The following is a 288,358-nucleotide window of genomic DNA, read 5'->3' as shown; positions in this document are numbered from 1 at the left end:
AGCCCTTAGACGCTCGTGATCACCTGTCTGCTGCTGCTATGCATAATGAAAACTTACCTAAGATACAATCCAAGGTTCGATTTCTTGTCTCTCGTGTGGGGACACCATTTCCTGGTTGGATGCACCGCCTTCTGGTAGAAGAGGCTCTTCTTTCTGCGCAGATGCCATTTATTAGTGACATTAAAGCCTCAAGACAATGTCTAATATTTATTTTTCCCTATCAGTTTTTCCTGGTAAATAGCGTGCTTTATAAGTCTGCAGATTCCAGGCCCTTTCTTCCAAAACTCTCTCCTCTTATATATTTGAATAGATTTTGTATTTGATGCATTCTTTTCTCTTGGAAACCACTAGTCATGTGTGGCCCAGATGTCCTCTGTTACCATACTCTTAATTTTTTTTAGCATCTTTTATAATTAGTTGCCATTTTCCTTTTGTTATGAGTTTTGCCTCAAATCTTCGCACATATTTCTGACATTCTTCTCAGTCATTTTTATTCCATCTTTTTTCTTTCTGCATTACCTTTAGTATTTTTTGATTCACTCCCACTTCTTTCCCATGCTTTTTGTCCTCAGGCTATTCATTTGCACTGATCTATGTTCTTCCGATGTCTTAAAACTTCTCTCATTCCTTTACTTCTTTAAAAAAAAAGATAATGTTACCTCTCATTATTTTGATATTTTAGAAGGAATTTCTAACATCTCCCTATATTTTGGTGGAGTCATTTTTCTTTTAGTCCGTGATATTTACCTTTTTGTTATGTACCTATTCCTTTACGATGGCAGTTTTTATGTATAGGAACTTTATTGGCTCCTTCCTAATTAAAACTCAGCTTCGAATGGGCACCTATTATGCGCTTCCAGCATAATACAGCCGAGGAGATGCAGTTGGAAGTAGGAACGGAGGGCATGTCTTTTCCAGAACACACACCCTTCTACTTTCTTTGTCTCTGACCACATTCTTTATTCTAGGGACACGACTCCCCTCAAGTTTTGTCCAACAGACTCATGGGCCTCACAGCAATTGCTATTCAGGCTCAGGTCCTGGGTCTTGTGGTCTGGCTCTTCTTCTTTTACTCTACTTCGCTCTCTACAGTTTCCTGGAGCTAGGAAACCAAATCCTAAATAAAATAAATTACTTATCAGCTTGATTTTTCGTAACCTCCCTACCCCGTCATTTGAACTGGGCTTCTTTCTGGACGTTCCACATAAAACCTGTGACCCACACTGAGCTGGATCTCATCCCTCTAATCAAACTCTAGTTGTTTCTGCCTCTCCTGAAGGTGATACTTTTGGGGAGAATGCACTTCGATGAAGTTCAAAGGCAACGGATGTCAAGTCTCAGCACGTTCGCCTTCTCAGTCCAGGCTGTATGGCTCTGGCAAGTGTGCTCCATGGTTTGTGGTTTGAGGTTCTGGCTGTCTTTTTATATCACTGCTGAGGAATTCCCCCACTCTTCTTTTTATTATTATTATGGCTTTTCGTTGTTTTCAATAAGCTTGAAAGGAGGAGAGGCAAGTGAGGTTTTCTTTTTCCTCTCAGTTTTAGCAGGCTTTGTTCTATGTGATCTACAAATAAGCAATCATTTTTTCGTCATGAATAGACCTTTCATCAGTGTTCTGTTAGTGGTGCCCTATTGAATAGGGCTTGCTTGGGTTTCTCTACTGACGTCTTTTTTATTTCAAGTTTTTATCTAAATTCTAGTCAACAAATAGGGCAACATTGGTTTCAGGGGTAGAAGTTACTGATTCGTCACTAACATGAAACACTCAGGGCTCAAGGCAAGTGCCCTCCTTGAGCCCCATCCCCCACCTGCCTCACACCCTGCCCAACTGCCTCCCGCAACCCTGTTTGCTCTCCAGTTAGGAGTCTTTTATGGTTTGCCTCCCTTTCTTTTATTTCCCCTCCCCTAGGGTCATTTGTTTTGTTTCTTAAATTCCACATATGAATGTGATCATATGGTATTTGTCTTTCTCTGATTGACTTACCTACTTACATTTTAATATTGAATCTCCTGTTTTTACAAGTCACTCATCTTTTTCTTAATGCTTTTCTGTTCTTTGTTCTGATTTTATCAATTTCAGATTTTCAACAGTTTGGATGCCTCCTCTTTAATATGGAGAGTGGAGCCAATGTTGACTTTCTCTCCTTTTCCCCTCCCAATTCTCATTGTAAATACTTGTTTAGTTAATTTAATTAAGTCAGTTTAGTTTAGTTAATTTAATCTGGCATTTTAGATCTAGACTATCATGTATTTTCAAAAATAATATGGAAGTATTAAAGTTTTTTTGACATGTTCATGTTTAAAATACCTGCAATTACTATTATATTATAAATATGAAATAAATATAAATTATTATAAGTGGTTATAAATAATTATTTTTCTTGTTTGATTAGATTTAGTATTATCCTTCTTTTTAAAAGAATTTTACTATTTTTCCTTTGTTGTACTATTTATTAATTTTATCATGATCCTTATTTTTTGAATTATACATTCAAATGATTTTTTTTTGTCTGTCACTTTTACTTATGAAAGAAAATCTGTCAAGATATTCACATCCTCAGTGACTTCACCTACTCGCTGTTAAATGGTAGTCCATTCTTTTTCCTGACTTGTGTGACACAGTCCAAGTCTAGTCTTTTTGCAAGTAGTCAGAGAAGTGTGTGTGTGTGTGTGTGTGTGTGGGTGTTGCTTTGTTTTGTTCTGATACTGAAAGAACATTCTCTTTGCCCTTGCATTTAAAAAATATTTGTGTGTTGTTCCTAGACCAGTTGCCTTTCCCATCGTATTTTTGCTGAGGTGACTTTTTTAATATCATAGTGGTATTTTCCCACTAGTCTCTATTGCTCAGTTTTCTGATACTTGAGGTTAAGAAAGTATAAAATATATCATTTACAAGCACACTTTGCCATCAGATTTTGCCTTGATTCCATCTTGTCCACAGTGCTTTCCTCATGCAAACTATGCCTTCCAAAAAGCATCATACTGTTGCCAGGTCAATCTTACTTCTTTTCAGATCATTTCGAGGTTTGGATTCTATTTCAGAAAGAATTCTTAAGGCCTATGATTTGTAAGCAAATTAACTACATTTTTATTTTCACTAGTCTCCAACTAAAACACAGCACTTGCTTCAATTATAAACATAGCTTTAGACACGGAACAGTAATAGAATAACTGTGACCTTACCACCAATAGAAATTAGAGATATATTCCTAATATTACAGATATTGTAATAAATAAGATAAAATTTATTTTAAACACTATTTAAAAATTATAGTAGGCAATAAATTTTTGGCTAATAATTTTATTTATAGCATTAATAAGAAGCACATTTTTGTTGTATCACCAAATTTTTAAAATATCTTAATAAATACTTTTTAATGTAATTGGTTTCCCTTGAAATCCTAGGTATTATATTTTATCCTATAAATTTAAAATCTATTATTCTGAGACATAGTTTATAGTTATCTTTAGGTTGCCAAAGACATCAAATGGTGCCTTTGGCAACCTAAGGTAAGTCAGGTAAAGATCTCCTACTATAGTGAAAGCAAACAAAATAGCAGTAGCTACTCTCTAAGTAGCAGAGAGTGATCTTTGTGAAAAGCTGGGTCTCCAGGGAGGCTGAGAATCATCTCAGCTTTATATTTTTTTATAACTTGATATCTTTGCAAAATATAAAATTGGGTAGACTATGAATGGTTTTTCTTAATTCCTATAGATTCAGTCGTTCATTTTTCTGTAAGACTCCTTTGTTCTTGTGGGTTTCAGTCTTTCCCATGTCTCCAATGCAATTGGGAAGAAAATTGCATGGTTCTGTATCTAAAGATGTTAACATGATACTCAGCATTTGAGTTGGAAATCATGGCCATATTTCCTAGTAAATTTTTTATAACTTAATAATGGTATATTTGTGTGATGAATTCAATTATTTTGCTGTTTGGAAAAAGACCTTTCCCACATAGAGAACAGATTCATATATGCAACTATTTTTTTATAGGCTTTTATATTTTCAGTTGTCTTTGGGGGGGGCATTTTTATTCTTATTTTACACTTATTGTTAAGAAATTTAGTGTTTATTTTGGATAAAAAGATGTGGTATACACACATACAGTATATGCATACATACATATATGTAATATTACTCAGCCATCCAAAAGAGTGAAATCTTGCTATTTGCAATAACATGAATATATAGAGCTGGAGTATATTATGCTAAGTGAAACAAGTCAGGCAGAGAAAGACAAATACCATATGATTTCACTCATATGTGGAATTTAAGAAATGAAACAGATGATCATAGGAGAAGGAGGGAAAAAAAGACAGGGAAGCAAACCACAAGAAACTCTTAACTATAGAGAACAAACTGAGGGCTGATGGAGGGGAGGGGAGTAGGCAATGGCCTAAATGGGTAATGGGGATTAAGGAGGGCACTTGTGATGAGCACTGGGTGGTATATGTAGGTGATGAATCACTAAATTCTACTCCTGAAACCAATATAACACTATATGTTAACTAACTAATTTTTAAATTAAAATTTGAAAAAAATATTTAGTACTCATTTTGGAATATAGTGTGAACTGATAATCTAAAAGTACTTTTTTTGTTAAATAACCCATATTTTGACACCTTACCTGAATATACCTTTTCTCTGTTAACTTGTGATTTAATTAGATCACTTGTGTTCCTTGTTACATTCCAAGTGCATAGAACAGTGTGGAGCATAGTAAGCTCCCAGATATATTTGAATTCATTAATAGTATCTTATCTCAAAAAATAATTTTGTTTTGGTGCTAAAGCTAGTCACTGGCAAGACTTTTTGTGAGAATATCTGCACAAAGAGGACAGAAAGCAAGATAAGAATCTCACATTTGCCATGAGTCAGTTGGATTCTTCAGGAAGCAGATGCCAAGGCACGTTTAAAAGTACAAGAGCTTTATTGGGAGACTTGCTTGTGAAAGGATCAGGAGTAGACAGGAAGACTTTCAGGCCATGACACGGGCTTGACACCTGTAAAAGGAGAGGAGTAAGAAGGGAGATTGGGTAGGAAGAGGCTCAGACTTCAATGCAGCTCCAAGAAAATGCTGGCCCTTCACATGGAGAACTCTAGGGCAAAGACTGTGCAGAGATGGCCAGACCCTGGTCCTCTCATCAGACTCTGTCATTGTCTACCTTGCATCATCTGTGTGCTTTCTGGGAAAAGGGTGACTTCAGCTTGAAATGTTAAGACCATGAAAATATTTGCTTTGCAGCTAGAGACCCTCAACTAACTTTACTCCTCATGACAGCTCCCACCTTGAAGGGAGATCTGAGCGGTGCCTCGTTCTGAATGCCTGCCATAGCTACCGTTGACAAGCCAAGAGACAGTGAAAGGGGAGGAGACTCTGCAAGGAATCCTCCTTTCTCAGGCTGTAGATGGAACAATTATGAAACAAAGGGGCTCAATAATCTCTAATGCTGGATACCATTTTGAAATATATGAAATCCTACTATTACATTAAAAAATCAACTAGTATTATTTACTTAAGTTTATATCCAGTTTACGTAGCTTCAGCTTCCATATGTAAAACCAACCAATAGCCCTAGAACTAAGTTGCAATTTTACATTTGGAGTACACCAACATGTCAGCCAATATTTTATTTAAAGTAATGATGGTTTAAAATAAAAACATGAGAAATGCATAAAAAAAATTATATTTAGGGCTCAATTTAGTATTATTAAAAGGGAAACCCCTTTTCCTAGTTAATAATAGAGACATATCCACACATGCAGACACACACAGCGTGTATAGGAAGGAGAGCACAGCTTCAACAGTGTATTCAGGATGTGTTTAGTTGTTTGGAGAAGGCGAGGTTTCACACAAATTTTGATATGTGGCTGGATTGCATATTTAGTAGTCATAGAAGTAATTTTATCTTTCAGTATTCAATTTTCTTCTAAAAATACCTATTTTACCTGTTTTAGTCATTAAATAATAACGAAATGAGTTGTTCAAACAAAAGCTTTCTCATAGATGTTTTGTCAATATCACTACATGGTTATTCCATACTTTTATATACTGTGAATATCTCTGATATTTATTTCATATTTATATTAAAAAAACCATCCTCTTAATACTTCATAAAAATGGGAGCAAATTTCTCAAAATGAAGACATTTCCATCAAAGAGTAGCTCCAGAGTATTCTCTGTAGTGAGTAGTTTCCCCCACAGGCAATAACCAAGTCCTGACAGCTCTGTCCTCCAAATAGCGCATGTATCCCCTTCTTCCCATGAATTCTCCAGTTGTACTTGTACTGTGCTAGCATTTCAAGCAAGTTGATTTACAATAATTGATAAGGTCCAAGAATTAGCTCCGATTCATTATGTTCTGCATCTTACCTTCTTTCTATTTGGGTGAGTAACAGAAACAAAACTTGGTAATTAAAATCATGGTCTTTGAAGTTGGATAGGAATACGGCTACGTGTCATGACACTTGCGAACTGTGTGGCCTGGTCAAATTATTTGATGCTTCTTTGTCTTGTTTTTCTCTTCTATAAAATGGAGACATAACAACGTCTAAATTATAGGTTTTCTATGAGGAATAAATTACATCATAGATGTAAAATCCTTACAATACTGTCTGAAAATGCTATATACCCAATAAATATTAGTATTATTAACTTTTAAGTTGAAGGTAGTTAAGAAAATCCTGTGACTTTTTTGGTATTTGCCTTGAGGCTTTACTTAGGTTTATAGTCTAAGCCAATCATGGCTAACCCACTCTCCTTGTCAAAAACTGGTTAAAGCTTAAGTAAATTACCATCTTCTAGGAGGTGAAACTATGATCCCATTCAGACTAATAAAACATAAATGGAAATTCAATGGGTGCCACTAAGTAGAAAACGTTTTCCTTCATTTGAAAGAAAGGCCTTATTCCTACCCTGGATAGCACAGTACATGAGTGTAAGGTGTAGAGCTCTGCCAGCTGTATTACCACCAGCCCGAAGATAAGACCAACACACACACAAAAACAGACCCCAGAGAATCAGAGAGAAATTGGATTCTCTGAATTAAGCCAGCCCCATAGCACACCCTACCTCTAACTTCCAAGTATATGATCTGATCGATGTTTTTGTGTCCTAATAGACCTCTTTTAGCTTCAACTCTCTGTTAGTTGCCATCATATGAAAGGTACCACAAATTTTCTTCTGAAACGTAAATGTACAAAATGTGCGAATGTGCATGTACATTTGTCATGATACTTTCAGTTGCAGCCAATAGAAAATAAAAAACAAGTTTGAATTTTTTAAAAAAATGTTATCTTACATCATATAACCAAACAAGCCTTCGGATAAGTCAGTAATCTGTTGTCACCCTCTTCTCTCTTGGCTCTTTCCTCCTCCATGTGTCACCATCTTCTTCACTGTAGCCGCTGGAAGGTTGTGGCAATTTCAGGCTTCTAATTCACACACAAAAATGTATGGAAGAACATGAATAATCTTTCATTGACTCTGTGTTCATATCAAGCAAATATTCTATTTTTGCCCACAAAGCCCATTTTAACCTCCCTGGGCGTTTAAATTAGGTCCAAATAGAAAATCAATGGAAGTACTTTATGGTGATTGACTTAAACCTCAGTGGCCAAATGCTTGCACATAGAACAGAGGATGGAATCATCTTTTGTCCAAATGCAACCAACCACTTAAGAAGATGGGGTCACATTCCTTCCAAGCATAATGGATGCCCACTTAGTTGAGGGTTGGATACCGGAAAGAAAATGATGTTTCAATTGGAAAGGGGCAAATAAATTGATTGTCAACAGTTTTGACTAGGGTGTTTGTTTATAGTATTCTTTGATCTATGCTTTTCTCTAAACGTTCAAGAATTTATGAATGCATATTTAGCAGAGTCCAGTCCCCCAGGAGAGTCCTCTTGCCCAGTGAAAGAGTAGATAATTCCTACTGTTCAACATCTGAGACATTAAACATAACCCTGCCTATCACTATATCTTTATAAATATCAAAATGCCTTCCTTTGGATGGTAGTAATGAAAGTAATTTCTAAAGCTGCTTCCTATGTGCTAATCATTCTTCTGAGCAACACATATTAACTTATTTAATCTTCACAGTCACCTATTACTTGAGTGTTATTATTATTTCTATTAACACAGATGAGTTAACTAGGACAAAGAGAAGTTACGTGAGTTCCCCAGTCTCACACTTAGGAGTAATTGAGCCAGGATTTAAACCCAGGTGGTCTGGTTTCGGGAGCAACAATCTTGGCCATCACGTATTACGTATCTTTGTATCCCTAGGCCACAAAATTCAATCTGATCATCTTTTTGCCTTCTTTCCCTGGGCTCTGCCCATCAAAGTTTTTGACTATGATCCAATACAGTCCTGAATACATGTACTACACCTACTGAGCATTTGAACGGATTAAAGAGGTAAATAAAGGAAAGATTTAATTATATATTAAGCTATGATTTTAATAAAGTCTTGAGTTTGAATTGCAATAGATTATGATTCAGGCAAAAAACGTGCTTAGAGATTTCTATTGGGAAATCCTGGCATATCATTTGCTACAGCAATACACACCTGTGTCTAACAACTCGTCACATATTTTTCTCTACTGCTTGGCTAATAAAACAAATAACCAGGAGAGTTTTGGATTTTTATTTTTTTCATAACCAAGAAAGTCATGAGTCATTTAAATAGAAATTGAAAAAGCAAATGAAAATTAGATTATGCCTTTGTCTTAGCTGCTCTAACTTTATTATTAATTTAGTAAATGATATCCTCCCGTTAGGTAGATATTAAGGGCTTAAGATTAATTTCAACTATCAAATGCCCTATACATTTGCACATAAAAAATGTTAACATAATGAACATTCAAGGCACTAACCACCTTAAAATCACAATGCTAATTAAGATTTGGTTACTTGATAATTACAAACAACAGGAGCAAACATCTCAAATATAAAATATGACAAAATATAACAAATTCAATATTAAAAAAAAATTAAGCCCAGGAAGGTGAAATCTGATACCCAAGTTGTCAGCAAGACATGAACCTATCAAAATCTGGGCATCAGATTTCTAGGGCAGTTTGACCAGGATAATTATGATTAAGAGCATGATAGAATGGTTTCATCATCAAAGCTTTTGACCACTGATCTTGAGGCACTTTTCATTATGACCTGACTCTCCTGAACAATGCATATTTAGGGCGATACCTACCAGCAGATGTACAACTAGATGCCTGGTTTATGCATTTTTTTATTCATTCAGTGAAAGGCATTAAATACCCACTGTGCTTCAGGCACATGAGTAGGCAGTGGGGAAACCAGAGCCCTGTCTCCACACCATGGAAGAGGGGAATGTTTTGAGGAAACATTGAAACATAAGCCGGCAGTGGGATGGAGCCAATGACTGCTGAAACACATCATTGGTCGAGAAAGTCATCTGGCACGTAATGATAAAAACTGGGATAATTTCCTTTGAAAGAGGGATTTTGAGAAGCACATGAGTCTGAGTCAGAGCTACAGAAATAATCCAGCTAAGGCAAAACCATAGCCACGCAGCAAAGATGTTTTTACATGTCTGAACATTAGTTTTTCACTATCCCAGTTGCTGTAAGAAGCTGCATTCTTAGTTCCCCCCTCTCCCGTTTCAAACAACCCCTCGCTGATAACTGTTTACTCACAAGGCCATTGTTGTAAGTACAGGAATGTGGTACTTAAACACCAAACAAAAAGAGAGAGAGATAAATACATAAATGATTCTTGGTCAACGAGAGTTAAGAAGCCATCATTTATTTACCACCATAATCTAAATTATGGGGCACAGGCCCTGGTCAAAGGATCTATCCCAACAATGACAGAGTGACTCAAAATTTTCATCTAGCCCCATAAATTAGCATGTTTTTTTTTTTCTGGGAGAATGACTAACAGTCTTTGTTTAGCCATTTAATTATATAGTATAAGTGAAGGAGCCAAGGAGTTTTAATATTATCATCCAAATATTGGAGGGTTGACTTTGCAAGCTAAAACACAGAGATCTTCATTCATATCTCAGACTTATTTCTTCCTTAAAAAGGCTTGATTTTTCTCTTCCTTTGTTAATTAGAGATTGGGGGAATCCACAAAATTTTGGAAAATGTCTTATCTGAAGATGCCAGGAATTAAAAAAAAATAAATGAGCATGTTCTCTCCCCTGAGTAAATTTCCCCTTATTGTAACAATGGAGAAAGAGTACCCTGTATGCTTCTTTTTTGTCCTTAAAGCGAATCTTGCCCCAAACATTTGCATGGATTTCTCGAATTCGGGTTAGAGAACTTATCCAGAGACAGCCTATAGAGAAAGCCCACATCCTTTACATATATGGACAACATCATCTTCATTAATACATATAAGTGAATAATCAAATATCACCAGATATTTAAGACAAAGGCAAGCAAGAAAAAGAAACTGATCAGAAAATAATTTAAGACATTTTTAAAAATGTTAATATGTCTATATCCATAATAGAGGCAAGGGACTAAAACATCCATAAAATAAGACTGGACAGCTATAGACTGGAGCAAAACAGAAAACAAAGTGAGGGAGCCTGAGTGGCTCAGTCAGTTAGGCATCTTCCTTTTGCTCAGGTCATGACCCTGGGGTCCCTGGATCCAGTCCCCATTGGGCTCCTCGCTCAGCAGGGAGTGTGCCTCTCCCTCTGACCCTCCCTGCTCTCTTGTGCTCTCTCTCTCAAATAAATAAGTAAAGTCTTTAAAAAAAGGAAACAAAATCGAGTACTCTGAAATTAATTACAATGCTTAAAAGTAGATAGAAAAATAAAATAATAGAATAAACACTGTTGCAGGCTAAATTAGCCATATGAAAGATATATTCAAAGAAATAATCCAAGGACGTATAGCAAAACAACTTAAGACCAACAAAGAATTCCAAAGAGAAAATAGAGAGAATGGTGAAGAGTGAATTTTAAGGAAATTATAGAGGATTGCTTTAAAAAATTTTTTTTAAAAGATTTCCACTTACTTATTCATGAGTGACACAGAGAGAGAGGCAGAGACACAGGCAGAGGGAGAAGCGGGCTCCCTGTGGGGAGCCCCATGTGGGACTCGATTCCAGGACCCTGGGATCACGACCTGAGCCAAAGGCAGATGCTCGACTACTGAGCCACCCGGGCGTCCCTGCATGGGTTCTTTTTCAGAACATTATTTGATTTTGTTATGGTTCCTACCATATAAAGAAACTCTTATTATCATAATTTCAAAGTATTTTGGGGTGATGTTCTGCATCTAGGTATTGCCTCACCAAATCTGAATAAATTATATCATGCATAGGATGGCATAGCATTTTCCTCAGAGCCTCTATTCCCTACAACATCAGTATGGTCAGTTGTAAGGTTTTATCTTCAGAGTCAAAAAATTATAAGACACTACTGAAATTTTTCAAATTTATCTGGATACCTTCTTCCTTAGAGGTAGCACTCTGGTTCAAAGCAGAACCTAACCAACCATATACCATGGCCTACTCTATATGTCTCAATATGGGGAGATTTCAAGGACATATAAGCGATAATTAAGGTTTTAAAATTTCAGGGATCCCTGGGTGGCACAGCGGTTTGGCGCCTGCCTGGGGCCCAGGGCGCGATCTTGGAGACCGGAGATCGAATCCCACGTCGGGCTCCCGGTGTATGGAGCCTGCTTCTCCCTCTGCCTCTCTCTCTCTCTCTCTCTCTCTCTGTGACTATCATAAATAAATAAAAATTTAAAAAAATGTTTAAAATTTCATGTTTCAGGGCGCCTGGGTGGCTGGGTCAGTTAAGCACCTGCCTTCGGCTCAGATCATGATCCTGGGGTCCTGGGGCCCAGCCCTCCCTCCTCAATGGGGACCCTGCTTCCCTCTCTCCTGCTGCTCCCCCTGCTTTTGCTCTCTCTTTCTCTCTCTCTTGAATACATAATACAATATTTTTAAATAAATAAGTAAGATAAAATTTTATATCTCATTTCAACTATTTTCAAACCAAATAAGTGAATAGTCTGGAAGGATATAAAGAGAGTATTAATTGTCAGAAGATGATAAGAACCTTGTTCTTGGCTATTTACCATAAAGGCCTGTATGAGAAAAGTATATATTTTTTTGATCCTATCATATCTACTTCTAAATAAAACACAGTGCTATTTCCCAACAACTTAAAAACGGGTTCATCCGTGTGTCTAGCTACAGGTAAAGCAGCATACACGTGTAAGGAAACTTCTCATTCTGAGGAGTTCACTGCACAGAAACCTGACTGATATAAAAAGGTCAACCAGGTAAAATTTGAGAGAAGCCACAATTACATGTTTGTCTGAGCTGCTAAATGAATTCCTTAAAACGGTGTCCCCTTCCTCTTTCCTTCTACAGTACCCAGCACATATAGAATCGTTGGAGACGTTCAACTAATGTTCAGTAAAACCCTGGGTGGATTCTTTGGACTAGTGCAGAAAAGCATATCTGTCAGAAACTCACTTACTAGAAACTTCAAAATAACAAAGTTTCAGGGACATTTTCATCATTTTGCTTAAAAATGTCCTGGAGTCCACAATTAAACTATTAGATTAAAAAGCAATTTTTTTAGCCTTATAATTAATTTTCTATTTATTAAATAATTGTGAACTAGCTATAAACATCATTGTTTTAGTTGCTAGTTTATAATTATAACTGTGTCCAATTTTCAATTTTATTTTTATTTTTCCTTAAACCTTAAAATCTTACTAGTCATTATTATGTCAGCAACTTGCTTGTGCATTCAACAAACACATACTGAACCCTTTTGTAAGTGTAATTTATTGTTGCACCAGTTGTATTCACTAAGCTTCATATAGAAACCCCGACTTACCAGATATTTACATTCTTCACAGCTAACAAAGCCTTGATGTAGACATTCTTTCTGTCTCTCTTGAAACCAAAATGGGATTTTTTTTTTTTTAACCAGAGACTAAGTTAAAGAGTGATTTTGGATGCATTCATAGCAACTCGGATGGAAACTTTAAACTTCGCCATCTCCTTTTAATCATTTATTTATCTTTCAAATCCTGAGATCATCCTCATCATACAGGTCATGTCTGATGGTCAGTAGCAAATGCAATCAGTCATCTAGATGTTACTATCTACACAATTTATTTTATTTTTTAAAATTCTTTTTCTTTTTCTGTCTATATAATTTAATGGTCAACTATTTGGAAATCATATGATGCTGATTATTAATTTCTTTCTTTAAGATATGCAGTAAGTGTCCTGAAACATTGGAGCCCTTCCCACTAGGAAGAAAATGTAGTGTTGAAGATCCAGCTGTGCTTTCCAAAATTTCTTTTGTATATTGCAGACAGAGCATAGCCGAAAACAGGACAGATCCTGTGAGGGTCCCTGATGTCAGATGTGTGCCTAGGGATCCTCACATATTTTTTATACTAAAACATTTGCATCTATTTTACATGTATTGTGATTGTGATTTTATCTCAGAAAGTTTCACCTTTACAATGAGGTTATAATTCATACCGTTCAAGAATTAACCATAAATGTACAGGCCTAAAAATAGTCACGAGTGATCGAGTTAATCCCTTGGATTTTTGACATGAAAAGAATGTGAACAAATGATGTGGTATCCATTGAAACTTCTCCAAGATTTTCGCCCACTTATTCCAAAAAGGGCATTGCTAGCACTGAGACACTAAACAAATCAAATACTTGAAATACTCTGCAGCCTTTTTTTCCTCTAGAAATATGTCTACCCACATTTTCAATTTATTTCTAAACTGACCTTAGAAGTTAAAACACATAGAGCCAATTTAAGACTATCTGTCAAATCTGTTCTAAAATAAGATGTGTAATGCATGTATAAAAAAGGTCATTGCTTTGCTATATTAAGGAAAATGTACCTGTTCCTACTTAATTATACATCCACATGACTTCTCAACATAGTTTGACAGCAAATGATGTTAATTAAAAAATAATTCTCTTTAGGACACGTATGGGTAGAACTGTCTCCAATGGACACTTGTGACAAGATATGTTAATTTCATTAATATTAATAATAAAAGTATATTAACTTAGTGGTGGGAATAATGCCGAGAAGTTTTATGACTATAATGTAGTGAAAAACAAGATGGTGTCCGATGGAACCTGAAGTTAGGTTCAACTAAAATGACATACTTGAGATTTTGGACTTGATTTTAAATGCAGAGAAGACTTTAAAATATTCTAGCTCTTAAAATTATGAGAGATTTGGGAAATTTTCCTGTAATGGTTAGATTTCAAGTTGGAAAATAGTTGGCTTGGCAATTACAATAGTGAAAGGACTAATAGATGAGTCTGGATGGATGTGGATGGATGGATGGATGTTGAGAGAGGTCATTTCATGCTCAGAGGGAGGAGTATTTAAGGAGCAGTGAAATACGATTTACATAATGCGTTTTACATACATCCCATGTATTGTATGTAATGCATACGCACACTTGCGCAAAGGTAGCTCTGGGTGAATGTGAGGTGTCTAAACAGTAGAAAAATCTTATAATTTTATTGATATGTAAACAATCATTTTTGAGATCCCATCCTGCAATTTATTTCTTCATTATTCAGTGAACATTAATTGAACACCTACTATGTGCCAGGCACTTTGTTAGAATTGGTGAAGAGAGTCGACATGCTTTTGCCTCTGTGGAGTCGTTCCGAGAAAGACAGAAAACGAACAGAGGTAAACACGAATAAATGTAATACTGCAAGTTTTGGTAAGTGTCATGATGAAAAATAATATGTTTATGGAGTGAATAAAATAGGTGAAAATCTTTTGCTCAGCTGAATTGTTAGGGAAGACGACTTTAGGAAACTGCCATTCGAACTGTGATATAAATAATGACAAGCCAGATATAACCGTGTGAATGTATTTGAAATAGAGCACATTCCATATACCAAGATCATTAAGAAGTCACGCATGCAGCATATTTTACGAATTCAAAGAAAGTTAGTTTAGCTAAAACTGTTGAGTAGGCACAATAATATGGAAGACACATTATGCTCTCTAGGCCATGGAGCCTAGATGTAACTACATTCTAAGTTCGGTGAGTGAATATAACCTTCCTGCACTTCACTTTATTCATTTGTAAAGTGGTGATAATAGCTGCACATCACAAGGCTTTCATGAAGTTTAAATTAGTTGGAATAAGTAAATTTAAAATAGTTCCCTGCACAAAGGAAGTGCTCTAAAATTATTAGGAGTTATCTTGATTATTGCTATTATTATTTACAGTAATAAAATATTGAAAGCCCTAAAAGTATGTGCCGGTATTCGTCATTATTCAGGAGAGAAATCAGATGAGAACAGGAGCCGGATAGTAAATGTTTAGGTTTTGTAAAACATATGTTTTATATCACAATTGGCCAACTCTAACATAGTAGCATGAAAGAAATGGGAGGCAATATACAAAAAATGAGCGTGATTATGCTTCAATAAGACTTTATTTATAAAAGCAGATTGGCCTTCGCTCCCTGAAGTAGGGGATTACCCGAGTTGAACATCTGTAGGCATCACAAGTCTTCAAAAAGGCTAGAGATCCAAAAGTCAATCAATCTGATATTAGAAGGTAGGGGTGGCGAAAAAAAAATTGGAAACCGTTGGTTAAATTTATGATTTTCAAAAATGCATTTTGATTGGTAGCAAGGAGAAACCATAAATTATTGTTCCCCAAGGCATCCTTCGTAGTATATAACCAGTTTGGACCAGCCAAGCACGAGTTAACCCAGCAACTCCCTAGAGACGGGAGGAATCTCAGCCACGGGCTGACCCAGGTCAACACAACCGGTCAGCAAACACTAAAATTGGTGACCTACCGAATCTGGGCTAAATAAATGTTCTAAATCACTGTGTTTTCTACAGAGCACAAATCAGTTGACGCAGCAGCCTGTGGACTAATTATCACCGCATTAAAAGATGAGTTGCCGTTCTTCTACGACGGCAAAACTTCTATAAAACGGAGTGAATCCCAATATTCACGGAGTCCCCACTGCACAGGAGACCACGGCCGAGCTCTGAGATGCACCAGTAACCGAGACAACTAGGCGCCCGCCCTCGAAGCTTTATGTTCGTCACGTTCAGATAACAGGTTGCTGGGATCGTCCAATCTATGGTCAAAGATGAACCTTCACCGGTGACAAAAATCAACAATCATATATGCAAAGTTGAAAATATTTACTCACGGTGGCTCTAACCCACACAAACACGTAAGTGTTCACGACACTTTAGATTTTTTTAGGAAATAGGAATCACCGGGTTCCCCATTCCCCAGCTTGCTTCTGAAATGAAGGTGGAGGCTGGGACTCGCTCTTTTCTTCAGCTTTGCTTTCTGTGAGGCACTCATTGGGCCTGTGGTGTTCACTCACTGAATTTCTCTTTTCCTGTGAGTCTGTTGCAAAGGAGCTGTAGGTCCTGGGGCTTGAGCACTTCCAAGAGGGCCTTGGCAGGCCTCCAGTCCTTTGAAATTTAGTTCTTCTCACTATGCTGTAATAGTTTCCATTGTGAGTCTTTGCTTCAACATTTTGCATCTTACAACTGTTCCCTGTTGTGTTACTTAAACCCACTTAAAATTTCATTAACTTACAAATAATAGCAGAGGTTTATGACCACAGATGTGTCCATAATACACTTTACCAACGCATTTTACCTGTATACTCTTTTAGGTTGAAAATGGAGAGAACCAAATGCTGTCAACTACTTAACAATTAGGAACTATTTTGTTAAAATGTATGGGATAAAATACGCTGAAAATACTGTTTCTCATTCCCCAATTACACAGATTCTCCACCACAGTTTTAACCAGAACTAAAATTTGCTGCACGCTTCCTAAACTCTAAAACCCCTGCTGTTTCTGAGATGAAGAAAGGAAGAAAGAGAAAAACAAAGCACCTTGTCCGTGATCATGAGTGCGCTCAAGGGACTAAAATCATTTCCATGGAAATTGTTAACTTTAATATTAAACATAAAGAAACAAATATCCCGAAGTCCTTTTAATGCTTATTACCTCATGGCATCTATCTGTAGCAAAATAAAAGCTTACGAGGTTTTTTTTAATTTGAGAGTAAAAATCAACATATCAACTTATGCTTCAAATGATATTAAAGTGTTAAGAGCAGAATTTATCTCTCTTATATAAATTACATAAATAGCAGAAAATAAGTTGTAAAGCACCAATTAGCACTTTTACTTGTGTTCATTGAGAATCCTATCCCCAGCAGCCACCGACGTATGAGGTGGACATTATCTCCCAGGTTATTCCCCGTGCAGAATAGTGCATGAATATAACATCTGTGCAATTCTAATATTTTCTCAAATCCTCCAAACACTTTACATGTTGGGCAACCAAGACTAGTGCTCGGACCATTCATCAGAGGCGCATGCTAGGAAGAAAACAGATGGACTCAAGTCACTTTACCTGCCCGTCTACACGCCACTCATCTTGAAAACATAGTCAAGAAAATAATCTCAGCTAAGAACTGATGAAGTATCCATGATGAGGTCAAGCATTTCCATTTTCTATCTTTTCCCACTTTTTTGGTACCTTAAAAATGTTTAATATCTGCATGTTTTACTTCGGTTTATCCCAGACAAAATGGTCTAGGCTCAGAAGAATTCAGTCTGCTAAATTTTCTGCAATAAAACAGCCAAAATTATGAAATCTCATGCCTAAAAGCTGAATGTTTATGTCATGAATACTGTGTCATATTCTCAACCTTTTAATTTAAAGTGTTTTGGTTTAGAGGGGCCTGGGGGCTCAGTGGGGTGAGCCTCCGACTCGTGGTTTTGGTTCAAGTCATGACCTTAGGGTGGTGAGATCGAGCCCCAAGTTCAGCTCCATGCTCGGCGGGGAGTCTGCTTGAGGTTCTCTCTCTCCTCTCTCTCCCCCTTTCCCTTGGGCTCCTCCCCCGTACATGTTCTCTCTCTCTGTCTCTCTCAAATAAATAAATCTTTTTTAAGAAACAAAATGCTTTATTACATTTACATCTTCTTTTTAAAATAGAAATTCTAAGCCAGAGGTCCATGACTCCTGACACTAACCAATATCCCAATATCCTTCAGGTAGTTTCCCAAACCATAGGCCAGAGAAACCGAGTCTAAGTGAAGGGGAATGCCTTTCTAGGAAGAATAAACTGAAAAAAATACTAGGATTTGGGGGCAGTAGTAGAGAGAAAGGGTACACAGAGAAGGAACCATAGACTCTGTGTAAAAATTCCCTTCTGGGTTTTGGCTAACTCCTGAGCTGCAAATTCATAGGGTGTGATTCCAAAGACCATGCTGGAGCAGCTCCTGGGAAGCTGAGAGCTGAAGGGAGATTTCAGAGGCTCCATGATGCAGGGAAGGCCTCAGAAATCGGGTGTGACCAGAATGAAGGGACTCAGCTGAACATGCTGGGCATTCAAGTGAGGCAAAAAGAAGGCACGACCTTTCTCTAGCAGTAAGGGCCGCGCCAACGGGTGAGGGCGAACCTGGAATAGACCAGCTCAACAAAGTCTAACACTGAGCTTGCACAGAATCAAGGTCATTTTCCAGAAGGTCAGCTAACTACTTGCTAGAAAGGAGCTCAACACCTTTGCAATGTATAATTTACTAAAAATGCATGTTTTACCAATTGTGATTGGAATTTTCTTTTTTTAAAAAAATATTTTATTTATTTATTCATGAGAGACACAGAGAGAGAAGGAGACACAGGCAGAGGGAGAAGCAGGCTCCCTACGGGGAGCCCGATGTGGGACTTGATCCCGGGACCCCGGGATCACGCCCTGAACTGAAGGCAGATGCTCAACCACGGAGCCACCCAGGCGCCCTTATTTTCTGTTTTAAACAAGTTTGGGTTAAAAGCTTTTTCCTTTTTACCCTAATTTTGAAAATACCTCTTCAGTGGTTCCAGCTAAACCTGCCTTCAGCCCTGTGTACCCTGTTGGTTGTCCTCCTTGTTTCTATGTATTCATTTAATTTTCATGGCTTCCAAGATGCCTTTATTCACAAATTCACAGTTATATAATTGGTATGTGTCTTAAAATCAATGGTGGGTCATTATTTCCTTAGTAGCTCTCTTTCCTTCTGACTGGTACCTAAAAGGCCATCAAGATAGTGTTAGAGTCAATGAGCTGCAGTAACTATGTAGACATGCAATTAGTAATTATCTGATATTAAATCTGTAACACAAAGACGAAGATAAAGAAATCATTTTAAGGACCATAAGGGCTACCAACCAAAGAAACCAAAGAAAGTCCACCTGCAGGGCAACACATGGGCATCTCCCGGATCTCGTCTACCGGCTGGTGCACCTTGAATGGCCTGCAACGTGTCTCGGTGGTGGTCTCCTCAGCAGTAACACTGTCCCAGTGATGGTGCAGGACACCCCGTAGAGCCGAGGGAACTAAATAAGAAAGGATTTGGAAGGTGCTGGCAGCAGTGCCGGGAGCAACCCGAGTGCCTAGGAGCCGCTGACCGCTCCTACCCTGTAGTGATGACGAGGCCGTCACCTGTTTCTGCAGCATATCGTCAAAAATGTACATTTTAATCTTTCATTCCTGTAAAAGCAAAATGTGAAGGAAGAAAGGAGGGCGGAAGAGTCAGCCAGGAAGGAAGGCAAGAAAGAAGGGAAAGCAAGTAGCAGCAGGACTGCAGGAAACTACTGGAAAGGCGGCTAGTGGCAGAGAGAGGTGCGGCCACCGCTCACTTGTGACTCTAAGTGCTGACATGGTGCAGCTTCTGGTCTGTAAGCAAGTGCAAACCCATGATTGACCTTCTCCCCACTCAACAGTAAGCTCCGTGAGGGCAGAGGTCTGTCTGTCTATCTGTCTGTCCGTCCCTTTTTTTTTTTTCTCAATGACAAGCTCATATAGAAAAAGGAAATATAGGGATCCCTGGGTGGCGCAGCGGTTTGGCGCCTGCCTTTGGCCCAGGGCGCGATCCTGGAGACCCAGGATCGAATCCCACGTCGGGCTCCCGGTGCATGGAGCCTGCTTCTCCCTCTGCCTGTGTCTCTGCATCTCTCTCTCTCTCTGTGTGACTATCATAAATAAAAAAAAAAAAAAATTAAAAAAAAAAAAGAAAAAGGAAATATATGATGAGTGAATTCCAATTTCATGAAAGAAGGAAAAAAGAAACTTCCTCATAAAATCACGGTGTTACTTAGAGATGAAGACCTATCTCCAATATGGTAATATTCAGCTTATTCAGTTCTCGACTTCTGCACAGTTTTCTGAAACAGGATTGGGAAAAACTCATATAATATCTAACGACAGGGAAAGTTATCAGCAGGACTGGCAACTGGAAGATCGCTGAGTAGTTTCAGACTCCAGCTGATACCCGTAGTAACTCTTCAGGGAGATGGTTTGTCTTCTCCGCAGATTAGAAATATTAAAACTGTAGGAAGAAGGAGGGGACGACGGAGCTGCAGACGTGGTCACCGAGAGAGAGACTATGAATAACTGTCAGGGGAAAAGAGAAAGGAAAACTATACCAGAAGAGAAAAAATGATGACAACCAAAAAACCCATCAATCTTCAGTGGTCAGCAAGCCAGGCCCGGGGCAGGCACACCCAGCCTGTCCTGGGTTCACCTCTGGGTCCTCCTCTAATAATATAACCTGAGGCAGGATCTCCTTGCCCTTTAGCCATATTCTAAGATTTGAGCGATGTGCTCCATGCACAGGGCTTAGCAGAACTCCTGGCACGGAGAAGGCTTCATTCAGTGATAGCTTTAATTATTATCACTGCCTTGCTAAATATGATTTAAAAAGCAATTTAGAAAACCATACTTGATTATTTTCTGTGTTTGCTGTTTTGTGAAACAAGGAACAGTGATTTTAGAAAGATCCCTAGGATCCAAGATATTTAAAAGTGATGAAAACCTTGGGTGCTTGAAAGAGTACCCTTTTTGGTTACTTGGAAAAATCCCTTCATGTAGAATAACACTTCTCCAAAGACACTAGAAAAGCAAGGATGGACTCAATTCTAATAATGATAAGTTGCAGTGAAAGACTATCTTGATTCTCTGCAGCTCTAATTGTCCTTGAAAGTGTTTCAATTTTACTGATTTGTATAAACAATATGGAAAAATGTGGGGAGTTGTCCCACTTCTTAAGAGACTCAGTTTCTTTTATCATCATTTTTCATCCTGTGAAGTGGGGACCTGTGATGTGGCAAGTTGGCTCACAGAAGAGTGAAACCTGACCAAGAATTTGGACATTTCTTTCTTCAGTCTTCAGAAGAAAGGCTTCGTCTTTTACGTTCTTTCTCCCCCAAGCCACCCAGTTCTTTTGCAGCCACTCCCCTTGGCTACTAACAACAAGAATATGTCATAATTCCCAAAGAAGCAGCTGCATTCAGTTACTGTGCTCTAGACATGCACACATCTCAAGTCAACACCTAATTAAATACTAAAATCATAAAAAGAAATGTTCAAGCTTTGTGAGTTTTGGGGAAAAAAAAAAAAAACAAAAGTACAATGACCACCGTACATTCTATAGGCATGAAACGAAGAATTCCAGGGGAGGGTCGACTGAGAGTGAACCTGTGTGAACATATGGGTGAGGAGTTTCTCAGGCTCCTCCATCCAGTAAGCCGGGAAGGACCATAGCTAAACAACAGTGCGACTTGTTAAATATTTTTCCTAATATGTTGTGAAATCTTCAGTGTGTCTTGTTTAAGATCCCTGTGGCCCAAAAAGTTTAGTTGTTTTTATTATCCTTTATTTCCAAAGTGACTTAAGGTAAGTCCTCATATGTCCTCTGGGAAAAAGAAACCAAGAAAGGTACCTGACTTCTTTGCCTCACGCTAGGTCATTGATAAGTTGCTCAATGACAAAGGGGCGTAATCTTTTCTCAGCTATGGTTTTCCATAAAGCGAAACTCGATAAACACCAAAATATATAAATAAATATATTACATATTCAAAATATATTTTAATCTCTGTGATACAACCAACGACCTAGATTTGTGTCTGTTATCGTTTCTGTGCACTCCTGTTTTCCTTTTTTTTCCCATTTCAGTAAAGCCTCATTTGTTATTTGCTATTTAGTCTGAATTGCTTATCTCTTGTGTAATCTATTACTAATCCCTTTGTCCATTTTCATGTTCTCTTTTGAAGTATTTATTTATAAAATCGAGGGCAAGTCAAAACTTGTTTCTATTAGGTTTCCTATAATTCCACATGTGGTAATAAGGCAAACAAACAAAAAAGTTCAGAAAGGAGTGTGATTACAACTATCTCATGTGGAATAACTAGGTTTTAATGGTATCTTTTTCCCAGGGTATAAATGCAAAACTATCTTTATGGGCTCCAGATGTGTTGTCAAAGAACATCTCTGAAGGCTGTTGGACGCTCGCTCCCTCATTTATCAGGCACAGCAAACTTGACCTCACGTTATAGAAGATCTCTTCTTTCTGAAGCTGCTAAACCCATCAGTGCAGCTGCCCGTCCTACGGACTTCGTTTACTAAAAAGATTCCAGGAACAGGAACGACACCGACAGTAAAGACCAGAAGACTCCCGGTGGGCGTCCACACAGACCTTGCGAGATAAGTTCTTTAGGACCCACTAGGGTCATGGTGTGAAGTTTAAGCTCTGTAGCTAGATGGAGAGAGGTGAACTCCCTCTTTAATTGCTCTTTTTCAATGTAGACAGAACCTGAATTTGCAGCATCAATCTGTTTAACACTTTGTAATCCAATTGTGTGGACCAGGGAATCTGTGTCGGTCCCTCACTCAGACGGTACACGAGTCTGTGCACATCCACTGGAGTAGAATCGATTTTACATCTCCTAAGAACGTAAGCCATTTGCTAAGTTTTCCAAAGAGCTCTTTGCCACAACACAAAAGATAAGAACGAGAATGTGCTTTTAAAAAATTATATCTGACCAGTTCATTATCAGGCTGGAAAGGAGAAAAAGCACTTAATATCAAAGCTCAGAAATGCAGATGCATCTCACATATTTTGTGGGTCTTTTGTCATGTTGAGATCATTGCGGTTTTATTTATTTTTGTCCAGTTGTATTGAGATACGACTACACCGACATCTGCCGTACTTGGCTTGCATGGACTGTGAAATGCTTCTTATCCCTAGGACTTATGTACCTTACAACTTGAAGTTTGTACCTTTTGACCACCTTCCTTCCAATTCCCCCTTTTTCCTCCACCCCACACCCTGGCCCCACCTCCGGTAACCACAAATCTTATCTCCTTTTCTTTGACTTTGGTTGTCCTCATCTGCCTTTTTGACTTGTTTGTTTAAGACTCTATAGGGAAGGGAGAAGAAATGGGTAGGAAATATCAGAAAGGGAGACAGAACATGGAAGACTCCTAACTCTGGGACACGAACTAGGGGTGGTGGAAGGGGAGGAGGGCGGGGGGTGGGGGTGACTGGGTGACGGGCACTGAGGGGGGCACTTGATGGGGTGAGCACTGGGTGTTATTCTGTATGTTGGCAAATTGAACAGCAATAAAAAAATAAATTTATTATTTAAAAAAAAAAACAAGACTCTCTATATAAGTGAGACCACACTGTATTTGTCTTTCTCCGTCTGACTTATTTTACTTAGCATAATACCCCCGAGGTCCATTCATGCCGTCGGAAACGGCAGGGATTTCTCATCTTGTACGGTTGAACAATACTCCACTGTGTAGATATAACATCCCTGCCTTATCCATTCACCATCAACAGGCATCAGCTCGTTTCCACCTCTTGGCTGGTGCAAATAATGCCGCTGTGGACATGGGGTATGGATATACCCTTCTGAGTTTGTGTTTTCCTTTCCTTTGGGTATACTCTAAGGACTGCTTCTGAACACTGTACAGCAAATTTTATTTAGACATCGAAGTCAAATGGACATTAGTAAAATGTTACACCGTCTCCATAACAGTACAGGCGTGAAACGAAGAATTCCAGGGGAGGGTTGGCTGAAACCCTCTAAGTCATGGCGGCACACCCAGAATCTGATTTGGAAACTACAGTGAAGAAAGGATGTTAACTTTAAGTGAAGGCTGCTTTCCCTGGGAACATTAAAACACTTCAGACACCAAGCGAGGGACTTTAGGAAAAGAAGCAGAGAGATTCTGGAATGTAAACCACTTTGGTATTTCAAACATGCATATGTTTTGAACTCTTCGAAGAGCAGACCTTGTACTGTCTTCGACTTGCATATACCTAGTAAATTGTAGTCACATTTATAGCTCTGGGTTTTTAAGCTTATACATGGGATACAATCAGCTTGCACACTTTGCAGGATGTGAAGTTCCAGTTTTCCACGGTGGACTGGTATTTGGGTGCAAGGAGTGTGGTGGGAAGGGGGACACAGGATGGGAAATACCATCTTAACAAACTTGACAGATTCAAGAAGAGTCTCCTGAAGATACAGCCCCACGGTGCGGTGATCTCCATGTAAGGAAACTGGGGCCCAGACAGGGTTCGACTTTCACACAGATTTTTGTTTCAAATTTTTATTTTAATCCTAGTTAGTTAACATACGTGGTGAGTTAGTGAAGCGCCTCCAAACCCAATCGTCTGCTTCAGAATCACTGGCTGAATCTTATGGCCGATCTGGCCAGTGGCTACCAGCATTTCCTGTTCTCTGCTATCCTCACAGCACCTCCACAGTCCTCGAGCTAGGAACTAATCTCAGCCTCTTAATATTATCCTTATACTTTGCACTCCATTCAGGGATTAAAACTTGTTAAGGATTCAGAACACAGGAGTTAATATTTTGGGTCACAATGTCAAAACTAATCTCTTAAAATAATGTCTTCAATTTCAACTAGTTAGTCTTCTGGTTCTTCTAAAGCTCTAGCGTCATGTGAAAAAATAAGCAAAGTGAAAAAGCAACTCCTCAAAGTTCTTTATGCTTTTGTGTTTCAGGTTATTAGCTCTCTCTTTTGTTTAAACAAAATGCCTATAAAGATATTTAAACTTAGAAGAAATATAAACATTTGGATTATAGTATTTTGGCCTTACATGTTTTTGTTTTGTTTTGTTTTAATTTTATTCTCATTTTGAAAAAAAAACAAAAAACAAAAACAAAACAAGAACCAAAACAAAAGAAAACCCCAAAAAAACAGACAAAATCATCTTAAGAAGCATTTGTCTACCATTTTCTCTTCTGGTGATATCTTTGATTTTGAATTCAGGGTTTTGCAACTTCCCTAAAATATTTTGGGAAGTAGTCCATCCTCCACCATTTTCTGGGAGATATTGTGTAGAATTGTGACTATTTCTCCTTAAGCCTTTGTTAGAATTAGCCCATGAAACCATCTGGGACTAAAGTTTTCTTTCTTTTGGAAGATTTTCTTAGTAGAAATTCAATTTATTAAACATATGATTGTTCAGATCGTCTCTTTGTTAGTTTGTGTCTTCAAAGAATTGATCTATTTCCTTTAAGTTATCAAATATATACAGAGTTGTCTGTAGTATAATTTCAATGTCTGTGGGATCAATAATGATATTCTCTCTTTCATATCTTATTAGATAATTTGTGGTTTCTCTTTTATTCTTGGTCAAAAATCGATCTATGTCAGTGATTAAGCAAATGCTTCCTGCTCTCCTTGGCTCCTCCTTATATTCTTAGCATAAACTCACCTTTAGCCGACTAAACATTCTATGTGCCCTGATTTTAAGCAATCTGTAAAATGATAAAAATCTATAAACAACTTTGGAAGAAGACTGCTGAATGAATGAAGCACAACAAAACTAAACAACTTGCATAAAGAAAAATACTTTGGATTAAATGATTCTATCTCTCCTTATCCCCTACGCACAAAGAAAAATTGAATTTTAATGGAATTATTTTCTTTAATGGAACAAAGTCGGCAGTTGCTTTCTCACAGACTCCTGTGACCTTTGGGTCCGTACACATAAACCTTATGAAGTGGTACTTATGAAACATAATTATGTTTTCCCAGGTATTGAAAAAAATCTGTAATATTCAAAAGTATATATTTGCCTACTCTATTATTTTCATCAGTATCATCTGCACTTACCTATTGAACTTCTTAAAAAATATATGGATTCTGAAGTCTCTTCAACTTTGATTCCTTAATGATTCAAGTTTTAGGCCCTTGCCTGTATTTTTAGGAGATAATCTCTAGAATCAAGTCAGCCTGGTTAAAACATACCATATTTATTAAAACAAATTAAATTAACCTCGTTTGGGGAATGGTACATTTCCCTTGAAATATTTGGAAAAGCTTAGCAAGTCACAAGAACAGAAGACAGAAGTGCCTCCACTGATAAAGAAACTGTGTCTGTAGTTCAATAGAGATAACGGTCCAAGTGTGAAAAACAAACATTTATCCACTTCGTTTGATAAACAGTTAAATTTCACATTGATAATTCATTCCCCATTCACATCAAATAATAAATGCCTATTTTTAAAAAGCCTATTCCATATAATCTTTATGTGCTTATGATGTCCAGAAGCATTTTAATCAGGGATATACTTCTGTTCCTATGGTACTGTTCCTCTCACGTGAAAATATAACTTGGCATCCACGGTGTCTGCTTTTAAAATGCCCAAATCATCATGATTTCCATAAACCAGATTAGAAAATAACCGATTCCCAAATACCTTTAGTTACACACATATCTATATATAACTTTTTGATCTTTGCACATCAGCATGTGAATTTTAAGAACAGCTTTAGAATTGTTTCATAATCTTTTTTTTTTTTAATTCTTCTTTATTTATGATAGGCCACAGTGAGAGAGAGAGAGGCAGAGACATAGGCAGAGGGAGAAGCAGGCTCCATGCACCGGGAGCCCGATGTGGGATTCCCGGGTCCCCAGGATCCCGGGTCCCCAGGATCGCGCCCTGGGCCAAAGGCAGGCACCAAACTGCTGTGCCACCCAGGGATCCCAATTGTTTCATAATCTTAAACAGAGAAAATATGAAATCAGTTTTTTTATTTAGCCCAAGCAAATGCAAAGCTAGGCTACTTGTTTAGCTGTCTCTGAAATGCAATGCAGATTGTCCTCCTTCACCATTTCAAAAAGCCAAATGGAATTATTTTCTAAAAGCAGTATGTATTTAAGTCTGACATGAAACTATTCAGCTGGTATTTGCTCCTGCCAATAAAACAAATGAGTCTTATCAAAACCACAAAATGAGTCAGTTGTTTTTGTTTTTGTTTTTTTTTTTCTTAAAGAGCATACTTCTCTTCTATATATGAGAAAACGGATTCCTTAGCGGAGGACACTGTAGCACAGTGGGAGAGTAAGCACCCAGACTGCGATCGCTGGGACCCACGTTCACCTCCCAGCTTGTCACAAAGGAGCTTTGTCATTCGAACATATTCATGACCCTGTTTTCCTTTTCTTCAAAATGGCAACAGCAAAAAATAAAATAAAATAAAATAAAATAAAATAAAATAAAATAAAATAAAATAAAATAAAATAATAAAAACAAAACAAAACAAAATGGCAACCGCATATGTAAAAAAATTTAAAAATGAATGAATTAATGATAGCCAGACTTAAAGCAGCCTTGAAAAACTCCTCTAACATTTGCTTTTTCCATCGGATTTATTTACGATTTCCCACCTTTTCGAGATACAATTGACATGACATTGTGTACAATTAATAAGCCTACCTGCTGTGCAACAATCACCGCAGAAGCAATAGTGAACACTTGTATCATTTCACTTAATTACCATTTCTTATTTGTGGTTTAAAAAAAAAAACGAAGATCTGCTCTCTTAGCAACTTTCAAGTAGTGCTGATATGACCACGCACACATGAGACCCGCAGAACTTACTTATCTCATACCTGGAAGTCACGCACCTGACCCTCACCTGACCCCCCACCCCGGGTCCCAGGAAAAGGCCCCTTGTCACCTGCTGGCAGGAGCTCAGCTGTTGCAGCCCACGAAGGTGTGCGCCTTGCTCCTTCCTTGCCTGACCCCTGCTCACACAGCGCCCGGGCTCCAGCCCCGTGGTAGGAAATGAGAGCCCCCCACCCCCTGGTCAATGACACCCCCCGTGGGTGCAAACCCGTCTTTGTCCACGCGTCCACGGATGCACATCTCCCTTGCCCATAGCCTGGTCATTCTGAACAGTGCTGCAGTCGACACGGGCCGCACACAGCTCCTTAAGATTCTGGTTTCATTCTTTCTTAAGATTGGATTTACTTGCGTGTGTGTGTGTGTGTGTGTGTGTGTGTGTGTGTGTGAAAGGGGGGGTGCATGGGAAGGAGGAGGGTGGGGGGAGCAGAGGGGAGAGCAGGCTCCCCATGGAGCAGGACGCCTGAGTCAGGGCTGACCCCTGGGTCCTGGGGTCACACCTGGGCTGAAGGCAGAGGCCTAAGGACTGAGCCGTCCGGCTCCTCATTTCCTTGGGAGATGCCTCCAGAAGTCACATGGCTGTGCCACATGGTGGTTCTATTGTTAAGTTTTTGAGGAAACCCCATACCGTTTTCCTAATTTACACGCTCACCCCTCAGTATACACATCCTCACATCCTCACAGGCACTTGTTATCTCAGGGTTTTTAGGGTTTTGTTTCGTTTTGTTTGTTGTTCTGGTGAAAACCATTCTGGATGATGGGTCGTGACATCTCACTGTAGTTTTGATCTGCATCTCCCGGGTGGTTTGTGATTTTGAGCACATTTTCATGCATCCATTGGCCATTCGCATGTCTTTGGGAAATGTCTCTTCAGTTCATCCGCCATGTTTTATTAGGATTGTTTTGTTTTGTTTTTTCTATTGAAGTGTATGAGTTCTTTATATATTTTGGATACAACCTTTCATCAGGAATATGATCTGCAAATATTCTCTCCCATCCCATAGATTGCCCTTTGATTTTGTTGATGGTTTCCTTTACCGTTCAGAAGCTTTAAGTTTGATGTAATCCCATTTGTTTATTTCTGCTTCTGTCAGCTTTGCTTTTGGTGTCAAATCCAAAAAATCATCACCAAGACTTATGTCGGGGAGCTTGCTGCCTATGTTTTCTTTCAGGTCCTACGTTCAAGTCTTCGATGCATTTTTGAGGGATGTTTGTGTATAGGATACGACGGAGATCCAGTTTCATTCTTTGACACGTGGCTCTCCAGCTTCCTCAGCACCATTTGTTGAAGAGATTGCCCCTTCTCCTTTGTGTATTCTTGGCCCCTTCATCATAAACTAACTGACCATCCATTCATGGGCTTACCTAGGGGCTCCCAATGTTGTTTTATTGATTTATGTATTTGTTTTTGTGCCGACACCACACTGTTACATGTAGTTACTATTGCTCTGTAATATAGTTTGAAATCAGGGAGCTCGATGCCTCTAGCTTTGTTCTTTCTCTAGACTGTTTTGACTTTCAGTGTCTCTCGTGGTTCCATACGAATTTCGGGTTTGTTGTTTCTATTTGTGTGAACAATCTCGTTGCAATTTTGATAGAGATCCCATTGAATCTATTGACGGCATTGGGTCGTATGGACATTTTAACTATACGAATTCCTCCAATCCATTACCTCAGGATATTTTTCCATTAATTTGCGTCATCTTTAATTTCTTTCATCAAAGTCTTACTTGCAGCTTTCTATGGACAGAAATGTCACCTCCCTATTTAAATTTATTCCTAAATATTTTATTATTCTTTATGCCATTGTGAATGGGATTATTTTCTTTATTTCTTTTTCAGCTGTTCTGTTGTTAGTGTGTAGAAACACAACTGATTTGTGAATGTTGATTTTATGTCCTGCAGCTTTACTGAATTTGTTGCTGGGTTCTAACAGTTTTTTGTTTTTTTGTATGCAAACAAAGGCAATTTTACTTCTTCTATTCCCATTTGGATGTCTTTTATTTATTTATTTATTTATTTTTTTCTTGAGGGTTCTGGCAAGGACTTCCAGTACTATGTTGAATAAGAGTGGTGAGAATGGGCCCCCTTGTCTTGTACCTAATCTTAGAGGGAAAACTTTTAAACTTTCACCATTGATGTTAATGTTGGCTGTGGGCTTGTCATATATAGCCTTTATTACGTTGAGGTGCATTCCTTCTATGCCCAACTTGTTGAAATTTTTTATCATGAAAGGATGTTGTGCTTCATCAGATGTTTTTTCTGCATTTATTAAGATGACCATATGGTTTTTATTTTTTATTCTACTAATGTGGTGTGTCACATTTGTTGATCTGCATGTGTTGAACCATATTTGTATCCCTGGAATAAATCTGCCTTGATCACAGTGTATGATCCTTTTATGTGCTTTTGGATTCAGTTGCTAATATTTTATTGAGAAATTTGCATCTATATTCGTTAAGAATATTGGCCTATAGCTGTTATTTTTCTTAAAGTCCTCTTCTTCAAAGTCCTTATCTGGCTTTGGTATCAGAATAATACTGGCCTCATAAAAAGAGTTTGGGAGTGTTCTCTTCTCTTCAAAATTTTTGAAGAGTTTGAGAAGGATTGGCCTTAATTCTTAAATATTTAATAGAATTCACCAGGGAAACCATCTGGTCCTGGGTTTTTCTTTGTTAGGAAATTTTGATGACTGATTTAAATGCCTTATTTATTATTGGTCTGTACAGATTTTCTGTGTCTATGTGAGCCGGTCTCAGTAGGTTCTATGTTTCTAGGAATTTATCCATTTCTTCTTGATTATCCAATTGATTGGCATATTGTTCACAGCAGTCACTTACAATCCTTTGTACTTCTGTGTTAACAGTTACACTATCCCTTCTTCCATTTCTGTTCTATTTATTTGAGTTTCCTCTTTTTTTTCTTAGTCTAACTAAAGATTTGTCAGTTTAGTTGATCTTTTCTAAAATAAAATTTTAAAAAAAGATTTGACCTATTGATCCTTCGAGAGTTGATTAATTTCCACTTATTTGTGAATTTTCCAGCTGCCTTTCTATGATTAATTTCTAGTTTCATATCACAATGGTCACAAAAGATAGCTGGTATGGTTTTAACCTTCTTAAATCTGCTAAGACTTGTTTTGTGACCTGTCATATGCTCTTTCCTGGAGAATGATCCGTGTGTACTTGAGAAGAATGTGTACTCTGTGGCTGCTGAATAGAATATCCTATATCTACGTGTCTGTTAGGTGCATTTGGTGTAAAGTATGGTTCTGGTTCAATATTCCCCTATTGATTTTTCATGTCTTATCAAGCTCTTGTTCACCATCTGCCCCTTGGACTTAATGCTTTGGACTTGCTTCCAGGCTTTGCACAGACTGAGCCTTATGTGGCTCCACATTGAAACCAGCTTTCCTCCTAGCAACTTCAGGCCCAGTTAGAACATCAAGACCTCCACTTATTTTGGAGAGAGAGAAGTTTAAACAATATCCATTTCCAAATATTACTAATCCAGGAGGGGAAGAAGAAAGAGAGGGTCCCAGTGGATTCAAAGAATACTCAACTATATGGTGAAATCTATAATTATGTTTGCATGTTTTTGCTGAATTGCATTATCCCTGAAATATCTTCACTTATTCCATCACTCTCCTCACCGTTCAGACTAGACTTTAGTCTCTTTTGCACCAGAAAAAAAGATGCAAAGAAAATATAATTTAATTGAATTAGCGATACTGATAGCTAAGTGAAATTTTATTTGTCCTCATTCTTCACTTCCTTGTAGTAGTTTTATAGATCTATCTCCTTGCAATGGTCTCATGGTGGATGGCACATACTTCCCAGTCTCTGGAATTTGGGCTTGACCTGTGACTTATGTCACCCAATGACATGTTATTGACATGATGTGAGCAGAGACTTAGGATGTGTTTTCTGTCTTCATTTCTGCTTTTTCATTATGAGAACATGCCACTGGTCCAAAGTGGAGGAGATCTAGACCCATCTGCAACTTGGAGTCAAGCCCAACTGAACCCATCATTGATAAGCTAAGCCTCCACCAATCCAGAATCATTTAAACATATTGTTGAGGGGAGGAGGTGGGGGTGCTTGGCTGGCTCAGCCGGTAAAGCATGTGACTCTTGATCTCAGAGTTGTAAGTTCAAGCCCCTCGTTTGAGTGTAGGGATAACTTAAAAAAAGAAAATCTTTAAAAATAAATAAATAAACATATTGTATGCTGCTGAGTTACAGTTGGTTTGTTACACGCATGGTTTTGGCAGGAGCCAAATGAAGGATAAGAATGTCTAAACCGGACAAGGGGATAGGAAATGCTGGAGAAAACACGTTGGAAAAAAAAAAAAAGAGTTGGATATAAATGGAAGTCTCCTACCCTTTTATTGCTCTGCCTTAGCCCAGTTCCATGAAAAAGGGCTGGTAAATGACAGAAGCCTCTTTAACGGGTGGGTCGAAGGTGAAGGACGACCGTGTCGGTCATTTTCAGACAGGGTCTAGGAAGAGGTCAAGTCTCATTCAATAATCTCCTACCAGACTGTGATTGCTGTAGGGAGAGAGGGCAGCATTCTATCTCCAGGCACTAAAAGGACCAAACCAACACCCTCCCCTCATAGCAGCAGGACAGAAAAACATTGAAGAGTCTCCTGCTCTCCCTTTTCCCTGCAGAGGGGAATGGATGTCTCTGGAAAGGTGAGGTCTTAGAGTCTGGGTGAGGACATACGGACTAGATAGATTGATCAGTAGGCCTGTGAATGCCAATTAGGAATAAAGATATGCCAGAGGAGATGCCCTACGTATCAGAGGATGCCGACACGGAACTCAAATCACCACCGCGCTTGCCTGTCCTGCTATAGCTTAGTATTATCCTCAGCAAGGGGATCTGAACTGCAAACCTCTTTGGATCACAGCACATTAAACTGATTATGGGATAGATGTTATCAGGCCTTTTAAGGAACCTTAGCAGATACTCCTCATGCTATAATTCCTGTCTATTAACCTGTTCCCAGGTCTGTAGTGATCAGAGGAGGCTTCTTCAGTCATTTCAGGGGGGAAACAAAGAGTGTTTTTTTCCCATTTTCTTTAGGCTGTGTAAGAAAATGCGAGCACAGCATAATATGTTTGGGAAAGAGCCAAAAATGTAATATTAACATCATGAGGAAGCCAGAAACTAAAGACCGTGTTGTACTAAATATGATAGCTTCCCCTCCTGAAGAGGTCTTAAGAGATTCAGAAACTATATTACACTTAAAAATGCCTAGGCCCGGGATCACCCACGTAGCAAAGCTGGGAAAGATTAAACTATTTGAAACACACACACAGAATTCATTTTAAAACTATTTTTAAATAATATACTGTGGGTAGACAGAGAAAATTTCAGATTGAGAGCTATATCCAGGCTACTGATATATAATCTTCTTTACACAATGAGGAAACCAAGATACTAAGAGATCAGGAAACTTGTCAAAATGATCCAGCTAACCGGGAAAAGGGGAGAGATTCCAACTCGGGCAGTTTGCCTTCCGAGTGTCTCCTCCGATTGACCCTCTACTGTCTATTCCTGCTGCAGTTTTCGTTATTTGTTTCACAGTTTAGAAAAATTGTATTTTTCTATTTAAGTCACTTACAACTACATCATGTGAGTGAGAAGACATGGCACCATTACGCAGCAATGTGAGCCACATTTTAAACTACACGAGCTGTCATTCTTGTAGTAGATACGTTCACATACACGGTTTTTTTGTTAACTAATTTTTCTTTCCCGTCATCCCAGAGGTATTTCAGATCACGGTCTTTCTTCATGTAGCTTAATCCTCACACTAGTCAGCACTCCTCCTGTATCATTCCTGCTGAATATTCTATCCTGCCCTCTTTCACTCATTTTAAAACATTTTTTTGAATTCCTATAACTAGCAAGGCTTAATGCTTCAGATCATCTTTCTTCTGAAGTAGATGAAGTCACTGAGCTGACTAAATTCATGACCATCTAATGGAATTCTTTTGAGAACTGAAGCAATCTTGTTAATAATCACCATGTGGCAACAGATATAAAATACACTCTTTGGTGAAGAACTGAATTTATGTCCGCTCAAGAGATCACTGACACGTGAAATGGGCCTTGAAATGAAGACATTTGTCAGACAAAAATGGTGGAGCAGCGTCTCAAACACAGGCAATGGGTCGTTAAAAGCAGAAAAGCCTACTGCATGTTTAGGAAAAGTACAAGAAGCTTAGGGTGATCAGGAGAGAGGCTCTGTGCTCCACTGCAACAGCAGATAAGCTGCAGAGCAGTTATTTGTCATCAGATAGAGAGGACTGTGAACGTCAGACTGAGGAATTTGGCCTTAATTTGGTAGAGAGTGAGAGTCATGGAGTGTTCCAGGGAAAGGAAAGGCAAAACAAAATACGGTGAACCAAAGTTTAAATACAATTAGTCTGGTCATGACCATCACTGAGGGCTCATGGAATGCAGCTCATGGAGGAGGTGACTCAGGTGTGAGGTGACATGCGTGACCTAAAGGTCTAAGACTTGACTATTATAGGCTAGAATAATTTAACTTAATTTTGTAGTTCAGAGAAATATAAGAAATGTCTTCAATTAGCTTTCAGATTTTCACAATTTCTCTTACTCACTAATCCTTCATCATCAAATATGTCTGCTATTACCACTTCTACCAAGTAAGTTTACTCAATGCTCTTTTATGACATCCTCATATTATCAAATATTCTCTTTGCATAATCTTCAAAATGTCACCGTTTTCCTACATCAATTGTTCATTCATAAAATTTCAGAAGGCCCCCTTGCTCTGGTTCAAACACACGACCCCTATAATGAAGCTCGTGTTTATTATTGAGCAATATCCTTTGCTTATGTGAGTTTTCACGATGCTAACAGAGTAATTTTATTCATTTATTCACCACTTCAGTGCGCAAACTGTCAGTTTTACAAACTGCTTAAGAAAGCACTACATCCGCTGGAGCACCTGACAAGAGTATTGCTTAAGGAGATTTATATTTTAACTAACAAATGGGAAAATAATACCCTGGGATTTATTCAATTCATTACTCAAAACTTTTGTGTTTCACTGATCACGTACTTGTTTTTAGTTTCTGCATTAACACCAAATTGTTTGGGTTATATAATTATCTTCTATAGGGTCAACTCTATGCCTGTTTTACAATAACTAGTTACTATAGTTGATCAGGACATCTTCATAAATATGGTGGCAATGATAATTGCGATTTTCCACTGACTTGAACCTATATTAGCCTAACAAATTTATTTAAAATTTTTATTTTTTAATTAATTTTGCTGAATTTTGTGTAATGATTTCCCCTTAAAATTGTCAGTTGTCTCTGTTTTTTTTTTCCCTATAAACCCAGATTTATTGATGTATTGACCACTCCTTTTATGTGTCTTCAGAAGCCCGCCTGATAATTTTCTTGTTTTATTTTTTTGCACACTAAAAGTTTTCTCTTGCAAATGGATTCCTAATGTAACATAGATCATTTCTCTACCCTACTATTTCTCCAGAATATGAGATCTTTCAAACAAATGTATTTTTCAAATTTTTGTTTGTTAAGCTTACTTACCACATGAGTTTGCTGGCAACAAATTCCTCCCATTGCTTTTCTCAAACAAGTCACATACTGATAGCATTTTTATAAATCTTAGTTTTAAAAAAAATCTCATAGAATTATAAACTCTTCAAATTTCCTATCAGTCACTCTTTCCAAAAACTCAATTACAGTTAGTAAGTGCACACTTATTTGCTTCTTTGTATGCTTTCCAAACTAATTTTCATGTGTCTCGATTTGTAATAGATTCTACAAATAATTTTAATAGAACTTTACTCATATGAATAGGGCAGAGAACAGCTATTAATGTAAAATTGGATTTTTCTTGATGGGATGAATAATTAATCCCTCTACTACAAATTTATTATTTTCATATTGAATTATTTTAGATATGTAACATAATTTTTCATAATATATAGTATCAAAATCTAGTGTATTTGCCTCCTGCCATAGAATATGAATTTATCTTTGACCACATTAAATCTTGGTTTACTCCTCCACTCCCCATGAGGTGGCGAGATCCTGCATCAGTCTATTATTTGAGAAGGATGGAGCCTACTCTGGGAACAAGACCCCAGCATACAGAAAACTGGGTAGAAGATATCCTGCTCCTCTGATCATATAGATCATCACTGAGATGCTGATAGTCTGAACCCAGAGGTCCTCCTCAAGAACCCACAGCTTCTCACTCTCAATGCCATATGGATCTTTAGGATCTTTTGCAGAAGATTCAATCAAAGATGCGGAGTATTGATGTTTCTATAGCAACAAACTACGTAGTTACCTTTCCATGAAGATATGAAGATTGTGATAGCCCTAAAAACTACAAATTCTCATCCCTTCTCAGTAACTGGCGGCTCCTTCTCTATTACCAACATGGTACCATGCTATCCCTTTGATGCCAAACTCTTGTCTCCATCCTCAAAGTCCTTGGTCAGCACCTATACCAGCTATGTTGTCTCAGAAAGCGGGGCAGGTAGGGCATAGCTGAGTAACGAGCAAAGAGGAAATGCATGTTGGTATCAGTTCCAGGGTGTCCCGTCCGCAAGATCATGCTAGCAATCGGCTCTGCTTCAGCTCGCTTGGCGACGTTCTCCAACCTGCTCTCCAAAACGCTCTTCAGCCTCTCCTGAAACTGCCCTCTTGAGCCATTTGAACCAAAAGACATCCTGATGTTGAAACACTAGAACTGAACTGTTTTCACCGTAACATTTATCAAGGTTTGTCAGTTATTTTTTTAGTTTTATAAAATGTGATGTAATGAAAAATTTCTCATTATTACTTTAATCAGCCTATTTGAGAAATCCAGTGCTAGGAGCTTTATTGAAGCTTAAAATCTTCAGTGATGGACTTCCTGGAAGCAGCATTTTCTTGCCAAGAAAGTACAAAACTATCTCAATGAACACAGCTGCAGAACTGCAGACTTACAGTTTGTGCTACAATTCTCTAAGACCGAGCATCAGGATTATATATATATATATTAAATATATGTATTGTGTATATTAAATATATATTTAAATATATATATATATATAGTTTTAATACATGGCTTTCAAATGAAGTAGTCAATTTTTATAATCATGAATCCTTTCCACTTAACATATCCCACAAAAGCAAAGTATACCATAAAAATCTTGGCTTTCGAGCAGCCTGGGTGGTTCAGCGGTTTAGTGCTGCCTTCAGCCCAGGGCGTGATCCTGGAGACCTGGGATCGAGTCCCACGTCGGGCTCCCTGCATGGAGCCTGCTTCTCCCTCTGCCTGTGTCTCTGCCTCTCTCTCTCTGGGTCTCTCATGAATAAATAAAATCTTTAAAAAAAAATCTTGGCTTTCCAATCAAATGAAGGCAATGCTAATTTGTACACGGTATATCATAATATTTATGGTTTCCATAAAACTAACTCATTAATTTTACTCTTCATAATTATCTCATTATTCAAATGAGGAAATAAAGGGTCAGAATCAAGGTTAAGTACCTTCGGAGACTACTCAGCAAATAATTGTGAATAAAAGTAGCGCCTAGTCGCCCTGAGTCCAGCCCTCTGTCTCCTCTTTGCACCAAGGATCACAAGAAAGACTGGAGAAGAGATGCCGGGGCCTAAGGTCTCACAGCGCTGGATAATGAGGTTTATAAATCCTCCCTTCTAGCTTCGCTGAAAGTGTCGCTCTTATATACTGTTCTATACCCTAAAGTGATGATTAGGCTGAGAAGCTAAATCTGCCCTCTGATGGGCCCAAGAAGGGCAAACTGCAAAGGATTTCCGCCGAGTGAAAGCTGAAGGAGTGAGTCACCCAGGAAAGACCTCCCAGCACACGTCAGGGATAAAGGTTGTCCCAACGTGAGTGATAAACACTCCCTCGCCTAGAGTACAGCTCTACCAGAAACTCGTTTTACAGAGTAGGATGTGGCCTTTTCAGGGGATATAATATCCTGGGGCTGTGATTTCATTCTAAATGCAGAAAGCTGGCAGGTAGAGTTGTCTAACCAACGGGGACAGCAGATCCGATTTCACATCGTCTGTCGCCTCCGACGGTGACTCCTAACTCACCTATGACTGAGTCGTCTATGACGTCTGTGCTCACAGTTCTCCTTGCTCTCAGATACTCGTAGACAAAACGGTGCTTGGTTCTGTCCTAACAGCAGTCCAGGAAGTGGGAACCGCCTGAAGCAGCCTGGGGGCAAGTGAGCTTGCACCTGGCTGTGATGCCTCCCACCTGGGCTCAAAGCCCCAGTGCGCGGGGGGATCCCTGGGGCTCCTGCTAGCAGGTGGGTTGCGAGGGCCACTGTCACCTGGGGCCCGAGCCTGCACTTTTACCAGGTTTGCGTGATGCTTGCTGCTGGTTCTCAGACCACCCTTGGAGTGGCAAGATGATAGCCGGATCCTAAAAGTAAAGAATTTGGAAGATCATTTTCAATAAGCTTCTCATGCACCAGGAACAGAAAATACTTGGAAAGTTCATCGATACTGGGAATTGCAGTGTTTGCCAAGCCAGCTGCAGTCAACCTGAGTGTGTCCTCAGTACAGTGCATTCCACACGGTTGAGGCCAAAGAAGCGAATAGCCTGGGGATGATCCTGAAATATGTCAGTGATAAATGTTAGAATTAATGCCAGTGATAAAGCACATCTTTGCCTAGAGGATAGCTCCATCCAAAATTTCTAAAAAAAAAAAAAAGCAGGCTCTATCTCATCGTATGTTTGTCAAACCCAAACCACTGCAAAAAATATTCTGCTAAGTTTAGTTTCTGGGGGAAAAAAATCTTTGCACATAGTAAGCTATGTTTTAACTTTTTTAAGTAATAAAAGGTATATATTATAAATAAATTAAAAATATATTAAATATATAAATAAAATATATTATAAATTAAAGGTAATAAAAGGTTATGTATTATAAATAAATTAAAAATATATTAAATATAGAAATTAAAATATATATTATTAATAAAAGGTATATATAACCTAGCTTTTCTTCTTACAGTTATTCAGAAACTTGAGACCTTTTTTTTTAAAGGCCATCATAGGTATCAATTCTGAAAGAAATAACAAATATAATTGAATCTTATTGCTTCCTTTCATTTCTATGGTTTTATATTCCTAAGACTCTTATTTTGCTTTACACTTAACCACGTAAGTGTCTCCAAATAGCTCAGGAGGTAATTGGGAAAATAAGAAACGAGAAAATAATAAAACAAAGAGGGAGAGGGGATTTGGAGGAAGGGAAGAGAAAAGAGAGAAGAAAGGAGGGGAGAGAGGAAGGAAGCAGTTAGTTTTTGACTTTAGAGAATGAGGGACCAGTTTTGTTCCCTTTTCTCTTCCCTTCCTTCCCTCCCTCCCTTCCTTCCTTCCTTCCTTCCTTCCTTCCTTCCTTCCTTCCTTCCTCCCTCCCTCCCTCCCTCCCTCCCTCCCTCCCTTCCTTCCTTCCTCCCTCCCTTCCTTCCTTCCTTCCTTCCTTCCTTCCTTCCTTCCTTCCTTCCTTCCTTCCTTCCGTCTTCTCTTCCTATGCACGTCTTATTGCTCCGGTGCCGTTGCGTGAAAAGGCTCTTATCTCCACTGGACGCTCTTGCATGTGTGCCCAGAACAGTTGTGCGTGTGAGTGTGGGTCTCCTGCTCGGCTCTCTCTGCTACTGCACGGTCTCTCCCTCTGCCGATACCGATGGTTTATTGATTTTATTTTTTTTAAATTATTTATTTATTTATTCATGATAGACGTGGGGGGGCAGAGACACAGGCAGAGGGAGAAGCAGGTTCCCTGGGGGGACCCCCATGCGGGACTTGATCCTGGGACCCTGGGGTCACACCCTGAGCCCAAGGCAGACGCTCAACCGCTGAGGCCCCGGGCGTCCCTCTGTATTTTCAAACACATTTTAGAATAATCTTGTCTATACCTCTAGAAAAGAAGTTTTCCTGGAATTTCCCCCCATATTGAGTGAACACCGTATATATCTTTTTGGGAGAATTGGTGTCTTTACTATGTCGAGTCTTCCAATCAATAAACAGAGTGTGTCTCTCCATTCATCTACATTTTCTTTGTTTGCCTTCTAGGTTTCAGTCCATATGACACGTAAGTTTTGTTAGGTCTACACCTCAGCATTTCATTTTGGGGGCAATTGCAAATGGTATTGGGATATTAATTTAGATGCCCACTTGTTCGTTGAAAGCACATCGAAATACCATTGATTTTTGCATGTTCACCTTGTATCTTGTGAATACGCTACACTCACACGTTGTAGGTATATTTTTCTGCCTTCCTTCATGTTCTCTGCGGAGACAATCATGTCAGAGGCAAATACGGCCGGCTGTATTCTTTTCCGATATGTATATTTTTAAAATTTTATTTCTCTTATATTTATCATTTTCTTCTTTCTAGCTACATTGGGTTCATTTTGCTGTTTTTTGGGTTCTTGAGGCGGGGGCTGAGACTACTGATTTGAGACCTTTTCTTCCTTTCTAACATATGTAGTTAGTGTTTTGCTGTGTCCCACGAGTTTTGATGTACGGTGTTTTCATTTCCATTCAACGTATTTTGTTATTTCTTGATGTTATTAGGTTGTGTCTGTAGCGAAAGGATTATCTAGAAGTGTGTTACTCAGTTTCCGAGTGTTTAGAGTTTTTCCTCTTATCCATGTATTACTGTTTTCTGGTTTTAGCCCATTGTAGTTGTTGACAAATTTGTGCAGTATTAATTCTTTTGAATTTTTCAAGGATTATTTTATGGTCATGGATGCGGTCTACCTCGGAATATCTTTGTAGCACTAGAACATATTTCCTGCTGTGGCTGGGGAGGGTGTTCTGTAAAAGTTCTATTTGTGTGCTGTAACTTTCTAAATTTTGTGTCTTTCAAGTGTGTTTGTTGTAGGCCACGGAAGCATCCTTGTGATGGCTTTTTAAGAATGTCAGATAATCGTACTATCTCTGTCGTCCCAGTAGTCTTTTTCTTTAGGTTAGGATCTTCCTGGTTCTTAGTATGACAAGTGATTTTTGGTTGAGAGCTGGGAAGCTTGGGTATTATGTCCTGAGACTCTAGACCTTCTGCTCTAGCTGCTTCTGACGTTGGTCCACAGGAGAAAGGATGGTGCTGTCTTGTTGCCGCGTGTGGAAGTCCGGCTTCTCCACTCCAGCTCTGTTGACACATTTTGAAGATGTTCCTCACTATTGCTGACCAAGGGTGGGAGCTCTGGGTCCCAAGGAGGCCTCGACTGATTCCTCCTAGGCTTAAGAGAAAGGGGTCCCTCATTATTGCTCTTCGCGGGGCCTCCACTGACACCAGAGAGGAGTGTGGCCTCATTACCAGTGGGCAGTGGTGAAAGTCCTGCCTCTCCCTGTGGCCTCCTCTGACATCATCTTAGTGGGGAGAGCCAGGGCCCTCATCACGGCTAGTGGAGGTTAAATCCAGGTTCCCACGGTGGTTGGCCTCCACCGACACCGTGGTGACATCAGGGACTCTACATCCTGTGTCCCTCCTAGGCCTCTGATACCAACAGGGGGGTTGGGATGCTTCCGTGCAGCAGGGGGCAGGTGGAAGGTTCAGGCTCACCTGGCGACGGCGAAGCTGAGGTGCCCCTTCCAACATTTGTTGTTTTGAGAAAGGCCAGACCACAGGTTCTTCTGTGATGTTCGCTTGGGGCAGAGCGGCTATTTGGCCGGGCTGCACCTTCCCTGGCACGTTGGCCCGAGACAGCAGGCTTTCGCTGGAGCTTTTTGGGCCCGTGTGCATTTGGTTTCTGGGTTGCCAGCCTCTTCAGCTCGGAGTCTGGGAAGCGTTCGTCAAAAGGAAAACCAGAGAATTCACCACCGTGTCCTTCCCTGGGTGGGGACCACCTTCTCCTTTCAACTTTTCTATCATATGTTGGTTTTATATATAATACCCAGTGTTTGGTTGTATTTAGTGAGACAGATTTGGTAAAATATGTCTATCCTAACTTCCCGGAAGCAGAAACTCTTCCCTCAATGTAGTTTTAATTTGCCTTCCTCTTATGATGTTTAAGAGCCCTTATTTAATCTTTTTTGTGCATTTTTTTTTTTTAAGATCTTTTTTTTTTTTAATCATTTTTTTTTAATTTTTATTTATTTATTTATGATAGTCATACAGAGAGAGAGAGAGAGAGAGGCAGAGACACAGGCAGAGGGAGAAGCAGGCTCCATGCACTGGGAGCCTGATGTGGGATTTGATCCCGGGCCTCCAGGATCGCGCCCTGGGCCAAAGGCGGGCGCCAAACCGCTGCGCCACCCAGGGATCCCTTTTTTGTGCATTTTTTGCCCATTTTTGTTAATTATGTCTTATTGTCTTCTTGGCTCCTATCTCCTGCCCACTTTTATAACGGGCCGTTTGTATTGTCCGCAGCTTGCAAGAGTTCATTATGTATAAAGGATCTTGACCCCTTATGTCTGATGCGTATTAAAATATTTTCTTCTAGTTCTTTATGTGTTTATTGAATTTGGTGGTCACGTGAGGCAAACTTATTCTTTAAAATTCTTATGCGGTCCAATGTGTCAATCTTTCATTTCATCAGGATTGTGAGCTGTATAGGTTTGTGTTGCTGCCGTAACAGATTTGCCGTAACACAAATTTACTACTTACAGTTCTGCAAGTCCGGAGTCAAACGTGGATACTCCTGTCGCAGGAGTGAAACCAAGGCGTCAGCGGACAGCCTCACTCTCCCGAGGCTCCTGGAGGTTGCTCATATTCCGTGGCAATCGCCCCTTTCTCCATGTGCAGAGTGAGTGTCGGGTGGAAGCCCTGTCACACCTTCTTCCATTGTCGTATCTCCTTCTGATCTAACTGGGAAGGGTTCTCTGCTTTGAAGACTCCTAACTCTGGGAAACGAACTAAGGGTGGTGGAAGGGGAGGTGGATGGGGGGTGGGGGTACTGGGTGACGGGCACTGAGGGGGGCACTGACGGGATGAGCAGGGGTGTTATTCTGTATGTTGGCAAATTGAACACCAATAAAAAAGAAATTTATTTAAAAAAAAAGTGGAAAATCTCTCCACTTCAAAGTCCTTACCCTAGTGACATCTGCAAATGCCCCTTTGCCATGTGAGGTAGCATATTCAAAAATTTCAGGAATTAAAAGCAGACGTTCTCCGAAGCCATTCTTTGCCTCGCATGTGGTTCACAGGTAAAAAGCCCTTCTCTATAGTCTGGTTATAGAGCAATTCACCCTTTTTCTCTAATTCTTTTGTTAATTTCCTATTGCGACTATAACAAATTTAGTGACATTTTTCTCCTGCAGTTTTTGAGGGTCAGTATTCAGAATGAGTGTTAGTGGGCTAACCAAGGTAATCACTAAGTTTACTCCTGAGGATTTTACATTTTTGCATTTTCATTTACCGCTTGCACGGTTATCTCCTAGAATGAAAAACGCTTACATTACAGGGAATAAGTTCCAGTGACATGGATGTCTCAGGGAAGACAGTAATAAATCAAAATGCTTGATTTAAAACTGAACCTTTGTTTTTTAAAAATATTGGAAAGAATTTTTGTATCAATTTGCAAATTATTCCAAGCATGTTTTAGGCAAAATTAAGAAATAAATTAGCCAATGTAAACATTGTATAGTAAACATCAGAATGTTTTAAGTGTCCAGAAATTTCAATTTCCTGTAAAATAACCTTTTTTGCTATGTAGATATAAGATACAAATGTACAGTGCTTACAGTAAAAATTCATTTCTACTTACTAGTTACACCTGCCTATGCAGTCTCTAAAGAAGTCATCTAAATGTGTGTAATTTCATTAAAAATAATCCTCCAAAATAATAGGCATTACGTCATCCCATTTTCTAAAGCACGTTATACTTGGTTACTGAAAACCTTCTGTGAGAGACGCTGGCTGGGACTACAGCATTCACGCAAGCTCTCGGAGGGGGAAGTGAAGGCAGGTAGGCCGAGAAGCACCGCCTGAGCCACAGCCCCCTGGCAGCCCCGCGCCCACACGGTAGCTGGTAGGATGGACCCTGAGCTCGGGTCTGGAAAATGCAACTACCGACGCTGGGGACCCATCAGCTGGAGGTGACCTGTGACATTCCCACCACGGGTGCACTTGGAGATGCAGCTCAGGCTCTGCGAACCTCACCCCCTCGTCCCGCAGTGAAACCACAACATCTCTGGCCTGATCCCAGAAATCCCAAAGGATGCTCACTATTTTTTTTTTTAAACCAAATCCTTAATAGGTCTTAAGAGCTGTGTTCCCGAGGAGCTTCGGGAAGGTTGTGCACTCAGAGTCCCTCGAGGGTGAACCGCGACAAAGAACTCCAGCCCCTGTGCTGAAGGCCCAGGCGGCTGGTGCACAGGGATGCGGGAGAACACGGTGGAGACGCTGGCTTGGCTCTGCGCTCCCAGGGCGCTCAGACCGCAGGGAGGCTTCGAACGGGGGGTACATTCTGCGAAAGACAGAAGAGCAAACTTTCGGATTCAGAGACAAATTCAAAGGCAGCCTCAAAGTAAAATTTAGAATATAGAGGGGTGAAGCGTCAAAATGATTTGTTTTATTGAGCGAAAAGAGAAGGAACAGAACCCGAGAGACGTTGTATTTTATTTCAAAATAACACAGCCCACAGGGACAGTTTTGGAACAAAGAATGTAAAGATCAAAAAAAGAAATCGGGGTGCATGGCCTCTAGGTGTTTTTAAAATTGGGCCTAACCTGGAAAATTACTGTATGGCTATAGACAAAGTATTTCTAATTTTTCTGAAGAAAATAAACACCTGGGGATAAATACATTCATGACATTATGAATCCATTGTAATCCAAAATCCATTATAATTTTACCTAGGAGACCATAAGCCCTTGTTAATAAGAAGAAATATAATTTATAGGGACGCCTGGGTAGCTCAGCGGTTGAGCAACTGCCTTCAGCTCCGGGCTTGAACCCAGGTCTGGGGATCAATTCCCACATCAGGCTCCCAATGGGGAACCTGCTTCTCCCTCTCTCTATGTCTCTCCTGAATAAGTAAATAAAATCTTAAAAAAAAAAAAAAGAAATATAACTTATAAAATTGCAAAAGTTGTGCAGAGTAGCTAACTTTTTTCCTATAAATTCATGTACCATTTTACAGTTCTTAACTGTTGTGCAATTATAGGATTTTTTTTTTTTAAGTAGGCTCCCGACCCGGTGTCCTGAGCTCATATCAACAGTCTGACACTCAGCTGACCGAGCCACCCCAGTACCCACAGGAATTTTTTTTTTAATCAAAGAGAAAAATATTTACATTTCAAATACAAAGGAAAATTTTACGTGATTTTTGGTCAGTCTCTAAGTCTCAACCACTCAGCACTGGTTTTCCAAAACACACGAGACTTTTCAGTGGACAATTCAGTTAGCTTTGTTAAGAGGATCCCCATCAAAGTAAACCCGCCACAGGAAAGGCAAGCGGAACAGATGCTTAGCAAGCAGCTAACCTCTTTACATGGAACGTTCGATTATTCTCTACACTTGCTTTATAAAAAGAAAGAAAATTTATCATTTGTGTTCTTAAACTTGCCTACTGAGAAAAATATATATATATTTTATTATTTTCCTTCCAGGGAGGAAGATTCAAATAATGATCTATGAAGAGACAGAAATTCAAGTTACGGGGCTGTCACTTGAAGACCCTACTGCTTGGCTTCTTAGCCCGCGTATCGGGTTATTTAGCCGAACGTTTGGTTCTGAGCATCAGAAACTTGAATCTGCTGCTTGGTTTTTGCTTCTCTAACGGGAGATTCGGAGGTAGGTAGCCCGGGGCTGGCAGAGGGGAGCACCAGGTCACGCAGGAGGGTCTGAGCGGTGCTCCCTCTTCCCCTTACCTCTTCTTTACTTTGTGAAGCGGCTCCTGCGTGTCTGGATCCCCCGTGCTCCCAGGCGGGGATGGGGAAGGCAGGGAGGCTGCCCAGCCGCCTCCTCTTCACCTCAGGGTGTAGGGTCGAGCCGAGATGCCCTCTCAAGTCGCAGGGAGCGTGAGTTGGGCGAGTTCCCCCAGCAAAGCTCAGAGCTTCTCAGTGAGGGAGAGTCGGGGAAGCAAGTAGGTCGCAAGACATGTTTTCCACAGCACTTCTTCATGTCTTCCGCCTTAATCCTCTAACTGCTTAGGGCTTCTGTGGAGCTTTAGCTTTTGCTGAAAGCTGAAGGGGCTGTTACAGGCGCTAACAAGGACCCTGCATGTCCGTGTTCATCCGTCGCCGAGCTGCAAGGACACAGGTGGGCCTGGCCCAGCACCTGGCCCTGGACGCGCCGTGTGCACTAGTCTGGCGCCAGACAGGACGGACAAAGGGCAAACGTGTCATAGAAGTGATCCATGAGAACCAGTTTCCAGGTATCGCTAACCAGTCACGGGGTATCGCTAACCAGTCACGGGGACGGGGTGTCGTTAACCAGTTACGAGCTATTGCTAAGCAGATAGTAGGTATTACTAACCAGCTACTGGATATTGTTTACCAGTTACTGGGTATTGCTAACTAGTTACTAGGTGTTGCTAACCAGCTACTGGGTATTGTTTACCAGTTACTGGGTATCGCTAACCAGTTACTAGGTATTACTAACCAGTTATTGGGTATTACTCACCAGTTACTAGGTGGAGCTAACCAGCTACTGGGTATTGCTAACCAGTTACTAGATGTTGCTAAGCACCTACTGGGTATTGCTAACCAGTTACTAGGTGTTGCTAAGCAGCTACTGGGTGTTGCTAACCAGTTACTAGATGTTGCTAAGCACCTACTGGGTATTGCTAACCAGTTACTAGATGTTGCTAAGCACCTACTGGGTATTGCTAACCAGTTACTGGGTATCGCTAACTAGTTAGTAGGTGTTGCTAACCAGCTACTGGGTACTGTTTACCAGTTACTGGGTATCACTAACCAGCTACTAGGTATTACTAACCAGTTATTGGGTATTACTCACCAGTTACTAGTTGTAGCTAACCAGCTACTGGGTATTGCTAACCAGTTACTAGGTGTAGCTAACCAGCTACTGCGTATTGCTAACCAGTTACTAGATGTTGCTAAGCAGCTACTGGGTATTGCTAACCAGTTACTAGATGTTGCTAAGCACCTACTGGGTATTGCTAACCAGTTACTGGGTGTTGCTAAGCAGCTACTGGGTGTTGCTAACTGCTCCCGAGAATTCAGTGAAAGGACGTTTTGACTTAGCAAGTCTTGACAGGTTGAAGCATTTCTTTGGTTTTACAATTTTTTTTTAAGATTTTATTTATTCATGAGACACACGCAGAGAGAGAGAAGCAGAGGCACAGGCGGAGGGAGAAGCAGGCTCCCTGCGGGGACTCGATCCCAGGACCCCGAGGTCACGCCCCGGGCCGAGGGCAGTGGCTCAACCGCTGGGTCCCCCAGGGATCCCCTATGGAGACATTTCTGCAAGGCTAGTCCAGCTGCGGAGCTCCCCGTGCGATCATCCAGGGTCTTGGCTGCAACTACACCCCCCCGGCCTACCCCACCTGCTCCTTCCTTCGCCATCACGGGGGTTGCCAGTCTCTCCCACGCAGTCTGCTTCCTCAGAGCAGCCCATGGCGGTTCCTCCGCGGCCTGGGCCAAGGGGCACACTCTCACACCATAGTCTGAGCAAGGCCGCCTCTGGCAAGGTGGCAGCCCCGACGGCTGCCTGGAGAAGCTGAGGTGGCCTTGAGCGCTGCGGCCGGGCCCAGGGGGACGTGATGCAGTGTGGGGGGGTGCGCACCCTTGGTGGGGAGGGCCCAGGGAGGGCGATGCTGTGAGGGCTACGGAGGAGGAGGAAAGGAGGAATGGTCTGGTCGGCTGGCGGTGACTGGCGGGCCTTAGGGACGAAGTCTGAAGGCCACGACGTGTCTGTCGGCACCGGGTGGAGAGACTCGCCGCCCTCTGGAGGGAAGAAGAACACTGAGGATGAGATTCCCGATGGAGAGGAAAGGCCGCCTCCAGAAGAGGCTGGATGCGGGGAGCCCAGTACCCCAAGGCAGGGTTCCGACCGGGAACAAATGGGAATCTGAACATGGAGCGGGGCACGTGGACAAATGCATTCCCAAACCTGAGTGACTGGATCCCCCCGGCCCTCTGAGCCTCCAGGAAGGTCCCTGCCTTCCCTACGGAAGGTCTGTCCTCTCCACTCGCTTCTAGAGGCCGGAGGAGTCCTGAACCGGCAAGACAGGACACAGCCCTCCTCGGGATCGACACCGGGTGACCCCTGGGCCACCAGACCCAAGACTAGAGTAAAATCACAACATAATTTGATTATGTCGCCGCACCTCACCGCACGGCCCGCGCGATGCATCGTCACTAACCCCCACCTGGAGCCTGGGTGTGGTCTTGGCTTCCCGCCCGCGAAGGTCAGACCTTGGGGGGGTTGCGCTGTCGACAAGGACATCAGGTCGCACCAAGGTCACACCTATTTCACGGTGCAGGAGCCAGAGCGGTGCGTGCGGCCCCTCGGAGCCCCGGTGCCACCTCGGGGCATCAGGGCAAAGCTTGGGTCCCAGACAGCACGACGTCTTCTTGGAAAGGCACCTCGGCATCGCCTTGGAGGCGACTCCCTGGGAGCACGGAGAGTCACCCAGGGGATGCTCTCAGCTACCCCCCCGAGACCCACAGAGGAATTCGTGCAATGGTTGGCTCCATGGCTTCGCACATCTGGGCTCCCGAAGCAGAAATGCTTCTATGGGAACGTAGCAGGAGTCACACTAAACTTTGCTGGGCCTGCGCCACGGGCCTCGCTCTTCCCCCCACAGGTGTCCACCTGGGAAGAGTCGCCAGACATGGCAGGAATCTGGAGGCGCTGCTAGCCCAGGACACTGCGGAGCATCCTCTGACTCCTCTGCAGCAGCTGGGACGAGGCCCGGCGTCTGCTTCCCTAATCTTCCTAGTGTCCGTTTCTTCACAAGCGAAGACCCGTCAAGATGAGGGAGGACTATTCCACACCGAGGAGCTTCGCTGCCCGTCGTCGGGTAGGACGTCCCGGGCCCTGCTGTTCCGGCCGCCAGAACACTGCTTTCCAGGGGCCCATGTGTCCCCCCCGGCACTGGCTCAGGCCGAAGGGGTGCCTCACCCAAAGGGGCCGCCGCTCCTCGCAGGACGGTGCGTGTGGCCCCAGATCCGCGAGGGGTGCGGTGCCCTCTTCTCCATCCCGAGCTTCTCTGGAGGGTCCTGCAGCCCCAGGGCTCCCGCCGGCTGGGTGCGCCCGGCCGCCTCCCAGTTGGGCTCCGTCAGGCCTCCAGGGACAAGGCCCGGGGACTGCAGACTCCCGTCCCCCGTGAGCCTCCAGGGAGCTGAGGGCACTGTCGCCTCTCAGCCACTTTGGTGCAAGTGCAGGACGCGCGGCAGCCCCGTGGGGCCTCCTCACCAGGGCAGGCCCGGCCGCCTCCTCCGGGCCCAGGCCTCTGCGAGGTGACGGCTCCCCGCGGCCCAGTCCGGCGGGCTCCCCTCTATCCCGCCTCTCAGTTCTCCGACCTGCAGCCCAGCTTAGGACTTTTTACCCCACATGTTTCATTCTGCTCATCCCCTCCAGTTTCCCCTTTTATCCAAGTTTCACATTTTTGCTAAGACTTTCTGAGCGCTCTTCGACCTCGTGCAAGGACAGCAGCTGAGAATATCTCAGCCGTGCGTCTTTAGGGGATCACGGAGGACAGATACGAACTTCAATCATGCAATGTGTTAGCAACACATCGACCGACCTTAAAATGTTTTGCAGTGTGGCTTTACTTCCTCAATCATGATTGATCAACTGTTTCTGAGTCAGCTCTCAGGCCATGATGTCCTTCGAGAACAGGTATGATTCTGGAGATATGAGCAGTACAAGCAAGGAGGATGACAAGCAGGCGGGTGAGAGTTGGTAAGCGAGACGCCTACTCAGGATACGGTGTATTCGCCGTGGTCGGTCATCAAGCAGCACAGACGGGGAGGCCGACGGGACCCCATAAGCTGATACTAAACGCACGGACTCAGCAATGTCCGAGTGGAGGTGGAACTGTAAAAATGTGAGATTTAGTAGTGAAGGAGCCAGACTGATGGGAGGGTCCCCGGGGAGGCACGGAGGGACGGAGCAGTTGGGCAGGAGACGGTGGCTCTCAGCCCCCGCGCACCTGCTGCAGGTGCGCCCGCAGCCCCCACAGTGGGTCGTGTTTCCCGAGCGTTTCATCCAGTTTGGGTTTGGGTTTGAGCCCCTCCTTGGGATACATTTCAAGCCATAGAAAAAGCACGGAGGGACGCAAGCTGGTGGTACCTCGTGGGCCTCCCGGTCCTGCGGCCGCGCTGGCACCAGAGCTCCTGGCAGGGGCCCCACCGAGGGCCGCGGGCGCCAGGTGAGGCCTCTGCAGCCCCAGCCCCTGCCCCCCATTGCCTCGGCCCAGCTGCATGGGGTGCAGCTCTGCACAGCCAGTCCCGGGAGGCCGCGCCTCACTTTCACTAAAGGTGTCGCGTGGAGCACAGGGCAGCCCAGGCGTGCGCCCCTTCGGGAGGCAGACCCAGGGAGACTGTTCTGGAGCCACAGACCAAGCTTTGTTGTTGAGTCCCTTGGTGATGTACAGGAGAGCGGCCGCAGTCTCCCCGCCTCACAGAGCCGGTTATTGACCCCAGGACTAAACCACCGCACCTTAGGCAGGAAGGCTGAGGCTCGAGGACCTTAATCCTTGTTTTCCGAGCTCACAGCATCACGAGGCGCTGCAGGTGCTGGCCATGCCACCCCCCCCCCCAGCAGGTGCACCTGGTTCTGGCTGCCCCTGGGGCCGAGCGCTGTGTGCAGGCCCCGGACCCCTGCCCCAGCGGGCGACGACCTGGGCACCCGAACCCGGGGTCACCACTGACCCAGCAGGCCTCGGCCGGGGGTGGCCTGGCTCAGGACACCTGCACTCGGTCACCATGACCCGACTTGACACCTAACATGTCCAGCTCGACTGGAAAGGCTGGTAGGATGTGCTCCATTTACCCGTTCATATCCGTCTTCACCATTAGCATCGCTCCACTCAACGTATTGACATGCTATGTGCTGTGAATGAGATTACGCCCATTTATGTTCATGGTTTTGTGGGGCTTCTATTTTTTCAATCATTTCAATCTATGACCGTACAACCCTGTACAGGGCTTTCCTTCTGCATGAACTTAAGCACGTTAAATCCTTTACTATGCGTTCGGGCCCCCGAGGCTCTTTATCTACCTTTGGCAGGTAAATGCTAACCCTTAAAATGAAGTAAACAGGGTCTCTGAAGTGCATTGGAAGATATCATTTGTGACATTTCTACAATTTAAAAAAAAGTCTACAGGGTGCCTGGAGGCTCAGGGGTTGAGCGTCTGCCTTTAGCTTAGGGTGTGACCCTGGGGTCCTGGGATCGAGTCCCGCATCGGGCTCCTGCAGGGAGCATGCTTCTCCCTCTGCCCGTGTCTCTCACGAGTAAATAAAATCTTTTTAAAAAAAATCTACTGTTTTTATTGAGTTCCTATAAAATTAATGCCCTCTTAGTGCTGGTTTGATTGTCACCACTTCTATATTTCTGATGCATTCTGGTCTTTTTTTTCTTATTTTTTTTATTTAACAGGCCTTTCTTCTAGGGCCTAAGTCTAGAGAAAACTGGCACTTCTGCAGTTCACTTCTTTTTATATCTATATTTTGCTTTTTTGACATTTTGAGTGTTATGTTGATAAAAATTTAGCCAGCAAACATGTAGGTTAGTTACCACATATCTCAAGGAGCTGTATTTTTTTTAAAAAATAAACTTTTGTATACATAAACCACATCTTCTTTATGTATACGATGGAATATTCCTCAGCCATTAGAAACGACAAATACCCACCATTTGCTTCGACGTGGATGGACCTGGAGGGTGTGATGCTGAGTGAAGTAAGTCAATCCAAGAAGGACAGTTTATGTCCTCATTCATTTGGGGAATATAAATAATAGTGAAAGGGAATATAAGGGAAGGGAGAAGAAATGTGTGGGAAATATCAGAGAGGGAGACAGAACATGAAGACTCCTAACTCTGGGAAATGAACTAGGGGTGGTGGAAGGGGAGGAGGGCGGGGGGTGGGGTGAATGGGTGACGGGCACTGAGGGGGGCACTTGATGGGATGAGCACTGGGTGTTATTCTGTATGTTGGTAAATTGAACACCAATAAAAAATAAATTTATTAAAAAAACAAATTTTTGAAAAAAAAATAAACTTTTGAATTCAGAACACTTTTAGAATTACAGAAAAATCACAAAGATAGAACAGGGGATTCCTATGTATTGCACACCGACATCCCCATAATTGACACGTTTTGGATTTGTTACAATTAAGGTATAAAACTGATGTGTTATTATTAACTAAAGTCCACAAATTATTCATATTTTCCTAAGTTTTAGCCAGTGTCCTTTTTTCTGTTTCAGGATCCCATTAAAGGATATTTTGGTCCCTCCAGTTCTCAGCAATACTGAATAAAGTCGCAGTGAACGTAAACATACAGGATTTTGTGTAGACGTGAGTTTTCAAATCAGTTGGGTAGAGACCTACGGGAGTAGTTGCTGACTTCAATGGTAAGACTAGATTTAGTTTTGCAAACTACTGCCAGACTCTCTTCCAAAGTCGCTGCCCCGTTTTATGTTCTCACTGGCAGTGGGTGAGCGTTCCTGCCGTGCGTGCTACATCCTTGCCTGCAATTGGTAGTTTCAGTATTTTGGATTTTAGCTAACTATTATTATTTAATATGGAAATTCTAGATAGGAAGAGGCAGCTATTATCAAGAATAGCCAAATCTCTAGCTTTTTTACACTGATTTTTTTCCCCCTGAGAATCATTAGCCCAAGTAAGATGTTTCAAAGTCCGTTTCACAATACGTCAACATCAATTACTTCACGAAACTCAACACACCATTAAGTCAGCTTTGTGCCTAAATGTAGCTTTTCCTATAAAAAGAAGCTAGAACCAAAATCGCAACTAGCAACTAGAGGAACATTCTTTAAGACGTGGTACCAACAAGTAAAAAAAAAAAAAAATTAAAAATCTAACACTACACAATCCAAAGTGTATCATGTGCTTTGATGTTTGAACTGTTTATTTCAATAGAGTATCTAGAACTTGTGGATTTTACAGGATTCATTACGGAAACCCACTTTCACAAGTTTCTGTCACATTGTCCGACTGTCTCATGTGCACTGTGAAAACCCAAAGCTAGAACAGTCGATGGTGAATGATCCTTTTATTACAGAACCGATAGGTGATCTCTGCTCTGCAGAATTAACTCAGCGGAAGGCTGGATAAAGTTTTCCCTCAATAGTACCATACGTAGAGCAAAACCATAGAGGTCAAAAGAGCAGTGTTGACATGAGTAAGCAAGTTAAAAAAAAAATACTATGTAGAACAAATTGGCATTACGTAGCATTAAGAGAACTAGATAAAGAATTAGGAAATAGAAACTCATTTTGTGAATTTGTTTTACAAAATCTTGATATAAAAACAAACATGTTTTACGAATGCATACATCATCACTGTCTTATTTTGTCGTTTTTTTCTTTTTTTTTCTTAATTGGAAATTTTTACAAAAGCTTAACCAGAGTGAGCCTGTCTACTTCTCATCCTGAGTCTGTCTGGAATATTGGAATATTAATGGAAATCACATTGCTTTGTAATTGCCTTGGCTCTAATTCATATTGATTTGCAACTATTATGAGGTGTCAGGTAATAAAGTCAAGAAAAACATGAAAAAACATCTGAGTAGTTGGTTATGCACTCTAAAAGAGAAGAAATGTTTACATGGTGCCCAATATTCAGCAGGAAAAAGACATATCTTGTGAATGAAACTCACTCGTGCAGAATAGAGCTACGGAGAGGCAAGCGCCTGCTCGGCGGAAGGCACCACTGACCGTGGTTGCAGATGCTCCTTGTTTAAGACCCTTTGTCTAAGGAAAATAAAAGTCCGTATGAAATTGCTATTCCACAGTACTTTAGGGCCACATTTCTGTAGTTTGCTAATAGCAGCTCCATATTATGCTGGTCTACAATTTTTGAAACCGTATTTTTAACTCCAGTAGTTGGCACAAGGCCTAAAGCATCTGCCTTATTCTGGGAAATCTGGCTGCCACGATTCGTGGTCTGACTGCAGTATTTCCATACGAGTAAGTTCCCACTGATACACTTGTGGTTTCGCATATACCAAAAAATATCCTATGATGAGTGTTGGATGGAAAAGATCGTGCATCTCGCAACGATCTTTCTGGCCACATGGACATACCACAGTTTGTATCAGTGATCTTGAAATGCCGGCAGTCCGAGGCATACGTTACTCCTGCCAATATATATTCATTACTTATAATACCATTTTCTTTTGATGTGTCTGCCTTAAGGAAATGAAAGGAAATGTCTGTAAAACATCTCCGAAATTTTCATCGAGTATCCCAAACTGCCTTAATAACTGCCTTAAGCCAAATTCAGGATTACATTTCTAGAAACTTCAGTCCTGTATGTCTGCGTGGATGTCTCTCTCTCGCGCTGGAAAGGAAGCAGAGACTGAAGAAAAAAACCTGGGTGCAGAAAGTTCAATTGTCCCTTCAGAATATGTGCAGTTACGGCCATAAAAGGATCAGTGAAGGACAAGAACTTGTTGTTTTTTTCCTTCCAATCCGTATCCACTCAGGAGAATAGACTCTAGTCAGCACAACAGGACCTCATCAGAGAGGCCTTTTAACATAAGGCATCTGTCTTAAGTATTAAAAATGTGACTTCAGTTTTCCTCTTAAATACCATCACAGCTGACCTTTTGAAACAGAACTGAAGTTTCTCTCTGCTTGAAATTCCTCATTCTCCAGAAGAACAATAATCAATTAATGCATTTATTTTAATCTTGCTTGGCCTTTCTCGAGAGCAAGCACATTCCAAAACAGTTCTCTGTGTCCTTTAAGCCCTAGTTACGTTGTCACATTTTACATCCTAAAGATGCACTAACCATAGCCGATCTCCTCATAGTCGTTAAAGAGAAAGATAAGTCGTATCACATGCAAGTTAATATTAAATATTACGTGAGATGAAAACACTTGAACATGTAAAATTCAAAATGATGAAACATGGTCTTCCTTTTATTTTTCCCTTATATTTTGCTTTGTTAGTTGTTAGGCAATTTTCAGGCGTCACTTTTGGGGACATTTTTGGTCTAATTTTGCTCTGACCTTCTAATTTTTAGTTGGGGAACAGTGCGGGAAACAATCTGGTTTTGATGGAATCCCAAAGTTGTGTAAGTGTGTGTGTGTTCTAAATAAGCTCAACTAGGTCATATGACTCATGTGCTTTCCATGGTCTCATTGACTTTATGTCTACAAGCTTTCTAATTAATTTTATTTGATCAGATAGACATTCTTGATTGCCTCTTTTTTGAAAAAGAAAAATCGACTGTTTGCTAAGAAGGAGGTACTGCTGTAGAGTTTTCAGTAAAATATCTTCCAAAGGTTTGTACAGATTTGATCAATTTGCATAGCAGAAATAAATGCTCGAGCCCCTTGTGGTTTTCAAGGACAGCTGTTTTCTCCGGTTTCAGCTCTATGATTAAGGCTTAAGGAAGGATACAGAGTGATGAGAAATACAATTGCTACCTTTGGAAGATTTAACAGGCATGCCGGGGATTTTTGCATTTTCTGCATTTTCTTTTCTTTATAGGTACAGAAAAAACAACAACAAAAAACCCACCAGACAACCTCCACGTAAAAGAGTATAGCTCATATGTCAGTGGCAAGGGTACTTCACTATAAAACCTAAGCACATACAAGCAGGTTCCTATACAATCCAGAAATATGGGGACACGGGGTGGCTCAGCGGTTGAGTGCTCAGCCCAGGGTGTGACCCCTGGGTCCGGGGATTGAGTCCCACTCGGGCTCCCTGCATGGAGCCTGCTTCTCCCTCTGCCTGTGTCTCTGCCTCTCTCTCTCCCTTCTCTCTTTCTCATGAATAAACAAAATATTTAAAAAAAAAAAAAACAGAAATCTGAAAAATTCTCTGTGAATTTAAGTGTTTCTCTCCATGTCGACATCTTTAAGAATATGTGTGCTTCGATATTTCAACATAGTAGTATCTTATACATTTCAGCATTTCTTTGGTGGCATTTTCAAAGTTTAATGTTTATTTGGAAAGAGGAGAGTCCCTGAATTCCTTTGAGTCATGCATCATTGATCTTGAGGTTATCCTGAGAATTTGGCAAGACACTACTACTTTGAAGAGAACCATAGGCCCCACTTCTCCAGTGTAACTGAGCTCTGAGATCCTTCCTTCAGTGTGTCCCTAGGAGTAGGAAAGGTTGAGAAAGGAGAGAATCTTAGAATCATGCTTTTGCCCTGCATCCAACTTTATTAAAAGGACAGAATTCTGAGATTATACAAATTTTGAGATCATAAACAGATACAAAGGCCGGGACAGTTCTGTGGCTCTGCTGTCCCCTTTTATGAGACTGTTGACAGCCAGATGCACAATTTACCTAGGAGACATTGATTCAATATTTATTTAAAGTCGTATATAAATAAAAGATGAAATATGGAGTTTCTGTGACAGTTTTTGGTTAGTTTGGAGAACTTTGTTCCTTTTTTAATGCCAAGAATAGCTAATGTTCATGAACTTCATGAACCCCATTACATGACTTTCCCAGAGTCAAAGCTCCGATCAGAGCTATAGCTGTAAGATCCAAGTATGAAGTTTAAAATCCTAGTTCAGTGGTTCTCTATAGATCAGACTGAGATGTTCTAGAGCAGAGAGTTTAAGTAATCTTATTTAAATTACTCAAAATTCAAATAAGCTATGGCTTAGAAATTTTCTAACTGAAGTGATTCTAGGTTTTTCTGATCACCATAGATGGCAGGAGGTGGTGGAACACGTGGCCGGCTTATTGTCAGGTATTTTCCTGTTTAATTCCTTTTATGTTGAAAAGATGAAAACTGCAGGCATTACCAGAGAACTAAGGGAAATGAAAGAGGAATCACTATAGAAACAGCTTGTTGCATAACTGCAGCATACTTACTGCTCTCTAGTCTACGAATGGTCCAAATTGCCTAAAAAATGAACAGGTCAAGTATCTGTGCACATTCACTCGGCCAAGTGGGGGTTAGTTGATATCTCTGAATATTTATGACTGTCCCTTCATTACCTGTCTCCCCCGTTCCCTGTACTGTCTAGCACAACCTAACTTTTTTTTTTCAATTAAAGCAGATGCCAAGAATAAAATAAATGAAGAACTGAATTGAAAAATGACGCATGAGTGTCATGAGTGGGCTTGTCTGTGAGAGAAATCAGTATATGCTGAATCCTTGCCAAACTTTCTCTGCACACACTTCTTACATATACTTAGCTACCTAATACCGATCATTTAATGATTTTGATACTAAACAACAGATTTTTAAAATTATGTAAAAAAGCAAAATGACACAAAGCATGGAAAAAATAATTTTAAATTTGTCCCAGAGTTATATTAATTTTTTTCAGCCATTAGTAGACTTAGTCATAAAATTCTTTTATTTTTTCCTTTCAAAATGTAGCCAAGAAACAAACATCTTTCTTTGCTTTCTTTGCAGGAAAGAACCAGTCTCTGGATTATTTCCAGGCCATCCAGACAGCTATTTCAACTGGAACAAGTGACCTTTGGAACAGACTAGAACTTAGCAGCCTGGCCAGACAGAGAGGAGGGAGTAGTCAACTGGGAAGGGCCCCAACATGTTCTTGTGAAATGCCATTTGAAGTAAGAGGACAATAAAAATTAAGGACAAGTAAATGATCTTAAAAATATCTAAAACCAATGAAAACTCTGTGACCACAATATGGGATTCAAGGAAAGATACAGTAGGAGTCTTTAGCTATCATTCTTTAATACACATGCTCAACCAATATGGTTCTCCATTCCCTTCAGTACAAGGAATGTCTCTTAACTATATAATATTCACCTTTGAATCTTCAGTCTTGGAAAACTCAGTAATCATCTGTTTTCCCTCCCTCATTGGCACCAAATTTCCTCAGTCTATGATTCTACAGTGGTCGTTAGACGCTCTTAGAGAATGGTCAAGACCTTTATTTAGCAAGTTACTGCTGCAGGGAGATAAAAGTTAAAATAATAGTAAAGAGTTCATGTGAGAGAACAAAGTGATTATCTTCTAACATTGAGTTGGAAGGCCTGCTCTTCTTTTCTTTCATGGAGAGCACAGGAAGTTTTAGCTCAGGTCATTAGCAAGAAGTATGCTAAAGAAGCACGCAGCCTTTACTGAATGCTCATGGACGGAATGTTGCGCTTGGCACCCCAGGATATAAAAATGTCAAAGTAATCCTTTCTTCAAAGTTTTTGGAGAATAAATAGAAAAGTCAAAAAAAGAACTTTATTAAAAAAATTTTTTTTTTTTTTTTTTTTTTTTTTTCACTTTTCCGCATACTTTATTTGTTACAAACATACAATTTTAAATATAGACTGTAAAACTCCATTTGCAAAATCTATTGTAGGGAGTGCACACCAGCAGTAAGGATTCTTCAACTTTTTTCTCTGTTTCTGTCAGTTTTGCTAGTTAGTGGTCAACACGGGACCTGCCTGTTGCAGGCCTGTCGGAAGCTTCTGGCCGAGCTCACGTTGCGCTTTTGCAGCGGCCCTACTCGTCTCCATGTCTCTACACTGACTGGCACCCGAGCTTCCGCCTCCAGGCAGTGAGCGCAACAGCCCGTCTACACTCGCTTCTGAACGGTTTCCAGGAAGTGTGATTTCTGAACGGCACTGCACTTCACGGGCTTGTTTGAATGGCCCATGCAGCTGTTAAAGTGCATTCTTCTTTTAAAAAATAAGAGAAATAATCTTTACTCTTTAACCAAGGTACTTAGAAAATGAGCTTTTTTGGTCTCTCAGCAGATATTCCCAAGAAAAAAGAACTTTATTAAAAAAATTAAATTTTTTTCCAAGACAGCATTTTATTTATTTTTGCAAAATATATCAATGATAATACAGTACAAATTACCAAGAAAATACTATGGGATATCAGAATGTCCTCTCCATTGTGTACTGGAGAATCTTTTTAAGAAGGTAATTCCTACAGCTTCTAGCCAGGTTTTCTTTAAAAGCCTTAATGCATATTACAAACTGCCCATAGATAGACTCGCATGCAAACCAGAAAAGTTTGACTTGATGAATTTTGAGTATGCATCTGAATGAATGCCAAAAACGTGGCTAAGGGAAATAAATTTTTTCCAAATTTTTAGTTCTATAGTTATGGTAGTACTATGAAGTGGCACAAAACCCAATGTTAGTGATAGAGAAGTTCCATTATTTCAATTTACTATGTAATATAACAGAAAAATTTGAGACTTTAAACTCAACTCCCTAAGCATTCCATATTTTGCATAGTACTTACGATTTAGGAAATGCTGTATCTTAGAATTCATGAACCTAAGTGGAAGGAAATGAACCCAGAGAAAATAAGTTTTATAGGAGGTGTTTCTAGAAGTGGGTTGTGTTTGGTTCTTCACAACAGAAGATCAAGACGTGGAACAAGTATATAAGAATTAAGGTTTTGTCCCATTTATAAGATGGACGTTGAAAGAGGACATTCTTGAGAAATGTGCCTGAGCTTATCTAGGAAGGAGAGGACACAAGTTAGGCCCTTCCTGCAGGAGACATGGGGATCCGAGGGCAACACCAGCCACACCCATCTCTGCAGTGGGCCAGCCACCTATAACGGGTGTAGTTTAGGTGGAGTCTGAGATTTAGCTGTCAAAATTGAGTCCAAGAGTCTCCAGCTAATTTAACAGAGGTTGAAATCCAAAATCATGAGTAAATATTGAATTTGGAACTACATATGGAAACACTGGAACTGAAAAATATTAGCAGCTAGTTTTTTTCATAGTTATGTTAACTAACATCAAAAAAAAAGTAAAAAAGAAAAATAATCAGAAAGGCAACAATGCAACATCTATCAGAAATTTTATCTGAAAATAAGTCTTCATAATGTGACCAAACTTTTTTTGAAAAAGTTCAAATCCAAAAAAAGAGAAATAAGAAGAGAAAACTATTGCTATTGGACTCTCTTGATAGTCTCACAGTGGATATCTAACACTAGACACTAGCCAGTGCTAGAGACGCACATTTAAACAGAATTAAATAGAAATGTCTTCTGGGAGGTTTTTGGTTCACCCGGTACTTTCGCACATATTGGTTTTTACTTAGTAATTCATATATCACCTTACCTCTCCTTTATGTCAATAAACTAACTGAGGGCAGGAATCCGGTCATCTTCAATTTAACAACGTTAAGCGAGCAAACTTAAATCCAGTAAGCAAACTTACTAGATGTTTTCTTACCCACATAACATAGGTTATCACACAAAGTGAGTAATAAGTGAGTTTTACTGAATGGGTTGATGGATTGTTCACTGGTGTGCAAACACTGGGCATGGAGTCCTGTGAATCTTTAAAACACTTAATACTTTGTTTTCAGAAGGTTCAAAACTTCATGATATTCCAATAAGCCACAGCTCAAATCTTATTATCAAGTCTACCTTTTAAAGACTCTCCACCAAGAAACCCTTTATACTATTGCTAGGCTAAAAAGGCTCTCAATTTTTAAAGGAGATATTTACACAATACAGTTATTGCACCAGATGCTTCTAGTGAAAGGGACCCAGTTACGACCTCTCTCACCACCAGGATCGAGGCCACTGTTTTCACAACTGAATGATATTTGCTTACAAAGCTAAAATGTGTGTGGGCTGTAAGAAATGAAGTTAAAGTTCATTAATTCTTTTCCTTTCTCTTCCTCTCTTCCTTCTACTCTTAGGCCTCATTTTATGACCTGGAAACACTGTCATATAATCACCTTCAGAATATTTCTAACTTAACCAGGGATTATTTAATGAGTAAATATACAATTATTTATTTAAAATCATTTATTCTCAGCAAAATCAAACATATTGAGTTTACATAGAAATACAATTTTCAACTGGGATCTTCATAAAAATGCACTGGTGAAATAAATGTTCATAATTAATGACCAATTATGTACTATTTAGTCATGCCAGTAGCAGAATTGATTACCATTAAAAATTGGTAAAGTAACATATCTTAAGTGTGCAAATACCATCTTAGTACTCTATTGTGTTACCATTGATAATAAATGGCCACTAAATATATACCTATTACATAAAGCTTTTAAAGTACAATAAAAATACAAATTCTATCTGTTAAAAAAAGCCATTCATATGGCCCCTAAACATCCTCATTATACAAATTCCAAAATACTATATGACAAACAAAATTATAAAGGTTCTTCTTTATGAAACATATACTAACTTCTAATTAAGGTACAACTTAGCGGGTAACAGAAAACAAGAAGGCTTATATATACCAGAGAACATTACGAAGATACATACAAATATAAGATTGCATAAGCGTATTTGATTTCTTTTCCTAGTGAATATATGTACCTTTAGCACTTGACAGAAATTTCCATGAATAAAAGATAAATCTATTTTTGAGATCTACCTCTAATCTAAGCTCACATTTTCATTAATTTAATCTATTTTTCTTATGATGCAATGTACCAAATTATAAATTTTAACCATAAATTCTTGCACTAGTACAAATTAAAGTCTTTTACATAATGGGCAAAGGTGTAGGAAATAAACACTTAAAGGTCGGAGTTCATCAGCACATTATCAATTAAGCAAAAGAAAATTCTATCGTTCATGTTAGCTTAAACTGAGAAGTCGTTTGATTTTTGTAAAAAAAAATGAGATTCTGACTTCAACAAAAACAAATACAAATTAAAATTGCTAAATGATACTGATGATTCATAAGGAATAATTGTTATAGATTTTAAAGTATCAAAACTAATGGGGCATCACAAAATAAATTGGGTGAGAAAATATCATTATCAAAGGAGAAAATATGAGAATATTATTATTCAGTTAGAAAAGATATATTTGGTAAAGTAAATGTGGATAATAGATAGACATTGCAACCATAGACAGCATATATTCCAAATGTTTTTTTAGAAAATATCAGATCAGATTATGTTTAGATGTTTAGCATAAGTTATCTCATTAGAAATTAAATTTTAAGTGTTTTGTAATGAGCAAATTTTAATTTTTTCCATTATCTTCACTTATGAAATAAATAAAAGATTTAGAGTATAAGTGATAATAATAGCTAACATTAATACTTTGCTTTTACTAATAAACTCTAATTATTTGGTTTAATTATTATTGGAAATTATATTTTTGCTACTTTACTTGCTAAAAATGACCTGGTGGGATTATATTCAAGGTTTACATTTTGCCAATGATATGAACAACATTTAATACATAAAATAACATCCGTCTAATGGATGGTAACATGCTTATTGGTTTGAATATGGAATATATTTAGTTTGGCATTGGCATATCTCCTCAAGACTTTGAAAGGTGTCATCAAGGTATGGCTTTTGGGAATCAAAAATAAACTAGCAGCCTAGAAAATGAACACATGTGTCAAGATACTAATTATTCAGAACTCTGACACAAGACAGATATTTGGATAATTTGTTTTTTGATTGTAAATTTATCTACAGGAGAAACAGAAAAGAACATAAAAGTATGATTTACTTTACAGTCAGTTGTTTTTAAAATAAACATTATAGATCAATAGCGAAGGACGTTTTACTAAAATAACTTGCAAAAAGTGAAGGTCTTCAAAAACATATTGGCACACGTATACCACCTGTCAGAAAGTAATAAGGGACGACGTATACGCATATCAAACAAACTGAACACAAATCTGGATCTCTTGTTCTTGACATCAGCACCTGCTGTCTAATGGGTCGAGACAAAATACTGTGCCTTCAAGAGTTAGTCCCATTTTGAACCCCTCCTGCAAAACAGAGCAAAATCATTAAGATAAGAAATGCTCATGGCAATACTAATACCGGTGATCATGATGACAGCCACAAAACAGAGAGACTGAACAAAAGTTGAAATCCTCATGCTTTGATCGGCTAAGGAGTAATGGCCCATGCTGGCTTGTCAAGGGTTCCTATCGGTGTGTGTCACCCATCAGCGTTTTAAAGGTTTAAGTACGTGTGACGTTGGCATGCGTGAAAGACCAAGGGGAACAGAAGCAAATGGCATCCCGCAGGGGTTTCAAGACTTGAATGGTCACGGGGGGCCTCGTGTGCCAGTCTACTGGGGCTTAGATCTCCTCTGTTGGCTTTGGGGGCCAACACGATTTAAACAGAAGTAAGAGAGCTGGAGCCGCTCCACGACCAGAGACAGCTGGAGAGTCTTTGCGCCCTCCTCCCGGTTACCACTGTCCAGGCTCAGGCTGGCAAACGCAACGCCAGGGCCTGCGTGGGACACGAGCTGCAGGCCGCTTGGCCGCGGAGAAAGCCTCCCCTGCCCGGCCCGCCGTGGCTCACAGTTGTAAGTCTTGCTTTGGGTCCCACTCTCCCTAGCATGTTTGGGATGTTTCTGGAAATGAAGGTGCCCTCCATCTGCTGGGAGCAAGTACACATTTTTGTTTCCTCTGAAGATTTGTTTTTCCCCCCAACTTCTTTACTCAAAGTCCAGTTCGTTCACAGAGTGGACTCTAGTCTCACACGCAGGATTCCGTGACTCGTCACTTGCATACAACCCCGGGGCTCATCACAACACGGGCCCTGGACTTGGAGTTAAAAGTCGGTGGCCGAGGAGTGTGTCCTCTGCCCCCAGCTCTCTCCAGTTCGCCACCTCGCCCTCCCCACCCTGCCTGTGATCCCCGCGCTCGGGCCTGCAGGGAAGAGAGAGAAGCACAGGCCCCGTTCATGGGTTCATGGGCCGGGCCGTGTCTCAGGTTCCTGTGGGAGCACTGGGGCAGCTTCTGCGCACATTCCCCACGTCTCTGTCCTCCTGACAGCTGAGATCTTGTTCAGGGAGGCAGTTCGCAGTAGGGGCTGGCGGCGACACGGGCCGCCGAGCGGGGACAGGCCCCTAGGGCAGCTCTGTGCTCCGTCCTCCTTGCGCTTATTTCGTGAGACTGAGACTGAGCCTACCGGCGGGTGAGCCACTATGACCCCGGTCACCTGCAGCCACAGCAGGGGTCTAATGTCCTCCTCACAGATGCGGCGTGACCGTGACCCCGGGGAGGGAGAAAGCCAGCTCGAAACCAACCGCGAGCCTCACCCCACCTGCTCTGAACGTCAAGGCTCCTCAGGGTCTACAGCGGCCGGGCCGGGCCAGCGCCCCCGCCCCCAGGCGCCCGGCTCCTTCCCGGCCCGGCCAGGCGAGCCCCGGCACTCACCGTCCTGGTCTTAAAGCCTGTTCCTACCACGACAAGAGCTACTTCGCTGCACCGGGGCGCGGTATCCTAAACAGCTGCCAGACCCTTGGAGAGGCAAGACTTTAAGCTAAGAATAGTGCAAGTTAACTGCTCTGTACAAATGTTGTATTTGGATATGGGAGGCCGTGTACTCCGTGCTCTTCTGGCACGACAGACAGACGGACAGACAGGCAGGCAGACTGGATATATCAGACCTTGAGAAGGTTTGATGCCAGACACTGTTTTAATCTTTGTCTCAGTTTATTCGGAAATGAAACCACTATCACTTCAACTACCCTGAAAATACTATTTATCAATGCGTTTGTTTGAACGGCAGGACAGCAATCGGGAAAATACGGATCGGTCACTATTTCAATAACAAAAAAAGTAGATCATCTATAAGAATATCTCCACAGTGATTTTATAAGGATCCCTTTGGAGTCACCTAAATTAATTAGGGATTAATTTAATCATCCTGATTAACAGACGCATTATTGACTCTCTCCTTCATTTTCTTTACTTCTAAGATAAAATTTCTCATACAGCTTCTGACTTTTCCTCCTAGGTCTCATTTAGTAAGTCACGATTTAACGATTACTGAATCTTTCTCAGGTTTCCATATCCTCTTGAATTTGAAAACTCTGGATGAAAATGAGGATTTAATTTATGTTGTGAGGGAGATTACTGTAAACAAGTATCATGCAAAAGATAACTTTATTATTAACATATTATTAATAATATGCCTTTTGTATGAAATATTTTGCTCAGTTCTACTTTATTTTGAAATAGGGAGAAAAGCATGTTAAGGAAGGAAAAACCACTCATATGAAAGAATTGTTAACACGTTGAGGTATGTCCTTTGAGGGTCTTTCTTTATCAATCTCTAGATTTTCTAAATTAAAAATAATTTTAATAATAATATAAAAACTATAATATATAAAAATATATAACTTTCTTATTTATTTTAATGTAGCACACATATATAATTTTCTATATTCTTTTTAAAATTCAGTGGAACAAATTTTCCCTATTGGGTCCCCATAAAACTAATTTAATGATTATATACTATTCTATTCATTCTTTTAAAAATCTGAGTGTAGTTGATATACAATATTATATTAATTTCAAGTGTGTAACATAGTGACTGAAAATTTATATACATTAGGAAATGTCACCATGATAAGTATAGTTTCCGTCTGTCGCCATAAAAAGTTATTATAATATTATTGACTATTCCCTACACTTTTCATCTCTGTGACTTATTTACTTTATAACTGGAAGTTTGTACTTTTTAATCCCCTCATTCCACCTGTCTCTTCACTCTTCTTCCCGCAGGCGACTACCAATCTATTATTTTTAATGTGATTTAATTATTTCCAGCATTTTATAATTATGAATAAAGTTAACTAGAAGCATTTGCTCATACAAATTTTCCACATTTATAGTCATTTTCTTCTCAGAATACATTGCATTACAGTTTTTGATATCGAATAGAAATATAAGTATTACCAACAAATTACTCTCCAAATGGATGCTTTGAACTGACCCTGTCCCAGCAATGAGTTTGTCTCACCACACTCTCACTTGCATGGATTATAAGTAAGGAAATAAAATGTTTAATTTGCTTGATTAAAATAGCACTTTTAGTTCTTTATTTAATTTGTATGTTTTCTTTGGTTAGATTGAACATGTCTACATGCATGTTAGCCACTTGTGGTCTTTTGTGAACTGCTGGTTTTTTTTTTTATTTATTTATCTGATTTGGTTTTCTAAGTATTTGTCTGCTTACCTTAATTATGTATATGTGATATATTTATATATTTTTAAAGAGAAAAGAAAAAATTACAAAAAACTATAGAAACTGTAGAACTACATATTTTTCTTCTCCTTATAAAAATTTCTTTCCAATTCAAAAGTCTGATAAATATTCAATTGTATACCAAACATTTTAAGCTGACTAATCTTTCTGAAATTTACTTGGATATCTATTGTATGTTACAGCTGTTTATTGGTCTTCCACTAAATTATTGACCAGCTGACTTAACACCCTTTAACGCAAAGTTCACATTTCACTGACTTGCCATGATCTTTTTTCATGTATTAAATTATTATAGATTAGAATATACACTTCTGAGCTATCAATACTATTTTACTAATTTGTCTGTCAGTGACACGTACTACGAAGCTTAAGTTATGTCAAATTAAATAACTACATTACTGGTTTCAAATAAATATTCTATTTTCTAACTATTTATAATAAAATATGACCACACATTTCTGCTTAAATTTGAAACACACAAGATATTTTTGTGATTTCCTCTGTAAATGAAAGAGAAAACCTAAGTATCTCACTAGTTTTATTAACTCAATATTATTTATACAACCCACTGTACTATACTGTTTTTACATTATATGCAAATATAAAAATAATAGCCAAATGTGTACATTAGCTTAATTAGGCTAACAAGATTAATAGCAAAAGTTGTCATAGACTTTAGATGAAGAAAATATTATTTTACTTTAGTTGAAGTGACCTTGCAAGTAAATCTTGAACCAAAGCAAAACAAAACAAAACAAAACAAAAACAGACAAGCAATGAGGTGGACAATGCAATAGTGACAACATCATTGAAAAAATAACTTTAAAATATGGGTTATAAAACCTCTTTAAACACAACTAACAATCAGAGACATCCATGTGAAACTGCTGTTTGAAGATTTATTAAGTAAAGCATGCAAATATTAAGGTTTTAGCTTTAAGAAGTTGTAAGTTGTTTAAAATTATTATGAAAATAATATACCAACCATCTCTGGCGCTACCCACCATGAAAGCAGAAAAGAATAAAAAAAGACATTAAGAAAATATTAGAAATGGCAAAAACAGAAACAGAAGCAAAAATACCATAACTTAACATTATTTAACTAACACATCACTAAATCATTTCAATACAGTGTCTTTTGGGGTTAGTTCCTACAAAAATCTGGGGCTATAGGTTTGTTTTTAAAAAGCTATAGAAATTTTTTCAGTCTTGTGAAAATTTAAAAACATTAACAGAAAAGTACTCTTTGTGATTTGCATAATGTTTAACAACAAACACCACCGCACCGTCGTGCCCATGTTTGTGTTTGCTCTTACAAAAGCATTAGTCCCAAGTAGCACAAACCTAGGTGGTAAAACTAATGAAAAAGGGAAAAGATTGATTACATATAAAATAAATGAAGTATTCCTGCTAAATAATCATGTACTATTTGAGTGAAAGTGTCATATTTGAACTCTGGAAAAGAGGGAGAGAAATTGCACCACCGAACAGGATACATCCTGAAATCAACGGAAGTTTGACATCGGTGGTTTTAGTTTCAGCCACATAATATCACCATCCTGTTGAAGTTCTTAATTTGAATTTTATTAGGTGTTGCAATTGTGCTTTTATTTAACTTGTAATTTTTAAATTAATAGTTGTATAGGAGCTGTATAATTGTATAATTGTACAGTTGTATAATAATACAACTGTATAGTTGTATAATCTTGAATTAATAGTTGTATAGGAGCAAATAATTGTAAATATTTGAGAAATGTTACAATTTAAGTCAATAGAAAGGATTTAAAATAATTTTTCATGTAAAATAAGATTATGAATCACCCAACTTGAGAAATGCTGTTTTAACATATTCTTTGAAAATCTCAAGGCATATGTTACTATATCTAGAGCAATAAGCAAATTCACATAATGCCTAGAAAAGAAGATGACTGCTTCATAGCTGTAGTCCAAAATGAGTGGAAGGATATTTATATTATCTTTCTAGGAAGGAGTGTTTCATCAGTGTTAGAAGATCAGAACCCACCGTTAATAGTTTTGTCCAGGAAATGAAACATAGGGAATGAATCACCTAATAAGTGGGAGTGACTCCTTCACTACATCTTCTCAATCAGCTTCATATAATTGGTCTTTGCCTACGTTTTACCATATAAATAATCTTTTCGATAAAATATAGGCTATAATAACTTCACCAAAATGTAAAGGGCAAATATAAAGAGAAGATTTTTTTTTTCCCGGTGCTTTCAAGACTATTTATTAATCATGGTCCACTGTAAAAAGCTTTTAAAACCAGCATCTTCAAATTTCCAGTACAACTGAGAATTGAAAAATAAAAGAGGGAGAGAAAAATTAAAAACCCAACTGGACTATATTACTAAAGAAGTTGTCACTGGGTGCCTGCTTTCCCCAAAAGAGTCCAGAAGTTATGAACCATAGCGACAATGCTTCTTGTAAAAGAGATTGATTTTACTCTCACAAAGATTTTCCTTCATCTACCCATTTACAATTTGAACTGCATAATTGGTAAAACTGAGATGAAATCTTATAAACCTAGTACAATTACCTTGTAATTTTTGGATTTGAAAGTAATGAACCATTAGAATCCATGTAATTTCATATAAAAAAAGAACCGTCTTATTGCCATTGTAAATTGCACTCTTAAAAAGAAAACAGAACAAAATAAAACTTAGCATGTGTAGGAATATTTTTAGGACTAAATGCATATGAATATTTCCAAGTAATTGTTTCAAATAAGTTTCCATAGTAATACTAATTTAAGGAAAGGGTAGTTTTGGTATATAACATTCTCTGTGTCCCATAAACAAAAAGAAATAAACCATGTGTAGGTCAATCTGTTAAAATAGTCACCTGCATCTCATCTAATTTTGATTGAATATCTGGAGGAAAATCCCCTGCTCCACAGTTAAATGGGTCAAAAGGTTCTGCTCCAAACAGGTCTCGTTCTAAAAGGAGGAAAATAATTTAGTAAATTAAATGACAATAAATAAATAAATAAAATAAATAAATAAATAAATAAATAAATAAATAAATAAATAAATAATATTCACTCTTCTCAGTTTATAGTTTGACTTGGATTAAAATCCTCCTTTGCAGATACCACACTGATTTATATTTCAGATTTTAGCTTGTAATGCAAGTCTAGCATATATGCTAAACGAATGCCTACTGGGCTAAATAAGAGAATGAGTAAACCAGTAGTTAAGTTCAAGGAATTAAAAAACAGTAAAGGAAGAGATGTGAGACCCTCAGAAGGACAAAAAAATACCCCATTATGACATGAGGATACTGGCAACATTTGCTAAAAACACACTATGACATATATATTATGGATTATTTCCTGAAAAAATATTTTGCAAGGCACAAAATATATTCAGAGGAATTAAAAAATATATATTTCAATTTATGTAAAAGTATTTTTGTACACTGATGTTCAAAGTTTCTGATGTTATTACTTTGCATTTACAATTAATTCTCTAAAATTTACTGAATATCTAACATGTGTAATATATTTTGGTAAGTTCCACAAGGGGAAAAAATAAATTAAAGGCCCTGACACAGTTTAAGCCCAAGCTAAAACTTCGGAGTTATATGGAAAAACCTCTTAATGTGAACCAGAAAGGATGCAGTAAAGCATAACATGTAAAAGTGTCTTTTCTTGAGTTTCCCTTTGGACATGATGACTGATCATGGCCATTGAGAACTAACTATTCTTTACGTTCCTGTGATAGGGCACAGATCAAAATATAATCAAGACATTGAAAGTGAGCATCTGTTGGATGGTTCCTAATTCATCGGTAAGAGACTCTTACATTCCTTCCAAATGTATAGAAGATAAATCAGAAAAGTGATACATGTATAGTATTTTAGATATCAAGAAAAAACACTTATGTAGGGTTAATAAACAAATCATGGAATTCAATATTTACATGTTTCTTTAAGAATATTCATATACTCTTTGATAAGAAATTTACACTGAGTTCTACTAAATGTGTCAAAATATTAAAATAGTTACCACCAAGTTGTTTTTAATCATTAAAACATTAAAAGTATAACCCCAAACACAATAAAATATAAATAAATGCTTTGTATGATGATATAAATAACCCTATACCCTATATCACTTTTCATAAAATAGTTTCAAATGCAACAGTGACTCTGTTTACTCTGAATTATAAAGTATTATAAAGTAAAATCTGATTAGCTGATTTGGCACATATAAACATAGTTCTTTGGTAATTAACGCTTTTAGTGAGCTCAAGATATATAATTTTCCCTAAAGTATTAATTAATTCCATAAAATATTAAATATTTAAGATGTATACAAATATAGCAAAGAATATTGATTTGTTTAGAAAGCTTACTAATCTCAGTCGATCTACTAGGTATTGGAGGTGGCTGTGTGCCATTGCGAGTAGGTGTTGAAGATGGGTGTGACACTGGAGAAAATGGTATCATATCAAAGATGTCCGTGGAGGGTGACTTTGGTGTCACACTGCCCCCCTGCAATGAAAATAATCTGAATTAAGCAGTATTTCAGGTGACACATTTTAATGCTAAATATTTCATATGCATATAAAACACATATAAACAACAAATAATTCATTTGAATTATATGTACTTGCCATTTTGTAGATCAAATGTTGGCAGTTCTATATGAGTTATCTAGTCATGCCAAATGCTCATTGGTAAGAATGCAACAGAAAATTTCTGCAACAGTGGCCTTAAAGATGATGACAAAAATGCTGACAATACTACTCTAGATATATTTTATACCTTTTTTTTTTTGTATACCTAGAAATAACTGCCATGTGTATCAGAGAATTGAAAATAGTAGAAACTATACAGGGAGCCTGGGTGGCTCAGTCTGTTAAGCCTCTGCTTTAGGCTCAGGTCATGATCCCAGGGTCCTGGGGTGGAGCCCCAGGTAGGGCTCCCTGCTTCTCCCTCTCCCTTTACCTCTCTTCCCCCTGCTCGTGCTCTCCCTCCAAAATAAATAAGTCTTTTTTAAAAAAATCTTTTTATTTTTATTTTTATTTTTTATTTTTATTTTTTATTGGAGTTCAGTTTGCCAACAAGGTCTTTTTTTTTTTTAAAGAAACTATATAAAAACATGATTTCAGTAATATATTTTGCTTAAGTTATAAATAGAACTAATTAAACATAAGTAACGCACCTTCTTAAATATGACCATTCATTCAAACACAATTAATAGCAACTTTAAAAAGTTATGAAGATTATATATTAATTTGTATTTATTACTACAATGACAGCCAACTATTATATTCACTGCAGTGCCTTTTATTCCCAGGTAAGAGTTCTTAGGTTTTCTTTTTTTGTTGTTTTTTAAGAAATACATGTTTTATTTATTTTAAGATTTTATTTATTTATTCATGACATACAGAGAGAGAGAAAGAGAAAGAGGCAGAGACACAGGCAGAGAGAGAAGCAGGCCCCGTGCAGGGAGCCTGATGTGGGACTCGATCCCGGGTCTCCAGGATCTGAAGGGCTGAAGGCAGCACTAAACCGCTGAGCCACCCGGGCCCAGGTTTTCTACGGTAAATAGCTACCTTGCAAAATAAATTATCACTAAATGTACCACCAAAAGTGTTATCTGGGTCAGTCTGGGTCAGGAATGACCCAGGAATGAAGCAACCAGCACTTTGATTGCCATTCTGGGGGGCAAAATACACTCACACGTACATACACACAATCTAGAGAAGAAAGAGAACTCTTATTTTGGAGAAGAATAGAAGGAAAAACTTGCTTTTCCTCAAATAACATGAACAGAGATTACTTGGCATGTTTCACAGTAAAATTAGACTTTTTGGAATATATTTATTTTTCTCATTCATAGATAATGAAGGTAATGGAAGAAAAATAAGGCTGATTGTGTGTAAAGAGTCACACATTTGCTATAATGATATTCAAATCTTGACTGTTCTTGAAAACAAAATAAACCAACCAAAACATCTTTAGCCTGTCCATCTTTACTCTTCTAGCCTCATATTTTTTGCTCTTCCCTTAAGACTAACTTCCTTGGGAGAGGTACTAACTCCTATCAATCTAGACTTTGCTCTTTTTGTACCAAACACCACTGAAACTGCTTTTACCAATATCAGCAATGACCTACTTTCCCAGTCGCCATATCTGAGGGTTCTTTGAAGTTACTTGTCCTAACTCGCCTTTCTGTGGACATACCTGAAATTTTTTCACTTTGATATAAATAGCATATTTTCGCAGAGTTTAAAAAAATATGTGGGATAATAAGAAAGAATTTTCTGCTTAGCAAATTACATGAGGTCTTGGGATGCTGCTCTCACTGATTGGCTTGGGAAGGCCACATTTAGAAGGTGGTGGTATTAACAGTCCCAGTGACAGTCTGGAATCAGGCGAGTTGACAGGAGTGACAGTAACGGAAGAAATATTTAGACAGGAAGATGAATCATCACTACTACGCCAGAAAGAGGATGAGCATCTCTGAAACCCATGTTGCTCATGATCAGACATTTTGTGCAGCAGCTGTAAAGGAATGACAGAAAAATACACTAAGGACAAGAAAGAAGACATGGAGGAAAAAGGAAAAAGTATATGAAAATCTATTTGTAAAATGATATATTGTGAAAAGAATAGTTTCAGCATAACTACTGTTCAAAAAATTATTTGAATATATTTTCCTTTGCTACGTTCCTTAGATTCCAGAATGTTTAATTTGACCATTTTTCACTGAATCTTACATTTTTAGATAAATAAAATGTTGCATCAGTAGGACTCGAGAGGACAACAATTAAGAGTAAAGCTTACTGATTCATTTCAATAAGAGCTTCTGTGTAATGACACAGGAAAATGAATCAAAATAATAAAAAAACCTCACTCATTGATGTAAGAGTAAAGTCTAGTAAAAAGTAATGACTTTGTAGAATTTTCAAAAAGGTTTACAACAATCATTTTAAATCTAATCCTCAAAACGTTCTTTTGAGATATTTGTATGAGTAATGTTATGTCCTTATTATAATAAAGATATGGGAAGTAAGGCCCATAGATTCTTTGTGATTTATTCCTTTATGAGGTAAGAAGCAGAGCCTAAATCTAAAACAATCTAACTCCAATCATCACGACCTTTCTGTAAGCTGTGAGCTCCAAATGGTCTAAGACTTTCCAGGGACGGGCAAAGGGGGCTGTCCAGCATTTCGAATAAGTGAGATAATAAATAATCAGATGGTCAGTAAGTGGTACACTGCGCTGGGTCTGCGCAGCAGTTTTCGAATGACTTTTATAAGGTATTTGCATTACAGCTGGAAAGCTACTGTCAAAAGCTGAGCTGGTAAGAACTGAGCTGTCAGAGTGGTCAACGAAAACAACAAGCCAAAATGAAAGTAATAATCCAGTCTTTATTCACGTCCTGCTCTAGTGTAAGCAAGAGGCCAGGGAGAAGGTGCTGGCTTCATCAGTGTCCCCGTTTCCCCCAGAAAATGGCACTGGGCTAGGATCAGAAGTATCCGCGCAGAAGCATGGCTTCGTCTCTCTGCTGAGGGAGCCCTGAACCAAGGTCCTGCTGGGTTGTGTGGTGTCTGGAGGGAGGGAGCAAGCCATGGGGAGAGAAAGGAGAAAGAGCGAGGAGCAGAAATGTCCTGAATACTGACTCACAGTGGAGAAAGGAGTCTTCGAGGCCCTCAGAAGATGGTCTTGACAGAAGCATTTTAAAAAGGCCATGGCCAAGGGGCTCCATAAAGGAGGCCTCTGAACATGGGCACCAGGCTGGGAACGTAGATGTGCCACGTGGAAGAGCGCAGTGGGCCTAGGGGTCCTAGGGGTGGAGGAGCTGAGTCCTGGACTGCCTCGCCTGCACGGGGCCCTCTACCTGGGGAGGGGACCGCAGCCTACCCCAAGGCCAGCCAGCGGAAGCTTTGGTAATGGTCTAGGACAGAGCCCGATGGGCTTGGCCCCGAGGTGGGACTTCCCAACTACAGGGCATACCTCAGAGGTTTCTTAACACTAATAGGAACACGAATACGGCTTTTGATAACTTCACAGTGAAAAGTTATAACAAAAAGGATGGTTTGGAGAACCCACAAATCTGAAGGAAGTGTTTAGGCTAAGAGTCACCTCTCCACACATTTCTCAAAGCTGAGGGGGAAAATAAGGCAGTGGAACCTGAGAGGTTTAAGTTGAGGGAAGGGTTTAGTGTGGAAGCACAATTTCTGATGGTCTGGGTTATATATCTTATCACTCTATCAATATGGATATAGTTATATGATTACCATTTTCCCTGTTGCTTTCCATAATGAGCTCTCTGTAGAGATGTATGCCCGCATATACACAATTTTAAAGTCTATTTTACAGTCTATGCAGCTTACTGTATAATTTTGTGATTGGTGGTCATTTTTTACTTAATTTTAAGTGACAACTGTAAACTCCCTGTGGACAAAATTTTTCTAAATTTCATCTAAAAGAAATACTTTCTAAAAGCTATATAACGCATCAAAGTAAAAGACATATTATAAACTGTTTATGTATATTTACTGTCTAATTTATACTAGAGCAACTTTTATTTTTTTTATTTTTTTTTTATTTTTTTTTTAATTTTTTATTTATTTATGATAGTCACAGAGAGAGAGAGAGAGAGGCAGAGACACAGGTGGAGGGAGAAGCAGGCTCCATGCACCGGGAGCCTGATGTGGGATTCGATCCCGGGTCTCCAGGATCGCGCCCTGGGCCAAAGGCAGGCGCCAAACCGCTGCGCCACCCAGGGATCCCTAGAGCAACTTTTAAACTCAAACTATGAATTGATGAGAATGTTTATATGGAGTGAAACATATTATGATATTAAGTGGAAGTTGTCCTTCGTATCATCTGGTTTATAACATAAATGATAGTACGCAAGCTATTATATGACTTGTATTAGTCAAAATATCTTACCAGATGCCTCAAAACAAACCGAAGGCCAAAATAACCTAACTTATAAATGCTCTAGTATTTTATGATAGTGTTAATATTATGCCTTCTACTTGCTTACGCAGGTGAAGAAGGTTTGTAACATGAAAATGATCAAGGTTTTAAATAACCCACTTAGGTATTTTCATTTCCAAATTGGTAAAACTTGGATATCTATAAATAGTTGTGCTATCCAAAGTTTAAGATTCCATCACAGGTTTCCTTTTGGGTCATCAGTAAAGTAGACTTGGTCAACTGGCATTTGTTGCTCTGGTCACACAGATCTCTCAATATGTTGAATCGGTTCCTTGCAGGTAATGTTAAGAGACCACACATTAATAGCTGGAGCTTTTCCTGAGAAGTTACAAAATGTAGAAAGTGGGCCCACAGACTCGCATGAAAACAACTGATTGGTTATTAAAAGGCTGTGCCTTTTCAGTTGGGTATAAGCTCTCCACTTCACCACAACCACCACACGCTCATTATTAATGTCACAGCCCGGGCTCTGTGGACGTCGAGTTTGTGATTCCTTAGAAATAATTCAAGTCAAGGAATTAAATATTATATCTATTAAGTATTTTGAGTGGTGTTTCTAAATTTAGGGGGTCAGGAGCTAGTCATTTTTTTTAACTGGTTGAGGATATTTTTTAAAGAAATAAATGCAGGGGGATCCCCGGGTGGCTCAGCGGTTTGGTGCCTGCCTTCAACCCGGGGTGTGATTCTGGAGACCCGGGATTGAGTCCCACGTCGGGCTCCCTGCGTGGAGCCTGCTTCTCCCTCTGCCTGGGTCTCTGCCTCTCTCTCTCTGTGTGTCTCTCATGAATAAAGAAATAAAAGCTTTTAAAAAAAGAAATTAAATGCATAGTTTAGATGGATACAGCTTGATATTTTTATTTCATGTCTCATCGGTATTTTGACAGATGGCTAGAAACCAAGATTTTTGGACTCTCCTACAGAAATTCATGGTACCACTGTTTAGTATTTATGTTCATAATTCCAGCTGCTTTGGTCTTTGAAGGTGCACAGGATCTGCTCCCATTCTAAGAGAAGGGGGAGCTCTATGCTCAACCATTCCATGTTAATTATGCAGACATTGTTAGGTTCTTAAGGCCTATTAGTAATGAGTGCCCAGGGGCACCTGGGTTGCTGAGACATTAAGCATCCAACTCTTAATTTCAACTCAGGTCATGACCAAAGGGATGTGAGATTGAGCCCCACATCGGGCTCCACGCTGGACATGGAGCCTTCTTGGAATTTTCTCTCTTTCTCTGCCCCTTCTCTCTCTTTCAAAAAAAAAAAAAAAAAAAAAAAGGGAGTGCCCAGAGTTGAGATTCGTTGTAGTTTTTTAGTTTGTTCTTTCAAGAAGCAGTGGCTTCGTATATTTAGGCCCAGGTGAATATTTCAACCCTCTTAGCCTCGTCTAAATATGACAGCAATGATGAAGAATCATAAAAGGGTTTGAACTCTCAGTAAATGTTGAATACATTTAAACAACAAAGAAATTGCATCAAATAGTTCTTTGGTAACATCCACAGAAATATTAGAATGATATCAAAATTTTATTTTATGGTGTTAATTGTTTTGGTGATATAAATATTCAAACGCCTTTTTGAAAGGTAAAACACAACTCAGATTAAAATATGATTTATCATAATGATTAAAATAATTCTATTTAGAATTAGATTTAAGCAAATTACTTGAATTTTTTAAATTAATTTAATATTTATAAATATTTATTTATTTTTATTTTTTTTAAATTTATTTTTGATAGAGAGAGAGAGAGAGAGGCAGAGACACAGGCAGAGGGAGAAGCAGGCTCCATGCACCGGGAGCCCGACGTGGGATTCGATCCCAGGTCTCCAGGATCGCGCCCTGGGCCAAAGGCAGGCGCCAAACCGCTGCGCCACCCAGGGATCCCTATAAGTATTTATTAACTTAATGTTTAATTATTTGTGTTTGAAATACGATGTCTAAATTTTTCTAGTTGAAAAACTGGCAGGTCATAAATAAAACTAAAGACAAGGAAATACAATGGTGATGCAAAATGTTCTAGCCAACCCATGGATGCTCCCATGCTGATTCACACTCTCAAAGTTCACTATCATGTCACATTTGCAACATCCCTTTTTAAGTAGTTTTTAAAAGGAATAACTTCTAGAGTTTAGAATTTATAGCATCATGAATGCATTTGTTTTTTCTTCCAGATTTCTAGATTCACAGTTTGGTTATTCCGGTCTCTTACTTGGAAGACCTGTTATCTTTCTTTTTTTCTTATTTATTTTTTTTGGAAGACCTGTTATTTGTTCTTACAAGAGTGTCACGGGTCAAGTGGATAGGATTGTCTGCAATTCCCAAAGAGAAAAACTGCAGCAAGAAACTAAATTCATTGATCAGATAGATATTCATGGTCGGAACTGGAACGGAATATATTTTTCTCCCCGTTAGCTAGAGCTTACTTCTTTAGAAGTGTCTTTTTTGCAAGTAACAATTGGGGAAGTGAAGCCGTGAACGAGTGATCATTTTTTTGTGGGCAGCAAATGTTCTTGAATCAATGTCATGTTTAGAATTTATGCCTTTGTTTAAAGATTCACATTTGGCTTGTTGTGCAACGGAGTTTTCACAATCTGCTCTTGCCCATCTTGACTTCAGTAACAGTCGAGAGAACACTAGAGGAAGATAAATAGGCACTTTTGTTTACCCACAATGAAATACACATTTTAGGTTATAATTGTCCTATCAAGTCTAATCAGTGGCCACACGGTTGATTATGTAAAGGTAGAACTTTATCCAGTAACAAACACTTGGTTTAATTGAAAGGGAGACATTTATTTTACTCAGCAACAGAAAGTCCAGTACTTGTAAGGACTACAATTTTATTCATTTAACTTCTTGGCAACAGTCTGATTTGGTTAAAAGCATCTACAGCCAGAAAAGTTAAATGTAAGCATCCAGACACAAGAATCAAGAGGAACGGTCTGATTTAACTTGCTGTGCCCACATCTTATAACGGAACAATCTTCTGGGGGCATTCATGGGGCCAGGAGGGCAGAATGAACCCTTTTTTCTGATATAAATACAGGCAGCGCTGCCATGTGAATGTAATAAATGGAAATCAGATTGTTCCTAGATAATTAGTACCAAATGGTGGAAACCCAACCTCTAATCTATTGCCAAACCACCAGAACACAGCAAAAAAGCAAACAGCCTTGTCAAGTAACGGAAATTTCTCAGTGTATCTAAATGTATAAAACAAGGACCCAATTTCTGAAACCAATGAGATTTGCACAATGTCAGTGCGACACAGCGACACGCAGTACGGGCGCTATCGGAGGCTATTTCATCTGCCTTAGAAAAGGACCCTAGGACTGAAGAGCAGGGTGATCAGGGGACGTGTCGCGTTCTGTTTCTTACGAGCAAGTGAAAAAATGGTCCGTCGATGTCCGCGAGAAAATTGAAACGAGGTGTGGTCCTTCGTTCGTTGTGCATATGAGGAACTTGCTTCAGTGAAAACAAGTCTGGATTCATGGAACACACACACTGGCTTGCAGTTAGAAATGTCTTTTAATTTGGATAATGAGCAAAAATAAAAAAATAAAACTAAGGCCCTCGTTCTGTTCTCCTTAGCTAGTACTAAACGACTCTGGAACCTCACACTGGGCGCACCCATGCGGGGGGCATTGGCGGAAACAACGAACTGTAGCCCAAACGGTGACAGAAAAAGCAAACTTCTCTCATTCGACTACTATAATCATGAGCCCGACCTCCTCCTTCCATTCCAGATTTCCGGATCCGACCCCCGAGTGGGCACCCGGCGTCCAGTCGGCAGAGCTCACGTGGGCAAAAGTGAAATCGTGACCCTCCGGCGTGCCCCTTCCCCAGGCCACGGCTGCCCTGCAAAACGGCACCACCACCCAGGGCTAAAGACAAAACCCTAAGGGCAATCCCGACGCCTCTCTTATCCTCCAGCCCCCAACCATCAGCAAATCGTGCAAGCTCGAGTTAGGGGCGCCTGGGTGGCCCCATCGGTTAAGCATCTGACTTCGGTTCGGCCGTGAGCTTAGGGTCCTGGGTGGGGGCCCGGTGTGTGGCTCTGCGCTCACCCGGGGGCTCTCTCCTCCCACTCACGCTCGCATGTGTGCTCTCTCTTGAAGATACATAAATAAAATCTTTAAAAAAAAAATCTATCGGGTTATATGCACCATCTGAAATGATAGAATTCTAGGCCAATTTACTCTTCTCCTTCTCCTACACAGTTTTTGGGATCTCATTTGGGCCTCTTGACAGACCAGGTGCATGTGTCGGCCAGATGATCCCCGAGTCCCCTACTGAATGCTGCGAGCAACTTCTCAGTGCAATTAAAAAAGAAAAAAGTAACAAAAAAACCTCTACAGGGCCCTATAATATGTAGCCTCTGACCATCTCTCCAATGTCATCTCCAACTTTTTTGGGTCTTGGCCACTATGCTCTGGGCACAAAGATCTCGTCACTGTTCCCAGCCCTTTGCACAGACCGACTCCAGGTCTCAATGCAAATGCTACCTCCGCAGAAAGGGCTTCCCTGATCACTGCTTCTAAGAGTCCCCACCCGGGCTCTCCTCTTCTGCTATATTTTGTTTTACTCATAGCATATATCAGATCTGCATGTTTACATTTATTTATTCATTTATCTATGGGTTGATTACCCATCCCCCTCCGTGTCCCATGACCGCGGAAATCCACAGACGGCTAAAACCCAACAGCCTAGGATACCCTACGACTGCATCAGACAGTCGACAGGGACCTCACAGGCCGCCGCAGCAGACCACAGCTGTATCTAACGTGTGCCGTTGACAAATGTGACAAAATAAAGGTCCAAAAGTGATGTGCATTGTACTACAGCCTAAGACACGTCCCTAAGATGCTACTTCAGCAAAGGAGCGATGACCTAGTACCACTAGGAAAAATGCAAACAAAACGACAGTTTACACTGTGAAACCTTGAAAGGACTTTTTAGAATTGCCGAAGAATTTCGTTAGAAGTTTGAACCAAAATCACTAAGTTTGTATCCGCAAGACAAATCAGAATGACCAATTCTGTGGATGGCAGCCCCCATCCAAGAACTAGCAGCCTGTCCTCAGGTGCCTTGGGAAGTGCGGAGACGCGAACCTATCAGCTCACCCGCATGGGACTCCTTGAAGGACAAAGGTTCTCAGTCTGAAACATCCCACTCAACACGGCCTTTTTTTTTTTTTTTTCATTTATGACTTAATATAGAATAAAATCAAATTTTCTAAAATCGAAATTTCTTATGAGAAGATCTGACTCCTCTGAACCATTGTTCTGTGTTACAGAAACTCAGCGATCACTTTGGACCTCTTGCTAGGAAAAACAGCTTGCAATCTTTTAGTTATCTAACCAAAAAATGTTTCTTATTTTTCCGATGCTTCCCATAACTGCCCTTATCTGCTATGTCATCACACACTGATAAGAACAGCATCCAAACCAGTGATTTGGATTATTTTCATTTGCTACATTACTTTTAATTTCACAATCCCTCCGTAATTCCATTCCTACTTTTGTTCTCCTCTCTCTCTCTCTCTTCCCAAAGAGACTATCTTAAAACTAAGATGAGAGGTAAATCTTTTATTTTACTTTAACTAATACTCACGTGATATGGACTTTATTGTTTGGGCAGCAAACCCGGATTCAGGAAATTATTGTTTTATATGCTTATATTTTGGAACCGAATTACAGTGTTAAATCATTTGCAGAGAACCATTCCTGAATTAGAACCATTTCTTACATGGCAGAAAAGTCACTTCAGCGTGACTTCAGAAAATCTGGCTCCCAATAGGATCAAGAGCCATGTTGGGCTGGTCATTTGAGGAGAGTCTTTTGTCATTTGGGGCTTCTTCTCACCATATTGTACTGAAAGCTGAGAACCTGATGCCAAATTAATTTTTTATACCAAACCCACCTATATTGTAATTTTGATGTGTGTAATGGGATTCATAATCCACTCCAGAGCTTCTTCAATTCATGCATCAATTGCTGCCTCTAATCTTTTAAACAAACCGCTGAGAACTTCAGCAATTTTGAACCATTCTATCCTTTAGTCCTCCGAGAGCAAAGGAAACAAGGAAGGAAAAGCTACAGAGTCTCATTTCCAGAGTTACAAGCCCAACAGGCATGAACTGTGCATTAACTTTGCTACACGCAGTGGCCCGCTATGAGGTGCTGGTGTCCTGGTGGTTTCCTATAAAACCGATGGTCAAATTTCATAAGAAAGTTCTAACTTAACAGAAATTTGCTTTACTATAGGCCCACTGCAAGCTATTAAACAAGTTTATATATACTTACTTATTTATATATACTTACTATACTTTAAAATTATTTTGATTTTTTATAATTTTCATTGTTTTCCAAGTTCAATTTTAATAGTTTGAATCATTAACAAACCTTCAACAGAGTGGATATTTGTAAGCACGACAATATTTCATCCTAAATAATGTAGATAGTTTAATTTAGTTCATTTTTAATATCAGAAAATCGGGACATAATTTTTGGAAATGTGAAATATAGTACTTAATGCTGTATTAATTAATTCCACATTACATAACTAAACTTCAAAATGAAAGGCAAAAGCATTTGTTCATAATCTCTTCAAAAACTTTTAAAACATCAGATATCTTTAGCAACATAAAAACGTTGAGTCTCCTTCCTTTAAAAATCAAATAATTTCTATTTTGTACTTTAAAGATGTACATCCCCCAGTATGTCAGCAATTTAAAAAATCACATAAGCCTTTAGAAACTGAAAAATTGTGACAAGTGATTTTTGAAGTTAAAATAAAGAAAAATACAAAGATCTTACTATGACAAAAGAATATAATTGCAAAGTTATAAGCTGAGTTCTTATAATAAATAATATAACACTTATTTACTTATAATACTTACTATTACTTATAATAATAAAGCAATACATTTTCTACACATATAGATTAGGTGCAAAAAAGTGATTTAGAGAAAATGGTTTCTCTTTTTTTTTTTTTTTTTAAATTTTTTTTATTATTATTTATTTATGATAGTCACAGAGAGAGAGAGGCAGAGACACAGGCGGAGGAAGAAGCAGGCTCCATGTACCGGGAGCCCGATGTGGGATTCGATCCCGGGTCTCCAGGATCGCGCCCTGGGCCAAAGGCAGGCGCCAAACCGCTGCGCCACCCAGGGATCCCTGGTTTCTCTTTTTTAAATTCAGCCTTTTAGTTAAAGTCTCTGAAGCATTCTATTGAGACACATTCAATACTGAGCTGAACGCAATGCTCATAATCATTAAATGACAACTTCCAGAGAGCTTATCATTTCTAAAAACTGGCTATTTGAATAATTTTGTTGTTTTTCACATAACTGGCTCTACCAATGAGAACTGCTGAGTAAACTGACACACAGACAGACTGTTTTGTTTCCATGCCGACGGTCAGGCGCATTGCTGGGGGGTGGGGGACCCTCAGCCAGAGGCCCACGGGACTCAGGGAAGCGTCATCCCTACACTCCTCCCGACCTCCTGGCCCTCAACACTTCTAACCCCCTCAACACTGGGGACCAGGTCCCCAATGCACATGCTCACCCCCAGCCTGGCCCACCTCTTCTTGGTGACCCCAGTGCTACTCCAGGGCAGCACCTGCTTTCAGAAGAGAAAGAGGGGAGGGCTGCTTCATCATTCATCAACATGCCCCCGACCCGTCGGCGCCTCCCCAATCTGCCTTGTCCCCCAACATGATACTTAGTTCTCCATCCAGGGACAGAGTGTGCTCAGTGAACGAGCTTTGGGTTTGCATCCAAACCAAATGGATGGATCTTACTTTGTTCCCCTGCAAATACGGAAGACTAGAGTAAAGCTACTATTCATATGCAATGAGTGTCAGGAAGGGCATCTTACTAAGGCTGCCTGACAAAGTTACTTCCCTTCGTCATGTTCATACTTCTAGTTTGTTTCCAGGACGGCTTATAGGAAGGCTTTCAACAAGACCCAGAAGGACGTTACTCCTTTTTGGGACCACAGTTTAAAGGAATTTGAGCTGATGCTCTCTGCTCCCTGGGATGAAGGAGGAAAGAAAAAAATATCACAATCTTGATGAGAAGCCAACAGTGATGGTAGAGAAGAGGGAAAACAGGAAGGCTATAATAATAAAGCGAGGCTCACTGTCCATGACAAAGGTACGTGGGAACATATGAACCTACTCCCCACTTCTCTTATCTCGGCCACGGCAGCCCCACTGTCATACGCTATATGCCAAGCAATGGAAATGCCAACAGCATCCGTGAGAAAGATGGAAAAGTGTTGAGTTTAAAAGAAAGTTTTTTGACCCATTTCCAGGGAGGGCAGACCAAATTTGAAACCCTAAATGCAATTTTCTATAGGAGCATTCTTTCTAGTGATGAACTGGTGAAATATTCTAGAACTAGATAGTCACACACACACACACACACATATTTATGTATTCTATAGAGTTTTCATTGAGTCAGCCTAGAGGTTGAACCAAGATGGACTTACAAATAAATATCAGTATATGGTTGAGCACACGGACTCCCATGTCATCGGCTGCCTTCTTGCCCTGCTAATATTTGCTCTACAAGCTTTGATGTAGCCCCACTCATCTGCTTTTTTTTTTTTGCCTCTGATATTCCTTTTATATCAAATAAATCACAGCCAAGCAAATGTCATAATGTTTTCCCCTAAGTTTTCATCTACGAGATCTAGGGTTGAGACTTCTGTTTGTTTCTTTTATCCATTTTGGGATTTTATGTGTCCACGTATCTGCATGATGTAAGATAAGGACCAAGTGTCATTATTTTGCATGTGGCTATCCAACACCATTTTTTATAGACACTGTCCTTTCCCCATTGTGTATAAAACAAAATCTTAGAAACAAAAATTCTTTTTATAAGTCTGCAAATGCCATAATTGTGTTCCAGTTTACAGCATCGTGCTATAAGTTATACAGTAAACATTTTTAATGCAAAATAAAATATATACTTTATTGGAGAATATCAGTAGCACAGATGATTCAAGAAGAAAAAAAAAGTCTTCTAAATATATTTTGCCAGAAAAAATATTGTCTTAAATTCCATCTTCCTCTTCCAAAAGATTCCCTTAGCCAAAATCATGAAAGAATGGCATCATACATGGTATTGGGGGAAAGATTTCAAATCTATGATAAACCAAAAGTAAATAATTTAAATATCTGAGAGTTGTCTGCAGAGAGAGCCATTCATTTTAGCGTCTGAAATTCAGCTGTGCCCCTCCCAGTGGAAACCCTTGCGATGCAACGTAAAAAACCAAAGCCAGTCTCGTTAACAGTCCAGGATCTATAATGAAGGTCAGTACTCCAAGGGTGGATTGGCTTCGGTCATGAAATCTAACCTCAGTAAATAGTGATCAATAAGGATGAAAGAAATACGATGTCACAACGAGAAAAAGAACAAACGGAGGGATGGCTCATTCTACAAAATACCAGGGAAAAGAGCAACATGGCAAAACAGCTCTTGTCTGAGCCACCTACGTGATTTTGATTTTTTTTTTTAATTAGCATCTTTCATCTGTATCATGTTTTATTTTTTTTTTTGTATCATGTTTTAGAATATTGATCGAGGATATTACAAACATCCCAGAGCTGGTGACCCAGAGATGCTTTATTACCATGAAGTCTCGTTTCTAAGGAAAATATGCACATAATCTATATACTTACTGGAGACGTTGATACTTGGGTTACTCTTAGCTGGCTTTCCAAATCTTGTACTTTGTTTTTAAGTTCCATATTTTCGGCTTCTAAGTCTTGAATCTAAAAAGCAATGATTATTGAATAATCTTCAGGAATTTATTCTTGGGAAATATTGGCTATTATATCGGCTACATTAATGAATAGGATTTTATATTATTTGAAATTTTAATGTACTCTTATGCACAAGGGAGAACATTATTTGATAATGACCGGGACATATCAGGAGATTCTAGATCACGGGAATTTTTATTAAGTTTAAAATGTTCTTACATGTGTGTAAATCCCATGTTTCTAATACCTCATCTGTGTGTTTTCTCGTTGCACTGTGCAGTCTGTTACCCATAATCCTGGAGTATAACCGCAAGACAGTGAAACTTGCTTATGATGATTTTGAAGACAGTGGAGAAAGGGTGTAATTTAATTACAAAGGAATCTGATCTGCATGGGAAACCACTTACCCAGCATCTGCTGCTTCTGCTGCTCTGATCCCCATGAGAAGCATCAGGAAGTGAAGCAAAGTCACATGAGAACACTAAGTTCTTGTGGGAATTCAATATAAAATGGTTAAAAACTGTGCAGGGGATCAGGAATGAAAAATTATAGGAACACAGTAAAGCAGTTCCAATCGGTGTGGGGGGAATTTAATGGCAGGCCTTCTAAATTTGTTTGATGATATGCAAGTTTCCCTGTACTTACATGACATAAACGTTAGACTTAGAGTTTAGTTTACTCACTCTTTTCTGTAATCCCGCAATCTGTTTTCTTGTTTCAACATCTTTTCCTCCAGATTCTAGAAATTTCCTGTATGCCAGGTCAAATGCTTGGCCAATTGTTAAAGTTATTTCTTCAGCCTTTGTAAAAATCAAAGATTTCATATGTCAGACTGTTCTTTGAATCAAGGAAAACATTCACATGAGGTACTTCAAAGGGGCAAGGGCTGTAGGTAGAAATGTGGTAAATGAATCAGGTCGTCTGTGTTAACGTAATTCAATGTCTATTCATGCACAAAACTAAAAAAAAAAATTCTAATTAAATGAGTAGCTGTTGAAGTTGGAAGGGAGAGTTCTATCCACCTTCTCATCTTTTGTCTTAGTATTTTTTTCCTAGTTTGTTTTCCTTCTTTCCTGAATATTTTTTTGGTGCCTATTAAATGAAAGCACAGTGCCAACTGCAGTTTCTCTTGTTGCTTTGCTACTTATTTCCTCTTCCTAACGAGGAGGGTTGGCTAACCCTGGCAGGTAACTCGAATGAGGCTGACGGGGTGGTGTTGTGGAAAACCTGAGGTGTGCCCTCTCGAAGTGGAATACTCAGTTCCAGTTAGTTGTTGGCTTGTGGAAATGAACAATTCCAACCCACAGTTGTCAGATTGTAAATATGTGAGATGAGGTCAGAAACCTGAATTTTTATATGAAAGTTCCCCATTGTAAATGATAGTAAACCCTATAATGTAAAACACAGCGCCTGCTGAACGAAATACAACTGTCCTCTGAATTTGGCCTCATAGACAACTGACGGTTTGGTCGGTTAATCAGAAACCGTCCTCAATGCCCCAAGTCCACCAGCTCATTCCTTCCTCATTCATATCTTGACTGGAATCTGTCTTGCACGATGTAAACACTAAATAAAAACCTATTTACCTTATTGACATTTAAAAAGATTAGTAAAGGCATCAATTGACTTCATGCATCATGAATATATATTTAATTATAAGATTTCCAGACGACATAAAAACTGGTGGTAATAATCAATCTTGAATAGACCATGCTTTAATTTACTGTGAATCCTAAAACTTTGTGATATGCTATGAATAATCTAAATTGAAAATAGACTTCATTCATTTGGGGAATATAAATAATAGTAAAAGGGAATGGAAGGGAAGGGAGAAGAAATGGGTAGGAAATATCAGAAAGGGAGACAGAACATAAAGACTCCTAACTCTGGGAAATGAACTAGGGGTGGTGGAAGGGGAGGTGGGAGGGGGGTGGGGGTGACTGGGTGACGGGCACTGAGGGGGGCACTTGACGGGATGAGCACTGGGTGTTATTCTGTATGTTGGCAAATTGAACACCAATAAAAAATAAATTTATTATTAAAAACAAACAAACAAATAAATAAGAAAAATAAAAATAAAAATAAAAAAATGAAAATAGACTTTATTAATAACACGGATTTTTTTTCTTAATGTTTCAAATTTTTATTTAAATTCTACTTAGTTCACATATAGTGAAATATTGGTTTTGGGAGTGGAACCTAGTGATTCACCACTATAACAGCCACTGCTCATCCCAACAAGTGTCCTTAATGCCCGTCACTCATTTAGCGCACTCCCCCACCCACCTCCCCGCCAGTGACCGTCCATTTGTTTTCTATAGTTAAGAGTCTCTTTTATGAATAACATTGATTTAATTAAGACATTGTCATTTATGTAGTACACTACTTGTTGAAGAAAGGCTTTTAGTCATAAAAAAATTATAGTCTAACCCAGTTAACTGAACGATACAAAATATATGCCTAAGATTATACATAAGAACTATCTGTCTTACAAACAAGTAGAAGGGGGGAAAAAAGCTACATTAAGGAATATTAAAGAGATGAAAATGCCAGATACCAAACTATGTGTGCTCAGTGGTTCAAACTAACGAAAAAGTGTACACATAAAAAAATTAGTTGCATTGAATGTTGGGATCACATATAATATCAGAACATGGTAAATGTGATTATAATAGGTTATGGGACTATCAGTTTTTTTTTTTTTTAGTATCTCTAATTTCAAAACTTTAGGTAATGCATTGGTATTTGTCTTATGATAATAAGACATATGTGTAAACTATGTTTGTTTGCTACCTTCTTAATTATGGGTTCAGTGTCTTCTTACTAAGATAGTAATGTTACCCTCAACTACTCCAGGTGTACATCACAGAGAATCATTTCAGTGGTAGTAACGCTGATTTATCATTAACAGATTTGACTTCATTATTTGTTCACAATAACTTTTAAAAATCACATTCTCTTTTTATAACAAGCCATATCTTTTGTAATAAGATATCTTTTTTATTAAACTGGCATTTAGCGGGCAGCCGGGTGGCCCAGCGGTTTAGCACCACCTTCGGCCCAGGGCGTGATCCTGGAGACCTGGGATCGAGTCCCGTGACAGGCTCCCTCTGCCTGTGTCTCTGCCTCCTTCTCTCTCTCTATCATGAAAAAATGAATAAGATCTTTTAGAAAAATGGCATTTAGCTCCCTAGAAAATATTTTGCATATATCACCCCACTTGATTCTCATAATGAATCTAAGAAGTGGGGATTATTATTATCCCCACGATATATACGCAACCTCAGTTCTGTGAGGTCTCAGTTTGCGAGTGGAGAAACTGGATTCAAATCTAAAATATTTCACTCTACAAGCCCTGATTTTTTAATAAATAATAAAACATCAGAGATCATATCTGCACAATCAGTTGTGTTTTTGATAAACGTACGTACCTATGTAACCAGTGTGTCGTTACAGGTATGGAGTATTTCTATCTACCACCCCCTGAAAGCTCTCTCCTACCTACTTCTAGTCAATCACGGTTCTTATGCGTAACCATTGCTAGACTTCCCTCGCCATAAATCAGTTTTCTCTGTCCTTGTATCCATAAAAATGAGCCATATAATACACATTCTTTTCTGTCTGGCTTCTTGCGGAGTTTCTCAGACGTTGTGTGTATCGTTTGCTTTATTGATGACTCGTGCTCCATCCAGTGAATAGACCACATTGATTTATCTACTTGGCCTGTAAGGAACACCTGCATTGTTTTCGACTCTTAGTTATAAATAAAACTGCTACAAACACTCTTCTAAAATCTTTTCATGGACATCTGTTTTCAAAAATCTAGATAAATATCTAAAATGGAAATGCTAAATCATGGAACGGCTCTGTTTTAACATTACAGGAAATTGCCAAACTGTTTTTGCAAAGTAACTGCACCATTTACGTTCCCACCAGCAGAAGAAGAGCTCTAGTTGCTCCTCGTTCTGACCAGTATCATATGTCGACAGTCTTCCTAGTTGCCACCTTACTGGATGAAGTGGTGCTACCTCAATGTGCTTTTAACTTGAATTTCCCTGTTGAATAATTACATTAGCCCAGGTCCATGAATCACTAAGCTAAGAATATTAATTTTCCCTCCTTGATCATTTAATGAAATATAAAGAGCAAGAACATTTTTTAAAAAATTCTAAAACATTTAATTCAAAAAATTATTACAAGGCAAAACATGAAATATAGCAAGACTATATAATAAATACCTTACAAAAAAATAAAGCTTGTGAAAAGACTGGATGCAAAAATTCCTTCTAGGGATAAATGTATGATTGTTATGACACGTGAACCTTTTTTTTTTTTTTTTTTTTTTACAATTTGTTAACAAGTAAGAGAGGTTTTAAGTTTTGTCTTATGTACATCTCACATAATTAAAAATATGCAGGTGGGGTGGAGGCTCATTGGGGCTACTAGTTAAAGTTTATCAAGTGTACGCGCACCTGAGGGTGCAGTCAGGTGAGCAGCTGACTCTTGACTCTTGGTTTTGGCTCAGATCATGATCTCAGGGTCGTGACCTCAACCCCTGCATCAGGCTCCATGCTCAGCACAGAGTCGGTTTCGGAATCTCTCTCCCCCTCCCTCTGCCCCTCTCTACTTGTGCTCACTCTCTCTTTTTCTCAAAAATCAATCAATCAATCAATCACTCTTTTTTTCTTTTTTTTTCTTAATTTTTTAATTTATTTATGATAGTCACAGAGAGAGAGAGAGAGGCAGAGACCTAGGCGGAGGGAGAAGCAGGCTCCATGCACCGGGAGCCTGATGTGGGTTTCGATCCCGGGTCTCCAGGATCGTGCCCTGGGCCAAAGGCAGGCGCCAAACCGCTGTGCCACCCAGGGATCCCCAATCAATCAATCTTTTAAAAAAATTATCAAGTGTGATATCCAGTGAATAAAGTATAATATATTAATATCTGGAAACAAAACTGTGAAAAAAGTGATGGCTAAGCAGTTGGTATTCGCCATACACGGAATCAATGAGGGCAATCACATCGTAATGATTATCTACATTCTAATTTTAACTTTTAAATTTCACGGATGAGTACGGCAGTTGTAGAGATGTTCAGTCTTAATGACACGACGTGACCCTAGTAAGGTGAGCTGCGGTTTTGTCGCATTCGAGGATAGGCCTTCACCTCAACGTCAAACAAGCTCTGAGAGCCTCACAGAAGTACTGAGGGCACAAGACGCCAGGAGTAGAGAGGGCGAAGGCCCCGCTGGGCGCAGGGGATCGGGGGGTCATGGTCGCCACAGCAAGAGGCCCTGCTGGCAGGACGGGGAGTGGGAATCCTGGGCCTCGGCCTGCAGCCCGATTCCCTCACCGCCCAGCTTTCCTGACGCCGACGGAGCCACTGACTCTCTGCCCAGATTTCCTTGAAGGGAGACGACAGGCTTGGATCAAAGAGGCCACAGCTTATGGCCCGGGGTTTCCCTCCAGACTGATAATGTGGTTGTAGGACAGGACGCCGAGGGGCGGTGAGCCCGTCACCCGCTCTCCCCGGGGCAAACGCACCATCTGCCTCTGGTACACATCTCGCGGACCAACCCTGGTGTGGACGCCGTCCAGGCACAGGGTAGGCCCGGGCCACAGGCCTGCGGCGCCCTGCTGCTCCACGGCCTCCCCCGAGGAACCCCGGTCTGCCCTCATGGCTTTCCCACTGTCACCTCAAGGCCACGGAGGGGAGTCACGCCGCACGTGGGCCTCTGACACGGACTGTCTTCGCTCCGCGGTCAGCAGGCCGGCCACCGGGTCGTTGCAGGCACCACTGCCTCCTCCTGCCGCCCGCTGCCCCACGGTCGGGCCAGGGCCCGCAGCCGACGGGTGTGTAGGTGGGGCTGCCACGAACACCCCCGTGTGGGGTTCTGCGTGGACACGAGCTTCCATCGCCCCTGGAGAGACGCCCCAACGGGTCACACCACAGCTGCCTGTTGGTGTTTCACGCGATGGCCCAGTGCTGGGCCCGGCCTCCGGGCCCCTCGATAGCCTGGCTACCCACACGGACCCCTGCCCCCAGACCCCCCAGCATCTGGCAGGGCCCCCTTTTAAATTTTGTTTTTTATTTATTTTTAAAGAGGCTATTTATTTGAGAGAGAGCATGCACAAGTGCAGGGAGGTCAGAGGGAGACACAGGACAGGTGCGAGCAAGGTGCCCCACGGGCCGCAGCCCAGGACCCCGGGGCCACGACCCGAGCCCACGGCAGGAGCTTCCCTGACTGGGCCCCCTTGCACTGATGTCCTCCTGGGCAGACGGGCTGTGCCTCATCTGATCTCACCTGCGTCCCCGAGTGGGCACCGCCACCCTGCGTTTCACCCTCGCCATCTGACCACCATCCTCAGGAAGGCGAGCCTTCCTATCTTTTGCCCAACTTTCCAATTTGATGAATGATTTCTAGGCTATTGAGTCTTTTTTTTTTTATTTTGTCTTTCTCCTTTTTTTTTTTATAAATTTATATTTTATTGGTGTTCAATTTGCCAACATATAGAATAACACCCAGTGCTCATCCCATCAAGTAGGCTATTGAGTCTTGAAGGGATTTTTTTTGCCTGAAATAAGTTCGCAAAGACCTTCTCTCCATTCTGGATAGTCTTCTCGTCTCCTCCATAAGGGCCTTTCACAGAAAAAAAGTTCATTTTTGATGAAGAGTTTGCCCCTCTTCCTAGGTGCGGGTCCTACCTTGGGGTCGAGCGCAGAAGGCCGCCCATCCCTCCGCCCTGGATGTTCGTCCTCTTTCTCTAAACGTTTCATACTCGTGCATTTCCCATTTAAGTCCACGATGCATTTTCACATGATTTTTTGTATAAGGTGTGAGACGTAAGGCGACGCGCATTTTTTTTTTTTTTTTTTGGCGACGCGCATTTTATTCGTGCTGAAGGCCCAATTTTACAAGCACCGTCTATTGGAAAGGGCTGCTTCTGTGCAGTGGGCTAGATTTAGGATTGACTTCTCTGTCCTCCGCTCTGTTACAGTAATCTGTTTATCCATCCCGGCACCAAAAGGACAGTCTCAACTTGAAATAGGATAAACCAGTCTCTTTTACTTTATTGGTCTTTTTCAAAACTGTTGTAACGATTCCAGTTCCTGCATCTTTTCGTATGAACTTTAGAATCTTCTTGTCTGTTATCTGCGAAAACAAGACCTCTTGCTATGGTTTTGACAGGAATTGTGCTAAACCAGCACATTAATGTGGGAATTAATTAATTAATTAATTAATGTGGGAGGGAATCGACATCTATACTAGACTGAATCTTCCGATCCATGAACACGGCATCTCCCTCCCTTTATCTACATCTGTTTTTCTCCCTTCCTTCATCAGCAATTTGTAATTCTCAGCTTACAAGTCCTGTACACGTTTTACATCTTAGGTTACACTTACACCTATGTATTTTGGTTTTTTAAGTAATTGTGGATTTTTGTGCCCGTGTGTTCATTGCTAGTATGTAGCAATACAACTGATATTTGCATGTTTATCGTGTCTTGCCAGCTTGCTGGGCTCTTTTATTAGATTTTTTTGCAGAATCCTTTGAGTTTTCTGCATAGACAATCATGATATCTGCAAATAATATTTCTTCTTTTACAATCTGCAGGCTTTTCACTCTCTTATTTTGCCTCATTGCAACGTCTAGAACTTCCAGGACTGTGTTTAATAAGAGCGATTAGAACAGAAACCCTTGGTACAAGTCATGGTCTGACCCGAAGGCAGATGCTGAACCGAATGAGTCATCCAGGTGCTCCGTATCTGTGGTTTTATTTATTTTTATTTTTAATTTTTTTCTATTTGTGGTTTTAAATGTTCTTTATCTAATTGAACAAGTTTCTTTATATTCCTATTTTTCTGGGATTTTCTAGCCGTGAGTGGGTGTTGATTTTTTTCAAATAATTTTTAAGCATTGACTGATACCGTCATATGTCTTTTTTTCTTCTATAGCCTGTTAATAGGGCTGGATTTTTGAATGTTGAACAAGATTCATATCCTTGGAGCAAATTCTGCTTGGTCTTGGTGTATGATTCCTCTGCAGATATTACAGAATTATATTTGCTAATAATTTGTTAGAAATGTTTGCATCTATATTCCTGGGGGATGTAATTTGGTCTGTACTTAGTTTTTCACTGGCTTTGTCTGGTTTGGAATTAAGGAAACTCCGGTTTCATAAAATGAATTGAGGGGTGCTCTCCCTTCTGTCTTTTGGAATAGTCTGTGCAGGATAATGTTAATTCTTCTTAAGCATTTTATAGATGAAACCATCTATGCATTAAGAGTTCTCTTTTAGTAAGTTTTAAATTATAAATTCAATTTCCTTTATACTTAACAGTGCTATTTACATTACATATTTAATATTGGGTTATTTATGTTTTCTAGGTACTTGACGTAGGAGCTTAGATCATGGATCGGGGACTTCCCGTTGCTCTAATGTGTGAATTTGGTGGTCATAAATTTCTCTCTCTGCACTGTTTTAGTTCTATCAGTTTGTTCTCTATTGTTAAGAGTCTGGTTTTTGGTTTGCTATTCTCTCTCTCTCTCTCTTTTTTTTCCCTTTGCTCATTTAGTTTCTTAAATTCCACATATGAGTGAAATCATATGGTATTTTTCTTTCTTTCTCTGACTTATTTCACTTGGCATAATACTCTGTAGCTCCATCCATGTCATTGCAAATGGCAAGATTTCACTCTTTTTGAGGCTAAGTAATATTCATATATATTCATATAACATACAGCACTTCCTCCTTATCATCAGTCAGTGGGCACTTGGGCTGTTCCCATAATTTGGCTACTGTAGGTAATGCTGCTATAAACATTAGGGCACGTGCACCCCTTTGAATTAGCAGTTTTGTATTCTTTGGGTAAATACCTGGTAGTGCAATTGCTGGATCATAGGGTAGCTCTATTTTCAAGTTTTTGAGGAAACTCCACATTGTTTTCCACAGTGTCTGCACCAGTTTGCATTCCCACCGACAGTGCAAGAGGGTTCCCCTTGCTTTACAATCTCACCAGCACCTATTGTTTCCTGTTTTGTTGATTTTAACCATTCTGACAGGTGTGATGTGATATCTCATTACGGTTTTGATCTGTATTTCCTTCATTCATCCCAGATGAAAAGATGTTGAGCATCTCTTCATGTGTCTATTGGCTGTCTCGATGTTTTCTTTGGAAAAAATGTCTATTCGTGTTTTCTGCCCATGTTTTAATTGGATTATTCATTTTTGGGGTGTTTAGTTTCATAAATTCTTTACATATTTTGGATCCTAACCCTTTATTAGATACATCATTTGCACATGTCTTCTCCCATTCTGTAGGTTGCCTTTTAGTTTTGTTGACTGTTTCCTTTGCTATGCAGATCTTTTTTGTTTTAATGTAGTCCCAATAGTTTATTTTTGCTCATTTCCCTTGCTTTTGGAGACATAGCTAGTAAGAAGTTGCTATGGCCAAGGTCAAAGAGGTTATGTCTGTGTTCCCCTCTAGGATTTTGATGGTCTTTTTTTTTGACCCACATTTAGGTCTTTAATCTATTTTGAATTGATTTTTGTGTATGGTGTGAGAAAGTGGTCCAGTTTCATTCTTCTATATTTTGCCATCCAGTTTTCCCAACACCATTTGTTGAAGAGTCTCTTTCCCATTGGATATCTTTCCTGCTTTGTCAAAGATGAACTGACCATATAATTGTCAGCTCGTTTCTAGGTTTTCTCTTCTGTTCCATTGATCTATGGTCTATTGTTGTGTCAGCTGCATACTGTTATGATCACTACAGCTCTGTAATATAACTTGAAAAGTCCAGAATTGTGATGCCTTCAGCTTTGCTTTTCTTTTTCAAGATTGCTTTGGCTATTCGGGGACTTTTGTGGTTCCATATAAATTTTAGGACTGTTGGAAAATTCTAGCTCTGTGAAAAATATGTTGGTATTTTCTACTTTCAATGATAATTTAGAAAAGCAAAGATTTACCCATGTTTGCTCATCCTGCTCTTTTTTCCTTCCTCATGGTTCCAAGGTTCCTTCTTTTATAGTCTCCTTTCTGTTCAGAGAACTTCCTTTAGCCATTCATTTAGGGTAGGTCTGATAGAATCAAATTATCTTAGTCTTCCCTCATCTGATAATTTTTCAATTTCTCCTTAAATACTGAAGTATATATTTTTTCTGGATATAGAATTCTGGACAGTTTTTTTTTTTTTTACCCCCAACACTCAAAACACATTGTGCTATCTCCTTCTTGCCTTCATGGTTTCTAATGAGACACTGTCTTTCAAATTGATTTTCTGCTACAGCACTTGTTCATGTCTTACTATCTTCAAGATTTGTCTTTGTATTTAGTTTTCAGAAGTTTAACTATATGATGTATCTTGGCGTGGAACTATTTGGGTTTATCCTATTTGGAGTTTACTCAATTTCTTGACTCTATAGGTTTGTCAAAATCGGGGAGTTTGCAACTATTATTTCTTCAAGTGTTTCTTCAAGGCTGTCTTCTTTTTCTTCTTTTTCTTTTCTATCTTTCCAGGGCTCTGATGACACATGAATGTTAAATATTTTGTTCTAGACTCAGGGATCCCTGAAGTCCTGTTTTGTGTTTATATTATTTTGTGTGTGTGTGTGTGTGTGTCTGTGGTCTGTATTGTGCATGTGTTTACATGTACGTGCATGCATATGCCTATTATGTTTGTGTTGTTTAAAGTGGCATTTTGTAGTCTCTCCTTTTTACAGGTCACTGATTCTTTCCTCAGTCTTCTCCATTCTGCCACTGAGCCCAGTTACTGAGTTTTTCAGTTGGATATTGAAGTTTTTCAGTTCTAATATTCCCAGTGGGGTCTTCCTATATCTTCTATTTCTTTGTTTAGATTTTCTAGTTCTTTGATAAAATTTCATACTTTTTGTCTCAAGAGTGCTAGTAATTGTTTACCATTTTTATGATGGTTGTTTAAAAATCTTTGGTAATTCTAGTATCTCTCTCATCTCAGTGTCGGAATCTACTTTTTTCTTTTTTCATTGAGTTTAACATCTTCCTGTTTCTTGATATGAGTGATTTTCAACTGAATCTTGGATATCTTAGATATTATAAGACTCTAGAAAGTATTTAAACTCTGTATTTGAGTGGCTTACTCAGACACCATTCCAGTAGGGAAATGGGAATGGAGAGCACTACCTCATTACTAGCTGGTGGGGCAGAGGTTCAACTTCCTCATTTGGCCGCTCTTCATTACTGCTCAGCAGGGCTGGGTACTCTAGCTCCCCAGGTGATCTTCACTGTCACCATGGAGGGAGGGAGACTCATTAATACAACAGGAAACTGCTTATAAAGTAGTGAATTCCAATTCTATGTGTCAGCAATTTCACAGAAGTACTAAAAAAGATACAATGAATAGAGGAGACAAAGACCCCAGTAAAAGTGGACCTCTGAAACAGATCACAGGTATGGAAGTAATACAGCAGGATGGAACAAATGCTACAATGGTAATCTAAGGTCTTAATTTTAATCCCAATTCTATTACTACCTAGCTTTGTAAATTGGTAAAAGCCACTCAACTTTGTAAAGTAAGAAGAAAGAGTTTGCCAATTGGACCATAATTTATTTTCCTGTTTTAATCCTCCATGATTAGCTATTTAAAATGAGAATTAAATAGGATAGCATGTCAAAAGTTCTACATACATATCCAATCAATTTTATTAATATAGTCCTTATTATAATTAGAGCAAATAAAGCCTTGAGGTGAAAATGATATAATGAAATTTTAAGGAAACATAGCTTCTTTGAGCTCATGAGAGTCATGCACACTTACAGCTGAAGAAGTAACTTGGACCTCTTTTCAAAGTCCAGACTTCCCTCTACCTGCAGCAGAATCACTTGGTGAGTTTGTTAGAAATAGACTTCCTGAGCTCAAGCCCCAACCATTATGAATTTATTTTTTGAAGTGAAAAACCAAAGAACCTAGGGTATTTTACACCCTAATAGTTGTGAACCACTGCTTTAGGCTTCAAAAAATTATTTTCAACACTCAAGAAAAAAAGCTAATATGCTATATCCAAAGAGAATAATGGGTCAAGGAATTTAAACTCTTGAAATCAATTACAAATAATTATGTTAGGGTGAATTAGAGTTTATACTTTTGAAATAATATTAACTATGCAGGGACTCTGGCAAGCTTATGTTTTAAGTAATCCAATAAATTTGGATGGGGATCAAATAAAAACACGTGACACAAAACTATAAGAAGGCTAATATTTATAATGAATTCTAATTATGAGTATTTCAAAGGACCCCAAGGCCATCTATGTCTATGTGTAAGCCAAGAAAGGACAACTGAGCTTACTGCCTGGCGCAAGTGGCAAAAGGTTATTATATCTTACAGATAGAATATATTCAACAAATATCAGCTTTCATCTTCTCAATCACAGAGAAAAACATCTGCAAATGATTATGGTCAAGACACACTTGGAATATTAAATATAATGCATTCACTCAAGAGAATAAGTTTCAAGAAATTTATACAAAGTGCCTTATGGGGCACCTGGGTGACTCAGTCAGTTAAGCATCTGCCTTTGGCTCAGGTCATAATTCCAGAGTCCTTGGATTGAGCCCCACATCCAAGCTTTCTGCTCTGTGTGGAGTCAGCTTCTCCATCTCCTTTTGCCTTACCCCAACTCCTGCTCTCTCTCTCTTGCTCGCGCACTCATTCTTTCTCTCTCAAATAAATCAATAAAATCTTCTAAAAATAAATAAATAGAATGCCTAATTGTACATATAATATTGTCATCTGGGTGAGCATATTTTCCTGATGAGATGTTCCATAACATTCATCAAATCCTCGAAAAAGTACTATGATGCCAAGAAGCTTAGCATGTTAGTTTGCATTTTTAGAGCATTATAGTTCAAAAGATACATATAATAAGTTACTCTCCTTTTTGTAAATTTTTCTGTATGATTATTTTTTCTATAAGAAAAAAATTCATTGAGCATCTATTGTCTACCTAATTACAGGAGTTACATGGACAAATAAAAAAGGTATTTTCTTTCAAGAAGCTCACATACTGGGGTGCTGCCTTGGTGCCTCCGTCAGCTAACTGTCCAACTGTTGGTTTTGGCTCAGGTCATGAGCTCGGGGTCGTGAGATCAAGCTCTGCATCATACGGCATGCTTGGTGTGGAGTCTGCTTCTCTCCCTCTCTCTCTGACCCTCCCCCTGCTCCTACACACATACTCTCTCTCTATATATATATAATAAATAAATAAATCTTTATTTTAAAAAAGAAAAGCAGCTCACATACTGGAACCAGAGAAATAAATTACATAAGAGTGATAATAATATTAATCCTTTGCTATTTTTAACACAGAAAAACAAGCAAATAAATGAATTAAGTTCTTTTTCTTGTCTAAGGCAATAATTTTGTTGAGGTTAGATGTTCTCCCTTCATTAAAGCCATTAATGGCTGCAATGTGTGCTTGGAATTCATATCTCATGTTTTATAAGAGGACGTCAGACTAGATTATGATTAGCATTAGCTTATGTTTATAATCAAGATGTAGGTTTTTCTGAATATTCCAGTTGGTTAGAAGAGCTATCACGGGTCTTAACTTTAGAATTCCCAGATTGATCTTACTTGCTGAGAACTTTAGATTGCCTCTGCGAGCTAACACACATGCATGCAGGTACATGCTCCTGCCTGTAGGATTCTATTACCTTTCATTATATTAAGTTTTCTGAATAATGAGAATCAAGAATGAGCTTTTCAAAATATTGGAGATTTTTTAAAGGAGCCATACAGATTTTATTTCCTGGAGTTTAAAATATGTCTTTTTATCACATCCATTGCATTCTAGAAAAAAAGAAATACTCTGCTCACCATTACTCTTTGCATTATGTGCCAATGGCTAAGTCATATTTGAGATTAAAATTGCAAATAGATGATTATAAAATAAATAAATGCATAACATAAGCAGGCATGACGTTCTAAGGAAAGAAATTTGCATGCAAGGATGTGCCCTTGAACATAAGAATTCAGTTAGGGATGAAGTCCTGAAGCACATCTCATGACAGGATGAATCTATTAGTGTACTTAAGTATTTGCAGACCTTATTCGTTTCCAAATACTTTGCTAATGCCGGAAACAAGACAACCCCTGGCTTGTAAAACAGAACAAACCACCCTAAAACATCTGGCATACTTACACACTTCTCGCTGTCAAATACATAGCACAAATGTTTATTTGACTCAGAATCTTTGCATATGAAAGTGAATATCCTCTTGTCAGTTTTATCATCTGCACAAAATGATATTCTATGAAGCTGGCAATTGTGTTGGACTTCCTGCGAACACAAATGGAAATAAATAGTTGAGGTGATTTTTGTCCGTTTTCTGACATACCAGCCTGTGTCAGTAACATGCAACTTATGACTTTAAAGGTGACACGATCATCTGTCAAACTTGGGTTTATAATTACATGCACCCAAACTTAAACAAGTACGTAATGGAGATGGACCTCCTGACTCAGATTAAAACTAAGGTAGTCATCTCAACAGGGCTTAGGAAAACACAAACAAAGCACAAGAGGATCAGAGGTGCCTGGACCTTCTGAGTTACAAGGGGTTTTAAGAGACAATAACTTTAAACCCGGAAATTTTACTGAGAAGAACAACGAGGCCACAAGAATGAAGATACTTCCAGAAGGTTATAGAACTAGCAGAACCGTTTTTAACCAGAACGTTTTCATTTTCTCTTACTGCTACTCACTAGCATCACAGTTTTAGAGAATAACTTCATCTGCACAAGATTTCCTATGAAACACGCTTCCATTTCAGCCTGAGGTTTCATATTCAATTGTATTTTATGAGTCTTCATGAGGAAGGTGTGCATTTCAAGCATCTAAATGACTGAATCAACCTAACTCATCAGAAAGATAACTACTGAACTATATATATATATGTACGTATATATGTATTTACACTGTTACAGTTCTATATTTTTCATATATGGACATATACATGTATGTGTACATATCGCATGTCGATATGCAGATCACAGCATATATACTCTGTAGCTATACCAACTCTCACTACATCTTTCCAGGTTCAGGGTTTTGAGGCGTCAGCTTGATGAGATGTGATCTATCGCTCTGATGTGCATTATTGCTCATCAGACTGAAAACACGTAAGTTACACTGATACACGTTAAGAGAATCTGTTTATAGCCCGGTCTCCTTTCCCTGCACACATACCAAATGGTACATTGTCAACAGCAAGCACAGACGTTAGAACAAGGACGTATACTCCATGACTGCAGCGTCCGTGCCGTTGCCAGATACCTGGATGCGTCCGTTTCAGCAGGAAGGAATGATGCCATAGAGCGGCTCCACCTGCTGAGGCATCCGAGGGGGGTATCTCCCCTCCTTGCTTAGTGCTAAGATGCACCATCTCCGCCTCCTATACTTCGTCCCACTGACCAGTCTCTTTCTTGCTGACATATTTTTGGTTTTAATGTCCATACAGTCAAACAATATCCTTCAGCCACACGGTAGCTCCTAAACTCTAGTGGCAGGTTCATTAATGGCATAATTGTGCTCATGATACAGGGAGAAAATATCATTACTCTATAACATAGAAAAATGTTTTTTTTTTTGTTTTTTTTTTTTTTTTTACCCATTTGTAGGAAAGACTACAGGGAACATGAAAACACATCATTTCCACAGTCCAGTGGAGAAGGAACACACCAACCACCCGGGTCACAGCCTCTGGAAATGGCAGTGGGGAAGCTTCTTTATTTTTGTCTACATTAGCAGAGGTATCTCCCTACAAAACAAGACTAGGATGCTAAAACCTACAGAACTTATAATCTTATTATTTTCATGAAATTTCTATTGTTGTGATAGATCTTTATGAATTTTAAATATAGCACTGATTTTTGGCGAGACAGGACAGACGTGGAAACACAATTAAGCACAGTGAGAGCATAATTCTGCCTCAACTGACAATATTTTATTGGAGTTGGGACAAAAAATTAGTAAGTCCCTAAATCATCTATACCACCTCTCTCCAGCACTGCATAGTCTTCATTTGAAGGACAAGTGAGAAAAACAGAAAGGGGAAAAGGCACAGAAAGAAAGACATTGGAGCTGAGATTGCTTCTCTCTTCTGTTTTTATCCCTCTAAATGGCATAGAAAATAGTCCATCTTCTATGAAGTCCATGTTGGATTCATAATGAATATTTAAATCCTGCCTCATACACGTACATTTTAGTACAAGTGAATTTATTTTAGGAGTATAAATTTTTTAAAATTACGACTAAATAAAAGAAATAAACCAAAATAAAATGAGTGACAGATTTTGTCCGGCCTCACTTAGGTCTCCTCAAGTAGCGGTTCCTACACGTGTATCTGCCAACAGGCTGCATCGGAGTCGCGTGCGGAGGTGCTTTGGGGTGTATCTTTTATAATATAAATTCTTAGTCTTGTGCTGAAGATTCTGAATCTGAAAGTCCTGAAGGGACTCCAGCAACCAGCACTCCCAGGACTCTCTTAGGGGCACTGGTGCTACGCAGAGCTCGTGAAACGTTTATTAGGTTATTTCATTTTTTTTAGTGGATTCAAAAAATGGTACATTCTATATATGGGTAAAGAGTTCAGACTCTCTGTGTTCATACTCAATATGTGGGTCAAGAGTCAGTCGCTCTCTATTTAAATGTGATATAATTGAATTTATAAGACATTTCAAAGATTTTAAAGCTCCAAGATTGCTCGTTGACTTGGTAGGGATGAAAAAAGAGATTTTTTTTTTTCCTATTAAAAGTTGGGAAAACTTTTTTTTTTTTTAAAGATTTTATTTATTTATTCATGAGAGACACACACAGAGAGAGAGAGAGGCAGAGACACAGGCAGAGGGAGAAGCAGGCTCCATGCAGGGAGCCCGATGCGGGACTCGATCCCGGGTCTCCAGGATCAGGCCCTGGGCTGAAGGCAGCACCAAACTGCTGAGCCACCCGGGCTGCCCAAAACTTATGGTTTTAAGGGAAAAATTCAATTGGGCTTCTTGAAAATCTGCTATTAAGTATAGGAAATTGAGACCGTGGGACAGAGAAGAAAAGCTCCCGTGCTACTGATTTGCGTAAAAGGCGAACTATAATGCCCAAAGTCAACCGGCTGATCAGACTGAGGTGGGTCTCACTTGACCCCTCACTAAGGTCTTGTAAATGGGATTTAGGTCGGGAAGGAAGGTTCCTCTGACAGGCAGGGTTTAGAGAAAAGAGTAACACGACTGGCAGCTGCCAACGGGCAACTCCCCATCGTAGAGGGCTGGTCAAGGGCCTTCAGAGTCACGTACTGGTGACCCTGGGCTGCGTGTTAGCATTCCCACGGTCCGTTTCCGTCTCTCCTGCACACGCACGCGCACGCACGCACACACACACGTGGGCCATCCTGCAGAATTTCTGTCTATTTTGTGCTCTTCCAAGGCTCCGGCACTGTTAAACCATCAACTGCAAACACCAAAGACGTCCTCTCCAGGGGCCTTCGCCCCGTCTCCGCGTGGGCTGCAGGTGGCTGCCTCTACCCGCGGCCTCACGGGGCCCCCCTCTGTGCCTGCACCTCCATGACGCCTCTCGTTTTACCGGGACACCAGTTCTGGTAGATGAAGGCCTCGTCAAGGCCTCGTGCAACCGGTTACCTTGAAAGCTCTATCTCCGAGTTCAGTCTCTCTGGGGCTTAGGGTTCCGACACAGGAATTCTGGGTAAAAACAGGTCCCTAAGAAGCCATCGTAATGAATGTGAAACCCCAATGAGTTGTATTTAAGTTGTTTTCTTTGGATTTGCAGGGGAAAGGGCTCTCCAGTACAAGGACTTGAGGTGCTCATGGTTTTACGCGGCCCCGGCACGCAGATGGGGAAGCCCTGCCTCCGGGCGTGCAGCACATCGCCCACATGGACCCAGAGCGAGCCCGCTGGGATGGCCCCTCACGGGAAGGAACCCGGGCACACGCAGAGCTCCGGGGTGTCCGTGTGCGCAGAGGTGGCAAGAGGGCGGCCGTCCGCAGGCCGAGGAGAGGGGCTCAGAGGGGACCAACCCCACGGTCAGCACGGTCTGCCATTTCCAGCCTCCAGGACCCTGAGGACAGACCTCCTGTGCCTTGAGCCACCACGTCGGGGGCGTTGTGCCAGGGCAGCCCTGGGGAAGGAGCGCACGCTGATCACGACTGCGGGCAGCAGGGGCAGTCGGGCACCTTCATAACAGGGCTTTGGCCTCCCCCATCACGCTCGGGCATCGCACTTCACGCATCTCTCGCATTGCACACACAGAAAAGGTCCTCCACGCAAGGCCAAAGCCCCAGGACTTCCATCCCGAGCACACACTGGGGAACAGGCCACGTTGGAAGCTCTCCCAAAAGTCAGTTTTCCTCCTAAAGATCCTACAGAATTTTAAATTAATTGCCATTAGCCGAGAACTAGCCAGTTCCAGTAGTTACCCCATCTCAGACACCACTGAAATAGGAACACGCCCTCAGTTAACAAAAGGTCACAGTGCCCCTGACGTTCCAAAAGAAGCCTTACCTTTGTCTTCGGTTCTAGAATTTTTACTCCATATATTGATATTTGCAGCTCAACCTTAGGGATTTTCTGGCCTTCAGATTTCTTGATATGTCTCGCGAACTACAAGTGAAGAATTATTCAGAAAACTGTCATTCCGCTTCTACGGAAAATGAACACAAACGTACATGTAATATATGTGCTGGGCTTTCATTAAGTCGATTATTACCCATTTTAAAGTGTTTTATAAGCCTCACATAGCTTCAACATATGCAGTGATCACACTCACGCTAAATTGAGACGGACGTTCAGTAACAGTTAAAAAGGTATTTAATACTCCTTTCAATAAGTTTAAGGGATTCATACCAATTAGTTAAAGAAGACAAGTAAAGATCGATGTGGATCTTTTGCTTTGAATCCCTTCCGAGAGCCGGAGTTCGCGGTCGTTGCCGCTCCTGGATCTTCCCTCCCTGGCGCGGGGCCCTGTCCCATCAAGTCCACGAAGGGCAGGACCCACCCGCCGCACGTAAGCTGAAGCTAAGACTGAGCTAAGAGGCTGGGCACCAGGCCCACGACTACGGGGACCTCAAGAACCGAAGTTCCCCCCCACACTTCCCGAGCAGCCTTTGTCGCACCTTCTTACTGAACTGGAAAGTGCACGCAAATGCACGTTAGGTTTTGTCATAAAGTCAAAAAGAAAATCCCGACACGCACGCACTTTGTAAACGGAGTTTCCCTCCCTCTCCCATCGCTGCCGGACCCCGCGTGGAAGACCTCGCAGGAGCCCAGTTAAACTTCAAGACGCCTCTCCCGTGCAGGTACACACCTACCCCCACGTGTACACACGCACGTGCGCGATGCAGGGAGCTGCTTGGGGTGTGCGTGCCCCACGTGACATCCAGGACACACTCACACTACACATCACTCCCGTCTGGTGAGCATCCTGATTTGGGCAACGCTAGCGGCGATGCTGCTCTGAACCCCCCTCACTTCCTTCTTCCCGCCCCTGCCACCTTTCTTTCTATAAAAATGGAAGGAAGGAGAGAAAAACTATGGAAAAAAATAGACTTTTTTACTCCGAGAGCCTCAAAATGTTATTCTCTACTATTATAACATGTTTTCTGCACATGGATCATCCCAACTTGACTCGAAATGGATCGTATGCAAGGCAGGGTGGGTTCCAGGCGTCTTCTGTGTGTCCTATTTCTTTGCATTGTTCACCTCCTTGTGCTCGCGGGCAGACGTGAGCACACAGGGTGCAGCCCGGGGCTGACACGCCGCGAGGTCCCGGCCTCTTCCCTCCCCGCGGCTTTGCAGCCATCGGGCGTACGGGGTACGCGCGCGGATGCCTCCAAGTGTCGCCTTGACGCCACAGGAAGGGGAGCACCTGTCTTGGGTCGCTGGGGAGGGATGATTCTGAGCCGCGACCTGTCCTGTTCTGACGGCAGGTGGCTCTTGTTCCGTATCTGCGCTCGAATCCGACACCTCTGTGCCGGAGAATTCTCGTGTGTCTTTAAGAAACACAGTTTGTTTCAGATCTTCAAAAATTACTCCAGCTCTCTCCCAAAGAAAAGATTCACTTTGTTTATTTTCCCTTCATAATCTCCTTCCTGTATTGGCATAATGAAAACCATTTGGGGTTTTCACGTACGAAGGCTTGCAAAATAAATCAGCTGCTTCTATCTAAGGGAGCGCCCCTGGACGAAGCCACTCCCATCCTGGGCTGCAGCGCGGGCCGGCCCGGGGAACACTCTTTTCCAGAAGCGGGGGCTCTGGTGGCCTTTTCCACATCTGGGCACGACCATTCCTGGGATCTCTGTTAGCTCCCCCAAAGTCAATCACAGAACAACCACTTTGTTAAATCTTATCGAGTGACTCCTTTTCTGCCAGGAAAAGGAAAAGAAAAAATAATGGAAGAAATGAAGACAGGAAAAAAAAGAGGGGACTCCGGGTGGAGAAAAAAAAAATAGAAGAGTTAGGAAGGAAAAGAAAACAATAGAATGAGATAAAGGATAAAGAAAAAGGAATAAAAGGAATAAAGTATCCAGTCTAAGCCTTCCGAGACCTTTTTTTTTCTTGCTTCCAATCAAGATGAAAAAAATTGTGCTCAAAAAAGGATTTATAGATCATCCACTGCAATACGTCGGTCATAAAATGGGGCTTGTCGCAGTCAGGCCGAGAATCTAGTTTTGCAGCAACCCACTAAATGACTTCTTTTGCACAACATATTTTCTACATTAAAAAAAAACAAAAACAAAAAAACAAAAAAAACTTCCCAGTTCTACTTTCATGTGTGTCAAGGCTAATAAGGGGTATTGGCTTTGACTGTTGCACAGATGTTTCAAACAATCATGCTTGAGGTTGTATTTGCTCAATCTGTATTTTAAACAGAATATAATATCCTCATTCCTGTCCATTCCCCCGCTCCCTCCCGAAATCTAAGATTACTGCATCATAGTTTGGAGGCCCCTCTAACTCAAAGCCTGATAGGCCTCTTAACCAAGTTCCAAAATCCTTCTAATTTGGTGAAGACTGCTCCTCGTTCTTACTTCCATCGTGATCTCTCGTCTCCCTATTTACTCCTTGAGTTGTTAAGGCTTGAAGGGCCTTTTTTTTTTTACGAACTGCTTTCCATTTTTGCTTCAGTGGATTCATTTCTTGGTCGTCTAGATAGCTAGCGATCGACCATCAACATCTATATATAATAATCCAATAAAAAATACTCAAAGGGGAGTGGGGGTAAAGCCTCAGCATCCTGAAAGATATCTGGATGCAACAAACAAATAGACAGAAACAAGCCTTGAGCACCATAAAAAGGTGTGTGCAGGGGGGGGGGGGCGGGTAATGAAGTTATTACTTGAAATTCATAGTTAAGTATGTCACCAGTGAGTAAAAGAGCGAATTTCAGCAAATTTCTTACAGGGAGCACTCCTGGGTTTCAATGGCATAATCATGCAATTTCTATTTCTTCCTCGGAGGACTTTAAAAAAAAAAAAATGAAATCTAACTATACTGCCGGGGGAATATACGTGACTAGGAAAGAGAACCAACGGATTTATCACCGTGAGCCAAGCACTCAGGCCACTCTTCTTCTCCGTGGCTCTTATTAATCGTTAATTTACTTAAGCATGTCCCTAGTGGCCCTATAGGGAATCAGCTGCGTAGGTACATAATTAAAGCAAGCGCTAAACACTTGATTGATTAAATAACTGGTTACCAAGACCAAAGCAGTGAGGTTGAGGGAAACGACCAAGAGGCACAAGGGCAGCAACAAGTCCCAGGGCCTCCTTGGCTGCGGGGCCTTCTCGCAACTGCGGTTTAGCTGGACGGGGCTGAGGGGTGTCCTCTCTGACAACGGGGTCCCGGAGGGCTGCCCTCTGCTCATCTCCCAAAACTAAGAGGACTGGGGTCCCTGTATCGACATTCATCCACGTGTAAACCCCACGAGCAGATCATTTATAAAATATATCGAATCCTCTGACATCCGTACTAGTTGTATTAATAAAAATAAGTAAAACACTATTAAAAATGAGATTCATTACTATAGCAATACTGTTAAACATATAGACGTTTGAAAGGGCTTATAAATTATTACATTTTTGGAAAATTTGGTATTTTCTTAGGCCTTAGGCTAAGACACATTAAGAAATAGAAATGTCTGGATATGACTGAGAAAATGTTGTTATGGCGAATACGAAATCTGAAAATAAAACTTTTAACACCTATAAAAACTACTTTATTTAAGAAAAATTTATAAAGTATAAATTTTCTACAAAGTGACAGGAAAATTGTACGTTATAAAATCAAGATTCTAAGTTTTTTCTTGAAAAATTAATCTGACATCATTAATTAGATATCATTAATTAAGTAGTGATAATTAATTAATCAGATGTCATTAATTAGACACGGGAGCATGAAAAAAATACATCATTGAAAACATTCTAAGTATTCCATTATCTTATATTAATCCCGAATTTTAAATTCTTGTCAGAAAAACCAGTATATAAAATACTGAAAAGTTTTCAAAAATGAGGAAGTATAAGTAAAATAGTAACTCATGTGGCAATAAAATCCAACATTGAACTAGAATAGATAGAAAGGCAGTCGGAATCCATATGTTTAAGAAAAATAAGCAGGAAATTGAAATGGGGGAGGTGCACACAAAATAGAGTGAAGGAGGAAAAAAAGTGGTTTTTTTTTTGGTGGAACCATGGCACCACCTTCTGGCCATTTCTACACCAGAATTAAAAAGGAAACCGGGTCTACTTTTCTAACATAAATGCAGATACTCTTGAAGGCTCTGAAGTGTAGCCTCTGACCTCTGACACCAAGAAATGTGTATATATAAAATAAAATCAGGTTAAAGAAAAAACCATTGCTTTATTTATTTCAATTTGTTTATAGATCATTACCCTGAAATACACTTTCCTGATGTACAAAAATTTTGCAATCAGCAGCCTAAGGATTACTCATTAGAGAAACATTTATTCTGGAAGACACTCGGAAAGCAAAAATTATCAAGTGAACATGCACTTTTAGACTATGCTGCATTCTTACTGCGAATCACATTCCTTTATTAACGGAGTGTGTTTCCAAGTGGGAACGACAGGAACGGCAAAGACAGACTCACAAAAATGCCTGAAAACTAGCCACTGTTTAAAAGCATTTCATCTCGAATATTCTACGTGATATGTGGTCGCAACGTGACCTAATCCTTTTGGTTCAGGCTCTGAGGCAACTGAATGAAGAACCTCCTGGATACAAAGACGTATTTTAAGTATAAATACCATTATTCTTCTCTAAAAATTCTGATTGCAGTTAAGGGGGACTCAGGCGGAGTCTGCAGGATCTTAAACATCTAAAGGGGAACCTCAAGTGTCGTTCATAAGCTTCGAGGCCTTTCCAACCCTCCTCAGCACGTTCAAGTCCTGACCCAACAAGGGCAGGTCGGGGCCACCACCTGATGTGCGCTGCAGAGAAAAGGTGGCCTCGCCCTTTTTTTCCCAAGTGGGAAAGGTAGCATCTTGGAGACTTTTGGCGTATTTACTTGAAAGCATTTGTAAATCATGTAAATCGTGTAAAACGGGCAGGTACACGTATTATCCACTTCACTCTGTTCCCCTAGAGTACAGGCCACCCCACTTCTACTTTTACTCAATTTACACACTCCGTGGACTCCGTCTGATGCGACATTCTCAAAGCAAGAGGGTATTTTTTCACGTCTACAGTTTTGCCAGACACAAGCAACGGCCTGACCCTCTCGTAAAATAACTGGATGGTCTTTAAACCCAATACAGTTAGAGGAGGGGTGTTTCTGGAAAGAAAAAAAAAAACAGTGGGAATAACTACAGAGAGTAACAATGAGCTGTGTAAAAAGAAAAACAAGTAGTGGCGTGTTGGGTTTTCTTAATGGGATAGAGGAGACGTCGGCTGCAGGAATGTTTCGCATCCGAGTGCCTCGGGGAGAACAGCGTCTCCGGGACGGGCGCACCTGACACACCCGCGGAGACGGGCCGCGGCTTCCTGTGAGCACGCGGTCGCATCTCTTGTGCTGTCTGGGTGTCCCGGTCCCCCCATCCACGCGGGACAAAGCCACGGCTCCTGGGCGCCCTAACCTAGGGTGCAGACCCCCGCCGGGCCCCACGGCCAACGGCACACCTGCACAGGTGTGCTGCCCGGGAGCTGGCCGGATGCCACCGCCAGCCGGACGCCGGGGCCCAGCCGTCGGGTGCGGGCCAGCTCCTCAGTGCTCGCAGGCCCCCGCGGTCGCGGCCCGTGGGTGTGGGGTCACGGGCAGGCATGAACGCCGCCCCCTGGAGCCATCCCTGTGGGTGCACACTCATCGCTGACTGTGGCCCCCTGGTCTGTGACAGTCCCGCACTTTTACGGGGACAAAGCCACTCCTGGCTGACGGGACGGCCCAGGGGCTGCGTGGGCCGGGAGTGTCCTACCTTGAGCTTCCTCACGGCGTCCCGCACGACTTCTGTTCCTTTGGGCTGCTCCACCTCGGTGCTGCCGAGAAACTGAAAATGGCCAGACGTCAGATAAGGCGTCCCCGGGTCAGCGGGGACCGCGAGACAGCCTAGCGGGGCCCACCAGACCCGAAGCCCAGCCCGCGGGGGGCATGCAGCTGACATCACTTCATGTTGCCTGAAAACGCAAGGACGCTACCCGACGACTCCTATCATTCAAAGATTCTGTTAAGACACACTTCTCCTAAATATACGATTGACTGCTTTTGTCTGAGATTTCATTTACTCGTGAGAGAGAGAGACAGTGCTGAGCAGGCGGGAGGAGCAGAGGGAGCGGGAGAAGCAGACTCTGAGCACAGAACCCGGTGCGGGACTCGATCCCAGGACCCCAGGGTCATGACCTGAGCTGAAGGCAGACGCTCAACCGCCAGCTCACCCAGGGGCCCCCTAAATAGTTTACTTGAAGATTTTTATGGGAAAGAGAACTAAAGCTACTTTCATTACCTTAGGAAGAAAGGAATAAAGTTGACCTCAAAATCTAAAATTTAAAACACGTTTACTAATTTGTAAATTATTCATTTATCTGCAAATTCAAAGCATATAAATGCTTTTTTTCGGTTACTTGGTTTAAATGTCATGGTATATTTTAAAATATCAATATTTTAAGATAATCTATGATTCAATACAGTTCATAATTTCAAATAAGCATTTTCCTTGTTTTTCCAACTATGACACTAACACAGTGTGAAAGCTTTTAAAACACAAATTTCTTTTAGACAAATTATTCCATCCATCAGGGCTATACGCTAAACTGCATTAAAAAAGCAAACTTGATGATCTATGATTTCACTAAATCTTAGAATATCCCTGAAGGCTGTTGGCTCATATTTGTCGGCTCATACCTGATCCATACCCCCGACCCCCACCCCGACCGGTCAAAGAGAGGAAGGTTCCTAATAGTGACCACACGGTAACAGGATCTCTATCACGGGGAGATAAAAGACCTCCTAGACGCAAGTCCAATCTCATGAAATATGTAAGAATCATCAGAAGTGAAATTTGGTATTTTATCCTATAAAATATTTCTACATAAACAGCAAACACTTAAATGCAGTAAGCGCCACACAGTACCAGTTGCAACACCCGAGTGCGTTCTGGATTCACTTCTGGTACGAGTACGCGTGTGTGCGAGCGAGCACTTTACATCAGGTAAAGCTGTAGGATTTTTTTTCTAAAGATATTACTAATCTATTCATTTATTCATGAGAGACACAGAGAGAGGCAGAGGCCCAGGCAGAGGGAGCAGCAGGCTCCACCCAGGGAGCCCGATGTGGGACTCGATCCCAGGACCCCGGGGTCACGGCCTGGGCTGATGGCAGGTGCTCAAGCGCTGGGCCCCCCGAGCTGCCCGCTGTAGGATCTTGTAATGTCCACCCCCAGCGTGAAAAGGAGCAAAATAGTAAAGTCGGGGTGTCCTCTTACATCACGCGGGGCGCCTTCCCTCGTTCTTGGAAAAGTGGCAGTAGCGAGCACAGAAATCCGCGTCTGTTTTCCAGGAGGGGCCTGTCGTGGTCACAGGAGCACGTTCACACTGCACAGCGGACCCCACATCCTTGGAGCAGGTTAGGGGACCCACCTGGAAGAGCCGCGGATGACGCCTCGGCGGGGCCTTGGGAACCGGGACAGCAGCGACAGCCCAGGCCTGCGGGAGGCAGACACATTCGGGCCGCAAAATACGGCGGCAGGTGCTCCGTGCGGCAGGCCCACCACCCGGGCAGGTGCAGGTCCCCACCCTCGGGGGGGAGGCAGGTGCTCGGGTCCTTCCTCCCCTACAGCCCGGCCCCATGGCCCACTTGTGGCGCCACAGGCCCTGGGGACCCAGGCCGTGCCCCCGGGGGCCCCGGGTCCCTGTGCCCGGCGGGGCTCACCGGGAAGGAGGGCCTGTGTCCTGATGTGGGCGGGCACCTGCCCCCGGGCCTCATCGGGGTCCCCGGGCCACCGGCCGGGCTGCCCTGGGGCGAGGGGGGGGTGACCTCCCTGGACCCCGGGATGGGAACGGCTGCCCTGGACCCCGCTCGGCGGGAGGTGGCATCGCGGGCCCAGGACGGTCCTTGCAGGAGGAGCCTACGGCGCCCAGGGGACCCGGGCAGGTGCGGTCCCCTAGCTCCACTCATCCCGGCCCTGGCCCGGACCGCTGAGCGCGGCGGTACTCCCAGAAACAGGGAAGGAGCACCTGTGGGCGGCTCCTGCACGGGAGGAGGCCCTGGGTTGGGGAGGGTGGCAGGAGCACTGCAAGTACTCGGAGGAGGAGCACCCATCCCGGGAGGATGCCCCCGGGTCGGCGAGGGGCGGCAGGAGCACTGTGAGTACTTGGAGGAGGAGCACCCATCCCGGGAGGATGTCCCCGGGTTGGCGAGGGGCGGCAGGAGCACTGTCAGTACTCGGAGGACACCCACCCTGGGAGGACGCCCCCAGGGTCGGCGAGGGCAGCAGGAGCACTGTGAGTACTCAGGGAGGAGCACCCAGCCCGCAGAGGAGCACCCAGCCCGCGGAGGAGCATCATCCTGGGAGGAGCACCCATCTCGCGGAGGAGCACCATCTCGCGGAGGAGCACCATCCCACGGAGGAGCACCCATCCCGGGAGGAGCACCCAGCCCGCAGAGGAGCACCCATCCCGGGAGGAGCGTCCACGGCGCCCCGCGCGGCCAATCAGGGTACCTGGAGCCACGCAGCCCCAGGGCCCTTCATGCCCCCAAGGACCAGCCTGGCCGGGCTCCCCCGCAGGACCGTGTCCACATCACGGGGCTGGTTTGCTGGAAGCGCAGGGACGAGGCCGGGCTGGGCGCGAGGCTCGTGAGGGTCGGGGCGGCTCACGGGACACGCGGGCGGGTGCAGGCTGGAGCCCCCGGGTGTCCCGGTGCACAGAGGTCGGGGGTGCGGGGCGGCCCCTGCACGGGGCTCAGATGCCTGGAGGCTCAGCAGCACCCGGGCACCTCCACCTGTGCATCGGCACCGACCCTGAGGTCACCATGGGGGCACCCAGCACACCCACCTTCCCGGCGGCCGGACCCAGACGCGGGCTCGTGCACCGGGCGGGGGGGGGTGCTCACCCCAGAGGCCTCCTACCCGCACCCCTGACCCGGGCACCTGCACCACGCTGGGAGGGGTCCTCACTCCGGAGGCCCTTCACCCCCCTGGAGCGCACTCAGTGGCCCGCGGAGCATCACTGAGGCAGGTGCACCTTGAGGACCTGGGCTCCTTAGGTCACCCCACGAGGAAATCCATCCCAGCCCCCTCTGCTAGGCATGGACCTTGGTGAAAAACAAGAGTTTCCTTTTTCCTTTTTCCTTTTTCCTTTTTTTTAGCATTCTCTTAAAAGAAATGGGACATCGGCATGTTTAACATTTTAAACAGAGTAAAAAAGTCATGGCTTTTATGATTTAGCAACTTTATGTCTTAGCTCCTCCGTGTGGCAGAAAGACAACGGGGAGGATGAGGAGAGAGAGCAGGATGCCGGGGGTCCTGCTCTGGGGCAGGGAGCACAGGCCTCAGGCTCGGGGCCCAGGCAGGCCTCGCGGCCCCTGGCACTTCCTCCCACTGTAAAAGTCTCAAATTTTATCAATTATTTTACTTCAAAGTCACAAATAGGCAACACTCATTTTGGGACTTTTTTTTTTTTTAAGATCAGGAATTAGGGACGCCTGGGGGGCCCAGTGGTTGAGCTCCTGCCTGCAGCCCAGGTCGTAACCCCGGGGTCCCAGGATCAAGTCCCACGTCGGGCTCCCTGCGAGGAGCCTGCTTCTCCCTCTGCCTGGGTCTCTCATGAATAAATAAATAAAATCTTAAAAAAATAAGATGAGGAATTAGATCTTACAAAAGTACAAGTACCCGTGTTTCACAATCGGGCGCCCGTGTTTTGAGACGCTACAACAGAATGTTTCCACTTTATGACGAAAAAACCCTGATTATCTTCATAGCGAAGCACAGTCACTGCAAGGAATTTAGAACTAGAGAAAAACGTATCCGTGAAAATGAGCGTCAGCATTGACCTCTGAGCCAAGAGGGAACCATCGTGATCTTTTAAATTCATGTTACGATAAAAGTAATCAGCCAGTGACGATATTGGATAAACTTATGAAAACAAACAAGAACAACTTAAATTACCGCGTATAACGGGTTTATCTATTTATTGAGCGTTATCGTGTGTGCGCATGTATTTAGACTTTCTCTACCAGCTAAACCATCAAGAGTCGAGATTGAAGCATCAACTATGACTCCGAAGCAGAACGGACGGAGAAGGGACATGGAAGGAACAAAAGGGGCTTTTAGAACATACTAGACCGCAGACCGTCAGATGATCTAAAACGCGGCGCGGCGCTCGTGTGCACGCTGGGGTGCCCGCACGGTGTGTATTTCCCACCCTGGATCTTTACAGAATCTTCTACAAATACTTTGGCAAATACCGAGAGCCGTTCTGAGAGGATACGGCTCGCTGCTGTGCCCCTCGCAACCACGCGTCCCGCTGCTCAGGCCCGAGGACCCGGCAGACGCGCCCTCGACAGGTGTCTCGGAGGCTTCGGTCTGTTGAAACGAGAAACGGAGGTCATCAGGCTACGCAGACCTCCTCAGCTAAAATGCTCTTGATATTTCTCACATTTGGCTTCATATTTTCCAGAACTTCCACAATTACGTTTTTATTTAATTAAGATGATACCAACTTCTCTTTTAAGCTCATGTCATGGGGCGGCCTGGGTGGCTCCGTGGTTTAGCGCCTGCCTTCAGCCCAGGGTGGGATCCTGGGGTCCCGGGATCAAGTCCCGCGTGGGCTCCCTGCATGGAGCCTGCTTCACCCTCTGCCTGCGTGTCTGCCTCTCTCTCTCTCTGTATCTATGAATAAATAAACAAAATCTTTAAAAAAAAAAAGCTCATCTCATGTAATGTCCATATTCGTTTCTTCCAGGTCAATCACTGTCTTCCATCCTACCACAACGAGCATTTTGCAAGGACGTGTTTTTGAGTTTGAGGATTCCATCTTCCTTTTCAAATATCACTTGAGATTGACTTTTTTCACATGAAAAGCCGCATAGTTTAGGACTTGCTGCTTTGCCAGTAGAGAGCAGCATTGCACACCACATGGACTCACGTATGCTCTGCTTTACTTGCTTCCTCAAATGTTCTTAAGATCACTCTATGAAGAATGTGGGGTTTTTTTTAAAAAAAATGTCAGATAAATAACAATTAGAATAATTAACTAAAGAGTTATTAAGTCTAATTGCTATGAAATTTGACACTATTTAACATATGAAAGGCTAGCTGGTAACAAATATACGGAACACATGCTTGTATCAAATTCAAAATATGCCAATTTTATGTAGATATGTTCTTCTTATAATTATTTAAAAATATTAAAGGAAAGTAATTTCCACTTTTTACAAGATAAAAGATTCATCTAAAATTAAAGTTAATAAATAATTGGTAGATAATGACCGATAGATATTCTAAATATAGAATAAAATAAGTGAGCATGTCTCTATCCTTATAACCAAGGTTGCAGGGCCTCAAATAGGATTGGGCTACTTTTCTTGGCATTAACTTGACTGCGTATGTGTTTAAAAAAAAAAAGAAAAGGTTTTAAACCTTCTAGCTACTCAACTGCACCCAGGAGATAAGCCATACGGGAGTAAGCCAATTTAATTTTATAGTCTTTATTTGGCTGACTTACCATGCCACTACGCCAAGCAATGCAGGAAAAAAATAGTTTTAAAAGGCACATCATAACATTCGATTGCTAACAAAGGGTCAGAATTCATCAGATTCCAACCCATTACTTAATCACCAAAACCATAAACTTGAAAAAAAATAAATTAAAATAGATCCACCAAAAAGAAAGGTCATACTTTAAATACTCTGAAGGTTATTCTTTAAAGGAGGGCCAGGAAATTTTGATGGAGAATTAAAAAAGAGATTGGGCTCAGCATTAAAAAAAAAAAATCTACATTTCACATTTGATTTGATATGAGGTTCCTTATTCTATTACAGCCACTTTCCACTAAGCTATTTCTGTTCTTTCACACGGATGTTGAATCTGTGGTTTTCATAGGCTCCTGCTTTTAAAATAAGAGTCGTGAGTTGAAGGCCAAGCAAACGCCCTGGCTACAACGGGGGAGCCCAGTGTTCAGGGGTCTCCCGGGAGCTGGACCTCCCACGGGCGGACTCGCAGCCTCGGGTGTCGTCTGGTCCCAGACACAACTCTGAGGCCGACCCACCTGAGAAGGGACCCGGGGAAGAGGAGGGCGGGCCTTCAGTGGCTTGTTGCTCCTCAGGAATAACCCAGTCTACACCGCGAACCAACAGCGGGGCACTGGAGCCAGACAGGTGGCCCCCTGCGTGTTGTTGGGAGAGGACCAGTCCTGACCAGGGCTGTGCACCTGCACAGCTGTATCTGGGGCGGGGCGGGGGTGCTGCACCTGCACAGCTGTGCCCAGGGGGTGGGGGGCCTGCAACTGCATGGCTGTGCCTTGGGGGGGGGCCTGCACCTGCACAGCTGTATCTGGGGCGGGGCGGGGGTGCTGCACCTGCACAGCTGTGCCCAGGGGGTGGGGGGCCTGCAACTGCATGGCTGTGCCTTGGGGGGGGCCTGCACCTGAACAGCTGTATCTGGGGTGGGGCGGGGGTGCTGCACCTGCACGGCTGTGCCCATGGGGGGGCTGCACCTGCACAGCTGTGCCTGGGTGGGGGCTTGCACCTGCACGGCTGTGCCTGGGGCGGGAGGGGGGCATCCAACTCCCATTAGTGAGAGGCCTGAAGCCCAGGCCGGGACGCTCAGGTCAGGCCGCGTTCCCAGCCCTCCAGGTGTCACACCGCGGTCTTCCCTCGGCCCAGACAGAACAGGGACGGGACGGAGGGGAACAGAACACCTGCGTGTGTCACTCAACCACATCCTGCGGCTAATTAGCATCATGTCGCCCGTTCTTTCTACTGTGAACTACGCTTACACCCCGCTTACACCCCGAAGGGACCAAGAGGCTCCTTGGCTGGCTTCCCAGGGGTAACCTGAATGTCCAAATACTGTTTACAGAGACTCTCAGACACTCCACTCCATCCCTCACGAGACGGGGATAAATTCCTAGCGCTTGTGTGAGAATTAAATGAGAAAATGCAACCAGTCCCGGGCGCGGAGTGAACGTTCACCGGATTTAGGCTCAGAGAGTAAAATAAAATAACAAAACGGCCACAGCAAGCAAATAAAAGGAGTCAACTCAACCAGGGCAGCTGTGAAGCAAGCAGGAAAAAACCCTATTTTTAAGCCGCTCGTGTCTGGAGTTGGGCTCTGGAGGCTGCTGCGATTCTCACCAGCACATACACGGGTGTAGTTTTGTTTTCTCAAAATTTCATTGGTTATTTTCAGACATTTATTCTTCTTAATTCTCGATGTAATTGTAATTTCACAGCAATTCCACTATATAAGACTTGAGACAAGTGAGGCTTCCAGGATACAAGATAGGCCTGTTGGTGGGCGCTTTGTCTGTTTTCAGGAAGGCCGAGTATTTTTCTTCCTAAATATATGCCCCGTTGCTTTATAGTTTGGGGTTTAATTACGGCTTTTAAAATTCTATTTAGGGCAGCTGGGTGGCTCACTGGTTTGGCGCCGCCTTCAGCCCAGGGCGTGACCCCAGGGTCCCGGGATCGAGTCCTGCGTCTCCCGGGCTCCCTGCATGGAGCCTGCTTCTCCCTCTGCCTGTGCCTCTGCCTCTCTCTCTGTGTCTCTCATGAATAAATAAATAAAATCTAAAATAAAATAAATAAATAAATAAATAATAAATAAAATAACATAAAATAAAATAAAAAATAAATAAATAAATAAAAAATAAATAAAATAAAATAAAATTCTATTTATAGCAAGTTATTGCAACTATAGGAAATGCCCTAGATCCAGGCAGCTTATCAAGGTATCTTCTCAAGCACAGCAGTTTTATTTATTGTCTAAAATTGGAGTCTCCCGGAATATAACTATCAATAAAGCGAAACACATTTCCTTTTCCTTCTCAATATTGTTACCGATGACATCGTTTTTCTTTGCTTATAAAACCCTAGGGAATAACCGAAGGTGGTTAAGTACACATTTCGTGTTCTTCATCTTCAGAACTTCCTGGAGCTTCGGGCAGTGACTGTCATTCCGCCCGCTGTTCGGGGGTCCACGCCGACGAAGCCAGGGTCCCACCTCTGCACACGGTGTCCCTGGACTCTTTCCGAAAAGAATATATTTGCGGGGAGACGCGCCTGCCATTCCACGAATCCTCACATCTTTCCTGAGCTAAATGTCTCTCTCTCTCTCCCTTTTGGGAAAATCATTCTTTAAATGTTCTAGTCACCAGCGCCGCGGGGCCGGGTGGCTCCAAGTGGCCGGTCCTGGGCGACCCCATGCCCACCGCGGCGGCCTGGACGGTCACGGCGACGGCTGCCCGCACCAGGCCCACGGCCCACTGCTGTCCTCCCTGCTCCAAAACGGGACGGGAGCCCAGGCAGCCCCCGGTGGGCTCGGCCCCCTGGCACCCCGAGTCCCCCTGGCTCCCTGCCCGGCGTCGCCACACCTGCTGGGTGTCGGGCCGGAGCCCAGGCCGCAGGCCCACGCCGGGCCCTGGACACCCCCGGAGGGCTCGGGCCACGACCCGCCTGGCCTCGTGCTGAGCCTGTGGAGCTCGACAGCTGAGCCGCCTGGACCTGACGACGGGCCTGAGCGAGGGGCCACGGTGCCACACGGGTGCCAGGGATCGTGCCTCGCGCAGCAGGGCCCAGGGGGACCCGCGTCCTTGCAACAAGGTCAGGAGGGGGTTCCTCCTGGTCTTACGGACCCGACGTGATTCCACCAATAGGGCCTGGCCAGGGCGGCCGGGAGCGGGGTGCAGCTGAGGAGGGAGGCCAGAAAGTGCGGAGGCGCAAGCAGGTGCCACGGTGGGCGCCCCGGCGGGTCCACGGCCACGGTGGGCAGCCCCGGCGGGTCCCGTGCTGCACGCCCGCCCCCGTCGGCTGCTGATGGGCACAGGTGCCCGGTCAGGTCGCGTGCTGAGGCCCAACTCCGTCCCGAGGATCCTAAGTGCAACAGCCACCTGCCTCCCCACCGCTGGGACAAGCAGCCACCTCCCTGTACTTCTAACTTCAATTGGATAATTTCTTTTATTTTTTTAAGTCCATGTTTTTTTTTTTCCATTCTAAAAACAACTCTATTTATTTATTTTCTTGACACTTGAAATCAGTGATCACTAATTAGCACCACTTAGTCTTCACCATAACGCTTAGTTGGCTTTGTCTGAACTCTGCCCTACGTTGATTTTATTTGATTTTCTTGGCCTTTTAAAAAAAAATCAATCGTTGCATGTTCCTGGGCAGCCTTTGAGAGCATTTTTCGGCTGCCCTTTGATCGTTCTAATCCTGGTATTAACACAGACTTTATGTCTTTATTGGACCACTTCTAAGGTTTAATAACCTGTTTAGTGTCTCTAATTTCAAATTATATATAAAAAAAAACTTCCCTTCACATAGACAGAATTATACTGCAGTGCATCACCTTTATCAAGAAGAATTATACATTCCTATTCCCATGATATACTTGATTAATCCATCAAATACTTAAATTCGCTATTTTTAGATGACAGAACTGGCATTTCAGATGAACCTCTGCCCCATATGCATTTCACTATTAATATGACTAAAGTTCAAAGTAACCTACTTATTTTTAACAGATTTTTAAGCATTCTGATTCACTTCCTTGATTCACTTCCTTGCCCATCAGGCTCAATATAAAATACATATACGGACCCGGGCCTCTGCCTGTTTTCCTTTTAAAAGTGACACATGCTATTAAAATGCACAAATAGGGATCCCTGGGTGGCACAGCAGTTTAGCGCCTGCCTTTGGCCCAGGGCACGATCCTGGAGGCCTGGGATCGAGTCCCGCATTAGGCTCCTGGAGCATGGAGCCTGCTTCTCCCTCTGCCTATGTCTCTGCCTCTCTCTCTCTCTCTGTGACTATCATACATAAATAAATAAAAATTAAAAAAATAATAATAAAAAAATAAATAAAATAAAATGCACAAATAAGTGAAGCATGAGCAAGGACACGATATCATTAGAGTCATGGCACTTACTCGCCTCTCCTTTCAGGGCCAATCAAGTATAAATTTCAATATTACACACGTCCACAGAAATGGTGGATGCTGCTACGAGCAAGAATCAGCACACACGCCTTTCTCCCTTTGCTCCAAAAATTTACATCCTGTTGCCGAATGTTCAAGTTGAAACAGCTTACGAACCCAGGGGCCTCAGTCTATTAAGCCCCAGCAAAGTCCATAATGGGATTTTACTAAAGATTCTGAGAATTACTGCCATTTTAACATGGCTATTTCTTCTTTTTAAGATTTCATTTACTTATTCATGAGAGACACAGAGAGAGACAGAGACACAGGCAGAGGGAGAAGCAGGCTCCATGCAGGGAGCCCGACGCGGGACTCGATCCTGGGACCCCGGGGTCACACCCTGAGCCGAAGGCAGATGCTCAACCCCTGAGCCACCCAGGCGTCCCCCTAATGGAGTGTTAATGCAATTGTTTCCTACAAATTTTAATCTTAACATTTGATAAATAGTACCCTGTGTATCCACGCCTTTCCTTTTGTCTTTTTTTAAAACTATAGTGTTATGGGTATAATTGCTAATATGTGTATACATTTCATAATCCATTTTTTATTTCAGATTTCCACTTGTCAAATTCCCGGAATGGTAATGGAACCTCAAAATCATCAGAGGGACTGACATGATAAATACCATTTCCTTTTCACTTGTATTTACATAATTCCAAGTAGGAGGAAAAGCCAAAAACTAATTAATTACTATTATTTTCTGTGATTTTATTGGATCATCTGGAACAATGTGATTTCAAGGAGACTCTTCGGCTTTTCTTATAAAACAGTTTTAGCTCTCCTACTTGGTAAATGAGACAAACCTACTGGATTCTAACCTATCAAGTAACAGGCACCAGGCCAGCCAGGACTGTCTCAGTGTCTTGAGCATCCTCAGCATGACTCTATATAAAGAGGGACAGACCCCCGGACGGAGAGCTCGTGGGCCACAAGCACTCAGTAATACACTCATCATGTCCCCGAGTGCATGGACCCCTGTTGGGTGCGTCCCCCTATGCAGGCCGCGGCGGCCTCGTCTCCTGAGCGAGCAGCGGGTCTCGAGGACAGTGTGACAGCGGAGGCAGGGCCTCAGGTCTGCGCAGGGACTTCCCGGGCGTGTCTGCTCAGCCGCCAAGGTTGCTCACCTCATAACCAACTGGACGTCCCCTCCAAGGGGGGAACCATCTGGAGCCTGAACCTCTTGCTCCTTCCAGGAAGCGCTTTTATGGCAGCAAAGCCACAGGGGCTCCAGCAGAGGAGCGGACAGGCTGCTGCCCCTGCCCTGATGCTCCTCCTCCCATCCGCCGGCTGTGGCTGAGCAGTTCTCGCAGGCTGCGGGCAGAGTCCCCAGGGCACAGCTGACAGGTGTGGGGTCCTCCCAGGCTGCGGGCAGGGTCCCCGGGGCACAGCTGACAGGTGGGGCTCCGGTGACTGAATCCCCCAGCTCCAGGACATGCCACCAAGGGCTTCAAAAAGGCCCTTCCCCAAGCTGTCTGTTGCATCAAACGCCACCTGCCTTCAAAGAAAGATTTAACCATGTCGGGACGCCTGGAGGCACCTGGGTTGACCATCTGCCTTCAGCCCAGGGCATGACCCCAGGGTCCCAGGATCGAGTCCCGCATTGGGCTCCCTGCATGAAGCCTGCTTCTCCCTCTGCCTGGTCTCTGCCTCTCTCTGTCTCTCTGTCTCTCTCTCACTCTCTGTGTCTCATGAGTGAATGAATAAAATCTTTAAAAACAAGACAAAAAAAACTAAAAAAAACAAACCCACCTCATTAGGAGCTAAGTATATTGCATACGACCTTTTCCCAGAAACTTCTTTTCTAAATTTAATAAAGTAAAAAAAAAAAATCTTACAGGTTACTCTAATTGTATTTGCTGTTAAATTAAGAGCTCTGTGTGTACTACGTAGGTGTGTGCCGATCTCATTAACGAGGTCATGCAGCAGGTCAACCATATGGTACAAAAAAAAGTTAGTCCGAGGTCACCACAGAAGCATTCTGGTTAGTGACTACAAATTGGTTAAAGTCTGAATCCTAGGGATCCCTGGGTAGCTCAGTGGTTTGGCGCCTGCCTTTGGCCCAGGGCACGATCCTGAAGTCCCGGGATCGAGTCCCGCATCAGGCTCCGGGCATGGAGCCTGCTTCTCCCTCTGCCTCTCTCTCTCTCTCTCTCTCCCCGTCTATCATAAATAAATCTTTAAAAAATTAAAATAAAAAAAAATGTCTAAATCCTACCCGGTTAAATGACCCAGTTTGTGAAGGTCAAGATCCAGCATTCAGGACATGCATCATAGAAATGATTCCAATGTCTATAACTTATCAGTTCTAAGTCAATATATAAATAGATGTATTGATTTGGGGCCGAATACTGAGCCTACTGGTTACGATTTTCTGTATGAAGAGAATTACCTGCCGCTAATTCCACTGCCAGTCTAGACTAGCACACCTGCACGCACTGGGTGAGTCAGGGACGGGCCCGACCCAGTGCTCGGCACGCTGTGTCCCTCTGAGGGTACTGACAAGGACGCCACCACCTCACCAGAGCATCTGCTCCTACAGTGACCACCCTCTAAATTATAACATGCTTCCTCTTAGGGAGTTATTTTGGGGACAATGACCAGGAAGCAGGAGCTAGAATCCTGAAGGAGTGGAGGAGCACCCCCGGGACTGTAGGTGACTTTGATCAGGAGAAGATAAGTGGCACAGTTTGATAATGGGACTCAAAGCTGGGAGATTATAGGGACGAAGAGAAGAGAAGGCCGATCAATTCATCTGCCAGGCCAGGGGTCCTGGGGAGAGTCGTGTGGAGAAAACATCCACCATCTGCAGAAAGTGTTCAAGGATGGGAAGGGCAACTGGAGTCAGAACGGGTTTTCCTCGGAGAAAGAAACAGCAAGGTTGAGAAGAAAGGTGGAAGACCAAGAGGGTTATGGGAGATGATTGATCTTGGGTTCCTGGGGACCCAGGCGTAGTTCCTTCTTCTAAAACAACAACAACAAAAACCACCATTTTTTTTTTCATCTCACCAATTTAAAAAATCATTCTATGTCCCCAGGTGTATTTAAAGCAGCTTGTGAAGAGTCATAAAATAGAGGAAGACAAAATAAAATAGAAAAATGAAGCAGGAAAAAAAAAAAAAGAAAGAAAAATGAAGCAGGGACGCCTGGGTGGCTCAGCGGTTGAGCGTCTGCCTTCAGCTCAGAGCATGACCCCGGGGTCCTGGGATCGAGTCCCACATCGGGCTCCCTGTGTGGAGCCTGTTTCTCCCCCTGCCTGGGTCTCTGCCTCTCTCTGTGTCTCATGAATAAATAAATAAAATCTTAAAAAAAAAGGAAAAAGAAAAATGAAGCAAACAGAAAACAAAGCAGGAATATGGAGTAGAAGTAGGTTGGAAGTCAAAGCCATACAACCCTGTGAGCTTGCCAGGGGTGGATCATAAAGGAGGCTACGAGCTCTTCAGCAGCAGCACAGAGCAACACAACCCGTCAGCCGTGTGACTCGGGGTTGACGAGATAAGATGAACGTGCTTCGTGCGTATGACGGGACTTTGACGTGCAACTGGATTAACGTGGATTTCACTGGCTGAAGCGCTGGATGGCTCATTCAGTTTGAATCAGCCCACTGGACATTTGCTTTATTTTTACAGAAACCATAAATATGAAAAGCTTCACACTTATTCTGGACCTTATTCCAACCCATCGTATACTTACTCTTGTCAAGTACTTGGGGAAACGCCCATCGCCCTCCATCAACATGGGATAAAACATGAACTGGGTTTGCCTCTACGTTCTGTCCCACAGAGCCGCCCGTCCCAGCGACTTTCTAACTGTTGCGCCGACACTTAACTTACTGAACCGTGAACCACCTGCTGGATGTGAAACGGGCGTCGAGGCGCCGAGGGGCGACTAGGACACGCAGGCACCCCCAACCGTGCTCTGAAAAGGATTCTCCTTCGTACAGCTCCCACCTCCAGGAGGTCCAACAACGCTTTTAGACGTCCCGATGAGTTTCTAGAGTCTAGTTTTCAAATTGAGAACGTACGAATCGAGACATCTTATCCGTTTTCCTTTCCCGCGCATTCTTTTGAGCGCGTCCCTTATCGCCACGTTGTGAACATTGGAAGTTAAACGTCGTGACACTCCCTTCTACGGTCACCGCGGGGGAGGGACGGCCGAATCACGTCTGCTGCGTGGCTCCGGACACAGGTGAATGTGGGTTTCTGAGAACCGATGTACGTGCATATACGTATCACTCAGACTTTACACAATATCGTCAAAATAGACATGCTGGGGACATTACTTGTTCGGGGATACTCAGGCACTAGCCGCGGAACCGTGTTCCCAGTCGCACGTCGAGAGGATTCCGTGAGCGGTGTTATATGCGACCCCCTGGCAGCGGTGTCCATGTCTAGTCGTAGCGATGTGAAAAGGAGACTTTCTAGGAAAACTCCATTAGACAATGCTTTAGAAGCTTCCTCAAGCCACGCTCGACTGGCATATTCTGAAACACTCGGAGATTAAGTGATGGCTCGAAGTCACGGAGGAAGGGACCGTTTCTATCACGTATCATCAGCCTCCTACCACGTGGCATGCGCTGTGGAAATTATTGTGAATAAATCTCACTTAAGAGCCGCAGAAATGAGATGTTTGATGAATTTGTAGATTAAGGGCAATTTTTAGCTTTAGTGACATAATTAATATCCATTCCCATATAAATTAAAATCACAGACACTACCTTACAGACGTCATAATTTACCCTAGCATCTTCACACGCTCCGATAACAAATATGCAATAGTATCTTCATTAAAACTGAGCCCACGGGGGTCCCCGGGTGGCGCAGCGGTTTAGCACCTGCCTTTAAAGGCCCAGGGCGTGATCCTGGAGACCCGGGATCAAATCCCACGTTGGGCTCCCGGTGCATGGAGCCTGCTTCTCCCTCTGCCTGTGTCTCTGCCTCTCTCTCTCTCTCTCTGTCTCTCATGAATAAATAAATAAAAATTTTTTTTATTTTTTTTTTATTATTATTATTTATTTATGATAGTTACAGAGAGAGAGAGAGAGAGGCAGAGACACAGGCAGAGGGAGAAGCAGGCTCCATGCACCGGGAGCCCGATGTGGGATTCAATCCCGGGTCTCCAGGATCGCGCCCTGGGCCAAAGGCAGGCGCCGAACCGCTGCACCACCCAGGGATCCCTAAATAAAATATTTTTAAAAAAGAAAGAAAATAGAAACTGTGGCTCTGGGAAACCTGGCATACCAGGGGTGGAGACACACAGCGAGTTCTAGATGGGAAATGGCAGCCTGGGCGAGGAGTAGAAGCAGCCTACTGCCACATACGTTCTGGAAGAAGGCAGTGACCATGGGACGCTCGTCCTTATCTGTTCTGGGAGTTTCCCAGAAAGAAATTGCTAGAAGCTACTTAGCCGAAGAGCGGGAGACTATTAAGCGAAAAGACACAGGGCCATCCTTTTCCCTAACAACAAAACAAGACACATAAAGGCCTTTAACATCCATTTTGAGTTTATCTTTGTGTCTGGTGCAAGAGAGTGGTCCAGTTTCATTCTTCTGCACGTGGATGTCCAGTTTTCCCAGCACCACTTATTGAAGAGACTGTCTTTCTTCCAGTGGATGGTCTTTCCTGCTTTGTCGAATATTAGTTGACCATAAAGTTCAGGGTCCACCTCTGGGTTCTCTGTTCTGTTCCACTGATCTATGTGTCTATTTTTGTGCCAGGACCGCACTGTCTTGATGACCACAGCTTTGTAGGACAACCTGAAATCTGGCATTGTGAGGCCCCCAGATATGGTTTCCTTTTTTAAAATTCTCCTGGTTTTCAGGGTCTTTTCTGATTCCACACAAATCTTAAGATGATTTGTTCCAACTCTCTGAAGAAAGAAGCTGTGGTCTGTGTGTACAGTGGAATATTCCTCAGCCATTAGAAACAACAAATACCCACCATGTGCTTTGACGTGGATGGACCTGGAGGGTATGATGCTGAGTGAAGTAAGTCAATCGGAGAAGGACAAACATTATATGGTCCCATTCATTTGGGGAATATAAAAAATAGTGAAAGGGAATAAAGGGGAAAGGAGAAAAAGTGAGCGGGAAATATCAGAAAGGGAGACAGAACATGAGAGACTCCTAACTCTGGGAAACGAACTAGGGGTGGTGGAAGGGGAGGTGGGCGGGGGGTGGGGGGACTTGGTGACGGGCACTGAGGGGGGCACTTGATGGGATGAGCACTGGGTGTTATGATTTATGTTAGCAACTTGAACACCAATAAAAAATAAATTTTTATATATATATAAAAGAAAGGTCTTTGACAGGACATGTTCCCTACTTAGAAAGACAATGAGCTTACAGTCCTAATACCTGGGGTGTGCTAGGGTGAGCAGAAGCTCGGGCTCTAATCATGCTGTCTGAACTCAAGAGCTCCACTGATGATTAACTGCGTAACACGGGCAAGGCATTAAATTGCTCTAAACCTTAATCTTCTTACGTGTAAAATAAGGGCCATAGGGGACGCCTTGGTGGCTCAGCGGTTTGGCGCCTGCCTTTGGCCCAGGGCATGATCTTGGAGTCCCGGGATCAAGACCCATGTCGGGCTCCCTGCATGGAGCCTGCTTCTCCCTCTGCCTGTGTCTCTCATGAATAAATAAATAAAATATTAAAAAAAAAATAAGGGCCATGATAATAACCAAAGTAGGGAGGTATACGAAAGGTCGCTCAGCCACACTGCCTACCTCAGAGGAATGCTACGGGGTCAAGGACAGAGCACGTGCCCAACGAGCAGTGAGCAGCGCTAGTAGGGTTACTCTGATGCTGGGTGTGATGACCTGAGGGTCAGCGTACAGCAATGACCAGTCACCAACACATACCCAATCTGATGGAAAATAGCGGGTAAAGGATGTGAATTTAAGAAAAGGGAAGTTGGGAAACACAGATGACCCCCCCCCCCCTTGAGGGAGTATGGAAAAAAGGGAAGAAAACAAGCAATCACTAAGGCAAACTACTTATAATTTTGACTCCATCAAATCCTGCTAATCATAGATGGACGTTCGGAAAATCTTGCCGCTACTATGTCCACACTATGCAAACACCCAAGGGCAGCTCAAGGGAACTATTTCCGTTGCACTGGAAAGTTACCCCTTACGGTAGCACAGTCCATTTTATTTCAAGATCTTTCTCCCCCAAAGATTTATTTATTCAGGCATCCCCACTATAAGAGATTACTCAGATGCCGCAGTTTTCTTTTTTCGTCTCCTAAATCATCACCTTTGGATGATTTTGATGCTTATTAACACTGTCACAGCTGGCGTCCAAGAGCAGAGACCTGAAGCTAAACCCACTTGATTCTGCTCCTTATTATTAGCTTCCTATAAAGACCGGTAGGGAGCATGGTGGACATTATTGATTAAAATAGACTTTCTCTGTGTATTTTGCTTGTTTTGCTACTTATCCCCTCCAAGACAAAGAAGATACCCCTATCTTTCCCACGCTTCTCAAGTGCAAATGCAGGTTTCTGGGCTCATTCTGGATTAGCTAAATCAGAATAAGTGGACAGGGAATCTGCATTTTTAACAAACACACCAGTTTTAAGAAAAGCTGACCCATTCCTTTTTTTTTTTTTTTTAAGATTTTATTTATTTATTATAGACATAGAGAGAGAGGCAGAGACACAGGCAGAGGGAGAAGCAGGCTCCATGCCAGGAGCCTAACGTGGGACTCAATCCTGGGACCCCAGGATCACGCCCTGGGCCAAAGGCAGGCACTAAACCACTGAGACACCCAGGGATCCCCAAGGTGACCCATTGTAATTAAGCCCAAATAAGATTAATTCTGCATATTCAGTGAGGATGTTTCTTTGTGCCACAAATCATTGTGGTGGCTCTTAATCTGACCAAGGACCTGCAGGTGCCCAATTTACTAAAATGTCTGTTTGCATTAGGATCATGCAGAAAGGAAGTGTACAGGTTTAAGGGGGGGGGGGGGGAAAGAATGGAGCAATGCGGTCCCGAGGAGCAGCACTTGCGTGGATCAGCCCATCACCCTCGGAAGCAGCTTGATCTATTTTATTTACTTCTACGCAGAAGGCCGCTTTGATGGAAGATTCAAAATAAAAGTTATATATGTAATAAAATATCTTTATCAGTGTAGACATACATGAGTAACTGGAAAATATATTCCCCTACTCTTACTTTTCTGAAAATAGAGAAAGCAGCTCAGAGAAGAAAAGAAATACAACTCAAATAGGTTGGAGCCCAACTGGACACTGCACGGAAGACCGGGTTGCGCCTTTTACACAGTGGGACCTCAGGCGAGTCAGTGAAGCAAGCACTCTGAGGCTGGGCTTATTCCTATTTCTAAAACACGGCATGAAAAAATAAAATAATAAAATAATAAAATAAATAAAATAAAAAATAAAATAAATAAAATAAATAAAAATAAAATAAATAAAATAAAATAAAATATAAATAAAAATATAAAATAAAATAAAAAAAAAAAATAAAAATAAAAATAAAATAAAATAAAACACGGCATGAAAAAATAAAATAATAAAATAATAAAATAAATAAAATAAAATAATAAAATAAATAAAATAAATAAAATAATAAAATAAAATAAATAAAATAAAAAATAAAATAAATAAAATAAAATAAAATATAAAATAAAATATAAAATAAAATAATAAAATAAAATATTAAATTAATAAAATAAAATAAATAAAATAAAATAAATAAAATAAAATAAATAAAATAAATTAAATTAAAATAAAATAACGGCATGAGCTCTGGCTACAGCCCCGGAATGTTAAGGCAGAGCCACGGTGTCTGCGAAGGCCCAGGAGCCCCTACTCCAAGGGACGCGTGGACCCGGCTCTGTCCGTGAGTCCTCGCGGCGTCCGGGCTGCTTAGTGCTCCGAGGACTGACTCATTACTCAAACGCCAAGAAAACCGCAGCGCGGTGCTTTCTCAGTCTCCAGAAATCGTTTGTTCTCAGGCCGCGATGCCGACCCGGGACAGCGACTGCTGAGCCCGAGCCACGTGCCGTCCGGCGCGGGGGACGAGACAAACCCGTCCTCTCTGTGTCTGCATTTCCGTGTGCCTCGCGGGCGCCTGTAAGCCATGCACCGTGCACGCACACACGCACACACACACGCACACACACACACACACACACACGCACACGCCGACTTAAGCCCAGCTCGCGGTTATTTCCGAGTCAGTTAATCCCTGGGCAAGAGAGAAAACGGAACAGAAAGAGACGAATGTGTCGTTTCAGGCCGTGTGGCGGGAAGAAGCGCGATGACCGCCGCGAGGCCGCCTCCTCGGGCGCTGGCCTTCACCTGCCTCCTCCCAGCGCCCTGGGTGACTGAGAGGCGCTTCCTCTGAGGTGTCGCCACCTGAAGACAGCAGTTTGCCCTGACCTAAGTTCGATTATTTTTGTTTGTTGGCCCATTTATAAGAGGTTTCTGAAAGGAACTACCAGGTCTCTTAAAATGCAAGACCAAGCATTAGTCTTCTCCTTGTTCAGTGCTTACCGGGTGGTCGCAAAACACTGTGCTCCGTATTCTGGGCTTTTTTTTTTTTTTTTAAGATTTTATTTATCTATTCATGAGAGACACAGAGAGAGAGGCAGAGACACAGGCAGAGGGACAAGCAGGCTCCACGCAGGGAGCCCAACGTGGGACTCGATCCTGGGACTCCAGGGTCATACCCTGGGCTGAAGGCAGATGCTGGGCCACCCAGGGATCCTCACGTATTCTGGGCTTTTAACGATTTCTTGGCTATCTCCAGACTTCGTGTCCCCAACTTGGCACCTCATTATCCCCTACCTCAAATTCAGGCCCATCGCTACTCACCTGCCACCCAGGAATGCCAATGAGGAACCGTCCTCATGACTCTATGTCTACTTTATTACATACACCTACACTCCAGCCATATTGAACCCTTAGATTTTGTCAAACGTGCCATTTTCCGGGATGTCTCTGGTAGGTCGTGCATGCACGACTGCCACGGCCACTTCATCGTCATCACAAAATCATTTCCCCCGGTCCTTGATCTCCACCAGGAGATCTTTCTTCCCCGTCCCCATGGATGACCCCTGGGGAGTGTCAGCTTGAGCCAGCTCTATGCGTATCTCCGGAAGTGAGGACATCTGGTATTTATTCCTGGCCAAGATAAGAACGAGGTCTTTGGAAGTCCAAATTCCTTCCACGTATGTTGGTGATTCATAGTCTGGAGATGAGTTCTGGGTGGTTAACCAAGGGCCCCATAGGGCTGTGCTGGAAGCTTCTTGGGCTCCTGATGCTTTTGTGTGTATTCTTTCTCGTGCTCTGGCATTTTCACTCCCTTTATTAAAGCCTTTTAGAGACGGGCATGAGATCACGGGGTCTCGCGTGTCTTTCCAATCACCCAGTGTTGTGTCATCCTTGGAGACTCTTCCATACGACTGTGGGGGAGGCATTTTAAGCACCTGGAGTCTGGCACCTCATACATGCAGAAAAGAAGGAGGCTGAACCAGTCCATGAACAACTGTAAAGCAAACATTCATGTCTTTGGGTTGATCAGTTTTCTGAAATTACAGACTTGCTTCTTGGAACTAGATTAAAAGATGGCTATTGTATGCCCTCAAAGCAAAGTCACTATGTATACAGTTCACTCCGTCACCTCATCATCGGGTGATTCATGGTCAACTGATGACGAAATCGTTTAAATTGGTAACAGCTCATTATTATTTTTTAAACTATGATGATTTCCATTTTAGGTTGGTGGCCATCGGAGGAGCTAGCGTACTCATTTGGTTAATTAATGCCCTGCTGTTTGGATCATTTACTATTACGTCATGTGTTTCCATTTTTTTTCCATTTTTTCCAAGTTTTACTGCTCTGGAAGACATATAGAAAGATATTACTGGGCAGCCCAGGTGGCTCAGTGGCTTAGCACCACCTTCGGCTCAGGTCATGATCCTGGAGACCCAGGATCGAGTCCCACGTTGGGCTCCCTGCATGGAGCCTGCTTCTTTTTATTTATTTTCATTTATTTTTATTTTTTATTTTTATTTATTTTGGAGCCTGCTTCTCCCTCTCCCTGTGTCTCTGCCTCTCTCTCTCTCTCTGTGTCTCTCATGAATAAATAAATATTAAAAAAAGACATTGCTAAATAAATGTGAAAAGTAACATTCATTCATTCGTTATAAAAGTCTGAGCTACAGTTATGCAAGTATCACTCACACAGTGTTCGTAGATCTGTGCTCTGTACATCTCTATTGTAAAATTTTTCTTATTTTTCCAAAAAGAACAAGTGCTTCATTGATTAGAATACCTGACTTCTACGTCAACCTGCTGTTGCCATGCTCACAGGCAAGCATACAAAGCCATCTGTAGAATTCTAGTTTCTTAAGTTGCTTGGCTGCTGTTTACTCCCTCTTTCTAAATACGTCTCAAAAATTAAATTGACTGACATGTTTCTCCTGACGATGCCTGAGCACATTCCGTCTGGCTCACTGTCCCCCAGCAGTCCCTGCAGCACGCTAGGGAGTCTGAATATTTGCAAATGGAAGCAGCCCTCTGTCGGCAAGACTTGCTTCGTGCTCATCCTGTCAGCTCGTCGCCCGGCAAATGCCTGCGCGAGCAAGTCTGCAGCAACACGTTCCAATGAGCAATAAGACCAGCCGCGTGGCCAGGTACGCGGTGCGGTGTGGCTGGCAAGCCTCGGGAAGAAATGCAAAACCTGATGGAGCTGGAGACCCACCTGTGATGGTCCAGGATTACGCCTGGGGATCAGGTGAAGGCAGATCAAGGCCCCTCAGTGCTTGCTCGCTGCCCGGTACCCCAGAGCCTGCTGGAGTGGTTCGTGCTCCCGCCCCCAGGCCTCCCGGGACGCGATGAGCCAGGGCTGCCCTGTCTGGCCCCGTCCCTGAGTTATTCGATCACAGATAACATCCGCCTGAGAGACAAGGCACCGGTCGAGGGGAAGGTCGTGCAACGCGGCGTCTCGGAGCGGCGTGTGACCCAGACGTGCAAGGGATCCGCGACAACCTGCTAATGCCCGGCCGCGTTCTACAGACCCCAGTCTGTCAGCTGGTTGTGGGACTCTGCGGCCGCCGTTGTCCGTAATGACGGTGGTACAGCGAACCTTCCTTCATCTGCGTGTGATGGAAAGGGAGACGCAGGAGCGGGGCCACTGCGCGAGCACCGGCCGTGTCCCGGCACCGGACACGTGTTCCCCTTGTTCAACGGGCGTGAGAGCGGTGCAAGCAGCGTATCGTTGACATCTCACAGATGGGAAAGCCGGTAGGCACCGGGCTTGCCACGTAGCTGTGGGGTCTGCTCTGCACCCAGTTCTGAGACTCCAGTCCGCGCGCTTCTGCGACAGCGCAGCCCCGGCCCCGGACTGCTGGCCCAGCTGCGCGGGTGACAGCCCCAGGCCCGCGGCGTCTGTTTCTTCGGGGCAGCGAGTGTGCTGCACTGGGAGGAACAGAGGCCTCTCTCTCTGTTCTCTTCTCCTCCTGCGCGGCCTTTGCCAAGGCCGGGGACGTCACCCTCCGGTCGCGAGGCGTTAGAGACGTTCGCCGAGACCTCAGCCCGGCCCACCTGCTGGTCATTCCACTGCACTGATAAAGAACGAAGTCTCGGGCATCTACGCACAAGGAAAAGAAAAAAGAGGAAGACAACTTCAAGGGGGTAAGGGAGGTGGATGCGGATATTTACCCAACAGGAGGGTAAGTGGAGACGGTGCGCCAGGGACCAGTGTTCAGGGAAGGGGGGACCCAAGGTGACAGGCGGGCGTCCTCGAGCAGGACACCTCCCACGGGACCCGACTGAGGCTTTTCTGAAAAGCTTTTAGAAGAGGAAACCGCAAATCCATTCCACACCAAGAGCTCAGGAAGAGGAAAGAAATGGTAAAGGAGTGCTGGTGCCCTGAGCCCACTTCAGGGCAGAAGTAGGACTAACCGAATAGGGCGGTTATAGGTTCAGAACAAGGCGTAGACGCTGCAAGTCCTGGCAGAAGGGCGGGGCGGCGGGCGGGCCCGAGGGGCAGTGCCGGGCCCGGGCCACCGCCGCAGGCCAACCGCCCGGCGCCTCGCCTGAACGCCTTCCCCTACAGGAATTAATATCCCTTGCGGCGAAGGTGTCCTCTGGGAGATGCCCCAGCTCCTTTAATTCACTGCAATTTCGTCTTTTGTTGAATCCAAGGAAAGTTCAAGCCTTTTTATTGTAGAACAGCTCGCAGATTATCACCTCCTCCTCACAAGATTGACTCCTCCCAACGGTCGATTTGTTCCCAGCCTTGTTCTCCCCAACTATTCCACTATTTGGAGTTTAATGTCACAATTTCGCTGTGTAATGGGGGATGTTAGCAGACCTAATCTCATCGGGCGTTTGTGAAGATTAAATGAGACGACAGACGGGAAACGCACAGAACGTTACTGGCACAGGGCGGTTACCTCCCCTGGCAGACGTTTTTCGAAATCTGTGTGTCCATTCTTGTGTTTATTCAGAGAGAATCCGGCGTCCCTGGGCTTCTGGTAACCACAAGTGACCCCCCGATTATTTCTGCCTGACGTGATGGGAGCGTTGTGTTGATTTCTACACTTTAGTGGTTTTCTATACTGCCTGACTTTTAATGATTAGCACGTATCGTGTTTACAAAGTAATAAAGTTATTTCTTAGCAAATAATAGAGTAATAGCTAATATAGTAGCTTAGCTAATAATATATATTACATACTATAGCTATTATATTATAATAATTATATTAATATGATATGTAATATATATATTAATTATATATGTAATATATTATGTAATACACATATTTATTATTGTGTAGTATATTACATTAATATGAACATTAATATATATCAATATATGTAACATGTTATTACATTAATATAAATTAATATAAACATTAATATATTAATAATGGCTATTATTAATATATTATGTATTAGCTATTATTATGTATTATCTATTATTAATATATTATGTATTATAATTATATATTACATGTTAATTATATTTAATTATATATTATATATTATAATTATGTATTATATATTAATATTATATATATATTATATTAATTATATATGTAATATTACATTAATATAAACATTAATATATAATAATAGCTATTAGCTAATAATAGCTATAATATATATAATATATATTATTAGCTAAGCTATTATATATTATATATAGTAATCATATATAATTATATATACTACATCATTATAATATATATAATATATGTTAGATATAATAGCTTAGCTAATAATAGAGCACAGGCCTAAAATGTGCAGAAGCGCTTCTTCCATATTTTATCCGTGTTCCCTGTACTTTGAGATACACCTTCTCTCGGGCCATGGTCCCATAAACTGGGTCATGGGTCAGATCGTTGGCTCCCCGTGGCCCTTCTCTTTACCGCTTTGCCATCACACCCCGGCAGGTTACAGAGAAGGAGCGCTCCGATCCCGGCTGCGACTGAGACTGAGACCAGACTCGTACTTTTTTTGAACACGATCTTTAAAGAAAAAGGAACTGCTCATTCCAGCAGGAAGGAAAAAGAGAAGATAATAAACACGTTCTTGGAAACTGGAGAAACAGGCACACAACAGGAGACCATTCTTAAGTGTAAAAATATGCATAATTGCTATGGAGATGAAGCTTCCCATAGTCCGTAAGATCAGAAAAAAGACAAAAATGACTTGTTGATTTAAATATATGTATGTACATATTTCTTAAGAGATGAAAGATTCCTTCTTCCAAACCTCTCCTAAAATGTAAGCACGCAGTGGGCTGCAACCCTGGTTTTGTTAGCAGAGGCTCCTCTCTGGAGCGAACCGCCTGCTTCTCCATCTCGCAGGCCCCGGATCAAAGGACAAAGAATTCTGGAGGCAACTTCCTTCTACCTAACATCTTTCCAGTCAATATTTGAAATGTAACCATATACCCACTAATAGGGCTGACTCGGTGTTTAAATCTGAATAATCTGAAAACCCTGGTATTTCCTGCTGTATTTCATCTCCCATAACAATCCCCCCTTCGTTCCCATTTCGCATTTCTCATAGGTCCTTTGTCCAAAAATGTTCACCTCTTTCCTAATTTACTTATATTTAGCTTATGTTTAGTTTAGTTACCAAAACTGCTGTTGAAATCAACTTAATAAAAACACTAATTTCCTTTTTTTTTTTTTTTTTTACGTTTTCAGACATTTTCTTTTCCCCCAAAACTACAATACTCCCTAGCTGCGCTGTTGGCCCACATCCCTAATTTTCATATTCCAGGCTTCGGAATGCTACTACTTGACCCCTCTGAGACCAGATCAGACTTTTCCTTTTTTACAAACATTCTTCAGACATGAACAAACTCTCTTGTTATTGGACATCGGGCCGAACATCTCCATGTAGGAATGTGAAATGACAAATGTATCTAACTTGCAGAGAATTCCCCGTTTCCAGCTCGGTGCTCTCCCGTTGAAGAAGCCTATGAGGATAAGCAACACCATAGGCATTTTTCATCCTGGGATTATATTAATACTAATATTATTAAGCAAAGCAGAATAAGAAAAGATTTTTTTTTTTTTTGGCCCCTCTGTTGGGGAGGTAAATACACAGTCTCCTTTACCTCCCGTCTCTGCCAAGCTCCTGGCCGGTTGTCAATGAGGACATCCAAGAGATCAACTAACAGACAGGGCTATGGGGACAAACCGGTTTCACAATTAACATATATAAAGGGAGGAGGATGTGCATACATATTCTATTTTGTCTCTGGATTCATTCATCTGCTTGCTAAGTAGGTTTTCTCTTTACACTTTCTCTAAAAAAAAAAAAATTTTAAAAAATTTCTCTAAAAAATCGAAAGAGAATTGGCCATAGAATGAAAAAAATTTCTCTAAAAAATGGAAAGAAAATTGGCCATAGAATAAAAGACTTGATTTCTAGACTGAATTTTGCTACTGTCTTGCGTAAGTGTGATCCTCAATTTATTTTATCAAGAAAATGATGGAATTGGAAGATTCTCAAGGCCCTTTTTAACACTAAAAGTCTATGAATCCATAACAGATAGAATGTCTTTTTTTTTTTTAAGAAAAAAAACACTGTAGTCCATACTGAAATGTTGTAAGGAATAATTAATATGGAGTTTTTAGTTTCTATTCAGTAGTTTCTAACAGCTACATGTCACTTTTTAAAAGAATTCTCATATGTAAAGTAAGTTTACAATGATGATCGCTTTCAAAATTATGTTAACTAGACTTATTGTGGTGACCATGTTACAATAAACACAAATGTCTAATCATTTTGTTGTGTACCTGAAACTAATATAATGTTGTATGTGTCTTCATACCTCAATAAAAAAGTAGTAACGAATAAATAAAAATATTAAAAAATTACTATTTCAGTTACCCGGGAAAACCTAGGAGAAAAAAAAACACAGCTAAGCATCTTTTCCAACAACCATACACTTTCCAGAAATTAGTTTTATAAGTTCATCTCCAGAACTGAGAAATGAGGTGATGGTAGGTGCGTACTGTCCTTTCTGGTTTTCCATTTATTCTTGTATTTCATAAGCACATACCCAACTATAAAATCATAATTCAACAAATTTCCCAGTTACTATCTTCTTTGTTTTCACATTGTTTAGCATGAAAAATCTGTAGCTTCCCAATCCTAAAGAAAACAGTGGAAAAATAACATACTACAGCGTCCTAATTTCCTTTCTCAACCACGTGCCAGTGTTGCTGTGATACACAAAGGGCCATTTCCGGACAGTGCAGATGCAGAGTTATTACCCACATATCTGATGTAGCATATACCACTTTTTTAATTGGAAAGACGTCTCGAAACTACTTACAGGGGTGGATCTTTTTGCCCAAGTTTCGACGATTCCCACCGGGTTCGAGGCCAAGGCCTTCTTGGCTAATTTCCTTTTGTTTGGGCCCCGTGGCAGGTGCTTGTGCTTCTGTTGAGTCCTAAGCCGACAGGGACGGTCCACTGAGGGGCCGCAGCATCCCGCAGGCACCAGAACCATTTGAGAAGTCATTAGCAAAATGGTTTAGTCGCATTAAACCCTTCCCTCACCACGACTCATTAGGCCTCATAATGTCGCAGTTTTCTCTCTTCATTAACGTTTTGCTTGGAAGACACCATCGCAGTTTTATAGGGTTGGGACAGGCTTCCTTATCGGCTCTATTCAACTTTAAGGCCAAGGTGATCTTTGGGTTAACATCCGGCTCCAGGACGCAGCCGCTGAAAACTCGAGGTAAAAGGAAAGTAGGGCAACGAGGGCACCTTCCTCTGACGACGGATCCGCCTCCTGTGTGCACACCTGGCGGCTGGTCTGACGGCGTGTGTCACCGGCCGCGGGGACACCGGCTCGCGTCTGGGGGCTGCTTGTGTGGCGACGGGACAAGACGTGGGCCGGACCCGGGGCGAAGGCCGGTGCTCTCCAGGTCGCGGGGGGCCAGCCCAGGGTCACCGGGGGAGCCCGAGGTGCGGCCTGCGAGGCCAGGACAGTGGCTCTCTGGGCCCCGGGTACCGAGTGGGTGGCTCCGACCACTGGCCCTGCTGCCTGAATGCCAAGCCCGGGGTGGAAGCCTCCCGGTGTGGAGGGGGGGGGGTCAGAGCCTGGCCCCGAGGGCGGCCCCGGTGACCACGGGTGGCGCTGGGGCCGGGCACGCAGGGGCCTTGTCGTGGCTCTCAGCTGCTTTCTGTGGTTCCAAGAAGCCAAGTCCGAGCCTCCGGGCTATGGGCATGGAGGCGGGGAGCGCGGGAGGTTGGGGAGGCCTGGCACCTGCCGGCCACCAGCTCAGTCACCTGCGAGACTGGGCACCTTGAGACGTCACCGCAATGGGACAGCATCAGTCTCGACCTCTCCTCGACACACTTTATCTCGTTGCTCATGACCTGCTTCCCGTCCTTCCAGAACCCTTTGCTCCTGGTTCTCCATCCCCAAGGGGAGTGCAGAGGCCTCAGGCCAAGCGGGGCTCGCGGTCCCACCTGCTCTTGACCCACTCGCCCCCAGGCGCGGCCCACGGGTCCCTCACTGCACAGGCGGCCTGAGCGTGTGGTGCCTCCTCAGGACCATGTCCCCGAGGCTGCGGCAAGCCGCGCAGTTCAGACGGGAAGTACCTGGGATGATGGAGCGCTTGACGGCCGGACATTTACAGGTAAGTGGCTTTTTTTTTTTTTCCATGGAACATCATGATTCTTCATTGTGAAAATGACCACTCCACACCGACGGAATGGTGAGTTTGCTAGAGGTTTTCCAACGTCTCACGTTTACAGAAGAGATGGCTCAGCAGGCTCTTCAACAGTTGGAACGAACAGAAAATTCGATGTCCTTCCTTGAGGGTGATCCATTTTTGTTTTCGTTTCTGCTTAATGTCCTAGATACAGCAGAGACAGGAAGCTGCCTACCGCCCGGCCCCCGTCCAGGCTGTCCACAGGCCTGTCCACACCAGCTCCCTTCGGGCCCTAGGCCCACCCTGCCCCAGGCCCACCCTTGCCCCAAGCCCACCTTTGCAGATTCAGGCCACCCCCCTGGCCTGGTGGGGTTTCCGCATCATAGAGCTGGAGCCTGTAAGGACCGCAAGCCCCCCCCCACCCAGCGGTCCTGCTTGTTCTGCTCTGAGCTCAGGACCCTCCCTGCATTGGGGTACTTTCCGTGGCACCCCAGCCATGGTCTCCCCCAGGCACCTGAAGCCCTCCGTGCTCGTGCAGCTGGACCCTCCTCCTGTTGTGCAGCCACAGGTGTCCCCTCCCCTCCTGCAGCGTGGGCCTCCTGGGGATCGTAGCCCAGGCCCGCTCCTCCCAGCCCTGCACCCGCCTCCGTGCGGGCAGCTCCTCTGGGCTCACACTTGCTCCTGGCTTGAGACCCACGTAGCCACACGACACAAGGGCTGGATGGACGCTGCACCTCGGCCACATACAAATAAAAACCAGACTGTCATGCATGTGTTAACAGATCAAAATGCAATGTTCTTCTCAGGTATTTCTCAGAAAGCGTGATGCTACCTTGCTTCTCACAGGTCAAGGCCAGGAGGGCAGGGTTTGACCTGTGGGGTTCACTAACCGTGTCCTATTCTCCTGGGTCGGGGTCCTCCACGGACACATGAATGAGAGCACGGGTGAACCTGCGTCCACACTCCGCCCCAGCCTTCTCTCGTGCGCCCATCATGCTTACGTGCAAACGCAGAAAGGATTTTAGGATGCCGTATTCAGTGACGACGCGTGGCTACACTTACACGCGTATCACCTCTTCTATTAAAGGTTTGATGCCTCTTTTAAGCAGCCCCCCCCCCATTATGATTTTATGATTTAAACTGGTTAAATCGGGCGAAGTCTTTGGTCCTGTTTCAAGGCAGGTTGCCATTTAAAGGCAGCGGCTCTCATACTCATGACCAGGAACCACAATTTTATGGAACAAACGGGTGTTTACCATATGCCTTCTAGAAACATCTTTCCTTTTTTCTCTTCTGTTCTATTTCATTTTCAAACGCTCGCCTCCCGTGACCGGCTGCATTAATTTCATGACCTAGTTTTTCTCATGGAGCATAACCTGCGGTTTGGAAACCTCAGTACCGGCCACACAGGATAACATGCAGAATGCCTGGTGAAGCAGTACTAAAGTGGTCGCTGTTCATCTAGAAAAACCCAAAACTTAATGAACCCTACCCAGAATAATACTCTTGAAAACAACTTATTTTACATTCCCATAAGACGCTCTGAAATAAGCATACTGTACTAAATGTGAATTTTTTTAAATGGAATTTCATATAAAATGAAAGAATGTGGAACTAACATATGTTCTTTAAAAATTAAAGAAATCTTAACATGAAAGCAGATAACTATTACTCTAAAACTAAGAACACCTAAGTGTAAATGTTATTACATATTTCCCTAGTGAGAATTATGATTCTTGAACTGATCTGGTAAATTTATCAGATGAATCTGTTACCAGTGGTCCCAAAAATGAACAAAGTGATGGAAGTCTTAATGGGATGCTCAGTCCTCCTTTTAGCCAGGATGGACATAGATACTTTCTTTTTCCCCCACATATAAAATATTCCTCTGTTGCATCAGTTCCTTCCCTGCAAGAGTTAGCACATCTTTATTTCCTACGATGATAGGTTTATCTCTTATCCTATAAAAACTTAGGACCACAGTCTTGGCCCATTAAAGTAACTTCCTAAGAAGCTGGATATCATCTCCTCTCTCTCTCGATCCAGATAAACTCTTAGACATTTTGGATTTATCTTCATCATCCCACTTAATTGGGATCACTAACTGTCCCCTCAAACTGCTTCTCCCACCAGGCAACGCCTTCCCAATTTGTCCTGTTAGCCTCGCATCACTAGCACCGCAACGGCCCGCACTTCGTGTCAGCGTGGCAGCTTACGCCACCCGGTAACTCAACCAGATACTAAGCCAGGCGCTGCCATAAAGCCGATTTATGGATACGACTGACGTCTATCACCAGCTGAGTATGTGGGTAAGAGGATACCCGGGATGGTATGAGTGGGCCTGATGCCATCGGGGTAAGGGCCTTGGGAAGAGGACTGTGGCAGCACTGAGGAAGAAGTGCCACGTGTGGCCGGTCCCTGCCCGGCCCCCGCCCACCCTCCCTGATGGCCCGTGCTATGCTCCCTGGTCTGGCCACGTCAGCCACAGCTGCAACCTGCCTCAAAAGATGGGGGATCCGTGTGTGTGGACGCCTCACACCCCTGGCAGCTCTGCTATCACGCGGCCCCTTTGCTCATTAAATACTGTAGCATTACGAGTGCTTTATGCCCCAGTCTGCCTCTTGTTATACCCAGTCCACACCTCGACCTTAGGGATCCTACTCACAGTCACTCACCCCTTGTTTGACCCTAGGAAATTCGACCTCGGTCCCATTTTCCATAAATCAGGAGTCACTCCATTCTCTGAATCTCCATAACTTTCATTTGAATGACACAGAACATGACCTGACTTTTATGTTGGTTATTTTTCCTAAATATTTCATTTATTTATTTGAGAGAGACAGAGAGAGAGGGGGAGAATGAGCAGGGGGAGTGGCAGGGGAAGAGGGAGAAGCAGACTCCATGCTGGGCAGGGGGCCTGACATGGGGCTCCTTCCCAGCCCCCCAGGGTCATGACCTGAGCTGAGCCCCCAGGTGCCCCTACATTGGTTATTTTTGTGTATTTCCTTAAGACAATAAGGCCTGTGAGAATATAAGACGTGTCATAGGGTGCTGAGGCTTCCCCAATATTCTGACATTTCCGTAATGGCGCCTTCTACGTCTCAGAAATGCAATAGATGAAGGAATAACTGAGTGTTACTATGTACATAAAAAACAGATCTTTGAAATCATGTAGACTTCAGTTTATTACTCTGGCTCCGTCTCGCAAATTCTGTGACAATAGACGGACTACTTAACTTTTCAGCCTTAGTTTTCTCTCACTTAAAGTATAATGTTTTCTCTCACGTAAAGATTAATAATCACCATACTGGATCAAGGCAAATAATAAATGAGACCATGTACCCAGCACATATGAGGGCCCACTGAAATGTAAGTACTTTGTAATTACTTTGGAAATGTTATTATGCATTAATTCGTCAAATATATAGAGTCTGTATTTTCTTAAGCACTTATGTGATCATAAGTGGAGGATCTTTTCTGTATATTTATTAACCTTCCGTGTTTGTTTATTTTTTATTTTTTTTTACCCTTTTGTTCTGTTAATATTTTTATTGTGTTTTTTAAAGTAAATGTTACACCTAACATGGGGCTTGAACTCATGACCCTGAGATCAATCACATGCTGTATGGGGAGCCAGCCAGGCGCCCCAAGACTCAATATCTTTGGTGGTTGTACTAAGGCACATCCTGTGGACATGGATTTGGTCTTCAAGTGTCATGTACTCTAAAGAGACAAACAAAATTTTCAAAAAAACTACGAAATTTTCAAAAATAACTACTAATGATGAGTTTATAACGTCCCACACAAAAAGAAGGAATTCAGAAAAAAAATAATGTTCCTCAGATAGTTTCAATACCACTTAGCATACACGACATGTGTTACCCCTCGGGAGGCCATATCAGAACAGACAAAACCAACCTGCTCTTCCATAATTTACTGACCCCCGTCTGGGAAGAGGTTTTGTGCACTCTACTTCACGTGGGATGTCTTATAGTTGTCTGCACTGTGGACTAGCCCAGGCAACTTTTCTTTTTCTTTTTTTTCTTCCAGGCAACTTTTCTATGTAGACAAGCAGATCCCCATTGTTCACATTAACCCACAGAGTTAAGGACAGTTCTACTCAGAATCTCCCAATCCTTTATAAACGAGTTTTTCAAAATGAGACACTTCAATCATATGTAAAAATAAATAATATGTGGTGGTTTCCCTTAAAAGATATGATTCTAGTACGACCAATAATATTATCAAAAACTGAACATGCCCTTTAAAATAACAGTCATCTTCAAGATGAATTTTTTTTCTAAATAGTTTTCATATAGTTTCTCAATAGCTAATAGGAAGGATATCTGTGGAAGATATTGATAATATTAACTCAATTTTTCTCATTCAGCTAACCAAATTTTTCATGCTAAATCATGGCAATCAAACCTTATGTTAACATTATGGGGGAGTTCTAAGCATTGCCGTGATTTCGAGTATATGAGCTTTATACTGGAAATATTTTAGAGTATTTCTTTGCTAACGGAGCCAGGAAGAAAAATGGGACTTGCGATACTCTACAAAGTTCACGGCTGAGCCACAGCGCTGGATGAACCACTAGGTGGTCTTTTAAATGCTTCTTTCTACTGATTCAGACTCAGACCAGCCCTCAAGAGGTTCTTTATTAAACAGCACTTTCTGTTCCGAGTATGTTTTTTTTTTTTTTCCCTTTTTCTGAGCATCATTCCTCGCACCTCATCTCATTATATCCCAGTATAGAGTTTGCTAATTAAGTTCTCTCATAAAAATAATTTTATCGTTTTGTTTTCCCCACGCTTTGTCCAAAGCTCAGTTAAACCGAAGGCCAGTTAAATCTGACCCACTCGCTTGTTCCCCAACACAACTTTCTTTTCTGTGTCTTCCAAGTTTAGACTCAAAATCTATTTCAGGTTTTGCGCTCCCTCATTATACAACATTTTTCTTTAAATACTTGTTTGTGAAGTGCATTCATTCATTCATCCACTTTTCCAATGTCAACAATGAATCAAATCTTTAAGGATATGGAGCACAGATTGTTTCTATTTCTTTATGAAAATGAATAAAACTGAACCGAAGAGTCAAAAACTGTGTTTTTTGTTTTCTTAATAGTTTAAGTTTTGTCTCTCTTTTTGAATGAAAATTGCATTAATTACAATTGCAGCTCATTTCTCTCATGATCAGGTTAGTTTTAACAGTTGTCTATGTAATGCAACATTAAAATGCTTTTAAAGGAAGTTAATTTGTTGATTGTTTTCTTTCCTACAGGCCATGATACTGCAAATAATTTCAAAGATAGCCAAAATCATTTGAAGAAAATACATGCACGACAGACAGAAATTATAAAGAATACTCTTTATAACTAAATAAAATAATTGCTTATTTGAAGTGATGGAGGAAGAAAAGACTTATTTGGAGAGGAAAATCACTTCCCACACTATAGATTACAAAATTACTTATGCAAACGTTTTTATAGGGATCATCTATGAGGAAATGCCATCAATAGGACTGCATAAGGAATCTCTTAGATCAACCACGAATTTAATAATAATACTATAACAAAATAAATTAAATATCATATAAACCATTTTACCTTTGCATTATAGGGAATGTAATGTTTTGATAAAGCTTCAGGCGTATGCATCCATGTTTTGTCTGCAATGAAGAATACACAAGGTTAAATTAAATTATACGTTCTCGGGGCGTCATACTCATTCATTAACATAAGGAGTCTGATATGGGTGGGAGCATTTCTAAATCACTATTCTTTTGCTAAATGGAGAAAGAGTAACTATTCAGATAGGAGAACAGCATAGCTGGAAAGTGCTTCTAAGAGTCTTTCTTGGCATAAAAGTCTCTAGCTTTTCCTTTAAAAAGTATTCACATAATAAAATGATACTAAGGTTTTAAATAATATAAAAAAAACTCAGTGGACTACAATTATATCAATTATGTAATTATGTAACACATTTCTTCTTTCCTTTTATACTCTCATGATTTACAATTGTTTTTAATTCCCTGATCAATATATAAATCCTAAATCTTTAAAATATTCCTTAGATAGCATAAGAGAATATTAAAAATAAAAGTAACTAAAATAATAGAAGATACTGAAAGTAATTTATATTGCATATCATTAGAAAAAATATTTTTCATTCATATTTGAATTTTATTTATACATTCTACACATCTTCCAAAATATTTTGTGGAATGTATAAGTGGAGAAAAAGCAAAAAACATTAAACTAATCAAACTTGACCATTTTTTGGAAATTCCATTTGTTTGTAGTAAAATTTCACAGTCTTCAGAAACTGTTGTCTCCTTCAGCAGAGTTTTGTGAATATTTTATTCCTCATGCAATTTAAAAGTTTAGAATCAATAAAACCAACAGAATAGAATCAAAGACACATTTTACCATGAAAAGTAGTAAATAAATAGGTACTGAAAGGAAACAGATTACTAACAAAGTATTTTCAACATTCAATTCAGAACATTTGAAAATGATATTAACAGGAACTGGTTTGATATCATTAACATGTTCCCAAACTGGAAGAATGTAAGACAGAGAAAAAGGCCTCTATTTCTGGAATGTCAGTTATTTTACACCATTTGGAAAATAATGCACTATTTTTATATTAAATATCTTTATGGGGTACAATGTAATATTCATAAGAATTTCCAAGACAAAAATGAGGGATCAATAAACATCCCAAGCATTTGGTGCATTTCAGGGCTATTTCTGGCTGCTCGAGTGGATAAGTGCTAGTTGTACTTGGGGCCAGTGTTCTGAGAAGCAATACATTCTAAGCTGCAAAAAGCAATACTGACATATTGCCATTGACGTTGATGTGCGAAATTTTTATTTCCTGTAAGGATTTTTATTTTAATTACAGTTTTCTTCTTATGACTGCCACTGACGAGTGATATGATTAATTCAAGAATAATTTGTACTTAGATTTAGGGTATAGTCTTGCCCTTCCATACTGAAAGAAACAAATTGCAATGCTATACACCAGAACAATAAAAACATCAAAACAATAAAGACAAAGATCTGCCTCTAAGAAACCTAAAAAGAAAAAAAAATCCAATTTCTTTTTTTTAACCCCTGTAACTCATTTCATCTCATGTCTCCTCTTCCAAGATACACAACCCTTCTTGGAAGGATCTAACTGTGGGACCCAGGAAATTTAACAAAAATCCCCTACCCCTGGCCAAGCAGAGCAGGACTGACTCCATTTTGTGCTGCCCCCGCCTGGTGCCGACCTGCTTAGGGCACTGCCCCACCCTAGTCGCCAGGGCACACCCTAATCCCTAATCGGAAATCGGCTCAGTGACAGGCCAGTTCAAATGGATACTTTAGGGTAAAATGTAACTCAATCTGCCACCTGCGAGTGTCCGGACCAGCATGACTGTGCAACTTTCTGCGTATCCCATTGGCCACTGGCCCCTATAAAGCTGCTCCGCCTCTTAGTCTCGGGGTCCAAGTCCCTGCTCCGCTGTGTCGGGTGCACTTGGACCCAAGCTCGAGCTTGTAAATAAACCCTCGTGCGCTTGCATCGGTGTCGGCTCCTCGGTGGTTTCTTGGATTCGCAATCTTGGGCATAATGTCTACCTCTGAATATGACGGTCCATCCCAACCCTGGGGCAGAGGGACAATTGCTTTCTCCTGTAAGATACTCTGAGTTGAAAGCTGATGATACTTCGTCTGTTAGAGTCTCGTACCGCGGTGACCCAGAAAGATGGCAGGTGTATCCAGGGGGCACCGATGACAGATTAAGGTAATCACAGCCCTAAGCGAGCAGTGGATAAGCCACAGTTGCTACAATGACAAAATACCTACATCCACATCATGGAGCCAGGACGGCTTCACACCCACCTCGAGGACGGCAGTTCACTTACGAGCCCCGAGGGATTTCCACAACGCCTCCCTGCTGGCATCCTAATGTATACTTCGGCAGAAGAAAAAAACTGACAGAATTAAACTATCTTGGTCCTATAGCTGTGCCCGACCTTGAGGACTGAGTATGGACGACGGTCCCTGGTCGCTACCTGTGCCCACAAACGCAATCAGATAATGGAACATGGATACTCTGGAATACGCCCTTTTCCTTGAAATTAAACTGCCATCACTAACTCAAGAGCAAACAGTCATGTGAAGGGGAATGCCAACATTTCAAAATATTGGGCAAGCGTTAAGCCATTCTGACGGCTGGGTCAACACATCCAAGTGTTCAAAATGCACTTAGATGAAGAGCTCATCAAGAACGACGCAGTCACATCACCATTACTGTATCGCCAGAGCTTAAAGCATCTACTTTGAGTACATCAAGTTCAAAACGAGATACTGTTGGGTGAACAGATGCATATGAATGGGTTATAAAACAGGGAAATAATATTGAAATACTGAATTGCACGTGCTATTCACTCTGGTTATGTCTACTCATCAGCGTGTCAACTGATAGGTCAAAAAAAAGGAAGTGTAATAAGTTGAATTATTTAATCACATTTACTCACATTCAGTATTTTCTGCTTTTCTACTAAACTATTCAGTTTTATCCTCCAGTTCCATCCACGTCGAAGCAAATGGTGGGTATTTGTCGTTTCTAACTGGAGGGTATGATGCTGAGTGAAATAAGTCAATTGGAGAAGGACAAACATTATATGGTCTCATTCATTTGGGGAATATAAAAAATAGTGAAAGGGAATAAAGGGGAAAGGAGAAAAAATAAGTGGGAAATATCAGAAAGGGAGACAGACCATGAGAGACTCCTAACTCTGGGAAACGAGCTAGGGGTGGTGGAAGGGGAGGAGGGAGGGGGTGACGGGGTGACAGGCACTGAGGTGGGCACTTGACGGGATGAGCACTGGGTGTTATTCTATATGTTGACAAATTGAACACCAATAAAAAATAAATTTATAAAAGAAATTCCACATATAAATGAAATCAAAAAATAAAAATTAAAAATAAAAAAAATAAACTATTCAGTTTTGACATAATGAATAGAAGATAGGATTTTCGAAATTCAGAGACAAAGCTAACATAAGAAAAGGAGCTACAGAACAAATACGTTCATTAAAATGTAACTGTGGTTATGAGGTCAGGCTAATTTTTACAGATGTCTTCAAAATAGTCCAAATAAAGCAATTCTAATAGGTGCAGTCTTATTTTTTGAGAATTTGTAGCATTAAAGCATTTGCAAAGAAAATCAGTGGGGTCACCAGCCAATTCAATCAAGACTACCAGACAAAACACTAATTGGAAGGGTTGATGAAAGGGAAAAAAAAAAAAAAAAAAAAATATATATATATATATATATATATATATATATATATATATATATATATATGTATGTTTGAGTTTAAGATAAGTTTCAAGTTCTACCTTGAAATTAGAATAAAATATTGATCAATAATTTCCCCCTGAGGATATTTAATCATTAGATTTGGGGGGAAGAAAAGAAATCACAAGAAATTTTTTTAAAGAGAAGGAGGCAAAGCAGAACAAGTGCTTCTGTTTCCTGATTCTCTAAATCACCCCAACCTTCCCCGTGGCCGCACTCCAGCCGTCATCTAATGAAACAAATGTACAATTGCTGGTTACTTGGGATTTCTCAGTGAAAAACTCCAACATCCTCTTCAACTAAAGGGAAATTAGAAATTGGGAGTTTTAACTTTTAAACAATGGGAAAAGGAATTGTAAGCAAATGGAAAGAGACAGTCTAGACGTGTTTCTTAGGGGCACCTAGGGGCTCAGGGGTTGAGCATCTGCCTTCCGCCCAGGGCGTGACCCCGGGTCCCGGGATCAAGTCCCACGTCGGGCTCCCTGCAGGGAGCCTGCTTCTCCCTCTGCCTAAGTCTCTGCCTCTCTCTGTGGGTCTCTCATGAATGAATAAATAAAATAAAATTAAAATGAGTGTTTAAAAAAGAAAAATAAGACGGTGGAGTGTCTGGGTGGCTCAGCCAGCTGAGCGACCAACTCCTGTTTTGGCCCAGGTCCTGACCTCAGGGTCACCAGACTGAGCCCTGCGTTGGGCTCCACGCTCAGTGCGGGGTCGGCCTGTCCCTCTCCCTCTCCCTCTGCTCCTCTCTCAAATAAATCAATAACATCTTTAAAAAACATAAAAATAATATGATTAAAGTGATGAGTTGTTGACGTAAGATTTTTATCACTTTGTTAAAAATACTTCCACGTTAAAAAAAAAAAAAAAGAAATACTTCCACGTATCAGAGAATCACTTCTGGATTCTTTTCCTACTAGTAAAGGAGATTTTTCAAAGAGACATTATGTCTACGTGCAGTAGGTGTTTTAAATCTGAACCAAGCTATAGATGACAATAAATGTCATTTTTGCATTCTCCTTATTCAGAAAAAAAAAAAAAAAAAAACTAAAATAATAGAGTGCTAGTTTCCAGGAGCTGCCAGGAGCCTGACAGTCCACATTAGGGCCACCCGTCGGGCCCCACAGCCGAGCACGCGGGTGTCTCACTCGGTAACAAGAACGTCTGAGCTTCGGGGAATCCCGCTGCATGTCTGCTAGGCTTTGTGGGGATCGTGTCCCGCTTATGCGGACGCCCCTGTAGTTACCCCGACTGGACCTTTCCTGAAGTCAGCCCCGTGATGGCAGCTCGGCAGGTGCACAGTGGGGAGGCCCCAAGGCCCGAAGCCGCCACCCACCCCCAGCCTGTCTGCTGAGTCCTCAGGGTCCACACAGCGCGTCGGACTTCGTGGAACCAACACAGCAGACGACCTTGTGGCTCTGGACTGTCCGTTATGTGGACACGAGGAGGCAACGGGGGCCTCTGATCATCACGCGTGGACCCAGGTCCTCCCTGCCCAGCACGGAGGGGCGTCCCCCAAATACCAGGGGTGTATGAACGAGAACGGACGTGCAGGTCTCAGACCCACGCCTGTCAGCCTCCGGCGTGATCGCGGCGTGGGATGCGGCCCGGCCTCTGTGCCCCGTGGTCCCTGCTGCCGCTCGCGATGAACCCGAAGAGCTTTGCTCACCCCCTTCGCAGACGGCACATCACACAGGACAAGCCCTGGCTCCCTCACCAAGCAACCGCTCCCAAAAACACACGCACTGAAGCATGTAAATCTACCAGAGGCCTCCATCTGTGCTGAGTGCACCCCGAAATACCTGCTGAATGCCACATCTCATTGCTACTTAAAAAAAATAAAATTAAATAAATAAATAAATAAATAAATATAAATAAATAATAATAAAAAAAAAGGGACATTTAACCAGCGGTGTCTTCTATTCGCATGCGGGCCTACTTGGATGCCTTTCCCATCTATTTATTTATTTATTTATTTATTTATTTATTTATTTATTTATTTTGCCATTTCACGCCACAAAGTAAAATGATCCAGAAAATGCAGCGTCATCATTGTATCCTGAAACACGCGCATCAAACGGCTGCCGTCCCGTTAGGGTGACAAGCAAAGGCCAAGCAGCAGGTGCGCGGCGTGTGCTGCTCTATCCGGACTTCATTCCTGAGCCACGGGGTTTCACAAGAGGAAAGGCTGATTCCCCGGCTCCGCCTGATTTTCAGCGGCGCGGACTTGACCCTCGGGTCCTTAAACGGGAGCACTTACCTTTCTTCCTGCTGAAAGCACGGTTCATGATGCCCAGCCGCGCAGGCGTCCGGTTCAGTCACACTTTATGTCCTAAAAAGAATAACAACGTGCCAAAGCGTCAGTAAAGACATTTGGGCCCACCTCTTTCATGCACATGCATTTTAATTGCAAAGTCTTTTTAATTTATTTTTTTTAAAATATTTATAAAGAATATTCTGAAATGCCCCAAGAGACTCTGGGTAAGAACACACCGGGGTACTGGAGACTCCAGCAGCAGAGCGGGCAAGAACAACGCCTCAAAGAAATTTTCCGCAAATTCATCGATCTTCTTGTCTCCCTCCTTCACACGTGTATCGTTCACTGTATTTATCTGCAAATTTCAGGAGAAAGAGGAGGGACCCCCCTAGCTGACGGCTAAGGGATGCGGCACAGCTTGGGGTCACTGACAGCAGAGGTCTGTGACCCCGACGGCGGCGTGTGCGTCCCCGGGAGGCGCCGGGCCCCGGGGCTGGGGAGCCGCTGACCCGCGTGCTGGAGCCCACGCGGGCTCGCCTCGGGGCCGTTTGTCCCTCGTCCTGGCGAACGATGCACGCTCCCAGCACAGCCACCGCCGCGCAGGCCTCCTGGTCTCCGTGCCGAAGCCTTGCTCCCTGCGTCCGCGGCCTGCCCCGGGGAAGCTGGCAAAGGGCCGCCGGCCACGTGCTTGGTGTTCCCCGCCACGTGCCAGGCTGACGCTTCTCCAGATCTTGAAGTACCACGTGTCTTTGCTCTAACGATTCCTTTTCCTGAAATTCATCTTTTTCTTCTCAGGTTTTACTAGAATCAGTAGGAAGGAACCGAGCCACTCTCCGACACGCCGCTTCGAGGTGTTCTCCACTGAGTATCCAACGTCCTGCGCTGCCGGTTCTGCCGTCCACGAACCGCTGGAACACAAGCACCACGCTGCCCGCCGTCCGTGTCTCGCCTGGGCCTCGTCCGAGGGGCCATGCCAGCCAGCCCGCCACCACGCTCCGTTCCCCATCATTTCTGTGTCCTCCAGAAGCCGCCCGCCTCTCCCTCCGAGCCGTCGCCTGAGTGGCCTGGAGCAGCCTCAGGGCGTCTGTGCCCTTGCGGCACGTACCCCAAGATGCCGCCAGCTTCCACCCACCGCCCAGCGCCTGGGTCACCTCCACATTTTTGGGTTCTGGCTGCTGCGGCCCCCGGCTTCTTGGTATCAGCCTCTGTGTTGCTCAGCGTGGCCCGCGTCGGGACGCCGTGACCGCACGACCGGGGTGAGGGGCTGCTGAGGGCCCTGCTCCGGGCCTCCAAGGCACGACTCTGGCCGTGTCCTCACATGGCAGAGAGAGGAGGCTCTTATTTTTCCTCTTTTTATAAAGACACGGTCTCCCCCTGATGACCTCATCTAAACCTCATTACCTTACAAAGGCCCAGCTCAAAACGCCACTTTGGGGGATTTCACCGCGTGAACTTCGGGGCTCTATCAACCGTCAGACTGTAACACTCCCCATAAATCTACACAGCAATAAGACACAGCAGAGAGCTCGATCTTTATCATAAAGTCATTTTTACAGTGAAATTACTGGGATCCTGTTCCGGCATTTCTACTCCCAATGAAACCGGTTAACGGAATTATGAAATATCATTACTAGGTATTGTTTTGTACACTTACATAAGGACACAGTAATATCAGGCTCTTACTGACCTCATACTTTACTCACCTGCTCATGATATGCCATTAATAACGGCAGGCAGAGAATGTATTTTAAAAATTAAAACACCAGGGTGGGGGTGACTGCGTGACAGGCACTGAGGGGGGCACTTGATGGGATGAGCACTGGGTGTTATTCTATATGTTGGCAAATTGAACACCAATAAAAAATAAATTTACAAAAAAATAAAATAAAATAAAATAAAAGGGGCTTTTAAATATAAAAAAAAAATTAAAACACCAAAGCAATCATGTCATTTATACTAATGATATAATATGGTTTCTTTTCTATGATACAGAAAATACTATTCTGGAAGTAATGATTGAGATGACTTTATTTATTACAAATAATTAACTTATTCATTCAGAAACCCCTTATCAATCACGAGGGCCAGTCACTCTGCAAGGTAAGCAAGGGAGTACAATTCGGACGAAATATACGCTGTCTTCTCCCAAAAGCTGCTTTTCACCTAGAACCTAACAGAGATGGTTATTGATTGGTTGTATCCTGGAAGAAGAAGCAAAGATAAAAAAACACTAGCAGAAAAGAAACAAAACCAAAAAAAAGAAATAAAAAATAATTCAAAAAAAAAAAAAAAAAGAAAAGAAACAAAACACATCTGAACGTGAGGTACAATTTCTCTGGAAAAATAAACAAAATTACCATGAAATCTATTAATCGGCAGCTCAAACGCAGTAGGTCTCAGGTGGACACTTCCAACAGTAGCAGGTTGTGAAATAAAAGGATGCAGTTTAACACCCTGAAATCTTAAATTTCATAAAATTGGGTGTATTTTATTTTTTTTAATTTTTTAAAATTAGGTGTATTTTAAATAAAGAATATAATATAAACTCTTTCAAGGCATATAGGCAGAAAGAAAAAAAATTAAACAACCCTGACATGATCATATAAAGGCCAGGAGGCCAGATAGGGAGGGTATGAAACGTGGCTACAATCCTATGGCTCTAAAACAGCAGGAGCAAAAAAATAAATAAAAATAATAAAAATAAAAATAAATAAACAAAACAAAACAAAACAAAATAAAACAGCAGGAGCATTTTCACCTGTTCACAATACAGGTAGATACAAATGTCAGGAGATATCAGATAAGCCGTTCTTATCATATAAATAAACATCAAAATTCCACCTTCCAAACAATTGTTTTTAGCATATGTATTTGATCCTTTGACATTTTACTCTTTCTTTGCAAAACAGATCTTAACGCCCCCCCCCCCCCCCCCCAGAAAATAAGCAGATGCTGGTTTTGCTAGCTATCCCCAGCTCAGACTGTAGCGCTAAGGCTAAGCTGGCATCAATATACCGTTTAATGTATTAATAATGTATGTTTTAATGTACTTTAGAGCTGAGGTAGTAAGATCTATGTTTGTACCAACTTACTACGTGTGAAGTTTAAGAAATCTAAGTTCTGAATAAACTTTATTTCAATTTACGGTACTACACAAATCTTTCTTTTCAAACAAACTTTTGATAAACATTGTTTCGGTGGCCTCTTGTACATGGATGCATAATTTCCTTATCGGTAAAAAATTATCTCTAAAAAAAAATTATCTCTAAATCCTAGCTACGTAATATACAGAGAGAATAATCCACATAAATGTCTTTTACTGATTTTTTTCCATAGAATTGCATTCCAGAGTAAAAATTATATGAGGTCTAAAGTATGACTACTTGGGTTTTCTATTTTTTTTTTAATTAAACATAAAAGAGTATACCAAAGGCTGAAATAATTTATAGGGCCATCAGTTCTGTGTGAGATTCCTCATTTAACTTTACTCTTCAAGGCTGACCCCTGAAGCGTGTGTCCCCGCGTGTGTCTGTCCGTGCTCTCCTGGTTTGACATGCCTGAGCACTCCGGGGTTGACAGCGCTGCGTGGGGTGCTCTCAGCGCTCACATGGATTCCGTCCCTATCACCGCTCGGCCAAACTTCAGAAGCCCTCCCATATTACACAGAGCCCTGCAGGTCTGTGCAGACAATTCCTCTCCTTTTTTTTTCCCTTTGAGATGTTATGTATTTACTTGACAGGGAGCGAGCACAAGCAGGGGGAGCAGGTGCGGCAGGTGCGGGGCCTGGACCCCAGGGCCCCGGGGTCACGACCTGAGCCAAAGGCAGATGCTCAACCGCGGAGCCACCCGGGCGTCCCAGGCCAAAATCTTTTTAAAAAAAGTCTGGGGCCAATGATCATCTCTTTAAGTGAATACAGTATAGACCAGGTTTGAAGGCCGGCCACCGAGGTAAGTCCGCGGATATTCACACACCACTCGTTCAGGGGAAGTCGAGAGCGGCTTCTTAACGAACGGCAGTTTCCTGCTTTGCAACCCGCTGCCCAGGCTCTTCTTAAATAAATAAATAACATTGTTATGACTAAAGAAACTATATGTGGTGTAATACCGAGGCCCATAATAACGGCTACTTCTGAATTTCATTTTACCCTTATGAGTATATTTAAAATTAAATTTTCCTGGGAATTCTTTTAAGGTTAAAATTTTAAAGAACTTGGAAATTGATTAAAACATAGTTCACATTAAATGAATCCTAAATCAGTAAGATCCTGTTGTTCATTATTTTAGATCATTTCTGATCTCAGGATGGAGTCTAATCATGCGGCTTAGTTCTAGGAAAGGAAATCAGGTAAAGTCAAAAAACAACAAACAACCACAGTTGCTTCTCCTGTAAATGTGTTTTTTTTTTTAATTCTCAAACATTTTGTGGACTTTTTAAAAACACGTAATTCAATGAAGTAATCATGAGGGACGCCTGGGGGGCTCAGCGGAGGAGCATCTGCCTTTGGCTCAGGTTGCGACCCCGGGGTCCCGGGATCGAGTCCCGTGTCGGGCTCCCTGCATGGAGCCTGCTTCTCCCTCTGCCTGTGTCTCTGCCTCTGTCTCTGTATCTCTCATGAATAGATAAATAAAATATTTTTTAAAAAAGAAGAAGAAGGTAACCATAAGGGAACATCAGGCAATTTTAGTGCCACAGTAGCTGCTCCCGGCTGCTGAGTCCTCTAGAGTGGCTAAGTCCTGGAACTTCATTGCTTCCAATAGTTCGTGTAGCTTCCAAAATCCTACTCAGAGCACTCAGCTCATTTTTGGCTCTTCTTGATCTAATCAGTATCTATTGTAAAGGTTCTCTGTTTAAATCTCCAAATTAAAAAAAAAATTAAAAAAATAAATGAATCTCCAAATTTTAAGGCACCTTACAATATTCTTCTTCATTGTATTTTGTGGCCGTAATCTGCAAAGACTCAGTGTCTGTGCGTCTATACTACCTAAGGGTAGGCAGGAAAACTGACCGGTACACTAACTGAGATCCACATCACTAGGAGGAGGGACCACACGATGTGCTAAAGAGCACTTTAATATATTAATATTTATATATTAATAATTTACTAAGAAATAGCAACATGAATGTTCTCTGAAGTTTCTTGACATGGGATATAAATGCTTATCATTATTTTTTCCTTATTTTATGAGACTGACCCATGTCTCATACTCTCATTAAACCTCCTTTGTTCTTCCAATAGATACACGATGAGAGCACTTTGGTGACAGCGTCAGAGAAGCGAAGAAAAAGGGGAAATAAACAGGACTCGGGCGCTGCCTTCAAGGCGCTTACGTCTTGGAGAGATGGGGATAAGGGGTGCGGGCTCGGCAGGTAGGGAGCAGCCCGTCAAAGAGGCAGATGCACTGAGCTAGAGGGTGAAGCACAGATGACCTAGTCATCCAGGTGAGGATCTCAGGGAGGCCGTGGGTAGGCGCCTCCCAGATGAGCAAAGGTCGAAGGTGAGACAGGAAAGGAGGTTTGGGCAGAACAGGTGCAGCGGAGCTCGGCTGGGCACAGGGCTCCCTGCCAGGCGCTGCGGGCCTCAGAGCGGCCACTGGCCCTCCCGCGCTTCTCGTGGAGACGTCGGCCAGGAGCCGGGAAGGCCAAGGGCACGTCCGGGCACCCTGCAGCACGGCCAGCCCTTCCCAGTGGTCTACGAGCAAGAAAACCCTAATGTATAAGGTCCCGCATGCGGGTCTGCGGAGCAGAATGAAATCTGAGTTTCCTCTGATGCCAGGAGTGAAGTCAAAAGAAGGGCTCCAATCGCCAAAGAGATGGGCACATACAACCTACGCTTTCTGGGCACGGAAGCTACCAGGCTCCAACCGCTGGGTTCTCATAGTACTTTGTGCTGTAAGGGGACGAGCATATGCGACAGGCACCTGCCGGCGCCGGGCCCTCTGCCGTGCGGTGAGCATCGGGCAATAACGACGGCCTCATTACGTGTTGGCCCTGCTGCGCGGCTCCACACGCCGTAGGGCTGCAGACACCTGCACGTGGGGTGGCGCCGGCGCCAGCACCCAGCCTCTGCGATCAGGGCCTCCCGGGCGCTCCCAAGGTCAAAGGACGGCCCGCGCCCCGCGTCCCCGCAGCCGTCGAGCTCGGCTTCGAGAGTTAGAGCCTGAGAGGGTCCCCTACACCCCCCTTCAGGGATCGATCAAGTCTCTCTCCCCGGGTTTCTTCATCACCTTCCGTCCTGCAGGGGAGCTCGGCTGCTCTGCGGGGCGGGTCAACCCCGGGAGGAGACCGCGCCGGCAGACCCTGAAAGCTCTGCATCGGGAAGCCGACGCGGGACGACCCACCTGCCTGCGCCGGGTCAGCTCCCCTTGACATCAGACTTTGAAGCGAATGCGGAAGTCCTGCTCAATTTTTCTCCTTTCTTTTTTTTTTTTTAAGTCACGACAAGACTTTCTTTCTCCCTTTTATTTTGGTTCTACACGTAAGGGCCGCGTCCTTGCAGAGCCGCCGCTGTGGCCACCTGGCCGCACGCCCTCGTGCCTGCTGCCCTGACCACCCGGGACCGCGAGCGGGCCAGGTGCTGAGGGAACATTGTCCTTGGCCAACCCATCCGAGGGCCTTTGAAAGACGAGAATAAAGCGGCTTCACTGCTCAACCAACGCTCTCAGAGGCTGAGACTCCAGGCTTCGTGGACCTGAGGACTAGAACTTGCAAGTGCCTCTCTCTGCGTGTCTCTCATAAATAATAAATAAATAAAATCTTGAAAAAAAAAAAACTAACTAAAAGACTGGAATTTGCAAGATGGACACTGAAGAGTCAGCTGATCTCCGAAAACAAAGCAACAATGTAAAAATTTTTAGTTCTGGTTGAAACTGTCCACCTCTTATTAGGGTTTCAGTTTGCTGAAAAGAAACAGGCTCCAAATGGAGTCACTTCTGCTAAAGCCCAACCAAGACTTAATACCTCAACTAATTTGCAATTTCGGCCTCTCCTGGGAGTGGAATTTTAAGGCGATCCATCTGGAATTTCCTGATCAGCATTAGTGAGGTCGTCCGCCGGGTGGGACCCCTGGCCCTCCCGGGGTTGGTGATCTGCCAGAACAATGCTTTCTTCTGGGTTGCTGCAGAGCCCCTGCCCGGCCGCCCCCCTGGGGCCCACAGTCTCCCCTTCCTGCAGCTCCGCAGAGCTCCCTTCCCTGGCTGCGGGGAGGGCCCGGCTCGCCAGCCTGCTCATCTTAACATCTACCCCATAAGAGTTCTTCTTTTAACCACCTGAAAGGATCTTTCTCTCTCTCTCTCTTTTTTTTTTTCATTTTAGTCTTTTGCTTTGAGGTCAGCGGTTTTGGGGTCGGTGTTTTTACAGTGAGCACAGTCTCTGTCTTTACCTTCTCACAAACAGTAATTATAAATGTGCCCGGACTCCCTGTTTTCATCATTCTATAGGGTTTGGCTTGAAGGAAGTGTTGTAATTAAGTCAGAGCAAAAAAAAAAAAAAAAAAAGTCAGAGCCAGACACCATTTCTCTTGCTGGCTTTTTAAGCCGTCCTCACAAGAAGCCTGGAATGTTCTCCCTTGGTATGGGGAGCGTCTCGCGTGCCAGGGGGCTCCGGGACAGAGCTGGTGGACAGGAAATCTGGTCCTTGAAAACACAGCTTCCGAATATTTACCCCGGGAAACCAGCTTTCCTTACGGGGGAGCCCGGGCTGGATCCCGCCCCAGTGCTGCTGGGCCACAGCTAAAAATAGCCCCGAGCCCATCACCTCACCGACACCACACCACAACCACACAGGGCCTACTCTCAGATCCCGCCCTCCCCGCCCTCCCCGTGGGCGTCCTCCAGCCTCCCCCGCCAGAGGCCGCTTTATCTTCACCACCATCCTGACCCGGTTGACCTTTGCTCAGGCCCGTGATCCCAAAAAACAACAAAGGTCAAGGAAATCCCCCACCCCTCAGTGCTTTGGAAAAGGGCTCAGGGCAGAGACCCACCCTTCCCCAGTTGATGTAGATAAGATCCAGGGCTCTCCCCACGTTTACTCATGAGAAAGCCAGACAAACACCCTCCAAATGCCCATTCTTTGCTTCATGAAGGATTAGCTGGACTGTTTGTGCCACCGACCTGTCTGGACAAAATCTCTGCTACTCTATTAGGGCCGTATCTTTAGCAAAACCTGTCTCTTTCCTCCAGGATCCTTAACTTTGACCTGCCCTGAGTTTAACAGATGCAGCCTTTCCTTCATAATCTTTCCTAAAACTCGGCTGACCCCAGGGTAAAGCGCTCTCTGGTCACCGCCCCTAACCACAACCCCCCACTCATCTTTGTTTACTCTTCCCCATAAAAGAAAAGCCCTTTTCGGCCTGCCTTTGAGATGCCTCCAGATGCAAGGTTGGCAAACTCTCCCCATTACAACCTCCCTCCCTCCCTGATTGCAGTAATCTTTTCAAACAAGCTCTCCTTACATAAGCCCAGATTTGCTTTTTATTTGACGCCCCATTTGATCAGATTAGAGAGATTTCTGGCAACTAACCTCAACCTAGTTCCCTGAACTAATTTAACTAATTTGAAAATTTTCCCTTTCAATATATCTACTCAGATGGAGCTGGAGCTCTCATTCTCTTGCACTAATGAATGCTCTCATGTCAGCATAAAATGAATGGCAAGAATGTCCTAGAAAAGTAAATGAATCTGAGTTTTAAGAATTTTATCCTTGCATCCATACGTAGCATCTAGTTCCTACGTATAGTATCTGCCGACTTACAAAGCAAATTAACAAGCTCGGTCTTCTAAAACAATTTACATCTTATTCTAATACAAACACGTCCTAGCTCCCAAAACCTTGTTCAACTGTACAACAATATAAAAAACCTTAAAGATATTTTCAGAATCAGGAAACTCTCTAAAGTTGCTCAGTAATCGATGAACAAAACCGCACTCTTATCTTGCTACACATACTGTACACAATTACAATAAGTCGTACAAATGAAGGCCATGCACCTTTCCATCAAAGAAAACATTATAAACAAGCCAATAATGATAAAGGCCGTGATGACTTTCCGACATAGGAAATATTTCTTTTGTTGGACAGGAAAACGTCTATTGAAACAACGTTATGGGTTGAAACAATATAAATTAATGAACAATTTGATAAAGTCACGCATATTTTCAGACAAAAGTTCCACCGAACTCAAGTAAACACAGGAACTGTACCAAGGCCAAAAATAAAGAAAAAATTTACTCCAATACAGAACAGGCAATATTCTTTGGGTTAAATTTGTCAAAGCAACAAAAGTCTAAGAATACAAGGGAATGAAGATAGTATTTGGATGACGACAGGGGAAGAAATATCTGTAAATGAGAAAAGAGTAAGAAATCAGTGCTCGGGGAACTGGAAGGAAAACATCAGTCTCGTCCTTGTGCTTCTTACTCAACTACAGGTCCCAACACTTAGAACCAGGAGTCATCAAGGCCACTCAACTCGGACTCTAAGACGCACTGCACGGCTTTCTTGGTGCACTTCCTGAAGGCCCTGAGAGAGATACTTTGCCGAGACCAGAACATTCCAACCAAAAAACCAGAAAAGCCTCAATAGCAATGGGGGGCCCAGGGCACAACACCCCATGGCCCGTCCTGCCTCACGAAGGGCTGAGTGACACGGACAAGGGCTGAGTGACACGGACAAGGGCTGAGTGACATGGACGCCCATACTCCTTGCGCGTGCTCACCTGCCAACCACTCCCTGTATAACAGCAGGTGTCCACCATTGGGGGGGTCACCAGTTGAGGCTCCCCGCTGCTGCCTTCTGAAGTCGATTTCTCCCTTTCTCCTCTCCAAACCCTCATTTCCTGTGTTATTGGCCCCTCTTCCGACGAGTTTGTCCCTGTCTGTTCAGCCAGGAGGAGCCCCATGTCTGATGGCCCAGGTGGCTGGGTGCCCTGGGCTGGAGCACTGGCCACAGCCGTGCACCAGGGGTTATGGACCCACTTTCCAAGTTAGCAGCTATGACAGATCAGTGGGTAATGGGGCCGCAGTATAGGGCTAAGACTTTAAAAAACCCACAGTAAATACGACTGAATGACAGAATGGTATGACCCGGAGATGAAATACTGAATTTGAAGATCAAATGGGGAAACTCTCCGAGGTGGCTACAAAACAAAGATACGTCAAAGAATTAGTAAGAGGATAAAGGGTAGAAATAAAAGTGCCAAAATCTGGACATGGACATAGAGACGAAGAGAGAGGTCGGGGCAGACGTAAAAACAATTATGAAGAGAATGTTCACGGAATTAAAATAAATTATGAAAAGTGTTAAATTGAAAGTCTCAGATGCAGGCACATTATGCTAAATTTAAGAATATTAAATGCAAAATGAAAATATATGACACTTCCAGGCAGAAAAGGATGGCCTATATGGCAACAAGAACCAAATCGATAATAAAACTCAAAATAGTAACACAGTATGCAAAAAACACGTAAGCAATATTCTCAAGGTGCTCTAAAAGAAAAGAATTTGAACCATGAACGTTGCATGGAGTAACCACAGTATAATGTGAGAGAGTAATAAAGACGCACAGTGCTGGGGGCCCTTGGCTGGCTTGGTCCATAAAGCACGTGACTCCATCTCAGGGTTGCGAGTTCGAGCCTCATGGTGGGTGTGAAGGTTACTTAAAAAATAAAATGTCAAAGACATACAATGCCTCAGAATTTTTACTACTGAAAAAGTACTTTTACTTTATTATACTGAAAAGAAAAAAAAATCCTGAAGGTAATCTGGGTAGGATTAAAATAAGAGAGACAAATCCAGTTTCTTTTGTAAAAGAGAGAAGCTCTATAGCATTACCATAAATTTTACTACGGTATTTTATCATAAAAACAATAATAGCTAATGTAGGACTATAAAAGAAAAAAAGAAAAAATAGATGTATAGAAAGATACATGGATATAAAAGCATAAAGAAAGAGTCAGACATACACATGTACAGCTGTAACAGTCGGGAACTGAAAATCTCAATAAGCGTTTGCCACATAATGGAGCACAGAGCAAACAGCCATGACGTGACATGTAGTTTAGTACTGACTTACTGTGAGAAATTACATGTGTTGAAACTTAAGAATTAATGTGGGAACATAAGAATGAGAATGTGTCTTTTTTTTGTTGTTGTTGAAGATTTTATTTATTTATTCATGAAAGACACAGAGGGAGGCAGAGACACAGGCAGAGGGAGAAGCAGGCTCCACGTGGGGAGCCTGACATGGGACTTGATCCCAGGACCCCGGGGTCATGGCCTGGACCAAAGGCAGACGCTCAACCACTGAGCCACCCAGGCATCCCTGAAATGTGTCTTAAGAGCAATTACAATTAACTACAATATATACAATTAGTAAAAACAAAATTTTATCAAATGACAGTAGGAAATGAAAAAAATTAAAAACAAAGCATACTAAATAGAAAATATGCAATAAGACAGAAAAATACAAGTCTTCCCTATTTTACATTTAACGTTGGGATCCAAATTAATTAATACCTTTTTGAATAAGAACTAAAAGCTACGTAATATAAGGAAAACACAGGAAATAATAAGGATATTATTTTCACTTAGAGCAAGGAAAGGATTATTTGAAAAATATGCAAAAAAACCAATTTGATTGCATCATAATGAAAGATTTCATTTCAGAAAAGGCTGCCATGGAAAGGTAATAGGCAAAGATGAATTTGAGGAAAAAAAAGAGCTTATCTCTGTAAATCTGATAAAGAAATAATATATATGAGAAGTAAAGAAGTAACAAAGATTTTCCCCAGGAACAGTAAGAAAAAGTGGGTAACCCTGGAGGAAAAGGGACAAATGATAACTGCCAATGCACAGAAGAGGCAGCCTGAGAGGCCAGTAAGTGTATGGACAAATGCTCAAACTTAGTAGTGATCACCAAGACACAAATTTAAGCCGTATTACTTTAATTTGACTGGAAAAGTTAGAAAATTGTGAAGTGCCCAATACTGGTGAGGACGGGAGGTTGTAACAAGGGTTCTCACCTTTACATACTCATTGAAATCACCAGGGAGAAACCAAGAACTATCAAGTGTCAAAGATTCACTCGGTCCATTTAAACCAGAATATGGGGTTCCGCCTTTAATATTTTTTAAGAACTCCTCAGGTGATTCTAATGCGTAAACAGAGTTGAGGAAAACTCAGCTGCTTTTGGTGAACCGCTGGTGATGGCGTACAAATAGCACGACTCAGCTGAAAAAAATAACGCTTATTAACACACTGGATGTTCAGAGAGCCCACAACTTGGAACACCCCACTGGCGAGTACTCGTCCCGAAGGAATTCTCACAGACCCACAAAGCGCTGGTGTGAGAAACCACACCTTGTTTGCGGGGGCAAGAAACAATCACCTCGTCTATCGCCAGCAGGAAGCCAGGCAAAAAACATGGTAGGTGGACATCATGAGGCGCCACGTGGAATGGTCGACTGGAAATACTCCATCCCCACGTTGCAGCGTAAGTGGATCTGAGAGACAGCGCTGACGCGACAAATATGGTGAGCCAGAGAGCCCCCGAATCAAACAACGCTCATATACAAAACAACACCCATCTGAAAAAAAAATGAAAATAAAAATAAATAAAAATAAAAATAAAAAATAAAAATGTAGGGGCGGTGGGTGGGGGCATGGGTGACAGGCGAAGGGGGTCAAGAGGACGTGCCTAGAACTGCTCACTGGACCGTCCACCAGACACGGTGTGTTAGCCATGCTGGAATTAAAATTCAGAAAATACAAACAAAAAGTGACTACATGAAACACCTGGCTGTGGTGAAAAGCGGAAAAGGGGAAATGGGTGGCGTAAGGGGAACAGCAGGGGCTCTGACAGCCCCAAGGAGTACAACTCTGTCCATACCTGGTGCCCACGATCAATACAGGACATGTCGGCTCGAAGCCAGCCACCTGCCATTGTGCGCTCAGCACGCGGAGTCTCGTGGAGCCTTTACGGGGTCATGTCAGGGCCCCGTCCCGAGTCCCAGAGGAAGCAGAAGCTCCCCGAGACTGGAAACCCGCACTCCCACACCCAGGAGGTATCGGCACGGGCCTCCCGCCTATGGTTTCCCACGATTGCTTGTTCGCGCCTGTGCAAATGTTCTCTCCTCCTGCCAGGTCCAATGCTAAAGAGAAAATCTTGCCCCTGATGTTCTTGATGTGACCAAGGTCACCCTTTCTCCTAGCCTCGTTTCTCCCCGTCTCACCGGTGGGCTGGCAAACGGCGAAGGCCCACTCGCCCACCGTGTCCGTCCTCTGGCTCTGCAGTGTTACCGGACTTCTATCTCAAAGGGAGAGCCGACCGGTCTAGTCGATGGATGGATTTTGAGAGTAAGAGAGCGACCTCAAGGACAACGGATACCTCCCCGCCCCCCCCCCCCCCCCCGCCCCGCGCCGGCCCCTTTCACTGAGTAAATCCCCATGACACTTATGGAGCAGAGGACCCTTGGGGAAAGCCCAAAGATTTCCTGTGGTGCCGTGTTAGTTCTGGGATCTCCATCAGACCTCTAAGGAGAGGGGCCGAGTGGACGCTTGGTACAGGAACCTGCTCCTAACAGGTAGCGTCGGAACAGATACAACTTGTGAAGTAGCGAGTGTAGACCATGGGGTCCCAAGGAAGCAGGTGTGAACAGAGAAGTGACTACGGAGCCCGAAGGCACACCCAACTTTAGGAATCACTCAGAGTAAGATGATCAACTCTGAGCTAGGTAAGGGACAGCCACTGGGGTCAAAGAGAAAAGCGTGCAGTTTGGGCATCCGGACGAGGACGTCCTCAAGAGGAGATCGGTGTCGCGGAGGTGCGCACAGGGAGCGCGAGCAAGCTGCCAGGTGACTGCACGGAGATGCCGGGCTTCTGCGAGGTCGTTCCAGGGGGTGAAGGGGCGGAGGCGGCCTGGCTGGTGTGGGTCCAGGACAAGGTGAGAAGGCGGTGGATGCGGGAACTGGGGACACTCAGGAGTTCATGCATAAGCGGCCGCAAGCGATAGGGGCAGGGTGGGGAGGTGACACCAGCCCAGGAGGGAGGTTCCGGGGGGCCATGCACCTGCCTTCACATGGACGGGAAGGACAACAGGACGGGGCGGTGGCAGGGACACACGGCGGCCCCCCACGATGCCCTCAGTGCACTGGCTCCCGAGGCCCGGCCCTGCCCTGCTCGCTCGTCCTGGTGGATCCGCGTGGAAGGGTGTGACTGAGGTGGAGCCTGGGGACCCACCTGTGCCCCACGGGGGAAGGCGGTGGCTGGGGGTGGGGATGGGGAGCAGGGCTGCCGGGCTCGTCGGGCCGAGGAGCACGCTGCCCCTGCAGTCACTGAACCTGCACACGTCTGCACGGTGGTCACGTAAAAACATCTCTGCAATAGTCGACTGTCGTGAATGTTCACATGGATTATAGGAACGGGGGATGGTGGGAAGAGGAAACAGCTGTTTGATGTGGGTTCTAACACATGGACCGATCTCAAAGATAAACCTTGTTTCAACAATTGACCAAGACGCCCTCCCCCAGCTGACCCCGCAGCCCTCACCTCCACGACCTCCCCTCCTGGGGTCTGGGTGTGACCTCCCCCAGCTGACCCCGCGGCCCTCACCCATACGACCTCCCCTCCTGGGGTCTGTGGACGTAACAGGGACGAGGAGCCTCAGGTAAACTAAGCGCTTTTTTAAATATGAGAATATTTGCCAAGTGTAGGCACATTTTAAGTGCTGGGAACTGTTCGCTTCACTTATTTAACGGGCTCGCAAGTGGATAATCGTTATTCTGTGATAAATAAGCAGCACACCCGCCTTTGCCAAGAAATCCTGTCTTGGTGGAGGTGAAATCAGAACTTTCTTTTCAAGAGAAGCCAATTCAGAGTTTTCTCATGTTTCCCAATCCTCCCTTCCTTCTTTCCTCTCTCCTGTCCTCATCCTGTTGTCATCCTGCCGAGCGTGTGTGACGTGTGACGGGGACCGCTGGCCAGGTGAGGGGAAGGGCACCGAGTCCTCCGTGCGACAGGTGTCGCGGGGCTTAGACCAGAAGGGGCAGGGATGTCCGCAGGGAAGCAGCCCTTCAGGAAATGCCGGGGCACCGCTGGCGGACGCACAGGCCGCGGCCGCGCCGCCCGGTCAGCAGAGGAGCACAAGTGCGCGTCCTCCAAGCAGGTAAGGAGACACCGGTCACTCCGGGGGGGGGGGGGGGGTGGCGCTGAGCCGAGAGGGGCGAGCGCTGGGGCTTCGGAGGCTAGTGACACGGGGCCCCGGGCTGGACCCCACCCAACCCAGGCAGGGCCGCTGCCCCGCTTCGGCGGGCCCCTGGCACGCTGCGGAGGAGCAGGTCCTGGCCGAACGTGCCCAGCGAGACAGAAAGCCTCTCTGGCTCTCAGAACAGGGCCATGTCCCCCCGTCCTCTATTTCTCCTGTATTAGGTAAAACATGCTGAATCCTAGAGAGTAAGAGACAGCGGCGGGGCTCCCTCGGCCTGTGGGATGCCCTCATTTGAACACTCGAGGGAGATCTGCACAGGGACACACACATACACGGGCTCCACACTTACCCAGTGACTAGAAAAATACTAGTTTAACACCAACAGAGTCACTCCCCCACAGCCACCTGGTTTCCTCCATCTAGTTAGTCCAGGTTACTGCTATTCCGCTAATTCAAAATTTTGGCTAGAAACGGTTCAAAAATACAACCGTATGCGTATAAATTAACCGTATCATCGACATTTAATTTTATTAATTTTATTAATTCAATTTTATTATTCATCACAAGCCAATAAATAATTCAATATTTTAAATCTTAAGATAAATAGTAATTAGACAAGAAGTAAATGTGAATCTGAAAGTAGGGACTTTCCAATTTCTTTTTGTCCTATTCTATAAATCCTAACTCACTTCGTATAATATACTGCAGGGATATGGTGCGAGATTGCTAAAATGTCATTCAAAAAGGGGTGAATGATTATAACGCAATAGACATTTTTGGCATTTTCTTGTACCGTTACCTTATTATTTATATGTTTCTAAGTTATAATATTATTTTGGATAATCATCAATTGATGTATATTAGCATATAAGCCATGCATACTGCAACACTGGTTAGATCTATAGAATTAGCTGAAATCTAAAGATATACTAGGAGAAAAGGGGAAGAAAAAGAAAGACAATCTCAGAATGAATAAAATCTGAATGAGTAAAAAAATATATCTATATATGAATAAATTCTATAGAGGCCGTTTAAGCTATTCCATCCTCTAATCTCCTTAAAGTTCAAGCGAAACCAATTTCTCACTGAATTTGCCAATAATGTGGCAATAATTCATTTTCGGGCACAGTCTCCTCGAACCCTTCCAATGCATTATTTCCAGGCACGATTCCAAGACTCCAAGTCCTAGAGGAGCGATGGGAATTGCGTTCCACTACTCTGCATGAGCAGAAACGTATTCTCCTTTGGAAAATCTACACCAGATATAACTATTTGAATTTCCCAGCTTGATCGCAGCGCTGAACGCCCGATGCTGCGCTCATCAACTCACAGAAGCGACGCTACCCCACGAGGCTCGCACCATCTGTTCTCTGATCCTATTATATGTTGGCTTCCATAATATTGTTATTAGAAGTATATTGACCATCCAATTAGTGGCTCATTTTATACGATTCCTCCAGGAAGAAAGATACAGGGACGTACGGGGAGGCCAGCCAAGGCTGAGCATTGCGGAGAGACATTTAATGGGGGGAGGAGAGGGATCAAAGAAGGTATGGATGAAGGAAGAGGGCAAAGCAGTGAGACAAATTCCCTGCCTCGACGTGAGCTTTACTGCGTAACAAGAGCTCCTTTGGGACTGACATATTTTTGCCAGTCGAATGCTCTGACTCTCCGCAAGGCCAGGAAAACCGGGTGGGGGGAGACCAGCACTCAATTTAAGGACAATATGTGATTCCACAAACATCTACCGTGTGTCTGCTCTGTGCTTTGTCTCTCCATCCAGGCACCTTCACCCTTGCTCTCGGCTCCCACGGCGATTCTCTGACGCAGGTAACGGTTCCTTCAATTTACGGACACGCACAGTGGTCTAGTCATAGTGTGGGTGATAAACGTTCCCAAGGGCGCACGGCTGGTAAGAGATACGGGGACTCTCTAACCCTAGGTCTTCTTTTTTTTTTTTCCTTAAAGATTTTATTTATTGATTCATGACAGACGCACAGAGAGAGGGAGACACAGGCAGAGGGAGAAGCAGGCCCCATGCAGGGAGCCCGACGTGGGACTCAATCCCGGGTCTCCAGGATCAGGCCCTGGGCTGAAGGCAGTTGCTAAACCACTGAGCCACCCGGGGATCCCAAACCATAGGTCTTCAAATGACAGGTTCGAGGGACTTTTACACTATTCCGCAAATATCAAACGCATCTCGTGATACACTTCCAAAGGAAGACGAATTTGTCAAGTGACATGTTTGAGTTTTACGTGTACGTCTGTATGACGTGGGAAATAGTTTTCTGGAGACTGTAGTGGAACTAAAGTTGAGATCACAGAACATGAAAAGAATATGGGTCCTGACTGATCGTAAGGGTTAAAGTGTCATTTAAATATCGGGGTGCCAAAATAAATAAATAAATAAATAAATATCGGTGCAGGGTCTGCTGAGCACCAGAGTCTTGGCTTCAGCTCAGGTTGTGATCTCAGGGTCATGGGATTGAGCCCCACTTTGGGGTCCATGCTCAGCACAGAGTCTGCTTAGGACTCTCCTTTCACTCTGCCCTTCCCCTTCTATAGTAAGTAAATCTTTTTTTTTTTAAAGTTATTTAAGTATTTCTTAAAATCAGGTAATGCTACTTTTACCCCTGCTGTCTTTTATCTATCTAAACTTTTTATCACAAATCTCCTGGGATGCTTATAATATTTTTCTTTGACCACTGTAAGAGGCCAATACCCACTATCTCAGAATCCAAAACATATCATTCTGACTTTATTAGTTATTTCTTGACCCGACACAAACTACGCGCTCTAATATTTCAAATTACGTGTTCAATCTAGGCATGGCTTTTGTTTTGACCAACATGAACCCTATATTCCTAGGGTAGTACCGATTACTGATACTTTGTCTTACCCTGAAAAAAAATGAATTTAAAATTCTTTCTCCCAAATGAATTCTTAAGATTAATGGTAAAGGAGCAAGAAACATTTAAAGGGTTATACGGGGGATCCCTGGGTGGCTCGGCGGTTCGGCGCCTGCCTTTGGCCCAGGTCGCAATCCTGGGGTCCGGATATCAAGTCTTGCATAGGGCTCCAGGCATGGAGCCTGCTTCTCCCTCCTCCTATGTCTCTGCCTCTCTCTCTCTCTCTCTCTCTCTCATAAATATAAATAAATAAATAAATAAATAAATAAATAAATAAATAAATAAATAAATCTTTTTTAAAAAGGGTCATATGGTCTATAGGAATGGAATAAATAAAGACAGCAGGTTAACAATAACTAGAATTCCTTGCCTCCATCTGATTTTCAGGGAGCTCTGAAGAGTTGATGTACCATATACGTGGCATCCAGCGTGTGCGTAGCAATGAATAATGCTTTAAATGGAGCATCTCATTCATTTCGCCAAATAATACTCTCAGGGTGGTAGAAATTCAATATGGCCACATCCGGGCTAAGGTAGCCGAATGACACACCCAAATTTATGTGTCAATCAAGTGGTCGAGTCAAAATTTTACTATAAGTTGGTGTGACCCTAATGGACGTGTGAACTTGCTACTAGATTGGGCTGGCTCATCTCGGATTCATCATTACAAGGTAAATCCCTTCTAAAACACCACTGGGTACAGGGAAAGTCCGTAACAACTCTTACTCTCAAATCTGTTAAGCATCTAGCAAGAAATACCAACACGTCATTTGGTAAAACCATGTTTTGTGCATACAAGTTAAAAAAGGAAAAAAGACTTCTTTGTCTATACTTTGAAATATAATGTTTTAAAGTCCTGTCTGGTTGTCGGGCAGTAGGCCGAGAGGCTCCTGGAGGACATAACATGCACCTTCGACCAACAAGCCACTTGCGGCAGAGGACAGACACGTAGCCTACAGCGGTCAGAAGAGAGGAATCCAAACCCCAAATCCGGTAAGCAAGGCTGCTGACCTCACGCCTAGGAAGTCGGAAGTGCCATGTCCTATGCTCATGGATGCGCCATCTTAGCAGCCAAACTTGGACTCAGCTCGTCCTCCTTAGGATGCTTTGGGGTTGCCACGGCTGACTGAACTTGTCTTGCATCCTAGGGACTCATCATCCCCCAGGAAAAAATCTGGGGGCAAAGGGTTTCCGGGCTGGAAAATCCAACACATAGCTGTCATCAGGGACGGCGGTGCTTCGATTTCTTCCGCTTTCCCGTCCTCAGTATGTTGGCTTTTGCCTTTAAGTTGTTCCTCACCGAACATGGATGGAACTGGAGGGTGTGATGCTGAGTGAAATAAGTCAATCAAAGAAGGACAAACATTATATGGCCTCATTCATCTGGGGAATATAAAAAATAGTGAAAGGGAATAAAGGGGAAAGCAGAAAAAAAATGAGTGGGAGATATCAGAAAGGGAGACAGAACATGAAGACTCCTGACTCTGGGAAACGAACTAGGGGTGGGGGAAGGGGAGGAGGGCGGGGGGTGGGGGTGACTGGGTGACGGGCACCGAGGGGGGCACTTGACGGGATGAGCACTGGGTGTTATTCTGTATGTTGGCAAATTGAACACCAATAAAAAATAAATTTATTATTAAAAAAAAATAAGTTGTTCCTCACCGTCACGAACGGCTATCCACATCTACCTCGACACATGCACACGCAGCTGAAAGAGTGTTTCACTTTATCACAGGGGGGAAAATCCCCGCAAAACTTTTCTAGCCGCTCTCAAGGAGAGACGGTCTCAACACCTAGGCCATGATTGCAGGTGAGCACAGGACTGTGAATATGAGACGTCCGAACTTCATCAATGGGCTCGTTGCTAAGGACAGCCGGGGGAATGGGTGACGATGTGCAGATTTACTACGTGAAAACTTGTCGCCAAAAACAAATGTAAAGATCTTAAATGACCGTTCCTTGCGATAGAGGTTGGAGTTAAACCTTAACATGACCAGACAGGTTCAGCTTTGTCTTCCTGCCTTTCTCCACCCACCAATAAAATTCATCATAGGACTCATTTCAACTTCTAGGGTTAGCAATGATATAGAATAAGGAGAGAAAAGAGTAGAAGAATAGAACATAAATAAAATGAAAACATCCTTGGTGATGCCAAGCCATACCCGCCTAAATGTCTTAAAACTGCGAGACTTCTATTTAAAATGGCAGTTGTGCTAATAATACACAGACCTGGAAAGAAGTCTACGGTAGGAAGAGAAAAGAATTACACAGAAGCCTAAAAGATGCCTTTTCAAATTGCTAATCCTCTGTCTTCCAAAAATATAGTATTTATTTATTATTTTTTTTATCAAAGTTAATGATCGCTACAGCTTTTGGTACACGGTCACATGTCTAGTAGAGGCAGAGACCCAGCCCTTGCTTTGGCCACGCGCTCTTAGCTCTCAAGTCCCCTCGCATTCATCACCGCCGATTCACTCTCCCAATTCTTCACGATGAAACACATGCTCTATGCCTGCGTCTTCCTTGTCTGCGTTTAATGTCTTTTTAAAACAATTTTTTTAACATTTTATTTATTTATTCATGAGAGACAGAGAGAGAGGCAGAGACACAGGCAGAGGGAGAAGCAGGCTCCATGCAGGGAGCCCGACGCGGGACTCGATCCCAGGACCCCGGGGTCACACCCTGGGCCGAAGGCGGCGCTAAACTGCTGTGAGCCACCCAGGGATCCCCTAAAACAAATCTTAATTCATTTTTTTTTGTTATTGTTGTTTTCCTTTTTAAATTTTTATCCACTGAAGGACCTACATAGATGGCACGAGAGAGGAGCCTGAGGAAGGAATGGAAAATTGAAGGTACAGTGGAATAAACCTCAAGGTTTGTGCACCAGCCAAAGCAGGAGACAAGATAGGGGCTGGGATCCCTAAACTAGGAATGTTAGGAGACTCGGAGTTCGCGCTCTGCATGAAGTGGAAACCCTACGGTCTTTGACTACTGGAGAGTTATATTTTATCACAATTTTGACAAAACCATGAGACTCTTAACATCAGAAAAGTAGCAGGTGACTTAATCAGCTGGAGTCTGCTTTGAAATTCTTTCGTATACTGCAATTCTGGAATTCAAAATCCACTAATCATTAGACAAGATTCTTAAAAGAAATATTTTGTAGGATAATGTCAGCTGTAGGCAGAAAGGTAGGGGATATTGTTGTAGCCTCTGTCCACATCCCAGCAGCCAACACAGGGAGTATTTGCCAACTGGGAACGCACAACCTTGCGGTCTCAATAAAAACGCATTGGCTGTTTCTGATGAAGCAAGCGCGAGGGCGGCCTTTGCCAGACGCGGGCCGGTGAGCTCAGCTGCGTGCGGACTGTGCTGACCCGGAGGGGAGCGGGCACGTTCGTGAATTACCGCCACGCGGTGCGATCCCGGGCAGCCGCCTGGGCCTGGGAGCCAGAAGTTCACTCTTGGTTAGCCCTATGGGGCAGCCAGCTCTCCCAATTAAATTTAGGATGGAAAAAGTACTTTGACAAATACTAGTATTGGGTGTCGATCAAGGAAGTGAGTTTTATCGATATTATTTTTGTTTGTTTGTTTTATCGATATTAATCTGGCGGCAGAGAACAGGATCATTTGAATAAACAGAGTTTACAAGGCATATGGCGATCCAGGGTGGACTGCACTAGCCTGGGCCACCGGCGGTCCGGGCCTACACAGAACAGAGAATCGGGGAAGGCATCGGGCTGCCTGGGGACGCGAGGAGAGACAATGAAACGCCACAACTGATTTTTAAATGTCTTTCTAGAAGTATCTTTCAGAAAAGAAGAAAACATTTATTTGACTTTTCCTTTCTGAGAATAAGTAACTATGATTAGAATATGACTTCCTAGTATACTTTGAATTTCATTCTCAGCTACAATTAGGACTAAAAACTCTCGCTGTTCTTAGTTTCAGCTAATATTACTATTTTTCATTCAAGTTTGAATTTTATTTATACATTCTACACATCTTCTGAAATATTTCATGGAACGTATAAGTGGGGAAAAAAACATTCAATTAATCAATCTTTTTTTTTTTTAAAAAACAAAAGTTCTTTAAAAAGAACTTTCAAAGAACCGTATCCAGGTTAGTAATCTAAATTTTTAAGGCTATAAATGGATAAAATACCATTCTCAGTGAGAAATACTCTCTTTTAATTCTATATTTGCTTTACACCTTAGGTTCTAGAGTCATAACCATCACAAACCTTTTTTTTTGTCTTATGGCAAAATGGTAGCCACTGTGTTTAACATTGATCCTTCACTCTTCGTTTTATAAAATGTCCAGAATGTGACTAATAATTAATGTTAATGACTTTCTGTATGACCTAAGGACCCAATGCCTTACCTCCGTTTACCAAATGTGACTAAAAATTAGAAGCAAAGACCAAAATAACAATGAAAAGCAGCCACATTACTTTATGGACAGAAAATGGTATTTATGTATTAAATCTCTATATTTTATTCACAAACATCAACGGTAAGAAAATTAATTTGGACATTTACTTCTAAATTTTAAATGCTACCAACCATTGTTTTAATTCCAAATGTGTCCATTATTTTACCTTGCCCCCAAAGAATTTAACCTCTGTAATTATTAACAGAATAATTTTACTGGCATTCTAAAATTAAAATAACATTTTTATTAGTTGACATTTGACATTTTCACCTAGTTTTTAAAAAGGCTATTTTTCATGTTTTTTGAAAACCAGCGATCTTAAACTGTCAACCCAGGGCTGTAAAGTCTAATTCAAAATGTTTGCTTCTTCAGTAAACAGAAGCCGTATTAGGGCGGTTGCGTTATTTTAAACTTACAAAGCTCTATTGGTCAGGGCTCTTCAAAAATCCAAAAAGAGAAAAATCAATTCTAGCTTAAAGAAGCAAAGGAGGAACTTTATTGACTTATTTAACCAAACCACAGCTGATGGAAAGACAGTGGTGGCCAGCACTGGGCTCAAGGTCCCAGAGAGCTTCAGGCTTCTCTCTTCTCCATCATTTGGCTTAACCTTGATAGAGATAACGGGGCCTCATCAAACAGGTTATCCCTTTTAGCTACCTTTCTAGTAGATTCATGTGGGTGGACCATTGGGCCTGAATGCAAACACCCATTGCAGAGGTTCCCAGATGCCAGGTAGGGGGCCCAAGTCTGAGCAAGAGCTTGGAGGGTTCCCAGCGCCACGGAAAACCAGCAGGAGCACTCCCTGCATTTGGAGGAAAGCAAACCTTGGTTTCATTCCCAGCAACAGAATTCAGAGTGATTTAAGCTAAATATCAACCCTCCTCGGGCTCAGCGTCCCAAACTTTAAAGGTCATAATGACCACTTACTTTACAATTAGGATGCGATGAAAGAGCACGTAAGAGGCTTACACAGGACCTGACAACGGACCTACCATTTATCCTACGTGTAGAAAACTGAATCAGAGAAATCTTGTGGTTTCTCCTAAATACAGGGATCTGGGAGGGTCAAACACTGGGGCAAGTGTTTGCAAACATTAAAGTACGACGTACATGTCAGTGGTACTACGTTCCTCTCCAAGCTTTGGTTGTGGGGTGCTAACACGGTGGCCCCTTGTCCCAGTAGGGCTCTCAATGCTACCTGGATGCATCCGCTGTCCGGTAAACAAACCAGGATGCAGGCCACTTCTTACACCTCCTGGTGCCTCTCCCTCCTCCTGCAGTTCCTAACACATGCCGAGCACATGGTAAAGTCCCAATATACATCTGGGGACTGATTCATAGGGATTTTTCTATCATCTTGCCATTACTAGAAATGAAGATTCCCAATGACGGTGCAAATGGAATCCCTAAAAGCGACACACTGACGTCTCCCGTGAAAGATAAATTCCGAGACTAGAAACGAATTGAGATAGACGGGAATAACGGCGACTAAATAAAGAAGTCCGGAAAAATTTAGGGGAGAGGATAGAGCCAGGATAAACCTGAAAGGATGAAGCTATTCTTTGTCTCTTCAGGAAAACCACAGAATAAAAAGTGTCAAGGCTGTGAAGCGAGAAGAGATACTGTAAGTCACTGCTTTCGTTCAAAATTTCAGCAAGCCTAACCTCAGACAAAAATTCAAAATGGGAGAGGAGTTGTGTTGGAGTCTCATGTAAAGTTATAATAAGAAAATAAAAAGAAGATGAGGAAAGAATTAGCACCCGTAGAAGCGAAGTATGCCAAAAAGCCTTGCCAACACATTAGATGAAAACTCTAGCCTAATTTTTCAAAATGAGCCAAGAGAACTCGAGAAAATAACTGAAGCTATGAAAAGAAAACATCAACAAGAATTAGAAAAACCCAAGAGATTAGGAGACGGAACTCAGGAAATTTAGAAATAAATGAAAAAGTAATTTCAGAAAGGAAAAGTAAGCCAGAAAAAATGCAAACACGATTGTCATACTATGAAAAAAAAAAAAAAAAGAAAAAGAAAAATAGGAAGCATTTTGAAGTAAAAAAATAAATAAATAAAGGGGATGGTCTCTTCTTGGGGGAAGAAAAAAAAAAAAAAACAGAAAAAAAGAAAAGAAAAAGGAAAGAGAAGGGGCGCCTGGGTGGCTCAGTCCCTTAAGCATCAGCCTTGATTTCGGCTCAGGTGAGGATCTCAGGGTCATGAGGTCAAGCCCAGACGCATGGAGCCTGCTTAAGAGTCTCTCTCCTCCTCCCTCCGCCCCTCCCCTTCCCCAAATACATAAACGAGGACACAAAGGGTCCTAGAGGAAGTCTCAAAATGTAAAATGCAAAACAATAATCCAACAGAGGAGTCCTCAAAGAAGAAAGCCAGCACAATGGAACACAATGAATATGAAAATTTAAAAAATGGGAAAAAAAGATTTAAAAATATGTTATATGAATAAAACATTGTATACTTGGGCAAAGTCTCCAAACTGATCAACAAGAACACATATTCTAGTCACATTCCAGCGAAATGTAAAGTGAAAAGAAGAAAAAAAAAATAACCACTTTGGGAACCTAAGCGAAAACTCCAAGGTGCTCGTGAAAAACAAAAAATTGAAATTGAAATGAAAGTCTAGACAACAACCTTTTTTTTTTTTTTTTTTTGAGAGAGAGAGAGAGGGTGGGGAGGGGCAGAGAGAGAGACAGACAATCCTAAGCGACCCGGCGCCCAGGGGTGAGCCCCACATGGGGCTGGAGCTAACAAGTCCAAGCTCACAACCCCAACACTTAAACATCTAGGCCCGAGGCATCCCCGACGACTGCTCTTCGGCAGAGGCCCACCGAAGAAAATAAGTGGAAAGAAAGGATTTTATTTATTTTATTATTTTTTAAAGATTTATTTATTTATTCATGATAGACAGAGAGAGAGAGAGAGAGAGAGAGGCAGAGACACAGGCAGAGGGAGAAGCAGGCTCCATGCCGGGAGCCCGATGTGGGACTCGATCCTGAGACTCCAGGATCAGGCCCTGGGCCAAAGGCAGGGTCTAAACCGCTGAGCCACCCAGGGATCCCCCGAAACGAAGGATTTTAAATGGAGTCCATAGTTGTGAAATACAAACGTGCCCCCAACAGCTGGTTGTACGCCAAGAACCCCGGGAGCGTTCTAGTCGGCCCTCCCTCACTACGCTCGGGCAGACCAACTCACTGGAGAGACGATGACGGAGCTGGCAGTGGGCCTTCAACGGCACCACAGAAGGGCTCAGCAACTAAAAGACAAACCACCCAAATAAATAAGAGTCGATGGGGCACCCAGGGGGCTCAGGCCGTTAGGGTCCCACTCTGGATGGCGGATCAGGTTGTCATCTCAGGATTGTGGGATCAAGCCCCCCCAACCGGTCCCCGGGCTGGGCGTGGAGCCTGCTTCAGATTCTCCCTCTCTCTCTGCCTCCTTCTCTTAAAAAAAAAAAAAAAAAGTCAAATGACCTGAATAGACATTTCTTCAAAGATCAACAAATAGCCAACAAGCACCCAAAGAGACTCTCAGCATCATCAATCACCAGGAAACGCAAACCAAAGACAGCGTGAGACACCCACTCCTCACACCCACTTGAATCACCAAAGCAATAATTAAAAAAAACAAAAACAAAACAAAAACAAACAACAACAAAAAAAAACAAATAACAAGGGTTGGTGAGCGTAAAGAAACTGTGACCCTTGTCCACTGCTGGTGAGAATGTAAAATGGTACAACCACTGAGAAAACGTGTCCTCAAAAGTTAAACATACAATAACCCCAGGACCCTGCAGCTGGGCCAAAAGGATTGAAAGCAGGTACTCAAGTACCTGGGACACGAAATGCTTCGCGTAGCCTTATAGACAACCACCAAATGCCCGTCAGTGGGTGAACGATCCAGCAGAATATGGTATAAATACATGATGCAATATTAGCCATTAAAAAGAATGAAGTATTGATATAGGCCAGCTACAGCAGGGAGGAACTTTTTTTCTTTTTTAAAGACTTTATTTATTTATTCATGAGAGACAGAGAGAGAGAGGCAGGCAGAGGAAGAAGCAGGCTCCATGCCAAGGGCCCGATGCGGGACTCGATCCGGGACCCCGGGGTCATGCCCTGGGCCCAACGCAGACGCTCAACTGCTGAGCCACCCGGGCGTCCCCAGGATATGATATTCTTAAAATGCAATCAGGTCATAATCATGGAGTCTTTGGAAGAATCTACTGTTTTATTTTAAAATGCTGAAGAAGGGCGCCTGGGGGCTCAGTCAGCCGCAGTCTCAGGCCCCTTGTTGGACCCCCTGCTCGGTGGGGAGCCTGCTTCTCCCGCTCCCCCGCCCCTCCCTTGCTCGTGCATGTGCATGCTCTCTCTCTCAAATCAATAAAATCTTTTAAAAATAAAATAAAATAATTTTAAAAAAGTGATGAAGATGGTATATTTGTGTAGCAGGTATAAATACTACCTTAGGAATAGATAAAAACAGGTTCTGATTCTCAATATTATTATCTACGAGGCCTAAAATCATATATTGAAAATCATATATTGTCTAGAATACAATCTAGTTCCCTTAAAAAAAAAAATTTACTTCACTAGTACCACAAATTGGGAATGGGCTGTTTCTACAAATAGTTTTAATTATTTCAAATGAATAAGACATTTGCTCACCTTTAAAACGGGATAAATAGTATCATCCTGGGCTCTAGCGCTGCAGAAAAGTCGAGTGCGTCCTGAGCATAGTTTCTCAAAAAGCCAGCGTCCGCTGCTGGAATGGGACCCTGCTTTACCCCGGCGCCGCGAAGGAACTGGAAGGGCCCAGGGACAGCCGCGCTTCTCGCAGCCTGCTGAAAAGCAGACGATTTAGGTCTAAAGATGAACCCGCGCATCCAGCTGATTTGTGGACAACCCGTCATCTGGGGGACGTTTCTCAGAAAGGAGGTCAAAGAGATACTTGAGAAGCCCGGGAGTCTGGAAACTGGAGCTGCTGAGAAACACAGCGCGTCACACAGGGTCGCGCTCGCACGCGCCGCGAGGTAGGACAGCCACACCGTGTTCCAGGCTGTGCGTCCCAGAGAAAGAAAAAGGGGCCTTCCGTAATGGTGGAGACCGTTTCTTTTTAATGCGCTACACGGATTCTTTTCGAATCAAAATTCGTACCTGAAGTGGATTATCGATCAATAATAGTTCGTTGAAATTATCTATTTAATTTGAATGTTATTTATTTATTTGCATTTCCTTTTCCTTTTGATCCACTTGCCCCATTTCCCCCGCACCCCACACCTGCCTTCGGCAGCTACCAGTCTGATCTCTTCATCTATGAGCTTGGCTTTCTAAGAGATTTAACATTCCACATACATAAGAGAGGTCAGTTATAGGGCACTTTTCTCTCTGACGTGTTTCACGCAGCACGATGTTCTCAAGGTCCACTCATGTTGTCACCTACGGCAAATCCCATTCCTTTTTGTGGCTGAATAATAATCCATTGTGTGGGTCTAAACACCACGTCTTCTTCATCCATCCATCCATCCATCCATCCATCCATCCATCCATCCATCGATGGACACCTAGGTCGTTCCTGTATCTTCACCGTTGTAAATGGTGCATTTATTTTCAGATTAGTATTTTTATTTTCTTTGCATAAATACCCAGATCGTAGGGCAGCTCTATTTTTAATTTCTTGAGGCACCTCCACACTGCTTTCCACCGTGGCTGCACCCACTTACGTTCCCATCACCAAGAGGACCTGTTCCTCCCATCCTCGCCAACATGGGTTATTTCCTATCTTTTTGATGGTAGCTATTTTAACAGGTAATGGGGTGATTATTTCACTGAGGGTCTGACTTGCACTTCCCTAAGGATCAAGGATGTAGACCATCTGGTCATGCACCTGTTGGCCATTTTTACATCTTCTTTGGAAAAATGTCTATTCAGAACCGCTGTCCAATTCTTCATCAGATTGTGTTTTTGGTACTCAGTTGTACCAGTTCTTTATATATTTAGGATGTTAACAGATATATCATTTGAAAATTTTTCTCCCATTCAGTAGTCTAGCTTTTCATGTTGTTGGTTTCCTTTGTTGTGTAGAAGCTTTTTAGTTTGCTATAGTCCCACCTGCTTATTTTTGCTTGTGCTCCCTTCAGATTCGTGTCCGATTCAAGCATCATCCCCAAAATCTATGTCAAGGAGCTTACTTGCCTATGTTTTCTTCTACGAGTTTTATGGTTTCAGGTCTAATGTTCAAGTCGTTAATCCATTTTGAGTCAATTCTTGTGCATAGTTCAGTTTCATTCTCTTGCATGTGTCTGTCCCGTTTTCCCATCCCATTTGTTGATGGGAAAACGGTCTTTTCCCCATTGCATGATCTTGGCTTCTTTGTCATAAATTAATTGACCCTATTTATGTGGGTTTATTTCTGGGCTCTCTATTGTTTCATTGATTTATAGGTCTCTTTTTAGGCCAATATCATATTATTTTAATAACTATAGGTTGGTAATAGAGTTTGAAATCAGGGAGCATAATGCTTCCGGCTTTTCTTTCTCGAAACTGCTTTGGGCTATTCAGGGTCTTTTGCGGTTACAGACTTTAGAATTGTTTGTTTTACCTCTGTGAAGAACACCACTGGAATTTTGATAGGGATTGCACTGAATCCATATTGCTTTGGGTAGTACGGGCATTTTGACGATATTAATTCTTCCCATTCGTGAACATGGATTTATTCCTCCATTTATTTCTGTCTTCAATTTCTTTCACTCATGTCTTATAGTTTTCAGTATATAAGTCTTTCACCTCCTCCATTAAATTTTTATTCCTAAGTATTTTATTCTTTTTGATGCAATTGTAAACGAGATTGTTTCCTTAGTTTCTCTGATGGTTCCTTATTGCTATATAGAAATGCAACAGATTTTTGCATATGATTTTATATCCTGCAAATTTACTGAGTTTATCTCCAACAGTTTTTTGATGAAGCCTTTAAGGTTCTCTATCTACAATATTGTGTCATCCGCAAATAGTGAGTTTTACTTCTTCCTTTCCAATATGGATGCTTATTCCACCCTCTAATTGCTCTGGCTGGGAATCCCAATACTATATTAAATAGTGGTGGCAACAGGGGGGCATCTTTGTCTTGTTCCTGATCTTAGAGGAAAAGCTTTCAGCTTTCACCACTGGGTTCTTAGCTGTAGACTTGTCATATTTGGCCTTCATTATACTGACGTATGTTCCCTGTACACCTGCTTTGTTGAGTTGTTAATCATAAGTGGATGTTGGATTTTGTCAAATGCTTTTTCTGCATCTATTGAGATGATCATATGATGTGCATCCTCCGTTGTGTTAACAGGGTGTGTCACTTGGGCGAACTTATGAATGCTGAACCATCTTTGCATTCCTGGGGTAAGTCCCACTTGATCATGGCGCACGATCCTTTTAATCTATTATCGAATTTGTTTTACTCCTATTTTGTTGAAGATTTTTTTGCATCTATGTTCATCAGGGACATTGGCCTATAAATTTCTTTTCTTGTGATATCCCTTTCTGGTCTGTGTATCAGGGTAATGTTGGCCTCATAAATTTAGTTTGGAAGAGTTCCCTCCTTCTCTGTTTTTGGTAGAATTTACAAGAACCGGTATTAGCTCTTCTTTGAATGTTTGTTAGAACTCACCAGTGAGGTCATCCGGTCCTAGACTTTTGTTTGTTGATAGGCTTTTGATTACTGATCCAATGTTCTTATGAGAAATCAATCTGTTCAAGATTTCCTATTTCTTCATGATTCAGCCTTGGCTGGTCATATGCTTCTAGGAATGTAACCAACCATTTCCTCTAGGCTGTCCAATTTGTTGCATGACGTTGTCCATAGTAGCCTCTTATAATCCTTGTGTTTCTATCACATCTATTATAACATTTCTCAAGTTTTATTTTATTTTATTTTTTTGAGTTCTGTTTTCCTCTTGGTAAGTCTAGCTAAAGGTCTGTCAATTTTGACTATCTTTTTAAGGAACCAGCTTAGTTTCAGTGAATTTTTTAGTAGATGTGCACACATTTCAATTAAATTAATAAATATTTCACTATCATAATATAAAGTGGGAAGCAATTTGCAAATAAATTTCTATTACTAAATTTCATGCTTGCCAGTTAATAAATAAAACACCTTGACTAAGACAATTTTAGTATAGGAGGAGATTGAAGGGTAGGGCTATCTTTTAGTTCCAAGAATGAAATGAGTTTATGAATTTATACATGTAAATTATACGTGTGTGTGTGTGTGTGGTGTGGTATGGATGTGTATTATTTACATGCATATGAAACATATACTGACATATGAACTTGTACAAGTATTGAATTTGTCTTTAGAAATTAACCAATCACTATACTTGAGTTTATTAAGTTTTAAAAGATAATCATCACTAATTAGCACATTAAATAAAACCTAATAAATTCTGTACTTAAGTATAAAAGGAATTTCAAGAATTCTGAGAGGAAGAAATATAATATTTAGAGGATATAGCACACAACAGATAAAAAAGTAAACTTAAAAAGAAATGAAAAGTTCAAGAAAATAACAGTGCAACCTGAGGTTATTCACTGTTTATCTACATTGTGAACAAATTATCTAAAATTTTGAATTTTTTGACATACAAGAAACACAAAAGCTATAAAGAAAAATCAACACTTTTCAATAAAAATAAATTAGAGTTACTTAGCTCTACTTAAGGTGTTTTTCCATATGAAAGCAAGAAGTACCTAGGATTTTATTTCTAAAATTTGATGTTCCATTCTTTTACGTTGAGTTCTCCGTTCTTTGGAACTGTTTGTCCCTCTGCCTTGAAAGCTTTCTCCCATATTAAGCATGGATTTGAGTGCTCCACTCTCACAAAAATGGTCATTGCCTTAGGTAAAGGCTCTATATATTTTCCATCACACTATTTGAAATTATTCATTTATGCTTCCATCTACTAAACCAAAATATTCTCAAATGCCAAAAACTGTGCCTAATATATGATTTTAACCCAAAATATAACATACTGGATACTCAAAGAACACTTAATTGAATGATGAATGATAGAATGGGTAGATGGAAGTGCCAACAACAAAGGGTTGGCGGTGATTACCCTTCACCTTTTTAATCTGAAATTCTAGTGAAAAAATGTACTAAAGAAAAGAAATCTAGTTTGGCATGTTGACATTTTATCATTGTATTAATTCCTAAAACCTTCTTCCAACACACACACATCACAGTCACGCATGTACACGCACGTGCACACACACACACAAACTCCATGTTAAAATACAGACTCCATTAGGTTGGACTCCACATACTTAAAATTTCATAATTTTTACAGGAGTAAGGTTGATTTAAATTTATTACTAATTCAAAATCTACCTATTGGGGAAATATAAGCTCCTCTTTCAAGGAACAACTCTTTGTCAAAAAGGAGGTGAAATTAGAAATTAAAATTATTATTTTAAGCAGTTGTTTCCATAAAGTCAAACTTCCACTAAACCACACTTTCTTTTTTTTTTTAATTTTTATTTATTTATGATAGTCACAGAGAGAGAGAGAGAGGCAGAGACACAGGCAGAGGGAGAAGCAGGCTCCATGCACCGGGAGCCCGACCTGGGATTTGATCCCGGGTCTCCAGGATCGCGCCCTGGGCCAAAGGCAGGCGCCAAACCGCTGCGCCACCCAGGGATCCCCTAAACCACACTTTCATTGAGATTAGATTCACTGATCTTTTACGAGAATAGGGATTTTAAGTGGAGCGTAAATAATTTTTTTTAAATGATACCAAAATTAAACAAATATGAACCAATTCACTGGACATGGTAATAGTGACGTATTTTTTGCTATTTCTAACTACTGTATAGTTAGCAGTGGAAAAAAAAACTGTTAAAATGTGTCATCTATCCTGCTAATAAAGGTTACCTGAGCTATTCCAATAATCTAGAGTGTGCAGAAAACGTCTGGCTTACAAATAAGGGACAAAGAAACTACTGAGTAATTCTAGCTAATAGCACTAGTTTGAACAAAAATGCAACATTACCATTTTTCATACTCTACGAATCCATGCTTTAAAATTTCCAGTGTTCCCAGTGAAACATTTCACAGTCAATTAAAAAGCAACGCTTCCTGCCATAAGAGATACGGGGAAAAAGAATTTCCTGTCGTCATGAGAAAGATGAGGTGGCAAAAACAAACTGACCCCGCTTTGACAAAACAGTAAAAACAGAGCAACACTGCAAGGGGCTGGAGGGGGGAGATGAAAGGCAGAGGGAGGGGCAAACCAAGGAACAGACTCTTAACTATGGAGAATAAGCTGATGGTTACAGACGGGGTGGGTGGGGGGTGAAATAGGTGATGGGACTCACGGGGGCGCCTGTGCGGAGCACTGGGTGTTGTACAGAGGTGCTGGGTCACTACACTGTACACCTGAAACTAATATTGCACCAAGCTAATAATTAGTGTGTTAACTAACTGGAATTTAAATGAAAACTTAAAAAAAAAAAAACCCACAAAACAACCTTGCATTTGGGTAACACCACCTGCAATCTGCGTGGATTCTCACCGTCCTGGTTCTACAACAGAGTTTGACCATTAAGGATCTTGACGTTTCCTGATGTAGACAAAGACTATTTTACAAGCACTCAAAACTTTCTCAGAAACAGAAATTATAATTTTTTTTTCAAAACCCCAATTTTCGCCATTGTGATCTGGCATTTACTTAAGAAAGAATAAAGCCTACCAGACTTTAAAAACAAATGTTCAAATATATTTACCCAACTATATCTGATTAAATGCAGTAAGCGTTCTGTGTGCTTTTTGTTCACTTTTCAATCGAATACAGTATATTCGAGCGCTTGCTATCCTGTGGCTTGTCTTCATAAAGGGCAAACCCTGTCTCTGAATCATCACTGTCAGTCTCCCTCCTTCAGGATGTAGGACACAAAGCCCACAAATTGATGTAGGTGAATTAAAGTGGCGAGTGATGCCAATTTTCTGATTGTCAGGCCATCTCCTCCATCACAAGACTAAAAAGCGCCAGATTGTTAAGAACTGAAAGGACACACCAATTGGGTCCTGAGAGTGTCGAGCCTTGTGATTTGTTGTAATCAATCTGAGATAAGCTTAGGCTCTTGTCCTTGTGCTTCATTTATTCCAGTCACCTTAGCTAACCTCCGGTTGGCATTTCATTTTTTTTTAAAAACACAGCCTCTTGGGTCTATGATTTAAATACCACAGAGTTCACTCATATTAGAATACACAATTCAATGTTTGTTTTTTAGAATATTTACAAAATTGTGCAACCATTATCATAATCTAATTATAGAACGTTTCCATCACCTCAAAAGGGGCCTCTTACCGCCAACCTAAAGAAAAATAGAAGAAAAAGGGGAAAGAGAGGGAAAGGGGAAGGGGTAGAAGAAGGGAAGAATAAAAGGAGGAAAGATGCACAGAAAGAGTTTCATCTTTTTCTTTTTTTTTTTTTAAGATTTTTATTTATTTATTCATGAGACACACAGAGAGAGGCAGAGACACAGGCAGAGGGAGAAGCAGGTTCCATGCAGGGAACCGGATGCAGGACTCGATCCTGGGACCCTGGGATTATGACCTGGGCTGATGGCAGATGCTCAACCATTGAGCCACCTGGGCGTCCCAAATGAATTTCATCTTTCTTTTTTTTTTTTTTTTAAAGATTTTATTTATTCATGAGAGACACACAGAGAGAGAGATAGGCAGAGGCAGAGGGAGGAGCAGGCTCCATGCAGGGAGCCCGACATGGGACTCGGTCCCAAGACTCCAGGATCAGGCCCTGGGCTGAAGGCGGCGCTCAACCGCTGAGCCACCCGGGCTTCCCAATGAGTTTAATCTTAAAGAGGAAAGCAATGCTTGCAAAACAAAACAGAAAATTCTGGAAAGATACATGTAATACAAATATTCACTCATTCATTCATGCATTCATTCATTCATTTGAGAGACAGTGAGGAGGAGGAGGAGGAAGGGCGGAGGGGGAGGGAGAGAGTCCCACGCAGCCTCCATGCTAAGCAAGAAGCCCGATGGAGGCTCCACATCCCAACGCCAATAGCACAACCTGAGCTGAAGTCGAGAGTCCGTGCCCTAACCTACTGAGCTACCCGGGCGCCCCTGCAATACAAATTCTAAAGTATTATTTCCCACGTTACTCTAAATGATTTACTTTCCTGCCATTTCCATTATCAATTATTATTCATTATTAAGTAGTCACAGAATAGATAAAAGATTCCTACAAATTTTTTTTTTTTACAAAAAAGGACTCTGTGAATCAACAATGTTCCTGTAACGGCCCTGGGGCATCTTGTTTAGTGTCAACGTTCTGCAAAACCATGGAAATGCCTCTGAACCGGAGGGGTTGGGCTCTTGTGAAAGAAGACACGGACCGGCCTCCAGCAAACGGGCATCACTTGAGCTCTCGTGCACCCCAGGCGTCTACATCTTTCCCAAGGGCACGTCTCACACCCGTCTGTGCCTTCCTTCTGCAAACGCACACACCTCGTCCTCTGGTTTGCTCCACACTCACAGCCGATGGGGACACGTGTTATAACATTTCATCCAGACTCACGTTTCTTTGATATTTGCTAGGACAGCAGAGTAAAGGTCACACTCTACAAATTACCATGGGACCCTTGAGAGCAGTCAATGTCGAGGAATTTCCGTAAAGCTTTCCAGCATCTGGCCGACAATTCACAGACACGTATATACAGCCCTATAGTCCTCAGGGATAGAGTCGCCTTATTACAGAGATGAAACAGATTTTATTGAGCATCATTCTAGCGAGCCCAGAGACACAGAAACTGTTGTAGCCTCCACGCTATAATCTGGAGAAAAAAAAAAAAAAGTCCCCCAAATGTGCCCTCTACGCTTATTAATTTCCTTAGATTCATCGTTTATCAGAGGTCCCCAAAGGACCACGTGGAGAAAATTCCCAGGACCACCGTAGTCTATCACAAGGAATTTCAGTTATTTGTAAAGTAATTCTGGGGCTGCAAAATGAAACGAGTGAACTTTCCCTAAGTTCTTAAATACTGTTAAAAGTCATCCTTAAACACTGTAATCCAAGACTTATCCCACATGCTCATACATTTGCTCTTGGCGCAATATTATTCCGTAAAACTAAAAATCATAGTTTGTTACAAAGGACCTGAAAGAGGCCCTTGAACACCACCCATTCACTGTTCGGGTCCTGTTCCTAATTATAAGACAACCATGCAAATTAACTCCACTTAAGAAATCGTGAATTACTCTAATTATATGTGGTTTGTTTTTCCGAAAAGACCGGAACTATTTCTGTCATTTGTGCGATTAAAAAAATCTACATGGACTCAAAAACACAGAAATTGAAATCACCTTCCCGTCAGAAATATGATTTTAGAATAGCACAAAATTAGAAGCCCCTGACATATCATAAAAAGCCTTTTAATGATTAATAGCGTTGAGTTCTCGGAGGAATTGCCAAGCTACCGACATAGTTAGCCTTTCAAGCCTCAGCATTCTTTTGAACGCTCCGAGAGGGCAAGCATCTTCTCTTTGGAATCCTTCATGCAGCTCTTGCTAAACGGAGCTCTAAAAAACGCACAAATTATTAGTTTTCCCATGAAGACTGGTGGAATGTCATGATTTAGAATAAGTGCCTCCCGGCTAGAGTCATACTCATGAGTCCTAAAAATGATTCATCTAATGCTTACAGGGCTGCAGCCAATATTTCAATTAAAAATGTATATTCATGCAGCTTCTTGGCAAAGAAAATGACAAAGATTTCAGTAGACCTAAAAAAAGCTGGTCACCAAGTGGAAGCATATAAAGACCAGTCTGGGGATCCCTGGGTGGCTCAGCGGTTAGCGCCTGCCTTCAGCCCAGGGCGTGACCCCGAGGTCCTGGGATCGAGTCCCCCATCGGGCTCCCTGCATGGAGCCTGCTTCTCCCTCTGCCTGTGTCTCTGCCTCTCTCTCTCTCTCTCTATGTCTATCATGAATAAATAAAATAAATAAATAAATAAATAAATAAATAAATAATAATAAATCTTTAAAAAAAAAGATCAATCAATTCAATCAGAAAACATGAACACAGTATTTACTTACTGTATTTAATGCATTAAAATAAATTTCACTTACATAATAAACGAAAATCATATAAATGACCCATTTATGTAACACCACTTACCCCCACAGGGTTATTTTGACACTTGGTCCTAATTAGCGCCTACGGTGACCGCATAGATTTTTAAACTACGCGTTTCTCTCACTTTCAAAGTCGACATTTCAAAGTCCGAAGCATACCTAAAAGGGATCGACGTGAGTCTCTCAAAAAATAGCCCATCTTTGAAAGTAGCAACGAGGTTTCTTTCCTTCCCGTGAAGTAGGCTCTGTGCCAGGATGGAGCCCAACACGGGGCCTGAACTCACGACCCTGGGATCAAGGCCTGAGCCCGCGTGCTCCGAGGTGTCCTCCTGGGCCATGGGGCTCCAGCTCTTGATTTCAGCCCCGGTCACGATCTCGGGATCGTCCGTGATCTCGGGGCTGCGAGCCCAAGTCCGGCCGGAGCAGGGCTCCACGCTCAGCAGGGAGTTCGCTTCTCTCCGTCTCCCCCTCCCTCTGCCCCGCCACCCCCTTTAAAGCAAGGAAATCTTTACAAAGGAGACATTTATTGCAAACTCCTGCTGCTGATGACACCGCATCGCACGCGTGAACAAGACGGGATTAGGGTGCGCGGCCTGGTGTTGCCCACACGCTCCCAGGGCACATGGACGTCGGGGAAAAGGCGACTGCACAGAGAATGAGAAATGCTCGAAGGGGAGCGCCCCGCAGCGTGTTCCAGGGGAGCTCGGGGCGGAGGGGCCGTGCCTAAGGGAGCGATGTTCGAGCTGCAGCTTGAGACACAGAGCGGGGTCTACGGGGAGGAAGGGACGCGGTGTCCGGGTGGAAGGTGGCAGGGGGGACCTGAACGCAGGCCAGCAGGGGTCAAGCGCAGACCAGACGGACGGAGGCGCAGTAGATGCAACGGACGGAGGTGAGGCCCTGAGGAAGCCCGTCGGGCCCGGCGAGCCCACCTGGGCCAGCGACCCAACGGGCCGGACGCGCTGGGTGTGCACGTGGACGGGCCTGTCGCCATCGTGGGCTCACGGCGGACACGCAGGCAGGAGCCGGAAGCCTGGGGCTCCAGCTCGGGCGACACATGGTGACATTGGAACCTGGGGCAGGGTTCAGCGTCCTCCGAAAGCAAGGGCAGGAGGCGGGCAAGCGCGGGGCAGGTCACGGTGCCAGCGGCAGGGGGACGTCCACGTGGAGCCGGAGGACGGTCGGGCTCCGGGAAGCCAGCGCCACCCTTCCAGCAAGGAACAGATCCCTTACCCGGCCAGCTGCAGGCTCAGAGCCCGTGTTAAATCCGTCACTGTGGGGGGCTCAAGCCTCCCCCGAACACCACCGGTGCTGGGATCCCGCCCAACAGCTCACAGCGACCGGGAACGTCGGGGGCTCCCGATTAAATGAGGGATGGGAGCAGCCCGGGCGGCCCCACGGTTTAGCACCTGCCTCGGCCCAGGTCGTGACCCCGGTCCCGGGACCGAGTCCCATGTCGGGCTCCCTGCATGGAGCCTGCTTCTCCCTCCGCCTGTGTCTCTGCCTCTCTCTCTCTCTCTCTCTGCCTCTCATGAATAAATAAATAAAATGTTTTAAAAAATTAATAAAATAAACGTGGAATGGGGCTGATCGCCAGTAAAAGGGGGAACTGTTATAAATTATCTGTTAAAGATGAAAAGGAATCCTATTTAATTAGGTTTTGCCAAATCGTTAAAAAATCTGGGACGCCCGGGTGGCTCCGTGGGTGAGCGTCTGCCTTCAGCCCAGGGCGTGACCCCGGGGTCCTGGGATCGGGTCCCCCATCAGGCTCCCCGCAGGGAGCCTGCTTCTCCCCCTGCCTGTGTCTCTGCCTCCCTCTCTCTGTGTCTCATGAATAAATAAATAAAATCTAAATAGAAAAACAAACAAACCGTGGGTCATTACACCATTTGAAATTCCAATCTTCCCTACAATTTTAGCACTGAAACACTTGGCCACCTTATCATATAAAAATTAAATACTATGACTTTTAAAAGGATTATACCAAATAGAATTTTAAAAAAAGAGCCTTTTCAAAAGTGACTTGTTTTAAAACTGTGATAATAACCTTCGTCCTCCACCTCCATTCCCAATGGTTAAGAGTCTCTCGCGTGTCAACTGTATAGCGGACTCTCAGGCCGAAGCACTGCTCATTACGCTGTGACGTGGCTACAGCGTCACCGAGGCCCGGGCCAGGCTCCCGCGCAGCTGACGTCACTGGCCCGTGGGTCCAGACGAGCCCCCCGACCCACGCAGTTGACACCAGCTGGGCCTCAGCCCCGGCGCTCGGAGGGGCGGTGGGAGCCAGGGTCCCCTCGCTGTCCTTGGGTCACCTCGTGGGCCCGTCCGTGCCCCGATGCCACGTCCTCGGGCTCTGCGTGCCCAGGGCGCCCCCACCCCCGTGCCACCCTGGCCAGGCAGCTCGCTCATCCCAACACCCGGCTCCTGTGGGCCTGGAACCTGCCATTGGTGACGAGGGAGCCCCCTGGGGTCACCGCCCCCCCCAACTGCCCTCCACCGTGCAAGGCTTGAGCTGCGGTTTCAAATCCGATAGACCGAATCTGACTCTGAGTCCTTTCCCCCAAATTTCTCATACTTTTTGGCTTCCTGGGGGTTCTCTATTTTCCAGCACAGTTCTGGGCTGAATTATAGTCATTATTTGTTCTATCCAGGAATTTGAGGTTGTTGTAAGTAGGCTATTACTACGTGTGTGAGGCTTATCATAAGGAATACAAAATCTATAATTTTCTCCCCAAAATATAATCTAATGTCAAGTATAAGTGTACATGATAAAACGGGGTATCAAATGCTCTTTTAATAATCTCATTACTGGGGATCCCTGGATGACTCAGCGGTTTAGTGCCTCCCTTTGGCCCAGGGCGTGACCCCGGGGTCCCGGGGTCCCGGGATCGAGTCCCGTGTCAGGCTCCCTGCAGGGAACCTGCTTCTCCCTCTGCCTGGGGCTCTGCTGCTCTCTTGTGTCTCTCATGAATAAATAAACAAAATCTTTAAAAAAAAAAATAGTCTCATTACTCTGGAAACTCACCGTGCTGCCCGCGCTGGTGCTGACGCAGGGCACAGAAGTGTCTCGGGCGCTGTTTTCATGCTCTCTACTAAAGGGGGTCTCCTCGGAATCTCTTTATAACGACACATGCTAGAAAACATGCAAGTAAAACTATAAAACTGAATATGAGGTAGAAGAACAGGGTTAAGGGATTTGAAGTGGAGGAAGGATGAGGAGGGTGGGAGGTAGAGAAGCGTGGGGGGACGATGAGATCGGCCAGGCCGGCGTGGAGCTGAAGGCCGGGCTGTCTCACAAGGCGACAGGGGAGCACTGACGAGGCGGTTTGATAGTTTTGGGTTAAAATACGCCCTCTTACGTTAACCCATGTCTTCTTCTTGCGGTAGAGTGGGTAAAATAGAGTCCACGTGGGCTCCAACCCCATCTCTGCCTGGTGACCTTGGCGGATTCCCGTTACCTCTTTGGGCCTAAGGCTTCCCATCTGTACCCTGAGTTCTTTACCTAAAAATTTCCACGTGAGGATTAGACGTGCTCAGTAGTATAGACAGCCGGGCACACCCCGCACACCCCGTAAGACGGCGAGTACTGGCCATTATTACTAAAATGATCAACGCTGCTAAGGAGCCTGTGGCAGATTTTTGATGACTCAGGAGTTTAGAAGACTCCACTTAAGAATGGGGGAAAAAAAAAGAAAAGGCCTATGAATTCCAAGCAGACATATTGCCCGTTGGAATCCCCGGTCTACAGTATTAACCGGGTCAAATTTTCCATAGGACAAATCATATAAAATATTCTTGGGTGCGTAAATAATAAAATAAAATAAAATAAAATAAAATAAAATAAAATAAAATAAAATAAAATAAATAAAATAAAATAAAATAAATAAATAAAATAAAATAAATAAAATAAAATAAATAAAATAAAATAAAATAAAATAAAATAAATAAATAAAATAAAATAAAATAAATAAAATAAAATAAGTAAAATAAAATAAAAAATTAAAAAATAAAAAATTAAAATAAAATAAAATAAATAAAATAAAATAAAATAATAAAATAAAATAAAATAAAATAATAAAATAAAATAAAATATTCTTGGGAGAATCTAACTATATAATATAAAAAATCAAAACTTGCTTTGAACAAGTCAAAATCCTACTGAAATAAATGAAATATAAGCTCATATTCCTTTTCTATCATAATTATTGTTATCTGTATCTTCTTATAAAATAATTAACCAAGAAACTTATCTCTAGTATATCTATTACTAAGCATATTCAAAACTATTTTTAAAAATAGTTAAAAGAGGACCTGCTTAAATTACAGCCATTAACAAGTCAAAATATAACTGAATTTTGAACTGTCCTTCAACAGCGAAATTTTTATATTTCATCCCAGGTTAGAATTAGCAAACAAGTTTATTGATGAGTCAAGGCAAACAGTGCTATTTAAGCAATTGTCGAAATTTGAAAGGAAAGAATACTTCCCACACAAATGTCAAATAATTTTCCTTTCTGCGCGTACCAGCCAGCATTCAGCCTTTTATTAAAATTATTATGTGGCATTAATTACCCTGTGTTATCTCTCGGTAACTCCAAAAAAAGTAAATAGCCTGACGATGGCTTTGAGAGTTTTAATTGCATCTTCCTATCATTCGGGATGTGTTAATGGAGCAGTTGTTTAATATTCCGAAACTGGGTGGGGAAAAAAAAGAACACGCAAAAACGTTCTGTTCTCGCAGCACGACCTTCGGGGATAATAAAGTAGATTTAATATTAAAGCTCTAACTTTGCATTCCAGAAATCTAAATACCACTCCAGTCTTACAGAAATTAGTAAAATCTGCACAGAAATGTTGTCTAATCATCTTACATAAGGTAACCTGGGATTACTGGCAACAACTTACATAAAAGAATCTATTTCTACGTTTTGTTAAAATTGCTCTTCGCTCATACGGTTTTCAAAATTAAGTGAAAAATGCTTCCCTTGTGCATTTTTTTTCCTACTTTTTGTTCAAAAGTAGTAAATTTTCCCCTGATTTATCCAATGGCTACTCAACCAAACTGAGGATATACAACAATCCACATCCCCATATATATTTCAAGGTATTTTATGAAATACCTGGCTCGGGGCTGGAATTCTTTACTCACTCACAACTCTTCTTCCTCCTAAAGTCAAAAGATACCCAATCCTTGAAATTACCTACTTATGTTTAGAAATACTGCCTTACAAGAATTCTATTTCGGGTGCTAAAATATACCTAAAGAACATATTTTTTCCCGATTATAAAAGCCGTGTATGTTCATTAGACGCACTACACTTTAAAAATAAGTTAAAAGTAAAAAAAAACAAAAAAAATTAAAATTCACCCAGAAGGAGCCACTGCTAGCATTGAAACCCACTGGAGTATTTCATATTAATACCCACCATTTGCTTTGACGTGGATGGACCTGGAGGGTATGATGCCGAGTGAAATAAGTCAATCAGAGAAGGACAAACATTATATGGTCTCGTTCATTTGGGGAATATAAGAATTACTGAAAGGGAACAAAGGGAAAGGAGAGAAAATGAGTGAAAATCTCAGAGAGGGTGACAAAGCATGGGAGACACCTAACTGGGAAATGAACAAGGGGTAGTGGAAAGGGCGGGGGGTGGGGGTGCCTGGGTGACGGGCACTGACGGGGGGCGCTTGGCAGGATAGCACTGTTATGCTATATGTCGGCAAACTGAACTCCAATAAAAAAATTAAAAAAAAAAAGAACGAAAAATAATAAAGGTCGCCAGGCCGTGTTGAGATCTTGCTGTAGAGACAGCTGCGTGTCCCAGTCTCGTTCTTTTCACTTTGGTTCTGTTCGCATTTTATAACGGGTTTTTCCTACGCCGCTGGATATCCCTTTATAACTGGAGTGTAACTGAGTATTCTATTAGTTGTCGGGGTGCAACCTAGCGACTGGACGTACGTTATGGGAAGCTCACCGCGGCGGTGAGCGCAGCCACCATCTGTCACCATACAGTCATTTCAATATATTGCCTCTATGCCCTGCCCCGTCTTTATATCCTTGTGGCTTCTTTCTTTATAACTGGAAGCCTGGATTTCTTAATCCCCTCACTTATTCTGCCCCGGACCCACATCCCCTCCCCTCCAGCAACCACCAGTTAACTCTCTCTGTCTATCCCTCCGTTCCCGTTTTGTTTTGTTTGTTCATTTAACGCCTTCTTAGATTCCACCTACAAATGAAAGCATAAGGTAATTTGTCTTTCTCTGTCTTTTCACTTAACACCCTCCAGGTCCATCCATGTTGCAACAAGTGGCACGTAAATATTTCTAAATGTCACTATTTCACTGTGCCTAATATCCCTTTGTTGGACATAGGAATGATATTTTTTTTCAGATAACTCAACAAAGTCAGGTACCATTTATGTGCTTGTATTTCCTTACTCTGCAGCACCTCTCCCGTGTAGAAAATTGCTTCTTGAACGTACTTGTTGAGAAGCGCTACGGCATCAAAACTGAAAATATACAGACTGAATCCATCATTTGTTCCCAAGTCTCCGTCTGCCTTCCTGTCCCTCTCCGTCTGTCTCTCTCTCCATCACATTTCCAATCTCAGCACGTACAGCCGTCACCCGTAGTCTTCAGTCGCGAGCACCCTGGGCCATCATATTTGGTTCCTATTACCATCCTTTGTCTACAATCCACACGAAAGCAATTCCACGTTTCGAGACACCAGGAGTACATTTACTTTCCTTCGTCCCTGTCCCTACCAGCTTCTCCTTCACCAAGCCTATTATTTCAGACCCACATGACCGCACAGTCGCCCAGCTAGCTCTCCTTCCCCCAGCATCGCTAGAACATTCCGCGTCTCTACACCGCACCCCCAAAGTGGTGTCCGTAAAACAGACATGTGACGCGGTGGCTCACCTGCTTCACACCCTCGGACGGTGCCAACTGCAGCAGGAGAACGTCAGATTCCTCACGTGCTCCCTCTTCGTGTGTCCCATTAACTCCCTCGCCATCATCGCTCCTGTCCACACCTCCTGTACGGCCCTGGGTAATTTTCACTCCATCTGTCCTGAACTGCTTTGAGTTCTAACGAACGATGCTTTTTCATAAATGCTTGCAGGGTCCCCCGTACGTCCCATTCCTCCAGACTGAACAGTCACCCTTAGGTTAGGCATTGTGTCCTTTCAGTGACCCTCTCTAGCGCACCCCAAGTACAGGCTCAGGGACCTGTACCCTCCAATGGAAGGTGAGGCAGCAGGTCTACAAAATTCATGTTCACTCAGAACTTCAGCATTGACCTTATTTGGAAATAGGATCTTTACAGATGTAATCAGAAATGAAATCATTCTGGATTTACGATGGACCCTGAATCCAAAGACTGGAACATTTGTGAGAAGCAGAGAGAAGAGGACACAGACAGGGACACCTCGTGAGGAAAGCCATGCGGAGAAGATGGAGCCAGAACGTAGTCATGCGGCAACGAGTCGAGGAAGCTTCTAGAAGGAACAAAGAAGCATCTTCCTCCAGACTCTTTGGAGGCACCTTGATCTCCGACTTCTGGGCTCTAGGGTTTCTGTTGGTTTAAGCTGCCCAGTTTGTGGCTCTTTGTTATGGGAGCCCTAGGAAACCCGCCTCTTATCTTACAATTGTTACAATATATGAATTGCTGTATTTCGGTTCTCTCTGGACCAACTCCTTCAAAGTTTCAGGTTCACTGCTAAGTACAGCAATCGACATAAGACAGGCGATTAATAAACATGCGTAAAAGAGAATGACTTTTTCATAATAGTAGGTTTCTACTGAAACCTGAGCAACTCTATTATTTAATCTACGTTCATTTTCCCTGCAAAATCTTTATTATTTGAGATACTGTTGCTGTTGGAGTTTGCTGGCTTTCAAACGACGGTTCTGAAGAAGGGCTTTAGCCCTTCTTTTTATGCTTTTACTGCCCCATATTCGTTCCCCATCCTGGTCTCAAAACTTGGAAGTGCCTTTTGGGAACTTATCCTCTCGGCAAGTACAGTCTTCAGAGAACTGCCCATCAAGGGCCCGGGGTGCCGGCAGAGGGCAAACAATTCTGAGCCAGTCACGCAGGCCCTTTGTGCAGGCGGGTGAAGAGCACCACGCAGGACGGGCCGCGGGCGCTCCACGGGGACCCTCTGGCCACGGCCCGGGCAGTTCTGGATCCGCTCTGAGCTGACAACTGTCTGTCCGGCTCAGTACCCTCTGACTCGGCCAACGGACTCCCAGCCCTTCAGCGGGCTGCCCTTTATGGCTCAAGGAATCCAGAACCAGTTTCCATTCCTTGCAATCTGGGAACAGTAAGGAACAGTAATCCCCAGGAGACACCCCTCCCCCTCCGGGGATGCGGTCACCACATAGCACTGGCTGTGGGCATGGGTCGACATCCCATCAGAAAGTCCGGGCGAGGCCGTCAAGCCACCTACCTGGTGGCCCGTACCACCTGAGCTTCGTGACTTGCCAACTTCGGTCCCTCAGGCATTTCCATTTCTTCACACACGGCACGTATTAGAGGGAATCCTAGTCTCCCTCACTTATTTTCATCTTTACGTATAAAAATTATCCTTCTAAAAAATGCTTCTTATTTTTCACTGGACTAGATTTTCTCAAAGCAAATCATGCTCTAAAAAGCAAATTAAAACATTTTATAAACAATGTTACCTCTAAATAAGGACAGGCTTTGGTATAATACGTGACACCCTTAAAACAGGAATCATTAGTTTGCATTAAAAGACCCATAGTTTACCACTTTGCAGCATACAGACCAACATCTCTGATAAAGAATCGCTTTGCTAGCTTTCGCTATTTCATTCAAATAGCATTAATTTATAAGGAAGTCATTCATTCCAATTATGATTACATAAATGTACAGAGCATTTTTCCCCTTAAACCTCATCATTAAGTGAAAACTAATGTCATTAAAGATTAATTTGAAAATCATTAATTGTTGGAGCAGGAGTGTCACGTACATATATTGATACGCTGAACATAAATTTTAAACGTGCAGCCAAAGGTCAGTGGCAGCAAAAGGGTTTTCTTCATTTCTTCAATGGCTTAAAGGTTATTTTCTTTTGTATTCAAGTTCTGATAAAGCATAATGCATTTCCTGAAAAGGATCTGAAATAGCTCTCCACTGAAGGACCTCCCCAGAGACTCTTCAGACAAAGTGCTCTCCTCTTATTACAACAGAAAAGGGCAAAAGAAATTATACTTCTTGCTCCTTTCTGCTACTTTCTTCACACTGCGTTACATTTCTGTCATCTTCATTCTGCTCCTCTCTCTTGAGTGGCTACATGTCGCTCCTCACGCTCTCCGCCTGGTAGACCGCAATGTCCATGACGAGGCGGCTCTTTATACTCCGAAAACCTAGAAACTACGTTATGCTCACCGTGGAGTCTTAGCCTCATTTGTGATCCCAAACACTAACCTTTCCCTTTCTGTCCCACAGGCTTGACTTTCTACTTCCGCACATTTACAGGGAACAGGCGTGAGCCTTCACCTACCCCTACGTTTCCCAGTCTTCCCGCATGATTAGTCCACCGTTTCCCTTTCTCTTTCATTTGTTCCCATCTTAGGCTAATCTGTAAATTTAGCCATTTTATTGATGTCAGGCCTCTTCTGTCTTCAACTGTCTTCAACAACATTAGTTGACAACAGATGAAAACCTGTTCTGGCCTAGTCATGATATCAGACATTCCGCTAGTTGCAAAAACAAACAAACACCTATTTCATTAGGGGAGAAAGAGAACACGAGACAAAGGCAAGCAAAAATACAAGAACGCAATATATTTGGAGAATTTTATGAAATTTTATTGATCTATACTAAGGAATGATTAAAGATGAAGCTCGAATCTTATAAAGTCAAGATTCAGATCACAAGGATCTTCTATTTCCTGAGAATGTTACATAAAGGGAGCAGCATAATCCTATTTGGGTTTTCAAAAGCCTCTTTGCAGGGAAATGTTTGAAGGGGGAAAGCTCAGAAACAGTCTGACAGCTTCGCAGCTATTCAGCTAGTTTAGAAAAAATAATAGAAGCCAGTAATCAGTGGAAGAGAGATTGCAGAGAAGGAGACAAATGAGAAAAATTTAAGGAATGGGATGAAAAAGACTGGCTAACCAACTCCAGGTAATGCATATTAATACAAAAAGGATTCAGATTGACTCTAAGTTTTCCAATTTGACTATTGAAATGGATAACAACAACAACAACAACAACAAAAAGAAATGGATAACAAACGATCAGAGGGGTAGGATTCTAATCAGACAGGATTTCAAAGAATGTGGCATGAACTGTTGAAGTGGGTCCATCTCCACAGGTACACCAAGCAAATGGAAGGATCTAGAAGTCTGTTGGGACAGGGGCCTCTGAGCCGCCTCCTGACACTGATGCCCTTCCCCGATCCCCCGCCCTGAATGTGGGCAGGACCTACGACTCACTTCTAAAGTACTGAAGACTCCGGAAGTAGTACTTTAGTAGTTTCCTGTGGCTGTTACAGCGAATAACCACAACCTGGGTGACGTAAAACAACAGAAATTTATTGTGCCATAGTTTCGGAGGCCAGAACTGGAATCAAGGTGGGTTGATGAACCCCCTGCCCGTAGGGGTTCACAGGGAGAGTCTGTGCCTTGCCTCTTCCAGTCTCTGGTGGCTCCCGGTGGTACTACCTGACTTGTGGCGGCATCACGCCAGCCCTGCCTCTGTCTTCACGGGGTTTTCTCCTCTCCTAAGGCCACACGTCAGTAGATTATTATGGCTCATCTAGCTAATAATCCTTGTTTGCACTCAACATCCTTAGTCTAAGTGCATCTTCGAAGACTCTTTCCAAATGTCACATTCACAGGTACCACAGGTTAGGACTTGACGTATGTTTCTGGGGGGCCATCACTCAACTCACTACACGTGGAATGACGCTTCCTACATTCGGTTGTGAAGGAATGTTGTTTCCACGGTCATGCTCACTTGTGCTCTCTCTTGGATTGCTTGTCTAGTTTTCACATCACGAGGCAGCCCTATACAGAGGCCCCCCCATGGCGGAGTCTGGAAGTGGACTCTTCAGCCCCAGCTGAGCTCTGCAATGACCAGCTCCAGCTGACAGCATGACAGCAGCATCATGACAGACCTGGGGCCTGAGGCACCACTGCGCCCGGGAACTATGAGCTAATGCGTAAGGATTGTTTTAAGCTGCTAGGTCTTAAAAAAAAATTAAAAAAAAAAAAATAAGCTGCTAGGTCTTGAAGAGATTTATCATCCAGCAGTAGAAAACTAATACGGAGTTCACCAAAATGTCAAGGCTAGCTAGGTCAACAATAATTAACAAAAACCACAGAAATGATTCAATTTATCATTTAAGAAATATTTATGGAGTATCCTCCATAAAACTAACATTGTGGTGGGTTTTATTTAGATCTAAGTCTATATCTGTAATGATAAGTGAGGAGCCCATCCTCAAGAATCGTAGAGTCTCCGGGAACGAAAGGCAAGACCACGATGCATGGTATGACGCAGGAATGTAAACTGGGTGAAGGAATACAGCACGCAGAGTAAGGATCTGATCCAGGTCCCAGAAGTCAGAAAAGACTTCCTAGAGAAGCTGAATTCTTAAATTCCACAAACTGACCGACCTAGCACTAGATACCATCAGTGTTCCCTTCCTTTCAACAATGCAAAATTTAAGACACCTCTATGTAGTAAGGACACTTTTCCTGTCCGTTCCACTAAGGGCCCTATAATAAATTTAGCTAACCTTTTAGGGCAAGAACATAAATCCATTCCCACCGCTGGAAAGGCTGGAGCTAAATTATATATACAGTGGTTATTAAACTTTACATCATATTTCATGTTTTATTTGGTGTAACTTGTTTTTTACCCTTATTGTACATTTACTTTCATTTTAAGGAAACTCAAATCACTTTAAGTAATAAATAAATGAATCATCAATTGTATATAAGGAATTGCAATGGAAGCTATAAACAAAAAAACAAAACAAAACAAAACAAAAAAGTGAGAGAGGACAGAAAAATCCCCAGTGTCCGAAACCAAACCTATAATTTTACCAACAAAAACATCTCACTTTTCCCATATTTCCCCCATTTTTGTTAATTCCATCAACATGCCCTTCTTGCCTCACATAAAAGACCCTCCCCTTAACCTCCCAGCACTTAAGCACTGCCTTGGTTTTTATGGACATTACTCTCAGGCTAGATAAAGTTTCTACTGCTTCTTGCTTGAATTCTTCCAACGTCTAGAAACATTGCTTCCTGGGTAACCTTCATCAGACTTGATGTCTGTGGGAAAATCCCATCAGTTGATAATCTAGCAGCTGCATCTCCACATAATTACCAACTAGTCTGTTGAAAAATGTGATTCAATTAGGGACACCTGGGTGGCTCGGTTAAGGGCCTGCCTTTGGCTCAGGTCATGGTCTCAAGGTCCTGAGATCTGGCTCTGTGATGGGCTCTCTGCTCAGCGGGGAGTCTGCTTCTCCCTCTCCCTCTGCCCCCCACCCCCATGTCCTGTGCTCTGTCTCTCTTTCTCTCTCTCTCTCCAATAAATAAATGAAACCATTTTACAAACTATGAGCCAAGCGTCACACTATCATGGTGTACTGTATTCACTGGCTGGTCCTGCAGGTCTCATCCCCTGCTCTACGAGCTCCTCGGGAATGGAGATTATGTCTTCATCTTTTTTCTACAGTTGCTCAAGTTCCTCAAGTACCTGGCAAATAGCAGATATTTAACAAATGCTGATGAAAAGGGAAGGAAAAGCCTAGGAATCATTCTCCTTCCTTTGGGTTTGCTCTCCCTGCACCAGTCTAACGCACACGTCACTTCTGTATCAAGCACCTTAAAAGACTGCATGGACCACCTCATTCCCCTGCAATTGTTCCTTCATCACACATGGCGAAACATAAACGCCAAAGGACAGAAATCCAAATACGCAACGTACGGCCCATCACCCTGCAGTACCCACCTAATCTTCCCTATTTCCTGACCACCTGCCTCTCTTTCTCAGCTGTGTATCTGCTCCACCTCGGCCTCCAGTTAGAAGAGCACCCGCCACACTTGTACCTACTCTAAAAAGTGCAACTCAACCGGTCTCACATCCGTGAGCTGTTCTTGGCACCCAGCACGTTCTGCTTTTACCAAAGGAACTGAAATACGTTTCTCGTCTTGCCCCATTTTATTGAAAATTAAAAGGGGTAAGAAAATACTTCTAGACCTTCCTGCTCTTAATGTCCACCACCACCACCAATAATAATCAAACCATCATAGTGCTTAGGCTTATTTCAATAATAAACTTTCAATAAATACTAATTGAATACAATATATTTGCTATCATTTATAAAGAATGTATTTTTAAACAGTGTAGAAAGACCACGCATATACATGTGCTTTTGTGCTTAGTTATGTAAGGGATATACTGGCTGAATATATGGGAGTAGAGGATGCTATTGCTTACAAGTAAAATTTAAAATACTAATTTTGAATTTTTTCTTCAACATAAACCAGGTTTTGTTTGGGAATTTCTTTGAATGAAAACGTGTTAAGTCCTAGATCAACAAACACTTTCAAAAACGGTTAATGAAGACTGTAACTCATTACTACTTTCTGGAGATAAGTTCATAAATAATAGAAAGCCTTTGGAATAGCATAGCCATTGAGCCAGTGATGCTAATTTTACTAACTCTACCAATGCGAAATAAGTGATGTACATACCAACTTATCTATAAAGATAATACCTGAATAATAAACACAATCTAAGCAATATTTTAAAATCATTTGTCCATATAAACAGATACAAAGAAAAATATAAGACATTAATTCGTATTCTCAAAATCAAATAGATTTGTTAGGAAAATAAAGAAATTCAACAAAGAATACATTTCCCAGCTTTGTTTAAAGAGGAAAACCAACAAAACGTTAACCGATATAGAACAAAATGAACAAAATGATGACGACCCTGAAGTCAAGCAAGAGTCGGGCACTTAACCGACTGAGCCACTCAGGCCACCCCTAAGAAGTTATTTTTAGAAAAACAGGCTCATTTGTGATTTTAATTTTATTTTGCTTTTATGTATTTTATCATATTCTGCAATAAAACTAACTTTTTAAATATTTGGTACAAAATAAAAGCATCGTTTACAGTCTCCAATGTTCTTTCAAAAGGGTGGGAAGTGGGATCCCTGGGTGGCGCAGCGGTTTGGTGCCTGCCTTTGGCCCAGGGCGCGATCCTGGAGACCCGGGATCGAATCCCACGTCAGGCTCCCGGTTCATGGAGCCTGCTTCTCCCTCTGCCTGTGTCTTTGCCTCTCTCTCTCTCTCTGTGACTATCATAAATAAATAAAAAAAAAAATTAAAAAAAAAAAAAAAAGGGTGGGAAGTATGTAGGCGGCCACTTACCCTTACCTGGGAGCGCTCAGACACCGCTGAAAGAACACGCAGGTGCTTGACCTCGGATGGCTTCAATCATACAGTTGCCATCTGAGTCCTTCGATCACTTTCTCTCCCATGTGTAGCAGAGGAAATCACGTACGACTGAAAATAAAATTAAAATTGGCTTCAGTAGAGTCAACCAATAATCACGGGTTAAATCTATTTCAATTCAGGGCTTGTGACACATATTCTAAAATTCTAATTACGTTTCTTGTGGAAGTCCAAGAAAGTCACCTGACAGAAAAGCCAATGGCAAAGCATGTAATTGTTTTGAAAAGACAGAGTCGCAGGTGGCCAGACAAGGTCAGCTACCAACATCGCTGGTAGTCAGTTAAGTGCTCGGGCCCTGGCATTCCGGGGAAGGCCCGCGGCTGGTGGACGGGCCCCTCCCCGCTTATCGGCTAATTAACCAACCAACTGCACCGTCTGCCCTGATGAAGAAGATGGAACAGGATTTTAGAAAGCGCTGATCTGGGATCCCTGGGTGGCGCAGCGGTTTGGCGCCTGCCTTTGGCCCAGGGCGTGATCCTGGAGACCCGGGATCGAATCCCACGTTGGGCTCCCGGTGCATGGAGCCTGCTTCTCCCTCTGCCTGTGTCTCTGCCTCTCTCTCTCTCTCTCTCTCTCTCTCTGTGACTCTCATAAATAAAAAAAAAAAAAAAATAGAAAGTGCTGATCTATTTAGACTCTCGTTCCACGTCCACTGCCACGGAGAAGCATTTAGGGAGCTCATCCTTCTATTCACTCTCACGCTCGCTGAGAACAAACGCAGCAGCTGATCAAGATTCTCACATCTTTATTCCAACAGGGGAAAGGAAAGAGTCTTTCCAGATGCAACACAAATTATGCCTTCCTTCAATTTGGTCATTTCCAACGTACCTCTGATATAAATTTCAAATATTAGCAAAAATATTCACAGGGTAGTATCTCCTCTTGCCAAACCTGCTGTTCTGTTTTGCTTTGGCAAAAATACGAAAGCATAGCTCGCTCTTTTGTTCGACTTCCCTCCAGAGCTTTGATACCGGCCGTTGGTACAGCAAGATCTCTATTTTTTGACTTTCTCAAAGAAGAGACTAAAGACAGACGTCAAATATTTCATTTCTGCCCCTTTGTATCTAAGCCATCTAAATATTCTCAACACTACCTTTTCCCCCTTAGCCACCATTTTCTTTAGAAGTCCACCTATTTGTTCACGCCATTTCCGTTCATTTTCTTTTTTTTCTTAAAGATTTTATTTATTTATTCATGAGAGACGAGAGAGAGAGAGAGAGAGAGAGAGAGAGGCAGAGACACAGGCCGAGGGAGAAGCAGGCTCCATGCAGGGAGCCTGACGTGGGACTCGATCCCGGGACCCTGGGGTCACGATCTGAGCCGAAGGCAGGCACCAAACTGCTGAGCCACCCAGGGATCCCTCCCATTCATTTTCTAACATTAGAAAGACAAGAAAGGGTCTTAGTTTGAGTGGCCCCAGGGGCAAACTCTAAAGTAATAATTCAAGTAAATAGGTCTGCTTGGGAGATGCTGAAGGAAAGGGTTTTTAGATCATCAACAACATCTACCACAACAGACAAGGACTGTAAAATTAGAATTAAAATATGAGCATGGAAAATAAAATAAAATAACAAAATAAACAAAATAAAATAATAAAATAAAATATAAAATAAAAATAAAATAAAATAAAATAAAATAAAATAAATAAAATAAAAATAAAAATAAAAATGAAAATAAAATAAAATAAAATAAAATATGAGCATGGTATATCTTAAGTCCAAGAATGGATATTTTATGATTTTAGTGAAAACAAGTCTATCAGCCCAGCGATGCTATGATTTAGTAAAATCACATGGTTCTCCCTTCGCGGTTACTGAGTCTTCGCTCTACACATGATATGGTTCATTCTCTCTTCCCCCAAAACGTAAAGGCCCCATCACCACGTATCTGAAGCTGCAGAACTCAAACAAGACACGGTGAAACGTAACCAGGACTCTACGCCATGGTTTCCAAAGTGACTTAACTGGATCATTTTTCTTTTTTTGTCTTGGGGAGAAGGGAGAAAAGGGGGAGAGAAAATTAGTTCTTTTTTAGCATGATGATAATTTCTCTATTTATTTTGTGCAAATGTTGGTCTTAGGGAAATACATAGGAAAGAAATCATCCAAGATAACCTAAGTAACCAGACTGTTCACAAAAACCCCATTCCAAAATATTATAGGAAACTGAATATTTTCCGTAAAGCGGTTAATTCAACTTAACAGCCCCACAGTTTGTGTTTCTGTCTCAGATTGACTGAAATCCAGGCTTGCTGTGGGAATGTTTTCAGCCTGGAATACTTTATGTAATGTCACAGAATAAAGAAGAGCGCTAAATACCCACATCGAAAAACCAGAATGCACTTGTGCCTGCTTCTGTCTTCCTCCTTGCAAGAAAATGACACGTTCTCCGAAGTGGATCTATGTTCCGTGCCTGAGACCATTAGATTTGTGCACATACAGAGCATTTTCAAATATTCTTGCAAAAAAATGAGAGTCGTTCTTTTCAGTATATGTATATTGTAAAGTATAAAATCTTGCTTCCAATGTGAATGTCTCTTAAAATTTCAATATGAACGCAATACACTCGATTTCGTATTATTTTGCCACCAACGATTACATATTGACGTGAAATCTGAAGATGTATACGAAATTACGTGAAGCCAACCGCTTCTTTACCAGAACCATCATTTCCCCCCCCCAAACCAGTATTAGTTTAAGAGACTACATTTATTGACACTGAAATATGACCAGCTGCTTCCATTTGTTAATGCAGACAGTATCTTTAAATATTTCATACATAGTAAAACCAACGAAAACCAACAAGCCAGGCGAAGATGTATTTCCACTTGTCATCAAATGAAATAGAAACCAGTATTACCAGGATCTTAAAACTGTTTCCAAGTCATTTTGCTCCCTATGCTTCTTTTTTATATCTAGCCCCAAGAATTCAGTGATATCTCGAACTAAGTTACAAAATGTCGCAAAAAACAGTTTTCCTAGATCTTCATCTTTTTTTTATTCCGTCTGGGCATCTAAATTCAAAATATACAAGATCAGATCCTCGGGCCTGTGATTTTCCTTTTTCCCCCCTTTGTCCTGTGATTTTAATTAAGTAAATGCTACAAGGTTTGTTCTAATTAGTCAAGCTGAAACCTGGCATTAGGAGTCCCTCATTCCACTTACCCATCGTCATGGAGTTAAATCAGAATAACTTTAATTCTACTTGGTGCCCACGCTGCCGCCTGGTTTCTTCCCCAGCTCCGCGCTCCCCAGCCCAGGACCCCGTGGCATCGACCGGACCAGTCCACGGGCAGCCGGGTGACCCCTGGACGAGACCCAGGCGGGCCAGTGGGCATTGGCCCCCAAGTCCACAGCCTGGGGACCTTTCCTGGCTGCTGTCTAGTCGGTCACTGTGGCCTGGTGCCCGGGACAGGACGTGCTGTCGGGAGGCCACATGGGGACACGGGGCCACCCTTTCCCACCCCGTCCGCTCACCGGGCCCGCACTGCAGGGGTGCAGAGCCGGAGGGTGATCCTGAAGCAGCAGCACCCCGAGCGCACCTGGCACCCCGGGTGGGGCATGGGGGGAAGGTCCACACCCTCCTCCATGAGGGCCAGCGGGGGTGGGGGGAGCTGTGCGGGCGGCAGGGGCACGAGCCAAGGACCAGGGCCCGGGGACGAACGTCCTGCTGCAAAGGCTGCAGTCTGCGAGCCGTCACCTTAGAAGGTGTCATATCAGGGACCTGGGAAAGGCCACCATGGGCCCAGGGCCATCGTGAGCCAACAGGAGATGGGACGCCACCTGCCATGATGGGCAGGTGCCAGGGACCTGGTGGGAGAGTCGTATCAGGGACCTGGGAAAGGCCACTGTGGGCCCAGGGCCATTGTGAGCCAACAGGAGATGGGACGCCACCTGCCAGGTGGGGCAGGTGCCAGGGGACACGATGGAAGAGTCATATTAGGGACCTGGGAAAGGCCACTGTGGGCCCAGGGCCACCATGAGCCACGGGGAGACGGCAGGCCACCCGCAGGCCGGGAGGGGGCAGGCCCGCAGGAAGGCCGTGGGAGACCTGGGCCGTGAGCAGGGCCACATGGCGAGGCTGCTGGACACCGGGCGGTGAAGTCCAGGTTTCGCCCGAGGACGGCGGGGGTCGGGGCGTCGGGAGCGGCTCAGTCAGGTGGGTGCTGTGGGCGTTGGGCGCCAGCGTGGCTCGGAGGCCGTGGGGACCGTGGGGGACGGGGACACGCGAACTGCGCCTCGAGGGCCCAGGACCAGCGCGGCTGTGTGTGTGCAAACACCGAGGCTCTGTGCACCTGCCACGGAGAAGCGGGCCCTAGGCCCCCCCCCCCGGAGCTGTCACCCTGCAGCGGGGCTCGGACCAGGGCTCCCTCCACAGGCACGAGGTCACTCCGTGGGCATCGCGCGGTCCCCGTGCCCGGCTCCATCTGGAGGGAAGACAGCGACAGAGGACACGTGCCCAACCATCCCAGAATCAACAACAACCTTAAATTCGCCAATCCCAACACAAATGCGACCTAGTTCTTTCCCCCGCCTTTGACGGGAAACTCTCAGGGACGCTCTGAAGCTGTCACCAGCAGGAAACTGTCCTGATAGAAGAAGCAGGAGAACAATTATCAAGTCAGTCGCCCTTTCTGGTGAAATCGGCAGAAAACGCATCACTCAGTTCCTTCATGACATAAGGAAAGTCTGGTTTTCAGTTCCTTAATGTCAGTGACACATTTACCTACCAAATACTGCAAGTTGCTGTCATCTCACATTAAGACCGAGGCCACGAGCAGATAAAAAGGCATTAAAGCAGCTAAATCATCATCAAAGGTGCCAAGGAATTTTATTAATGGTTATCTTTGTCTAGTATATTTTATACATTTAATTCGTTTTTTTAATTAATCATCTTGACTTAGTTCTAATACTAGGATTATTTCTAAAATACTGCAAATATGGATTTCAATACCAAGTTCTTCAAAAATGGATTTTTTTTCCAAATATTCTCCATATTTTAGGTTCCTTCTGTCCTTTGTTCAACTTCTTCCCTGTTTTCTTCCTTATTTTCTCTGCACTCTTCTTTCCTTCCTTCATCTCAAAAAACAGAATCATGACTTACTGTTCTTCACTGTAGTATTTTAATAGATCACAACATATTCAGGAGACTGAAGAAAATATTTATATAACATCATGCTAAAAGCCACCCTTAATTCTTGAAAAAGCTTACTACTGAAAACGTTGTAAAACCATATAAAGGTATTTCAGTGTTTGTGGAAATAGAGCACCTACCGAATAAAGGCTCTTATTATTAAGCATTTTGGTCAATAGCCACACAATAGAGGCTGCTCAAATGAAGGTAATCAAGAAACTATGGTTGATTCCTTAATAATAATAATAAAAAAATTAGGGCAGCAAACATTCATTAACTTGGGTTACATAAAAAGTCATTAGTTTAATTTTTCCAGTCCTGTGGAGTTTAATTTTATTCATGTTAATATCTGTGAAGTATGTAACGTATTTTTTTTTTTTTTTTTTTTGGTTATGTAACGTATTTAAAGGCAAATTTCAGCGAGCTGGAATCCAGCGTTCCCAGTTCCCACAGTTAAGGGCGGGGGGGCCGGGGAAGGAGAGTTTTATTCCTCCTTGTCTCTAAACTAACTGCAATATCACCAAAATTGGATATAATTAACTTAAATTATACAAACGCTGCCTAATAAAATCTAGAAAACCTTCCGTATCAACATAATTCAGCACACACACAAAAAAAGTATATAAATGCATCTACTCTTAACCAAATAATCACTATCTCACGGAAGAGGAAATTGAGATGCTCTCCTCACAAGTATTTTATGTCAACTGGTTCCGTTTCAAGGTCTTTCTTCGGCCAGTCCAACATTTTCAGTATCAAGATTTTGCAATCATCCTTTATGCTGATCTATGAAATATCCGCGTCCCATCGAAACTGCTGTTCTTTTTGCTCCACGGTGTTTTCACGTAGCAGCACACATTTCACTCTTCGTTTAATTCAGTGTGTACACACATATGAACACGTTGTGCTTTCCTGCCATCACTTCCCCAGGGGAAAAGAAACCAAAAAACAAACCAAAAAACTGCATTCTCATGACTGTGTCAGGAGATCCTGGGGTCCCGACACTTCTTCCCTTCTTCCTGGCAGTTGTGTTTGACCGACGGTGGCCCCAGCGCTAGTTCCAAGACTCAATTAGAGTGTGGTCCCCCGAGTCATAATTAGTTATTCGGGAATGGAAATGTGCACGAGGCTAAAATAAGGAGAATCAAGTCAACACCTTCAAAACGGCTGAGAAAGTTTCCAACCTTCAAATGAATTCAACTCAGTGAAAAACAGAGAAATCTGAGAGCCTGGGTTCAGCCTTGCCTGAAGCATCACTCTAGAACTTTAAATTACAATAACCATATTGGTTATTATATTACATATATTATATATTATGTATATATTATTATTATATATTAATATATTATATACAATATAACCATATTGTAATTTATTATATTTCGTTTTGCTTAACCGAATTCTAATTGGTTTTTTGTCAAGTTCAAGCAAAGGATCACTTGAATATATGCCATTTACTAACGTATCATATATGTTCATTGAATTTTCATTGGACTTTCTCTAAATTGAGCTAACAGTGTAAAATAATAATGAGCCAAAGGATGGAAAGATACATTGAATCTCTGAATACAGAATCGTTATTCAGCTACTCTTTTGGTGTTTTAAAGGTATCTGCTGTTGTTAGAAGCTAAAAAGGACATGGAAGGTCAGATGACTCTTCAGTAGATTTTTAAGAATTAAGAAGACAGAGGGGCACCGGGGGGCCCAACTCTTGATTTTAGCTTGGGGTGCAATGTCAGGGTTGTGGGCCCAGGGCTCTGCGCTCAGTGGGGAATCTCTGGGAGATTCTCCCTCCCTCTCCCTCTGACCCTTCCCCCCACCCTCTCTCTCAAGTAAATAACTTTTTATTTTATTTTATTTATTTATTTGTGAGAGAGAGCATGAGTGGGGAACTGGATCCCAGGACTCTGGGATCACCACCTGAGCCCAAAGCAGATGCTTAAACAACTGGGCCACCCAAGCACCCCACAAATATCAAAATAAACATTATATGGTCTCATTCATTTGGGGAATATAAAAAATAGTGACAGGGAATAAAGGGGAAAGGAGAAAAAATGAGTGGGAAATATCAGAAAGGGAGACAGAACATAAGAGACTCCTAACTCTAGGAAACGAACTAGGGGTGCGGGAAGGGGAGGTGGGTGGGGGTGGGGGTGACTGGGTGACGGGCACTGAGGGGGGCCCTTGATGGGATGAGCACTGGGTGTTATTCTGTATGTTGGCAAACTGAACACCAATAAAAAATAAATTTATAAATAAAAAAAGGAAAGAATTAAAAGGGCAGAAATTACATAGTTTAAAATGTTTGTTTTCCTTTTATTTGCTTTGTTTTTGTTTTTGAGAATGTTTTCTTAAGGAATGATATAATATAAGGGTACCTGGGGGGCACCTGGGGGGCTCAGTCAGTTCAGCATCTGTCTTTGGCTCAAGTCATGGTCCCGGGTCCTGGGGTCCAGCCCCACATCAGGCTCCCTGCTCAGCAGGATGCTTGCTCAATCGCTCTCTCTCAAATAAATAAACTCTTTAAAAAAATGATATAATATAGCCTTTCACTACATTTAGACTGGAGCATTATATTAAATCACATCTTAGTTTCTATTGAAGTCAGCATAAATGTGATTGATTTATGAAACCGGTGAATAAATAATGGTTTCAGGCTGGATATGAACAACTTCACTAATGTGATATGCATTAGGTGACGTGGAGCATTGATTAATTAAAAAATTACACAAGATGAATAACATCTCTTCATTCCCAATGAATCAATGTTACGTCCTACATAAAAGCAAATACAGACCTGACTGGCAGCTGAATAGGATTATTCGTACCTGATTCTCCTCTAATAAGAAACTTTAGTATTTTTTCCTTTTTTTTTTTTTGGAGCTTCTCATAAAGACATCACCTAAGTAAACACGGTGCCTTACTAACTCACAGAAGTTTCCAGGGCAATTATTTATGTTGACACTGGAACCTTTCATAGCGTTTCCCTATCTGATAAGGATGCGGTGTCTCCTGTGTGGTATCGGAATGGCCTATCAGAAATGAAGACTTGAACTATCAGCGTTTACAAAGCTGGAAAAATGAAAAATAATAATAAAAAATTTAAAAAAAATTTTTAAAAAGCTGGAAAAATAAACGCAACTTTATTTTATAGGACACTCAACAAGGCTACGTCAGATACCCGGATCCACAATTCCACAGTTTAGTTTTGAAGACTCAGTGCACAAAATACCACACGGCGCCGAGAAGTTCTCTCCAAATAAACGTCGGCTACAAAGCAAAGTTTAGCCGTACCCCAGCTCACTTTTCTTCCCGTTTCCTTCATTAAAACAAAGCAAAGCAAAAAATTTCCTTTTTTCATAAGTGGGTTCCAACGTAATACACTATCTAAATAAGCATCGTTCTCCAAAGGTTCCGGATCCTTCCCTAGAATTTCCTTCTCCGTGTCCCGCTCTCTTTGGACTTTTTAGCTCCATCTCAAACGGAATTCAATAAACCACAATCACTGAAGAAAGAGGCCGTACGTTAAATTATATGTTTGAATCGCTCCTTCCCCAAACCCCACAGGATAGACTCTACGCTATCAAATGAAAACATAAAATACTGAGCAATGGGCAGCCCGGGTGGCCCAGTGGTTTAGCTCTGCCTTCGGCCCAGGGCGTGATGCTGGAGACCCGGGATCGAGTCCCATGTCAGGCTCCCTGCATGGGGCCTGCTTCTCCCTCGGCTGTGTCTCTGCCTCTCTCTCTGTGTCTCTCATGAATAAATAAATAAGATCTTAAAAAATAATAATAATAAAATACTGAGCAAGCGTTATATTGACCCAAGCTAGGCACTTCCTTCTTTCAGCCTCCGGTACACATTCTCCTCATCCATAGGGAGTTATTTCTCTCTCTACTAATAGAACAAAACATGCAGGAGATCTCTAGTTTTTCCGTTATTCTTCGCTTACTTTGTGATAAATGAAGATAGTTCCCTATCTGTGAGCAAAGAGGACCACGATCCTTTGATTTGAGCCTCATCTCCCCACGTTCCAGAACCCAACGACACGGTTCAGCATAAATAGACCAGGCCTTCCCTTTGCCCACAGATTTATCAAAAGAGTACAAAGCGTGGAAATGTCCTCAAAATTAGGTCGAGTCTAATTTCGTTGGACAAACATTTTTATATGGAAGTTAGGTCACAGCGACCTGCAGAGCACCTGCCACGTGGTGCTAATGACACCTACGCGTCCCCCCTCGAGGGGATTCTCAGAGGAGGCGTCCGCCGATGGAAGCGCTTTCGGAGCCTGAAGTACCGCGCGGGCAGGGGGCCGGGCGACTGGGCAAGGGATGCGCTGCAGGAGAAGTCATAACTTGTGCTAAAAAAGTAAAAATCACAACCAAAGTCCCCTTTTCCAATACGAGACGTCAGAGTCCACGGCTGCAAGTGATGCTTCTGCAAAGATGGCTCGTAAGGACTCACTCCTGAGCTGCCGAGCAACGAGGCCGTGTGACAGCCGCCGAGCAGTGAGAAGGGGTGGCTGGCCCGACGGCATCCTCCCGGGACACGGCAAGGCTCAGCCAGCCACAGTGGGCCTCCCCCCTGCAGAGTCCTCCCCTGGGGAGCACAAGGCCACGGCAGGCCTCCCCCCTGCAAAATCCTCCCCTGGGGAGCACGAGGCCACAGCGGGCCTCCCCCCTACAAAGTCCTCCCCTGGGGAGCACGAGGCCACAGCGGGCCTCCCCTCTGCAAAGTCCTCCCCTCGGGAGCACGAGGCCACAGCGGGCCTCCCGCCTGCAAAGTCCTCCCCTGGGGAGCACGAGGCCACAGCGGGCCTCCCGCCTGCAAAGTCCTCCCCTGGGGAGCACGAGGCCACAGCGGGCCTCCCCCCTGCAAAGTCCTCCCCTGGGGAGCACGAGGCCACAGCGGGCCTCCCCCCTGCAAAGTCCTCCCCTGGGGAGCACGAGGCCACAGCGGGCCTCCCGCCTGCAAAGTCCTCCCCTGGGGAGCACGAGGCCACAGCGGGCCTCCCGCCTGCAAAGTCCTCCCCTGGGGAGCACGAGGCCACAGCGGGCCTCCCCCCTGCAAAGTCCTCCCCTGGGAGCATGAGGCCACGGCGGGCCTCCCCCCTGCAAAGTCCTCCCCTGGGAGCACGAGGCCACGGCAGGCCTCCCCCCTGCAAAGTCCTCCCCTGGGAGCACGAGGCCATGGCGGGCCTCCCCTGCAAAGTCCTCCCCTAGGGAGCACGAGGCCACGGCGGGCCTCCCCCCTGCAAAGTCCTCCCCTGGGAGCACGAGGCCACAGCGGGCCTCCCCTCTGCAAAGTCCTCCCCTGGGGAGCACGAGGCCTCAGCGAGCCTCCCCTGCAGGGTCCTCCCCTGGGAGCACAAGGCCATGGCAGGCCTCCCCCCTGCAAAGTCCTCCCCTGGGGAGCACGAGGCCACAGCGGGCCTCCCCCCTGCAAAGTCCTCCCCTGGGAGCACAAGGCCTCAGTGCGCCTCCCCTCTGCAAAGTCCTCCCCTGGGAGCACAAGGCCATGGCAGGCCTCCCCTCTGCAAAGTCCTTCCCTGGGGAGCACAAGGCCTCAGCGGGCCTCCCCTGCAAGGTCCTCCCCTGGGGAGCACAAGGCCTCAGCAGGCCTCCCCTGCAGGGTCCTCCCCTGGGAGCACAAGGCCATGGCAGGCCTCCCCTCTGCAAAGTCCTTCCCTGGGGAGCACAAGGCCTCAGCGGGCCTCCCCTGCAAGGTCCTCCCCTGGGGAGCACAAGGCCTCAGCAGGCCTCCCCTGCAGGGTCCTCCCCTGGGGAGCACAAGGCCTCAGCGGGCCTCCCCTGCAAGGTCCTCCCCTGGGGAGCACAAGGCCTCAGCAGGCCTCCCCTGCAAGGTCCTCCCCTGGGGAGCACGAGGCAAGCCAGGTTCGATGCCGCTCTGCTGGGCACGGAAACGCTGTCAGACCAGCGCAGGACGCTCTACAGACCACGGAGACTTCGTTTCACCCAGGTACGCAAGCTCACGTTACCCACAGCACACCCCCCCCCCCCCCCCCCCCCGTGTTCTAGAACCATTTTAGGGAAAAACAGTGAAATGAAGGGAATCAAGGACTTCCAGCCTCACAGACTGAATGAAGCCAAGGGAAACAGTGAGCTGGGGCCCAGGGGATGGACGTTCCTCTGTCTCTGGAGCATCCAGCACGCTGGTGTGTGACAACCATCCACGATACTCTGACCACGCTCCCGCCCGGTCTCTGCCCAGTTCTACTCCTCCGAGGAACCGACCTGCTCGGGGCGGCGCTGGGGACACAGGTGACGCGACCACACCTCCCACCTGGCAGGAGGAGGCATGCCTGCGGACCTCAGCTGTCCCTTGTAGACGCAAGGACAGGTGCATACTGCTAAGCACCTGCACCTAAGTTGGTTCTTTTTTTTATGGCAAACTTGTTTATTTATTAATTTATTTTTAAGATTTACTGATTTATTCATGAGAGACACAGAGAGAGAGGCAGAGACACAGGCAGAGGGAGAAGCAGGCCCCATGCAGGGAGCCCGACGTGGGACTTGATCCCAGGACCCTGGGGTCACGACCTGGGCCCAAGGCAGATGCTCAACCGCCGAGCCACCCAGGCGTCCGTGACTTAATTCTTAACGTCTAAAGAATCTATTCCAACTAGTTCAGTGCTGATGGTGATGAGTGTGCGATTTCCTCTCAACTTCTCAAAATGTTTCCACCGAGATAACGACATCGGATTTCCAAACAACGCTGCCCCAGATGCAGGGACCTTCATTTACCAAAAAGAAAATCGATACTGAGAGACGAGTTATGAGCATCACAGCTAAGACCACAACTCAGGAATTCTGACTCTTTTTATTTCCTGTTCACAACTGGAGGAGAGCCTGCTAGTCTGCACGTGAAAATCCTGTGTATTATTTATCATTTTTTTCGGGTTTTTTTTTCATTTTTTTGTTTTTTGTTTTGTTTTTTTGTTTTGTTTTTTGTTTTGTTTTGTTTTTTGTTTTTTGTTTTGTTTGTTTTGGTTTTTTTTGTTTTGTTCTGTTTTTTTGTTTTGTTCTGTTTGTTTTGTTTTTTTGTTATGTTTTTTTGTTTTATTCTGTTTTTTTGTTTTATTCTGTTTTTTTGTTTTATTCTGTTTTTTTGTTTTGTTTTGCTTTTGCCAACTATGCCGACTGGCAATACTGTTAAAGAAAAATCCCCACCTATTATGGCGAAAGCAAGCTCATGTGAGAAAACGATTCTACTTAGGAATTTCTTATTGCCAAATGAAATAATGAAGTTTATTTTTTTTCTATTAGTAACCTGCCAAGAAGACCTACTAGAGAAGAAAACAGACACAGTGTGAAGTCTGAAAAATATATCAGATGCTCGTACACCAACGAAAATTGCTGCCTAATCAAGGAAACCGTTCTGTCCGACCTACTTTGGTCTTGCCAGCTGAATTCTAAGTACAGCAATCACGGGCTTACTGTACATCTGAATCATATAAGGATTGCGTCACCGTCGTTGTGCCTGATACACAGTAAATGCTCAGGAGATACTTGGGCAGGAAAGGAGACAGAATCCTAGAAGACAGAAAAAATCTGAATAGGTCACCCAGCGCCACTTTGCCAAAACTCCAGCCAACAACGCCAGTAATAAAACACACACTCAGTTAATAGAAGTGCACGTGCCCTGAAGGACTCCGGGGCTCACATTTTAAGGCCCCCGATTCTGCTTGTTGGCCAGTGTGGCCTGTGCGGCCCGGGAGCAGCTCCTCAGGGACCTTGTGGAGAAGGGACGCACCCAGGACGGGAGCGATGCTCGTTCTTAACCCTGAAGGAGCCTCCCTACTCTGACACGTCACCATCGCCAGGGGAGCCTAACTCCCAGCCCAAGTTGCTTCTGCGTTTTCAAGTCCCACCTGCGGAATAAAATAACCCATAAAGTAGTAAATGACAATTAAGTTGAAAGGAAAACCTGCGAAGTAAATGAGGGGGGTGATAAAATACGCAAGGAGGTCGAGGGGACTGAGGGAGGAGTGCCGTCCCTCATTCATTCACTGCTCTATCAAGGCGGCAGCCCGCGCCAGGCCAGGCCGGCTACTGCTGCACGCCTTAGGCCAACGTGGCTTCTCAGCAAACACAAACCAGCCACTCAGCTCAGCCTGTGCCCCCCCCTCCCCTCACTCACCTCCGTCCACTGGGCCCCCCTGGTGGGGCGCCCCTGGGAGAGCCCTGCACCTGTTCCGTCCATCCCATCCCCCAGGGGGGTGCCCCTGGGAGAGCCCTGCACCTGCTCCATCCACTGGGCCCCCCAGTGGGGCACCTCCGGGAGAGCCCTGCACCTGCTCCGTCCACCGCACCCCCCAGTGGGGCACCCCCAGAGAGCCCTGCACCTGCTCCATCCACTGGGCCCCCCAGTGGGGCACCTCTGGGAGAGCCCTGCACCTGCTCCGTCCACCACACCCCCCAGTGGGGTGCCCCCAGGAGAGCCCTGCACCTGCTCCCCTGCACCTGCTCCGTCCACCCCATCCCCCAGGGGGGTGCCCCCAGGAGAGCCCTGCACCTGCTCCATCCACTGCACCCCCCAGTGGGGAGCCTACACAGCCAGGCCTCAGGGTCTTGCCCCCATCCCGCTGCTGGAGGATAACCCACCTCAGGCTTTCCACCTACTCCTTTCCCTCTGGGGAGACCAGACTGAGCACCCGAGCTAAGGCTGGATCATCAGGGGACCCCTAAACCCAGCCACCGCGGGACACCAGGCCACCAACATGCTCTCCGTCCTGAGCTCTGCAGCTGAAGGCCCTCAGCTACGGGGCGTGGAGCAGAGACCTGACTCCTGGGAGCAAGCAGGACACCACCCAGCCAGTCGCCCTGGACGGCTGCGATTACCCACGGCCTCACCAGCCTGGCCGCCCGCACTCGCAGGAGCCTCGGCCCTGCAGCCAAAGAACCACACGCCGCCATCTCTTCTCTCTGGTCTCAATGGCCACCTGCGGGGCCTGTGCTGCTGAAACTGCAGAGGAACGAAACTTCAAATACGACACACTCTGAGAATAGTATCTTCTTACTCCACCAAATTAATACACCCTCAAAAAATCATACGGACCCAATGAGACGAAAAGAACAAGCCGGCCCCACAAATTTGTTAGGCACTGCAAGCAACTGAAAACCGTAGATTCTCCTAAAAAAAGAGATGCTCTCCATGTAGGTACCCGTTCCCCTAAAGCTGATCCGAAACCAAACAGCAAACAAGCGCATCTGTGCTGTGATCTTTCCCTTTTTCATAACAACAGTAAAGTGCACATGATTCATCTAGAGCTTCGGTCTTTTCTTTATTGAGCTTGGAACAGTGTGTACGTGTTTTTTTTCTATAGCTTGAGGCAAAGTTAAATGTATTCATAGACTATCGGTAGAGCAGAAAAAATACTTTCTTTTCGATTTTATGGGTCCCCCAGCACCACGAAAGCCCGGCCATCTCCCCTAGATTACTGTGTTATATGTTAGAATTATTTTTCCTATATTATAAAACATTAAGTACAGAATTTTTGCTGTATTTACAAAGTCAGACCGTGTCACCGGGAAGCAGGAGACAGAGAAAAAGGAGAAGGAAGGTTGGAGGGATGAGGAGGGGCCGGGGAGAGGACAGAGGCAGCGCAGCAAGGCCTCCGTGGGGGGTGAGGGGGTAGCGGCAGGTGCACAGAGCAGATGGCGCGGCAGGCAGCCAGATGCACCCTCCAGGGCCAGGCAGCAGCGCCCCTGAGCGACCCGGGGCAGGGCCACGCCCAAATGCGGCAGATGCTCGAGGGCCGACCCCAGACAGGGAGCCCCCTGCCACCAGGTCAAGATTTCACTGCAGCTCTTGGAAAACTGCAATATCCGACCCGCTGTGTGGAAGAGGACATGTCTGCAACCTTCCACGCAGCACAAGCGTGGGACGCATGACCCGCAGGACCCATAGTGTCACCCTGTCCTCACACCTGCCATTCCCAGGGCCCCAGCCAGGGAAACGCCGACATCGCTGAGCTCAGCCTGCACCCCGCCTCCCCTCACTCACCTCCATCCACCGCACCCCCAGTGAGGCACCCCCAGGAGAGCCCTGCATCTGCTCCTCTGCATCTGCTCCATCCACCCTGCCCTCCAGCGGGGCGCCCCCCCGGGGAGAGCCCTGCACCTGCTCCCCTGCACCCGCTCCGTCCACCACACCCCAGCAGGGAGCCCCCGGGGAGAGCCCTGCACCTGCTCTATCCACCGCACCCCCAGCGGGGCGCCCCCGGGAGAGCCCTGCACCTGCTCCCCTGCACCTGCTCCGTCCACCCCGCCCCCCAAGCAGGGTGCCCTGGCGAGAGCCCTGCACCTGCTCCCCCGCACCTGCTGCGACTTCTCCGTCCCACCGCTGGAGGCGCCAAGAGCCCTGGCCTTGGTCAGCCCACTACCTCCCTGACCTGCGCCATCCTGGGACCTTGGCCTGGGGCACCGACGGCCCCCTACGCCCATCATCACTGCGTCACCCAGCTGCGCACCCTCTTCCACCGCCTCCTTGAGGCTCTGCAGGGGATTTCCTATCCCTCCAGGGGTTCAGGCCTGCAGACACCCCACTGTGTGTTGGGGTCAGCCCCTTCCCGCCAGGGCCGTTGCTCCCCACAACTCCTGCCCAGGGCCCACTCCCCAGTGCCCGATGTCCCTGTGCCACACACCCAAGCCCACGGGGCCCTCAGTATCTTTCTAGACCAGAAGCCCACATGGCGACCCAGGCACAGCCACGAGCGCCTCAATGTACCCAAGTACATCTCATGATTACGGATCCTCACAAACAAAATGGACAAAAACAGTGTTTCCTAGAAGACAAAAGGCAGGCAATGATATCGATAGAAAAGATATTGAGCAATGGGAAGGGGGTTCAAAATATAATGTTGCCATAGCTTCTGGGAAATTAAGAGAGGGAACAGGACTCAATAACTTCGACAGCTGATTGAGTCACCTGTCTTTACAATCCATGATGATGATGATGATGATGATGATGATGATGATTGGACAGAAACCTCTTCCTATTGGGCACTGGTTTCCTTTTCTGTATTCTATTTCCTTTAACTGGTTAGAAGTAACCGATGATAATCTCTACAGGCTTTAAGTTTCATATATTTGGGGGGGGAAAGCCACTGTGCAAAGAATGTTCATACTCTCCTGGCCCATATTACCTAGAAGCCTTCTAAGTCAGAAAATAGAAAAAGAAATGAGTGAAAAGATCCACGTTCCCTAATGTCCGGGGGCTTATGAAGGAAACACAACCATTTAATATCTCGACACATGGCGAGGAGGGCTGAAGCTGCTCTTTTCGTGATGAGCCTGAAGTCAGCTACGCATCAAATTTAAGACTTTAGAAGAACGAGCAACAAACGATGAGCAGGTTTATTTCTAAGTCCCGCAGGCAACGACAAGGGAGTAAGCTTCACATCTGTTCAGTGTCGGAAAGGATCGTAAGTTTTCTACTGTTTTGTTTATAAACATGCTCAGGTGAGTAAACCAACGGCAATTAATAACACTTGGAAAAATAAAAGTCAGCTACATTATGTGGGACCACGTTTCTCAAAATGAATTCTGAGAAACACTAATTCTATAAAATACGAAGTTTCACACACACACACACACACACACACACACACACAGAAGGGTGCTATAGTTAAATATGCTTGGAAAACTGGGTAAATAGGTCCAAACAATGTTTCTACTGTGTTATTTCTCACGTTTTTACTATATACTACGCATTGTGAAGCTCCCAGAGTATATCATGACATGATTCTTTAGTTCATTTCATCCAGGAAACACTTTCTCATGAGGTATCTCCAGAGTTTTAGTCATGATACTCTCAGAAAAATGAGGAGATGGAGATGGTTTCATGATTAACGATTTTATTTCCAGAAAATGAGTCAATAATGACAACTAAGGAGTTGACAGAAATGCAGGAGGATCTGACAACTAGACAGGAGCTCACAAAATTAGGTTCATAAAGAAGCCATGAAATCATTTTTATTTTTTTAAAGTTGAGCTGATGGTATATAGCAGTATTCATATAGAACGTGCTGTCATTAGGAAGGAAACAGAATTAAATCTGGAAAGGCAGGCAGTCATGATGGAAACTAGGTTTTGTTCAAAGTCCCTTTGAATTAAGAAAAAAATTGTATTGAACATAAATGACATGTACATTTTCCTAAAAGAAATGTCTCCTCCCCCATTAGAACAGGGTAATTATCGGGCAGCCTGGGTGGCTCAGCCTGCCTGCAGCCCAGGGCATGATCCCGGGGTCCCGGGATCGAGTCCCACGTCAGGCTCCCTACATGGAGCCTGCGTCTCTCTCTGCCTGAGTCTCTGCCTCTCTTTCTCTCTCTCTCTCTCTCTCTCTCTCTCTCTCTCTGTGTGTCTCTCATGAATAAATAAGTAAAATCTTAAAAAAAAAAAAAAAACAACCAGGGTAATTATCACCACATACATACATCAAAGGCATGATAAGCACCAACCTGCTTTCTAAACCAAGTCATTAAAAGCTGCGCAGATTAGCGTCAATGTGCCCCAATACGTTTTTCTTCTCATTCAATTAATCTGCAAAAAAGGATTACGTCAATTTGCTTTAGGTGTGAACATCTGACAAATCACAACAGACACCCAATGTGTGATGTCTTCTGGAGTGATATTAATGATAAAGTCAGAATGACCCTCACCAAATGCAAATAAGATCAAGTCACCCGATGGCTGCTCCTCACGCAGACTGAGCGGCCCTATGGGAGTTAGCCCAGGCTCTCTCTCCCCCTCTCTCTGTCTCCATCATCTGTCTTCCCCTCCCGCCTTCCTTCCTCCTACATTCCATCCACAGAGGACTTCTTGCTCTGCCTCAAGCCAGACATTTCCATCTCAGGCTCTTCGCCGGAGCCCCTTTCCTACACTTGCACGGAGCTCACCTTCCCATCATTCATGGGTGCACCCTCCTTCTGCTCAAATGTCACCGCATCTAAGAGGTGTTCATCCCTGACCCCTACTGTAACTCTTCCGCGTTGCCACGCCCTCTTCTCTTACCCTGTTTTATTTCCCTTTTGAGCATTTATCAGTAGTTTAAATTTTCAGTTTTTTTCACTGCTTGTTTTCTTCACTAACATAAGAAACGAGGTCCTTCCGTCCGTCCTTCCTTCCTTCCTTCCTTCCTTCCTTCCTTCCTACCAAAAAGCATGGTTTTCAAATGTCGTTGTATGTCAGAAACACCCGAAGAGCTTTGAAAATGCACAAGTGCCTGGATGCTACACGTTTCTAATTTAAGGGGCCTAAGGTCAGGCACAGGCATCAGTGTCTCTTGAAAGTAACTAGATAGAAAGTCGTCTGGGATGTCATAGGCGAAGAGATGAGTGAATGACACACAGATGAAGACACGGGCGTCCGGGCATATACACTTACAGACCAGAACACACTTGGAGTGGAGCACATAGTAATTAACCATTGATATCTAATGGTCACAACATTCGTGACACTTTACAACACTTTCAATTGAGAATTTGCGGGGGGGGGGGGGGTTTGAATAATCAGGTTTTCAGGTCTATGCCACCATGGAAGAGGAGCTATATTCTACGATTGTGTTGAATGATCACAGCCTTCGGCGGCATGGTAACTACACTACTCATGATATATTAAATCCAAAACCGTTATTTGAGCTACTTAGCTCTCAATTTTTATAATCAGATAATAAAGTGAAATATCAACTTCCACAATAAAATTTCTAGAAGGCAGTTTGTGTTTTATTGCCCTGCATTACAGCATGTCATGCTTTCGTGTCCTTCCAGAAACAGCAGCCAAACGGTTTCTATTTAATCTCTTCCTCCAGCATCTCATTGGATAAGAGCACCGTCAAGGGTACGGGGATCAAGCGCTGTGCACGCCCTGACCTCAGCAAAAAGCAAAAGGCTCACCGCTGACTTGGTCAACATTAGTAATGAAATTAATCTTCCTCTTAAGACATCAGAATAAAGGCTTCACAGGTGGAAGCAGCTCTTCCTGCCGAAGGGCTTTCCACTACTTGAGACATATGAGCTTTGGTGCCAGAAAAAAAGCGATTAAAAACCTTGGGATGCTTCTAGTAGTTTTTAGCTAGCTGTGGAAATTGTCATTGCTCGAAAATCAGTATGAAAGGAGCCCTGATGCTCAATCAGGACTCTATAAAGGCTGTGCTAAGTAGACACAGACTTTTCAGGCAGTGATTGAAGATCTTTCTGCTTGAAAATTATTCACCGCTCCGAGTATTTTAGCCAGAATACATTCTTTTTAGCCCTGAGTCACACTGTTTATAAGATCATAACCAGAGAACCTGGGAGTGAGCGGGGTAGCATCATCAAAGCGCCCAGGGAAGGTCCTCGCTACAAGACGGCGGTCAAAGAGAATTGGAGATCGAGAGGCAGAGAGCCCGGGGAAACAGCATTCCCAACACCCAGGACTTCACGTTCTCATTACAAAATGTCAACAAGCCTTGATAATCACGATGTTTTGAAGCCAACTATGGTCATAAAATATGGAACAATCGCAAAATCAACAGTGAAAGCCTCTCTGGTTAGCTAGCCTCCAACTTTTCTCCTATTTACTAGCTCACGTTTTCCTCTCTGGGATAATGCCTCTAGCACATCGCCTTGCACAATTCCTGAAGTTCACCAGCGAAGGAACAGCTCCAGTTGAGCTCACTTTTCTAAGACCCCTGCTATTAACATTAAGGTCATGTATAAAAGCAAAATCATTTCCTTTTAGAATTATAAAGAAGGGCAGCCCGGTTGGCTCAGTGGTTTAGCACCGCCTTCAGCCCAGGGTGTGATCCTGGAGACCCTGGATCGAGTCCCACGTCAGGCTCCCTGCAGGGAGCCTGCTTCTCCCTCTGCCGGTGTCTCTCTGCCTCTCTCTCACTCTCTGTGTCTCTCATGAATAAATAAATAATCTTTTAAAAATAAAAAATATAAAATTATAAAGAAAAAGAACAGTTGACACTTTTAGGTCTGTCACCTTTTTTTTCCTCGGGAAAGTTAAAGTTAATGGTAAATGAACATCATGTTTTAATGCATCCTGCTCGTATACCTGATGATGATCAAGGGACCATTTTTTACTCAAAAAAAAAAAAAAATACAATAATACAGCTTCTTCCATGGGATGAATTTGATCACATCCCAATTACAGGCTTTGGCTTCGCGGGCTGTAGAAGCAAGAAGCAAACACGGCAAAAGGAAATGCATGTATTAACCCACCAGAGGAAAAAAGCATTCCAAAAGATTGGCTTAGTTGTATAGATACTGTGACTTAGTGGATAATAGCTTATTTCAGGGTTCTTACCCTCATTTTAAGGCCTGTTAAACACAATCATAGCCCAATTCATTTCTCTTTCATAGCATGGATCACTCGAGAGCTTAATTGGCGATCATGACTGCATCTGTTTGGGTCACCGCTATGTCTCCAACATTTGGTACAGAGCCTGATATAAAAGTGGAACTCACTACTGTCTGTTCCAGGAATAAATTAATGTTAAAACTCGATAAGGCAGTGGGAGCAGGGTAGGAGAGTACACTCTGATACTCTGATGCACGTATCTGACAGTTGTATGTATTTCTGTGTCATCCAAATTCAATTTAAAATACTAAATTTCTCTATGGAGAAAATTATAATTGATAAACCTTCTAATATCTATATAACCATCTCATAATTATCTCAGCATTGTTTAAATCTAAAGGAATTTTGGGTTTTCTTCTCAAAATAAAAAGAATCTAGAAGCTAAAAGAATGGAATTGACTCCATTACTCACTACATAGTCAAGATGCTAGACCGATGACAAATTTTTAATGTGCCAATTACTACATTTTTTCTGACTCGAAATGGATGGCCAATATTTGTGCTTTTAAACTAATCAGTATCCACAAAGGACAGTCTCAAACATAATCAGCATTTGAAATAAGCTTATTTTTCTTTAATTTTCTTCATATGTAAGACATCATGCAAGAATTAGGCAGTCTTAAATTTCATGATGTACAAATTCTGACATCATTAAATGTCTCCTTAAAATTGGTCTTTTATTTTTTACAATGATTTTTAAGGAAATAAAAAATTATTGAAAAAACAGCTATGGAACACATACACACATTATTTTTTTATTTATTTGCGACTTTATAGCTTTTCTCCCCTATTTTTTCTAAGTATCCTATGATTATTATTGAAGATGAACATGGTATTTCTATCTTTTTTCAATCAGCTCAAAAAAATACTCTAAATATTCATTCACTCTAAATTTAGTTTTCAGTGGAAAATTACTTATTAGGCAATTACATTTGAGGATATTTTAGTTTTCAAACTTCATGTTTTTTGGTATCTGAGTGGTTCACAGGCCACACAGATGCATTCTAAGAAGTCCCCTGGTCACCTAAAAATATGAGCAATATTAGACGTGTACACATATCTCTGATGATCCCCTCAAGGATCATCAGGGCCTATGACCCCAGTATGTTGAGAATTGCCAGTTAGCATTTATCGCTTCTTCAGCGCACAAGCTGATGTGAATCCGTGAGTCGCCTAAATACACACACGCACCTTTTTTTATTTTCCTTACTCAGTATAAAGCTATTGCTCAAACGCACGGACGTGCATCCAGATGATCTTCCCAAGAGCCAGTTCCACCCAAAGTTCATCTAACACACCTTGCTTTCAGTCCCCAACGCTGCAGGCTGAGTTTCTCATGGAACTATGAGCCCAACAGTGTATGACTCTTTCTGGGGTGAAAAATTAAAAGCACACACGCAGAAAACTAGCAACATGGTTGTTAAAAGGCCTTAAAAACATGTCCTTTAGTTTCTAACTTAAGACCGATAAATAAACATATGCAAAGCAACTGTTAAGTACAGTAATAAAAGTGGCAGAATAAAGTGGGGGAAAAAAAAAAGAACCCTACAGACAAACATTCCGTAGGGAAAACCTTCATTTGCCATCTTGACCTCCCAGAGGAAAGGGCCATGTAACTGCTCCACTACTACACTGCCCGAGGTCGGGACGTCTCCCTTTGTGGGACAACACAAATCTCATCCGTTGATTAACAATCCTGAGAGAACCAAGCCAAAAACAAAGCATAGCACATCTTTTGCAGAATCGAGATTAACCGGGTGTTTTGACAAAGAAGGAAGAAAGGAAGAGAGGGAAGGAGGAAGGAAGAGGAAAGGAAAAGGAAAAAAAAAAAAAGGAAAGGAAACACTATTTTCTATCCATGTAAATAATTTAAAAATAAGGCCCATTTTATGATGATTTTTTAGAGGGAGTATGCGTATCCATGCAAGCGGCGGGCCAGGGGCAGAGGGCAAGGGTGAGGGAATCCCAAGGAGCTCCACGGCCAGTGCAAACCCTCCTTGGGGCTTGATCGGAGGGCCCTGACATCGTGACCTGTGCCAAAATCAAGAGTCGCCGCTTGACCCACGGAGCCACCCGGGTACCCCAGAGGAAGATTTCTTAAGATTAAAATAATGTGTCTTTTCCCTTTTTAAGGCTTTTTTATCGTAGTAAAATATATGTAACAAAATTTACCACCTTAAGAAAGTTTTACCATCTTGAACCATTTCTAAGCACACAGTTCCACGGTAAGTGCACTTACACGCACTGCTGTGCAAGCAACCACCCGGCCCTTGTCATCTTGCAAAATTGGAACTTTATAGTCTAGTAGACATCAACTCCCCATTGCCAGCTCCCCTCACAAAAACGGTGTATTTTCAATAGATGGGAGAGTATAAACTCACTGAGGAAATGGGTTTTCTAAAATACATTTTGTATTTGGTCAAAGCACTCACGACACAGAGGTCTTTCCTACAATATGTGTTGGCCGTCAATAACACCTCCTCATACGTAGCACAGACACATCACCTAACTCAAAAGGTGGCACCAGGGCCCGCCCGGGGGCTCAGTCAGTTAGCATCTCACTCTTGATTTCAGCTCAGGTCGTGATCTCAGGGTCGTGAGATCGAGGCCCTCATTGGGCTCCACACTCAGCGAGGAGTCTGCTGGAGATGCTCTCTCCCTCGCCCTCTGCTCGTCCCCCTGCCTCTCTCTCTCTAAAAGACATGAATCTTAAAAAAAAAAAAAAAAAAAAAAAAAAAAACCGCAACACTAGGTACCTACAGGGTCTGGTTTAAATGTCAGTGAGTGGCCTTGCAAGCTAACGAATCTCCACATCTCATCTTCCTCACCTGTAACGTTGGAACACCACCACCATGGCCGTCACGACGAGTAAAGCATCTCGGGAGAGTACCTGGCGTTATTCGCCACTCCAGACTGCAGTTTTCCTGACCCCCACCAAGTCCTTTCCTAAAACAATTCACCTAAGAGACCTAGTAAAGTACTTCCACCTGGTAAACGGGGAATGTTTGATGCTGTGGCCCTACTCGCATCGCCCCACGCATCTTGCCAGGTTAAACAGCTTCCTCTAAGTCTTCGCACTCAAAAGTAACTTGTCTCGTGTTTCCGCTAAAACCTTAGCAATCAGTCGAAAGGGGGAGAAAAGGTTTTATTTAACTGGTTTTATTTAAAGTAGAAATGCACGCCGTAAGTACTACATCAGTGTTCTATTTTGTGGCTTACCAAATTCCTTCACCTCTATTTTAGATTGTTTTCTTGGAAATTCAATCTGTAATTACTGTAGAAGGCTGGCACTCATAGGCTTCACATTTTCCTATTTCAGGTCCTCAGCAGTGAAGCTGGAGATGGAAGATATGCACTCAAATTGAAATTTTACTGAAACATGAATTTGAATGTATTACATGTACTGTGACCACGTAGTTTCCTACTGAAACTGGGACACTTCTGAGAGCGAAGGGACGGCTACAGAGACAGAGTAGCAAGACGGCGGCACAAACCGAGATGCGGCCCAGCCAGTAGGGACGCCGTGTGGGTAGTCGAGGGGGATTCTGCTAGTAGAAAAGGCAAGCTGCCTTCTTCTCCCAAAGCCTTCATTTCTCCTCATGCAGCTCGGAATGTCATCAACACAAAGTAAGCATTTGCTGAATAAATACAGGAATGAAGACCTGAACGATGTACAGGAGCCTCGCGTGAGACCGGGAGGGCGTGGGACGTCCTTACCGGGTACACCTGGCTCCTGCAGCAGGACTGCGCTCGGGCGTGGAAATTGGTGTGACGCGGTCACACGAGGCCAACGGGAACCGTGGTTGCTTATTATGAATTAGAACACAGCCCTGCAAATTTTTAATACAAGTGTTTGATCTTCTCCTTTTTCTGACTAATCAAGAGCGCCTCTGGAATTAGCTCATGCTCCTCTACTGTAAGGGACACGTCACTATAAGACACAAAACCTTCTATTTCTTAACATGGGTTGGATCACGCTATTGGAGATTTGGTGAAGGTAATAAAGACTGCAACCCTCCAAGGTTACTCCTAAGACGTGGTGGCATAGTACGAAGAACACAGGGTTGGGGTCAGAAGGTGTGTGTTTCAAATCTAGCTCTGTCCTTGTGGCTTTGGGACCTTGAGCAGTTCACAGGCCCTCACCTCATATTTTTAGCTGGAAATATCAGTAATTTTTACCCTCCCCTCCCCTTCATCCTGCCATAATCAATCTTTTGTCGAATCTTATCTTTGGTCCCCCAGAAGTTCTCTCCTCATTTCGTTTCTTTCCTATTTTTATTAAAATCACTTTTTTCACTTTATATCTATCTTACCGCGAAATACATCTTATTAGTCTTTACTTTTCTAGTCTTCCTCGAACTGTATGGTCCATCATCCTCATTATTTGTTTTTTAAGAGTTAAATATGACTTCTCCAAAAATTGTCCCTACACTCTGACTTTACCCACAGGAGTCGCCATGTAAAATGAACTTCCCTTTGACCCAGTCTTTGTGAAATCCCGTCCATTCTTCAAAAGAAAGAGGCCGTGTCCTGTCGTTTGCACAGTCTTGTCATTTACCTCCGTGTGCAGTACCAGCTTCATTTTACTACTAACCACGGAAGTTGTGGTGAGTATTACATTTTCTTTGGAGGTATTTCAAGCATATTGAAACTTGGCTTCTCTATGAAATTAAGTTTGTACACGGAGCTCATTTCGTCACGACCTCCACGATGCCTAGCACATTCCTGGGAATGATGTTACAGTCAATGAATGTTCGCTGACAACCGTATCGATGAAATGAGGACAGTTTGCTTTCCTGGTTCACCCGCTGTTGCACTGAAAATACAGACTGAAGCAGATGTCCAGTTGTGGATTCTTGTGATTTTTAAAAGCTTGTTACAACTAAATAGTATTAAATGTATTATACGTTAAAGAGAACATTTTCAAAAGGAAAGGAAAAGAGGGGAAAGGCATCCAGATCGAAAGGTGTTATGGACTGAATGTTTGTGTCACCCCAAAGTGCATATGCTGAAGCCCCTGCCCCCACTGTGAGGGCTTTAGGAAGTGAGGCCTTTGGGAAGCAATGGGGTTTAGACAAGATCATGGGGTGGGCCCCATAATGATGATGATGATGTTCTTACAAAGACAACTTAACTAATGTCTTTATAAGAAGAAGGGATCAGATCTTGCTCCTCCAAGTGAAGACACGACAAGAAGGCAGCCCAATACACGCCAGGAAGAGGCCTCTCTCCAGAGACCTCATCTGCCAATACCTTGGACCTTCCAGCTTCTAGAACAGTGAAAAATAAATGTTTAAGCCACCCAGTCTGTGGTACTTTGATATCATGGCCTGAGCAGACCAATATGGAAAGGAAGACGTGTAACTGTCTCTGTTTACAGATGACAAGATCTTATATATAGAAAATCCAATGGAAACAACCAAAAACCTTTGAAAACTAATATGCAGTTTCATTAAGGTAAATATACAAAGATTAATTAGTCAGAAGATCTGACTAATTGGAAAGATACTCCATGCTTATACGTTGGAATCTCCCAAAATGATCTACAAATTTAATAAAATTCCTAACAAAATTCCAGCTACCTTTTCTGTAGAAATTGAGAAGCTGTCACCAAAATTCATACAGAAATATAAGAGACCCAGGGTAGCCAAAACAATCTTGCAAAAGAAGAAAAAAGTTAAGAAAACTCAGATTTTTTAATTTCAAAATTTACTACAAAGCTACAATAGTGAAGACAGTGTGGTGCTGACATGAGGCTAGGCACGTAGATCAATGGAGTAAAACAGAAAATCCAGAAATGAATCCAGAAATAAATCCTGATATTTACAGTCAATGGATTTTCTGTAAGGGTGCGAAGACAAAGAAATGGGGAAAGAAGAGTCTTTCCAACAAATAGCGCTGGTAAAACTGGCTATCTCTGTGTAAAAGAATAGATCATAGATCTTAATGTAACATCTAAAACTATAAAACCACTAGAAGAAAACACAAGAGTAAATTTAACTCAGACAATGGTTTCTTAGATACGACACTAAAAGTGAAACCAATAAAAATATACATATACCCTGGATTTCATTAAAATTAAAAACTCTTAGACTTCAAAGGACAACATCAAGAAAGTGAAAAGGACAACCTACAAAACGGCAGAAAGTACTTGCAAAAAATGCATTTGCTAAGAGGATAACTCAACGATAAAAAGCAACTCCGTTAAAACCTGGGCAAAGCATCTGAATAGACACTTCTCCAGAGAAAATGTACAAGTGATCAGTAAACACCCGAAAAGATGCTCAACATCATTAGGCTCCAGAGAAATGCAAATCCAGGCCACAAAGAGATACCTCCACATGCCCCTCAGGACGGCTAAATAAGGCAGACATTGGGAAGTGTCGAAAAACGTGAAGAGAAACCGGGACCCGTGAGGGCTGTGAACGGGCGCAGGCCCCTTGGGAAACAGTTTGTCAAGTCTTCAAAATATTAGACGCACAGTTACCATACGACCCAGTAATTCCACGCTGAGGTGCGTGCCCCCTGAAACTTAAAACACGGGCTCACAGTGGGATTATTAAAAATAGACAAAAAAATGGAAACAACCTAAAACCTCATTGACAAACACGTTGTGTCACATTAGAACGGTGCATATGTAGAGGCTTCCTTCCTCTCAAATGTGGAAGTCTCAAAAAACAAAATTTGGAATGCATTCTGCATTAATTTATTTTTTAAGATGAAATATGAACAAATTTTCTCTTCTTTTTTTAAGATTTTATTTATTTATTCATGAGAGACACAGAGAGAGGCAGAGACACAGGCAGAGGGAGAAGCAGGCTCCATGCAGGGAGCCCGATGCGGAACTCGATCCCGGGTCTCCAGGATTGCACCCTGGGCCAAAGGCGGTGCTAAACCGCGGAGCCACCCAGGGATCCCCTAAGTTTTCTTTTTTAGATAGATTTTAAGACTTGTCTTTTTGGTTTATCAGAAAGCTTTAGTTACTTTCATCTACTATTGAGAAAAAGGTGTTAATTTTCAATATTTGCAAAACTGGTTCATATGTAGGCAACTTGCATTAAATTATTTTCGGTTATGTTACCACTGAGGAAGCGGAGTGATGGGTACCTGGGACGTCTATTTTTTTTTTTTTAAGATTTTGTTTATTTATTTGAGAGAGTGCAAGAGCCGGGGCACAGGCCGGGGGGCAGGTGGCAGGCAGGGGCAGAGGGAGAAGCAGACTCCGAGCTGAGCAGGGAGCCCGACACAGGGACCTGGGGTTGCGACCTGAGCCCACAGCAGATACTTAACCAACGGAGCACCCCAGGTGCTCCCTTCTATTTTTGCAACTCCCATGACTCTATGTTTTCAAAATAAAATTTTCATTTTGTATTGTGATGTTCCGCTTGCTTGCTTCAGATATGGCTGGAAAACGAGTTCAAGGCCATGCTTTTATCTAAGACTTCCTCCTTTTACCCAGCTCAGTGGGACAAGAGTGATGCTTACGCAAGTGCGTGTTTGACCTACACGGATTGTGGAATGATCCAAGCACCACAGGACACTGAAACCGTGAAGCACCCGCCAGTCACTGAGTGGATCACGTGCGTTGCTGTGGGCTGTTCGTTGACAGAAGCGGCCTGGGCCTAGCGCCTGCCGCAGTGCACACTCACACATCCAGGCGCTGGCTGGCTCAGTCGGTGGAGCACTCAATTCTACATCTCAGGGTTATAAGTTTGAGCCCCACGTTGGGTGTACAGAGTCCTTAAAAATAAAATCTTAAAATAAAAAAAAAAAAGGAATCACATGTTTAACCAGATAACTTCGTGGCATCATGGGTAGAGTACAGCAGTAGAAGCCGATTACTACCTCATACTGTGGTTAGCATTTTTCTTCGAGGACCTTCAAATAATGGAAAAACAGTTATATAACACTGACGTATCTCCGTACCAGTGAATACTCTCATTAAAATAAATGTCCTAGGGGACCCCTGGATGGCTCAGTGGTTCAGCGCCTGCCTTCGGCCCAGGGTGTAATCCTGGAGTCCCGGGATCGAGTCCCGCGTCAGGCTCCAGACATGGAGCCTGCTTCTCCCTCTGTCTGTGTCTCTGCCTCTCTCTCTCTCTCTATCATGAATAAATAAATAAAATCTTTAAAAAATAATAAAATAAAATAAGTATCCTAAAGAACGCGTTTGTCAACAATTGTATAAATTCATCAAACGCCGGTCCAATGTTTCATGGTAAATCACTTCAACATTGAATTTTACCTCCTTTGATACCTATTGCATCTAGAATATTTCCAAAGAAAAAACAGATACTGGCTGCCGTTGATAACAAGTCCCCCAATCCCCTTCAATAGATAATGTCTGATAGATAGATAGTAGATAATCCATGTTCTCATGGTCTAATTGAACAAATAAACATAAACCCCGTGAGAAGAACCAATCACTGACCAGACACTGAAATCACACGTGTGTCAATTTTTAAGACGATTACAGCACATTAGGCCACTAACTTTTTCGAAGATACCCGGACAACCATATAATGTAATGCACTGATTCTGACCGAAATCAACTTAAAAAGGAGGCGATTAGACTCAAGTATCTCTAATGCGATGACAGCCTACGTACGATGACAGCCAGCATACGCACAACGCACACCCAAACCCAGGCCTGTGGGTGCCTCAGCATCAGGAAATCAAAAGGTTAAGGACAACCGATCAGGAATAGCCAAGGAGGTGTTAAGCAATAGACAATCAGTAATTTTCTTCCTTTGTTTCTACCTTTTTTCTATAATAAAGTAGCTCCCAGGTCCTCATGGAGGGCTCCTAATCACATTGTTTTAAAGACTGATTGATTGATTGATTGATGTGAGAGAGAGAGAGAGAGAGAGAGAGAGAGAGAGAAAGAGAGAGAGAGAGAGAGGAGAGGAGAGGCAGAGCAGGGAATCTTCAAGCAGACTCCCCCCAACCCGGAGCCTGGAGCCTTCCTGGGACTAGATCTCACCACCCGTGAGATGGTGACCTGAGCTGAAACCAAGAGATGGTGACCTGGGCCGAAACCAAGAGTCAGATGCTCCACTGATTGGGCCCCCCAAGTGCCCCTGAACCACTTCGGCCTTGGTGCTGCTTGACTACAATCAATTTTTACTCATATAAAGCCTAAATATTTAAACGTGCCTCAGTTTACCTCTTCACGGGACAATTGGTTGAGTTGGAGGTTAGAGGATGTTAGAGCCACAGAGGGAAAAAGGAAAGAAAAAATGAGTGTAAAGAGCCTAACAAAGCTGAACGGCATTACACGGGGGTCAACCTGTCCTGGTGTCTGTCCACCTGGGCTTGGGCTTGACTCCTGCCACTCACCCGTCCTGTGCCCTTGGAGAAGTCACTTAACCTCTTCTCGAAGGATCAACCACAAACTCTGGGTAAAAGCAACCCTTACAGTGTCGGATGGGAGTGGACGTAAATCTAAGAACTCTAAACGTGAGTTTCCTAATTCCACGTCTGGCTCGTAATGAGCTCTCGATACGCCAGCTATTATTATGAACTTGTCTGGGCCTCAATTGCCTTATTTATATCCCAATATCCCAACAGCCACACCTCCTCTGCTACTGGATCAGCTACATTGTGCATCGAGAGCAATACGGCCCTACCAAGTTTGTAAACTGTAAAGAACACGCTCTCCACAAATGGGAAGTCTTAAATATCATGATTTACCAAACACCGACTATGGAACATGAAGCTGGGAAGGGAAGGGAAGGGAAGGGAAGGGAAGGGAAGGGAAGGGAAGGGAAGGGAAGGGAAGGGAAGGGAGAAAAAAAGAAGAAAAGAAAAGAAAAGAGAAAAGAAAAGAGAAAAGAAAAGAAAAGAAAGAAAAGAAAAGAAAAGAAAAGAAAAGAAAAGAAAAGAAAAGAAAAGAAAAAAAAAAAGAAACGAACTCTAAAAAAAAAAATAAAAAATTAAAAAAAAAGAAACCAACTCTATAAACCTGTTCTTGATTGGTTGGGTTTTTTTTTTTGGTTTTTTGTTTTATTTTGTTTTTACTCTATGTATGAATTGCCCTCATTAGAATTTTGTATATATTGAGTCTGGGGGCCAGTCCATGATGACCCTGATGAGCATTTGGTGGAGGCCGTGCCAGACTCATCAGGAAGTCCCTTTAACCCGGAGATTTCTGCGATGCCTCAGAAAGAAAGCTCTTTTTGGGGCTCAAGCCAACCATCCCATTTGAACACAACCAAGGGTTACACGGCTTTGATGCCCAACCGCAGAAGCCCGATGGGGCACAACTGGCCCTGGGGCCAAGAGCACGGGGCTCGCTCTGTGTTCGGTGCCAATGTCCACGCAGTTCATGCAGGGAGGTGGGTTAAATCGTGACTCTCCAAAACACAGGCCCCACGAAGGCTGTGCCGAGGAACAAGCTCAAGGTGAGGATGACCCCTATTCCCGGGATGCGCCATGTGGCTTTCGGCCAGAAGTTTCAAAGAGCAAGAATGAGAGGTGACAGTCCTGTTGGTGTCGCCTTGCTTGGTGAGCCACGGGGTGACCAGCTCGGGTGGTGTCGGGGGCCACCCCGCTCACACTAAGAGCCAGGGGACAGGGAGGGGCGCTGCTCCGGGGACACAGGCTAGGACCCGGACGGTCCACCTTCTGTCCCCTCCCAAGACTCTCTGCCCCTTTGCTGGCTGCTTTGTCTTTGGCCGCAAATGAGACCCTCGGTCCAGGCCTCCCTCCCCATGTGCGGCCTTCCCGCCTGAGGCCACAGCAGCCACCCGCCTGCGCCTCCCTGCCTGCTTCTTTCCTCTCCAGATAGTCCCCCGCGGCTGCTGCAGGGCCAGATGCCTTGGCCGAGGGAGCCAGGTTCCCTGTGGGTTGGGGACACTGTGAAACGCAGGGGCTCTTGGGGGCCATCGCCCAGTGTCCTGCTGGGACAGGGGGCAACTGGCCGCCCTGCGAGGTGCCAGGAGGTGACGGGACGCCGACCTCGGGGCAGCGCTGAACCACACGGCGGGTGCAACAGGGGCCGGGACGTGTGCCCCCCTCCAGCGCCCCGCCAGCAGGGGGGTCAGGATGACAGCAGGGACACTTGGCCAGCAGTCCTCGAACTCAGGCCCTGCGCAGGGCCCTGCATGCAGCTGCTCCTCGCGAAAGGAGGCCCTAATCGCTCTTACAGCGACCAAGTTGTCCTTTTTTAAAAAGTATCCGACCTCCTTCTGCAAGATGTTCCTTCAGAGAAGTGGCCCTTGAGTGCACCGTGTGTCCATGTCCAGATGCAACACCATGCCCCATGTGCAGCCTTAAAGTGTCCCGGAGCCACCGGGCCTGCCTCACCCCGCGATGGCCACCCAGGAACAAGCCACCCCAGCCACACCGTATGTGACCAGCCCCAGAGGTGGCCCCGCAGCCTGACACCAAGGCACACGCCAGGACTCAGCAGCCTCCCCAGCCCAGGGACCGACAGCAGAGCCCGCCCGCCCCGTCGCCCCCACAAGTGGCCCAGCCCCAAGGGCCTCTGTGAAGCCCCTGCCCTCGAGGTGACGGGAGGCCTTGCAGCACTTTTAAGGTTCAGTGAGACCAACCGGGTTTGAAGACAGGGTTCCACTTCACCAACTCACCACTCACCGATGGACGGACGGGTGCACACGAGCCTAGGCCACAGCAGATGCCGCAGAGCCGGCTGCCCACCTGGGCCCCAGAGCCCGCCCCCGTCCAGCGGCGGCTCCCTCCCACGGGGCCCCTGGCTGCTCCTCAGCAGGAAAACTGTAAGCTACCCAAGGAGTCCCCACTCCTCCTCCTCCCTTCCCAGGGAGCCACAGTTGGGTCAAGCATTTGCTGTCCGCGTCCCACGGCGTGGGACGGCCAAGCGCCGTAGGAGCCTGAGACGGAACGGCCATGGTTTAGCGAAAGTCTGGCTGTCAGGGGCCCACAGGTAGCCCTGCACCCTACCTCCCTCCTGGTGAAGTCATCACTGGGAGGATCCAGCAGGAAGAAAAGCCTCTCGGAGCTCCCGTTAGCAGCCTCACCCTCAAGGAAAGGCCTCACGTGGAAAGTCCAGCAAATAAGTACATTTGTAGGAGCTTTTAGGTAAAATAGTTGAGGTGCACAGGCACCTTTGTGTGACTGTGACTTTAACCATCTCTTGCTAAAGCCTTACCAAGGATGCTTCCAGTCACTGTTCAGGTGGCCCCTCCTCCTGACACGGCCCTAAACTGCTTCTAAACTGCTTCTGGCATTTCTAAGTTCCCGTCACAAATACCTACTGATGGCCTTAAAGTGAACAAATCACCTCTCATCCTCGGTTCCCTCTTTTTCTCATCTCTGAACGTTTGCCCCAAATTTGATGCCCACTTATCCTCAGGGGTTCCCAGACACGCCCCGCCCTGACCATCCCCACCCCCACCCCAATTATTATACCAATCTGCATGCAGCAGTCATCTCCATATCCATTTCTCTACAATTTCTTTTTTTCCCCTTTCTGCTCTGCAGAGGTGCAGAACTTATAAAATGCTTCACAGAATGGAATCCAAGTTTCTTAATGCCCAGTTTAGTGTATCTTTGGCTTTTCTTGCTTGGATGCCCCCAATTTTGGTCAATCATCAAATATCATTATTACCGTCTTTGCTAGGTCAACCTTTTGAATTTGTCATCTCCTCATTGGATCTGGTGCTAATATTCTGGTCATGATGTCGTGAGTGTTTCAGGATGGGAATCAGGAGATTGATTGATTTATTTATTTATATTTTTTATTTTTTTAAGGAGATTAGGAGATCTCATTGAAATATTAAATACCTTTTTACCATGAAGAATCTCTTAAAAGTAATTTCAAATATCAACGTTTCAAGTAATGAGTGACTGAGTGTGCATATTCAATAGCATGTCCCAGGAATAACTGAAAGTTGATGATCCCCGTGTATTTTTACTAGTGAATCGGCAAAAAGAACACGAAATCTGACTCTAAAATCTTTGTGAGATGGCTTTGATTTTAGACAATATGTGTAAAATAGCATTCTTACGTAAAATATACTTAAAACTAAGTACTCTGTGAGCCAAAATGGACGGAAGCTAAAGGTGGTACTGTCCTTGTACTATTTTACCTGTTTCTTTAAGACAAGTGTTCAAAATAGATTGTGGGTCAGACAGTGGCCCCCCAAAAAGATGTGTCCTAACATCTAATAGTGTAAATGTGATTACTATGAACCGGGTCTTTGTAGACGTAATCAACTAAGTCAAAAATCTCAGAGGAGGTCATCCCGGATTTAGGGTGGGCCCTGAAGCCAAGGCCAGCATCGTGATTAAGGATTAAGGAAAGGAGAGGAAATCTGATCCCAGAGGGATGCAGGGAGAAAGCCGGGTGAAGGTGCAGACACACAGATGCAGACGACAGACTGCCAGCCCCCACCAGAAGCTGGGGTAGAAACAGGACATCACTGCTCAGAGCTTCTAGAAGGAACCCACCTGCCAACACGTTGATTTTGGATTCTGGCCGCCAGAACTATGAGAAAATAAATTTCTGTTGTTTTAGGCCATCAAGTATATGTTATTTTTTATGGCAGTCCTGGGACCCACAATGTACGGTGATTTGTAGGCATTTATATATTTTCATTTAAATCCTTTCCACTTCCAAAAGTGGACTTTTTGGACTATTAAATTAAAACACCATGTATATCTGCTTACATAGCTGGGTAAAACTGCAAAAGAAAGAAGTATGAAAAAAAAATTTTTTTTTTAAAGCCTGACTTGGGGGGAATCCCTCGGTGGCTCAGAGGTTTCGCGTCTGCCTTTGGCCCAGGGCGTGATCCTGGAGACCCGGGATCGAGTCCACGTCGGGCTCCCTGCATGGAGCTTGCGTCTCCCTCTGCCTGTGTCTCTGCCTCTCTCTCTCTCTCTCTCTCTCTCTCTCTCATAAATAAATAAATAAATAAATAAATAAATAAATAAATAAATAAATCTTTAAAAAAATCCTATTAAAAAAAAAAGCCTGACTTGGAATAATTGCTGTACAAAATCAATACTGTTTAGCAAAGACCGTAGGTCCTAGAGTTAGAATGGCAATTTCTATTCTTGGTTCTATTATTATTTTTTTTTCAGTCATATGAACTTGGCCAAGATATTTAACCTCTGAGCCAAATGACCTACTTTATCTGTATAACAAAATAGTAGTCTGTTACTATGTTAGTTGTGAGAAAGAAATATAATTTATGATAAAAATTTGGCACAGTTCGTTTTTTTTTTTAGGAGACCTTATTTAGTTATTCATGAGAGACACACAGAGAGAGGCAGAGACACAGGCAGAGGGAGAAGCAGGCTCCATGCGGGGAGCCCAATGCGGGACTTGATCCCGGGACCCTGGGGTCACACCCTGGGCCCAAGGTAGATGCTCAACCGCTGAGCCCCCCAGGCATCCCAAAATGTTGCACATTTCTAGGCAAACGGTAAGCTCTGATTATGTTCCACCACTTCCCACGGGACTAACTTCTAAAGGAAACCCATCTTCTCTCTTGGCCTCCATGACCCTACCTGGTTCTGAGACAAAAAGCAATTATGCAAACCTGTCCAGGTCTTTCTAGGTTAACCAACATCGAGTGACACTTGGAAAAAAAAAATCCTTCTATCATTAATACTCAACATGTGAACAGTATTTCAGAGTCGCGTCCACCAGGAATACTGGTGCATTCATTTCCGGATCAAATCCTAATCCTACCAAAGAAGTATTTGTTCTTTTATCTACGTATTCGTTTTGCAAAGAAGGACGCGTGAGGGCAGAGAAGTCTAGTGATGCCTAAGTCGGAGGGTCACATTAATCCAGGGTACAAGGGGGTTTTGTCAGCTTTTCATTAGGAAAAGAAATCAAACCTGTATGAAGTAAACAGAATAATGCAGAAAGTCATCAGGTGCCCATTACCGAGCTAAAACGCTTCTTTAGAAGATTTACTTTCAATTCGTCCTAATGTCCCTCCTGAGACGACGCATGACACGTCCGGGCCTACTAGGTACCTTCAAATGCGCGTTGTCTTAAGGGAGGAGGGGAAAGGGACATTCAGGAACAATCCATGATGAGGGCTTCCCACCCAAAACACTGTCTGTAAACCGATAGGACGCGAGACCATCCCCAGGTGGTAACGCTCGAGTTACCAGGAATCCGTCACCGTAAGTTCACGGACAAGGCGTGGACGGAACAGGACGGCTCTGAGGGCTCCACGGGAAGGTGAGGCCCAGAGATGCGCAAGCCTCGTGGCTGTATCTGGCAGAAGGACACTCCTGAGTCCAACCTCTACCTCTCGGGGGCAGCCGGGGCAAACTGCTCTTCCAAGTGTATACGGGTGCCACTGGGGATAAAAATCTTTAAATCCAAAAAACCCAACCGGCTGCCTCCTTCCCTCCTCTGCACCGCAGTGACCAAGTAGCAGCGGACGAGCGCGCCCTTCCTCGCTGCAAGCGTCCTGCGAGCGGGACCCCTCGCTGTCCCCGCCACGAGAACTGTCACAGATTCAGGAGCTCCCACAACCGCGACAGGCAGGAGTCGGCGGAGACTCGGAAGCCCGATCCGGGGGGAGGGAGGCCGGGAGGCCAGAGCGCGGGAGCTGGGAAGGCAGCTCGGAGCGGAGCGGCAGCCCCGTCCTCGACGGCTTCCCAGGCCCGGGGGCGCGTGGGGAGCCCACGGGGCTGCTGACCATGGGGGCACCGCCACACCTTCCTTCTGCGCTGCGAGAGGAGCCGCGGACCCCAGCACGCGGCCCGCACACCTTACCGAAAGGGGCACTACCGAGGAGGCACCGCAGACGCACGCGGGCCCAGGACGGGCTTAGTACTCGGACACTCGATCAGCTTCCACCAGCAGAGCGGCTCTGGGGGACAGGAGGAGTCCGGGGCCACGCGGTCCTCACCCACCCGGGTCTGAGAGCAGGCACGGACCGGAGGTCCAGTCGAGAAGGTATCTTTGTGCTGGATCCTGCTCTTTAGGGTAGAAAGGGCCAGTAAGACGCTTCCAGAGGGTATAACTGAATAATTAGCCTGACTTCCCACAAGTGCTTAGAATAAAATACTCGGCTTCTGGAACAGCGACAAGTTTACGGATATCAACTTTACAAATAAAACTATGGAAAACAGGGTTTTGACCTAACTAGTGTTTCTATCTCTGGGTCACTTTTTTTTTAAAGATTTATTTACTTATTTATTATTTATGATAGACACAGAATGAAAGAGAGAGAGAGAGAGAGAGAGAGAGGCAGAGACACAGGCTGAGGGAGAAGCAGGCTCCATGCAGGGAGCCCGACGTGGGACTCGATCCCAGGACCCCGGGGTCACACCCTGGGCCGAAGGCAGGTGCTAAACCGCTGAGCCACCCAGGGATCCTCCTATCTCCAGGTCATGGTGGGGGCCACTAATTAGCCCAGGAATTTAGAGTTGGTGGTGAATCGACAAATTCTGAGACGCAGGGAGTAAATCTCCGTGACCCTCACATTCAAGTTCAGGGCGTTGCAACCACCCTCCCACCCCCCGACTTGCAAGCAAGCAAAATGTGCTCTCGTTAGTTGAAGTACAAAGGAACGTCCAGAAGGGTGTTAGAGATCCAGGGAAACTGCGTGAGGGCCAGGGAATGGGGCCACGAGTGTGTGAGGGAGAGGGAGGGATGGAGAGGGACACACAGACTCTGAGCGGAGGCCAAAGCCCCACGCAGGGCTCCACGCCCGGACCCTGAGATCCTGACCTGAGCTGAAATGAAGAGCGGGATGTTTAAGTGGGCGCCCCAGGACCGTGGGTCTTGTCAGTTCTTTGTGCTTCTGCACCATCAGCACTTAGAGCCCCGCAAGCGTCGGCCTCCCAAATGCTGGCTGCGTAACAAACGAATCCCGGATACAGTTAACAGGTCCACTTGATGCATGTGGAGCCGGAGAAGATCGGGGATCTACAGATGAGCACGCGGCCTCAGGTGTCTGATCCGCAGCCTCACCCTTCCACCGGGAGCGGTGGGGGCTGCTCCTCAAGCCCGGGGTGGGGGGGGTGGTGGTGGCAGCAGATGGGGAAGGAGCAGGACCTGATGACACATCTGAGTCCTGGCCTGTCCTGCAAATCTACTACAGGGAGGCTTTCGGAGGAGGACGTGGGAGCACCCGTCACACAGGGCCCATTTCCCTACCACCCAGCACGCAGAGGCATCTCCCTGTCGGAAGCTGGAACTGCCGCCCCCCCACTCCGTGCACGTGATCGTCCCAACGTGCAAAGAGACAGGAGCCTCCACGTGATCTAGTCAGAGCCTCATGGACCACGAGGTCGGCAGGCAGCGCGCTGCTGGGGTGGTGTGCCCGGCGGGGCCGCAGCCCCATGCAGGCCCGGCCTGCCCCTCCAGCACCGCCCTGGCGCTGCACCCAAGGGCAACCCCGCTCCTGCTTCCACATCTCTCACGTGCTTCAGAGCGTTCGCTGAATCCAGCTTCGGGGAACGTGGCCCTTGCCCCCGAAGCACCACTGCCCGCAAGGACAGGCCCCCTGGATGCCCTGGGGCCCGGGCAAGGCCACCGACCCCTCTGCAGGGCGGGCGGCTTTGGAGGCGGTGTGAGGGAGCAGCGGCCCAGCCCAGGGGCACAGGAAGGGCGCCCAGCGCAGCCAAGGGCCCCCTCGGGTCCCCATGAGCCAAGGAGCCCAGCCGGGGCCAGGAGCGTCAACAGTCCCGGGAACAGAGAATTTCAGAGACGCGGCTGCGCCCAGCCCCACCGCAGCTGATGCCGTGCATGACCCGCGTCCCCTCACCCCTTTGCTGTCCTCCCCGGTCCGGCACGACCCTCAGTTTCCCATTAGGGTTCGCAGGGTCTGGAGCACGACCCTCAGTTTCCCATTAGGGCTCGCAGGGTCTGGAGCACGACCCTCAGTTTCCCATTAGGGTTCACAGGGTCATAGGGTTCATAGAGAGATTCCTACATGCGTCGTCCCAACTAGTTCACATCAAAGCTCAGTTCCATGTTTCTGTTTCTTGCGGTTTTTTTTTTTTTTCTTTCTTTTTAATTCCCTTTATTAGTGATTTTTTCTCAAAGGTATTGTCCTGCGGCCTGGAATGCCTCCAAGAAGGACTCACCTTCCTTCAGCAATTGTCACCTAATTCCTCTAAGCGGCGTTTTTCATTTCCTCCCAAGAGGCGACAGCACTCCCTACGTTCCTTCCATTACAGCTCTTAGCAAATTGCCTTTTTTTTTCTTAAATTTTTTTAGCAAATTGCCTTTTAATCCGTTTCTCTCTTGCAAGACTGAGCTTCTGGACGGAAGGGTTTGATCTTTGTAATCTCTGTATCCCAAACATGATCTTTTTTTTTCTACGTTTTTAACTGTAGAAGAGCCGTGGTGCCATGGAAGAGTCGCAAAGGCGGTACAAATAGTTCCCTGGGGATCTTTGCAAAAATCAGACCCTATATAGCAGGTTTGGGGAAAGCCTGATATTGAGGATTTTCTGACAAGCGTCTACCCCATGAAAACGCAGCTGGTCCGGGGACCCGGCGGTGACAAGCTACGACACACGGACAGACACGCGGGGACAAAGATGCTGAGCCCTGGCTTCAGGCGACAGTCACTCGGGAACGGTCTGTTTTAAGGTGCCAACGGCAGGGCCCAGCCCCAGAGAGGCCGACCTAGGCCACCGGCCTGACCCCCGGGAGGCTGCACTCGCAAAGCTTTGGCGCGGCCAGCGTGGAAAGCCCCCGGCCCTCCCGGCTGTCGCACGTTCCGTCCTCGCAGGCCCGTTTCCTCCTCTGCAAAACCGACTGGTGGGTGCGGCAGGAGCCCGTGGGGCCGGGGGGCTGGGGGGCCGGGGGAGCAGCCACCTCAAGCTCAGCGCCTCCTCGACTTGGTGACCGGGGACCCGGCCAACCCTGGGCTCGTCCCTCGGCCCCAGGGGTCAAGGGAACACAGGAGGGCAGGGGGCCGGGCGGCGGGGCCCAGTCTGGAGGGGACGGGGACGCTCCGTGCGGGACCAGGCCGATGGCCTGAGCTGCGCACTACAGGCCAGGAGGGGCCGATCCCGGGTGCGGGGCCCGCGGACAGCATGTGGCCTCCAATGGCTGCTTGCAGGACAGAGGGCCCGGCTCCTACCAAGACTCGAGGGACCGTGGGGTCACAGCACCCCGAGCACAGGGACCTCGTGGCCGTCGGGCCGCCCCACCGCGTCTAACGCGGGCCCTCCCCGCTCTTGAGGATTGGAAGTAAGCACTTCCCACGGATGCCCAGGGGCAGGGCTCCCGCGCAGCCACTGTGCGGCACTGGGGGGGTGGGCAGCAGGTGCCAGCACCCTAGACGGAGCTGCACAGCTCACGGCCACGCAGCCGCCCGATGACTATCCCCTTGGGGTCAGAAAAAAAATTGCAAACAGAATTAACCCGGCTTAACCTGAACCGGTTGCTAATGATTCAGGAACAGATACGCAGCTCTGCCCCAAATGCTGTCACGTGTTGAAGAGCTGGATTAGGACCGACTCTCAAGACCCAAATTACAGGGCCGCCGGGAGCCCAGCGGGTGAGCATCTGCCTTGGGCCCAGGCCGTGACCCCGGGGTCCCGGGATCGAGTCTTGCGTCGGGCTCCCTGCAGGGAGCCTGCTTCTCCCTCGGCCTGGGTCCCTGCCTCTCTCTCTGAGTCTCTCATGAATAAATAAAATATTTTTTTAAAAAAAGGAAATATTTGAATTACATGAAATTCTCCATGGCTGTTATCTCTGTTTTCTTATCTCAAAACCTTTGAATTCTATGCTTTAAGAACTACTGAGCAGGCGTATCTGCAGACACACATAAATATGGAAAAATACTCACCGACTCGTAGTAAAGGAAAGTAGACTTTTACATTTTGCTTCCATTTCCATACCTTAATTTTTTTTTTTTATAAAAGCATATGTTACTTTTAGAAATACACAATAAGCCTGCCTTAAAGATACAGGGTGTCTGTCAGCAATCTGTTTCTCAGACCAGGTACAAGAGAATCACGTCTGCATATCGACAGGCTAGATCCACCGCATTAGCAGCCTCCCCTCACGCTGGAAAAATCATTTAAACTCATTTGGAGTCGATTCCTTTATGTAAAATTATGCAAAATCATTTAAGCTCATTTGGAGTCCCTTTATGTAAAATCAAACTCTGAATTGCAGGATGTACCTTAGAGATCATCTGCAGACCCTGTTCTTGTTTGGGAACTATGCACGGATCCCGGCCGTTCCAACCCAGCAGCCGACAGCTCATCGCCACTTACGCTGCGACCGTCTGCCGTCCCGAGGACCCAGCATTTCAGGAAACTTCTCTGTGCTCTCTGACAGCCCTCCCCTTCCCACGTGGCTCGTTCTTGGCAGGACCTTCTGGATTCCCTAAAGGCATGATCTCCCTCACAGTCATCTCCAGGCTCGCAAAGACAAAGGGTGAAACAGCCTCCAAACGAGAAATTATGAAACCACATACACTGAAGAATCTCCAGGCCACAGCAGTCTCCCGAGACCCAGAAAGGCTGGGATTAAATATAGAGATGGGCACATGGAACACAAGTGTCCAGATGGTGAATTCAGATATTTTATGGTCTTTTATACATGCCATGGACTTTTTTGCTCCTTCCAAACCATGAGAGAGCAGGAATATTCTAAGTTGAAAACAACCTTTAGGGGCCTCCCCTCTGCTGTCCTGCCCACTGCTCCCTTGCAGTGTATTCAATAAACCCTACCTCCTTTAAAAAAAATAAATTAAAAAAATAATAAATGAATGAATGAATGAATGAATGAATAAAATAAAATAAAATAAATGAATGAATAAATAAAATAAAATAAAATAAAATAAATAAAATAAAATAAATAAAATAAATAAAATAAATGAATGAATATAAATAAATAAATAAATAAATAAATAAATAAATAAAATTCAAAAAAAGGAAGAAAGGAAGGAAGAAAAGAACCTCTAGGACTGGTATCTTTCCATCTTCTGCAAAAATGGTGCTAGACCCCAAACCACCCAGCCACCTTCTGTGACATATGCAGTCATGCCAGGCTCCTCCCTTCTCGTTATCCCACACACACGGCCAGTCCGGATGTCCCGGTTATTCCAACCCCTTAACAATTTTCACCTCTAACATACTTTGCTCGTCCCAGAATAGCCTCCCGACGGCCTCAGCAGCTCCAGCCACACCTCCAATCCCCCGACCACACCTGCTGTCCCCAGTATAAAGCAGATCACGTTACTTGCCTTGATTCCCCGATTCTTCGAAATTGGCATACCCGACGGTGCACGGCGGGACTCCCGCTGACCTGTGCAAATCCACGCTTGCAGTTCTCTCACGGGCAGGGGCAGCCAGTCCTCTAGCCCTAGCAAGTCACCTAGAGTTCCTCGTTTATAAAGCGCTAGATCACGTGTCTGTGGCTTTGCATGCGCTTCCCAAGGAAAAATCTCCACCCTCCCAGCCCATCTGCTTAGATAAGACTGTTCCTCACTTTTCAAGACTCCCTTCATTCAACAACTCTCAAGCGAAGCCAGCTCTCTCCACTTCCCGAGGAGAGGAGGCCTTGGCTTCCTCGCTGGAGTAGGAATTTGGGCAGAAGTTTTGTTTTTCAGCCTTAGTGAGTGGCAAGGCCCTAGAACGCAAATGTTGGTTGAAAGAACACACGAGTGGCTTAGGAAATGTGGGCTGGACAACGAGAGGACTACCGACGTGGACCGCATCCTCCCGTTAGAGATAAGACCAGCGTGTTTTGCAAAGGACCTTTATCCTAAAGCGCTCTGAACGAACCAGGAGCAATAAAAATGTTGCCAGACTAGAAAGGTCTCTTTTCATCCTTGCAAGTCTCCATTTTTACAAAAACCACCTTTATGATAAGGAGTGGGGGTGATAACTACTCATTAAAATCTACTGTTTTGGGAGGTGCCTGGGCGGCTCAGTCAGTGAAGGGTCTGCCTTGAGCTCAGGCCGTGATCCCGGGATCGTGGGATGGAGCCCCACATCGGGGCGGGCTCCCTGCTTGTCCCGCTGCCCTGCCCCCTGCACTCGAACACAGGGCTCGATCTCAAGACCATGAGACCACAATCTGAGCTGAAACCAAGAGTCAGATGTTTAACCGACTGCGCCACCCGGGCGCCCCTAAAATTTACTATCTTTAATGATAAAAGTACTACACGGTTATTGTGAAAATATGAAATGTAAAGAGAAGTTTGACACTATCAACTGGCTACAATCCCAGTGAGCAGAAATAATTGACCATTGATAACATTTTCAGGAGATCCTCCTAAATGGATTTTTTTTTTAAAGATTATATTTATTTACTCATGAGACACACAGAGAGAGAGGCAGAGACACTGGCAGAGGGAGAAGCAGGCTCCACGCGGGGAGCCTGACGCAGGACTCAATACTGGGTCTCCAGGATCACACCCTGGGCTGAAGGCAGGTGCTAAACCGCTGGGCCATCCAGGGATCCCCCTAAATTGATTTTTTTTTTAAAGATTTATTCATTTGCCCTAGAGAGAGAGGGAGAGGGGGATAAAGGGAGGCACAGAGGGAGAGGGAATGCTGAAGCAGACTGCGCTGAGCGTGGAGCCCGAGGGCTTGATTCCAGGGCCCTGAGATCATGACTTGAGCTGAAATCAAGACTTGATAGCTTAACCGAGCCACCCAAGTGCCCCTGAATTGATCTTTTTTTACACCAAGATTATACTGCATGGAAAAACAGAATCGTATTATACCAACTACATTATAACTGAATTTACCATCTCACAATATTCTGTGTTGAATTACAGTAATAATCTATAATTACAATCCCATGAAATGATCATTAAAAATGTATATTGGGCAGCCCGGGGGGCTCAGCGGTTTAGCGCCTGCCTTCAGCCCAGGGCATGATCCTGGAGTCCCGGGATCGAGTCCCACATCGGGCTCCCTGCATGGAGCCTGCTTCTCCCTATGCCTGTGTCTCTGCACGCCCCCCCACCCCCTTCTCTCATGAATAAATAAATAAAATTTTTTAAGAAATTAAGAAAATTAAAAATGTAGATTGCTGGGCTTCATCTCGATCTGTTGAAACAGCCTTTGTATACAGAATCCTGGAATAGTCATCTTAACCCTCTCAGTGACTCTCGTGTGCAGTACACTTTGAGAGCCACTAACCACCGCGTTTTCGGATCACTATGGTAAAATGACAGAAAAGTGAAGGTTTCAGGGGTATTTATTTTGGCAGCACATAAGAAAGCACGGGGGCTGCTGCAGACCGGGATGGGTGACCGCCCCAGCTGATGAGCCCACGGCTCTCTGCAAATAGATTCTGAATAGCTGGTCTCAGGGACGTGGCGGTCATTGTGTATCAGGAAAGAGGGTGAAGGAGATCGTTTCTAAGGTCTGTCTCAACCGTAAGATCCTAAGACTGTAATTAAGACTGTTAGGGCTAAATTATACTTCAGAGACAAAAACGAACAGTTACCTGGGAAGACAGTTACGGAACTGTTTGGGGGCAGTGGTTTAGAGGGAAGACAGCTCTCCACGCTGACAAAAACTGTGCATCTCGTGAATAGAATTTTTTTTTTTCCCAGAAAAGATTAACGACTATTTTCCTAAGACTTTTCAACTGCTGCTCCCGTGGCTCAAAACATCTTCCTCGGTAATGAGCAAGGGACAGGGAGGCCGGGCGGGGAGAGCCAGACGGGGGGCTGCAGGGCCAGGCCCACTGAAACCCCGACAATGCTGAGAGGTAGGGAGAGCAGAGACCACCCTGCCCGAGGGGTCTGTTCACGGCCGTCACCTTGTGACCAAGGAAGAAGCAAGCCACTGAAGATGTTATCACCGTCCTCACTCAAACCAGGACGTCGCAAGAACGACAAGGCCCCAGGCTCCCTGTCAGCTCCAAAGAAAAGCCTTTGGGGGGAGGCGCACGTTGGCCACCCCGTCGGGACCCGTCACTGCTGAGAGCCCCGTCTGTGACCTCGCCGAGTTGACTTCCATCCCTCTGCTCGCTGTCCTGTGTCCCCGAGATCCAGTCTCCGGCCCCGTGAGACGAGAGCCCTGCTCTGGCGCTGCAGCCCCGCTACCACGGAAGAGGTTAACGTGAAAGGCCTCGGCTGAGAGCGAAGGCCGGGGCCCCTGGCTGGCTCAGTCGGAAGGCACGGGACAAATGATCCTGGGGTCGTGAATTCAAGTCCCATACTGGAGATGACATTAAAATAGGACTGATAAAATCTTTAAAAAAGAAAGAAAAGAAAAAGAGAAAGAGAAGGACCCCGTGGTTCTCTAGAACTACGCTAATGCCAGTAATCTGATTTAACCTTTTCATTTTTTAAGCAAAAAACCTACACAGGCCAAGTGTACAGAAGTCAAACCCAGAGAGCCGTAAGGGCTGTAAGTCGGCGTGGCTAGCTGGTGACAAAATAACTACCCTGGGAGACCACACTTCTCACTCCCGCTCCAGTGTTTTGGATATCCAAGATTTCTTTATGACTACAAACTGCCTTGTATGCAAAATCCTAAAATGTTAGAGAGAAATCACGGAGGGCCAAATGTTTGAAATCTTTACATATGAAAATGCCATATTGTAAACAAATGGCTTAAAATCGTTGCGGCTTAAAAGTAGATTGACATTTCAAGGATAGCTGCAATAATGCTCCTTATGTTCTCTTCCCAGAGTTATAATTTAATTCCCCGCTTGGCAGGAAATTCAGTGATTACTCTCACTTTCTGACATTTAAAAAAAAAAAAATGCCTTCCAAAAAGACAAATAATATTTTCAAACATAGTCTTTGTGTTATACACACTTTATATGTCTACCTAGGAGTTGACACACACACACCGGTATTTTAGCGGTTATGCACATTTATAGGTGCTATGTTATACATACACTCATTATAGAATGTATAAGCTCTTTATTTGTTATAAAATATCATTTCTAATCTTAATAATATTGTTTTTACAGATGAACATGTGGGGGGGGGGGGGAGAAAGAGAGAAGGAAACAAACCATAAGAGATTCTTAAAGACCAAAGGCAGGGGTGATGGCGTCAAGTGGGTGAGGGATGGGCTAGGTGGGCGCGGGGGTTACGGAGGGCACTTACTATGTTGAGCACTGGGTGCTGCATGTCAGTGATTAATCGCTGAACTCTACTCCTGAAACCAATACCGCACTGTATGTTAACAGAATTTAAATTTTGAATTTAAATAAATTGAATTTAAATAAATATAGAAACACTGAATTTAAATAAAAATAGAAAGGAAAAAAATTTACATAATGTTGTTTTTAAAAGTTAACCAGACTGATCCAAGCACTCTATATTTACGATGAAAATTGTATTTACAAATACCCAACTAAGGAATTTGAGGATCAACAACCCAGGTAATTTCAGTAGGTCTCAATTTTAAACGCCATCCATATGGCAATGGCTCCTAAGCTTGTACCCCTCGCCTAGACGTTTCCCATAAACTGCCCATTCAATGTATCTACTCTGATGCTTCTCAAGCTTAACAGGTCCAAAATCAAATTCTTAATCCTCCTCCCTAAACTCTAGGGAGCACCTAATGGGCATCTTCATACCAGAAATGATAGGTCCATAAAAATAGATTTAAAAAAAAAAAAAAGGGGGTGGGGGGACACCTGGCTGGCTCAGTCAGTAGAGCATGCAACTCTCGATCTTGGGATTGTGAGTTCAAGCCCCATGTTGGTTGTAGAGATGACTTAAAAATAAATAAAAATTTAGAAAAAACATGTAAAAATGATAGGTCCAGTTTGTTGAACTTTGGCATGATTACAATCTCCTCTTTTAATATAGCCTACATCCATCACCGCATCCTGTCCTTGTATTCCAAAACACACCCAGAATCCCAGCGTCTTTCACTCCCCTCGCCACCACCATCACTGTGGCCTTTCTCAGTAGTGCCCTATCTGTCCTTCCTGCGTCTACATTTGCTTCCGCACAGTCTATTCTCCAAACAGTAGCTGGGGCGACACATTATAAGCCCGTCATCACCTCCAACGACTTCCAATCTCACACTGAAAATAGGCCCATATACACACTCTGTGGTCTCCCACCTCTCTCTACTATCCCTCCGACTTAATTTCCCACATTCTCCCACCTGCTTACTTCACTCATTCCCACCACCCAGTCCACTTTGCTGTCCATTCAACATTCCGAGAAAGGGGTTTTTTCTACGCAAAAGGTTCTTTCCCTACACGTCTCTGTGGCATTTTCCTCGTGTCCGTCATACGTCACTGACGAGGTCAAAGCATCACAGAGGTATTTCTTGACTAGCATCCGTATCAGCCAGGATCCTCAAAGGAAATGTGTACCACGCTAAAGGGGCTACAAGAATAAACAAGCGGAACCGACACGGGTCTCTCCCTCAGCATTCTTCCCAGGTGGCCCATTAATATGGTCCAGGTTGATCTGCCTCCCAGGGCAGAGAGCAGGGTGGAGACGGGGAGGCAACGGACCTGGAGGAGACAGCAAACTGCCACTTCATTCCATCTCTCCCCAGCACTCAGATATTTGTTGAATGAATTAATATGGCACAATGGTGACTGATCACTGAATGAGGCTTTAAACACACCCTAGGAACTACATTTTCTTAAAAACAAAACAAAACACTCCTCTGATTGTAGGTCACACAAGGAGTCAGGAGACACTAAGGTCATCCAAAGCAGAGACAAAGGAGACTTTCATGAGCTTGATGTGGTGGGTAAACTGTGAGGCCTCTTGCATGCCTGAGACTCCGCCTTGGAGAACTTGAGGTTATCTCACTCTCACCAAAATAGGGAAATGTCAAAGAAAAGAGGTGAGACCATCCGTGGGCATTGCCTGAGGGTCCCTCCCGACACCCTAAAGCCTTACAGCTGACTCATGATGTCCGGTGTATATCACAGATGATTCTAATAACAGAAACAATGGAACCAGAAGTCATACATACGCTGTATTCTGAAAGGTAAGAGGGTATTAAATGTTTAAATATCCGTCCTACATACTGGTCTGTATGTAGCCACGAATAAATCAAGCAAGGCTTCTCGTGAGACATTCCGTCCCCCTGGCAGGGGTTCACGAAAGGAAAGCTCTTTGAGGAACAAACATTAGTAGAACCTCAGACTCCCTGGTTTTCTGAATTATTTGTGACATCTGCGCATTTGTGTGCAACGATAAGAAAAGCGTTACTTCTTTCGTTAGAGTTTCCCAGACTCCCCAAAGATGGTGCAGTCAGAGGATACGATGAGGCAACGGGACGGAGCAACATCTATTTTACATCTAAAAACCGAAGAATTCATGTTGGTGGAGAATTTATTAACAAGTAATATATTTGGGGATTGTAGTAGCCCCTCCCAGACCATCGCCAAAGAAAAGGGGGGAAAAATCAGAGTAACGTATCATTAGGAGAAAGAGTGAAAAATATGAGAAGATACCCTTAAAAGAGATCTTTCGTACCTGCTCTCAGGTTCATTAAGAGAAGAATCTCATTCACGGATGAATCCTATCTGTCTTCATTTTCCTGAAAGGGAAGATGGTACTAAACAAGGTCGATAGAAGACAGAAATAGACTGGGTTGCTATGGTTTCTGAAATGTACTCTAATCCTAACCCTAGAAATATAATCTTATATACTCCAGTACCACTCTCACTATCTATTTTCATCCCATGATGCACCTTTTTCCCCTGAAAGGAAATCAGCTATGTTACTATACTCGATCTCTACTTTAAGAAGTTACAAAAATAATCTCCGAAAAGGGTCTTTCGGTTTCTGGGGAAAACCTGTTTGCTGTTGGGCCCCCATTCCACATGCTTTCCGTTTAGGGGCAGATCCAAGTATCACAAGCTTTGAAGCTCATACAATGGGGGGCAGAGGAGCCCTTTCAGGAATTACATTTCAAGGGCACCTGGGTGGCTCAGCGGGTTAAGCATGTGGCTCTTGATTTCAGCTCAAGTCATGATCTCAAGGTCGTGGGATCAAGCCCCACATGGGGCTCTGAGCTCGGCACCGATCCCGCTTGGGGTTCTCTCTCTCTCTCCCTCTGTCCTCCCCCCGCCCCCGCCCCTGCTCATCACATTGCTCTTTCTCTAAGTAAATAGATAGATAAATATATAAATTTCAAAATACTGAAAGTAAATAATTTGTCAGTTATCACAAAAATCACAAAATCCAGAAAACTTGGCTGTGTTTTCAAATAATCACTAGATATGCTTTGGCACCATTTCTTCGGTGTACTTTTTATACTTCTTTTGTTTTGCTTTGACTCATACGTTTTGTTTGCCTCTTCCTAGTTCAGATATCTTATATAATCTTTTCCGTGGAGAGACCAGAAAAATAACTCAACCTTTCCCCTACGAGGGTCAAAGTTCCGCCTTGTTTCTCCCCTGCCCACGTGTCTACCGCAGGTGCTGGGGGCACGTGCACATCACGAGATGACCTGTGGCCACGTGCCTCCACCCCACGCACTGCGCAGAGGCTGGGCAGCAGCAGGTTCTGGAGGTCGCCCCTTCACACATCGAGGAAGCACGCGTGAGCCTGTGACACGGCCAGTGTCCAGCATCGGCCACTGGACAGCACGACTTCCGATGGGTCACGCCGACAGCCCCACCACTCAGCAGGCCGGCGGCCAGATGCCAGAGCTGCTGGTGGCCGTGGTCACCTCCTCGTATGACGGTCGCTGTGTCGGAGAGGCCTGTGAGTGCACACAGACAGCCTCGGGGCGTATTAGCACAGAACGACTGCCGGCCTCACGTGTGAGCCTGCGCGCACGGCTGGGTGAGGGCAGGGCCCGAAGCTCGGTGGCCCAAAGCCCCGCGGCCCAAAGCCGGTGGCCCGAAGCTGATGGCCCGAAGCTGTCAGCCCAAACCTGGCAGCCCAAAGCCCCGCAGCCCGACGCTGGCGTCCCAAAGCGGCAGCAGGCAGCCAGTGTGGCCCCAGCTCTGGCACTGAAGGCGTGGGGCTCATGCAGTCCCAGGAAAGCCACAGGCCATGGGGATGCCGAGCAGCGGTCAGCTCCGGCAAGGCTCCCGCAGGTCACAGGAAGATCCCCGGGCTCAAGCCGTGGGCCCGGTCCACCCGGACCAGCTGCGACAGTCCTTCCTGCAAGACAACAGCACCCGAGGGATGGAGTCTTCTGGATGGAGTCCACGCCCTTCCACACCCGGCTCCTGGCCGTTCCTCACGCACCTCCTGCACACATGCACGTATGAGATGGAACCGGCCTTGTGCAAGAGCTCATCTGCCCTGCTTACCTGCTGGGGTGCACCTGCCCCGCTCACCTGCCCAGGCACACCTGGGCGCACCTAGCCGATGCCGCAGGTTCACGCAGTAGGCCATCGGCGGCCAGGGGAGCCCCGAGAGGGGCCTGCCTCAGTTTCCAGCGGTCAGCAGCCATCGCTGCCGCCGGAGCCGGGGGAGCAGCTGTGCCCTGAGCGGGACAGCGTTGACGTCGTGCTGCTCCCTGCAGCGGCGGGGACCCGGACAGTAGCGGGTGAGCCGCCAGGCCCAGCCTGCTCCAGCCACTAGGCAGTCCAGGGTGTGTGCAGGGCGAGAGCCGAGGCGGGTTTGTGACTCCGCTAAGCAGCGAGGCCAGCGGGTGCCGGCGCAGAGGTGTCCCATCCTCCCTGTGCCATGCTGCCTCCATCCCCTGGGCGGGGACCATCAGCCGAAACACCTCTGGGTACACCGGGCAACAAGCACATCCGGCCCCACCGTCCTCAGACTTCCCCAGGGGCCCGAGAAATCGAGCACAAAAAATTTTCACAAGAATAAAAATTACTAAGGCGCCTGGGGGCTCAGTGGGTGAGCGCCTGCCTTCGGCTCAGGGGTGACCCCGGGGCCCCGGAATCCAGTCCCACGTCGGGTTCCCTGCGTGGAGCCTGCTTCTCCCTCTGGGGTGGGGTGGGGGGTGGGCGTGGGCAGGGCGAGGGGAGGGAAGGGGGCAGGGGATGGGGGGAGGGGGGAGGGCGGAGGGAGGGAGGCCCTGCCTCCTGCAGCACTACGCCCCCTGCCCACCTGCCAAGCCCCCCCCCCTCCTCCCGTCCCTGCTTCACCCCTGCGCAAGTGCATGCACAAGCCACACCCAAGGTGGAGCCCCCCTCCCTTCAGGTGTCACTACCGGAGCACGGTGACTGGCACAGCCTGGGGGTCCCCCTCCCGCCGGGCCCCAACGCCCCCCCACGCCCCACGGCCCAGTCACTCGCACACCTGCCCGACTCGGTTCCATTCTGGGACGACCCGGGGTCTGAGGGCACCACTATGTAAACAAATAAGTGAATGAAAATGATGGAGCAGACGCATTTTCGGTCACATTGCGGGAAATTCCTATTTATGATCTGAAGACTCTGCAAATCAAAGGGTGAATTTAATGATTCACAAATTATTTCCCTCAAATCAGTGTCTCCCGAAATGTGGAAGGTGATGCAACAGATGACCTTAGGGACTCCTGCGTGACCTCCTCTGTTAACCTGCTTTGTTTTGCTATTTATTTTAATATGCATCGAAAAAACACCACAACAGGATGCTTCCATTTTAAAAACGTTTAAGTTTTTAAAAAGCTCTATTTGGTTAAAAATATTAAAAGCTATACAAATGGTTCTCAAATATTTCCAGTGATACTATAAAGACATATGAAGAAAAAAAAAAAAAAACCCTGTTCTAGCAGGACACTGCACAATGAGATTTTAATATCCAAGAACTTTAGTGGCATATTATTGTCAGAATATTATTTTGATAATTTTTACTTGATCTCAAGTTCACAGAGACATAAGTCTACTACTTAAGTCAGAATTAGTGGTAAATGATAATATTGGTATCTAGAATGTGATTTATATTCATTTGAAAGCAAAGAAAATACTTCATCTTCTATTGGATCTGCCATTTTCAAGTCTTTAAAACTGGATTAGGAAACAAATTATAAAAGCAGAATCAGAAATTAAGAGATTTCTGTCATGGAGGTATTGAAAATAACAAAATAACACAGTAAAATTAATACAAAGCTTGGATCTCACCTCCAAATCTTATCTTCAAAAAAAATATTGTTTCTATAAATGAACAATAAGGAAGTGAGTTAAACACATGTTAGGAGAAGCTGGAAATAATTCTTTTAAAATAGCCAATAGTACAAATTTGTTTTAAAATCAACAGGAAATTAAACAAGAATATATACCAAGCGTGGAAATAAGACTATTAGGTCTAAAAATACAGGAAACCCTGTTTAAAGGACCTTAAATTTCATTGTGAAGGACAGCATTGTTGTTTTTTTTTTCTTGGCCCTTTTTTGGGAGAGGCATCAAAATGTTAAGTTTCAAAGATAAATGTGCCTGAAAACAATTCCCAGATATTATATAGGAGAGGATTTTTACTATTAAAACACTTTCACTGACTTTAGCGAATTTTAGGTAAAATGTCAAAATCTTAGTTTATTTCCACTTAAATTGAATATTATGTTCACATATTTGAAGATGGTTTTATATGAGAAAAATCCATTCATATTTAGACTAATGAGGCAGCATCTATTCTGTAGCCTGTTTTGTTTAGTTTAACACTTTCCGGAAACATGTTCACATGTGGCACTGCAGTAGCCTGAATGCATTTCTTTTTTAAAATACAAAGAAGTGGTAAATGAACTTTTCTCAAGACGTAAGAAAGGTAAGGTCTGATTTCAGGTTTCTGATGTCATAGATATGTGAGGGCATTTCAGGTTGGAGAGGCCTTTTCATCAGCAAGTATTTTCACATTTTTTCTACCTAATATGTAGTGTACAAATACATCTGCCATTAATGAATTAAAGTCAATGACACAGATACGGAGTGAAGGCTTGACTGTGTCATACTTACTGCAATTTTAGTGACCTCAAAATGTTATGGACTGGTTTAGGGTTAACTACCTATCCCTGCAAGATATATGCCAGAAAAATATGTTTGTTTGTTTGCTTAAGATTTATTTATTCATGAGAGACACAGAGAGAGGCAGAGACACAGGCAGAGGGAGAAGCAGGCTCCCTGCAGGGAGCCCGACGCGGGACTCGATCCCAGGACTCTGGGGTCATGACCTGGGCTGAAGGTAGACACCTAACTGCTAAGCCACCCACGTCCCTCAACAGGGTGATTTTACACTCCCAGGGGATACCTGGGGATGGTTTTGCTTCCCTAGGGGACATCTTATCAACCAGAGATGCTTTTGCCCACCCTCCTCTCCACCCCCAATGACCACCAGAGGACATTTAGCAACATCTGGAGATATTTTGAATCATCACCACGGAGTGGGGGGGGGGGCATGGTGCTGGCATCTAGTAGACAGAGACCAGGGATGCTGCTAAACATCCCACACTGCACAGAAGAGCCTCGTCCCCCACTGCACAACAAAGAATCATCGGGCCCTACGTGTCTTAACTGCCAAGGCTGAGAAATTTGGTCGTAAACACATCACCATGAAATATGCTCTAAAATGCTAGGGTCAAAGACAGGAGAAGGTAGGAAAATCCCAGAAGGTCACATAAGAGAGAGGGAAGATAAGATATAAGAGAAAGATCAGAATCAATGAAAAATACAAAGTATTTTTGATATTTCCCTACAGCTAATATGAGAAATGCAAATATGGAGTCAAAGCAGTAATGATCACAAAACCACAATGAGAATGTGAGCAAACCTGACAAGCATTTTATAGAAGAAAAAACGACGCTTTTTTCTTAAGCTACACTTCTGGTTTGTTGATGAATGAACTGCCTTCCATACGATTATTTTACTCTCTAATGAACATGTTTCCCGTTCCTCCTGGATGCCAGGCCCCGAAAATGCTAGAGTGACTGAGCGAGACTCATGCTGGGCAGCAGTGCTACTTGGATAGATTGCCCAAATAAGAGTGACCTTGAACTCAGAAATCAAATCCCTTTAACTCCAAATATGTTCATCTCTTCCAACACAAGGTAAAAGAATACATACTATGACCCCATTTTTTAGTGTTTAACAGCAAGGCGTGTATGTTTGTAATAGATAACGTGTTTGTGTTGTAATGGTGCATACTAAACTATTAACAGGTTTTATCTCATGGGGGGCATGGAGGTAAGGGGGGCAGGAATGTAAACAGTCCTATTTTGTTCTCTAGATCTTGGAACTATGTGCTTCTTTCATAATGGGAAATGTATTCAGTTATAATTACCTTTTTTTTTAAAAGAATGAATTTCCCCAAAAGCAAAATGCAAAAATTCTATAAGCTGCAAATATTTAATACAATATCTTGCTTTATATAAGATACAAATTGTTTAGAAGTCGTAGCAACGGCTTTAATCATACCCCTAAAAAAGGAATTTGCTAAAGAAATCCTAGAGTTTATTTTACAGGTTTAAAAACTTTTTAGAAAACAAATATCACTCATCAATCAAGTGATGAATTTCCATGTATGGAGTTTATTGAAAGAAAAGAACACCTGAACGCCATGAGCACACCATCTTTACTAGTGGGAATTTCAATGGACACTTTTCTGTTGATGCCATCTGGAAATTAACCAACAGATACCATGAGAGCATTTTTAGGAATGTATAAATTCTCCTAAGAGTTGATTTTAAAAAAAGTTTACTGGGGCGCTACGGTGGCTTCGTGGGTTAAGCGTCCTCCTCTTGACCTCAGCTCAGGTCATGATCTCAGTGTCCTGGGATCGAGCCCTGCATTAGTGCTCCACGGGGAGTCTGCCTGGGATTCTCTCTCTCCCTCTCCTTCTACCCGCCCCCCCATAAATAAATCTTCAAAAAAAATGTTTACTACCTCTAAAATGGACACGATACACATTTTACAACTTTTATGAGGGTTACTCTAATTTATTATAATAGTATATATAGGAATAGTCAATGAACAATTAAATGCTTTGAATTTTCTCTAAGCTGTTTTATTTAATCATGAGCAGGAATAACTGCACTTTCTATTTTATGATTGATTTTTCTCATTTGTGAACATCATTTTATGGACAAAATAATGAATTAGAAGGAAATGAGGTATTTCACCCCCTAAAATTTGGCAGATATCATAAATTTTTTTCTCACTCTTCAATTAGGGTAATTTACAATAAATAGACAAGTGACATTTTGGCTGATGCTGAAGACTAGCTTGCCAAGGTGTAAAAAATGAACAATAAAAAATGGAAATGAAAACACTGTGATCATAAAATCAATCTCCTTAGGGAGCTATAATTTCATTTATAAAAAATATTTCTTAAAAAAAAAAAAAGAAAAAAGAAAAATATTTCTTACTCCATCTAATGTCATTTTCTATGTGATATCACACCATAATATAAAAATAACAACATTTCTGCTAATGGCTTATGGCATATTTTTAAATATATTATAAATGTGTCTTTATAAAAACATACTGTTTGCTTTAGTCATATACGTATACGATTAGGCACGTTATTATAAATTATAAATAAAATCAGCATCTTCAACTTTTCAAGTAGAGTTATCTGTTAACACGGCATCAACTAATAAATCAAAAATGTATTCCTGGGGGCACCTGGGTGGCTCAGTCAGTTAAGCGTCTGCCTTTGACTGAGGTCATAACCCCGGGGTCCTGGATCCAGCCCCACATAGGGCTCCCTCCTTAGCGGGGAACCTGCTCCCCCCCTCCCCGCCTGCCTTCCCTTTCCTTGTGCTCATGTACTATCAAATGAATAAATAAAAATCTTATTTTATTTATTGATTAAAATGAATTATTTATTATATTAAAATGAATAAATTCTACATAAAAATGTATTCCTATTTATTATACTTTATTAGTAAGGGGCACTTTCCAATACATAAACATCTTGATAGGTTATACCCAAATGTGCAGAAATAAACTTGAAATAATGTAAAAGAGATAAAAATAAACCTGTGTAATTATTTCAACTAATCCACGCAAACCAAGTTACTATTAAATTATGCCAGTTATATTTCTCTTCAGTTATGGCTTCCTAGAATTTGTTTCCCACATCACCGCCTGACATACCCGTTGACTACATCACGTCAACTATATTTTGCTTCCAGAGTACAAATCCTATTTCATTCAATCTCAAAATATTCCAGTCCAACTCAAGAAGAAATGTTTTCTTAAGGACTGAAGTCCTCCTGTGGGTATAATCATGTTTAAATCTAAATAATCAGGAAAAGGAGGTCATGAAAATCCCATTGTTGGTTCACCCGTTGGCTCTTTTTCTTAATTCTTTATTTTTCTGGCAGAATTGTGGGCGGCCACGGACTAGCTGGAGTAACTGAACCAAACCAGGCCCGGACTTGCGTCCCTCATTCACTCAAAAGGCTCAGGGGAGCCTAAAGGGTGAATAGTTGGTTGACGCTTGAGAAAGGGCTTGAGCAATGGTTTTCAGAGCTCGCTTATACGTGATCGCCCACACAGAATTAGTTTATAGAAATCCAGTTTGATTTGGGAAAATAAAAATGTTTCAGGATACAACTACATTCAACAGAGAGATGCAGGCCCATAACGTCTGTCACGGATGCTTTTCTAATAATATTACTATGACTGCCTACTGACCAGTTTTCAGTAATGTCGCAGAATTCATTTTGTCAAAATTGGTTCCATCTACTCATATTTACTTCTAGGTACTCCTACTTTAATGATTGGTCAATTCTGATGGTGCGAGCATCAGAAAGGTTTGAAGTGAAGTCACAGGCAACAGGTATGGCCAGAGCACGGTCGCGGTACGTTTAACGCCTTTGTGGAAACCAACGGCAGAGATACGCTTGGAGAATTGGGGACAACCTAGGGAGACCGGTACTACCTTGCCTTCGGGCCAAGGACCGAGGTTCACGTTGCCAAAGCTATGAAATCCTTACTCGGTTTCTGGGACGGAGCCCACCCGTACAAACGTGGAAGCTGTAACTCCAACATGACGTGGAACCCCTGCTCAGCTAAACCGGCCGATTCTAGAAACGCCGGGCTCAGATTCGGTGCAATTTGGTCTTTTTGGACTTTTACAACAAAGCGCTTGGCAAGCCAGTCCTTTCCGTTCCATCCCCTGTACAATGCGTGAGAGGTGGTCTCTCACCTATTCAGTTTAGACCTCTGTTGTCTACCTCCTGGGCAGGGAAGATTCAACTTTGGAAAGGAGACTTTGGGTTCATCACATTTAGGTTCTCCTCAGTCTCTTTTGGTGCCTTTTCTTATTCTGATTCCCCTTAAGGATCAAGCGCTCTCAAAGCTGACCTGATGGCACCAACGATTACCCATGTGGGCAGCTTTCAAATATGTATCTACATCCCAGGATGGATCCTTATTTCCAAATAACATACCCAATTTACTACAGCACATGTCCCCCATCATGGTCTCCAGGCACTTCACCCTCAAAAATTCCAAAGTGGAAACCTTAGTCTTTCCCTCGATTCACATTCTCTGTCCCATATGTCCTTGTCGTGGTGAAAAGTAGCGCCAGCTAGTCAATCAGTCAAAGCCTGCACATGATTCTCTTTATTCCTTCTTCCTGGAACGTTTAGAGCCAGTCAGTCAACGTTCTATCAACAAACACTCTATCAACAACATTCTATCACTCCAGCTCTTTCTTCTCCAACTCCACCATTATCTCCTACATCCGCATGATCTCTCATCCAGACAATTTTAAACACTGCCTAAGTCAGCTCCATATGGCTATTTCCTACTTCTGCATTCCATCTTGCCCCAAAGCTGTGAGGTTTCATAAATGCAAAGTTTATCGTGTTCCTTAATGCCTTTTCCTTTACTCCATTCTCTTTGAGAACCTTGAAGGACTCCACAGGGTTCACAGTGATGGTACTTTACACAGGCACTTATATACTTAGAAAAATGTAAAAAAGAAAAAGAAAAAGAAAAAAAAAGAAAAAAAATGTAGTATCAAGCCAAGGAATAAACCAAGTCACGGGATTACTACCTCATAATCCTGGAGGATCGGTATTGCCTCATTGTAATTAAAATACATTAGTCTAAAACAAAGTTTACAGAGTAGAAGGTCAGATTCAAATGAATCTGAGACTTCCAAGAAATTCCACTTGCAACAGGCAAATTAAGCTTTCGCCAGCACTTGTCTGACACTGGAAGGCTTTGGAGGAATCCAGCACAGCAGCTGGCCCAGAAGAATCGTCTGAAAAGTGTTTTGAATGAAGGCCTGCAGGATTAAATGTAGAAACACCTAGCTTCAAACCACTCAGCACACTATTTGTGGCTCTCCCTTATTTCACAAATATCATTCCAGCAGGCAGATCATCCCACTGAAATGCCAACTGGACCTCAGAAAGCCTGTGATGCGGCGTCTCGAGCTACAAACGAGCTTCGGCACATCCTTCGGTAGTAGCCCTGACTCACAGCTCTTCGGCCTTCCTCTCGATAGGTTCAGCAGCAAAACATCACCACTGAAAGACCAAGTTAGATCCACTTTCAGAAGCTTCTTTCCGGCCCTGAGTTGGAATCTGAGGACAACGTAATTCCTCCCCAACGTAGAGACCATACGTGACGCTCCATCTCCCAGAATACGAGACGAGACTGAAAAAGAAACACAGTGCCCCTGGATGCAGACTGCGGAAGGGAACGGTGTCCAAACTAACAATGTAGTGATAGGAACTTGGACTATTTGTTGCTTTTCTCAGAATCCTTCTGGTGATCTGTTAAGAGGAGACCAAGGGGATCCAAAGTTGCCTGCTCTCCAGACCCTACAACACACACCTGGGCAAATTCAAGACGGTGGGGCCCGGGCAGAGGCACGCAAGACAAGTCTGCATGAAAATCTGCCGGTATCACTAAAGATTTTGGCTTTTACACGTCTCGGTGATGCACGTGGGGTTCGCATCACTATCTCATTTTGCATTCAAGAAAATGATCTCCCCAGGATCCCTAAACCAGGAACTGATGGACCCACAGGCAAGATGACACAGAACAGGAAAACACGGGGTAAGGGGCCAGGTTTACCTGCATCTCGGGAAGCCTTTGATAACTCCTCTGGGGTCTTCCTCCACAACTTCCTACAAACTTCACCCTTTGCTTCATCTTTTCTTGCAAAAGTTCACTACTTTAGATGTACTGAAGTACACACATAAAAGCAAAACAAAGCCCTGGTACATTTTTGCTTTGTGAGTTTGTCATTTTTTTTTTTCCTTACATAGTTCTTTGTTTTCAAATTTTTAACCAGGAGGCATTTCTTTAAAAAGTATTAGGGGGCAAAAATGGTCAAGAGCTGAGTTTTGTAAGGTTTGAATCTTAACACCCTAGAGAAGGGAATTCATATCTAAAAGACTACTCTGTGGTGACTGTTTTCACGTGCAAAGTCACAAAACAAAACGTGCTCTTAGCCCTTGATGGGAGTGATGCATTTTAAGTACCGGACCTGAAAAACAGATTGCAACCCTGAGACCCAAGTGACTTTAATGCCTGTGGAGACACCAAGAAAAGCATCAGAGACCCAGCCTCTTCTCAGACCCAAAATAAGTGGAGTCCAGGCACATGTGGGTGCTAACAGGTATCCAGAAAATAAAGCAGAAAATAATGACCTAAGTGATCCAACTCATAGGCCTCTCGTCATCACTGACACAGCTATTCGGTCAAAATGGACTAAATCTGGAGAGTGCTCAGAAAGACAAAGCAGAGGGGCACAGATGGGTGCCAATCAGTGTAAAATGCACTCATCCTTCCTCAGGCATCTGTCTCCTGGAGAAAAGTTGTGACTCTGCCAGAAACCACTGCCAAATGATTTATGTTTCTCTGATTACCTATTTTCCATTCAGATGTCAACAATCCGCAGCATTGCACACTCGTCTTTAATAGTAACATGATTTGAAGTGATGAAATTAGATCTCCAGGATTCTCCTCCTCAAGTTCTTCCTGCCTCCACCTTAGTGCATGATCCAAATCAGTTACTGCACATCTGCATATTATGTGAAAAAAGTCCAATTACATACCAGTGTGTTGGACGTGATCCCAGGTGTGTTTTAAAAACTAAGAAACATGTCATTAAAATGGCCAGGTCATTTTTGTTCCTTTCTACGCTTCAGCATTCTTCAACTTGTTTTGACAGCACGCACTAATTGTGCCAGTCTTGACCTATATATGCTAAAAGTGAAAAGAGTTTTCTCCTATGAAATTTCAAGATTAAAGATTTCTTATTTGGTTCACATTAATATTTTATATTACAAATTTTCCACGATGGTATTTCATTTGTGTATAAAAAAATAATAACCAAAAATAATAAAATAAAATAATAATAACCAAAAATTACCCTACAAAGAGATGATCTCAGTACAAATTACAGAATGTTTTCAACTAGGTAGTTTCTTTTTTTCTTTCTTTTTTTTTTTTTTTTTTTTGAGAAAATACACAACTTTTTGATAGCAACGTGGTCAAAAACACTCTTTCTGCACCCCTCTAGTTTTTATCTTTTCTAAATCTCAAGTGACACACCGCGCTGAAGTTACCCCATTTGTATTTCTAGTTTAGGATGCATTCATTTACATAAAATAGTGTAACAGTTAATTGGAATGAAAACAGCATATAATTTACCATTCGGTTAAATACAGCAGCACAAAATCATACTTTACTCGCCATTTACTGACCTCCTACAAAATGGCAGCCAATGTGCTACGTGAAACAGTCATGTATTTAATCCTCTCAAGAAACTGTGGGAAATTACCGTATGTACCACTTTTCAGGTTAAGAAAGAGAAACCAGGGATCCCTGGGTGGCGCAGCGGTTTGGCGCCTGCCTTTGGCCCAGGGCGCGATCCTGGAGATCCGGGATCGAATCCCACATCGGGCTCCCGGTGCATGGAGCCTGCTTCTCCCTCCGCCTGTGTCTCTGCCTCTCTCTCTGTCTCTCTGTGACTATCATAAATAAATTAAAAAAAAAAAAAAAAAAAAGAAACCATCTGCGATTAATTTGTCTGCTGAAGAGCATCCAGACTGTAAATATCAAATCCTATCTCCAAAGAAGTCAAAGGCCAAGCTCTTTCTAGAACATAGAAATTTCTGTAATGCATTATACTGATCATGCAAAACCATGATGAAGAGCGGTGCAAATGTGTTTAAAGCACCAGTGCCCCAATGTGAAGTGCTGGTTGAGTATACGGTACGCGAAAAGCAGCACAAAACTGGAACACAAATATCTGCTATTGGTAAACCCACCTGCGCAATAAAGTCTCATCACCCTCTCAAACTGAACTCAGTGTATTCCTGGGTGCTATGAACTGAACTGTACCCCACCCCCAAGATGCCTGTGCTGAACACCTAATTCCCCATGTGATGTTACCTGAAGATGGGACCTTTTGGACAAAATTTAGATGAAGTCATGAGGGTGAGGCCTTCATGATGAGATTACTGCCCCTCCCAAAGGCACAGGCACCTTCCCTAGGGTGCTCCTCCACCCCCTCCGGCCCCTCCTTTCTTCCTTCCCTCCCTCATCCAATACAGCGGCCCTCGGTTTGATTCTCACACCCAATCATCTTCTCTCCTCATCCTTCAGGCAAGCATCCCACTGGCCTTATCATTCAGAACTTTTACAACTGACATCAACTATTCCGACCACGGTGTCCAATAACTCTCCAATAATGCATAGATCTTTCTCCCTTTCTTGGCCCCCACTCCTTCCCCTACCGATCTGTCCCCTCCCTCTCTCATGTCCCTTCCCTTCTGATAGTTCAATGTTTGGTCCATTTTTTTAACCACCTTCTAGCACATGATTCAAAGCTTTGGTACTACATTAACCTCCCACGGTACACTTAGGAAAAAAATCGATCATCTTCCTTATACGCACCTATATTTAAGAAGAGTATGAAAGGGGAAAAAAATCATACAGCTATAATAAATACAACTACAATAAATTTCAAGCAGTCTTCAACATTGCGTGGAATTGTGCTATCCCGGTTTGCACACTTTCCTCTTCTCCACAGTGACAGATGTAAAAGTACGTCTACATTCTCACACATCTGCAGCTGTAAAGAGCTGAGGAAGGCCCACCCCCTTCAGAGAGTACCCACTCTTTAGCCCACCACAGTACCACCCACCCAACGTGCTTTCAGTATACACATACTCGTTGGTCTCTACAGACCCTATTTGCCAAAACTGCTCTAAGTGTAATGGGATGTCTCTTGGAAGAATTAATATCGTCAAAATATCCATCCTTCTCAAAGCAACTTATAGGTTGAATGCAAACCCTATCAAAACACCAATGACATTTTCCACAGAAGAAGAACAGACAATCCCACAATCTGTATGGAACCACAGAAGACCCCAAACAGCCAAAGCAATCTTGAGAAAGAACAAAGCTGGAGGCATCATGTTCCCTGATTCCAAACTCTGGGACGAATCTGTAGTAATTAAAACAGCATGGTACTGGTATCAAAGCAGACACACAGATCAATGGAACAGAAAAGAGAGCTCAGAAATAAACCCACACATATATGGCTAATTAATTTTCAACAGAGGTGCCAAAAATACACAACGGGGAGAGCTTCAGCCCAGCAAAGGAAACTATCAACAAAAGGAAAAGGCAATCTACCAAACAGAAGAAAATATTTGCAAATCACATACCTGATAAGGGGCTAGGGGCAAAAATATATTTTTAAAAACTCATAAGACTCTATAGCAAAAAAAAAAAACAAAAACAATCCAGGTAAGAGAAATGTGCAAAAAATCTGACTTTTTTTTTTTTTTCTTAAAGACACAGAGGTGGCCAACAGGTCCAAGGAAGGATGCTCTGTATCACTCATTGTCAGGTAAACACAACTCAAGACCACAGTGAGATATGGCCTCACACCTGTCAGAATGGCCAGTATCAAAAAGATAAGAAATAACAAGCATTGGCAGGGACATGGAGGAAAAGAAACCCTTGTGCACTGTTGGGGGGGATGGAAACTGAGGCAGCAGTATGGAGGTTCCTGAAAAAAAATTAAAAATAGAACTACCCTGAGATCTAGGAATTCCACTTCTGGGTATTTGTCCAAAGAAAACAACAACACTGACTTGAAAAGGTGACACACGCACCACGGTCACTGCAGCATCGTTCACAACAGGCGAACTATGGAAAATCCCAGGTGTCCAATGATGGGTCAATGTGGTATATGTATTCACTGGAATATTATGCTAACTAGTATGATCGTATAAAAAAGAATGGAATGTTGCCATTGTGACCACATCGATGGGCTTCGATGGCACTTCGCTAAGTGAAATAAGTCAGACAGAGCAGGACAGCCACGGTCCGATCTCTCTCACATGCAGAATCTAGAACTAAACAAATAACCAAGCTCATAGATCCAGAGAAAGAACCGGTCATTGCCATGGGGGGGGGGGGGGGGGGGGAGTGCGGCGGAGAAACAAGCAAACTGCTCGTTTTGCTTGCTTTTTAAAAGCTAAGTAAATTGAATTTTTAAAATTCAATTGCTTTTTAAAATTTAAATAAATTGAATTAAAGAAAAAAAAGTATAAGGAAGTCCCCCCACCCCATCTTAAAGAAACCCTTTGTGTAGTGGAACCCAAGTCTCTTTCCGGTGTCTATACTGGCTCTCCTATTCCACGGAGAGGGCACAAAATACATGACTTTGTGCCACTTTGGCATGTGGATTATGTGGAGCTGAAGGCAATGAAGACCCAGCAGACTCAAGACAAACTTTTACTTCTCCCTCAACTACCCAAAACAGTGTAGAAGGGGGCCTGGCGGGATCCCTGGGTGGCGCAGCGGTTTGGCGCCTGCCTTTGGCCCAGGGCGCGATCCTGGAGACCCGGGATCGAATCCCACATCAGGCTCCCGGTGCATGGAGCCTGCTTCTCCCTCTGCCTGTGTCTCTGCCTCTCTCTCTCTCTCTGTATGACTATCATTAAAAAAAAAAAAAAAAAAAAAAAAAGGGGGGGCCTGGCCCCAAAACAGAACTATTATCAGAGATGACTCTTTATCTGAAAGACCTTTCTGTATGTCAAGTGAGCATCTAATTGCCAAACCTCTGTTCCTCTTACTGTCCTGTGAATGACCCTCCTCCCCTATGGAGACCCGGGTTCCCATCCCATTCTCCATTCTTCAGCTTTATGGCAGTATAAACCTCAACTGACCTACGTATCCTGAGGTCTCATATTTCTTAAGGGGACTCCTGTAATTACGTCATTAAATGTTTTTTTTTTCTCCTGTTAATTTGTTTTATGTCAATTTATTTAATAGACTAGCCAAGACAACCCAAAGGGTAGACAATGTTCCTCCCCTACCTCACTGACGGGATCATGCCACGAAAGAACTGCCTTCAGGTGCTGTTTTATTTTTATTTTTTTCAGGTGCTGTTTTAAACACTCTACTTCCCAACTAACTCACCACACACACAATCCCATCAAAATGGTTCTCACCACAATTGCCAATGACTTGATGCCAAGTACATGAGACACACAACAGACACTTTTATCCGTGTCTTTTTTTTTTATTATTGGTTTTCTAGACTATTTAACACTGTTGATCATCCCCTCCTGAAATCTTGTTTGTTTTTAATCTTTGCTTTTATAACATCATAGTCTCTTGGGTTTTTTCCTCCTCCCTGGTAAATCCTTAGGGTTGTTTGTAGGCTGTGTTTTCTTTTCTTTTCTTTTTTTTTTTTAAGCTGTGTTTTCTACCCTGGTTAAAATATTAGTGTCTCTTTGAGCCATGTCATAAAGTTTCTTCCCACTATATAAACATTTGGAAGATCCTTTCTAAGCTAAAAACTCCTATTTGTAACCTGAAATCTGAATGTGTATACATCTATACGTATATATATTGTCAAGGAACAAGAATTCCTGTACCCTCAAAGGTCCTTCTAGCTGGACTAAAAATCAAATTGGCAGGAGACAGATTAACAGGAGAAATTTAAATTTAATAGCCTATGTAGGGGGAATCCACACAGCCGTGTAAATTCCAAAGACAGTCCAGTAGGATGAGGGACTAAGGCCGTCCCGGACTAAGGAGGAGCGGGTAGGGATCTGGGACTTAAAGGAAGGGTGGTAAGAGGAGCAGATGTCTGATAATTAGATGTCTGTCCTTCTATACATGTGGGCCATTTAGACAAACTTTATCTCTGTTAACAACCCATATTCTAGGAAAGATCTTCAATTTAGATTCCTCTTTGTAGCTAAGAGAGGGGAAAAATGTCTCTTGAGTCTCCACCGCCTTCAACTCAGAATAATCTTCATGCCAAAGTGGCCATTTTGGGGTGGCCCCAATAATACAGACACACTTATACCATATACACACACACATCACAAGCCCACAGCAAACTTCTTTGCTACAAATGTGTGTGTGTGTGTGGCTGTACAACTACCGGATATCCGTAAGGAGAGGACTCAGACACGTCAGAACGTGTCCAAAGTGGAAACCATTATTTTCCTTCAACAATTCTATTCCCACCTATATTTATTCTGTTGAAGAAGTGAAACACCCAGGTTGCCAAAACTAGAATTGAAGGGGAGAATTTGCCACCCCAAAATACGCCTCTGGCATAAGGATCGTCTTGAGCTGGCTATTTTTAAGAAACAGCAGATGTGAGAGAGCTCTGAAAACCAAATAGAAGTTACTCTTTTGTAAGGGACATTTGCATTTATAAGGAAAGTCTCCGTTGGTAAAAAGGTGTCTCCCTGTCACAGCAGGAAGAGAAGGATGATCAACCCTCTAGAAATTCTTCCAAAGGAGAAGACTTAAATCTGTGTTTAACAGCCATACCCTGTTTACTGTGCTTTTCCTGGAAACTTCCTGTCACTGGATCCCTACCCTCCTTCTTATCTTCAGATGGAGATGGCATTTAAGGTGATGGCTTCGGCCACTTTGGGGAGTTACTCAGTTTTTCTGGGTATCTCCCATGTACAGGAGGTGTACCTGTCATTAAACTTTTGGGTTTTTTTCCTATTAATCTGTGGTTTTTTTTCTCTTGTTAATTGGTCTCACCCAAAAACCTAGAAAGGTAGAAATAACATTATTTTACTCGCCACCAGGACCAACATTTATACCATCCTGTTGCCTACCTCACACAATCATTGACAAATCATCAAAATGTACGGATTTTTTTTTTCTTTTAAACATGATCTTATAAACTCGTATCTCATTACCATCACTCTAGACTACACTACCGTCTTCCCTTGCCTTGGCTTATTGGCAGAGCATTTATTGAAATATAAAATGCAGAGGACATCTTGTCACCACACTGCTACAATATTTCAGGATTTTTCATTGTTCTTTGAAGCGCAAAGTTTGGGTTAGAAAGCCCCACAAAATCTCTGCCGCGCCCCCCCCCCCCCACCCCCCGGCTTCATCTACAACAACTCTAGTCCTTCTTTCCCTTCCACTCTGTCCTCTAGCTCTACTTCAAGGCTTCTAGATCTATGGCTGGACTCTATAGTCACTCCTTGTGTAAGATTTCCCACATGCGTGAAACACTCTCCCCTTCCACTGCTGCCTACGGAGGCGTCTCCCCCTTAACATGTATGTCAAAACTCCTATGAGTGGCTCCAAGCATTCAAGAGAACCTTATAATACCCAAGCTCTAAAATACCATGAGCGGCCAAAGGTCAACTGTATTTCACAAAAAAAAAAAAAAAAAAAAAAAACTCAAGCTCTAAAATATCACAAGCTGCTAAAGGTCTAACAGTATTTCACCAAAAAAAAAAAAAAAAAAAACCTCCAAAAATATCAAATATTAAAATTAGGAGAACTTTGAATGTGATATTTTGATTAAGAAATTTTTGGGTTCTTTTTTTTCCCCAACTACTTAAAAATAAAACTTGGACTCCCTTAAGGGACAAAATGTTCTTTGAGGTTCTCTAGTCCCTCCTCTCAGTGAAGGAAAATGTTGTCAAATACCTAAGTGAAAAGTATTTGTCGTGTTATTAGAAACTATTAATATTAATGATTTTACATCTTAGGCTGTATTTACCCAAACCTTATCATTTTGACAAAACCAGGGGAAAATGGGATTAACAAAAGGTCAGATATTCTCACTCAACACGTTAACCCTCCAGTCGCATCAAATCGAGCAAAAGCCGAAGCAAGAGGCAGACACAATTTAGTCAATGGGTTAATCTTTATGCCACGTAGGACACAATGAACCAGTGCCCTGTCGCAGCGGAGTTGGAAGTTGCCAGGTCAGAGAGTGGGAACGAAGCAGCTCATGGAGCTGAGCCGGGGGAAAACGGGGGGTAATCGGGCCGTCAGCCAGGTGTCTAGCTGGTCACGTCCCGTAAAGGCACCACACGCACACCAGGGAGACCTCCCAGGGCTGGCGAGTCCTCCAGGACCACGGGTGCTCCTCAACTGCCCCCCACTCCAGGGGTCTGGCCATTAAGATGCCCTACTTCCCATCCGACTACTTCCCGGGTCCGCTGTGTGCGAGGAACCGTAGGCACTTTTGTGATCGTTTAAAAATCATAAAAAACACAGCACAAATGCTTAGGACATAGCACGCCCCAAAGCTGTTGGTAGGGAAGGAGAAATATTTCTTTACCTTTCCAGGCTCTTGACTGAGACTCTGTAACGCAGAAGAGATTTTATTTATAAACATATAAACCTATTTAAGTTTTGCATGACACGGGGCCTGCTCAAGAAAATGAAGACCTGAAGAAATGGCTAAACCTGTTTTCATGCTAAGTTTAAAGAAGAGTCACAGTCTTGGAAAGATACGGTAGGAGAAAGATTCCGAGCTGGGGGGACTCAGCAAGATGACCCAGGTTCCTCCCGGCGTCCCTTTGCCTTCAGAGATAAGGATGTTCTTCCCTCCTGGAATAGAGGATGATATCCTGGGGATTTCACGACCTGCTTCGGAGGAGGGTCAGAGTCCTCCCTTCACAGGCCGCTTCTCAAATTCTTTCAGCTTGAAACATTCAACACCCCAAGGTGCCGTAGTTTGAGGTGGCACACCCTGAGCCCCGGCGTATTCTCGTTATTTCTCTCTTATTCAGAAAATATGACTTTCGGTGTGGACTCACTGACAGGGGTAAGAAAGTAAGTTTAGAGAAGAGTGCGTGGGGGTTCCACAAAGATCCCACTAGGCGGAGACCATTTAAGGGAAGGCAAACTGTTTCCACTTCATCTGATTATTTTATGAGTAGAAGCTGGATGCCAGTTATCTCGACACTTTTCCTCATTTTATGTCTGCTGCGACCCAAGTTATATTTTCTATCAGAACTCTCAGAGTAAATAAGAAGAGTCCTTTTTACACTCATTGCCATACCAAGAATGATTTATTCACATTCAAAAAGACACAAGAATGTGGTTCCCTTTTAAGCCAAGGAAAGGTCAGAGGGCACTCCCATTCCCCGAGGGCAAAGGGATGCCCCCCCCAGGACAATCCCTGAACAAGGGCTCAAAAGAACAATAATCCTCTGAGAATGGCAGCACTTTGTAGGATCCGGTCCCTGTGGCCCAGCTTTGAATGAAGGTCATGATCTCACCCAGGAAGCATCTCAAGCATGTTTACTGCATTTTTATGCAAAAGCTACTGCCCGTCCCCATCACAGTAGGCCTCGTTACTCTGGGTATCTCCCTCAGTAACTATTCTTCTGAGGCCTCTTTTATCCAAGCTACTGCCGCCCTGTTTCCTTCCAACCCAACGCGGTGTCCAGCCCTCAACCTGCCCCAGGAGAGGGCTCTGAGACCACGGCCTGTTCTTCCCTGAGGCCCTGACCCCACTGCCACTCTGCTTTACACAGGCTCCCAACAAATGCAGATTTCCACCTGCGGTTTCACCAACTGCTCTTCTCCATCCGCACCGTCCATACAACCTTTCCCTGCTTCTCACCCCCCTCATCCCAGCTAACCTGCTCCTTGGGAACTCGCTTACCCCGTGACACGGTTAGATCATTCCTGGTTTTGCCTGCCTGCCCCTCCTGCTGAAGCCGACGGGTAACCACCCCCCCACCCCCACCCCCACCCCCACCCCCCGCAGGGCGGGTTGGTGCCCCTAAGTGTATTTCACAACTGCTTTGGCCAGTTCTCAGCTCTGGGCAATTCCTATCAGCTCGAAAGCAAAAACGGCAAAGACTCAGATATAATCGCCATACTTTGATAGAGCACATTACAAAAACCAATATGCAAAATGTTAAATCATCAAAAAAACTAACTCAAGAACATGGTGGCGGAAAATAATGAAATTGCTAACGTGTCAGTGAACTAGACTTTCATAAAACCAGCTCCTACTTAAAAGTGTATCGTAGGTCTGCATTTTCTTATACCTCTGTGAATGGATCTGTACTTCAAAATTTTCTTTAATTTTACTCCTATCAGCTTTATTTTTTTTTATTTTTTTTTATTTATGATAGTCACAGAGAGAGAGAGAGAGGCAGAGACACAGGCAGAGGAAGAAGCAGGCTCCATGCACCGGGAGCCTGACGTGGGATTCGATCCCGGGTCTCCAGGATCGCGCCCTGGGCCAAAGGCAGGCGCCAAACCGCTGCGCCACCCAGGGATCCCCAGCTTTATTTTTTAATATTTAAATAGTTATGTTAGCTTTAACATGGCTCCAAGCTTTAAATTATTCAGATGAGGCACTGAGTTTCCTTCAATGATTCTTTTTTGTTTTTTTTAAGATTTTTTAATTTATTCATGAGAGACAGAAAAAGGGAGGCAGAGACACAGGCAGAGGGGGAAGCAGGCCCCATGCAGGGACCCAACACAGGACTCGATCCCGGGACCCCAGGATCAAGCCCTGGGCTGAAGGCGGCGCTAAACCACTGAGCCACACAGGCACCCCATCCTTCAGTGATTCTTCATGTACATTTAATGTTTCTGATACACTAAAGCCACCAAAGTGGTGTAATGTTATGAAATGACTAGATTGCAAGTTCCTATTTCAAATTTATTTTTTTTGAATAATGTATTTCTGAGATATATGTAGAATTTACTCATCTCAGAATAAATTTATTTATAACTAATCTATTTACTATATTAAAGACATAATAATATTGCAGGTTTTAATAAAACATTTTTTATAGAGTAATAGCAATAACCCTATCCAGAGTTCACAAAATTCAAGTAGTCTATCCATTTTCCTTAATAGCCTAAATTATTACTTTGAAAATGTTTATTTCAAATTAAGATACCACTTAATAACTGTTCTAATTAAGACACTTTCTAAGTAACTAAAAATTCTAGTTCAAATTCATTTGAAACATTGAGAACTTCATTATCTCACATAACAGTAAATCCAGAAATATGGTAGGTTGACTTATGGACCCAACAATGCCATTAAGCACTTACGTTCCTTATGGGGTTTTTTCTGCTATCAATAATGCATTTGTTTTGCCCTCAAGCCAGATTGCCTAGTGGACAAAAGATGACAATTTAAACATCTATTCCAGAAAGAACCAGTATCAAGAGCTGGCACATGCCTTCTCACCCAATGTCTCCTCGCTAAGCATAAAGACATTTTTTCTACCCTACTTCTCTCCGGTTCTGTTAGTTCCCGTAACTGACTACGACTGGGATAAGGAAAAGGGGTCCCTCAATCACCAATCACAAAGGGAACAATGCCCCATGATTATTAGCTTAGGTCAACTGAAATTTCATTTTAGGAATGAACTGCCTTCCCTGGAGTCACGTGGGGCAGGGTGGATGACTGAATAGTTAATTATTTGAATGACCAACCAATAGCGTCTGCCACAAGGAAGGAGATAGGACTCTCAGAAGTGAAAATATGCTCATGGATCAATGTGCAGGAAATGGAAAGCAGAATTAACTCAAGGTAAAGGGTCACACGTGGCTTAAACTAATCCGCGCCATTCCAAGGGAACCTGACAATCCAACACAGAAATGACATAAAGAAGTGGCCATGATAACTCGACGTTTACCAGTAGAATGGACACAACGTGGAGCCAAAAGCAAGAAATAGGCTGAAAGACCATCATCTCTGATTGTGATCTTGAAGCTACTGTCAGATTTCAAATACAAAACAATTGCATTGCACCCACCCCTTGGGATTTTAAGGTGATTTATGAATGTGAGGCTCTATGTAGTAATTATCTCAAATTAATAAGTTTAAAGAGACTGCTTTTGTCATTTATCTCAAAGAAATTGAATCATCAGGTTCAAATATCAATACAAAAGACTAAGTTTATAAAATGGAAGTGTCTCCAGAGAAATGTCAAGCCAAGCAAAACGAAGAAAGGGAATATAGTGCAATAAATTACCCGATATATGCTTCAATTGTAGGTCCCCTTCATAACACAGGGATTTACTATACTTTTATGAATTCTACACTCTTATTTTCCAAAACTTAATGGCGCACATTTAGATTTTTCACCAATAGTGGTCATGAATAATACACATCTTATAACCAAATATATAATGTTAAGTAACTCAGTGACACATAGAAGAAACCACTTCCATATATTCATAAGTTATTAATTTTGCCCCTAGTATTCCCAGGAAATGGCTAATGTCGGCGTAATTACTTATTACCAACTAGAACATACTGAGGACTGTTTAACATATCTCTTCTCCCTTGTAAAACATACCTATTCTCTCCTGGAACTTAAAGTGTAGTGGAGGAGACAAAACATTTATATATGAAAAATAAACCAGCACCACAAGGCAAAATTCCCAGCTAAATCACAACTGTTCCAAATATAGTTAATGCTATAAAGTGAAAAAGATAAATCTGTTTTTTAAATTTACATGTTCTGAAATGAAATAAATCCTTCTTTGTTGAACTGTCACTAAGCAAGATAACCAAAAACTGCACACATGCTTCTTGAATAAAGCAACTAATCTAGAAAATAAGCATCATTTATTAGAAATATACTGTCAGAAATATTTAGGATATCTCTGTATAACTAACACATAAAACTGAGTTAAATAATTTATTTTAATCTCAGTAAATGGCAGCAAAACCAACTGGCACCTCTGAAAAAAATCAGTATAGGTGTCCAGGGATTCTTAACCTGTTTTGTGCCATAAATCCATTTGGCAGACTAGATAGGTCTATGAACCCCTTCTCAAAAGGTGTTTCTAGATGCTAAAGTAAAATAGAAATTATGTAAAAGAAATAGACTTAAAATAGTCATAATAAAGATATATTAAAGATATATTTTAAAAAGTTAGATATAATAAAGATATATTAAAACTTAAAACATAGCTACACGTCTATAGATATACCCATATATGAGAAAATAATCCCAAGAAGCAGATGCAATTATTATCTCAATTTTGAACTAGTGATAAACATAAAAATATTTCAAAATATGTGCAGCCAAAGCAATTAGACATGACAATAAATAGCTGCAACTTCTGGAAAGCTACAGGTACTATTAAGGTGTGTGTGTATGTGTGGTGTTCACGAGAGAAATGATGTTGTTGTTCCTATTCAAGTTCAGGGACACCCTAGAGTATGAAACGGAGAACACGCTCAGCTCCCTGTGACTCCAATTGCACGTTAGTTAGATCTGGAGAGATGGGGAAAGAAAGGAAGATAAGATAGTAATTCTTCAAGATCATTTATCCAGTTAAAGTTCTTGAACTTCCACAGGTAATCACGAATGACTAAGGTCATCATGAAGACAGAAAGGAAAAACATCCCTACAGTTCCAAAATCCCTAAGTCGCTCTGTTAAACCACTTCCACGGTTAGATTTCCGGCCTGTGCCACTCCATCCCTCTGGAAGGGCCTGCCCCGCCTTTGCCTGAAAACTTATCTGCATCCTTTGCCCACAATCATCTCCACCCTTTGTTTTCAGATACTGCTGCCCCTAAAGCTGATGAAGAACCCCACCCCTACTCAGTCAACACCCTCGTCCTTACTAGGGAGTTCCACAAAAACAAACAAAAATTAGATTACAGAGAACACCACACACCTTGACCTTTTTAAAATACATTACAAAGCACTCTTCTTAAAACTTTTTTCAGTACTTAACCATGTTTTAACTCACTCGGGTGGAAATCTGGGTAAATTAACCTATTTGCTGTTAAAATTTCACTCTAAAATATAGCACTCCCTTGATGGTTGTAAACAGCTAGGAGAGAAAGAGAGAGGCTAAAATCAAGTTTCTTCTCTTATATCAAATTTTAATTACTTTAGATTTGGAGATTTGCTACCACGGCACAGATGGTTCTGTTTGCTTTTTAGCTAAAGCGCTGTCTGAGATCAATATTACCTCATTTACAAACTAAGTGAGAAAGAGAGCTCAGCTATCATGTCATGAAATATTATATAACCATTTGACAATGTTACGTAGCCAAATCCTTAATGATTCAGTTAGTAGGTTATTTATGCTCCATAGTTCCTTCTACCCAACCTCCGGACAAGCTGGTTTCAGTCACTTCAATAGTTACCACCATTTCTACAATCATTCAATCTGCTTTTTTGTTGGCCACTCGGGCACAGTTTATTAAGTTCCTTGGAATTCTTAGAGGACTTGCGGTTGAAATTTCGGGAAACAAGCCAACTATAACACCTGATAATCCTAAGAGAAAGCTATACGATACCAGGAAAACATCACATTTATACCCAATGCTCACTTCACCATACCTTCTAACTATTCCAAGCAGGGAATTCGCCTTCTTCCAGTAGTTAACTAACTGCACACGTGCCCGTGTTCTACTAAAAAAAAGTAGAAAAGGTCTCCACGATTATGTCACCGTCAGAGCCATTAACCAAGAAGGTGGGTAGAAGATCTTTCCCACTACTTTTCTTTTTTTTTTTCTTTTTATTTACGATAGTCATACAGAGAGAGAGAGGCAGAGACACAGGCAGAGGAGAAGCAGGCTCCATGCACCGGGAGCCCGACGTGGGATTCGATCCCGGGTCTCCAGGATCGCGCCCTGAGCCAAAGGCAGGCGCTAAACTGCTGCGCCACCCAGGGATCCCTCCCACTACTTTTCTCTATCTTTATAGATATAAATAAAAGCCTGAAAACTCCTTCAAAATTTGGAAGGGCAGGAGGGAATTCAAGCATCACTAGCCACAGTTATCTAAAAAAAGATTTTAAACTAATGGGTAAAATTGGCCTAGAAACATCAATTAATTGAAGTTACTTTTCCCTATAAAAATATACCTAGCACAAATAGAGAAACCTCAAAGCATATATACAATTATATGTCATAAATACTTCATACGGATATAAATACACGTATAGAGATTAAGTCTATATATATATACAGATACAAAGAGGCATTAGTCACCTAAGTCTTGGACATTTCTAGGATATATTCTGAACTTCCTCTTCAGAAAGTATATGAACAATATGTAGATATATTCATATAATGTTAATATCAAAAAAATAAACGTAAGATTACAGCCTCTATTACTATCTAGATTGTTCTCTTAGGTGTACTCTAGAAAACATAGAGTGTCGTCCAAAACTTCTTTAAAAAGCTATAATCACAATTGTTACGTAACTACCTTACTCATACTATGCGACCCGCCTTTCCAACACTATCCTTAAGTGCACCATATGGAAAGATGAAACAAATTCCAAATTTACCATAGGACATCATTTCAATGAGGGCAGGAAATGGGCATTTATCTCTTTGTACAATATTTGTGTCAGTTAACTGTCTTCTCATAAAAAATAATCATGAGTTGTAAGTATCATTAGGGCAGCTGAAAACTTTTAGTCTAAAAGAAATACAAAACTAGCAACTAACAGAGCCTAAAAACAGTATTAAGCACCTTCTAAGCCTGAAACCATGACTTTCCGTCATGATCCTTAAAATAAAGGTCTGATTTGAATTTCATATCTCCGTTGCTTGAAAGCAGAGAGATTTCTCTGCTCAAAATTTACACCAATTTTCCTCTTCCAATATGAATATATTTAAGTCCCATAGGAACGAGTTTAAGTTTCTTGATCTGTAAATGTGTTAAGGCAAAGCACTATTAGATCCACTAACCTCTGAAACGTTTAGGGACCAGGGCTCAGGTAACCTTACGGTTGACTCCTGTAGTAACTACTTTTGTAGTTATTATTATATTCAAATAAAATAACTTTTTTGTCCTTTGAAGTTTTAGAAAACTTTACAGAACGAATCACAAACAAAATGCTCTGCTAAGTGAACTCTAAATAAAAATTATCTAATATTCAGCAGTGAAGATTAAAGAATTTCAAGATTTTTAATATAAAATCAAATGCAAAATTGGATATTTTCCACTAAAATTATTACTCATTTATCCTCGAGCATTGACTTGTCCTTTGATTATTCCTGAAAAAAAAGTGCCTATTTAATACATTGACCCTTTCACCTGAAAAAATAAACATCCATGCATACGATATAGCACATTAAACTATAAAAATAGGTAGTTTATGTTGATAATTGACATGTGAAACTAAAAATGAAATATTTCACAATTATCGTGTGTGGAACAAGGACATATGTTATAGGTAGCAAATGGACAATAAATTATATGTTGGTAAAATGCTGGTAGAAAGTAAAATAACAAAAATCACAGTGCTAAGAATTTCAGAGCTAAGATCTGAAACCAAGCCTGCGGTTTCCTCGGACATAAAAAATATGCAGCAAATATTAATTGAATTAATTAATGAAAGGCTCCTAAATCTACCCTCTCACCTCTTAAAAGGAAACCGTTGTGGCCTTTGGGAAAAGAAGTTTGCTTGCACACCATAAATGTAATTTTAGTCCTCAAGTGTTATTTCCGAGAAAGGAGCCAGATCCTGCAAATATATCTGGTAACTTCTCATAAAGGCAAAATTGAGCTGGACTTCAAAAAAAAAAAAAATAACTGGTCCTGACTATAAATATAAACCAAGAGAAAAATAATTCGCTGATTGTATTTTTCTGTCTGAGAGAATGACTCAGCTGTAACCATCACAAAATCTCACCCAATATTCTCAAAGATTAAAACCTGATTAAACTAAAGCTAGGATCCAAATGCAAAAGTAGTAACTTTTCTAGGAAATGCAGCCCAGTCGCTGTAACGTGTGGACTAGATACAATTACCGTTTTACCCCCATCCTTTCCACTGAATCCACTAAGAAACTCTGTGACCTTTATATTTCTAAAACTATTAACATAATTTCATCTCACAGTAAACTCGTAATTATGTAAAAAAAAAAAAAAAAAAGTTTCTTTGCAAGTTTAGAAACTGAAGTCCCAGGGGAGGCCCTGCCGAGGGGATCCACAGGGGTCCCAGGGCAGGCGCGTGGGCCGCATCTCAGACTCGCCGCTCCGTGGAGACGGAACCAAACTAGCGCTTTGTGCAAATCAACCCCCAAACCCAGGAGGGTGAAAACCAAAGTCCCGGAAAAGGAAGGAAGGAAAGCAGGAAAGAAGGGAGGGAGGCAGGGAGGGCGGGGACACAAACTCCACGCAGAGGAGTGACCGCGCAGCAGGCCTGATGCGGGGCTCGGGCAGGAGGGCCCAGGCCCGGGGTCCACGCGGACACGCGCGCTCACCCGACTCGCTCGCCTTCAGGAGGGGGCGCCGCCCACACGGCCCACGCCTCGCGGCACCACCCAAATCGGTGCCACCTGAGAAATCCAAATTGACGGATTCCGTTCAGGTGGAAACCGGCTGCTCAGAGCGCAGAGCGCAGGTCCTGGCTTCCTGCCCGCGGGCGCACTGGGGGCGCAAGGAGCTGCGGGGTGCAGGGAGGAGTTTCGGGGCGCAAGGAGCTGCAGGGTGCAAGGAGGGGCGGCGCGCAAGGAGCTGCGGGGTGCAGGGAGGAGTTTCGGGGCGCAAGGAGCTGCAGGGTGCAAGGAGGGGCGGCGCGCAAGGAGCTGCGGGGTGCAGGGAGGAGTTTCGGGGTGCAAGAGCTGCGGAGTGCAGGGAGGAGTTTCGGGGTGCAAGGAGCTGCGGGGTGCAAGGAGGACCTGCGGAGCGCAAGGAGCTGCAAGGTGCAAGGAGCGGGGCGCAAGGAGCTGCGGGGTGCAAGGAGTTTCGGGGTGCAAGGAGGAGCTGCGGAGCGCAAGGAGCTGCAGGGTGCAAGGAGCGGGGCGCAAGGAGATGCGGGGTGCAAGGAGGAGCTGCGGGGCGCAAGGAGCTGCAGGGTGCAAGGAGGAGCGGGGTGCAAGGAGCTGTGGGGTGCAAGGAGCTGTGGGGTGCAAGGAGCTGTGGGGTGCAAGGAGGAGCTGCAGGGGCGGTCGGGGCAGCGCGCAGCCCCCGCCCCCCCGGCCGCCCCGGGAGGGCTCCCCCAGCACTTGTCTCCCCTCCTAAGTCACGCCCCCTGCTTGCTGCCTCGGGCTTTTTTTTTTTTTCCTTTTTGGCCAAGAGGCCTGAGCTCAGTCACCCCAAAACTTCTCCCGGCAAAGCAGCCCCTTGTTTAAGCCCCAGGGCCCAGGTCCGTCCCCCACCAGCCCGCCAGCTCCGCAGGCCCTTCCAGGGGGGCCTGGAGCCCGGGGCGTGCCCCCCTCTCCGCCCGCGGGGCTAGCGGCTGCCCGAGGGGGCGCACGGGGGGTCAGGGCGCCCCCAGAACCAGCGGGCGGACCCAGAACACCCCGGAAGCTGTCGTTCCCATGTCCCTGCGACGTCCCTCTTCTTAGGAGAAGGTCCTTCAAGGACCCTAATAGGCGCTTCCCAGGGGGTGGCCCCAGCCCCGCAGCCCCGCAGCCCGCTGCTCAGCCCGGCCGTCGGCGCCCGGGAAGGGTGTGCGCATCCTGCCCCGCCCCGGGGCGCCCCCGGCACCTGCGCCTCCCCCCGCGCCCGCACCCAGTAGGGCGTCCTCGAAGGGCAGCCCTGCCCGGGGCCTCCCGCGGGACCTGGGAGCCCGGGGTGTGCATCCTCCGCCCCCCCCGTCCCCGGGACCAGAGAGCCCGGGGTGTGCATCCTCTGCCCCCCCACGGGGACCTGGGAGCTCGGGGTGTGCATCCTCCCCCCCCACGGGACCTGGGAGCTCGGGGTGTGCATCCTCCACCCCCCCTCGACCCCGGGACCAGAGAGCCCGGGGTGTGCATCCTCCGCCCCCCCACGGGGACCTGGGAGCTCGGGGTGTGCATCCTCCCCCCCCACGGGACCTGGGAGCTCGGGGTGTGCATCCTCCGCCCCCCCCGTCCCCGGGACCAGAGAGCCCGGGGTGTGCATCCTCCGCCTCCCCACGGGGGCCTAGGAGCTCGGGGTGTGCATCCTCCCCCCCACGGGACCTGGGAGCTCGGGGTGTGCATCCTCCCCCCCCACGGGACCTGGGAGCTCGGGGTGTGCATCCTCCCCCTCCCCCCACGGGACCTGGGAGTTCGGGGTGTGCATCCTCCCCCCCCCCACGGGACCTGGGAGCTCGGGGTGTGCATCCTCCCCCCCCAATGGGGACCTGGGAACTCAGGGTGCCCGTCCCGCCTCCCCACAGAACCTGGGAGCCCGGGGTGTCCGCACCCCCGCGGACATGGAGCCCGGGTGTCCGCCCCCTGAGTGTGGGCCCCCCCCACCCCTGCCTAGGGGACCCCGAGCCCGGCCCTGGCAGGTCCCGCCGGCCCGCCCCGGGGCGCACACTCCCTCCGGGGGCAACAAAAGGGTCGCTCTGCTGCGCGAAGTTTCGCTCCGGGGTCTCCTCGCTCGGACCCCGCGGAGACGCCCCGGCCCCGGCCCCGGCCCCGGCCCCGGCCCCGGCCCCGGCCCGCGCCGCTCCCCGCGCGGCCGCAACAGGTCCTCGCCGCGGTTCCGGCCACGGGCCTCCCGCCGCCTCCCCGCGCTGGGCGACCCCTCCGGGACCCTGCCCTCCCCCCGGACCCCTGCGCCCTCCCCCCGGACCCCTGCGCCCTCCCCCCGGACCCCTGCCCTCCCCCGGACCCCTGCGCCCTCCCCCCGGACCCCTGCCCTCCCCGGGGCCCCCGCGCCCTCCTCCCCGGGACCCCTCCTTCCCGGGCCCCTGCCCTCCTCCCGGACCCCTGCCTCCCTCCCCAGGGCCCCGCGGTCTCCTTCCCGGGGCCCCTGCCCTCCTCCCGGGGGTGCTACCCCCCTCCCCGGGCCCCTGCCGTCCCCTCCCCCGCCCCCCGCGCCCCTCCCCGCGGCGGGTCCCCGGGGCCCGCACCCTACCTGCCGGCGGCCGGGCTTGCGCGGGGAGGGCGGCGGGGCGCGCGGTCCCCGAAGACCTGCCGGATCCGCGCAGTGGGGTCGACTCCGGGCGGGCCGAGCCGCGCGACCTCCTCCTCCTCCTCCTCCTCCTCCTCCTCCGCCGCCGCCGCCGCCGAGCCCGCGGCCCACTCGGAAACTTTCCCGGCGAAGAGTCGCCGCGGCCGCGGGAGCTGGGCCGGGCCGTGCGCCCCGGAACCCGCCGAGCCGGCCGTGGTGGCGCCGGGTGGAGGCCGGGCCTGCGGGCGGCTCGGCTGGGGCCGCGGGGCTCCCCCTCTCGGCCGAGGGGCCCGGGCGCCGCGGGCCCGCGCCCCCCCGCCCCGCCCCGCCCCTGCCCGCGCCCCCCCGCCCCGCCCCGCCCCCCCCGCCCCTCCCCCGCCCCGCCCTCCCCGCCCCTGCCCGCGCCCCCCGCCCCGCCCTCCCCGCCCCTGCCCGCGCCCCCCCGCCCCTCCCCCTCCCCGCCCGCCGCTCCCGGGCTGCGCTGACCGCCGGACGGGGTGCGGCGCGGAGAGGCCGCCGGGGACAGCGAGGCCGCCCCGCCCGGACCGACGGACCGAAGCCCCCGCCCCCCCGCCCCCTGCGCCCCGCCCGGCCCCGCGCACCTCGGGGGGCGGCACGCGCGGGCCCGGGGAATCTGCGCCTTCGCTTTCTTTTAGGTGTTTGGTTTTTATTTAAATCCAGTTTGCAAACCCGCAGGGGAAGCCCCAGTGCTCGCCCGGCAAGAGCCTCGCGGCCACCCGCACCCCGCACCCCTGCACCGAGCACCCCGCACCCTGCACCCTGTCCAGCGCACCCCGTCCCCCCGAGCCCTGCACCCCGCACCCACAACACACCGCACACCTGCACCCCGCACACCCCATCCTCCCCACCCCGTCCCCCTGCACCCGTCTCCGCATCCTGCACCCTGTCCGCTGCACCCGCACCGTCCCCGAGCCCTGCACCCCCGCACCACAACCACATCCGCACACCTGCACCCCGCCACCCCATCACTCCGCACCCCGTCCCCTGCACCCGTCCTCCGCATCCTGCACTGTCCCGCTGCACCCGCATCCCGTCCCCAGCCCTGCACCCCGCACCACAACCACATCCCGCACACCTGCACCCCGCACACCCATCACTCCGCACCCCGTCCCCTGCACCCCGTCCTCCGCATCCTGACACCTGTCCCGCTGCACCCGCATCCCGTCCCCCCAGCCCTGCACCCCCGCACCCACAACCACATCCCGCACACCTGCACCCGCACACCCCATCACTCCGCACCCCGTCCCCCTGCACCCCGTCCTCCGCATCCTGCACCCTGTCCCGCTGCACCCCGCATCCCGTCCCCCCGCACCCCACAACCTTCATCTCCGCACCCTGCACCCCGCCCTCCCGCACCCCCTTCACCACCTTCCTCAGCGCAGCCTCACCGCGGTGCTTCCCTACCCCGGGTACCTGCGTAGACTTTGCTCGCCCCCCCCCCAAGTTCCCAGGCCCCGAGCAGCCCACCAAGGGGGGGAGACGAGCGCCGCTGCTCCCCGCCCGCCTCGGCCGCGCTCCTCCTCTGCGCCTCGGAACCCTCCGGGTGCAGGGGCACAGCACCCCCGACCCCGGGAGACCCCGGGAGACCCCGTGAGGTCGTGGGTGCAAGGGGGCTCCTCCGGGTGCAGGGGCGCACTGCACCCCGACCCCAGGAGACCCCTTGAGGCGAGGGGGGCGAGGGGGGCGAGGGGGGCATCCCACAAGCCGTCCTGCACGGATGAGGGCCTGGACCGCTAGCGCCGGCTGCCCAGACCCCACTCCACTAATTGCCATTTCTAATGTGAAAGCATGGGGGGGGGGGGCCGTGTAGGGCGAGCCAACAGGTGCTGCAGGGGGCGGCTGACAGTCAGCGGGGCCGGACCCCGGGTCCCCCCCCCCAGGGTCCTGCAGTGACACGGGGTCACCTCACACGAACCCGGCCCAGGGCAGCGCCGGGGCGCAGAGGGCACCCGGGAAGCACGGTTCTTCCCTCCCACGGTATTTAACTGCACTTAGGATAAGGTGGTCCTGGAACTTTCCCCCAAAGACCTTGTTAACCGAATCAATTTCCTTCTCCCCGATGCTTTCTCCATTTAAAAAAAAAAAAAAAGAAAGAAAAGAAAAGAAAAAAAGATAGAGTTAGCAGTTTTCGAAATGGAAACTAAATTTAGGGATCACCTAGCTCTTGTCAGACTCGCTTATTTTAAATACAAGGTCACTGAAGTCCTAGAACCTTAACTGGCTTACCCCATATCCCGTGATTAGGAAGTGCTGGAATCAGGCCTCCTGCTACTTGCTCAGGGTCCTCCTCTAACTAGGTTTTCCCTTCAACCACAGCAGTCAAGCACGCGGTGGGATCATTTTATTAAGACCTTTGGTCTAAGGACACTGCTACTTTTTCTGTAAATAGCCTTAATTGAAATCATCTGTGAATAATTGTAAGTAAACAATTAATTTACAACCGCTAAAAAAATATAAGGATCGTGAGCACCAGTGCTAGCCCAGTACTTGGGAGCAGAGAGGCTGACCGCCCACCCAGATCCATGCTGATCTCACGTCGTTATGAATATACAAATCTTTTTTTTTTAGATTTTATTGATTCATTAGACAGAGAGAGAAGCAGGCTCCAAGCAGGGAGCCCGACGTGGGACTCGATCCTGGGTCTCCGGGATCACACCCTTAAGGCAGGTGCTTAACCCCTGAGCCACTGGGGCTGCCCACAAATCTTTCTCTTAACACAGCATAGGAACAGAGTGAGAGCGAGCCCCAGACTCCCTGGAACACGGCAGCCGAGCCCGAGCGCCTGCCCTATTTGGGGGAGAACCCCATCAGCCTTCAGTATGTTCCAGCTTCACTGGAACAAGCGCGGGGCCTACGAACGGACTGCAGAGGCCACGCATGGCAAGTGCCATCCATCCTATGACGTAATGGAACATCTCAGAATATGCACTTTCTTATTCATTCGCTTCCGATGGCTTTAAAGACAAGTTTTTCCAGACCCTTTCTCACCGTATTCAATGTCCGAAGTCCTGTGGACTTTCACGCGACCCCGGGTTCTCAGAGATAAGACTCTCTCTCCTCCTGAGTACACATCCTCTACTCCAGCTTCGCCCACCTTCGCCACTGAAATAATCCCGGGAAGACACCACCTTTAAGCCTTCTCTGTGCTCCCTTTCCATGAGGCTTGCAAGTTGCCAAAAAATCTATATATAATAACATAAAGTGCATCCACCACGGATGGATGGGTGGGGATGCGTGGATCCCCGTGAGGGCCTCTTCCCTGTCATTGCAGGCCGCGCCAGCCGAGACACGCTTTCCTATCCTCTCCCGATGTTTAAATTCTCCAAACTTGCTATCACTTTGTAGTTTTCGTAACCTGGCTTTTGATAGGAACCGTCTTACGAAATGGCTTAGAGGTATAAACACCTCAAGGACATCAGAACCAAGTTCTCGAGTCCCTGAGCCTGACCCCAGCCGGGGAAGGCATCGATGGTCCGATGGTCCGATTCCACCCAGACGCTCACATTTCCATTTAAAGATTCTTCGCATTTGTTGTCACTGTGCACAGAGACTCAGCCCCTTTCCGGTATTTTTCGAATTAATTTTCTGGCTCAAGCCAGTTGGAAGTTTCTCTTAGTTGAACTGAAAGAACCTTGACTAGGACAAAAAAAAAAAAAAAAAAACTACCTGTTTTCCTGATTTTTTTTTTTTAATTTGGAGAATAATTTTATTTTTGATTATTACAAAACTGCACCAAACCGGGATGCCTGGGTGGCACTGGCAGTCAAGCATCCAAGTCCGGGTGATCTCGGGGGGCTGAGCTGGAGCTCCGAGCACCCCGCACTCCACCTGGAGAGCCCTTCGCAGTCCTGGCCCCCGCCCCACTTGCATGTACGTGGGTTCTCAGACTTTCTCTCTCTCTCTCTCTCTCAAGTAAATAAGTCTTTTTAAGACATACACAAAAACATGCTGGTTGTTTAGCTGTACATTACTGCAAACCCATCATTTAGAGTATTTGACAAAAAAAAAAAATGTTTAAGAAAATAAAAGCCAAGACATAATTCAAAATTTCAGTTGTGTGAATTGAAAAGGGAGCATATTTCTTTTTTGTTATGCAAAACAGCCAAACTGTATTCATCGAGTTCCTGGGGGATCTGGGTCCCGGAATTAATGCGTTACATTTACTTTCTCCCTTCCATCATTTTATCTCTTACTGTGTTCTTGTCATCCCGATTAAGAATATGAAACTCATTGCAAAAAAAAAAAAAGAAAGAAAGAAAAGAATAGGGCCGGCACAAAAAAAACAAAGAAGGAAATGTCACCTGTATCTTCACCACCAGGGGTGCCCATCGCTGACGTTCGCGGGCGCCCTCCGGGTTAGGGCCCTGGGCGACGCTCCTCTCCAAAGCCGGGCCCGGAATGAATTGAGAGCTAGAGCCCACGTCCAGGATGGCGCCACAGTCCTCCCTGTCCGACCGCCAGACCCGTGGTCTGAGTTGGCAGCTTTAAGAATGCACAATCGAAACAGTGGCTCCTGGTTGTCCCCTTGGCAAGGGAGCCTAGTGTTGTTGCCTGAGGGGTGTGCATGTGCGTGTGTGTGTGTGTGTGTGTGTGTGTGTGTGAGAGAGAGAGAGCGCGAGAAGCAGGCCAAGACAGGGAGAGAGGAAGGGTAGCTGCAGCCTGCATGAGCCCCGAGGGCCTCCCAAGGTCACCCCTGAGCTACCGCCCATGAGCCCTTCCCCGGGCGCAGCTGAGGGCGACACAGGGGGACTGTCTCAGCAAGGAACGGGGGTCCGGGGAGGCCTGTGGCTCCCTGGTCTCCTTGTCCCCCGCGGGGCGGCGTAGGCCTGGCCCTGCCTGTGCGTGTCCCTAACTACGTTTTCCCATTATGAGCACACGAGGGCCATCCGCTCGCTTCCTGGGTGAGGCTCGGGTCACGATCGCTGAGTGAGATGTGGAAGTGTAAGGCCACATCGGGGTTTTTTAAAAATTCTGTCGTGTTGAGCCCACTTTGTTCGATGTGTCGGACGGTGAATGGCCTTCGGCCCCCAGCATCCCCTCTGCGGCGGCCGTCCCTCCCCTGCGAGGGGTAGCTGTCTTCTCAGGCGTCACCCCCAAACTATGGGCACATCTCATTCCCCAAGGAACTCCCAGGTCACCTGCAGACCATGGCTGGCACCCCCGTTGGGGTGATGGGCGTCTCTTATCTTCATGATTCCTTCTGAGGCTCGAGCTGCAGGGGGCAGGCCCAAGCGTCCCTCCGGCCGGGCCCTGTGTCCCCGCCGTCCAGGAGCACCCCTGGCTTCCCTCTCCGGGGCACATAGGGTGCTCAGGCCTCGTCTCGGTGGGCCCAGCCTCAGCCCTGCCAGGGCCATGCCCGCAGGAGGCTGGTCCTCACCACCTGGGCTGCAGCCTGGGCCGTGCAGGTAGACGGGGCCTGTACCCACCCCACCTCAAGTCACTCTTCGTGCTTTGTAATGATGCCAATGCTCCGGTGTAATCACTCCACGTGGGCTGCTCTGGTCTCCAAACAGCTTAAAGCTTCCAAACTATCGAAGTGAAAATTTCGCTCAGTAACTGAATTCTTATCATTTTGTTGACTTTCACTGTTAATAAAGCTGCGTATGTTTTCATACGGTGAATAAGCCATCTGTATTTTCTTTCCTGGACTGGCTTTCTGTATATTGTATTCATTTTCCTCTTTTCCCAATGGACTTGTATATGTTTCTTTTTCTTACTGATTTTTAAGGGTTCTTTAATATTATGCATTAATTAATACAGAGATTAATATGTATTAATCTCTAGCAAAAAAAAAGGTGTTTCCTTAAACTTAATTTCAATAATTAAATAATTTTGTTGATTCTTTTGGACTATGTAGAATTTTTTTAAATGTAGTCTTGGGGATCCCTGGGTGGCTCAGCAGTTGAGCACCTGCCTTCAGCCCAGGGCGGGATCCTAGGGTGCTGGGATCGAGTCCCACGTCGGGCTCCCTGCATGGGCCTGCTTCTCGCTCTGCCTGTGTCTCTGACTCTGTGTGTGTGTGTGTCTCTCATGAATGAATAAATAAAAATAAATAAATAAATGTAGTCTTGTATGATTTCGGGGGTGGGGGCTTGGTAATGCTTCTAGAGGCCTTCTACCCAAAGTACTCACCTATATTTTCTTCTAGTGTTTCACAATCTTATATTTTGCTTTTTCCACACCCCATTGGTTTGGTTTGGTGTGAAATCTAAGATAAGGCTTTTATTCTCCACCGCCCCCACCCCAGGATAATGACCTAGCTGTCTAACACTTTTTAATGAATGATTCATACTTTCTCCAGTGATTTTAGAAGTGATCCTTATCATACACTAATTGAAACATGAAACGGTGTTTGTTCACGGCTAACTCCCGGGCGCGGTCAAACAGTGTGCACAAGGCGGTGAGAGCCCCGGAAGGCCCAGGTGGACCGAAAGCCAGCCAGGGCCCTATGCCTGCTGCGCCGGTGAGCCCACGAGCCTAGACAGGGGCATCTTTTCTACCTACGACACATCCTCAGCTTCTAACCAAGCACCTGCCGAGCGTCCTTGGAAGGGGGCCCGAGCTTCTCCAATGGGCGCAAAGGCAGCGTACAGGAGAGCAGCACCCTTTCCCTTTTATCTCCTGGTATATTCCTGCAATAAATGAGGATGAATTACCCCAGCCTATAATTATCTAAAATATCTGGGAGGCAAGTTCTTCTTCATTATTTTCCCTTTAAAAATTCTATCAGTAAATAAATAAATAAATAAATAATAAAATTTAAAAAAATAAAAATTCTATCAGTATTCTCTCAAGTGTGGTTTTCCACATCCCCTTGGGAATCAGCCTGTTCAACTTCCCCACGGCGTCTTTGTCTTCCCTACTTTTGACCCCGACCCTCTTCTGTCAGAATTAGTGTAAATGTACAGGTAGACAGGTGCATAGCAATTTACTTGACTCCGTTCTTTATTGTTGTGTTTTGCTTCTGATCTGAAGCAGAAGGCCTCTGCCTCCCTGAGCCGGCTCCTGCCCCCCGCGTGGACCATCCCTACCCTCCCGCCGCGCACTGCCCGTCAGGTTCCCCACTTATTCCCCACTGAAGAGCGAAGCGATCCCTATTCCACGAGAACCACGGGATACAAATAACACTTAGGATGTAGCAGCCCAACTGTACAGCAGAAATGCGGGAAAACACAGACCTCAATCCGGGTCCGGTTTCCACTTCTAGTTCCAGTTCACGAGCACTCGCGACTGTAACGAATCTCAGACGAAAGCCAGTTGTGACCAAGAGAGAAAACCTTGGACGTGCTTCATGGAAAGGCCCAGCCTAATGACCAGGAGTCACCTCCTGATGATACGCTCCCCTGCCCCGGTGTCTGCAGGCCTGGAAAGTTTGCTCAAAGCAGTTTTATTTGCATGAAAAACTGCCGAGTCCAGAAAATATTTTGCCTGCTTGAAGACTCACATCCCCTAAAATGCAAAAATAGAACAGAATTTTATTGCAAATACAAGTATGCTACTTTTTTTTCCTAATGAGATTGGAACAAATGATACATTCTACATGGTCTAAAAAAAAAATATCTTCTGGCAAAGAAGACTTTCTTTGAAAATTATGATTTGCTGTGTTTCACTAGAATATTTTAAGTTCCCTTCAAAATACTATATCAGAATTGACCCAGACCTGATGACAGAGCCTGACGGAAAAGCAAAGCCAACAAGCCGCCTATGTGCTTGGGCCTGACATAACGCAATTTGGGGAAATGTCATCAGGTTTTCAGATGCAAAGGGGACGCTGGCTCCTATCACAGTCCCACAACGACAGACTTTATCTCACCGAGCCCCTTTGTCGTTACACGGGTAGAATCGTTCTCACTTCTGCCTCTGGTGGACGGCAGGGATTGCTGGAACAGAGCCGCGGCGTGTTGGTTCTGCGTCAACAGTCGCCAACCCGCCAGCCGAGAGCACACACAGAGGAGGTGCTCTCAGTTCAAGGGAAACTGGCTGGTTTTCAAAGGGTAGGACTGCACCGGCCCATTGTCCAATTTCAAAAATGAAACCCTCTAGGAGCAATTTCAAAATTACGCAACTCCTTCACGTCCCCTGACGGTGCGGGTAAGGCTCGTCCATTTGCCACATAGAAATAAATTGCCGAAGACTTTTAGATGAATGCCACGATCTCTACAATGCCTGCTTGCAAGTCCATACATTGTACAAGTGAAGAACGTAATAAACTAATTAAGAAAATTAAATAGTTTTCATTAAAAATTGCTTGATGGGTGCCATGAGTTGGGAGGAGAACTAATGAAGTGTAAGGGAATGACTGTATAGATAGTTCTTGAAGGTTAGACAAAGCTGTCATGGCTCAGATTTTTATTTACTCAATTCCGTTTTAGATATATATATATATATATTTTATAAAGGTGAGCTTTGGGCTGTTGATTTTTGAAGGAAGAGGCACAGTGTAGAGTTTTAAAACATGGGCTGGGCGTCGTAAAATCCTGGGTTCAAATCGGTTGGGGCCCGGGTCATGACCTGGGCCCAAGGCAGCCCCCGACCCGGCGAGCCCGCCAGGCGCCCCTCTCACTGGAAGCTTCAGCCAGGGTCGAATGCTGCCAACTTCCAGGCAGGTACTTATTTTTATCTCTTAACTCACCTACAGCATTTATGCAGATACAGCCCGTTTTTTCTCTCGGTGTATCTTTTCCGTCCCAGAATTCCACAGAATGGTTGTGTCTCCCTCGCGTCCCCTTACCTTGGTCTCTCCTTAGCCTTCCTAACCTTGACTATGTTGAAGGCTTGACTATGTTGAATGTTTCGTAGGACGTCCCTCCAGTAGGCCCCGTCTGCTGTCTTCTCACGGTGATACTGGGCTCAGGAACTACTGGGAAGAGGCCACCGAGGTGGCGTTTCCTCCCTGCAGCACATTGCAGGTGCATGAGGTCCACGCGAGCTCCCACTGGGGCTGCTCATGGGGCCAAGGTGACGTGTGCCCGTTTTTCCCGCAGTGAGCCCACCCTTTTTCTGTTTCTGGTTAATAAACATCTGGACAGCAGTACTGGGAGCCGGTACAGACATCCTGTTTCCCCCTAGAGTCCTGCCCGAGAGCTCCCCATGCTTTGGCAGATCTTGTCCGCAGCCCGTACTCCTGTAGACTTGCAGGGGTGACTTTTCTCTTGCCCTCACAATTTTTACGACTATTAATTGGGGCTCTTTTGTAAGGCTCCCGCTGGGGAGCAGGGATGATGCAGACGGACGGCTCCGGGATGCCGTCGGGGCTCGTGCAGTGCGGGCCTCTAATGCCAGTCGCGGAGCTGGTGCAGAAGTGACAGCGAGTAAGCACGGTCTTTGGCCTAGGAGCTCACAGTCCAGCAGACAGGAATGAGTGAATGCAGGTTGGGCACTAAAATAAACATAAAGTCCTCAGTGTTGGGGGCCGGGTGTGCTAGTCATTCAGAAAGCAGGCCTGTTGTCATACTTGGAGCTGGGTTTCGGAGGGCGATTGGTTGTGCAGCAGGCAGGCAAGAGGCGGAAGGCATTCCTGGCAGAGGGAGGGTCATGTTCAAAGGCTGAGAAGCTCGAAATAGATAAACACAGAGAAGTTTAAAGAGCTTACGCGTTGGTGAGTATTCAGGGGCCGTCCTGAACTTACAATCTTCACGACGGGAGCTCTCGAAGTCTTAGAATAAGATGATTTTG

At 43.9% G+C, this 288,358-nt stretch overlaps 1 protein-coding gene across 14 annotated transcripts; it reads right to left on the bottom strand.

Annotated features, from left to right (window-relative positions):
• Window positions 1–60,679: 60,679 nt before the first annotated feature.
• On the bottom strand, window positions 60,680–278,979 carry GULP1 (GULP PTB domain containing engulfment adaptor 1). 14 transcript variants are annotated; one of them, XM_041773954.1, is made up of 17 exons: window positions 278,627–278,979; window positions 200,233–200,367; window positions 149,118–149,189; window positions 143,113–143,174; window positions 110,783–110,848; window positions 110,629–110,709; window positions 109,126–109,197; window positions 103,199–103,297; window positions 98,832–98,969; window positions 85,337–85,453; window positions 85,061–85,141; window positions 84,570–84,662; window positions 72,207–72,431; window positions 70,274–70,412; window positions 68,760–68,854; window positions 66,880–66,890; window positions 60,680–62,653 (listed from the first exon to the last, which is right to left on the bottom strand). In XM_041773954.1, the coding sequence occupies exons 3-17, from the start codon at window positions 149,143–149,145 to the stop codon at window positions 62,632–62,634; spliced, it is 1,329 nt and encodes a 442-aa protein (XP_041629888.1). In that variant the 5' UTR covers window positions 149,146–149,189; window positions 200,233–200,367; window positions 278,627–278,979; the 3' UTR covers window positions 60,680–62,631. The 14 variants fall into 14 exon arrangements, with proteins under 14 accessions (XP_041629888.1, XP_041629887.1, XP_041629883.1 ...); XM_041773953.1 differs by lacking the exon at window positions 66,880–66,890 and adding an exon at window positions 188,832–188,939 and having other exon boundaries at window positions 200,239–200,367; window positions 278,627–278,978; XM_041773949.1 differs by lacking the exon at window positions 66,880–66,890 and having other exon boundaries at window positions 278,627–278,978.
• Window positions 278,980–288,358: the final 9,379 nt, after the last annotated feature.

The sequence above is a fragment of the Vulpes lagopus genome, chromosome 11 (assembly GCF_018345385.1).
Source record: "Vulpes lagopus strain Blue_001 chromosome 11, ASM1834538v1, whole genome shotgun sequence".
NCBI classification, from domain to species: Eukaryota; Metazoa; Chordata; class Mammalia; order Carnivora; family Canidae; genus Vulpes; species Vulpes lagopus.
This window is presented reverse-complemented; position numbering and strand designations above follow the sequence as displayed.

Coding starts and splice junctions, on each gene's coding strand:
- GULP1 (XM_041773949.1), bottom strand. CDS start 149,145: ATGAACCGTGCTTTCAGCAGGAAGAAAG. Junction 98,970..103,198: donor TTCTAGAACCGAAGACAAAG/GTAAGGCTTCTT, acceptor TTGTGTTCGCAG/GAAGTCCAACACAATTGCCA. Junction 85,142..85,336: donor TTGCGGGATTACAGAAAAGA/GTGAGTAAACTA, acceptor AATTCCCACAAG/AACTTAGTGTTCTCATGTGA.